The sequence below is a fragment of the Mercenaria mercenaria genome, chromosome 19 (genome assembly GCF_021730395.1).
Source record: "Mercenaria mercenaria strain notata chromosome 19, MADL_Memer_1, whole genome shotgun sequence".
Taxonomy (NCBI): domain Eukaryota; kingdom Metazoa; phylum Mollusca; class Bivalvia; order Venerida; family Veneridae; genus Mercenaria; species Mercenaria mercenaria.
In genome coordinates this window covers 6,002,813-6,277,606 of record NC_069379.1, presented here as the reverse complement: position 1 = coordinate 6,277,606, position 274,794 = coordinate 6,002,813, and the positions used below count along the sequence as shown (strand labels likewise).

The following is a 274,794-nucleotide window of genomic DNA, read 5'->3' as shown; positions in this document are numbered from 1 at the left end:
TCATTATCCCGGATTATGTACATAAATTATCTATAACAATATTTATCTCTAAGATGAAAAATGACTAGGGGAAAACCATCCCCTAGCAAAATAACCTTTTTTGATGACACATTCAAATTATTGACTATGATTAGCTAATATTGTCACTCGGCGAATCTTTTTTTATTTCTACTATAAATGGAAAAAAATCTGAATTTCTGTTCTACTTTTAAATGTTAACTTTGTATCAAAATTAATGAAGCAACAATTTGGTCATATGGTAGAGATTTCGAAAAGGACAAACATTTGCAAGGTGCACATACATTAAGGTAACCGTTGAGGACCCGTAATGACTCTCGGCAATTTCCGGGTTATTACGTATCATCATTGGCATTCTTCGGGCGCAAATATATCTCTTTCCGTAAAAATCGGAAAATGCCGAAATCGCACGCGGAGATGACGTAATTTGCCGATTCTTATTCCGGGTTTACGACCTTTACTTCTGTTTGAGTCAGCAGGTATGTAGAACGGCTTTTCCGTCAACATCTTTTTAATATTTGCATTAACTATTTAAAACTTCTTTCACGTCGGTTAACAACCAAACATTTACAGTGATGGCTGTTAGAAATTGCGCAAAAAAAATAAATAAAAAGATATTTATACAATTTTTTAACTGAACAAACTTTCCCAGGGCTATCTTCGTTATCATGAAAAGAACAAACACAGTTTCCCATAAATTGATGACATTGACAATAGTAAATACCGTTTCAAAAACGTCTGATGAAAACCTCCATTTTGCTTTGTAAAAAGGGTATTGTATCAATATTTTCTGAAAGTTTCTAAACTGATTGACAAAAGGTGAATCACGCATCAAGTAAACTCTATAGACATGCTTTTCTGCAGAAGGCCGATTTCCAATGTTGTAAAGAACTGAACACGATCCAATCGCTTTCACAAATCTTGTATTTTGTTATATATAGGGGTATACAAGTATATAAGAAATAACACATTACTTATCATTCTAGCGTGTAACTAGCGTCTACATATGGAACGGTCCATACTTATCAACATTTAAACTTAGACTAAGACCTAAGAATGGCAAATCTGCAAGTTGCCATAACTTTGTCTGTAATCAATTCCGGCTGCTGCAATTTTGCTGAGCCATCATTGGTGGCATATTGAAGATTTCGATTTCTGCAGTTTCCTTGCAATCTATGCCTATTTGACGATGCCAGAGCGAAATGAATATTTATCATTTTGAAGCCTAAATCTAAGTTCCAGACTTTAAAAGTCGATGAATAATCCTTTAAATCTAAATATTTTATCATATAGCTCGAATTTTGAATCATTAATCCGTAGTAATAATCGGAATTTCCGTTCATTTACGTATCCTCCGAAAATAAGTCACGTGAACGCCCGAAGAATGTCGAAACGCTAAACGAGAACACGTAACCGAATGTGATCACGTGCCCAAGGCCTTAAGTAAATCTAGTGTTGGTAATAGCAAATTTACTCTGACCTGGTCAATTATTGCTTAAGATATTAACATATTCAAGAGATATTTAAGGCTGAATTATTAAGAAAAATGATGTAATAAAATTGATGCCTAATAAAGTGTACTCAAAGTTTTAACATTCAAGGTAAACCGCTGCTAATTATCATATATCAGTTTTGCTGAACTGTGTATTAAATGAAAACATCGGCTGCTCTTCAGATACGCCCACCCTTACTTTCAACAGAAACATCACTTAGAAAGGTGCAATATAAAATATAACAAGAGCACCGCCTACGGGTGACATCGGATAGTGCTGGACAGCATGTAAGAAATGAGTTACAGTTCAGAAATTCCAAGTACAAAAAGGACCGTAATTCTGACACAGTGCATTTTGGAGTTATAGTTCTTGGCCTACAGAGTCACCTAATGATGATGAACAAGTGTGTAAAGTTTCAAAGCTGTAGCTCTTATAGGTTTTTAGAAAAGAAGGGCCTAAACATAAAGTTTAATCAACGCCGACGCCGACGATCAAGTGAGGACAATACCTCGTAGACATTTTTCTCAAAAATCAGATAAGCTAAAAAGGACTTTTTTACCTTTGAATACTTCTTTTATAAAAGAATAAAAATTAACCAGAATCAGCTGATTCTACGGACGCGGCCTTAAAGTCATTGGTTTTAGCTATATCGATATTTCATATCTTTAACATATAAACGTATACATTCAAAACAATTCTGTAGAGTTTGGTACATATACAACGCAAACGGTAAAAAGAAGAGAAAAGGATCAACAGAAAATTTCTTAATTCAATTTGTTAGAATGTAAGATTAAAAAAGTTGTAAATGAAAACCTATCCCTAATTTGCTATTCATTTTTTTAGAATAAATGCTTTAACTAAACACCAAATTATCCAACAATAATCCCTTGGTTGTTGTTGTTGTGACTCGTGCAGTTCCGGTTGCAGTAGTCGTTCTGGCAACATGTCTTGCACAGTGGAACCGACCTCTGCATTTCTGCGCCCTGACCCTCGAATGACGCATCTATATAATCAGCGGGTGATCCAGTCCACAATGCGCATTCCTAATATATTCAAAATTCATTCATAAGGGACTGATATAATGGCATTCAAGATGCCATTACAAAGCGAGTAATACATAAAGCATGCCATTTTAAGGAAACTTATACATTAAAACAGGAAGGTCTAATACGTATCAGTTGTTCCAGATTCAAAATACCATTATATAGCCACTAATATATTCAAGGTGCTATATATAGCGACAAACGTATTAAAGATGCCATCCATTATATAGCGGCTTATACATTCAAGATGCCATTGTATAGCCACTAATACATTCAAGATGCCATTGTATAGCCACTAATACATTCAAGATGCCATTGTAATAGCCACTAATACATTCAAGATGCCATTGTATAGCCACTAATACATTCAAGATGCCATTGTATAGCCACTAACACATTCAAGATAAAATTACTTATTACATACTCGTTTCTATTCCCCGTTAAGTTACACTGGTACCGGAAACGTCAATATTTTTCCATACACTGACGCCTGAATTTCATATCGGGTGCGTGACGTAATTCAGTGTGTGTTGTTGCACTATTTTTTCTATTTAGTTCAGTATTGTCAATCCTATTCGGGCCATTGAACATACTTATGATATTTACATAATATTTATACGTGTATATGCGTATGTAATAAAAAGGTTATTATCTTTGCATCGGGAAATATGCACTTGTTCTTCAGCGGAAGAATATTGCGCGACTTTAGGAGCTTCTTCCACTGAAGAACTCGTGCATATTTCCCGATACAAAGCTAATAACCTATAAATATAGCGATTGATACATTTAACATGTCATTATAATTATAGCGACTGATATATTCAACATGTCATTATGTAGCGACTAATATATAATAAAGATGTCATTGTAAAGCGATTAACACATTCAAGATACCTATATTTGGCGATTAATACATTAAAGATACCGTAATATAGCAAAGATAATTGATATTTTACGGGAACATAAGTTATCTCATAGGAAAATATGTTTGCCATTCCTATGTTCACCTTTCAAAGATTGTGATCAACAAATTAGACACTAGGAAAGAGTCCACCATTTTCAATTGGTTTAACAACTAGGTTTATCGTTCACAAATGCAGACCGAACTTAAAAATACGTAGAACTACCCTCTAAATAATTAGTAAAGATATATCTATTGTAGCTTACACGTTTAGATTTGCAACCGAGGTGAAATATGGAGTTAGCTCCCCATGGCAGTTCTTCAATATGGCATAGCTAAAAGTATTTAAAAAGATATGATTAAAATGTTAAAGCGACGTCATATTGATTTTATGTTCAAGAAATAGATATCAAAATACATTCAACACATTACTAGTACATCTTTTTATTGAAAGTCAACCAAGGAGGTAACAAAAAAGTGTCTATATGAGGCAAGTGGTTGCTTAAAATAGTTTGAAATTAGAACATAATGTCAAAATGGGAAGTAAGCGTACTGGTTATTTAAAACAAGTGGACTGCTAAAACAAGCGGTCGGAAATTGCCATAAATGTGATTGTATTTATCTATCATCTCCGATTATTCAACAATAAATATTATGATAGGTAGGATCCTTTTTGTTTTGTTTTTTTCAATTCATCATCATTTTTGTCAGATTGTGTGACTTAAACATTTATTACCTCATCAAGACCACAGATTGTGACTTTATCGCACGCTTTATGGTCACTTGCAAAACTACAATCAAGACATATCGGCCCACGTAACTCTTTCATCGGGAAACCTTAAAAAGTAAAGTTCATTTATTGCCTATTGTCTTTATGTATACCAAATTTTTCAGATAGAATGAATAGAAAATATCTCACAGTGTAGACCCGGGTGCATTATTTAAGTTTTCTTATTATTTTTCGGTCACTTTCCGCCTCATACTTTCAATAAAATGGAAGTTATAGCTACGATGAGGAGCGGAAACGTTGTTAGACAAAAGTGTAAAAAATAACTTCCTGTGTAATTCACCAACCATTATCTCCGCACCCGTGCGAGTTGCAGAAGCTTCCATCGCAACATTGCAAACACATGTCATTTGATGTTCGTCCGTTCGTCTGATTGTGTTGGGTGCAAACCTTCGTAAAATTCGATGAAAGCAACTTAATAATATCTACAATATATGATCCGCATTATGAGAAAACCAACATAGTACGTTTGCGACCAGCATGGATCCATCCGCGCAGTCAGGTCAGGATCCATGCTGTTCGCTTTCAAAGCATATTGGAATTGGAGAAATTGTTAGCGAACAGCTTGGATCCTGACCAAACTGCGCGGACACACTATGTTGGTTTTCTCATGGCGCGGCTCACCTGTCAAATTTAATTGCCGTTCTTTTGATTTCTCTTTACTAAAGTAAAACAATTTTATAAATTGTGAGTTTGCCTGCTTTTAACAATTACGGGAAAAATACAATTCGTTTGCCAAAATATTTGCATTGGAAAAACTTTCTTTAAAATCAAAATGATGCTACTACCATCCACGGGGAAGGATGCATAGTTCATATCTGGATCTTGCAGAATAATAACTGCAATTCAAGGTAGACGTTTACTTAAGAGATGAAACGGATATTTCTTTTTGTTCTTACCGAAAAAGTCGATTTGTTTAATTCTGGTCATTTCCATAAGCGGCGTAAAATATAATATATCTCTATCTGATTTAAAATGAATATTGAAGTAATTAGATGCACCTGCATGTCTGTGCAGCCCGATGTGTAGTGAATATGACCATGTGGACCATTTGTCCGCTGGAGATAGCACATCTGGAGAGAATTAAATGTTGTAGTGCAATCAAATAGGCAGCAAAACGCCGAACAGCAGTATTACACAGAGCAAAAAGTGAACATATAGGCGACAAAATGCCGGGCGACAGAACAAAGAGGGAGCAAAATGTCGAGCAGCAGTCATTGTGTCATAAAGAAGAAGGCAGCAATAGTCCGGGCAACATTCTTACACTGATCAAATACGCAGCAAAGATCCGAGCAAACTTTTTACAAAGACAAAAATACAATAAGGCCGAGCAACAATCTTATAGATAATAAATGGGCAATATAAAGGCCGAGCAAATTCTTATACAGAATATGTAGGCAGCAAAAGGCCGACAAAACAAACATGCAGAAGAAGTAAACGGTAAAAAATGATAGTAAAGGTGTCGCGAATGTTTTGGAATTACATAGAAACAGTATAAAATATGTCAGTAAGTTTTTAACAAAATGCTGTTTTTTTAATAAAAAAGTTTTGCCAAATCTTGAAAAAAACTTCAATTTAAATACATATGTATATATTATATATAGAGTTGTGTTATAAGTGTCTCACTTTTATTTATAAACATCCTCAAGTTAAAAGAATTCAGTAATTGTTGATTTTTATACCTGGTTTATTCCGCGTTTTTATACTGTCACAGTACGACAATGCTGTTGTATAGTCACAGTCAAAGCAGACCAAGTCATCAGGATGTAACACTGAAATGTCATTGTTTTGATCAAATTACCTTATACAGTCAAACTTGTCTGCAAAGTCCATCTGTGGGAAATGAATAAAATTATCTTTGTTCAAAATGGTGTCTCAATTCTACACTATTTGTGGTTAAACAGCAAGGGCAAATACTTGCATTTCAATAAAGGTTTTATAGCAGTGGCCCTTGTCAGGAGATAGTGATTTGCACAGGTTTTACTATATAAAGATTATTAACCTTCAATGAGTTTAAACAGTTAAACTGTCCGAAAATCTGCCTCCTTTATGCAATTCTTTCCCGGATCTCTCTCTCTCTCTCCCTCCCTCTCTCCCCCCCTCTCTCTCTCTCTATATATATATATATACATACATGTATAAGTAACTTGGCAATCGTCTTATAAAATTAGGTATGCATAATTTTACACAAAATTTATGTCAAAGAAAAAGTACCAAAATGAAAATGATGTATTTGAATTAAAAACTTGAAAGAGTATGAAACATTATTTCTGTTGTCATGTAATATAACACTTCTTGAATAGCTTGCCGGTCACTAGTCAACACTTGTGGCGCTCGGCAATTCGGGCTTCCAGCAACACTTCTTTTGACTATTACTGCAGGCAAGCCTTTCAATAACTGGTTATTATCAATTTCAATGGAAAATAATCGACTTGTTAAATAATAGAACTTCGAAATAGTTATTGTCTTTGTTTCTTGATTACAAAGATACGCTGTTTTATAATGTCATTTGATTAAAGACAAAATGTAGCAGTGCTGAATTAAAAACACGAAGAAAAGTGAGACACTAGAATAAGTTACAAACTGTGTTCACAACTGTCGCCGGTAAATCCCGCAAGGCATAAACATTTTCCGTCTCTTGTACAAGATCCGCCATTTTGACATGTACGTGCTACAAGGCAAAGAATTGAAACATTTTAGTAAGAAGTATTACTGAGTCTATTATTTTGATTGTCCCTATTTTGTTGGATATTGTATAAGATCATGTGTAATATTGAAAGTGAAACTAGAGATGCTTTCTTTAACCATGTCATTAAGCACACTCTTTACTTGAACAACTGACTTATCTGTTTTAAACACCAAATCTAAAGCCTAATGGGACTTTGATGTATTTAAAGACGATACCAAATAAATGATACTGTAAGAGTCGATTTAAACACGAACGTGCAACATGTTGAAAATAGAGGATCCACTTATGTTAATTTAAAGTCACACTTTAAACCCCCTACTGTTTGTCCTTTGCTCATAATCTAGATTTACAAACCATAGACGAACGAAGTAAATCTATCTTAACATATTACTTATAATTACATGAATCATTAGTCCATAGTTTGTGATATAGACCGTTCAATAGTTCATAACAGGTTTGCAGGGATAATATTGAAAATTAAGTTAACAATCTTTTAGATTTAGATCTCATCTCATGTAATGAAACATTTATTAAATGCCAGTCGGTCAATAGTCAAAACTACTAGCCCTCCAACGGACCACTGGCAAATAGTTTTGACAACTAGCCAGCAATAGAATCTATAAATATAAAATAAGACATTAAATTGCAGTATGATCTTACGAGTTTCAACTGGGAAGGAAAACCCCAAGCTGTGTCCAAATCCATTGTACTCCTTCAAACCGTACAATAATGCCGCGAATTTTACGTCTAATTTGTGTCGAAGTATATGCACGCCCGGTTGTATTTCGAGTATGACTACTCTGAAATTGAAATATACCCATATACCTGTATATAGGTTACATTTTCAAAACCCACCAAAACGTCTTTAAAAAATCAAAATTTTCTAAATAGACGATGTTTAGAAAATATACTACAAATAATTTAAAACTATTGATTTCAGAAATTCACTTTATAATAAAAAGATTTATCTGTGTTATTAAACGTGTAACTTTAATAGCAAACATTTACGTATAGTTGCTGAAAGGCGAGCTTGGAGTCCACTTCCCAATGAACGGTAGACGTGATACGTTTTTACCACCGAGCAGAAGTCCGTCCAAATGACTCCTTGCTACGGTAATTGCCAATCGGTTGGTAAGGTTTTTGTCAGGAAATGGTGTCACGAAAACGTAGTCATTGCTGAAATGGGTAACTGCAGGCACTGACGTCATAAAATCATCGCCATGATCACTATCTTCAGTAAATCCATATTGCACTACATTTACTGGTTGATCTGATAGGATAACTGTCGGGTCTGTTCCCATCAATAACTCTTTCATGTTCTTAAAAGTTATATTCCTGCGCACAGTATTGTTGTAATATTCTATATTCACAGTCGTGTTTTCTGTTCTAGGGTATAGACGAATAGAGTAACCGGTTTTAGGTTTTAAAGGAGGAACAGTGAAATTCTTCCCCCAAAATGTAACCGGTATTGGTGAGTCGTACATCGAATCGCAACCTCCGCCTCTAGCGTGGTTTGGGACGTACGTGCACATACTTCCAACGACAACGTCAACTGGTTTACTGCTCGTTACAATAGCTAGTTGTGGATCATCCATTGTTCTTAAGGTGTAACTCTCTAATCTTGAAATTGTTTCGTGAACACTTGACTTATCTAAGCCGTAGTTGCTTACATTGATACGTGTATCGTTGTTTAAGCTTGTTATGAGTAAATAGTTGTACTCTGAACTGTAAAGCGAAATGCTGTCGTATATAGATAAGCTAGTAGAGCATGAATCTGAAAAATGTTTATTTAAACGGTGCGGATTTCTTTTCATGTCTAAAATGATTACATTCAAAATATTTGGAAAAGGGGAGCTTAAGGATGTAGTAAACATTATCATCAAGGTAAACTGAAATTTGCCAAATAAAGCAATGTATTGTACGTCTTGTAAAATTAATGTTTAGCTGCTTATTTGTTTGTTTCTGTTGCTTAAGATGCTTCAAGCATATTATTTTTCCAGGTCTGAAGAACATGGCCTTCGAAAGCCTTTAATATTGGAAGAAGAAGGAAAATATGAATCTTTAACAGATTTTAGCTTATTTTTAATCTACCTGTCTATGTAGTTGGTATTTTTAAATATGCATTAGCATATAAACTAAAAACTTATGTCGCGGTAACATGTACGCTAAAAGGATATATATGTTGCAGGACTCACGTTTCTCTGTCAATTTCAATTTAGATAGTTTTTCGACGGCTTTAGTGCCATTTTTAATTTACGATTGTCATATAAGACGTCATAATGCTCTTTTAACAGTATGCGCTTCAAACATTGTTCTTCATGAAATATGAAAACTCTAGACAGACCAGACAAAGTACCAAATTTTGCACAGAGGTTTTGGAACAAAACAAGAATTTATGTGAGCTTTTACAGATAAATGTTTGAACAATCGGCAATTTATAACTCCGTTTTGATTTTAGTCATCATACAGACGAAAATATGAGCTTTCTGAAATGAAAATAAATAGGAATGATCTCATTATATCAACAAAATTTCAGTTCTATCATTAATTTTGTCTGTATGAATAACAAAAGCTTTTTCGTTTATACTAATTCATTTTTAGCTCAATTGTGATGAATGTTTAAACGTTCTTTGAACCATATTGAGTCCACTCACTGGAAAACCAAGTACTCGCATCATATGAGAAGGCACAGTCATGACTCTAGTGGGGCTTGAACCTTTGATCCCCGGGGTGAGCAGCAGAGACCTTAACCACTCTTACCTATAGCTTTTTGAAGAGTGACTTATTTCAACAAAAACGTTTCAACACCAGAAGTCTCGGGGTGACATGTGTACATGATAAACAGACACAATTGTTAAACCATTTATTACACATGTCCAGAAATGAGACCGCGTTTTGAGGAGTATTGTCCCTTGAATCTTACGCCAGATCGGAAAAATCGATTGTTTCCCTTACACCAACTGATTATCTGTTACGCCTCGTTAACGCGAAGCGTTACTTAACCGTCGGATATCGATTTTTCAACAAATATATAAATATTATTCATTTTATTTATTTTGTTGAGTTAACGCCGCACCAACACAAATATAGGTCATATGGTGAATTGCCAGCTTTGGTGGTGGAGGAAGGACCCAGGTGCCCCTCCGTGCATTATTTCATCACGAGCGGGTACCAGGGTAGAACCACCGACCTTCCGTAAACTTGACAATGAAAAGACTCGGCTCAAGATGGAAGTCTATAAATAAAATAAATAAAACGACTTCACATGCCTTTCTAGCAGTATTTAAGTACTACCGGCTCATCAGTGTATGTACAAATATATATACATGTATATGGCTATATTGATATTTAACTATAATATTATAATAAAACTACTTGGTCGCAATATTTTTTGTCTTGAGTTTATTCATATACACATATGTAATATGCGTTCTTTTATAAAAGTTCCAAAATTTATCATAAAGTCTAAGTCGTCGTATGACCTAAAAAACGGTGTGACGTTAAAACCAACAAAAGAAAAGAATGAAGCTTACTTATATGATGCATGTATATGATTCTATATATAAAATATATAATTTTAAATGAAAAAGGATCATGTCTCCCAATACAGCTTCACTTCAGTTGAAGGATGAATGCAGTTGCCATTTGCATGTCTTCTCATGAAAAAAAAATTGTATCAAGTTATATTAAAATATGGATTATGGCAGTAAAGTGTTCAGCTTCGCCAAATATTTATCCATTAAAAGAGTACATTTACATTTCTGTAAAAAATACTTTGACTGAAAATACCACACGAAATGATTTCGTATATGGGGAATTAGGTCGAGTTAATTTTTAGATTGTGCACTATAGTAATATCAAAATACTGGGTTAAAATATTGCAAACATGTGAAATAAATATGTCTCGCTTCAGTCGCTTGTATATAGAATGCTCAAAAACGACCTAGACGCTGCACCAAATAAGGTAAATTGGTGTTCTATGGTGAAAACTTGTTATGTACTCTTGGTTTCTATGATGTGTGATTACAATAAAGTGTTGATGATATTTGTTTGTTTCTACCTGTAGTTAAACAAGGGTTACATGATCAGTTCAGGCAAAATTGGTACGAGAGATTAGAAAACTCTAGTAGAGCATTATTTTACAGAAACATCTTGAAGTTTAGGTTCCAACCATACATAAAATATTTTGCAAACGGTAAATTTTGTCAATCGTTAGTAAGATTAAGAGTTTTTTCCTTAGATTTCAAACAGAGGCGGACGTTGGTCAAGGCCAGTAGCAACACCATTAAATGAAAGATCATGTCATGTTTGTAACGTCTTAGAAGACGAGTATCATTTTCAATAGAATGTGAAATGTATAATGAACTTAGAAGCACATATATACCGTTGAAATATTGGAGAAGACAAACATGTATTTATGTAGAATTATTAAATAATGAGAACAAAATGACTGTAAGAAAATTTGGAGCTTTTATACACAAAGCTATTAAGAAACACAATGAATAATTATATGGTAATAATTTATAATATAGTATGTAATATCCAGTGCGATAATAATTCGGAATTTAAATGAATCTCCCGGAAAAGTTTTTGACGATAAAAAACCACGGCGTTGTGATTAAGATTATCAATACATATAATTATTCTGATAATTCGCACTTTTTGTCATTTTTTTCACATATCGTATTATTAAATATCATTGTATAAATTGATTACTTTACTCCAGCCAGTCATCTTTCTGTTTCCTTTCCTTTAAGGTGACGTAATACTTTGAATATTGTAGACATTGGATTGTGTTGTAAATGTATAGGTTACATGAAAATGACAATGAAAGCTAGAGATTGCTTTCGACTTTATGAAACCTTCTCCACTGTGATAAACTATATATGATAGTAATTGATTTGTGTCATATGTATTCAAAGTCATTATATGTGTATTATTGTTGTTACTATTCACCATAAAGTTTTGTATTTGTATGCCTCATGGGCTTCTTAGTCTAATGGATTTATATGAAATTAAACTTACATAACTTATATGAAATATATTAGGGTTAAAACATATGGAACGGAGGTGAAATACTACCATTATATCATTTGATCTACACTATACAACAATAAATGTGCATCGACAAGACTGAATGTTGTGGCCGCAAGCAAGTGGTCTCACGCATTATGGCAAACATCGTTGGCAAGTTACAGACAGTCCGATATGAAGCAAAACTTAACTTTAAGTAAATGCATCACTTGAACCTAGGAGTAAGTATGCATCAGTTTACACATAATTATGTATCAAGAATGAAATAGAAACTAAGTTTTACTGTAATAGCTACTTTTTATGGCGACCATTTTGAATGTTCTAAAATAGAATTCCAAAATGATGTGACCTTGGCCTTTACAGCCAAAAGTATTATATTGTCCTAAGCTTTCGTTATACAAATTTTTGTACTTTTGTCCAGTCCGTCTTTATTGGCACTCTACTACCATTTTCAGTGTCAATGCATGTGCGACACTGATCTTTCATCTACAAATCGATATGTGCCCTCTATGGACCACAGACAGTCATCCTTTAAAGCTTACTCGACTGTAGACCAAAGAGTTACTTATTGCTATTTCACATCACTGTTGCGTTATTTCAGCGATAAGAATATAACCTAAGCAATGCCTTTCATATACACATGTTTGAGTTGAAACCTCAGTCGGTAATTTCAAATGTTATTTCAATTTTATACATTTTTTATTATTCTTGAACCTACACAGTGCCTCATTTCAACCATGTACTCTTATGCTGGAGGCCATTTTCATTTGTTCCCAGACGGGCTAAATTTATAATGTATGTATAATGTATGTCCGAAAACTAACACTGGCTCGAACTCTAAAGCTCTAGGGTTGCTTTACGCCGGATCAAATTTGTAAACAAGAATAATGTACATTGATCTCTTTGTGATACCTCAAAATCTGAAATATGATAGAACGTATTAGAAATGTTTTCAAACAGTGATACAGCTGTTCATTAACATGGGATATTGTTATTAATGAAACCTGACTTGCAGAAGCTTTATTGTGTTTATTTAGCAAGTGAAGATATTTAACATACCTGAGAAATGTTTTGTACGTTGGTACAGAATACTCAACAGAAAGTGCCTCATCAGGAAAGACTACAAATGACGATGTGAATCCGGTTACATATACAGCAACGTCAACAGAAGAAATTATTTCAACAACTTTCGTTTTCTTTCCGATTGCAGATTGGTCTAAAGATTTTCCTCTAATGTAAATGCTTTGCACGTTTCCTATAAATAAACAGAAATATCTGACAAACGTTCTTGCATGACAATATATGCCATAAGATTGCATATTTGATACAATATTTCTTCTTTCGCTGCGCCAATCTGCCAGGCGCGTAGTTGCTTTTACGCCGATACGCAGCTGTGTAGTAAAGGTCTGTCAAGCAATGGTTTAAAACATTGTTTGTATGAAGAGCCCACATATACAACCTTCATGTAAAGTTTAACTCGATTTCTTTTTTAAGTAAATATATTCATAGGTATTTTTCAATCATAACAATGACATTCATCCCAATGTTCTACATGCTTACCAACTGAACAGTAGATAAATAAAGTCGGTGTTTAAATCAACGATAATTCGCGAATTCGACATTACTACGATAAGCTTGCCGAGTAGATAAATAATAAATAAAGTTGGTGTTTATTTCAACATCAATGCATTAAATAAGAACCTTGTTTCGTTAATAGTTCGTTATGGAAACAAGATAAACACCTCTCAACAGGCTGTAGTTTCCAAGCTTTGTTACACTATGCCCGTTGTGTTGCAATACTACAGCATGACCGTAACCTGAACTTGCAATATCTATTGAGCAGTTGAAAACGATGAAACTATACACTGGTGGGACAGTTACCAAAAAGTGCCGACCCTTTGTTGCTAGAAGAGAGAAAATAGACCAAGTAAGTGTATTGTTAAATGAATACTGAAAAAATTGTGTATAATGTTATTACCAACATCAGCACTATGCATATAGAATAGAATGAGAATATTTTCTGTAGACATTTTTTTTTAGTTATATCAATTAAACGCGATAACACAAACAAGGGAAATAAAGTAACCTCCGCCCTTCCCACATCCGCACTCGAACTGAAGCTGTCCAATAACTTACGACTTTATTTACATTGTTTTTAGAGTATGACCATGCAAGTCATGTGTCCAAAGAATATCAGGAAGCTTGCAGCCTGACTCTAAGCTGCATTTCCTTATTTTGTATACCACGTAACTTTTCGAACCGCACCTTGTATGTAAGACCGATAATTCTGTGACAAAAATTATAAGGTTATAAACCAAGAAAAGAAACTGTTCTATGTTCCATATCAAATTCATTCACATCATATTCATTTTGGTATACTTTCCAGACTTCACTCAGACACGGACATATATCTCACTACACATCAATGCTTCCAAAAATAAGATGAAAAGGGGTGTATAATTGTATTCAGTAAAAAAAAAACCGGCAACTGTAGTCAGGTACCCTCATTTTGCCGCATTTCTGAATCCGGTCCGCAGAATACAAGTCAACAAGTTCAAAACATCCCAATATAAACATGGAATGTAGTTTATATTATTTAAAATACATTTCATGACAAATAATATTCGCTTGGTCTCTGCTTTGCGAAACAATGCGCTACAAAGGGAAAATTGGTATGATATTAGGAATTTTTTCGACTAGACTACGGAATCATTTTTGACAAAAATACTGATATTACTAGAGGAACTATTCTTTTTTCGGCAATCTATACATTTATTTTACAGAAAACTTCTGTGTTGATCCTCTGCGAAATTTCAAATTCGAATGTAAGAGTGGATAAATTCAAGTTTTATTAAGGCCACCCCATCTCAGTGTTTTGACTTAAACCATCACCTAATGAGCAAGTGTTTTCTTGTTTCAAGGTTTTTACCAATGTTTTAATCACGTTAGATTAAATGAACACTAATATATCTAAAATGCCACATATTCAACGGACCCATCCTTATTACATGTCAAAACCGTACAAACACGCAATTTGATTGACATGAAATTTGGAGACATTATTACCTTCTGTGCGAACATTTTGACCAATATAAAAAAAATCAACAAATAATTATCTATTTGCGCTCAAATGTCGTTTTACGTGATTATAACTATAATTATGACATTCTACTCAATCTACAGCAACTTTGAGAAAGTGACATTGTTTTGCCTCTTACCTGTAGTAAATGGGTTACACAGTAACAATACAATATATAGGTATGTATCATTGCTTGTAATAACCTACGGAATTCTTAAATGTGTCATTTGGATAAGTCAAAATAATTCTTACAAATTTCGTCTCTGCATACATCTTCACCAGATCCGCAGCGTAATAATACAATCTGTAGTAAATGAACAATAATTGTAAATTTCTTAGTCAAAGCACGTTCTTGAACGGTGTAAAATACAACTCAATGAATTAGCACTAAATTAAGACATCATGAATGACGTCAAACATACATCTACATGTGTGTACATCATTTGTATAGGTTATAGATTATTTATAGACATTCTTATGAAATTAAGCCTTCATTGATTTCTTGGATAGTGTTTCCCGTTTCATTGGCTAGTATTATTATTACTTATGTTCTTCGAGCGACATGTATCATCGGGGCTACAAAGTCATTAAGAGTCAAAGTGTCGTTCTTCAGTATTGTGATGCCAACCGTGCCACACTCACTGATTCTGGTCACATGGCGACTTTTCCAGCTTAAGATGCTGCAGAAAAAAACTACAAGCCCCTCGAGGCAGAGTTTCAGGCACAGATAGGTACCTGGATACAATAACCAACCTGTAAGCTAGATGGATAGCTTCGTAATACAAAACAAGAAATATCTTTAAAAATGATGGTCGGCGAATTGTAATAAGGAAAGAAGTTTATGAATTTTTCATCTAACATTCATCTTTCATATAACATTTTTCAAATTGCAAAACTAAACACCGCACTTTAACAATTTAAATGGTTCTCTTTTAATTTTTCGCAAAGGTTTCGTAGGGTTGCAATTTTGTTTCGTTTATCCTTAGACGAATAATTAAAGCAGTAGTTTGATGAAGATTCATGAAGCGGTTCATAAGAAGAGGTCATTAAACGTGTTTATATTTTTAGCTAATTGGTCCCTATCCCCATTTGTAGCAAAATAGCAGGAGACCTTACGATATTGTTACACATCGAGTTTGATAAAAATCCATTACATTTTAGTGGTTAATGCGAAGAAAGGCATATCTACTTTTAGCTATAGTGGTCCCTAATAGGGCCCAAGTTCCTATATAAATAAATTTGGAAGAGGACCTTATAATGATGCTCCAGACCAAGTATGACAAAGATCCACCAAGCTGTTCATGAGACGCTGTATATAGGCATTTCTAGTTTTAGCTCTAGCAGCCCCTAAAAGGGGTTAAATGTCCCAGCTGAACAAAGTTGGCTGCGGGCCTTATAAAGATGCTACAAATCAAGTTTGATTAGAATACATGAGTAAAAATCAATTAAAGGATTTTTTTATTTATTACTTTTATTTATTTCTAAAATAGGCCAACTGATCCCGCTTTAACAAATGCATATTCGCTATTCATGAATCTTTGGACAATGACGTCACACCTATAAAAAAAGTGAAGGTCAAGCAAAACATACAATTGTAATTATTTCAATATTTCTATTTCATAAGCAAAGTTTGACCGTAGTCATATCACATAGATAAACTGTATGCAGCGTACCTTTATTTCAGTGTAATGAGATTCAGTCATTATATAGCATATACATAAAAAAACAGATTTCAACTGAGTTCAATATTTGCATACCATACTAAAGCAAAATATTCATATATAATAAATCAGTTAAATAATTTATAACAAATATATCAAAGCAAACAAGTACTCATTTTAATATGCAATCTGAAAAATTCACAAAAAAGAAACCTTTTCATATACAGACGACAATTGTAACAAGGAAAATCTTTTAAAAAGCACTTCTCTACATAAAAGACTCTTATCACACCCTTATTCATGTGATACGCAGATCGTATTCAGCTCTTTCTTTAATTTGATATATGTTGGTATTTGAACAGGTTTTTATCATATTTATTAAACTTACTTATCATTTTGAGATATATCAATATTCTTGCTAAATATACTGAGCCAAAGTTAGCTTTAAAACTGTGAACAGCGTCGTTTAGGATAAACGCTTTGTCTACATTTCACTCGGCGTAGCACAATCAACAGAGTGAAAGAAATTGACACTCTCGTCCAATCAGGCAGAGTGTTGCATAAATCTTCCATTTTGATAAATTATCTATAATGCGTTATCAAGTAGTTTGATTTGCAAACTGAAGTCACGTGGCATAGGTAACGAAAACGAATTTAGACGGCGTCGCCGAAAAATTAAACCCTAAGCCAACAGCTGTCCCTTGACTATACATTTTGGAACCTATGCAACTGCATTTCAGTTCATCACAGGCAACAAGTGTGTAAAAATTAAATTCATTCTATCTTGTGGTTAATGATATGCCATCTTAAAATAAAAATGCTGTCCACAAGACAAAAACAATTTGTTTTGCCACAACAACACTGGAAAGATTTTTAAACAATTACAGTAACTTCACTAGAAGCAGTCTTTTTTAACACAAATATTGATCATAATTTTATGTAGGTAAGAAAAATATCTAAAGTATAATTAATACAAAAGGTTTCAACATAAAAATACTTAATTCATTAAAAACATGGTTACCAAATGGCTAGAATTCCTCTAGAGAACAGGCAAGGCATCCAGTTAGTAGATAGCTAGATAATTACACTACTATATATTTTGCAATGTCTATCTGTCCGGTAACTGGACACCTAGCCTTCATTCTAGCTGTCCGGAAACCGGGTGCCTCGCTTATTTCCTTGTCTGTAAATCAGTTTCAGTGTTTTTTTTAAGTTTTGGAGGAACAGTGGTTTGGCCCGTTAAGGAGGGGAAAATTGCATCATGATAAAAGCCATTTTTTCATAAATATGGTACACTAAAAATGAATCACTGAGTTTGTTTATGAATAGGTAAAGGTATTAATCAACTTTATCATTTTTTGTTTGCCTATGATATATTACAATATTTAATTGTAAATAAATGCTACAGTGTGGCGGCTTTTTTTGTTTATCAGGCTGGGCACATCTCCCGATCGGGGTAAATTACCTCGTTCGGGGTAATGTACCCCGATCGAGGTAAAACAAGAACAATAGAAAAGTTAAAAAAAAATATATAATTCTTTTTTCTTTAAAGTGCTAACAAAAATAAATTTACTACATCTTTATCTATTATATATATTATATTTATATATTTTACTACCATCATTACAAACAGCCTATATACCATTTTATCAATTTTGCATTTGTTAAAAAATGTTGAAAATCTGAAATTTTTACAACAAAAAATTGTTAAAAAATCATCATTTTGTAAATTGTTTATATCATAAAAAGTTTACCTGAGAATATTAGCACCAGCAATTCCTTAATAAAAAGGTTATAAAATGTTTTGTACTTTTCTAATGTTCTTGTTTTAGCCTGATCGGGTAATACCCCGAACAAGGTAATTTACCCCGATCGGAAGGTGTGCCCAGCCTGTTTATATACGGAGCTATCGTAGAGTACGTTCATGCAATCATGGCGTGCAAACTGTCTAATCCCGGAGTCAAAATCCATACAACTTTGTCAAACGTGGTAATATTACAAAAATGAAAGAACTACATGTATTTTTACAGCTCTTTGCAAAAATAAAGACGCAAATGTGAGGTCACATGTTGATAATTCATAAAATTGGTTCTAAGTTTCACATCTTCAGTTCAGTATATTTTCTAAAATATTTAATTTATTATTAGGCTTTCCGACAGCCGCCTATTACCTTATCCAACCGCAGCCGTATTATTTGCGTACACAGGGAGCAGTCCCGCTGAACATTTTTCTCACTCCGTGACAAGCAATAATCATTATTTTAAAAGAAATTATCACAAGTATTTAGGTACAAAGTATTGATCATGTATAGTTACGGAATTAATAGGGAGCTCAAAGAGTGAACCTTTAGGGTAACGAAAGTATACTTTCACACTTGGCGATGGATTTTAAGTTTAAGTTTAGCCTGAAGGTAACAATACAACCAGTGATGCGCCCTAGCCTAAAAAGAAAGTGGTTCTCTCCTCAGTGAATTCAGAACTTTATTCCATTGGTGAAAATTATTCATCACTACAAAATCATGCAAGAAATGTTTCCGCTTAGTTGAGAAAAGGTTTAATTTCGTCCGAATCAGCATGGGCCGAATCAGCAATGGTCCGAATCAGCCTGTTTCCTTTATAAAAATGTGGTTTGTTTACTTAAAATGTCTACGCTTTTGTGATATACTGCTAATATTCTGGGAAAAAACTTGCATGCTTCATTTCTAAGTTGCATTTTGAGCTGTGACAAGTCACACTCAATGTTATGGAATAATAGCCGAATGTTAATAAGTCATTAAAGGTGCCCGAACTTGCTGACTGTCCGAATTTGTCATACTTTTCGTCGAAACTGCCTGGCGTACACTGACTTATTGCTGAAAGCTAAAAACGTTTTGGTTTTTGCTGTAGATAATATTCCATTTTCAGGACAAAACACTTAAAGAACTCATAATAGTATAAGCTATCTTTTCTACTCCTCAAGAGATCTTGAATAATGACAGACAGCCTGTCAACATCGTTGAATCTTGTAGAAACACGTCGTATATTGGTTTGTAATGAAGACAGAATGTTGACGTGAGTCTTATGTCTCAATACACTCTGGATTCGTTGAAATAACTTACCGAAGACTCAGTTTTATTTATTGCTTCCGACAGAAAATCATTCAACGTAGCCTCCATTTTTGCAATGCACAGGTGCACGCAACGCGGCGAATATATATTTATTATATTTTTGTTATTTTTAAAATGGGAATAAAGAATTTCAAGTTAGTCTGGCCTTTTGACTATAATTAAAATAAATATGAAAGTACTTTACTTGCATTAAAGTACTTAAAAGTAATAATTCAATCATAAACTTTATAAATATCTTCCCTTGTAACATGTATTTTGATTGGCTGATTTATTTAAAATGTAACTCTAGCGAACGATACGCGTTTAGCGTATAAATTTATACGCTAAGCGTATATATTTACACGGTAAACGCGTAAAAATACACGGTGAGCATCTACTTTTATAGATCTACCGATTGAAATACATGGTGAGCGTGTAAAGTTACACGCGCAGCGTGTATTATGGTACTGCTCGAGCGATTTTAGACTTTTGACCCAAACGGTACGTCATAGATGAATTAATTCTTATCGCAGCTTTTAGATTAATGAAAACAATAAGAAAATTCGTTATAAATAACAACAATAAAACAAATGACTTTAGTGAACTTCACAAAATTATTGTCCCGGACAATACTGTGTTAAAGCCGTGGAGATAATTCAAAACTTGAACTTTGAAAGTAGATCTACAATTTGCTTTAAAAATGAGAAAGAAAGAGAGAGAAAAATTTGATAGCTATATCTTCTTTTGCTAGACTTAGAAGCATTATTTGATTCGTGTATTTTGGCAGTTGCTCCACCTCTTGTCGTGAATGTAGGAGATACAAAGTTGGCGGAACTATGAGTTCTCATTTAATTAAATACCACTTCATGATTCATAGGATCATTTTATTCAGTTATAAAAGTTGGTTTTTTGAAAATCTTTCGTCATTGGATGAAAAAAGATTTTTGAACTCTAAGAGTGTTAAAAGTTGCCTGCACGCATGCGAATAATATATATATTTTATAAAGGAAACCTTCGAAAAAATATATGTTAATATTTTTATTTCAAATGCCGTTTTAACTAATGATCTTTACAATTTTAAGATTTTATAATCAAAAAAATTTAGTAAATGCTTACCAAGAAAAGAAAGATGCTGCCATGATAATTCTGTGACTTTAACATGGCTGAAAATTGAATTTAATGCTCCATCAGTCTATTAATTTAATATCAGTTCGTATTTCTACTACCAAATCATTAAATTACGGTAGAATAAGTCTTAAAAGGCTCGACATGGATTTGATAACCTTTCTACCATATATGCCTACCTAACGATAAGCAAACAGATATAGGTTATGCACTTATACAAATGTAGTTGCTAATAAGGTATAACTAATTTTTACAATTCATGTTCATCAGAACTAAACGAAGTTTAAAAAGAAGTGGCATGGAGATGTGTAGAAATAATTCTCAAAAATGTCATGGCAGATCATTTTGCAATTTCTGCGTCAAAGTTCAATGCGGAGAAACTTTTTAACTGCAATTGACGTATGCTGTTAAAATATATAATTCACTTTAAATGAGAACATATATTATAAACGTTTTAGATTTATCTACATTTTGTATTTTACTTTTAATTTGTAAAATGAGTGCTATTCCCAGCTAAATGTTACAAACATGTATTTAAATACGGAATTGCGCTAGCGTTCCGGGTTTAATGTTTGGTTGCAACAGATGTAACTCTAGGAGACTACATAGAAAAGGTGTCGGTTTAAACTGTATAATTGTGTGGTAGGTAAAGACAGTACATACGGCGTGGGCCAGGCTGAAAATGAATCGTTCCATCTATTGTTTGTTGCGACGTTCGTCCCATACCAACGTTACACAAGAAACATTCTAATACGCTTGCCTCTGTTAAAACACACTTACGCTAGAATGACGTCACGTGAACGTGCGGTGACGTCAATGTTTTTGTTGCGACCAAGAAAGAACGTTACTATATTTGATTTATTGCTTTAGATTAAAGGCATATTAGGATTGAAATAATTTATAGCAAAACCGTGTTTTTAACACTATTTATACACTCGGGCGGTAATACGTCGTTAAATAATTTCGCTCGGGCTACGCCCTCGTGAAATTATTACGCCCATCGTGCATAAATAGTGTTAAAGCACTATTTTGCTATAAATTATTTCTTAATTAAACCAGAAAAACACAAGGTAAAGAAATGGAAACACATAATGTAACAAGTTAAAGCATATCAAAAGTTCCTTCTTGGGCACATCTATATAAATATATAATGATCATCTATATAAATATATAATGATCACCTTGTAAAAGTTTGGTTGCAATATTACAAAACAATAAAGAAATTGACAACTTTCAATTTATACAATTTATAACTAACAACTTAAAAAAAATGAAATAATAATAACAGACCGGGATTCGAACTCTAACCACAAGGTTGGTAATCCAACGTTAACCACTCGGCCATGGCCATTACTACTAAAATTCATATATAGGATAAACACTAAATTTCTAGACGGTATCGTAGGTAAATCCCCGTCTATTTTTGGTATCCATTTTTAATCGATAATTTAAGGAGGTCTTTCACTGTTTTTATTTTATTACTAAGAGGATATTTTTACTATATCGTATGCAAATGGGAGCACCAATTGACCTCAATTTCTGCGCATGCGCACTGTTACTGGAATTCCCCAGCACAAAGAAACAGTCTTAATCGGGACATTGAGAGGGCCGCAATGGGGATTGTTTTCATATATTGACTATGCATCCGAAGGTAATGACGTATGTTATCCTTGGTTTAAACATATTTTATTTCCAAAAATATACATAATTATATTTAATTACAGATATTATATGCACAGTAGATGGAAAGGATTAGAACGAAAGACAAGTCTTATAGAGTTCTTCTCCTAATGTTAACCTTTGTGACAAATAAGATGTTTGGCATGTTTCAACAACGCCACTTTTCCATCTTCGGGTTTAGTAGCGGAGTGCGTTCAGCCACAGTCGCCTCAATAATTTGGGTCAGAGGCTATTTCTAAAGTCACGGAGTTTGATTGGCCAGCTTGTAATGACAACAGTTTTAGCGATCAGATGCTCAGTCAAGTGTGACTTACCAATTCTAAGAGTTCCTTCTCAAAAGAACAATGGCTGCTCTGAAAATGTGTAACACAGACGTTGTACTTTACACAACAGTCAATAAGTTATATTTCTATTGACTTTACCATAATAAATCAATATAAAAACACCAATGAATAACTAAATAACAAACTTTACATATTGTGACGAGAAAAAAGAGAAACCGTGCACTATTGAAGCTCCTATACTTTTATGACAACTCGTAATAACTGAGTTTAATTTTTCAATCTAAGTGCACACTTACTTGCGCACATAACTATTTCTCTGATTTTATTGGATACTTATCCTAGAAACTTTTAGAATGAGGTTACACAACTTTTTCAGGTGCAGCTCGACCAACATGTTTGACACGTTTTGTTTGTTTATGACTTGCGCGAAAATGACAGTTCCAGCTCTTGAACTTCTTGTTTAGTGTCAATGTTGCAAGACAGTTTAACTGTCATCGCTACAGAGTCATCAGTCTCTGGATCTTGAAGCGTCAGAGATGGCGTTCGTTTAGGCAGGCCAAAGGTCACAACTAATAATGATATTGTTGATAATGGTGGTTAGAGAAATGGAATGCACAAATCAGGAAATAAGGAAACGAACGACCATAATAGCACCCTTCCCCCTGAGGCTATCTTACCCCTATTGCCGGATACCAGTGCTGAAAGCCTTACATGGTACGCCCAGACGGGCTGCATATAGATGTTCAAAACCCCTGGTTATTGGTGTCATAACTTATTATTTTTTCAAAACAGAAACAATACTACACACTATCCCATGAGGTTACAATACCCATGGAGCCTGTACCAGCAAGTATAGAAAACATGTAAATTAAGTTTGATTTAATTGAATAAAAGCGAGATTGTTTACATAGTGTCATTTAAAAGATACAGTTTAAGGTGTTTTTTAAATTGACTTAGAGTTTCGCGATTTCTGACTTCGAAGAGCTGTCCATTCCACATCCTGGGACCACCAACCGAGAATGACCTATTATATAATGCTGTTTTAGGTCTAGGAACTTTGAGATGTTCATTTGTGACCGATCTTAAGGTTCTATTGTTAGATTAGATTAGGAAACATTTGTGATCAATTTATTAATGTATTGCGGTGTCATTTTATTAAGTGATTTTTAAATTAAAAGACATGTGTGATCACTCGTTTAGTGATTGACAGCCACCCCAAGTCCCTGAACATGTCCGCCGAGGGTGTCATAATGTCAGCTTTAAGGATTATCCTAGCAGCACGTTTTTGAAGTTTGAACAATATGTCTATGTTGTAGGCAGAAGTACCACCCCAAACGACACAACCATAATCAAATAGAGGAAGAATGTATAAATTATAATATACAGTTAAAGATTCTCTTGGAACACATTTAGAGAGTAATTTGAGTAATGTTATCTTTATGTGAAACATTGATGCACAGTTGATCCATCTGTTTATTCCAAGTTAAGTTGTTATCAATACGATACGATACGATATGGTTTTATTGCAATATAAGGCTTCCGGCCCAAAATACAAATAACATTACTTCAGATTTAAGGTAACATTATAAACAAACATACATTAAAACAATACTTCTAGGTAAATGTAAATACATGTTATTACATTAGGCGTAATTTTGCTAACCTTTGTAATACAAAATATATGGCAAAACATTTTGATACAAAACATAGTAACATTTGATGATTGTGCAAGTTACAAGTTACTGTCTCTAAGTTCAAACGCACTGACCAAAAATCTTGCCAAAGAGAAAACACTATAAATCCTAACGTCAGACATTATAGTTATAAACAAATGTTCACACACAACTGCTGTAATCCATTCATTTCTAAAGTATTTAGCTCTCAATTCGTTTTACAGCGGACAAATAAGTAGGAAATGTAACTCATTTTCGATTGTATATATATTCTGCTTAAGACAATACTGACAAAATCTATAGTCTCTGTCAATTTTCATATGTCTCCCCTTTTCGACCATTAGGCTATGACTCGAACATCGATAGTTTGATAACACACGCTTCTGTCTATAAGTTAGTGGGAGCGATAAATACGTTTCTGGATTTAAAGCACTTTTATATAATTTGTACTGTAATGATTTCGGTGACGTGTTAATGTCCGCCGAAATAGATTGTGTTGCACAGTCCTTAAGACGGAGTGTGAATAGACTCATGAACAAGTTAATGTCACCAATGTCATTCGTGATCCAGGCAAAGCCAAATCCATACTGGAACAGAAGATTTTTAACGTGTGTCGCCCATGTTGTACGACCAGCGTCATCTAGGCGTCGTAACATGATGTAACATTGCTTAGGGTATCTTCCTTCATGCATTCTAGTTAATTTCGTCCAGTATTTAATACATCGTGACATGTAGGTGACATGTAAAGGAAGTCTACCACACTCACTTAGCGCAAAAAAATTAGCCACACTTTGGTTTAAACAAGCTATCCTTTTACAGAAACGAATATGGATCTGCTCCACTTTTAAACACTATTGATAACCCCATACTTCCGCTGCATACGTTAAGATGGGCTTCACCACGGAGTCAAATAATTTGAAAGCATCCGCATTATCAAAGTACCCAAAATGCTTTTGGTATTGAACAATTGTATTCATAGCCTTGTTAGCTTGTAGTGAAAGGATTTCCTGTGTTTTAGACCAAGATAACTTTGGTGTAAAAACGTTCCCAGATATTTGTATATACTAACAACTTCAATGGCTTGTCTCTTAAAGGTCCACTTTTCACAATGCCTAATAGGTCCACCTCGACGGAATACCATAATTTTAGACTTGCCCAAAATGTTAAACGATTACTAAGAACTTTCATAAATAATTTACTCAAACTGTTTACAACTGAGATGGCTCTATAATTGTTCGGATCGGTTTTTGAGCCTTTTTTGTGTATCGGTGTGATTATACTTTCACACCACTCCGGTGGAATATTGCCAGTAGAAAGTACTTTATTAAATAATTTGTTTAGATACGGTAAGACAATGTTAATAGTGTTTTTAATACATTTCGATACACGTTCCGTCATACCGGCTGCACGCGCATTATGTATCGAATGTAAACCTTTAAGTATTTCATCATCATTTATTTCCATGTCCAGTAGCTCAATATCACGTACATGATTCACGCCTTCAAAAATATTTTTTCCACCTATGTTGCTTTCTTCATTTGAGTTTACAAATATCTTCTTAAAATAATTAATATAGATTCCTAACAATTTTTTAGTTTCTATATGAGTTAATATTTTATCATCGGATATGACATATCAATTTGTGGTGTTATTGTGGTTTTTTTTGTACAGTACCTAAACTCATGACTGATGATTTTTCTACATTAACCACCATATTGTTTTTACTGCACCATTTATTGAATTCATATGCACTATTTTGTAAGTTTGTTGCGACAACCGTATGGTCTTTTTTACGGGTGTGTATCGTTGTGTCATCAGCAAACATATCTGTATCACAATTATTCATAAAAAGTGGTACGTCATTTATAACAAGAGGGACAAGATGGCCCTAGGTCGCTCACCTGAGAAACACACCATAACAAACCATAACAGTGTAAACATGTTTGACCTAGTGATTTCATGGAAAAAAATATTCTGACCAATTATCATTAAAATTAGAGCAAAAAGTATTATTAGTATTTTCTTTGATTTGGCCTAGTGACCTAGTTTTTGACCCCAGATTGCCCATATTCAAACTTGACCTAGATTTTATCAAGACTATCATTCTGACCAAATTTCATGAAGATCAATTGAAAAATACAGCCTCTATCGCATACACAAGGTTTTTATTTGATTTGACCTAGTGACCTAGATTTTGACCCCAGACTACCCATATTCAAACTTGACCTAGATTTCATCAAGGCAACCATTTTGACCAAAATTTATGAAAATCCAGTGTAATATGCAGCCCCTATTGCATACACAAGGTATTTCCTTGATTTGACCTAGTGAACTAGGTTTTAAATCCAGATGGCCCATATTCAAACTTGACCTAGATTTCATCAAAGCTATCATTCTGACAAAATTTTATGAAGTTCAGTCGAAAAATACGGCCTCTATCGCATACAAAATGTTTTTCTTTGATTAAACCAGGCGACCTATTTTTTGATCCAGATGACCCATATTCGAACTTGACCTAGATTTCATCAAGGCATTCATTCTGACCAAATTTCATGAAGAATAATGGAAAAATACAGCCTCTATCGAATACAGAAGGGTTTTCTTTGATTTGACCTAGTGACCTAATTTTTGACCCCAAATGACCCTTTTCAAACTCAACGTAGATTTTATCAAGGCAATCATTCTGACAAAATTTCATGAAGATCAATTGAAAATTACAGCCTCTCTCGCATACACAAGGTTTTTCTTTGATTTGACCTAGTGACCTATTTTTTGACCCCAGGTGACCCCTTTTCGAACTCGGCCTAGATTTCATTAAGGTTAGCATTTTGACTTAATTTCAGGAAGATCAATTGAAAAATACAGCCTTTATCGCATATACATGCTTTTCCTTTGATTTGATCTAGTGACCTATTTTTTGACTCTAGATGACCCATTTTCAAACGCGGCCTAGATTTTATCAAGATAATTATTCTGACCAAAATTCATGAAGATTAATTTAAAAATACAGCCTCTATCGCATACACAAAGGTTTTCTTTGATTTGACCTAGTGACCTAGATTTTAACACCAGATAACCCATTTTCAAACTCGACCTAGATTTCATCAAGATAATTATTCTGACCAAATTTCATGAGGATTAGTTGAAAAATACAGCCTCTATCGCATACACAAGCTAAATGTTGACAGACGATAGACGACACACAGACAGACGACAGACGACGGACGACGGACGCAGGACATCAAGTGATTAGAAAAACTCACCTGAGCATTGCTCAGGTGAGCTAAAAAGTAAGAAAAGTACAGGTCCTACTACAGACCCTTGAGGAACCCCTACTTGAACAAAATTTTTATTTGACATTTCGTTATTAGCATTTTAAGACCGATAAATAATGTAAACGCATCAACGTAAACAAACCGTTCTGAATTAGAGCGCGAACACAAACCTAGAACGGACCAGTCGGCCTTACGTATGTCAGATTATTGATAATCTTAATCGTAATATTCGGTGGGTTACGTCATTCTATGTCAAGTTTGCTTTGATTAAAAAGACAGGTAATTGCTATTTTCGGTTTTGAGCCGTAAGTCATTTAATGTGAAACAAATCAGCGTTTTTATACGCCCGAAGGAACGTATTATGTTATATCCGCGGTGTCCGTCCGTTCGTCCGTCCGCCTGTCCGTCCGTCCGTTAGCAATTTCGTGTCCGCTCTGTAATTCTTGAACCCCTTCAAGGATTTCGAAGAAACGTGACCCAAATGTTTACCACATCGAGACGACGTGCAGAGTGCATGTTCTAGATTGCTCGCTTTAAGGTCCAGGTCATACTTAGGGGTCAAATGTCATATGACTTTGTTTCGTGTCCAATCTGTAACTCTGTGCACTGCTTGAATGATTTTAAAGAAACTTGGCACAAGTGAACCACATCAAGACGACTTGCAGAGCGCATATTTTGGATGGCTCGCTTCAAGGTCAAAGGTCATACCTGAACCGCTTGAGGGATTTCGAAGAAACTTTACACAAATATTCACCACATCGAGTCAATGTGCAGAGCGCATGTTCTGAATGGCTCGCTTCAATGTCAAAGTCACTCATAGGGGTCAAATGATTTTGTTTCGTGTCCGTTCTGTAACCATTGAACTGTAAACGTAAATATACTCAAGTTGACAACTTATAGCTCTGTGCAGTTGATAAAACTTCACGATTATCTATGTGACATAATATTGAACAGTTCCTTAATCTGCAAAGATGCATTTTTGCCAGGTGAAATCACTCTCGGCGCTAGTGCCTTGTGAGATGCAGGCCTAGCAAAATTCACCAAAGGCAAGTACAACATTGCAAATCAAGAAACTGTTATTATAAACCAAGGGGAGCGGTGGTGTAGTGGATAAGGTGTCGGCCGCTCAGTCCAGGGGTCATATGTTCGAGCCCCACTGGGATCACAACCATGTCATCTCATATGACATCAGTACTGGCTTTTCTAGGAAGCGGACTCGAGAGTGGTTCCAGTAAGCTTGAAGCTTTCATCACAATCGAGCTAAAACAAATGAGTATAAACTATACCTATTGTAATCACGTATCAGTACATATTTCCTAAAATAGTTATCCTCCGCCGAAAGCGGAAGGATATAAATTTTACATTGTCCGTCAGGCTGTTCGTCCTTGCATGCGTTCGTCCGAAATTGAAAATGCTTATGATTAAAAACGTATCTTAGCTAGTTTCACCGATCTACAAACCATTTTTTTTTATTAACATATGACCTTTGCTCACATGCAGTATTATCCCCCATGACCAAATAATAGCAGAGTTTCCCCCTTGATTTGGTAAAAAATATATGGATTTTTGACTTTGTAAGTAACCTAAGGATGGATCTTCATGAAATCTTACACATTTGTCGATCGCTGAAGAGTGGCGATGCATGCGCAATTTTTGTGATATTCTCTAACAGTAACTTCAGAGTTAGTGCCCTTTAACTGTTTTACAATCCATAAATTCCAACAAACGAAGTAAAGTAATACATTGATGAACCTTCATGAAATTTAACACAAATATAGATTCATATAGAGCGCTGGTGCATGCACACCAATTACCAGGATCTCTTCAGTAACTGCTGGGTTATTACTCTAATTGATACAAATATTGGTCTTTCGTTTTAAGACACGAATACCAATATAATATGCGCAGGCGTTGATGGGGGTGGGGCACATATATTTATGGCAAGAAAAAACCCTAATTTTTATTTCCTATCACCTTAAGCATGTTTACATACATAAAAAATTAATCACGCAACCAAATCAGTCAGTGAACCAACAAACCACGTGACAGCGCTATTGTATATAACTTGACTATATCTGGAAATTAATTATCTTTCAAGATATAGTCCCTCGTTCACAAAAATCCTATTTGGAAGAGGATATTGAGTCAATGAATTTGCTTGTTTTCCGATCTATTAATGAATATAACAAGCATACAATCCCGTACCAATTTTATTGAATTTCATACCTGTGTCTAAATAATTATACATGTACATATCATTGTAGGAAAAGACAGAAATAGACATGTAAATGAAACAAGTGAGAAAATACTAAACTGCTGTAAATAGTCTTTTTTAAAGAAAGTGTTCTGACGTTAAATTATTTAACAATATCAGTCATAGAATTTTAAATGAAATTCTATAAGAATACATATAGGTCGTGTTATTCACATATATCCCATTGTTTTCAGTTGTTTTTGCGCTTTTATACGTTCATTATATTTAGAACCAATGCATTATGGAAATCAAAATTGCATACGTCACACGTGAGATGTGACGTCACTTCAGCCAAACATATGTAAATAATAACGTTAAAATATATTTCATAGTATATATAATTACTATATACTATATAGTAATTCAACTTCCCTGATTCTAGTATAACTTGAACATAAATTATCCTAGATACAAACGTTTATTGTAATTCTAATTTGGCTTAAATTTTAAGACTTCCATAGGTAATTTTCTAAAGAAAAGTGTTATTAGAGCGAGAGGTTCATTGCTTTATAATGTAAATATACTGTACATAAATATTATTCGCAATGGTTTTATTTTCTCTAATATTCATGAATAATGCTACTCGCAAATTCTAAATATTCGCAAGTAATGCCACTAGCAAACGGACAATATTCGCGAATAACTCCACTCGCGAATTCGCGAATATTCATGAATAATGTCATTTGTGAATTCAAGGTATTCGTTAATAATGCCACTCGCAAATTAAAAATACTCGCAAATAACACCACTCGCGAATTCGAAATATTCGTGAATAATGCCACTCGCAATTTCGAAATATTCGTGAATAATGCCACTCGCGAATTCAAAATGTTCATGAATAATGCTTCTCACGAATTCAAAATATTCTTGAATATAATATGCACTATTTCTTAAACACAAACATTTACGTTTCGCGAATTCTAGCTCGCGAATGACGCTGCCAGGAAAGAAATCGCTAAATAAAGCCTACGCCAAAATTACCTAATATACAGTCCTTTTAGAAAATGTTAATGAGAAACATATGCAGTAAGTTTGCCCAACTAATCTAATACCAGTTATAATTATTTCAACTACAAAACCTATGTTATGTCTGTTAGAGACATAAATGGCAGAAAAATTAAGCTCATTAATGAAAAAGATGCTAAAATAATAACATGCAAGTGATCAGAAATGTAAATAAAACGAAAACGTTGCTCTAGCACTGTCTTATTTCAAGTTTTACTTCCTAAATGTTCTTTACATAAGTATGTGAGTTTTTATATAAATTTGGTGCTGACATTATAATATTTCAAGGGTAGAATTTTGACTGAAGAAGCGCAATATTACTGTATGAAAAAGAGGCAGTGTACATTGCCCCATACAGTTTTGTCCTATTATTGAAACACATCTACAGTGCAGGAACCATACACTTTGGAAGTATTTAATATTTTCAACTTTATAAGGTGCAAACTTAATTTAATTTTAATTTTGCAAGTGTAATAACATACATTACATACGGAAAACAAAGAAAATAATCATTATAATTCCATTTTTGTGTTCTAAGATACATAGTAACCTTATTACCAAAATGATTTACATTATACAAACGTACACGTTTCAGGTAAGTCTAATTTTGTTATAAATATAGTCATTTGACAGAAACTAAGACTGTATATTGCGGAGACAAAAAATGGTAAATGACGTCACTTGACCTTATATGGCCGATGAAAAGCAACCTAGCAAAATCACTTTGAATTACTGTGACATGGTGTTCCACTACCGATACGAAATTTTAGATGGAAAATGAAAATGATTTTTTCAGCTAAATACCTTTTTTTTTTATCACATTCTGCTATTTTAGTTGAGAGAAACATGATTTGCATCAATAATGTTTTTCTGTATAGACCCAATACAGCGTCTGTCAACATATTCTGAAAGAGATCAATTATCTCAATCTCTAGTATTAACTCTTTTAAAATTGTATTCTGTTTTCACGAAACGTACTTAGTGCTTAAACTGAAAAGTTTGTTGTTGACAGTTAAATGTTCTATCTTACAGTTATTCTAATAATTGCGGTCTTTGAAACACAAGATGAAATAATACAAGATGAAATTCTAATTAAGGTTTCGATGGAGGCCTTGAGAAACAAAAATCAAACAACACCAAATCATAGAAAGAAAGAGTTGTTTGACATGAAAATTGAACAGCATGTAAAACATGTATATTACTTTACGAAACAAGTGTCAGTATACTGATATAAACATTGAATTCCGGGAAAGGGCTGCCTAAAGGGGTTCCACTTCCGGACAGTTAAACGCCTTTAAAAACTCCCCATTTTCAAAGAACAGTTACACATGTTCGTTTTGATGCATTTGCAACAGCGTGCGAGTGGTGAAATTTCGCATAACAAGTTGGAACACAGTCTTCAGCAATTGTTTATCTTTATTTCTTTACAAATGACATTCATTTTCAAAGGGAGACAACTGTTCCCGATTATTTTAAGTACAAATGGCATTCATTTTCATAGGGAAACAACTTTTTCCGATTAATTTAAGTAATCTTTGAGAAAAAGTTGTCTCCCTTTGAAAATGAATGCCATTTGTAAAGAAAAAAAGATAAACAATTGCTGGAAACTATGTTCCACCTTGTTAAGTGAAATTTCACCACTCGCACGCTATTGCAAATGCATCAAAACAAACATGTGTAACAGTTCTTTGAAAATGATGAGTTTTTAAAGGCGTTTAACTGTCCGGAAGTGGAGCCCCTTTAGGCAGCCCTTTTCCGGAATTCAATGTTTATATCAGTATACTGACACTTGTTTCGTAAAGTAATATACATGTTTTACATGCTGTTCAATTTTCATGTCAAACAACTCTTTCTTTCTATGACTTGGTGTTGTTTGATTTTTGTTTCTCAAGGCCTCCATCGAAACCTTAAGTTTTAATCACTTTCAGGTATTTTATTGATATCATTTTTGGTGAAGAAGAGTGCTTTAGAATATTTTAGTCGCAGAAGTCATTAAAATTCTATATTTTGTTATCAATAGAAATATTATCAAGCTAACACTTTTGGAAAGATTTGTTTCTCAAAACAGATCAAATTAAATCTGGCATAGAGCTTATAACTACCAAATGTTATAGATGCAGAAGGCGAATAAATTGTCTTCTCTATCATCAGTTATTTAACAAGGTACCCCCAATACCAAACTGATTTACTACTTTTATACAATATTCCTTGCCCTTATATATGTTAGCGGTAAACATTATAATATACATTGTGTACTACTAAAATAGATAACAAGCTATTTTTACTTTCTTTAGTTTTCAATCATCTTATAATTCATCAGACAAATAAGTAGAAGTATTTCTATGATAAAACATAATAATGTACGATTTTTTCGTGATATTATCATGTTTAAAAAATATCCTATTCTTACAATGCAAATATCCCTAAAAGTTTAACCATTTTTTTTTATTGATACGAAGTAAACATATGAATGTTAAACAATTTATGCTGTTGCTATTACGTAAATATTAAGATGTATAATAATGTTATAATAAAAATCTACAGATAAGAAAGTTTTATCACTTAACTTTTTTGTTATGATATAAATATAAAAATGTAATCTGTTCCTTTGATGTAATGTAAATTTAACAAAAATATATTGTGCTGTAATGATATCAGGATCCCATAATTTAACAATTTCTCATGTTGTAAATATTCTAAATGTTTAATAATTTATCTTCAAATTATCTTGTCAGTATTCAAACAAATAACAATTTATGTTAAAATTATCATGTCAACGTTCAAACGATTAACAATTTATCTTCAAATTATCATGTCAATATTCAAACGATTAACAATTTATCTTCAAATTATCATGTCAATATTCAAACGACGATTATCAATTGATCTTCAAATAAACATATCAATATTAAAACAATTAACAATTTATCTTCAAATTATCATGTCACAATTCAAATGATTAACAATTGATCTTCAAAATTTCACGTCAATATTCAAAATAATAATAATTTATTTTCAAATTATCATGTCAGTATTCAAACGATTATCAATTGGTCTTCAAATAATCATGTCAATATTCAAACGATTGACAATTTATCTTCAATTCATCATGTCATTTTTCAAACGTTTAACAATTTGTCTTCACATTATCGTGTCAATATCAAACGTTTAACTATTTATCCCACTATAATTTGCTGTTGATCATGGTCTTGTCCTGTGCAATTTGTATTGCAGAAATCGTCATGGCAACAAGCAACACAGACTGGAACAGATCTTGACATTGTCTCAGTGGCACACTCCTAAAAACAATAAATAGCACATCACAATCTATTGCCAGAAATAGTTACAAAGATAAGGCAGATTAACTTTAAACATTCCAAAATATCTACAAATAACGCTTTATTAAAGAAAATAATGTCGTATGAAATATAATTCATATCAAGAATCGCTCGTGAGATCATGCATTTTTGCATTTTAAGGTATCTTTTATTGTCAACTAAACTGCCTTCTGCCTCGATGTTTTCAACGGGGAACATCTTTTCATGCTATATTTAAGAATGAATATATATGATTTTTATAACTGTAATGTAATTGTCGATTTAAGAAAATAGGTATTTTTTATAACTGCAACTTTTATTATTACACACTGCCATATCAATATCAAAAAGAACATATCTGACGAAAGTTAAAAGTAACCTATGATCCAATCGTTCCCCTAGAGCTTACTCATTTTGTCGTTGTTGGTTGTATATGCCTTTTACCAGCAGTATGTCTGTATATCTAAATTTGTAACTTACATGTATAGCTTTACATCCCAAATGGAACAGCGAATTGTCTCCCCATGGCAGTTCTTCGATACGGCACATCTAAATGTAAAGTTGTTAACTTGATATTAGAAATGTTTCATCTCCTAAAAAACTACACAAAATTGAGTGGGTTAATTTGTTGGATGATTACATGGATTCCCTATAGTGCAAATAAACAACAAATATCGACATATTTATTTGATTTAAGGAAAATGAAAAGTTATCAACACAAGTTGAACTATTTCAAAGGCCGATATCGACAAAGAGTGAAGGCATGAAATATTTGTTCTTCTTGAAATAGTTTCTATTTTCAACTGTAAATAATCAGTTTTGAATGGATATTCGGACTGAAAACAGGATTATTTTGCTGCGTAAGTCCCCCAACATTATGCAAAATGTATATTCTTTTGTTACAAGCGCATTAATTTTTGATAATTGAATTACTTCATCCGAAGAGCACAGTGTTATCTGATCACATTCCTTTGGATTTCTGACATTTTCACAGTCAAGACAAAGCGGGCCACGTGACCTCCGAGGTGGTAATCCTGAAAGACAATTTATATATAATGTAATAGTGATTGTGGATCCCTTTTGACACTCCCTTCATTCCTAACAAACGAGGTTTCCTTCTTTGAAACTTGCATGGCAGATTTTACCATAATCTTTATTTTAAGTGTGCCTGTATAACATGCTGATAAAACACAACAACGTATGAAATTATATATACAACAAAATAACAAAATCTATAACTTCATGTAGATACTTTGGATGCACAGAACGAAACCATGCAGAATGTAAGCAAACTCTGATTTACTTAGTTTGTTCATCAGTGGTGATTAAATGTGCGGATGTCTTCATTAAAGAAAGAGTGCATAACATTATCATGTCAGAAAAGGTAATACCGTTATCACCGCACCCATGCGAGTTGCAGAAACTCTCTTCACAACACTGCAGACATGCATCACCATTCTGACCGTCTTGTGAGTATTGACTGCATATCTTTTGGCAATGAAAGTATAGAGTTTTATAAAGTGTTTCCTCTCATTAATTTTAAGTGCATGTGCATTGGTACATGTAATTTCTACGAAGTTAATATGAATGGCTTTATCGTAACTTCAATGAATATTTGAGCGTTACTAAATGTAAGAAAACGTACAGTAAAATATATTAAAATATACAGAATTATAAAATACCGACCTTATCATGTTCTCTTTTGCAAACTATTTTATATATATTACGTTCATTCTTGTTCTTTACGGGTGATTCCATATCCATTGGAAGCATTCGCCAACCTCAAAGCAAGACTGAACAGGACCTTAGATTGCACACTCTTTAATTCTGTGGTTACGGCTTCAATAAAATTAAAGTTGAGGTCACACATGTACAAAATAAACATGTAACATACATTAGTTCAAAATTAAGCAATACCTGTCTGTCTGCGCATCCAGATTTGTAATGCTTGTGACCATGTACATTTGTTACCAACTGATGATAACATGTCTGCAAACAATGGATAGATTAATTTAACATTTTATTACAGATCCCAAGCGGCCAACATTGATGAAATCAACATTTAAATACTATTATATCTAAGTAGATGTAACAGTATTTAAATGGTTACGTACGTACCGTTATAAAATCTGAAGGTCTATAGAAAAAATAGAAAAAAAATATGACAATATCTTTCGATAATATCAGTTTCGCCACAAATGTGTCAGTATAAATATTGCCTAAATATTAAATGTCTAATCCCCACGTACACACATAAATGAAATTAAATGAAATTAAGCATTTTGAAAAATAACTGAATCCTGAAACTGTAATAGGTGTAGCACAAGTTAAAATGGGTATTAATTACAGTCAAATCTATTTAAAAATTCCATTGCAAGCATAAACCATAAGGAAGAAAAATTATATTATTCTTGTACTCAACTGAGTCTGCTCGTTAGAGATATTGAAATAAACATACAAGTTAAGCAAGAAAAATAGTTTTCAACCTGATTTCCTTTGCAGTGTTCTATACTGTCACAGAATGATAAGGCAGATGTGTATTGACAAGAAAAACACGTCAGACCATGTGATTGTTTGACAGGAATTTCTGCAAAAGTCAAACCGATTTTTGTAAACCAAAAGTAAAGGTATGACTGAATATGTAGTAATTATTGTCAGCCTTCCTTTACTTCAAACAAAACAGGTAAAAAAAACTATTTGGGCATAATATGCAATTAACGTGTCCCATAAAGAAATTTAACAAATTGAATAAATTCGTTTTGTAAGTCTACTGTTCATAGGTTAAATTTACAATCCTAGTCCATCATGAATCATACATTATGTGTGAAATTCAAATCGTCATTAAAAAGCACTATTAAATACGTCTCTATCGCCTGACTAAACGTTAGTTCCTTTCACTAAGCTTTAGTTGATTTGACTAAGCGTCAGTTGCGTTGACTAAGCGTTAGTTGTTCTAGAATCTGCATCATGACTTCCATGCATCCAATCAGAAATTGCTGCGCTTTTATTCGTCATTACTTGTTTTGGTTAATATTTTAAAATTGAAAGTTTTCATAGTGTTAACAGTGTTTAAAAGTTATAAAACTTATTTTTCAGTTAAGAAGAACATTTCCTCTTTCGTGCTGTATCTTAATTTACAAATTATCTTAATATTAATCTTTCTTGTTTTATATTCAAATTATATACTGTGTAGTTTGTGCATTTTTTAAATAAATGGACTACAAATATTGCAGACAATATACAAGCACGTTAACATTTATCACTAGTTATCCTTCATATAGAATTTTACACAAAATTCATGCCAGATTATAAAGAAAAACGAAAAAGCACGAAAATAAATATGGTTTATTTGAGTTTAATAACATAATTGAAACAGAAAACATACCTGTTTCATGCGGTCACACCAGTATGATGGCCTCACGGTAGGGCAGACCATTAAATGAATAGAATAAATCAAATACCTGTTTCACAATACCGTCCAGTCCAGCCTGGAGAACACTGGCACGAGAACTGTTGAACACCGTCAATACAAGTTGCGCCGTTTAGACACTTTGAGCTAGTACTACAGTCGTCAATATCTGACGAAGTAAAATATTAACTTTTGAACTTGTATCTTGCACAGTTAAATCAGAAAGCAAAATAGCATTAATTGGTTATTTACACAACAATAGACACTGTTAGATGGGGTGCGTTTTGATGGGATTTTTGATATCGAAACTGTTAAGGTCTGATCATTTAACATGTACATGATTCTTTACGTAAATCTCTGGTTAACAGTTTGTGCTATTTATCTGTTTGTAGTTCAACGTTAATTAAGCGAGCCTAAAGTCAAAACTTGATAAAGTATGAAACATTATTTCTGATCTCATGCTTTATAACACGTATTCTAACACGACCAGCAAATAACCTACAGACATGTAGAGCAAAATCTATCTAGGGTTATTCTGCAATAAACCACTCGCGTGCAACGACGTCATCCGATCCAGGCGCGTAGCACGGTCGTAAAAAATAGTCACCATTTTTTCTAACACTTTTGATACTAGTTTGTGGTGTTAGAATCGAAATAATAAGTTCCCAAGTGTGATTTATTGTAGAATAACCCGAGTTTTTCGTTCTTATGCGAAACAATATATCACTCAGGCCTACGGCCTTCGTGATATATTCTTACGCATGTGAACTCAAAACTCGGGTTATTCTACGATAAACCACGTTTGGGAACTTATTATTTCTTAATTGAATGTCTTGCCGCTCACTAAGGGTCAGTGTCAATGCAAAATTATCCATTTGTCAAATAACAGAACTTCGAAATAGGTTTTGTTTTTGGTTATTTGATTACAAAGAAACGCTGTTTTATAACGTCATTTGATTAAAGACAAAATGTAGCAGTGCTGAATTAAAAACACGAAGAAAAGTGAGACACTAGAATAAGTAACAAACTATGGACACAACTGTCGCCGGTAAATCCCGCAAGGCATAAACATTTTCCGTCTCTTGTACAAGATCCGCCATTTTGACAGGTACGTGCTACAAGGCAAAGAATTGAAACATTTTAGTAAGAAGTATTACTGAGTCTATTATTTTGTTGATTATTGCATAAGATCATGTGTAATATTGAAAGTGAAAGTAGAGCTTTTCTAACTATGTCATTAAGCACACTCTTTACTTGAACAACTGACTTATCTGTTTTAAACATTAAATCGAAAGCCTAATGGGACTTTGATGTATTAAAAGACGATAACAAACAAATGATACTGTAAGAGTCGATTTAAACACGAACGTGCAAGATGTGGAAAGTAGAGGATCCACTTATGTTAGTTTTAGGTCGCCATTTAAACCCCCCTGTTTGTCCTTTGCTCATGATCTAGATTTACAAACCATAGACGAACGAAGTAAATCTATCTTAACATATTACTTATTATTACATGAATCATTAGTCCATAGTTTGTGATATAGACCGTTCAATAGTTCACAACAGGTTTGCAGGGCTAACATTGAAAATTAAATTAACAATCTTTTATATTTAGTTCTGATCTCACGTAATGAAACGTTTATTAAATGCACAGTCGTTCAATAGTCAAAATTATAAGGCCTCATTCAGACCTCGGGCAAATAGTTTTGACTACTAGCCGGCAATAGATTCAATAAATGTATATAAAAGATTAAATTGCAGAATTATCTTACGATTTTCAACAGGGAAGGAAAACCCCAAGCTGTGTCCAAATCCATAGTACTCCTTCAAACCGTACAATAATGCCGCGAATTTTACGTTCAATAACTTGTGTCGAAGTATATGCACGCCCGGTTGTATTTCTAGTGTAAATACTCTGAAATTGAAATATAGACATATACCTATATATGAATATGTTACTTCATTTTCAAATACCGTCATAACGACTTTAAAATTGAAAATTTACCAGACAGATGATGTTTAAGAAGATATAATACAAATAATTTAAAACTATTGTATTTAAAAATTCTAATTTTAATAGAAAAAAAATATGTTATTACAAGTGTAACTTTAACAGCAAATACTTACGTATAGTTGTCGAAAGGCGAACTTGGAGTCCACTTCCCAACGAACGGTAGACCTGAAACGTTTTTACCACTGAGCAGAAGTCCGTCCAAATGGCTCCTTTCTATTGTAATTGCTAGTCGGTAGGTAAAATTTTTGTCTGGAAACGGTGTCGCGAAAACGTAGTCATTGCTGAAGTGGGTAACTGCAGGCACGGACGTCATAAATGAATCGCCTAGATCACCGTATTCAGTAAATCCATATTGCACTACATTTACTGGTTGATCTGATAGGATAACTGTCGGGTCTGTTCCCATCAATAACTCTTTCATGTTCTTAAAAGTTATATTCCTGCGCACAGTATTGTTGTAATATTCTACATTCACAGTCGTGTTTTCTGTTCTAGGGTATAGACGAATAGAGTAACCGTTTTTAGGTTTTAAAGGAGGAACAATGAAATTCTTCCCCAAAAATGTAACCGGTATTTGTGAGTCGTACATCGTGTCACAATTTCCATGACTGTTTGGGACATTCGTGCACATACTTCCAACGACAACGTTAACTGGTTTACTGCTCGTTACAGTAGCTAGTTGTGGGTCTTCTATGGTTTTTAAGGTGTAACTCTCTAATCTTGAAATGGTTTCATGAACACTTGACTTTTTTGAGCGGTAGTTGCTTACATTGATATGTGTATCGTTGTTTAAGCTCGTTATGAGTAAATAGTTGAACTCGGAACTGTAAAATAAAATTATGTCGTGTTTAGTTATCTTAGAAGCGCATAAAAGTGTGTGTCAGTGTAATAGCTAGTTTTATGGAAACGCGTGACTCCTCTTGTTGCAATATTTCGAGAATGTGGTACTTACTTACATCCAAAAGACATTTTCCTCTTGTGTGTGGATGTATTTGTAACAACTGCATGTTTTTTGGTAAAACGATAACACGTAGTTGCTCTTTAGGGAAGAAATACTCAAGACTAGCAGATTTCATTCAGCTGCATAGGTCATAAATAATCTTTCCACCAAGTTGTCTTAACAGGCAATTCAAACCTTAAATATTGTATTGATTTTTAAGTAGTTAAGGCAGTTAACCGGAAGTAATGGCGTTGCGTCATGTGTCCGGATAACGTGGAATAAAACCTGGACTCGGCATACGGAAACGAAAATCATTTTATGAATAAGTAAACTGATAAAAACGGCATCTCATGACACTGTATCCTAAATAACACAGTATATTTACATTCATTATGGTAAAGATCAAACCTGAATCATCACAATTATGTGATTTGACTGCTATTTCGAATATTTTAAAGTCGGATCATGAACAGTATTTCTAGGCTGAACACTGCTAAGTCCGACTGTTCTTTATATTATATAAAATCCTCTTATTTGAAAACGTTATTTCGACACTTGCTAGAATATCAGATTTTCAGAGACTTATATCGCTTCTAAAGAAAACAAAAAGTGGCGCTAAAATTTATATAAGAAAGTTACAACCCGCAGAATTTACTCGTTTCGATTTTTTCAGTATCACTATTCGAGACATTATATTCTTACGCTACCATTTTGGCGAGAATGCAGATTTCGATAGAATGCTACAAATACATATTGAAACACAGTAGATAAGAATGCTATAAGTAAAGGGCACAAGGAAATGAAGAAAGTAGTTGGACTATTTCTAGCGCGATTCATGGATTTGCAAGAATTCCCAAAAATGGTTTAATCCTGCCTAATCTAATTGTATATTGTATCAAAAAGAAACAAACTGCCTTAAATCTGATATCTCTTGATCAACACATAAGCCACCATACCTTTTTCTTATTATTTACACACTCTTTTAATATTCAGGTTCATTTATGCAGTAATGTAAATTGAGGTGTTGTTTTACATTTTGAATAGGAATTGGATGCGTTTTATCCCAAGCATTTTAAACCCAGCTAATAAAAGAAATAGCAGTTGGATAAAATTGAGCTTTTCGAATACAGTTGTTTATCATAATATATTTGAAAGCAATGTATGCTCGAGGTACCAGTTTTAGTGACCCTAACAATACCACTGGCAGAATTAGATAAATTCTTGTAGAAGAACTAATCTCATTTATGGATTACTATAGTGTAGCCTTTCCCCAATTCAGATGATGTAAAATAGAGTGGAAAATCTTTCAGCAAAAATATACTGTTTATCACAACCAACCCTGATCTTGCCTTTCTGTGGGACCTGTTTCAGTGACCCCTACCTTATTTCTAAACCAGTCCAGTTAGCCAGTAATTGGCCTTTTGTCAATGTAAAACTTTCACAAACTGAACAACAAACCAAGTAGAAACAATGTTAGGCCTTGTTCGTAATAAAGTACAGAGCAAAACGGTTATACTGGATATGCGGCATAAAATTCTATAAATTATAATGGGGTAGGGTTCGAAGACTGGGCATTATATGCAAAACATACTGTGTTGTATTATTCAACAAGATGTTGTTTAGGTCATCTGATAAAATATGGAAACACTGGCCACCTCATGTCAACAGTATCAGAAGCGAAAGCTAGTTGTCATTTTTCAGATTGGCTATAATTACTGGTTAAAAGATATAAGCCAATCATGAATTTCAGAGCTGTATATTTCCTAATAGTAATTGTTGGACTGTTCAATCTGCATAAAAATCAGACAGAAAACAAGATGACATTTGCATCAAAACAGAAAATAAATCAAAATGTTCCTTATAACCAAAGAGCTTGATCAGAATTTTAGAGCATAAAAAAGTAACAAGAAAAATATCTCATAATTGGGGTTACCATGGAAATAACAATGCCACCAAACTGTCATTGTCAGCACAACATTTTCTTTGAGCGTATCGAAAGCTGAAATGTTACTGTAAACAACCCTACTATAATTAGTTACCTAAAATGTTTCACTTGGAAATGGCAGCAGATTTTGAGACGGTCACTGAAATATGTCAGTCACTGAAACAGGTCCCCCTACGATATATTGATAAACAAGAAATATCTTTAAAAAAGTTGGTCGGCGAATTGTAATAAGGAAAGAAGTTTATGAATTTTTCATCAAACATTCATCTTTCATCTTACATTTTTCAAATTGCAAAACTAAACACCGTACTTTAACAATTTAAATGGTTCTCTTTTAATTTTTCGCAAAGGTTTCGTAGGGTTGCAATTTTGTTTCGTTTATCCTTAGACGAATAATTATAGCAGTAGTTTGATGAAGATTCATGAAGCGGTTCATGAGAAGAGGTCATTAAACGTGTTTATATTTTTAGCTAAATTGGTCCCTATCCCCATTTGTAACAAAATAGCAGGAGACCTTACGATATTGTTACACATCGAGTTTGATAAAAATCCATTACATTTTAGTGGTTAATGCGAAGAAAGACATATCTACTTTTAGCTATAGTGGTCCCTAATAGGGCCCAAGTTCCTATATAAATAAATTTGGAAGAGGACCTTATAATGATGCTCCAGACCAAGTATGACAAAGATCCACCAAGCTGTTCATGAGACGCTGTATAAAGGCATTTCTAGTTTTAGCTCTAGCAGCCCCTAAAAGGGGTCAAAGGTCCCAGCTGAACAAAGTTGGCTGCGGGCCTGATAAATATGCTACAAATCAAGTTTGATTAGAATACATGAGAAAAAATCAATTAAAGGATTTTTTTATTTATTATTTTTATTTATTTCTAAAATAGGCCAATTGATCCCGCTTTAACAAATGTATATTCGCTATTCATGAATCTTTGGACAATGACGTCACACCTATAAAAAAGTGAAGGTCAATCAAAACATACAATTGTAATTATTTCAATATTACTGTTTCATAAGCAAAGTTTGATCGTAGTCATGTCACATAGATAAACTGTATGCAGCGTACCTTCATTTCAGTGTATGAGATTCAGTCATTATATAGCATATATATAATGAAACAGATTTCAACTGAGTTCAATATTTGCATACCATACTAAAGAAAAATATTCATATATAATAAATCAGTTAAATAATTTATAACAAATATATCAAAGCAAACAAGTACTCATTTTAATATGCAATCTGAATAAGTCACAAAAGCAAGAAACCTTTTCATATACAGACGACAATTGTAACAAGGAAAATCTTTTAAAAAGCACTTCTCTACATAAAAGACTCTTATCACACCCTTATTCATGTGATACGCAGACCGTATTCAGCTCTTTTTTTTAATTTGATATATGTTGGTATTTGAACAGGTTTTTATCATATTTATTAAACTTACTTATCATTTTGAGATATATCAATATTCTTGCTAAATATACTGAGCCAAAGTTAGCTTTAAAACTGTAAACAGCGTCGTTTAGGATAAACGCTTTGTCTACATTTCACTCAGCGTAGCACAATCAACTGAGTGAAAGAAATTGACACTCTCGTTCAATCAGGCAGAGTGTTGCATAAATCTTCCATTTTGATAAATTATCTATAATGCGTTATCAAGTAGTTTGATTTGCAAACTGAAGTCACGTGGCATAGGTAACGAAAACGAATTTAGACGGCGTCGCCGAAAAACTAACAGTATCTTATTCAAAAGACAAAATGAAGAAAAAAATGCCGAAATATTTCGGTTTCTTGCAAAAATTATTTGCACGTCTGCAAGCAAAGCCGCAGATATAAGCGTTTGTTAAAACTGCACCTCAAATGTTCTAAATCCTATAACCTCAGATGATTTAAATCCATTTTGCAAACATTTAAGGCATATATTTGACAACTGTATATACTCCAATTTTTGCTCGAAGAGAGATATTATAAAGAAATGACATAATAGAAATGAATTATTCTGGTGGAAATAATTTTGTAAATTTTCACTTTAACTTTGAGAAACCAGCCATAAAAATATTGGTTGATTTACGTTTCCGTATGTCGGATCCGGATTTTATTTCATTTTTTTACGTATAATGTAGTGATAACACATATTTTTTTCATGTTATAACGTCTGCAGAATCCCGAAGGATAGGTTGGTACCCGAGTCCGAGGGCACCAGTGATATCCGAAGGATTCTGAAGATGCAGTAACACGAAATGAACATGCGCTATCAGTATTCTAGCATAAAACGCGTAAAAGCTAATAAATTAATAAATTAGTTTCAACGTCATTAACTTTCCTGAAATGCGCTGATATGTCTGTGGTTTGTTTTCACGTTGACGTCATTTCCTTTTGAATAATCAATTTTGGGGTCGTAATACGTTTACGCTTTGCCACAGAACGTGCATATATAAAATGGTGTTTTAACAGCACGTGAGCGCGAGAATCTTTCTGTTAACACGTTTTCTATCCTGTTGAAATAACAGTAATTTAATGCTAAAATTGACATTACGCCATCATTTTCGGTGTTTCAAACGTGCAGAACTCCCTCAAGGCGGTGTATAACGCTTTATGAAATTTTGTTCGCTAAAATCTTCAAAGGTTTGTATCTGTCTTACTATATTTAATAACAAGAGCTGTCACTAATGGTGACAAATGCCCCCGCAGCGCCTTGATCTTTGACCTGGTGACATTGACCTTTGACCTGGTGACCCCAAAGTCAGTAGGGGTCGTGTACTCAATAAGTACTATCAGCATGTGAAGTTTGAAGGTCCTGGGTGCAGTGGTTAACGAGTAAAGTGCCTTCATGCAAAAGGTTGATGTTGTGACGAACGAATGAACGAACGGACGGACAGTTGAAAACTAATATGCCTTCCTTCGGGGGCATAAAAAACATGAACCATAACACGTTTTGAAAGTTTCAGAGCTCAGAAATGCTTCATAGGGGCTCAGGTTTTTAAAAGATCAACATAGTTTAACTACTTTTGTAGCGGGACACCAAAGGAACAGTTGTGTGAAATTATTATGAAATCAAACAGTTAGGCAAAATGCTTTTCAAAGAGTCCGCTATATAGATTATAGGACCACCACATGGCGGCCATTGGACAAGAAAGCCGTTTCGCTTAAACTTTGTAAGCATCCGCTGGCAAAACGTTAATGAAAGATCGGAACTTTTTCTAAAATAAAGCTAAATTTCAATCATTTTCAAAAACTGGAAATATTGCACATTGTGTTGAATTTATAAATAAAACAAAAATCCCCAAAATTAACCATTTTAGAACTTTTCCGGGAACTACAACGCATTTCAAGATGACACAAAACTGATTTCTCTTTGTTAACAATGTCAAAGTTCACCTGAGGGACATTGCTGAAAAAGTAAAAGTGCTTGCTTACTTGTTTCAATTTTACGTCCTGTAGAAAACAATCAACTTTCAACTTTAAATGCATATATGTTCTATAATTATTCCAATATCAAAAACCGTCCGATCTTTTCCTTGAGAAATAAAGCGAAGCAAATTTAAGGTAACTTGACATGAACAACCAAGATGGCGTCACAAAATTAGGGTTGGTCACATTATTTATCCCTATAGACAATATGCTGCTATAGAGGTCTAAAGATGCATTTTAATCATTTAACACACACATAAACAATTGTAAAAATGCATTTAATTTATAAAATTATAAAATCAAATGTTCTGAAACTCACCATGAAAACTAGTCAATTTTTGTGCGTATTTTGCAAAAAAGTTATGTATCCAAACTGAAAAAAAATTGTATCCTCATATCTTTGAATGTGTCCTTCAGGTGCTCCACCTATGAACAAAAGAACTTATCCACTGAGTTTTATGCTATTTGCTCTGGAATTTCATCAGTAAATTTTAAATTTCAATATTTTGTTGCAAATAAATTCAGTAACAAGGGGCTATGCAATTCCAAAAATATGTTTAATGTAAAACTCACCCAGTCTTATGAATGGAAAATTAACCTAAACATAGCTGATTTTGGGTATATTACATTATATTTTATTACCCTTTCATGTTCAAATGAAAAAAAAATCTTTATCTAAACTGTCTCTGTACTTTTTGGAGGCAACAGAAAATCAAGAAAATGTACTTTATCAATTACATTAAACATACATTAATTTAGTATGGCCTAAGATCCACACTTTCCATGAGATTTCCATGCAAGTCAGTAAAGTTTTGACATTGAGGGTTATTCAAACAGTAGCAAACACATTTCAACTAGGACAAAGGTTGAAAAAATTGTAAAACGTTTTTTAAAATTTAAATACAAACAATGTAGAATTACTAAGAAATGAACACATCACTCAAAACTCTTAATATGTGAGGATGTAAAGTCTCGGAAATAAAGACAAAGTAAACTTATATGTACTTTGAATTTTTTTAACGACCCTCATACTGCAAGCAGGTTTCAACTTTTTAGGGTGTAACGTATAGAAATTTATAATTTACTGATGAAATTCCAGAGCAAATAGCATAAAACTCAGTGGATAAGTTCTTTTGTTCATAGGTGGAGCACCTGAAGGACACATTCTAAGGTATGAGGATATAAATTTTTTTCAGTTTGGATACATAACTTTTCTGCAAAATGCGCACAAAAATTGACTAGATTTTATGGTGAGTTTCAGAACTTTTGATTATATATTTTTAAAAGTTAAAAGCATTTTACAAGTGTTTTTGTGTGTGTTAAATGATTAAAATGCATCTTTGACTCCTGTAGCGCTATCGTTTAAGAGTAAAATATGTGCCCAAACCCAAATTTTGACCCCATTTGGTTTTCTCTGTCAAGTTATTAACTTTTTTTTTACACTTCAACCATGTGAAATTAAAGGTTTTCTTACGAGCTCCCGTGTTTTTAAACCCTCGTGGTGAATAAATGAATTTTTTTAAAAGTTTGGTGTTCAGATGACCCAGTTTTTTGTTAATTTTCGAGAGCATAATTAAAGAATTTTTTATGAGAGTATGCTGTTACGAATATTTTTTGTTACTTTTTATTAACGAGTAGAAAAAAAGTGTCCCATCGGAAATAGAAATCTATTATTTTCGTTGTAGAATCGTTATCCTTAGTTTTAGACATTCTTTTCTGGCCGGCCCCGTGTCAACACCGCGTAAGTAAAGTCGTGTCCCATTTTATCCCGGGAATTTTCAAAAACATTTTTTAACAGTTTAAATCTTTAAAAATCATTGTTTAACGAAAAACCCAAGATACAAAAAAAATGCTTTCGAGATATTGAGATTTTAATCAAAGGTTTTCGCGTGAAAAGTTAAATGATGCATTTTGTTTATTTGTTTCGTAGTTATCTACAATTGTTTTCAAATTGTATTCTCCTACATATTTGGTTTTACATTTTGTTCTGCGATTTATTTCATTGTGTTTTGGAAACATGCTGCATAAAATTCTCAATTGTAAAAAAAGACTAGATAAATTGGGTTTTGTTTACGACAAATGAAAACATCAAATGGGAAAATCACTATACATATCGAACTTGCCCAGGCCCAGTATGCGGAAAAAATGTGGCCCAATGTTTCAAGATTGTCTAAAAATATTTGATATATCGTGATAAAGAAAATATTTGATTGTTTTTTTTTTAAAAAATATACAATAGTTGTGTGGAAATTTTACGTTAAGTATTTCCCCGTATTTCCCGCAGAAACGTGCCGAAAATTCCCATTTTAAAAAAAAATTTTTCCGTGAGTAAGCAACGGTAGTACGGGGAAAGTCCACTATAATAAAAAAAACCTTTCTTAAATTTGCACAATCTTAAAACAAATTTCGGTCGTTCCCAAATCTTGTTACATTAATTGGGGACTTGATTTGGGGGTCCCCGGGCCGAGTGGTTAAGGTCGCGACTTAAAAATCATTTCCCCCTCTCGATGGGGTTTTTTTCGAGCTCATCGGGACTTTTAAATTCTTCAGTGAGGAAGCCTCCAGCTGGCTTACGGAGGTCGGGGGTTCTCCCCAGGTGCCGCTCGTGATGAAATAATGCACGGGGGGGGGCCCCGGGGGCTTCCCCCCCCTCAAAGCCGGAAAGTCGCCATATCCCCTTTGTGTGGGCGACGAAAAACCCCAACCAAAAAAAAAAAAAAGATTGTTTACAATTTTGGGCAGTTTGGAAACCCATAAAGAAAAAATCATTGCGATATTGCATATTTTATGTTGCTAAAAATAGCAATTTGTAAAAAAAGTATTTTCTTTTTTAATACATAAATGGTCAGATTTGATAAAATTTTGTAATAATTTTTGTTTTTTTAAAATTTCCTAGCATATTAAAACTTTGAACTAACTTTCCCATTCATAAATTTTTAATAAAGTTTTTGAAAGGTTTTAAAAATCAAGTGTAAAGTATTGTTTGTGCGAAGTAAATCTAACTCATTTGCCTTTTGACCTCGGTCCGAATGCCAATGCCGGAAATTTAAAATCCCAGGTTTTAAACCAAAAAATTTTTAAAATACATAGTTTTAGATGAGTTTACAGAATAAAATATATTGTTTAAAAAGAAAGAAAATTTACTGTTTAATAAACCCTCATTATTTTTAAAACAAAAAAACGGGGAAAAAAAAATGAAAAAAGCTCCCTTTTCATTTTGTGGAAAGATGAAATCAAAGTTTTTTAAAAAGAAAGGGGGAATTTAGTTTTAACAAAGAAATGTTACCTTTTTTACCTAAAAAAGGTTTAAATTTCGGATATATTTTGTGGGCCCAGGAAATCCCCTAGTAATGGCCCCCTGTAATGAATGGATCCCGTATGTATGGACCATGTTTTTGCATGACAGCGATGTAAAAAGGGTAATGTGATAAGCAAATGTTTTCCCAATTTAAATAAAAACTAAACCAAACTTTGGAAAAAAGATTGAAAAAATTTTTGTTGTAAAACCCTTAAAATTAAAACAAAATACCACTTATTGGGACAAAAAAAAAGTAAAAAAAAAGGGGGAAAAGGGGGTAGAGTATACCCCGGAATCCATGGAGCGTGTTTTTAAGCAGAAGAATTACAAAACCCCAATTTAAAGGAATTTAGGAAACGAAGAGGGGGATAGTTAAGATATTGATTTTCTTGGTAGCTGATTTAGTTGACATGAAGCTTTTTCAAAAATAAAATAAGGAGTAAAGTACTTGTTAATGTTTGATTATTTAGTAAATATGTTTTGGGGTTTTATTCCTTTTTAAAGAAAAAAACTGGAGAATCTGTTACTGAGTTTTAAAAAAAAATAATTTTGAAGGCGTTCCCAGAAAATTTTGGGAGATAAAGGAAAAAGAATTTTATAAAAAAAAGTTTGAATCATTTTTGATAAAATAAATTATATGTACTAATTTAATGAAGGAAGGCTTTTGTTATTGAAAAGATTTAATAGAATTTTAAAAAAAGAATAATGTGGAAATTTTTTTCAGCAAATAATATTATACTTATTTAAAAAATTTGGGATATGGTTGTAAAAAATAACAAAACAAAACATTCTGTTTAAAAAAAAACACCAACCGAAGCTGTAAAAAAATTTAAAAAAGGTCGTTTTCTTTAATTTATATGGTGTTTAAAGATACCCAAAAAAGCAAAGCAAAATTTAAATTGGGATCGAGTTCGTTTAAGCAAATTAAAAGACATTTTTAAAAAGGATATAACCCAAATGGAAAAAGGAAAAATTTATAATTTATAAAAAATTTAAAAATACAAATCCAGAAAATTTCATATTAAAGTTTAAATGATGAAAATAATTTAAGGTTCTTTTAGAACAAGAACTTTTACCTACTACCCAAGAGTTTTTAGAATGAAAAAATTTTTAGACGAATTATAAGAAAAAAAAAAGCTTTAGTAAAATGGAAAAGGGGTTTAGCGAAAAATTTTTGTTGGGTACCATTTAGCGATCTTGAAAAAATTTAATTTGGAATAAAAAATTTAATTATATAAATGGCAATTTAAAATTTAATTTAATAAAAGGGAAAGAAAAAATAGTCAATTAATTATTCACTTAATAAAATAGCTGTGCTTACAGAAAAGTTATAAAATTTTGGGAGAGTAAATATGGTTATATATTCAGCAGGATTTTGGTTGTTCGCTGATTAGTACTTGTTCACTTTCCTATTTTTAGCAGTTTCTGGCGCTATTCCCTGAATTCCCTATTTATAACAGACTAAAACTTGCGACAAGAAATTTATTTTAAAATACATCTCTTAAAAAAAAAACAACTTATAACAAAAGCCCGGGTTGGAAAAAATAAATAAAAAGATCCAAAAAAAGTTATTTAGGTATTTTTTTCAATACTATTAGAAATGCAAAAGAAAAAATTATTCAACACCTTGAAAAGCTATGAAGGAATTTTAAAACTTAACGGATATAAAAGTAAAAAAGAAGAAAAAACTTTTTTTAAAGTTATTAAAGATTTTTTCTTAAGCTTTTTATAATAGAAAAATTATTCAGTTGAAGGGATTTTTGCTCAGGAAAAAATACGTTTTTAGATTTTTTAAAAAATATAAATTTTTAAATTTTAAAATTAAATTCCCGAACCCAAATTTCCCAAAGGAAAAAAGTTTAAACCTAAGCGGAAAAATTTATATAACCTTTTTGAAAATTTTGTCAAGAACCTTCCCAAAAATTTTTTTTCCCTTTTTAGCTAAAAACTTTAACGTAATAAAATGTTTCTTCTGCAAAAAGTTTGATGGGGTTTCTGTCCTTTAAAGTTGTTTTTAATAACAGTAAGTTTTTACAAAAAAAAATCACGACAAAAGGTGTTATAAATGACCCCGGGTGGGCAGTATACAATCTTTTCTTAATGATCATATTATAAAACCCTATGGAAAAAAACCCCAATGATGGATTTGTTTATGTTAAAAACCCAACCCCAAATATGTTTTAAAAAACTTAAAAAAAAACGAACGGAAGAAAAAAAAAGGGTTTAGATTTTTTTAGAAAACCTAACAATTACAGAGAAAGGTTTAAACGAATGTTTCAAAAAAAGGGATTAAAAATTTTAACTTTGCAAATTTTGAAAAAATGACTTTAAATCTTATTCAAAAGTTTTGATAATTTTAAAAAATTTTCAATCAATTAATTTCATTAGGTGGTTTTTTAAAAATTTTTTTCATAGTATATTATATATAGGGTTAATAGAAAGGTAGATAGAATTTATCCAAAATTTTTTTTAGCACTTTAGGAGAAATAATGAAACAGAGAAAAATTTTTTAAAATTAAAAATTCTTAAAAGAAAAAAATGTTATTAAATCAAAATTGATCAAATAGTTAGGATGAAATAAAAATCCGTTTTGAAAAATTACAAAATGTTAAGATCCTTTTCCTTTTAAAAAAACTTTTTTTGTGGGATGTGGTTGTCTATTAACTGAAAAAGAAAAAGATGAAAAATTATGTGATTGTCCAGACCAAATAAATTTTCGAAAAAAATCCTAAAAAAGTTTTGTAACCCCTGTGTATAAAGAAGAAAAAAATATGAAAACATTAAAAGATCTAAAGATTTTTTTTAATGTGGGTTAATAAAAATGGTTGTGAAGGGGCAAACCGAGTAAATGTGGAATATCAAAAGTTTTGGAAAAAAAATATAAATTTAAATTTTTTATTTCTTTTTAAAGATAATTTAAAACTTTATTTATTTTTTTTTTTTTTAAATTTTTTTTTTAATTATTTTTTTAAACCTTTTTTGCTTTTAGATTTTTTTTTTTAAATATAATATATAGAGGAAATGAGAGATCTTCAAAACAAATTATAAAAATTTGAAATTAAAATTTACATATAGCAAGATCCAAAAAATCAATTTTATTTAACTATAAACGACTTTATGAAAAAACTTAAATTGAACTTAAAACTTTAAAAGGTATAAAAATAAAAGTTGTTTTAAAAAAACTTTTGCAAAAATGGAAAAATGATAAAATTTTATAAAAAGTTATTTTCAATCAAAGGCTTTAGAAATTATTAAAACCAAACGAAATAAAAAAAATTTACTCAAACTTTTGTGAAATAAAAAAAAAAGAATTGGTAATTTGGTTTTTTGAAGGGGAAATGGTGGGGGAATAGGTTTGTTGTGTCATTATATAAATGTATAAGTATGTCCATTGGCTGCTTTTGATTTTAATTTCCAAAAACCATTACAAATTCAAGAAAGGATTAAAAAAATTTTAAAAATTTTGATAATGAATGTTTTTGATGGTGTATTTAGCTTACAAATTTCCTGTAACAAAGCATTTTTGAAAGAGTTTAAATTTTAAAAAACATAAAACGATTTGATTTTATGGAATTAAATTCCCGTTACATTAAATAAATACCTAAAATGAAGTTTTAATGAAATATCTTTAATTATTGGATATGAAAATAGTTTATCCCTTTTAATATCAAAAATCAATACGAGCCTGTGACTGTTGCCAATTACTAATGTAAAATAAATGTTTTAAAAAAAAGATAAAATAACTGATGATGACTGTGCCCCTTAAGAACTGTAGTCCAAAATTTGTTTGGTAAAAGACTTTAATAGATTAATGAATAACAAAACAAAAAAAAAACAGAAACATTTTGTAGTCTTGCTGCACATTTTATCAAGAAAAAATTTAATGAACATATTCCAAATTGTTTTGCTATTAATGGTATCCAGGTGTAAAAATGCCCAAAAAGGGAAGTAAAGTACAATTTAAAAAATTTTATAAAGGGTTTTGGTACCCTTTTTAATTTTTGTGATTTTGAATCAAAACTAAAAATTTTTAAGCTTTCCATCAACTGAATTTCATTTACTGAACCCTATTAAAATCATTGATTTGGTTACGGCTATAAAGTGTTTGTTGTTTGACGTAAAATACTAAAAACCAAACCCGATTTATGAGGTTAATGCAGTTTTAAGTTTATTGAAAAAATGCTTGAGGAAGAGGAATATTGTAAAGAAAAATTTAAAGAATTTTAACAAAGTTTGAGAATTGTAACATGTTCGGTTTGATTTAGCTTTTTAATGGATGACAATGGAAATGCAAAGATAACTAATGAATAACTTAACTGATGACGTCATTAGTACGTCAAAACACAGACATAATTTTACATCACTTCCAATCAATGCAAGTATCCGGATAACTACACAATGTCATGTTGGCGAATAATGCTAGCCCATTATTTTTACATTATCAAATCCGAAATTAAAATCACATATTGTCGCAAAAATATGCGACAAATCGTCTGACTAAAATGTTACATACCTAATTCAATGATAAAAGTATTAATTGGAAGCCTTTCACGGTTCTGAGTACATGAAATCTTCGATAATAATTTTAATATTTTCATGTATCTTAACAACAATTTAAAAATTTCATTTTTTATAAAAAAATGTTTGTCAATGCTTACCAAGAAGACGAAGATGCTGCCGCCGTATTGCTGTGATATTAACATGGTTGAAACTTTGATGTTCTTACCTTCTACTAATATAAAAACCTATTTCATCTATCAAGTCATCAAAATATGTTAGAATAAGTCTTAAATTTTTGGTCTGACACACATTTGATAACCGTTCATAACTTATACTATATAGATAAAAAGAAATTGCAGTAAATAATGCACTTAAAAGAGATAAGAATGGCTAATTAATTTGTATAAATTCTGATCATTTTATAACTAAAACGTCAAGTTTAAAATGTTAGTGACATGCAAGGGTGTAGCCATTTTCTGAAATAGTCTTAGCAAAACAATGCGCTTTGTGCCTCAGGGTTCAATGTGAATAAAAAAAATTATGGCATTTACCATAAAAGAAAATGTAAATTTTAAAAGCTATATGGATTTTTCAGATTGATCGTTTTCGACATTTAGATGTACTTTGCTTATAAATCAACACAGCCTCGTGTACTCCTAATTGTTATCATTGGGTCACAGGTTCCTAAATATGTTAGTTTAACCCTCCTTCAGAAAATACGTTTATAGATTGTTTGGTATTAAAATGTCCCACGTTTATTTTAAAAGGACACATTAAAATGTACTCAAAAAGATATATTTTGTGTCATGTTAAATCATGCATTTCATACATCCACACCCCTTAATATTTCATGGAATTGCTATTTTATAACATTTAACGGCTAATATCTACTTACATTTTTATGAGTTCAACTTAAGATGCATATCGGTATTTTTCGTTCGTTCAAGAGCCGGGTGCGTAAGTCTTCCCTGCCAGTACATAGCCTCATTACAGAAAAGCCCTTTTTGCGGTGCCTCACAGTTGGCGCTACACGGTAACTGAGCACCTTGCGGCCTCAGGCAGAACTGTAGGGGACTCGGAGGAGGTCTGCCCCCAGACATGTGGCATGTCAGACGTTATAGCATTTGCAAAATCAGAGATGAAATAAATTTTAAAATACGTAAAAATTCAAAGACAAAAAAAATAGATAAATAAAAAAAAAATATTTATATAAAAAACAATACGGAAAATTGTACCAAACTCACTATTAGCTACCCAAGTCCGAAACAAAGATGTGACGGTCGACAGCCAGTGTGGTAAAGTACTACGGATGCAGGATAATTAAGAAATAATAAGTTCCCAAGTGTGATTTATCATAGAATAACCCGGGTTTTGAGTTCTTATGTGTAAGAATATATCACTAAGTCCGTAGGCCTGAGTTATATATTGTTTCGCATGAGAACGAAAAACTGAAATATAGACAAGCTTGTACAAAAGAAAGAAAGTAGGTCACTGTGTTTACCGGAGGAAAGTAACGTAAGAAAGTATGTCACCGCTAGAATTAGTTTTTTAACCAATCAATTAGTTTGGTTAATTCATGACAGGTAAGCTTATGAAGCTTGAACAGGACCCATGGAATCATGTCTCAAATTCAAATCTTTCTTTTGTGTCTAAACATTGTTGTGGTAACATTAAAAAAGCATAACAATGAAAAAGTTATTCTGATCATAATAATACATCGTACGAAATGAAAGTAAGACTTTAGAATGAAGGCTGTTTTCAAGTTTAATAACTTGATCGGACCCAGGTCTTAGGAACCTGGAAACATAATGTGGTTTAAAACTTTATCGAAAATGTACAGCACATGTTCATGTATATCAGTAGAAAATGAATTATTTAATGATGTCGCTTGACCTGTCAAGCCAATGAAATGCGGCGTTTTAGAATTGGTCGATATTAAACACCCACATTAACATTCCAACTAAATGATAGATAGTGAGTGTTTCTCGCATTTTATTTTAGTTTTGTCATGGACGTCTTTCAATGAAAACATCTCATTATATGTTTTTCTTAAAGCTACTGCAATTAAAAATGAAGAAATGGTGTGTCCTGTGAAGACCTTTCGGACTTGTCACATTGTGAAGCGGTAGAACGTTGCCATGACAACCAGGTTATACTTCTAGTTTTGCTACGTAATATATATCAGTTGTCGTTTAGATACTATAAAACATCAAACTATTTGTAACTTACGTTTTGCTAAAATACCTGTAAAAACATTGACATGTTTGTAATAACTATGGGCTAAATCCGTATACGCATCTTCTATGTTTTTGAAGTAACATCATGCATGGCGACAGATTTCGTTAAAGAACGTTCTTGTTTGTGGGTAAAAAAAAGTACTGTATAGAATATATTATTATATCATAGCAAATACTTCTTATGCTCATTTATAAATCTCTGTATACAGGTTAACCTCAATTTTACTCCTGCTTTATCATCAAAAGATTAATTGCTACCGTTCATACTTTCTTTGCAAATGGTATTATGAGACTTCCGCGTAAGCCAATGGATGCTAGGTAGAGGGGGTCGTAATGGATCTTGCATATTTCATTACCTTTAATGAACAGTCAAACTAAGCCTGTTTTTACCGTATAGCATGTTATTTCTGCGGTCATTTTTTTTTTGTTTTGATCCCAAAAGTTGTGGAATAAATTTCAGTGTGTTTTATTTCTGCGTTTTCACATAAAAAGAAGGGACATTTCTGCGTTTTCGATGCCAGGAAGGCGATAATTCCTCGCATGAGTCGTCGCCGTGAGAATGGCTAGCGCGTGAAAAAATTTGGACTAATTTACCGGTAACTGCCGTAAAGTAACCTTGTTTTAAACTGTCCGCTACTAAAACCCGAACGAGTATTACATGAAAACCGTAGTTTGTAGCCGAGACTTCATATTTACTGGAAATATGACCCACTGCATCGGTTCTGACTAAATAATCGTAGATAGGTTCAAGAATAACCAACAAGTAAATAATTACCTTTTGTCCATTTCAAACCAAAAGTATGTTTTTCGACAGCTTACGAACCCGTCGTCCATCTTCGGATTTTTTTTTCCGGGAAAATGCTCCAAAACGAGATCATAGTTTATAAATAGATCCAATGATAACGTACTGTTTACAATCATAGCATAGGGAATTCAACATTTTTGTGACTCGCAAAAATTTCATGAAAATCATACAGTAAATATACAGCTATATTGTCCGTAAGTATTGACCTGGCACTCATGAATATTCCGTATGTTTCGGTAAATTAATTTTGGGTGTACGAACCCAAACAATGATATAGCTATTGAAAAGCCAATTATACACCATCACGTATCATGTGCAGATATAGCTGTGCGGACAAAGCGTTTTGCCACTAATCTCAGGGTTGAGTGTTCGAGTCCTCTGTCTGACCAAATTGTTTTTTTATGATTTTTTCTGTAAAAGACGGAAACTTGTCACACTTATCATGTTTATCAACAAATACTCTACTATCGTTACCATTCTCTACGTAAATAAAACCGTTTGCAATAGTCGTTTAAAATCTTCAGACGGAAAGCATTCTTTCATCATTCAACGGACAATTCAAAGAAGACTTGTTAGCGTACAAAATGCAATATTTCATAAAGTTATATTAACTTAGATCAATACTAAGAACATGGAAATAATGTGTTTAAAAACTTTAGAAAATTCAACCATGTACGTGTTTCAGTAGAAAACTAAATTTATAATGATGCTGTTCGATAATGCGGCAGTTTAGAATTGGGTCGAAGTTCAAAAATTAACATTCAACCTTGAAGAATGATTTGATTTATTTTGTTTGTCATGAACGTCTTCAATGTAGAAACTCTCATTATTATGTTTTTTAGTACATGCAATTGTGAGTTGGTGTTCTGTAAGCCATTTTCCATTATTGTAAGACTTAAACTTGACATGAAACCGTGTATACTTTCAGTTTTAGTAATGAATAATCGGTCGTTAGAAACTTAAAACATCTACTATTGGATTTTTGCTATAAGACCTGTAAAACATGCATGTTTGTTACTATGGTATTAAACGGCATTAGGTTTTAAGAAAATGATGGGACGATTTGTTAGAACGGTTATTTCTGTTGGTTAAAAGTAATGTTGAGGAAATATTATTATATCATGAGCAAATACTTTCTTATGTCCATTTATAATCTTTGGTTAGATATTTACTCCAGTTTATCATTAAAGATAATTGTGTTATACTTTTTTGAAAATGATTATGAGACTCACGGCGTACGCCATCGGATGCTAGGTAGAGAGGGTCATAATGCTCTTATTTTATTATTAATGAAGAAACTAAGCTTTTTTAAATGTAAAGATTTAATTCTCATTTGTCGTTTTTTTTGTTTCAAAATTGAAGAATAAATATTCAAGTGTGTATTAATTATCGTTACATAAAAGAAGGACATTTTGTTCGATGAAAGCATATATTCGATCGCACGTTCTTTCAGCCGTGGAATGTATGAAAATTTGGACTATTTGGAACTGCTATAGTAACCTTGTTTAATGTTTAAAACCGAAAGATTTACGAAATGATATCCGTGTTTGTAGCGAAGCGACCATTTAGGAATATGAACACTACGGATTGACAAAATATCGAATGAGTAAGATTAACCCTGAAATAATTACCTATTTCCATCAAACAAAAGTATGTTTTTTCGACATTCGAACCGCGTATTTGGTTTTTGTTTTAAATTGCTTTACGTATTAGTTTCTATGATCATGATTTATTTTACAAAGTGGTGTAAATTACCCAAAAATTTTCATATATAGGAAAAATACAGCGAAACGGTATTGACTGACTCGTATCTCATGTTTCAAATTATTGAAGTACAACCCAATATATAGCTATGAAAAGCATTGAAACGACCTATTAAATTGCTGTGCGGCGAAGCCTTTGCACTAATCTAGGGGGTCTACCTTTACAAATCTTTTAAATTTTTTCCTGTAGACGCTTGACTTATTGTTTTACAATCAATGACTTAGGTATCGATTACCTTGCTCATCGTAAGCCACCTTCTTGCAAATGCGAGGACGTTTCGAGACCGAGACAACATTTTCTTCTCTCGAAATTCAAGAACAGTTCGTCAGCTGTTCATAAAAAAAATATATCAGATACATACAAACACAAAATTATATACAAAAGAGAATGTTGAATGGGTCGTGTTCTCAGATTTCGGAAAAGGTTAACAATACTAATAGTTTGATAATGTCAGTGTGAGTCCAAGTTAGTACAGGCATGTTCAAATAATCCGCATAGATATGGTAGAAATATATCCGTTGGAAAAACAGGTTGCGACGATGAGGCGCTGACTATTACTGTTTGTAGCCTTTCACTGTGCTGGTTACTCCTAAATTGATTATTTTGATAAATCTAGATATTTTCAGGACACGAATATCACGTGAAATAATGAAAACGCCCGAAAATATTGGCGAAGATCAATGAGTGCCAGGTCAATACTTACGCACAATACTACAAGTTTTCGGGTGGACAATTTAGGCCCTTCCTGAATAAATGTGTTTTCACAACTTAATCTGCAAACTTATGCAGTCAATCTTTTTTCAGCAAAGTTTTAAGAATATAGATGAATAACTACCTTGCACTGTAGAAACAAACTGAGATTGAAATTCACCTAAAGACACTGATTTAAGTATATATTGCTACATTAATTCAATAAAATTAAACATATTGTCTTGGCCTAATATATGTCACTGTCAATTTGAAAGTAAAATCGTGTATATATCATATTTTTCATGCAAATCATGTATTATTACTATCATGGAAATACGAAAAAATACAGTTTCTTTTGTGGCGCGTCTTTAGAGAGGCACCACAAAAAACTGTATTCTTTTGTGTTGCCATGATGGTAATTGAAAATGCTTTGCATGAAGAAAATGAGAAATAGCAAGTAAATAGTTACAAATTGGCAGTGACATATATTAGGCCAAGACCTGTGGCCAGTTTTTCAATTATTAAGTATTGACTTAAGTTCAGACTTAAGCCGTGTCGGATATATTTACAACGCTTAAGTCAGCACGGGAATAACGGGGCTCAACAAAAGTTAAACCTTCGATTGGATTTTTCTACTTTGCGAGGTGTTAGCAATGGCTTATCTTATCCACTCGTTAATACAAAATATTCGTGAATAATGTTATTCGTGAATTCAAAATACACATGTATTCGTGAATAATGCCACTCGCGAATTCAAACCTTTCTTTAATAATGCTTCTCACGAATTCAAAAAATTCGTGAATATTAATATTCAACGATTGGTAAACACCGACATTTACGTTACACAAATTCGTAGCACCGCGAATGAGGCTGCCAATAAATGAAACATATGCAGTCAATTTACCTCCGCTAATTTTATGCCGATTTTATTTATTTCAACGACAATCCGTTATGTCTGTTGGAGAATAAAACGGTATCAAGTAGGTTTAAGCTCATTGAATATAGTTGCTGACATAGTACCATGTAAGTGATCCGAAATGTTAATCAAATGAATACGTTACTCTGTGTTTGCCATATTTCAAGTTTTGCATTGTTATATGTTTCTTAAATTTGGTGCTGACATTTTAATCTTTCAAGGGAAAATTTTTGCATGACTTCAGAAGCTCAAAATTACTGGGTGAAAAGATGCAGTTTATGCTGCCCCATTCAGTTTTTTTGAATTAAAACGCATCAACATTGAAGGAGCTATATACTTTAGAAGTATTTACTATTTTAAACTTTATAAGATGCAAACTTAATATTGCAGATGTAATGACATACGTATCATCCAGAACACAAGGAAATGAATCATTTATAATTCTATTGCCCTTTTATGTGTTCCAATATACATAGTTACCCTATTACCAACAATGATTAATAAAATGCAATCGTTAAAGTATAAGGTAAGTTTAATTGTGTTATAAATATGATCTTTTGGCAGTAACTAAATTTGCATAATGCTGAGACAAACAAAAAAGAAAAAAATGAAGCACTTCATTTTGACGTTGATGTTTAATAACGTTACGTCAATTCCGAAATTTTATTTCAAATGTTGTTATATTTTGAGACGCCATGATGTAGAGTAATTCTAGGAATTTATCATTTTGATAAAGGGCTTAAGGCCGAAACGTTAATAAAACTGAGTTAAAACTACAGAGTTATAAACATTAGGACAAAATTTTACTGTTTACAGTAAAATCCAAACAATGATATGAAGATTAAACATTTATTTATAACAACAGAATTCATACTTGATTAATAAGTATGAATTGATAAAATTGTACAAATGGTATGGAATAGAATAAAATGGAATGGAATGGTATGAAATGGAATGGAATGGAATGGAATGAACGAATGAATGAATGAATGAATGAATGAATCAGTATTTGCAGATGAACTGATGTATTTGACTCTGTGTGTAACATGAACTAAAAAACTAACTCATTTACTGCGGCAGAAGTATCTTATATAAAGTTACTCATATACTGGTGTATTAGCATGTTATTTCCCCAATAACATTTATAACAGTCAAGTTCAAGCACAGCTAACTGAATGTCGCGTCGCATCCAAACGATAAACATACATAATATTGTTGTAGGTAGATTGAATAATATCAGATCGGTAAAAACACTGAACAAAATGTCTTTTTCTTAGAAACACGATAGATGATTGTACATTTACAACTGTCTCTACATATCATTTAAATGTTACAAGCCTTTCCGTTCTACTTGTTTGGTTTCATCCAGTCGTCTCCTGAATATCGTTCCGGTTTTCGACAAGAACGTATCGGTCTACGAATAGTACTTTCATCATGACTGCTGTCAAGGTTCCGCTGAACGGTTGAAGATCCATGGCTTTCTTCTCCATTGTCTGAGTGGTGAGAAAGATCAACATCACGCAAAGCCGATCCTTCTAAATGTTCCAGATCCTCATCTGACGATGGTTCAAACACTGAGGAATCAGGTAAGTATTCTGATGGTTCAAACGGAACTGGTAAAGACATGAAGAAGCTTCTCCTTTGCTCTAGGTACACCTTCTGCTTCCACTTCAAATACAGGGACGTCAGGATTTGGTTGGGACTTAACCAGGTAAGTATTTTCTTCCCATATGTCTTAAAGTTTATGTTTCTCATGGAAACCAACTTTTTAACCAACACTCTGTCACCAGGAAGAATTCTGTTGGGACGAACATTTTTGTAGTAATGTTGTTTGTAACGGCGGCTATTTTTCTTTGTTTCTTGTTTGGCTTTTTGATAAGCAAACTTGAGACGAGATCGTAGTTTATCTATATAATCGTCATGACTTCTCGATCCTTCGTACATAGGAAGACCAAGGAAGGCATTGATGGCTAGACGAGGATGCCTATCGAACATTAAATAGTATGGTGAACAGTTTGTGGTATTGTGTATTGCAGCATTGTAGGCATGCGTCATTGTGGAGACTTGATCTTTCCAGTTCTGTTTCTTATGCTCAGGAAATGTTCCTAACATGTTAAGTAGTGTTTTATTGTATCTTTCGGTAGTTCCGTTACTCATTGGGCGGTATGGAATCGTTCTGTTTTTCTTTATTCCTGTTAGTTTACATATTTTTGAAATGATCTTTGACTCAAAGTTTTGACCTCTGTCGCTATGTCACTATCCATAGTGAATGAAGAAATTTTCAAAGAGTGCTTTTGCTGTTGTCGTTGCCTTTTGGTTTCTTCTTGGAATTGCCTGAGCGTATTTAGTAAAGTGATCTGTTATCACCAAAATATTCTCATAGCAACCTTTTGATTTTTCTAGGGAGAGGAAATCTATGCACACTAGTTCCATGGGACTTGAAGATGTGACTGGAACCATTTCTGTAGCTTTGGTAGGTAAAGTCTTTCTCCTTATACATCGCCCACAATGTTATATAGGACGAATTTAAAAATGGTGGGGAAATATGTCACGGTATAGAACTTTAATATTAAAACAGAGAGAAAAGGAGCAGCCAGACCGGGACTCGAACCCGGGGCCTCGGAATACCGCTCCGATGCTCTACCGACTGAGCTCCCCGGTCGCCTACACACTTTCGCCCTGTTTTGATATTAAAGTTCTATACCGTGACATATTTCCCCACCATTTTGAAATTCGTCCTCGGCATCCGTCAGTAAAATATTGTATTGGAATGTATAGGTCGTAGAGGAGAATGCATATTAAACATTGGAATATCATATATAATTTACACTGATGCTATAGACCTTAGACAATTCTAATTTTATGACCTATGACACGGTATAGAAATTTAATAAAAACGGGGATAAAGTGTGTAGGCGGCCGGGTAGCTCAGTCGGTAGAGCACCGGAGTGGTATTCCGAGGCCCCTGGTTCGAGTCCCGGTCTGGCTGCACATTTTTACCACCCTGTGACATTTGGCGCCAATGTTGGAACGTGACAGTATTACTCTGGTTAGTCTCCGACGCCTGTAATTGCTTATATATATATGTAAAGTACCCTCTGATGTTTGGGAAACATGTCACGGTATAGAACTTTAATATAAAAACGGGGAGAAAGTGTGTAGGCGGCCGGGTAGCTCAGTCGGTAGAGCATCGGAGTGGTATTCCGAGGTCCCGGGTTCAAGTCCCGGTCTGGCTGCACATTTTACTCACCTTGTGACATATGTATTCCTTTTTTTGGGGTGGGTGGGTGGGGGGGGAGGGGTTAACGTTGCACCGACACAGTTTTAGGTTATATGGCGACTTTCTAGCTTTTTATGGTGGAGGAAGACCCCAGGTGCCCCTCCGTGCATTATTTCATCACGAGCGGGTACCTTTGTAGAACCACCGACCTTCCGTAAACCAGCTGGACGGCTTCCTCAAATGAAGAAATTAATCGCCCCAAGTGAGGCCCGAACCCACATCGATGAGGGACAAGTGAATTGAAGTTAACGACTTTAACCACCCGGTCATAGTACTAAGTATTTATTTGTATTCCACAGTACTAAAATAGATGGCATACTTTCTCTTTTCTCTTTAGTTTTCAATCGTCTTACGGTTCCTCAAACAAATTAATAAAAGTATATCTCTGATAAAACATATATACAATTTTACTGATGTTGATATCATGTTAATATCACATTATTAACATTTTGCCTCGTGTTATTATTATGTTTAATATTTATGCTTTTGTTACAATGCTTTCTTATTGCTTAGAAATAAATACAAAAAGAAGTTTAACGATTTATTTTGTAGCTCGATATAAGGATCAAAATGTTTAACACTTTCATAATAAAAAGCTGCAGATCAAAGAGTTTAACAATTTAACATTTTGTCATAATATAAATATCAAAAGACTTGACAATTTGTCCTTTAGTTGTAAAGTAAAGGGCTAGATTCACTAACCCATAGTTTTGGCCTAAGATTATGACAATTACTACAGTATTTACTGTCTCAAAATTATTACTATTTTTCATTAGTTTATACCTTAGTATGTACGAATAAGGCATTTGTTGTCAAAATATTGATTGCAATATAGCAGATATATCGTATCAAACATACCCCAAATCGGCGATTTTCAAGTTTTTTATTGTTATTTCCATGTTCACATCAAAATTTAGATATCAGCGCAGCTGTCGACAGTTTTTATTTTTTGTGTTTAAATTCGTTGTATATTCATATATAGTCTGTGAAAATCTTAAGATTGTCGACACCTGCGCTCATTATGCATTTTACTTTTTTCTAATACGTTGAACTGCCAGTTTTCATTAACCTATCGGGAGAATGACTCATAAATTCGGCAGTTTTTAACATCAAAACATTAATTTTAAGACGAAAAAAGGTCAAAAAATAATTATGCAAACAGAGAAAGTATTTTGTTGCAAGAAGCAAATACGACACTTAATGCCACCCGTAGGAAAATAGAAGGAGCGAATAAGTCGGAGTACGAAACGGAAGAAAATCTGTCAAACGTCACGCTAAAAATAGATAAACAAATGAACTTTTTTGTTTTATTAGTGAAACCACTTTTGTAAATGATACGTTAGATAATGGATTTAAGTATATATTTGAAGGAATTCAAATTCACAAGAAAGGTAAGTAACGTTTTATTTGATTATTTTCGTTTGCTTTTTTTTTGCAGACGCTAAAATGTTGACAACATTCGTCCCCATTTTGTTCCGACTTTCGTAATCGCTTCTTATTCAACGATCCCAGGCTTGAAAAGCTAGTTAATTCCACACATTGTTTGGCTTTATACACTGAATTCACATAGTTCATTGTTGGAATTTTGATGAATGTGAAAAGGGATTGTGTATCACTACTGTAAATGTGCCAAACTGTAGGTTTTAACGTTAGTTGCGTTACATACAAAGTCCATAGACATGACGTTATAGTAGTGCGAAAATGAAATAACGTTTAGAACAGAGTATGCAGCCCGTTGAAAAAAAAAGGGGCAGACGTAAAATGAATATTACTAGATAATATTTTATTTTAAAATAGTACATTAATTTACTATCACGTAACTAATTCCTCTATAGTGTAGCGGATGGCATGATGGCCTTCCAATCCGAAAACCCTAGTTCGAATCCGATGTGAAACATGATTTTTTTCTAACAACGCTTTTCTATCAGTCTGTTTAGTACTTGCTCTTGATACAACTCCTCTGCTGTTTTAATTATTACTGTTAAATATCTGAATTAAGGTATCCGACCGATCAACATATACGCAATATTTCCTTGCCTTGTGACCCTATGTCTTTTGGTATCATTTGAAAGAGTTGTGTCTGCTGAACAAGAATTATTGAATAAGATGACCATAAATAATTATGCAAGGATCATTACAGTCATGTTTTCTGACTGCGAAATGATAAAACTTACACTGTAATAACTGGATTTCTGTTGACGTTTCATTGAAGACTATATTTAGTAAAAATAATCTGTAACATATTATTGTCATGTGATTTACATTTCTATGTTTTCTTTTTTCAGTCAAATGTTACTAAAATTATATAAGCTTACCAGGCATAAATATTTGATATATTCTAAAAGCACTGATAACCTACGCATCTTCATCAAAATCCAAAAACGTTTTGGTGTTCTCACCTTTTTGTTATAAATATATCACAGCACCAAGTTCTTTATGAATGTGTAGGTACACATTCTCAGGATAGTTTGTGGAGAGGCATTATAGAGCATGCTCATCTGGAATGGGTGGTGGTTGTATTCCCCGGAATAATTTCTAATAGTAATTGAAGAAAACGTCTGGTACATTTGGAGTTATATTAATCTTGCCCATTCTGAATTTATTCATACACATGTTCTATGAGAAAATGCAATGATTTGTTTGCTTCATTACAGATGACGAAACACTACAACTGTGTTGTGTGTAACAAACGAACCAAACCAAAGGAAAGACGCATTATAAACAAAGATGTGAAGAAATACCTCAGAAAGGCATTATTCATCGAGCTCAGTTCAGAAAAAGATATCATATGCAACAAATGTAAACACAAGTATTACACGTATGATATATGTACAAAGTCTAAGCAAATCAATAGCAAGAGAGATTCTCAATCTACCAGGGATGCAGATTTTCACCCAACTGCTTCAAATTCATCTGTTCCTGCAGCCAGTCCACCTTCGGTAAAGTTAAATATACCATCTACACCAAACACACATGCACGGTGTTTGGGCTGCAAGAAACCAGGACCTAAACTTATAGTTATTTCGGCACCTGCCCGATTTGCTGCATTTCTTCATCATAATGTTATAATTCCTGCTGGAGCAAGATGCTGTCCAAGTCACATTGAAGAAAAAACATGTATGCTTAGACCAGAGTGTTTACGAAATATACCAGTTACAGAGCAATCGTTTATGAATAGAACAACTATTCTGAATTTATGTTCATCCAGTCAACTTTCTTCTTTAAGTACGGATATATTCTGTATATGAATGTACACTTGTATATCATTTAGTATGTAAAACTGGATGGTCATTGAAAAAAGGTAATAGCAACCAATTTATGTTATAATGATCATTTATTAAAAGGTCAAATTTTAATTGATTACATTCAAAATGTTTCTGTATAATCAGCTCAAAAGAATTACAAACACTATATAACAACATAGTACTGGAAGTTCTGTTTCTGTGGAAATAACACTGAGAGTGCATTCCATAGAAATAATAATGTATTAACTAGTTCGCACAGTTTTTAAAACGTTTGCTTTTAAAAAAACAACTGAAAATTTGAATATTAGAAATTTTGTATTTCAAGGTAGTTGCTATGGTAACCGTTCCATGTCATTTATGCAATTCTTTTTAATAATTAATTACTCTTATTTTGACTTGAAAAGTTCTATCCTTTTAAAAAATAATTACGGTAGTTATTGTACCTGCTGTTTAAATACAGTAAAATTAAGGAATTAGGTGACTGTTTCCATGGTAACAGATGTAGTTTTTGATAGTTTTATCTGTCATATTTTTACATATTATTAGTTAATACAATTATATATGGTATTTTAGAATACAAAATGTGAAAAACATAATTTATCGTAAATATCGCTATTTATTTGTAAAATTTCAGATTACTAGAAAATAAGAGTTATCTCCCTTGTTTTTTCATATACGCAGGAGTGAAAACATTTGATTTTTGTTTTGTTTGGAAGTATCAATATTTCTTAAAGTGAACATGTCACTTTTGTTGTTAACAAACTAACATAAATAAGAATAAAAGGTATTTCATTTCATATACCCCCATTTTATATTGAGTTTTTCTTTACTCAGAGCCATGCCAAAAACTTTATTTTTTTTAGATTTTTGGGAGATGTGTATTGTTTATCACCCCGGATTTCAAAAATTTATATATTTTTGATAACTTGCTGAAAATTTCAGTTTATTCTGATATTAGGCCAATTTTGATAGTTAGTGAATCTAGCCCTTTGCCACAGATTAATTTGTCATGCTGTTATTATACGAAGACCCCAGAAATCAAAAGTTTCTAATGTTGTTATAAGATAATTTCGAACAGTTTAACTTTTCATCTTAAAGTTATCATGTAAATATTCAAACGTTATCTGCAAGTTATGATGGCAATATACGAACGTTTAATAGTCTATCTTTAAGTTGTCTTGTCAATATGCAAACGTTTAAAAGTTAATCTTCAAGTTATTCTGTCAATATCCATATGTTTAACAATTTATCTTCGATTTAACATGTCAATGTCTAAAAGTTCAACATTTCATCTTCAAATCATAAAAATGTTAATATTCAAATGTTTAATTGATTATCTTCAAGTTATCATGTCAATATCAGAAAGTTGAATAGTTCATCTTCAAATTATAATGTAAATATTCAATTGTTTAACAGTTTATCTTCAAGTAACCATGTCAATATCCGAAAGTTTAACAGTTTAATTCAAGTTATCATGTCAATATTCAGTCCTTTAACAATTTATCCCACGACAATTTGCGACTGACTATGGTCTTGTCTTGTGCAATTAGTATTGCAGAAATCGTCATGGCAACAGGCAACACAGACTGGGACAGATCTTGCTAAAGTCCTTTTCCCGAGTGACATTGTCTCAGTGGCACATTCCTGGAAACAATGAGCGGCTCATTACATTCTATTGTCCGCAAGATTAACAAAGTAAAGGTGGATTACTTTAGATCTCACTTAATATCTACAAATAAGTCTTCTTTATTTCAGAAAAATATTTTGTCTTGTGAAATATAATTCATATTAGGTTGTTCTCTTGAGATATCATACATTTTAAGATATCTTTATGGTCAACAAAATATTACTTCTGTCTCGATTTATGTTTTTAAAGGGGAGTTATTTTTCATGCTAAATTAAGATATATATATTTATAAGATTTTAATGACGGTAATGTTTTGGTTGATCTAAGAATTTGTTTCATAATAAATAAAACTTTGATTATGAATTACATACTGCCAAATCAATATCAAAAAGAACCTATTTGACGAAAGATAATGTTCGCAAATGATCAAAGCGTTTCCTCTTTCCTTTTTTCAGTGGCGTATTGATTGAATCAAGTTTATTGTACCCCGACAACAAAGTTTAAGTGGGGGGGGGGGGTGTATGCTGGTTTCAGGTTGTCTGTCTGTCCGTCTATCTGTCTGTCTGTCCGTCTATCTGTCTGTCTGTCTGTCTGTCCGTAGACACGATCTTGTGCGCACCATCTATCCTCATCCCCTTGACACGATTTAATGAAACTTCACACAAGTCATCAGTAAAAACAGTAGTTGTACATGGGGCATGTTAGGTTCTTTCAGAAAAAAAATTGCAGAGTTACGGGACTTTCTTTTTGTTACTATACTATATATCTAGACACAATCTTGTGCGCGCCATCTCTCCTCATCCCCTCGACACAATTTAATTTCACACAAGTGATCAATAACAACAGTAGTTGTGCATGGGACATGTTAGGTTCTTTCAGATAAAAAAATGCTGAGTTATGGGACTTTGTTTTATGTTACTATACTATATACATAGACACAATCCTGTGCGCACCATCCCTCCTCATCCCCTTGACACAATTTAATGAAACTTCACACAAGTGATCAGTAACAACAGTAGTAGTGCATGGGGCATGCTAGGTTCTTTCAGAAAAAAAATTGCAGAGTTACGGGACTTTGTTTTTTGTAACAATACTATATACATTGACACAATATTGTGCGCACCATCGCTCCTCATCGCCTTGACGCAATTTAATGAAACTTCACACAAGTGATCAGTAACAACAGTAGTTGTGCATGGGCATGTTAGGTTCTTTCAACAACAAAAATTGCAGAGTTATAGAACTTTTTTTCTTGTTAACATACTATGTAAATACAGTCTGCAGTCTTGTACGCGCCTAATATTCCGAACCCTTGCACACAATTTAATGAAACTTCACACAAGTCATCAGTACTAACCCTAGTTGCGCATGGTGCATGCTACGTCCTTTTAGATAAATATTCTGCATAGTTATGGGACTTTGTTTTTTGTTTTTATACTGTATACATACAGTCTATATACATATAGTCCACATAATTATGCAATCATGTGTGCGTCAAATTGTAATGTACTTTTTCAGTGCATGCGCGGGGGGGGGGGGGGGGGAAACATTCATCACCTTTAGTGATAGCTCTAGTTCCTCTTTATCTGATCTAACATCTTAACTTACATTTATGGCTTTACATCCTAAATGGAACAGCGAATTTTCTCCCCATGGCAGTTCTTCAATACGGCATATCTAAATGTAAAATTGTAATTTTTATATCAGAAGAGATTTATCTAAGAAAAAATAACACACGGAATGAATTGGGTTAATTTTGGTGGCTGGGTTATGGCATACCTATTCCCCAAAGTAACCATTAACAATAAATGTAGACAAATTTAATTGAAAGTTTCGAACACAAGTTTAATATTTGATTTTTTTCATTTTAAAGGCCATGTCAACAAAACATTCTAACAAATAAGACATCAACGTTTTGTAATTAAGTATAATATTGTGTATATTTTCAGCTGTAAATGATAAGCTTTGAATTGATATTTAGAAAGAAAACTAGTCTGTTTTGCTACTTTAGCACGCCAGCATTATGCAAAAATGTGTATTTTTGTTACAAGCGCATTTTTTTTTATGATAACATTACTTCATCCGAAGAGCACAAGGTTATCTGATCACATTCCTTTGGATTTCTGACATTTTCACAGTCAAGACAAAGTGGACCACGCGTCTCTCGAGGTGGTAACCCTGAAATACAGTTCATATATCATGAATATTTCATAATTATGGATCCCTTTTGACACTCCCTTCATTCCTACACAACATATTTTCCTTGTTTTAAGCTTTAAATGGTTGATTTTACAAAAAACGTTTTTGGTTTTTTATGTAACAAATAGATAAAGCATAGAAACTTTTAAATAATCATGACATATAAAACAAATTGAAAAATGATAACTTCATGGAAACCCTCTTGATGCACAGGTACATGATTGTCCGTAAGTATTGACCAGGCACTCATTAAATTACGCCAACATTTTCGTTTTCTTTTTTTTTCCGTTAGTTTACGCAATATTTGTAACCCTGAAAATATCTATTTTACTTTAATAACCTACAGAAATTACCAATGACGTGTTGGCGTAGTGGTAAAATGTCTGACTTCCACGTACGTTAACGCGAGTTCAAAACCACCTTTATATTCAATGTAATGTTATGTTATCGATATTGCTTTTATTCTTATAATATTTTCGTAACATATTTCACAAATTCTGATTGTCTTCTCTTGTAGTACTGACATTCTTGGAACAATGGTGACAAGTACCTTGCCTTTTCATCTAATATACTTAAGACTTTTATTCAACATTTTATACAACGGTTAACTTATCTGCAAATGAATTTTTTTCAAGAAGCTGACCATGACGTTTGACCAGACAAGAGAGGCACTTTCTTTCAACCTGCCAAGATTGCAGATGAAATCTGAGAGAAAAAGAAGCTGAGTGCAGGACTCGAATCTACAACCCCGAGATTGACAGCTAAACGTTCAGTCCGCACAACTTCTTGCACAAACGACATAGGGTGAAATATGACGAAATATATATGCAATAGTTACATCGCTATTTAGCTTCGGACACCGATAATTAATTTACGGAAATATACGGAATATTTATGGGTGCAAGGTCAATACTTAAGGAGAATATTTTAGTAAAACGCGGGTTATTTCAGAAAGGGAAGATAAGCATGATTTAACAGTAGTCCGGTACTATATTATCACTACATGTTACAGTTTTTAAAAGAAGAGTATAGACAACAGTAATAATAAGCAGTTACTTAAGGGAAATGCTTACCATGAAATGAGAAAGAATTAACATTATATATTTCTAAATATAAATTGCAGCAGACTCAGTTACATTGAGTTTTTCCATCAAATGTAACAATGCATAACTTGATAATGTCTGGAAAGATAATACCGTTATCTCCACACCCATGCGAGTTGCAGAAATTCTCTTCACAACAATGAAGGCATGCATCCCCATCTTGACCGTCAAGTGAGTATTGATTGCATATCTAATAGCACAAAACAATAAGAAAAATGATGTTCTAAACTTTATAATAATATTATGTAAATATTTTATAATTAAATCTAAGTACAGCAAAAACATTCCAATGTTTGACTGCTTTGTACAATACTTGAAAGCTAGGATAAAAATTGAAAAAGAAATCGCATTAATGCAAAACAAGTTAGATAGACATGAAGAAAAATGGTCACAGTTCGATGAATATAATAGCTGACTACACTAAACTTTACAACCCCTAAAACTCTCGTACACATACTAGTATTGAGTACTTACTACTGAAACCAGGAAACGATCACCCCTTATTCCTCATTTTTAATCTACTTTTTCATGAATCAAACTCCCAAGCGACATAGCTCTTTTCTTTCTTCTCTACTTCCTTCTCCTTCCTTCCTTTTATTTCTTACCTTCCAAAACTCTTTGCATAATATTCGTATTGAATCCGACGTGATTTTGATTCGAAACAGATTAAGTTCATGTTTGTTTTTGACTATATATATCATTGACATTGTATATAAAATTGTATGTCATATGTATGTTATGCAAAGAAAAATAAACGGGGTTACCAAGCTGGGGCCTCAAAAAAAAATCTAATAGCAATGAAGTTATACAGGTTTGAAACTTGTTTCTTCTCATTCAAATGCATATGCAATGGCAATATCTACGAAGTTAACATGAATATCATAATATACGTTATTATAGTATAGGGAATATGGTAAAAGAGAGGAGACAATTCAGGTTTGCAACGCGTTTCTTATTAAGATACTTCTTCAGGCAAACATAGAACGTTTCAATGTAAAAAAAACATATGTATGACATCATGACATCAGTTAACATGACATCATAACGTCAAAGTATGACATTACGTTTGGCGCACTATTTGAATTATATCAAGTCTAGTAAATGTAATAGACCTAGATGTACACATTTTCTACAATTTGTGAAAGTGAGAGTTTGAGTAGTTCACATCATTGTTCTACTTACAACTTGAAACATAATGTAGACTGTACTAGTAACAATGGCATATATTTAATAACATGTAGAAAATGTGATGTACCGTATATTGGTGAAACTAGCCAGCAAGCTTCTCGCCGTATGAATAGCCATAGATTCGACATTAACAATTTTGTTGATCCAGATTTTTCAACTAATGTAGCTATTCATTTCAATAATGCTGGCCATAGTTTTCCTGATTTTAGTTATATGCCTATTGACTGTGTTAATGATAAAATGAACAAGCTCCTGAAGGAAACTTTTTGGATGCACAAATTAGGTACTGTGTATCCACAAGGCCTCAATTCTAAGACTTTGCACGATATACAGTAACTCATTTGACATTGTATTGTTTAGTCCAATTAATTACTTGAGCCGTTTAATGCAAACGTTACAAGCATTTCAGTTACTACTGGTACTTTTATATCATAGAGAACAAATAAATCATATATTACAATTAATAAAAATACTTTGTTTGGTTTTTGATTTCCCTCTTATAGTATTTTTTTTACATTTCCGGCCTTCCATACTTTATAATTTTCCTATTAAATAAGTATCTGCACGTGATCCATAACATCCGATCACAGCATTGGTTACTTTTTGGTCAAAATTTCAAAATGGCTATGTGTTACATAAGGTCTTCATTTATTCTTGTGCATGTATATATTTTGGACTTTAGATTATACATTTTCAAGTTAAAAGGTCCTTATCTCGTTCTATAGGTATGTATAAAACTTGATAAGCTATATAAACGATTTATCAATTTACCTGTGTAATCTATTGGATGTTAATTTTACCTTCGGTAAATTATTTGTTTACAAACTTGACAGCTGTCATCTGTCATTCGCGTTGAATATTTGATATGCAATGTATTTGTTAAACCATCATTATAATTTGTCATAACTTTAGTTGTAGGATGATGAAATTATAATGTAATTATATTGCCATTGTGATGATGCTTTTTATGATATATGATTATTGTGACATTATTAAAGTCTGCAAACAAGTTTTTGTCATCGTCCTTAAAGGAACCCATAACATATAAAAACAAAATACAATTATTGGTCGGAAATACGTCACCAAAGGAAATAAAATAAAATATCAAATTATGAAAATAAAAAGGGGTGGTGACAATTACACATAAGTAAAGGTACAAGAAAATATACCGAGATTATATAATGTCGATTTTATCAGGTAATCTTGATAAATATCAGATTATGAAAATAAAAAGGGGTGGTGACAATTACACATAAGTAAAGGTACAAGAAAATATACCGAGATTATATAATGTCGATTTTATCAGGTAATCTTGATAAATATCAGATTATGAAAATAAAAAGGGGTGGTGACAATTACACATCAGTAAAGGTACAAGAAAATATACCGAGATTATATAATGTCGATTTTATCAGGTAATCTTGATAAATATCAGATTATGAAAATAAAAAGGGGTGGTGACAATTACACATAAGTAAAGGTACAAGAAAATATACCGAGATTATATAATGTCGATTTTATCAGGTAATCTTGATAAATATCAGATTATGAAAATAAAAAGGGGAAACGTCTAAAGTATTTTAGTCAGCCCAAAAGACTGTACAGGATCTTACATCAAACAGTCTGTAATTCTGCGTTAACTGCTTAAATAAATATGCTTTATTTAAATATAGATGAGATCACATGTGTAAAAAGTAAATATGTAACCTAAATTAGTTCAAAGTAGAAATGAAGCAATACCTGTTTGTCTGTGCATCCAGATTTGTAATGCTTGTGACCATGTGCGTTTGTTACCAACTGATGATAACATGTCTGCAAACAATTAATAGATTATTTCATTATTTTGATACAGATTCCAGTCGGTCAACATAGATTAAAACAAAATTTTCATATAGATATTGATTATATCAACATTTTAATACAACACCACTGATTAAATCAACATTTTGATACTTTTCCAGCCACTGTACGCGCCGTTTTGTCTGAAAGATGACGATAGGAAAATAATTATGATCGTGAACATATGTTTCTACGCAAATCTATCAGTAGAACTTTTCCCTCAGAATTATTCTCCACATGAGCCCCTAAATGAAATTAAGTATTCTGAAAAATAATCGAATCCTGAAACTGTGAAGCTTTACTACAATTAATCATTAAAACGGGCAGTTATTACATTCAATTTTATAAAAAAAAAATGTAATATCCATTATAAGCATAAGCCATAAGGAAGCAAAATTACATCATGCTTGGTCTGAACTGTGTGTGCTGAGGACAGATAATGAATAAAACATACATTTTAAATAAGGAAATGGTTTGAAAGGTATACAGGGTTACCTGATTTACTTTGCAGTGTTCTAAACTGTCACAGAACGATAAAGCAGATGTGTATTGACAGGAAAAACATGTAAGATGACGTGATTGTTGAACAGGAATTGCTGCAAATGTAAATGCCGAAAATTAAACAAATTACTTTTTTGTTGGATTTAACGTCTCACCGACACATGATAGGTCATATGGCGACTTACCAGCTTTAATGGTGGAGGAAGACCCCAGGTGCCCCTCCATGCATTATTTCATCATGAGCGGGCACCTGGGTAGAACCACCGACCTTCCGTAAGCCAGCTGGAAGGCTTCCTCACATGAAGAATTCAACGCCCCGAGTGAGACTCGAACCCACATCGATGAGGGGCAAGTGATTTGAAGTCAACGACCTTAACCACCCGGCCACAGAGGGCCCATAAATTAATTAAACAAAAGTAACAGTATGACTGAATATATGGTAATTATTCTCAGCCTACTTTTACTTCAAACAAAACATGTAAAAAAGAAACAAAACATGTAAAAAAGCTAATTGAGGCCGACATGCAATTAAACATATGGAATAAATTTGTTTTTCTTAATTTACAGCTCATTTCTTAGTTTTACAATCCTTTTCCAGATCATGTTAATATTTCAGAATCAATTATATGTGAATCTCAAATCGCCATACAAAAGTGATAATCAGTTTGTCTCTATCTTCTGACTAAGTGTTAGTTGCTTTGACTAAGCGTAAGTTGATTTGACTAAGCGTTAGTTAAGTTGAAAGAGCGTTAGTTGTTCTAAAATCTGCATCATGACGTCGACGTTCACTTGACGTCCGTCAAATCAGAACTGGGTTGCGCTTTTATTTGTCATTACTTGTTTTCGTTAGTATTCCAAAGCTGAATATTTTCATAGTGTAAACAGTTCTTTTAAATTTACAAAATCTTTTTTTAATTATTTTCCTCTTATGTTGTATCTTAATTTGCTTATCTTTGCTATTTTACTATGTATATTTTGCTTTTAGACATCAGTATTAAATTATCCTTTTGCCTGCATTTAAGACAGAGCATCAGTTATTAGATATGGCAAACGCGTTTTTGTTTTCAAAATAAGCATATTTTTGCTGAATAATAAAGATATATAGTGGTTCGCATCATCTCGTGCGATGTCTTTGCAATAAAAAGTTCCGTACTTTTTAAAATTCTGAAGATGTTACTCATGTAATGTTGTCTACTTTTTCTTTATATATATATATATATATTAGATAAACATGATATTGACTCGTGTTTCAAACTCGTATCACAAATCTGTTTACCTGAGTATCTACCAAAAGAGACCTTGTCCGCATAAAAAATGAAATGTTACTAGCGCATGCAATGAGTGGTGTGAAGTTGTTAGTAAAGCAGAAGCAATTTACTGCAACTACTGCACATTAACAAAAGTTTGATTATATAGTTTTGTATTACAGCAGTTTTTTTTTTCTAAATAAAATGTGTACATATATTTCATAGGCATTTACATTCAACTTTTGAACTGAAGATAGCATTTGATATTGACAAGAATTGACAAGAAGTTACTTGCTCTAGAATTGAATTTCCTTTCTCGGTAAATACGATTGGAACTAAACGTAATTTGGTTGAGAAAAGTCAAGCAAAACAGGAACCCGAGTAGATTTGAGATAAGTGAGAAGTTGGTTTGTTTTTTTTTTTCGTTTTTTTCCGTGGTGCGCGTGGGGGGATAGAGGCGGGGGTTAGCATCGCCCAAAACCTTTAGTTTTTGCATCGGCCGATTATTCGTTGTATATACAGTGTAGGGTTGTCCCTCACTAGGCACGGGTGTCAGCCATTCCGATAAAACTCTTGTGAGATAGGTGTGGGTCGAGGATGGCCTAAAATCGTTCCAGCAGTTAATAGGATTTCCCTAGGAGGCTCCGAGTTTGACTCGAAGGCCGTTGTAGAGGGTTTCGGCATATGGTGCCAGTATATCTTGTTTACTCGTGAGTGTATTAAAGTTTGTTTTAGGGCATTTTCGGAATTGTTCACTTTAATCAGATTGTGCCCATAGATCCGCCCAAGACCTTGAGTTCTGGATAAACCAGGGGTGTTGTAGTGACAGTTATCCACGACCAGACACGGGTGGCCGCCATCCCGGGAAGATTCTTGTTAATGAGGATCCCGGGTAGAGTGGGAGGCCGGTGTGGGTCGCGAGTTTGCCTAAAAAGGTCATTCCAGCAGTTAATTGGGGCACTATGGGACACTGAGATTGGGTTGACAGAAAGGATGGCGATTGTATAGGGTGGTGGTCTATGGGAGACCAGCGTTGCGCTATTCCGGGAATCTCTTGTGTACTCGTGAGTGGGTCTCAAAGATTGTTTATGCCATTTTCAGCATTTTTCACTTTTTGTTCAGTTTGGGCTTTGGCCAATACGTTCAGTTTTGATCGGACCAGGTGACTGTTTAAGAGAGTGTTTCCCGTACAAGGCCGCCATTTCCAGAAAATACCTCTTGTTCCTAAAGAAGTCGGGTCGGAGAGTGAGGCGGGGATGGTTCGCAGGTGGTCTAAAATTGTTCGAGCAGTTGATAGATGGGCCCTGTTGGACCTTAGGTAAAACTGTTTTAGAATGAAAATGGAATGAATTATATTACCTGTAATGTATTTATTACAATTTTGCTTTCTTGATTTATATTCAATTTATATCATGTCTGACTCGCGCATTATTAGAATATATGTCATTCCATCAGTTAATATGGGCACTATGGGGCACTGGCCTTGTGTTGAAATCGGAGAGCCATTGCAGAGGGTGACGGTCTATGGGAGACCAGCATAGTGCTATTCCGGAAAATCTCCTGTGTATTCGTGAGTGGGTCTCAAAGATTGTTTAGGCCATTTTCGGCATTTTTCACTTTTCCGTCAGTTTGGACTTTGCCCAAGACGTTAAGTTTTGAATCGGACCAGGTTGCTGTTGAAAAGAGGGTTGTTCCCTACAAGAGCACGGGTGGCCGCCATTCCCAGAAAATTACTCTTGTTTCGTAGGAACCCGGGTCGGAGTGTGAGGTAGGATGCGGGTGGCCTAAAATAGTTCGAGCAGTTGATAGAAGAGCCCTGGGTTAAACTGTTTTAAAATGAAATTGGAATGAAATATGTTACATGTAATTTATTTTGGGAAACTTTGCTTTCTTGATTTATATTCATTTTGTATTATTGTGTGGTTCGCGCATTATTTGATTATATGGACTACAAATATTGCACACAATATACTAACGTGTTTACATTTATCACTCTTTTTCTGTAGTACAGAATTTTACAAAAAAATATTAGGTCAGACTAAAAAGAAAAAGAACTAAAATAAAGATGATGTATTTGAGTTTAGTAAAATAATTGAAACAGACAATATACCTGTTTCATCAGGTCGCACATTTATGATGGTCTCACGGTGGGGTAGACATTAAATGAATAGAATATATCAAATACCTATTTCACAGTACCGTCCAGTCAAGCCTGGAGAACACTGACACGAGAACTGCCGAACACCATCAATACATGTCGCTCCATTTAGACACTTTGAGCTAGTACCACAGTCGTCAATATCTGACGTAAATTATCAGTAAAATATATTTTGAACCTTTATCTTGCAAAATGTTTTATTCGAAATTTTAATATCAAAACTATCAAAGTCTGATCATTTAAACATTTTTATTATACGACTCTACATAAATCTTTGATTAACAGTTTTTGCTATATACCGGTCTGTTGGTCAGTACTAACTCTTGCTGAAAAAGTAAGAAAATTATTGCTGATATCATTGAATAAAATACGCAATAGATGGGTCTAAATGGGTCAAAACAATTTGCGTTTGATCCTTTGATTTCAAGCGAACCTTTACTTTTTTATCTTTAACTGGCAAACCATTCAATAATGGCATATGAAGAGTCAATTTCTACACAAATTTATCGATTTGACAAGTAACAGAGCTTCGAATTATATAATATTTATTATTTCATTACAAAGAAACGCTGTTTTGTATTTTTAAGAAAAAATGTAACAAAGCTAAGAAAATGACGAAAAATGCAAAAAAATAAAACGTTACAAACTGTGTTCACAACTGTCGCCGGTAAATCCAGAAGGGCATACGCATTTTCCGTCGCTCGTGCATGATCCACCATTTTGACATGTATGCGCTACAAGGAAAAGTATTAAAATATTTTGAGTAATGATAACATAATGCTAGACAGTTCTCATCCCTGACATAAGTTTGTCATACCATTTTCAGATCATTTAAATGCTCATACAGTTTAATTGCATTAAAAGACAATACAATGAAATTGATGCTGTAAGCATCAATTCCAATACGTATGATATGTTGTAAATAGATGTTCCGCTTTTAAATGTTAGTTTAAGGTCGTCCTTTGATCCCGACTAGTGTTTATCCTTTGCTCAGGATCTAGTTTTGCAAACCGTAGACGTATGTAGTAAAGCTATATTAGCATATTACTTATTGTTACATGATACATAAACAGGTGCTCGTCCAGTCTTTGTGTCCATATATGGTTCCCCATTAAAAAGTGAAAACTACTGTTTTTAACCCTTAAACGAAAAACTATTTATATTGTTTGGTTTGGTTTTTTCACAATATACTGATACATAGAAAAGATCCCTATCTTGCTGTAACGCCATGGAAGTTTACTATGACACACAGTGGAACATCCACAATGTCCAGTTCAGTAACACTGCTTGCTACCTTGCTGTCGTTTACACAGTGGGCATTTACAAAATAGTAAACAATGTTGGTCTGCCTATTCTGCTGCCTTAAATAATTTACATTTAGACTTAAAGACGCCAGGTACGGTATAGGTTTTCTACTTTCGCTTTGCTTCCGATCGTCGCTGACAAGATTTGCAAGTGTTTAGAGAATTTGGCGTGTTTGAATTTAAATGTAAATTATGTAAGGCTTTTGGCTAGGCAGAATAACATTGTTTATCATTTTCTAAATGCCCGATATGTAAATGGCAGCAAGATAGCCTGTATTGTTACTGAACTGGGCATTTTGGTTGTTCCACAGCATGTCCATAGCGTTATGCCAACATAAGGACCTTTTCAATGTATCAGTATATTGTAAGATTGTTTTTTTCGTTTTAATAATATGAAATTAGGTGCTACCTAAAAGGCAGAGCTCCCTGAAAAATCACAGTGCCCCTTTAAAATTAAAGGAGCGGTGTTGGAATTGTCTGGAATTATGGATTCGTTTAGGACGTTTATGTTCTATTAGATCTATTAAAATTATAAGTATTAATGATAATTCATGATTTCTGAATGCATGTTTAAGACTGCATCACATGTGAAATACTCGTAAGATATTCTGCATGTAATTAAAAGAAAGTTCGATATAGATTAAAATCTGCACCAAAATAAAGAAGAAAACGTATTTGAATAATTTCTGTTATCATTATTAAAACGTACTGCATCAACAATTTTACATATTAAATTATTATTATACATTGTACTGGAAACCAGTCACAAATGATAACCCCTTCAAATTGAAAAAGCTTCATTTACATGACTGTACAAAGCTTGTTTTAAACCCAAAAGACTAGCAATTTTTAAAAGTTAATGATCAGAATTTTACCTGAGAAAAACAGTGTAAGCCGAAATTCTCGAAAAACCCTGTTTATTTACTAAACCTCTAAGTTAACATTTATTTCTATGGCTTTTTATGGTTAATCTTTTAGTACTATGAAATAGGGATGATAGTAAGAACTTTTTTGATTATTGATAATTCATCGCCAATACTTTTAGTTTTTTAGATAAACTCTGGTCAGTGCCTTTAAAGCTAACGGATGAAATATATGCGAACGGGGAGAAGAGCATTATTTGCTTTTCACAGTTCAATGCCTGTATATTTTGATCCTAAAGTTGTTTTTGTTTTTAAAGTTATGTCTACTGACTACTGCACAGGCACTACACTGGAGCCTGACATCAAAACTAAACACTTGTTAAATTTCACATGAATGACTTTAGTTATACAATATTTTCAAAACTCATAATAATAGAAAAAAAGCTGAAATAAAAAAAGGAATTGAAAAAGAAAAAACCTGGTCCAGGTGAGGTTCGAACTCACGACCTCTAGTTTTCAACGCGAACTCGCTAACCACTACACCACTGTGGAGTTATGACGTCATCAAGACAAACATAAGTATATATAATAAAGTTCGGTAATGGCAGCGTGAGGAAAGTCGTTTCAAAATGAAAATATTGTATTTTATTTCTTTTTTCTTCGTACAAAATGTATTTAGCTCTAAATTTTTATTATCAAACGCGCATTTACATTTTTATTCAATATTCAAAGCAGTAAGCGAGACGCTTTTGTCAACCGTAAACAGTAAGCGTCTACTGACGTCTTTATTGATTAATTACTATGTGCATAGTGTACTTGAAAAAATCCGAACAACACCGATTCCAAAAAGTACCACGGAATTTCAACTCGATAGTATACACAGTTAGATCTCTCTATTCATTTTCTTTTTCACACGTTTAACCGTAATGCGACGCTGTCGGCGCCGCTTCGCGGCGCCGGTAGCTCTGCTATTAAAACACTAGTTTTTAACTTTTATGGGGGAGAACTATATATGGACACAAAGACTGGTCGAGCACCTGTGGATACATTAGTCCAAATTTTGTGATTTTTACCTGGTAATCATCAGAGGTGTTCAGGGCTAGAATTAAAATTGATTAAAACAATATTTTAGATTAAGTTATGATCTCACGTAATGAACAATTTGTTAATGTCCAGTTGGTCAATGGAGAAAACTACTTGCCCTCCTTCCTACCAATGACAAATAGTTTTGACAATTAACTAGCAACAGTTTCAATAAATACAAGTTAAGATATTAAATTGCTTTAAGATCTTACGATTTTCAACTGAGAAGGAGAGACCCAAGCTATGTCCAAATCCGTATGCATATTTTAAACCATAAAGTAAAGCCGCGAATTTTACGTTCAACAATTGATGCCGAAGTATATACACGCCCGGTTGTATTTCTAAGGTAAATATTCTGGAATGGAAATACGCACAGATACCTGTAAATATATTTGTTTTGCATTTTCAAATGCTATCACAACGTCAGTTTTTGTTCAGACAGATAATGTTTTTTATAAATGATATAAATAATTTAGAAGTATTATATTAAAAAATAACATTTTGATAGAAAGAGCTATGTAATTAAGAGTGTAACTTTAACAGCAAGTATTTACGTATAGTTGCCGAAAGGCGAACTTGGAGTCCACTTCCCTACGAACGGTAGACGTGATACGTTTTTACCACTTAGCAGAAGTCCGTTTAAATGGCTACTTGCTATTGTTATTACCAGCCAGTAGGTGACCCTTTGCCAGGAAACGGTGTCGAGAAAACGTAGTCATTACTGAAGTGGGTAATTGCAAGTACAAACGTCATAAAAGCACCACCTCCTTTATCGGGTTCGGTAAATCCATATTGCACAACATTTACTGGTTGATCTGATCGTATAACTGTCGGCTCTGTTTCCAGCAATATTTCTTTCATGTCCTTAAATGTTATATACTTACGCAGAGTGTTGTTGTAATATTCTATGTTCACAGTCGTATTTTGCGTTCTAGGATATATTCGAATAGAGCGGCCGGTTTTCGGTTTTAAAGGTGGAACTATAAAATCCTTCCCCCAAAATGTAAACGGTATTTGTGAGTCGAATAGCGTGTCACAACCTCCACTAGTCCAGTTTGGAACAAATGTGCACATACTTCCAACGACAACGTTGACAGGTTTACTGCCCTTTACAGTAACTAGCCGTGGATCTCCTAACGTTTTCGACGTGTAGCTCTCTAATCTTGAAATGGTTTCGTGGACACTTAATTTGTTTGAGTGATAGTTACTTACGTTGATATGTGTATCATTGTATAAGCTCGTTATCAGTAAGTAGTTGTAATCTGCACTGTAAAATAAAATGGTGTTGTGTATATATCCCAATGCTGAAATATACTATCAAATCCCAAAGGGTGTTGCTCTACAGAGGTTGCACGGTATGTCTATTTAAAGCGATTAACCTTCACATTGTGATTTCTTTAAATGATTTAGATCTATCACCGAAAGGCAAAACGGTTTGGTTTATTTAAATGAGTTTTTTTCTTCCGTTACTGATAATCAATGGAGGTAAGATGTTGCAATTGAAACGCGGGTTTGGATTGGTTGAAAATAATTGTTGGTAAGCCCTTAAGGGTCATAAAGGCGTAAGCTGGTTGGATAAAATTGTAATTTTAAATCATAAGCTTTATGTCAAATCTAGCATTACAATTTGGAATAATGGCTGATTGCATGAATATTCAATTTCATTTTAGAATAGCAGCCTAGTCAACAATTTGCAGTTAGCATCTAATTGCCATTTAATAAATGGTGTAGGTTTTTTTGTTAAAAATGAGAAAAGAAAAAGGGTTGAATGAGCCTATGTAAAATTAGCATTTTAATATATCTATAGTACTGAAAGAATCACATTTGAAATGTCAGTTCTCAATTACGGGGAATATGACAGGGGCATTTTTATGACCCCGAAGGGAGGCATATTAGTTTTCAACTGTCCGTCCGTTCGTTAGTTCGTTCGTCACAACGTTAACTTTTTGCATGAAGGCACTTTACTCGCGAACCACTGCACCCAGGACCTTCAAACTTCACATGCTGATAGTACTTATTGAGTACACGACCCCTACTGACTTTGGGATCACCAGGTCAAAGGTCAAGGTCACCAGGTCAAAGGTCAAGGCGCTGCGGGGGCATTTGTCACCATTAGTGACAGTTCTTGTCCATAATGGAAGTCTATGGAAAATAAAAGCATTTCCTTCCCTAGAGCGTGCGGGTAGCTGATAAACAACTAGTAATAAAATGGATGCCCTAGTGCACAGTAAGGATTCTTGAAAAAGAAATTAGGCATTTAATGGCGAATTTACTAATATAATGACTCGACAGAATGACATTTGGGCCAGTGTGGTTTCGCTCTGTGATCCTAAGGGCGAAAACACCATGCGATCGAGCGAAAACACAATGTGATAATGCGAAACCAAGGTGCGAAAAATATCGCATTTTCGCGCTATTTTTCGTGTTCTCTATCTCACATCGTGTTTTTGCCTTCGCGATCAGTTAGGCAAAAACGCAAAAACACTATGCGAAAAATATCAGTAGGCCGTAAACCGGACAAATCAATATCAATAGCGCGTTCGCGATATTGATATCGTGTTTGATTTTTTTTTTGCCACGAAAAGCACGAAAGCGAAAACACTAAAACATGATTGGAGATTTAGGGATGTAAAAACACGGTATCTTAAAACCGCATTTTCGTCTTCCGGTTGCACATGCGTAAACATGAAAAACAGGAAAAAATACACTAAAATTCAAGCCAACGCCTTTGAGTGAAATCTGAAACGCGATTGATAGATCGATGATGAAATCGCGAATCCACGACACCAAAAGCCCGTCCGCTTAGCTCAGTAGGTAGAGCGTTGGTCCACGGATCGCGGAACGTGAGTTCGCTCCTCGGGAGGGGCGTATGTTCTCCGAGACTATTTGATAATCGGCATTGTGTCTGAAATCATTAGTCCTCAACCTCTGTGCGGAAGTTGGAAGCTACTTGCGGAGAGCTGGTTTGTACTGGTACAGAATCCAGGAACTCTGGTTAGGTTAACTTCTCGCCGTTACATGACTGAGATAGTGTTAAAAACGGCATTAAACCCAAAACCAGCAAACCAACAAACGAAACCAAAATAAAGAAACTCCGAAGAAACGGCTTCCCCTTAATTATTTTCTTTATGATAGAAAGAGGTATTATATTTTATGCGGAAATAAATGCCAGAATTAATACTAAGATCAAAATTGGTAACAAATTGGGCGAAATAACTTAATGATAAGAGAGATCAGCTGAATTTTAGATAAAAGAAAATTGTGTCGGCAATAATCAATGAGAGCGTAGCGACAGGTGAGATCACTGCCCAAGAGTCTTCACACTGGATTACCGACTATCCAGACGCCCGCTTGTCAAAAAAAGTAACTGTTAACATCCGAGTTCAGTGACACCACTAGCGGCCGATTCCGACAGTAATATTTTTTTCGACCATGCCTACTTAACGGCTAATGTATTTCTATAGAATGAACACATAACCCGGAAACTTCACACAGGTGTTTTGATAGGAAACATCTTTTAAACGAGATGATAATTTTTTTTTAAAGACTGTTCATAAACAAAACAATTTGCGCGAAACTTTGGATTTTGTTCGATTTTTCAATCAGTGAATTTCTAAAAACATAACGATCGTTTTCGGCCTAGGAATTTAAATGTAGCCATGTCTATTCCTTAACAAAATTGTCAGGTTGATTTGCAAAAATTGGCTTCTTTACATTAGAAATAAATGAAAAACTTTACCTTCCGATTTACTTTTGGATTACATTTCCTGCGGGGCTTTTTGTCCAGATGGCGTCAGGATAGTCGGTTATCCAATGTGGTCTTATTTGTCCGATAGGTGAAAAATCGAGACGTGTAAGAATTCAGTATAAAGATGATCTATTAAGCAATAAATCAGAGACAGAATAATATAATTGTCTAGATGAATGTGTTGATGTATGCAAACACATCCAGTGTTGTATCTTCTCAACATCGGCATGCATACATTAAAATTTTATTGTATACTACATCCCTAAATACAAAGACACTGTCTTCTAAATTGAGTTCAGATGCATTTGTAACAACTGCACGGTCTGCGGCGAAATATTTGTAATTGCTGGTAAAGTTAGAATACACAAGACGTGTTTGAACAAAAAAAAATCATCAGAAGTTATGGCTTTATGTCATGTATCCTTTAAAAAAAACAGAATTAAGCATTGATCCGTCAAACGGGAATTTAAATATTTCAATTAATAGATATACTTAAATTTACACAGTGCCTTATTTCAAGCATGTACATTAATACTGAAAGCCGTTTCCGTTTTTTCCGGACCGGCCAAATTTATACTATATGCCGGGGAACCCGAAGGCCCTTGTGTCACTCTATGCTGGCTTTGCTCTTTCGCCATCGTCACCAGGAAGAAAATTTATAATTCTTACAGAGTGCACATTTTATAGAATTCCAATCAAATTTCTTAACAAAAATAATGCACATTCATTTTAAACGGTGACGATGGTTAAAACCTGCTTTATATTAGAAATGTTCCCGACAACGGAAACAGATGCTCATATAAAAATTTTGAATTGCAGAAAGTTTGCTATGTTTATTAAGCGCGTGTAGATATAGGGTTTACCTGAAAAATGTTTTGTAAGTTGGTACTGAATACTCAACAGAAAGTGCTGCATCCGGAAAGACGACAAGTGACGCTGCTGTATATTCTCCGTATGCCGTGACGTATACAGAAATGTCAACAGAAGAAACAATTTCAATGACTTTCGTTTGCTTTCCAACTGCAGATTGGTCTATAGTTTTTCCACTGATGTAAAGGTTTTGCACATCTCCTGCAAATAAACATAACAACATGACAAACCTCTAATACAACAATGTAAGCCTTACGGTTAATATCGTTTCACTGAAGCACTGAAGCTTTTTTGGGTTTTTTTTTTTTTGTTGTTTTTGTTTTTAAAGTATTTTTCTATCTGCTAGTAGTTAAGAATCGCAAACAAACATTTTACTGAGCAAGTTATCTTATAATAATATGTCCTTATTCTTTAATGACAATATATGATACGCTTAACGATTAGATAGATCATTCGGTCTTTAAGGTATTAGGTAGCAGGGTACACTTAGATTCGAAAATTTTGGACACGGACAGTCTTACCTGTAGGAATTTTGCACTTCCCTTATGAGCAGAATCAGGGTGGCCATTTTATAAATTGCGTGCATGTTTCGTGCTTTTAATTAATGGCAAGATCATGATTCTCATCTAATAGTCCTTACTGAACTTCAGGATATAAACGGAATAGGGCTCATGACGCTCGTTTTTTTCCACAAAATAGCGGAAATGTTCCTGAGTAACAATCAACAACCACAGAACCCTTCCGTGATTTGAATTTTTCCGCGAAAAGGTGTTTCATTGATTCATACAAAGCTAGCAGCAGTTAGTTTTACAACTGACATCAGAAGTTTACATGTACCAGCTGTATGAATTTTCTAAAGAATAAACAATCATTATCTCTCACCTTAATTTACAGACATCCAAAATCACGAAGTTCTAATTATTACAAATATTACCTTAAGATTACCTTAAGATTGTTCAGTTAATGAACAAAATAGGGTTTTACTAGTTCTGAAGTTTTATTTGTCTTTCGTAAATTAAACCAAATAAAATGTTTTCAATAGCCTAAAATGTTGAGAGATTAACTGCCCACCTAATGCGCAATTACCAATTTACAATTGTCACTACGAGAAGAATACATACATCCTTCTGCCATGATTACTTTTTCTCTTTAAATGATAAAAGGCAATTTGCATTATTTGCCGAAAATGAAATTCCCCCTATTCCATTATGGTCCCGTTCAACTCCCTAATTTACGAAATGCATAGCTGTGCCAAATATCGCTGTGTGGGTAGATAATGTAAAAATATGTTTTCACTTACAGAACTGTTATGGAGCTAGAATCTAAAAAAAATCGATCGTGTATCTGATTTTAGCTTTTATGTGTAACGTTTTAGACTGCTGCCGAATATAACGATTTAAGGCCAGAAGTTAGAATATCGAGAAGAGGTTCTAAAACTATGTAACCCGCACAAATTTAAAGTTTTTCGAAATTAAATTGCATATTTCCCTTATGGCAGCAGATACACTTGATTCGAAAATATTGGGGCACGAAACAGTCTTACATGTAGCGAGTCGCAATTTTGCTCTCCCTTATGAAGCAGAATCAAGGTGGACCATTTTATAAATTGGTGCATGTTTGTGCTTTTAATTAATGGCAAGATCAGGATTTCATACAAGAATAAAAATTATCAAACAAAGTTTTAACCTTCCCTTAAAAACGAGCATGTCAAATCATCAATTTTGCACTTTGAACAACCTGCAATGATCCCGCTGCAAGAACTATGCCCAATGTTTATGAATTTCTCAATTTAATAGTCCTTACTCAACTTCAGGATATAAACGGAATGGGGGCCATCCAGCTCGTTTTTTCACAAAATAGCGGAAATGTTCCTGAGTACCAATTAACGAGCACAGAACCTTTCCATGATTTGAATTTTTCCGCGAAAAGGTGTTTCATTGATTCATACAAAGCTAGCAGCAGTCAGTTTTACAACTTACATCAGAAGTTTACATGTACCAACTGTATAAATTTTCTAAAGAATTAACAGTCATTATCTCTCACCTTAATTTACAGACATCCAAAATCACGAAGTTTTAATTACTACAAATATTGACTGGGGCCAAAATTCGAAGTGTACCCTGCTACCTTAGATCACTAAAAGAGAACCTCCTTTTTGAAGAGTATTCAATTCCTACCATAAACCTACTTTTACTGCAATTCTTAGGGAAGTGGGGGCGGGGGTTTGCGTAGGTTCAAGCCTTACTGGGACCAATTTTTTCCCCTTATTTTCTTTTTTACTAGTAAGTTTTTAATACTTTAACAGAAGGGGTAGAGTAACACTTCTTTAAAAATATTGAGTTACACGCGGTGAAAGTTCTCTATTTTGCTTTCAGTTTTAGATTATATATTGTGGAAGAAATTTAGGTAGGTTTTACGTCTGCCCTAAGATTATTTTTAAATTGAGTATGCAAAATTCAAAACAGAAACAAAGCATTCGACCTTATTTTTCAATGTTGAAGTATGAATTCTGTCTCATTTAATCCTTTTACTTGAAGCATCATAAAACAAATGATATTGACATTTTTATTTTGTGTTTTATAATTGTTTACAAATAGTTTGATGTTTCTTTAATTAACTTTAGTGGTAAAATAAGTTCTCTGCAAACGTTTTGGATAGTGGCTATCACTTTGAAATTTGTCTCTACTTGAGCTTGAGGAGATACCATAAGTTATACAAAATTTATAATAAAAAAAAAGGATAAACGGCACAGTAAAAGTTGTTTAAATTGCAAAATAGTGCCAAACACGGTTACCTTTCAGAATATACCAAGCAAAGGCTATTTTGTAAACATTACTATTAGTGATCTAATACCTTAATTCAACAAAAAAATCATGAAACGAAAACCTTATTTTTGTAAGTAGGATGTACACACCTCGCAACATACTGTAATTGGCAAGCTTCATTGAAGAATGGATGTTGTCACCGTTGTGCTGTAGAACTATTGCATGACCATAGCCTGAACTTGCAATATCTATTGAGCAGTTGAATTCATTGAGCAATAATATCGGTGGAACAGTTACCAAAAAGTGCCGACCCTTTGTTGCTAAGAAAGAAAATAGACCAAGTAATTGTGTTGTTTAGTAAATTCTGAGAAATTGTGTATTATGTTATTCTCAACATACATAGTGTACATTTATAATGAAATAAGACTTTTGATGAAAAGAACAGTGACGATACGATCAATTTGTACATAGCGATTTTGCTTGTTTTTTTTTTTTTTTTTTTTTTTTTTTTGGTAAAATGAGTATGTATTAAAGGGATAGCACAGACACCGAAAATAAGAGTAATCTCGTCTAGAACTGGACTTAACCAATAAATATTTTAGTTTACTGTGTTAGCCTTGAGTTCATAGAATATCTCGAAGCATGCAGCCGAATTTAAGCTGCATTGCCTCATTTTGCATGCCCTAGTGATATTTTGAACCCCACCAATAAATAATAGATGTTATAAATGGATTGCGCAATAATAACACGATAAAAAATGAATGTGTGAATGCTTGTAATAAGATGATGGTATTTTAGTGTGCCATAAAGCCAAGTGGTAAAACATTTCTTACATATTTCTTTTTTGCATACATCTTGACCAGTTCCGCAGCGAAATAACATAACCTATTGTAAATAAACAATTTGTATTACTTTTTATAGCTAAAACACGTACGTCAGTGGTATACAACACAGCAACGTAGCAGTAACTTAATTTACGACGCCACGAGTGCGTCAAACATACATCAAAACGACTTTCCCTCAGGTGAATACAGGTAGTGCTGATCAAAACTAACTGTTGCATGTTTCTATCAGGACAACTACAAATAATGCCAGCCCTTTAATCTTTACATTATTAAATTAGAAATTAAAATCACATATTAAAATGTCTAACAAAAATACTTCTGACGAGAAGAAATAAAATGTTGTTTAAATGCCTGATTCAATGACAGAAATATAAACCAAAAGCTTTGCCCGTTTTGAATACAGAAAACCTTCGACCATAAAGGTTACATTTTCAAGTAAAATGCTGTTTTTTCTTAACAACAAGTTAAAAATTCATTTCTGTTTAAACAAAACTAAAAATAAAAATAAAAAAGAAGCATGTTTAAGTCAATGCTTACCAAGAGGACAAAGATGTTACTGCCATATTGCTGTGATATTAACATGGCTGTAACTTTAATATTCTACAGACATATAAGTTCCTATTTCTACTATCAAATCATCAAAATATGTTGGAATGAGTCTTAAAATTTTGCTTGACACACATTTGATAACTTTTCATAATCTAAACTATATAGATATAAAGAAATGGCAGTATATAACGTACTTAAAAGAGATAAGGATGACTAATTAATTTGTATAATTCCTGCTCATTTTTTTACTTAAACGTTAAGTTTAAAATGTTAGTGACATGCGGCTGAGTGGCCATTTTCTGAAATAGTCTAAGCAAAACAACGCGCTTTTTGCCTCAAGGTTCAATGCGAACAGAATAATTTATGGCATTTAACATAAATGAAAATATAAATTTTAAAAGCTGTGTGTTTCTTTTTTTTTTTTTTGATTGATCTTTTCGACATTTAGAAGTATTTTGGTTATAAAAAACACCGCGTCGTGTACTCTCAGTTGTTATCATTGCATCACAGGTTCCTAAATATGTTAGTTTGCCCCTCCTTCAGAAAATACGTTTAGATTGTTTGGTATGAAAATGTCCCACGTTTATTTATAGGACACATTAGATTTTATGTCATGTTAAATCAAGCATTTCATACATTCACAAACCTTAAATTTTCATGGGATTGCTCTTTTATAACATTTAATGGCTAATATCTACTTGCTTTTATGAGTTCAACTTAAGATAAATATCGCTATTTTCCGATGTTCTGGTGTGTACCGTAGATAATTATAGGTATTTTCCGTTCGTTCTAGTATGTACTGTAGGCGGTTTCGGTATTTTCCGTTCGTTCTAGTATGTACCGTAGACGATTTCGGTATTTTCCGTTCGTTCTAGTGTGTACCGTAGGCGATTGTGGTATTTTCCGTTCGTTCAAGTGTGTACTGCAGGCGATTTCGGTATTTTCCGTTCGTTCTAGTGTGTACCGTAGGCGATTGTGGTATATCCGTTCGTTCTAGTGTCTATCGTAGGCGATTTCGGTATTTTCCGTTCGTTTTAGTGTGTACCGTAGGCGATTGTGGTATTTTCCATTCGTTCTAGTATGTACCATAAGCGATTTCGGTATTTTCCGTTCGTTCTGGTGTGTACCGTAAGCGGTTTCGGTATTTTCCGTTTGTTATGGTGTGTACCGTAAGTTATTTCGGTATTTTCCTTTCGTTCTAGTGTGTACCGTAAGCGATTTCGGTATTTTCCGTTTGTTCTAGTGTGTACCGTAAGCGATTTCGGTGTTTTCTGTTCGTTCTAGTGTGTACCGTAGGCGATTTTGGTATTTTCCGTTCGTTCTAGTGTGTACCGTAGGCGATTTCGGTATTTTCCGTTCGTTCTAGTGTGTACCGTAGACGATTTCGGTATTTTCCGTTCGTTCTAGTGTGTACCGTAAGCGATTTCGGTATTTTCCGTTCGTTCTAGTATGTACCGTAGCCGATTTCGGTATTTTCCGTTCGTTCTAGTGTGTACCGTAGGCGATTTTGATATTTTCCGTTCGTTCTAGTGTGTACCGTAAGCGATTTCGGTATTTTCCGTTCTATCTAGTGTGTACCCTAGGCGATTTCAATATTTTCCGTTCGTTCTAGTGTGTACCGTAAGCGATTTTGGTATTTTCCGTTCGTTCTAGTGTGTACCCTAGGCGATTTCAATATTTTCCGTTCTTTCTAGTGTGTACCGTAAGCGATTTCGGTATTTTCTGTTCGTTCTAGTGTGTACCGTAGACGATTTCGGTATTTTTCGTTCGTTCTAGTGTGTACCGTAAGCGATTTCGGTATTTTCCGTTCGTTCTAGTATGTACCGTAGCCGATTTCGGTATTTTCCGTTCGTTCTAGTGTGTACCGTAGGCGATTTCGATATTTTCCGTTCGTTCTAGTGTGTACCGTAAGCGATTTCGGTATTTTCCGTTCGTTCTAGTGTGTACCCTAGGCGATTTCAATATTTTCCGTTCTTTTTAGTGTGTACCGTAAGCAATTTCGGTATTTTCCTTTCGTTCTAGTGTGTACCGTAAGCGATTTCGGTATTTTCCGTTCGTTCTGGTGTGTACCGTAAGCGATTTCGGTATTTTCCGTTTTTCTAGTATGTACCGTAGCCGATTTCGGTATTTTCCGTTCGTTCTAGTGTGTACCGTAGGCGATTTTGATATTTTCCGTTCGTTCTAGTGTGTACCGTAAGCGATTTCGGTATTTTCCGTTCGTTCTAGTGTGTACGTAGGCGATTTCAATATTTACCGTTCTTTCTAGTGTGTACCGTAGGCGATTTCAGCAATTTCCAGTTTTTGAAGAAAGATCCAATGGAGTACACAGGCAAAGGAAAATGACCTACATCTAAAAGGTCATGTCAGAGATGGGACTCGCAGGTTCCATATAATCAACTAGCTTTCCTGAAACTGAATTAATAAACGTCAACTATTATTATTACGGCTTCTGTAAGATTCGCCCATAGTACTTTACAATGGATGTAAGTAGAAAATCAGAGTATTGTAGCATTACAAACTTAGAATTAATGTTTCCGGAACTTGACATACTTAAAAATGTATTTCAATTTTTTTATGATATTTGCTTAAATATTAAAATGTTTACTTTCCATTATAACAAGATTTACAACATGGCAATGTCTTAATATGCATGCAACAAGTGTGTATAGATGCTTCGGTCGTTACATTACTGTGCTGGGATAGATGACATCGACGTATATATGACTGAACAAAGTGAGCCGCGCCATAAGAAAAAAACAACATGGTGGTTTTGCGACCAGCATGGATCCAGACCAGCCTGCGCATCCGCCCAGTCTGGTCAGGATCCATGCTGTTCGCTAACAGTTGCTCTAATTGCAATAGGCTTTGTTTGGCATTGGTCTGATGATGCGTCAAGTGTGGTGTGCTGTGTGTTGTGTGCTTGTCACCTTCCGCTTTCAGCCTCCACCGCTGGCTAGCCTTCTGGTGAATAAGGAGCCGAGTGCGAAAGTCTTCCCTGCCAGTACATAGCCTCTCTGCAGACAGGCCCTTTTGCAGTGCCTCCCAGTTGGAGCTACAAGGTAACTGAGCACCTTGCGGCCTCAGGCAGAACTGTAGGGGACTCGGAGGAGGTCTGCCTCCAGACATGTGGCATGTCAGGCCCACCGGTGTGTGGACACGCCCTGATACCTATGAACAGACCCCCAGCTATGGAACAAATAGCCCCTGTGTTCCCAGGGCAGGGTATGAACTCGGAACTAAGGGTGAGGTAACCCCGACAGAAACCTAGAGAGTTGAAGACAGAGGTGCTGGGCCATTGGCACTCTCTTAACGAACCACAGCACCATGCAATATCGCTATGACTACACAGCCATCCGCGGACGAGAAGGAAAAAAAGAAGCAATAGGCTTTTTGATATGTTGCTCAAATTAAGTATAAAATAGACGGTATCTTAAAATATATATGTGTTTCAATGCTAGTATGAGGTTGCCATAAAGACGATTTAAAATTGTAAAAAATTACATTATTCTAAAGTGTTTATTTTCTTTCTAAAATGACAGATTTCAAATAATTTGTGAAAATGTTTGTAAATTGACTAACATGATATCGACCGTTATAGCAGTTGCAGTATATTTAAAAATCAAAGACAAAAAAAAAGAACAATACGGGAATTGGTACCGAACTCACTATTAGCTACCCAAGTCCGAAACAAAGATGTGACGGTCCACAGCCAGTATGGTAAAATACTACGGATACAGGATAGTCGATTATCATATATCATAAAATATGCAACGAATTGAAATTAAAACGTCCAAGTTTTAAAATAATCCAGGTATGTCTAGAATACATTTTAAGTTGTCATTTTCTTTAGTAAAGCTCGCAAAACTTATGTGGTAACCACATTAAAATCTTTCTAAAGTTTGACAATGTCCGTAGATGCAAACATCAGTCAAAGGTGTATCGTGCATTGCACAAATCATTTTGAAGAATTTATATATATTATTTTATTTTGTTGGGTTTAACGTCGCACCGGCACAATTATAGGTTAAATGGCGACTTTCCAGCTTTGATGGTAGTGGAATAGCCCAGGTGCCCCTCAGTGCATATTTCAGCATTAGCGGGCACCTTTGTAGAACCAGCGACCTTCCATAAGCCAGTTGAATGGCTTCCTAACATAAAGAATCCAACGCCCCGAGTGAGGCTCGAACCTACAGCTGAGGGACAAGTGATTTGAAGTAAGCGACGTTTGCCACTCGGCCGATGAGGACTCTATATGTGCAAGATAGATGGCAGAAATACATTTTCATAAAATATCATCTGTAATAATTTTTCGTCATATTTTTTTTTCAAGATGTTGCTCTAGTTTAGTGTTCAATTGTGGGATTGTTAAAGGGACAAGCTTTGCCCGTGGTGTCTTGTTTAAAATAGGACAGAAACAAATACTCATAGTTTTGAAATAAAACTTTTATATGTAGTGGTATTTTAATCGTTATCAAAAATCGAAGAAAAGTGTTACAAAAGCAATCAAATGAAACTTACTATAATAAGAGATAGACTGATTAGGATAATATATTGCTGCTATGTAAAATAGAAGCTTCAAACATAATATTATATCAATTAAAACGTTTACTCGGCGCGTTATCTTTCAGTACATGAGAATGTCATGAACACAGTGAATGCTCGCCAAAATAACAGCGTTGCATACCAATCGTGCAACATCGGGTATTTCCGTATTCTCTGTATAATTTTGTTGCCTAGCATGAAGGCCGAGGTGATCAGATTGCGTTGCATACACGAGTTAAAGCAGATAACGGCCTTGACAACATCGTCGAACCTAACAGCAAGGTTGTAACGAAGACTGCGGAGATAGCTTTGTTCCTAAGTACTTAAATTCAATACAAAACAAATAAATATAATTTTATAGCATTACAGGGCATAAATTCTAGTTTGTGGCATATTTTTAGAGATCAAGTTAAAGTTTTATTTAAAAAAGCGAATTTAAGTTAAAAAGAAATGAGTGCAACGAAGGGATTAGTTGCATTTCTGCTCGTATTTATTGTTGGCTTCGATGTCCCGAAGGTTGATTCACAATTTGACAATTCCATGATTTTATCCATTGTAAACGGGATGCCTATAAGAGACAAGTTACTGTTTCTAGCACAGGCACTCATGGATCACCCTTCAGTGTATCAGGACCTTGAAGACACTCTTGTCGCATTTTTACCTATACGGGAATATGATAAACCTCCTGAGTACTTCCTAGGATATATTTTACCGTGGGTGCTTAACCATCTTCCTGATCTGCTGAAAAATGATACTTTTAAAGACGTCATGAGAATATTCATCACAGAACTAAATGCACATAACGCTACAGATGACTGGCACTTGGGATCCGGAAATGCTACCTTAGATAGGGTAGATAGGGATTATTTTGTTGAACATTTATTTTCTGCGCTAGATGTTGATGGGATGTTAGCGGATATTTTCCAGTTAAAGGGCGTCAGGGACTTTTTACATCTTGATACAACGGACGGACAAACAGACAAGAAATGTTTCGATAAAACGGTAACGTTTATTCGAAGTCTGTTTGACAGAGAGAATTCAACATCTACAGGTAAGTTGGTATTTAACTGAAGTGTAGACGAGTTCCTACAAACGAAAGAAAGTAGGTCACTGGTTATAACGGAAGAAAGTAGGTCAGTGTGTATTCTCGATATCGACATTATAGGATAAATCCCGTTTACCGTATTTGCCACCAATAAACACCCGTTTCCGGTTTTACGGTGAGGTGGGTATCGGCCATTACGCTATACAGCGGTAGTGTTTAAGGTTATCCTTTTTCAAGGTTTAAACAAAGAAAATTAATTACAAAAAAGTATTGAAGAATATCATAAAAACATTCATGGTTGTAATTAAGATGTAGCAAAATATCCTCAAAGTTTACTTTATTTTTGAAAATTTATCATTTATTCTACACAGCCACTTCCGTGGCTCGATACTGAAGGTGTGAACTGTATAATTAAGTGGATGGGGTAGGGGGAGGGGGAGGGGGGGGGGGGGGGCAGTAAAAATATTTGCCTTTTCGAAATTGAGTGTTTCAAAATATATAATATATATGTTTTATAAACAAAAATCCAGTCTGTCTGGAAATTATAATATTTTCATTTAATTTTCTAAAACTGATAACAGCGGCACTTGGAAACTCATTTGAAAATGAAGCCTATGGTGAAAATAGGAACAAACTTTTTAAACACCCTTTATATCATTAGTAAATAAATTAAATGGCGTCACGTGACCTGCCAAGCTAATGAAAAAGCGGCGTTTTAGAATTGTTTAATATTTATTTAAAAAAAACACGACAGGAACATTTCAACTGAAAAATAGATAGTACACGTTTCTCGCATTTTAGTTTTAAAGTACTTTTTTCGTGGATGTATTTGAGTGAAAAAATCTTGTTATATTGTTTTCTTAAAGCTAGTGCAACTAAAAATGAAGAAATGGTGTGTTTTTCCTGTGAAGACCTTTCGGACTTGTCACATTGTGAAGCGGTAGAACGTTGCAATGACAACCAGGTTATACTTCTTGTTTTGCTATGTAATATACTAGTTTATCCTGTCACTTGCAATATTTTCGACCCGATATCAGGGTGCCGTATATCTTTCTTGATATACCGTCAGTTGATCATGTGACCAGTGAAATACGGTCAGTTGATCATGTGACCTTATGATCGATATTGTTGTCATAAGAAATTTTGCAACGAAACCATCATCATTGTGTTGGAAATGTCCGAAGTAAGAAAATGAGTGGTCAAATAATGAGTTTTTATTCAAAAACTCAGAAGTTATTGCGATTTTGCCGGTAATCACGTCATTATATAAGTGACGTCATTACGAATATGACGTCATTAAAGCGGTTGTCGCACACTTATTTTTGTAAAATAAATTGCCAAATATCGGAAAATGAAGTAATGACAAGATAAATAGAATAATAGGTTAGTGCCTAAGATGGAGAAAGTTTCTCTGGCTCGGCTCCGGACGTTATCAGGTTCGCCTCCGGCTCACCCGATAACCTCCTCCACCTCGCCAGATAAACTTTCTCATCTACGGCACTAACCTATTATTCTCTATATATCAATAGTCGTTGAGATACTATATAGAGGATATTACATGAGTGTCTTTTCAAATTGAATTTATTAAACGAGTTAAATAAAATGCGAGGCCCTGCCGAGCATTTTATCAATTTTATTCAACGAGTTTAATAAATTCAATGTGGAAAGTCACAAATGTAATATTCGTTTTATCACATGTAAGCCTTTCTTGTCGAAACATAAAAAATCGACTTTCTTTTACTATATAAACAAGACAATTTGACCGACGTCGCCTATACTATAAATGACGTCGACGTCAAAGCTTTATTACACTAGTGTATTATCATTTTTATTTAATGGCTTTAAGGAGGTAGGTTACCTTGATTTTTGTATGTGCGCATGTCCAACCGGAAGCTTACGTGACGATTTACGACGACGTTTACGACAAACTAAATGTGTTTGTATATCCATTCCCCTGGAAATAAATCATGAACCTACCTCTGATTTATGTTTAATGGCTTAATAATGCAGAAATAATGAATGAATTGCCGCAGAAACGCTTCAAAACATTGTTGCCTTAAAATGACGTCATTGACGTCATGACGTTACGTGTCAGTTACCGCGCAAAATTAATAGCTTTTATTTGGAAAGTACGTTATTCTGTGCATTTTCTTTTTTTTTTTTTTTTAACTATTTATAAACAAGCATTATTTGCTGAAATACTTTTATTAGTCTTTTGCTCTGAATAATAATAAATATTTTGCTTCTTTTATGTAATTATATTGAAATGTTATGCGGAATTCAAGAAAATGGATGATGGTAACTGATGTGATTGGGAATATACCTGGGTAAAAGGTAACTTTTTACGGCCATTTACAAATAAAATTCGGGCAGTTTGATTTGTTATACCTTTTCCCCAGTTTCCGTTCATAATTTGTTACTTAAATACTAAAACTAAGCTCTAAAACTGTTCAAATTTCAGTTTAAAATTGTGGTGTTTTGAATTAAATTGATGTTTCCATGGAAACGAAGCCGTGACCTATATCTCTAATTGTAAAATTCAAAAGCGTTGATACTGGTCTATTTAAGGAACACAGCTTCGGCATTTTATTTTCATTTCTACAATATCCATGAGAATTATAGCAGCATGCAGAACGATTTTTCAATAAAAATGTCAGACGATGGACACCGCTGTAAGTATTTAAAGCTCTGAAATTTGTTTAAATAAATCCAATTCATACGAAAATATTACTTACGTTAGAAATAAGATGTTTTAATGCTATATTAACAAGAAAGATAATTTTACATAATATTTTATATAAGAAATTATGATAAAAAGCAACATATAAGCTATTTTAAACATCTCTGTTGCCATGATTACTCTAAACTTTAAGAAAACCATAGTACCATGTAAAGTTCTTGGTATTTTGCTAATCATATTGCCCAAATAATCTATGCTGGTCAATAACAGAATGGCACTGAAGTCGTCGAAAAACTCGTTTTCGTACATAATTGTTGGGAAAATGAGAGAAAATGCGTTACCATGGAAACACGAGCCCCGCGACATATATATTTTAAGCTTTTATTAGAAAACTAATGCGCATACTAGTAAAAATATTCATTATGCAGACTTCTACGGATATAAATGAAACCGAAATACACTAAAAAGTGTTAAATATCCGTATTTTCCTTCTGTTTTCAATATAAAATACCTTAAGAGGGTCATGTACTTCGAACCCGGATAAAAAATATACTTGAAGGGACAGAGATAAACGGAACTGAGATTGTAACAGTTAAATATTAAATTACACGAAATACAAAAAATCGCTGCGGTTCAACTAATCTGAATTTACCCTGGTAACAAGGTAACCTACCTCCTTAATACACTCCCGCGACGTCAAACATGTGATAAAAAACATTAAACTGTCTGTAACTTACGTTTTGCTACAATACCTGTAAAACCATTTACATGTTTATACTCACTATGGGCGAAATCCTTAACGCTTCTTCTATGTTTTTATAGTACTATCGTGCATGCTGACAGTTTTCGTTAAAGAACCTAGCTATTTGTGGGTAAAGAAAATGTACTTTATAGAATACACCATTATATCATAGCAAATGCTTCTTACGCTCATTTATACGTCTCTGAATAAAGGTTCATCTCATTTTTACTCCTGCTTTATCATCAAAAAGGACAAATGCTTACGTTCATATTTTCTTTGCAAACGATATTAAGGGAAACAAATTTCCGCGTAAGCCGATGCTAGGTGGAGTGGGGCGTGAGGGGTGTTGCATATAGAGGATATTTGTCTGTTTTGAGTGGATATGGAATACAATGTATATCTCACTGAGAAGAGAGAAAATTTCAAATACGCGAGTGAAAATGTGAAAATTTTCTCACTTCGATGTGAGATATATTCCATATTCAAGAAAAAATAACAAATTTTCTTATTATTTTATGCTTAATTACGTTGAGATGTGCATTTTGCAACAAATTTCAGTCTCAGCGCGGGAAACAGACGCGCGTAAATAGACATGATGTCAGACGTGTTGTGACATTAGAAAGACGCACACAACATAAAATTCCATTTTATTTTATCTTTTTTTTTTGCTGCGTAACGTTATGAAATTCGCATCAAGTGAAATGATTTGAATCGAGAAATATACTATAAAGAAGAAAGTGCGACTACAATTTTCATCCTGTTTTAAGCAAATGATTTAAAATTCATACACAATGTACAAGTAGATCGGCATTTACAGTGAGTGATATGCAGTGAGTGTGGATTATATCTCACTGATTAAACACAGTATTTCATCAGTTAGCATTAAATAAATTTCATAACCTCTCATGTACAGAACCAGTCAAACCAAGTATGTTATTATTTTTTTTCTATGCTTCAAAGGATTCTTTTCACATATATTAGAAACTGATTATTCGATTTTACTGTAATACAACTCCGCTTCAGAAACAAGCATTATAATAATGATTAATTACAGATATGTTTCTTGGAGAGGTATCCGTCAGCAGAGGGTCATCTTCATTACAGATCTGGATGCAAAGATAGACAGGTAGGGTATATCTAATATGTAAATCAACCCGCCCTCCGCATGTTTTGCGCATATGTTTACGGCAAGAAACATTACCCCCTGATCCAATATATTCCATATCGGGATAGAAGTACCTTATCGGGTTATTAGCCTTAAGCCTGCTTGCTGAAAGTGATTTCGCCTTTGCGACCAGTGTAGGCCAAGGTCAGCCTGCACGTCCCCTGCAGGCTGATCATGGTCTGCACTGTTCGCTTTTCAGTTAGTAAAGTTTCAGCGAACACCCTTTCGAATAATAAATGGTTTTACCCATATAGAATGATAGACCAGTCCATTTTAGAGATTTAGCAGACCTAAGGTTAATAAACTAATGCGGATTCTGTATTGGTGTTAATTTCCAAAATTTAGCAAATAAGGAAGTAAAGAGTCGTTGGCAAAGTAAAACATAAAATATCTTAAACCGTAAAACGTTTATTTATTTATTTATTGTGTTTTTTTTTTGTGCGGGGGTGGGGGGGGGGGGCGTGTAACCGAACTCGGGATATGCGCCATTTCGAAATAGTATCGAATTGTTTAAATCATATTCACGTTAGTGCATTATTGTGTTAATAACGACCATTACAGTTATCAAAATATAGATGTCACTTTTTCTACTGTCAATTTGTCACCGGAACGATTAAATATCATATGCCTTGCATATCCCATTTTAAAACGTTTGATCATTATATAGATATGCAAACAACACAATCAGACAGATGATGGAAGATCTACATGTCTACAATGCTGTGAAAACAGTTTCTGCAACTCTCATGGTTGTGGTAGTAAAGGTAATGATATTTACACACTTTTTTACAACAGTAGGAGATACATATGTAGTTACCAAGTAATGGTTACGGTATTTACTCAAAGATATGTTGGTTAAGGTAATATTATTTACACACTTATAAACAACAGGGCCTGTTTTTTTTAAAACTTTTACAGGCGACTTAGCTAATACATCAGTAACACAAACGGCGCGGATAGCTACGTCTAGCCACGGATAGAAACGTAGAAATCCGTATCGATCCGTACCTGAGCCATACGGATTGGTACAGATTGATACTAATTACTACTTTAAGGTACGGCTCGGGTACGGATCGAAAACTTAAAAAATCAAATATTTGTGTTTTGCATTTTCGACACTAAAATATCTTTGGAATAAAATCAAAACATCTTACCATTGTTTTCCACCAAAACTGATATTTTGAATCAAAATTTAACCTACGGTTAGTTTAACAACCGGCTAAATTTTTGATCAACTAGACGCAGTATGTAATACCTATGTAGTTCCCAAGTGATGGTTACGATATTTACTCAAAAATGTGATGATAAAGATAATAAAGTTGACACACTTTTATCCAACAGTATGTAATACACACGTAGTTACCAGGTAACTGTTACGACATTTACTCAAAGGTGTGGCCGTAAAGATAATAAATGTAAAGCCATTAAAGGTTACCGACTTTTTGGATGTTGGGTCGAACGTCATAACATACTAGGTTAGGTAATGTTGCAACCTTTCGGCTTTTGATGGTCGAACAAGAACCCACGATCCCTCCGAAGAATTTTTTCATTACGTAGGTTGAATCCTGATCTTGCTTAAACATGAGGACTTTGTATTGTACAAGAAAACTGCAATAAAGGACATTTAGATGTACAGGTAAATTTGTGCATTTTCATTTCTATTTTTTATGAGTTCAAGACCTCAGGTTTCATAGTCCGTCTCCTTTTAAGTCACAGATTCGTACATTGGGTTTAACATCTCATTTTGTATCTTTATAAACAGGACTTCCACCACGAAATTCACGTGGACCACTTTGCCTAGACTGCGCGCATGTCAAAGATCCGAAAGAATGTGACCAAGTTACACTCTGTTCTTCGGGTGAGGTAATAAGATAGAACACTAATAATACGTCTGGTAGCTACTTATGTAAACATACTTATGCAAGCTGCAGTCAATAACTTTTACTGAATGCATCATATGAAAAACCTTCAAAACGCAATAAGACATAAAAGTCATTGTTCCTCGCTACTAGTGCGTTAAACTGAAAAGATTTTATATGTTAGTGAAATGGTAAATTAGTTGCAAAACTTTGTCATTAAGAATGCAATTTTTATACCTTTTTTCTTTCATTCTAGTCTTGTCACATTCAAGAACTAAAATGGGGCGATGATTCCCTGTTCCACCTTGGATGTCAAAGCATACATGTAAGTATTAATTAGATGATAAGAAGCAATGTACATTTAATTTGACAGACGTAAAATTTAGATTCATAGGCTAGATAAAGAGTAGAAAAGGTAACATACACTCTTACTCTTAGTGGATCTGGAATGACAATCGGCATTTTCCCTACGATTCCGCCATTCTCCGGCTGTCATGCAAAAGAATTTTCATTTGTGGTCGAAGTATTCCGAAGTCCCACACAAAGATTATGTAATAACACCGGAAATGGCTATTTGTCATTACAGGTCAACTACCTTAATCTTTACCCTGCTAATTTTCTAAAATAAACTGGTCATTTATTCAATTTGGATAGTACCACTTATTATTTAAGGGGGTGTTCACTGAAAATTTACTGGCTGTATAGGAAACAGTGCAGACTGAGAGCAGCCTTCACGGACGTACAGGTTGATCTTGGTCTGCATTCGTCGCAAAGGTAGAATGACTTGCCACTAGCAGGCTAAAGGTTCATGCATGTACTAGTAATCTTTTTTTTTTCTAAATGATTTATTTGCGTGCATTCATTCTTTTCTAAACATTATTATTATACAAAGAACGTTTCGGGATTTCTTTAAATTTGAAAATCTTATTGTCGCTCTTTGAAACAACAGAATATGTTCAATATAGATTTAGCCAGACTTGTAAAAGATCTAATGTTCTATCATATAGTTAGATGACGTGCTCTTAAATGTCTTCCAATGTATAAACAAAGTTATAAGGTAAAAACCCTGAACCTTAATGCATCATCATATTTCTGAAAACTATATTTTCAGCAATGTTCATTTGAGTTCAACACTCGGGCACACAGTTCAGGGTCTCTGGCGGCGAGATCAGTACCAGTATGTCGTTCCTGTTGTCATGGCGACTTCTGTAACCAAAACTGCACGAGGCAACCGCAGGACAACCAACAAATACTTATTGGATAAGTGTTCAATGACGTCATCACAACTTGCAATTATTATTAAGTTTTGATTATGTCGATTTCAAAAATTAGGTAATTCACAGATACTTAAGGCTAGTATTTCCTACTTATTCATTTATATCTAAATAAATTATGTAGTATACATTGTTATAAGGAAAGGTGCAAATGAATTGAAATTTAAGAAATCATAAATCTGCGTGTAATTAAATATTTCTTCTGTTAAAATCTTATGTTTGTTTGTCTCTGTGCCTTAAACATTTATGTAGGCTTGACGTACATGACTCTTTAAAGTGGCATTATGCGCATCTAATACTGCACATAGTGTGTTTTGGGTGAGTGTTCTATAAAAGCAATTTTCGGTTGCTGTGCATTTAGATATGTTAAATTAACGATTCTGTCACATTAGTATTTGAAGTTGATGCTTTACAAATAAAGAAATCGGACGGATAAAATAATAGATTTTTCTTCAATCTTCTACGCAATGATCTCCCTTACCTAAAAGTAGAAACTTCTGAAGTAGAAGGGAAGCAACTCCTGCTTGCAGTTTGACGTTTTTAAAAGGACTGCCCCAGTCAAAATAAGAAAAGTCTTGTTTGGTAACCTATTATTTCGTACTGGTCACTGGAAGAGTTTGGTATGCTCGGTTAAAAGCTATAATTTCCACAATCCTTTTTACAAACACATCTATTTTAACTGGATTTTTACTTGAAAAATGCATATAATTCTACTTTAAAGTAAAGTCTCATATTGGAAAAAGAAGGAAAACACAGATGCTAACATTGTTAAGCTATTTTCGGTTTTTACTCTTATCCGTAGAAGTCTGCATAGTTGATATCGGTTATATGTCGCGGGACTCGTGTTTCAATTGTAGCGCGTTATCTCTAATCTTTCATTTGTTTTTTATTGTTTTGGGTTTAACGCAATTTTTTAACAGTATTTCAGTCATGTAACGGCGGACAGTTAACCTAACCAGTGTTCCTGGATTCTGTACCAGTACAAACCTGTTCTCCGCAAGTAACTGCCAACTTCCCCACATGAATCAGAGGTAGAGGACTAATGATTTCAGACGTTTATCAAATAGTCACGGAGAAATACGCCCCGCTCGAGGACCGAACTCACGACCCCGCGATCTGTAGACCAACGCTCTACCTACTGAGCTAAGCGGGCGGGTATCTCTAATCATTTAGGAAGTATTATAGCGGGGTTTTCAACGGCAACGGCTTCAGTGCCATTTTCTGTATGACCTAAACACAAATCAATTATCGAGGTGTTTGATCTTTTTCGAACTTTACATAAGCAATATACACTCAACGCATGAATGGTAAGTTGTCATGAATAACAGAACGAGAATTGTTTGGCATGGGTGAGAGTGCCAGATAGGTTTGCCAACATGAGTAAAATCACAAGACACACCAGTCCGGTGTGCTAGGAAGAAATGCCAAACCTGAATTTGGAAATTATTACTAAGCTTCTATAGAACTTGTCAACACAAAGAACACAGGTATGCTCACAAACAAAAGATTCATAATTTGTAAAAACAACACATAATAAAGAGTTACGCAATTATTTTCTTTGCATTATAATATTCCTCAACTATGTGCCAATTGATCCTGTAATGGAAGCATGGTCGGTCTACCCTATAATAATCTGTTATTGGACTTATAGTTCGATTACTTGTCAATAAACGTAGTTTATCTTACCTTCATGTGAAATATAAATGTATTTTACTTTATTAGGGAAGTGATTTAATAAAAGTTTGCTGGACTTCAGTTTTTCTTTAAGTACGTAAGAGCGCCACTAATGTTTCACGTATTTCTACCGTATTAGAAAACAGTAAGACTAACCTTACTCTTTCCTAGATTTTTTAATGTTAGAGAGTTTAAAGCCTTCTTTCAATTTAAAAGCCCCACCTTTATATTTTCTTCGACTTTACTAATTAGTTTAAATTCATAAGACAGTAACAAAATGTTCTCAATATACTGTAACAATTGTATAGCTTAATGTATCATTACCTAATGAGTAAGGGGGATAATTCATGAAAACAAAAGTATGCCCCAGATCAATTTTATTTCATTAATTTCATTTTCATAAATTAGAAAATTGTACACAGATTAAAGAAATCACTTCAGTCAGTTTTATGAATCAAAAGTTCCCAGTTCCGTTCTAAAGATCCTGTAATCGAAGCATGGTCAGTCTACCCTACAATAATCTGTTGCTGGTTATAGCCCTTTCTTGTGCAGTTCTGGTTGCAGAAATCATCATGGCAACATTCTGTGCAGACTGGCACGGATCTATGCATTAAGGAGTTCACTGACCGTTTTCCCAGTGAGTTCGATTCAACAGCGCAGTCCTGAAAAAAATATTTAGCTTGTTAACTTTAATGAGTGTTTATGCCTCAATCAAAGGATATGTTGTGAACATGAGCGCCTGAAGGTTGTAGAGAAACATTTTTTAAACCATGATACAACGGATGCGGAGAAAGTAAAACAAAAACAAAAGAGAACAAAACTTGTAATTTCCGTATTTTTTTTTTTTTTTTTTTTTTTTTTTTTTCGTTATTTCTTTTTTTTTATCTAACGTCGCACCGACACACGATAGGTCATATGGCGACTTTCCAGCTTTAATGGTGGAGGAAGACCCCAGGTGCCCCTTCGTGCATTAATTCATCACGAGCAGGCACCTGGGTAGAACCACCGACCTTCCGTAAGCCAGCTGGATGGCTCCCTCACATGAAGAATTCAACGCCTCGAGTGAGGCTCGAACCCATATCGATGAGAGGCAAGTGATTTTAAGTCAGCGACCTTAACCACTCGGCCACGGAGACCCCTATTTTCTTTTTGATAATTACCTTTAATTATAATGACGCAGATGTGAATATGTATATGCTTTAAGCATTATTATGAATCTGATAATTCTGAATAAAATCAAAAAGTTCATCCTTTGGAAGCATAGAATGCAACCAAGCAAAATAATGACAGACTTGATTTGACCGAGTCTGTTCATGATAGGTAATTCAAAGTGCAACACCTCTCACGCCCCCTAGCAACGGCTTAAGCGTAATTGGATTACATTAATATTGAATGGACTTCATGGTCCCAAATGATCAGGAAATATATCTACCCTGAATCCAAGCACGGGGAAGTCACTTTAGGTTTATTGTAAACTTTCTTCTTTTTTTAAATGGCAGGTACTTGAAACTGCAGAGCTCTGACTGGTCAGTTAGGATTCGGTCACCATTGTATAATTATGATTAAACTTATTCGTTGCGACATACATATGCTATTCACGCGAAAGAAATATTTCTGTTTTATTTTTTTTTGTGATAAAGAAACTTACATGGACTGATGCACAACCCAGATGATATATCGAATTGTCTCCCCATGGCAGCTCTTCAATACGGCACATCTAAAATTAAAAGAAAATGTTTGGTTTTACTGTGATTCACGGCAGTTGTTAAGCTATTCTCTATTACCAATCTGCATAAAATTTGCCACACGACAAAATCTGCACTGTAATATCTAAAAGATGGTCTGTCAATCCAGGTTTTTAGTCAATAGTGACTGAGATCAGCTCAGCATATATTCGTTAGATAAGCTATGAATCTGACTTGCAATAAGCGTTTATATTTAACCTTTACACTCACGGCTAAATTTCTAAAGCGGACTGGTCCATCTTTCAATTTCAGCTGTGCAGGGTGGTATTGGTCAATACTGGTCACAAAGGAAGAATCACTTGCTGCCAGCAGGCTAAGGGGGTTAAACAACGAAGTTCTTCCGAAATCATATTTAAAGGGAAAACGAACTAACTGAAAAAAAGAATAAAATTGCATCGCGTAAAAAGAACATAAATAAGGGTACGGTAAACAAAATACGAACTGTTTACCTCATCGGATGAACATATTGTCATTTGGTCACACTCGTTTGGATCACTGACGTGTGTACAGTCAAGACACAGTGGACCACGCGACTGCTTCGGTGGAAATCCTAACACATGATAAAATATATATCATAAATAAGTTAATACACACATCTGCTGAAACATGTGTGTTTGTGGATGAAGTTTGAAATGCATACAGTAGTGTAGTTTATTTAACGCATTTGTATGCAAATATACCAACTATCACGTTCCATCTTTATGCAAATACGCAGTACTCAAATTATGCATTTCTACGAACAAAAAGAAAAGTGAACGGATCATTTACGAGGACCGCAATAGCCTAACATAATTCGGATAGGAAGCGGCAAATTTAACTTATAGTCAGTTGGGAGTAGAACTAGAAGAAAATTTTGGATTGATAGGACTTGGTATAAAACATGTGTAAACATTCATGCCTACCTTATGTTTGCGACACTTAAATATTAAAATATCAGAATATCCATATTTGAAACAAAATATAACATCCGCTTTTAATAACAGTAACAATCCTATCTAGTTCATTACCCACTTTCATCAATTGATTTGCCACACTAATTAATATGTGTCAAAACAGTATGAATTTCAGTGTGGATTTCCACATTTGACAGTTTGCTCATCAACCATGTAAATAACATAAAAAACAAAAACTACCACATTGTTATTCTTCAATATTCTTGTACGTAGTAACACAACCAAATTACAGCTGTTCCATTATTATTACGCATTGGAAACTGACGCCTGGCAATAGAACGTCACATCTTGACAACCTTTCTTTGAAGATGATACATCCATACAAATTAAGATTAATTCTAATACAGCTAAGTACAGTTACGTGAATTCCAAATATTACCATTATCACCGCATCCGTGAGAATTACAGAAGTCATCGTTACAGCAGTGAAGACACGTTTCACCAGAATTTCCATCATGTTCATGTTGGCGACATGTCTAATAGGAGAGAAATATTAAACATATTATTCACAGGATATTCCGTTAAAGCAGTGAAGACTCGTGCCATCAGAAGTTTCATCATATTCGTGTTGGTGACATGTCTAGTAAGAGAGCAATATCAAATACGTTATTTACAGGAATTTTCGTTACAGCAGTGGAGACACGTGTTACCAGAAGTTCCATCATGTTCGTTTTGGTGACATGTTTAGTAAATAGTAAAAGAGCAATATCAAATACATTATTTACAGGAATTTTCGTTACAGCAATAAAGGCTCGTGTCACCAGAAGTTTTATGTTCATGTTGATGGCGTGTTCAGTAAGAAAGCAATATCAAATGTAGTATTTGCAGAAATCTTCGTTACAGCACGGAACACACAGTCATCAGAACCTGGATTCTTTTTCGTGTTGGAGGCATGTCTAGTTAAAGAGTCACAGTATGGGTGGGTCACACGTGCTACCAGAATTTGAATCATGTTTATGTTTGAGACATGTCTATTAAGAGAGCAGTATACACAAGCGTTATAAGCCTTACATACGTTTGTATGTAATTAGCAATTAAAATGGCAAGATCCTATGCAATCGTATACTCCCGTGATTTCGTTGGATGCAAAGACGTTCTTTACTCAAATTAAACTGACGTTCACAATTTGTATAAATAATCTTACTTCAAACTACACAAAATGATGGCAGATGGTGTTATTATAATTTGCTTAGGTAGATGTTTCTATATAATTCATAACACATTGAAGTAATGTTCTACCTGTCTGTCCGTACATCCAGACCTATAATGTGTGTGCCCATGTGTATTTGTAAAACTCTGCAGGTAACACGTCTACAACAGAATCATAAAATACGTATAACTCATTGTGTGATCAAATACGGTGTGACTTTCAAGTCAGAATGTAAAACACAAACTACAGTAGAAAATGTTGGTTATATAATATTGTTACATTAAGCAATGTAAATTATCAGATTAGTTCTCTTCTTCATACTATTCCTCAAATCATACTAGGCATCATACCAGACAGACAGTGTACTGGAGTTACATTCATTCGTTATTTTTTCTTTAATTTACTGCTACAGCGACAATACACATTTCTGTGTATTATTGTCTGCAGAAGCCCGTGAAAATGTTTGTGAACGAGACTGAAAGCCGATGTAACAAACATATCCCAAGGGCTTCTACAGACACTAATACACAAAACAAATGTATTTTTATGACTTAGCCTTTCCAGTACAATTTTATTTACCATTCTATTGTTCTTTGAAACGGTAAACATGTTTTAAATATCCATAACCGAGGCACACAAATCAACAACACAACCAACTGCATCTATTCAATGTTTGTAAACGATCATTTTTATTTCTTGTTACACTTAACATGACATAATCCAAATTTTTGCATATCATTTAGAAATTCGAAAAGCTGGAAGGCAATTTCAAAAACAATAGTTAGTAATATGAGTTATTTTGAGTACTAACAGTTATTCGAGTACGGATGAGTACTAACATATTGTCTGCTTTCAAGATATATATGATTTATGTGAGAAATTTATCAAAAATATACTGACTGATACTTCCCAAAATTGTTGATATAATTCCTTAAGCCAAACCGTCACAAAAAGTTGCACGCGATTCGATTCATTCACGCTTACTGACAAACAATAAATCGATGCCGAATATAAAAAGGAGTGAACAGAAGAAGGAGTAGATCTAGCGAGTAACCACATTGGTGACTCTGTAGAGGAGGTGTAGTTCGTTTAGGTTGGTAACTAATACAGAAATGCATATTTTAGATTAGACTATTTTGTATGCAACAAAATGGTATTATAGAAGAAACAAAAAAACAGTAATCATGTATGAACAGCAATAGAAACGTCTTGTAAATAAACGATTTTTCTCCACAAAATTTGCCTGAAAAATCTATAACGATAAAAAGCAATTCGGTTTACCTGATTTCCGGTACAATGTTCGATGCTGTCACAGAATGACAAGGACGATGTGTAATCGCATGCGAAACATGTCGGGGGTGTTAAAACAATATTAAATGTGAAATTGTAATGTTCAGACTCCATTGTCCATTTTGCAGCGTATGAAGTAATAAGAAATACTAGTAAAATTTATAGTTTAATTCAATGAAAGCAAGAAGTTATTTCAAGGCAGTGGACTTATCATAACACTCGACAATAATTCACACATTTTCTCATCGCTACTTGTAAAGTTTGAAGTCAAGTCCATATTTTGAACGGTTATGGAGTTATGCTCTGTACACAAACTGTGAGGGAAAAAATAGGACCTTGCTGATTTCTTGACTTTTGGTCTTTCGGACTGGTTTATGCGCTCGAATACTAAAGCACAAAAACATGGAATTGATTTGTTTGATGTGATTGTGCTATATTTGGGGTGGGGGAATACTGTGGATTTTTGCACTCCTCAAAATACCTCATCTCGATGCCCCTATATGCCATGTTCAGTCAATACCTTGAAGAGTTTAAAGTTATGCTCCGAAGTGACTATTAAGTTATACTCTAGACACAAGATAAAACGGGCATATTTGACCTTTCTGTGATCTTAGTCTTTGACCTATCGACCTGGTTGGTTAGTTAAGTTATATTTCGGACATACAACATGAAGGTTAAAGACATTTGAGCTTCATTTGTGACCTTGATCTTTGATCTTCCGACCTGGTTAGGTTCTCTGCATATAGTGCCATCACCACCTACATATCTGCCAAGTTTAATGTCAATATCTCTTATGGTTGCTGAATTATGCTTCGGTCACGAAGTAAGACGGACAGACGCACGCATGCGTCATCATATAAAACTTTTTTTATTTTCCAAACCGGCGTATAAAATGAATTATTTCAGAAATCACACTAATAACGTTACGGCCGAAATAAAACTGAAATACTAATTATCCCAGAACAAAAATTGTACAAACACCAACAAGTAATCTTAAAATTTAAAGTATTTTTGCTATTAGCATTATGCCATAAAATCAAAAAAAAACTTTTGAGCAAAATCTTTGGAACATGCCTACATAGTACGGGCTTAGGCGGAATTCTATGATAGCATTGCATAGACTCGTGTACAAGACGATCCCAAATGGAACAGACCAATGTTAAATTTCACAGTTTCAAAACTGTCCGTTAGACAGCAAATATCGACTATTCGAATTGTTGTCCCAAAAGCAGGAATATTACCATTAACGTTAGAATATCTATAGAGTTTCAAACCAGTATCTGCATTAGTTTTTGGAGGTAGTAACATGCATGTAATACTTTAACTAGAAGTTTTAAGTTCACTTGGGACATAATCTGGCCAAAATGCATGTTAGAGTTATGGGACTTGATGATATAACCTAACTTTATAACCCTGAAGATACAGTAAAGTTTCAATTCAAAATCTGCATTTGATTTGGAGACTGTAACTTGCATGCAAAACTATAACCGAGACTTTTTAAGTCCAAAAAAGAATAATTGGCCCAAAATACATGTCAGATTTATGGGACTTGACCCACTGAGGTTTGTAATTGACCTAGAAAAGAAAAGACGTTACAGAGCTATATGCCTTAAAGTAATAGCCATATGTACTTGCATGCAGAATTTGAACGGATTGTTATAGATCTAAAAGGGGGCATTATGGCTAACTTACATGTCAGAGTTATGAGACCTGGCCCAGTCAGGTTGGTAATTGACCTAGATAATTAAAACAAAATTCAAAGCTGTACGTCTTTAAAATAGCCATATATACTGGCACGCAAAACTTTAACCGATTTTTTAAGTACCAAAAGGGGCAATATTTGGCCAAAATGCATGTCAGAGTTATGGCTCTTGATGCTATCACCTAATTTTATGACCCGAAGACATATGTAAAGTTTCAATTCAGTATCTGCATGGGGATAGTAACTTGCATGTAAAATTTCAACTAGGATTATCTAAGTCCAAAAGGGGACATAATTTAGCCAAAGTACTTGTAGAAGTTATGGCACTTATACCCAGTGAAGTTAGTACTTGACCTAGAAAACGAATAAAAGTTTCAAAACTACATGCCTATGTACTTGCATGCCAAACTTCAACCACGGATAGTCGGGCTAAAACAGTATTTTTTTTTTAAAACAAAGTCTCATAATCGTGTAATCGTGCAACCTGTTTTACAAGGTTTATCAGTCCATCCCTCCGAACATTGGTAAAGACATGTGTAACTTCCAGGATTGTTAAAGCATGTAGCTCCTGTTAAACATCTTGAAGAGTTAAGACATTCGTCAGTGTCTGAAAAATGATAATATATTTTTGTATACAAAACTAAAACAGACGGGAACGAACTATTTTAGTGATCTCGATCGTCTTTGTTAAACTAGAACTGAATTGTAATTCAATCAAATCTATAAGATGATCATTTGGAAGCATCGAACAAAACAAAGCAATTTAATATCAGACTTGGTCTGATCGAAACTATTTTTATGAGAGGTAATGAAATGTTGTAGAGCTTGAATAAACAGGTATTTCGAGAGACGAATGTAGGTGATTTAGTCTATAGTGTAGCGGAAATTAAATTCAATCTCTCGTTTCTATGCATAAGAAACAAATTCTAAAACATCTAGGCCGATGCTAGGGGACCTGAGGAGTAATGCACAATCATTACAACTCACGAACAGACTCAATCTAATCAATACCGTTGTTATTTTCTATGTTTAAAAAGGACCCTCCTATAGGTTTTATTGGATAAGTAGTTAGAATTGCACTTTTTAATCCGTAAAAGTTGAAAAATATTTGAAAAAAAACAGTATGCAGTCTAGCAACATCTAGAATTATTATTACTATAAATCGATTATAACAACAGATTGTAATGACTATTTGTGTATCCATAATTTAGACCTATTTCATAACGTTGTCCAATCCAACCCTTGGAACAGTAGCAGCTGTAGCTTCCAGCAGTATTTGTACACGATCCTCCATGTTGACATGTCGAAACATTCAAACATTCATCTAAGTCTGAAAAGTAAGAACAAAGTAGCCGGCAAGCTAAGGTAACAAATGTTTTAAAAGCTTAGTCTTTGCGTAAAAGTTGTAAGTTGTAGACCAGGCAGACTAAGATTCATTCTAACATGACACGACGATTTTATCTCTATTAAGTAAAGAGGACTGGCAACTGTTTGTCATTCTAACACGATCCGATTCATTTTCCTATTTAACAAAGAAGGCTGAAGACAGTGAATTATTAGACAACAATTCACTGTTCTGACGTCACAAGTTTTACGTCATAGCGTCAAACGGCATAGCGGCGCGCTGGAAAAGAAACCAACTGAAAACGGGCAAATATTTAATAAATGCCGTCAAGGATGTACTTAAAAGTCCTTGGTAACGTGTTAGAATCGAAATAATATATCTCATTTAGTGATTTGCTCTTGAATAAAATCATTGTTTGTCGTTCAGATGCGTATTATTATATCACTCGGGCTGCGCCCTCGTGATATAATTCCTTCACATCTGAACTCCAAACACTGATTTATTCAGCGACAAATCACTAAATGAGATATATTATTTCTTAATTATACATCAATTCACTGTTTGTACGTTACAACTATTACGTCATATCGTCAAACGTTATACACGGCGCGCTGGAAAAGAAACCCACAAAAAATATGCAAATATTTGGCGGATGTCGCAAGAATGTACTTAAAGGTCCTTAATAACTTGTTAGAATCGAAATATTATATATCTCAAATAAGGATTTGCTCTCGAACAAAATCATTTTCGTTTAGATGCATATAATTATCGGGTATAGCCATTGTGATATATAACTTTCGCATCTGAACTCCAAACACTAATTTTATTTAACAACAATTCACTGTTTAGAACAATGTATATATTATTTCTTAACTATTTTCTAAATTCCCTGTGTATAAAGATAGCATGGTAGTATGCATTACATTTTGTATTACTGAGCTGGACATATGCCTCCATAACTATACAGCAACTCTTCGATCTTGTCATATTTCATTACTTAGCGTAAAAGCATCGATACAAGTAAACTCATCAATATCATTATTTCTTTTTTTTTTCTTAGAGGTAGAGTCAGTGAGGATGTGCTTGGGATGCACTATGGACACAAAGACTAGACGAGTACCTTTATAAGACTTTTAAGTTTTTACATTCCCAAAACATAAGTAAAACTAATACCATCTGTTTACAGCATAATTAAGTGACAGTTTCTGCATGAACGCTTGTATTCTTTGGATTTGGCTTAAATTCATATTGGATTTAAGTCCTGGCGTTTAAACGAAAGCTACACAGTCCATCCACCGTAACAGTGACATTTGAAGCCTCCATTGGTATTAATACATGTCGCTCCACTGACGCAAGTGGAAGAATTCAAACACTCGTCAACGTCTGAAAATATAGGTTAGCATATATTTGAAAAGCATGTGTGTACTTCCAGGACTGTTAAAGCATTTCGCTCCTGTCAAACATGTTGAAAAGTTAAGACATTCGTCAGCGTCTGAAAATAGGTAAGACAATGTTGTATACAGAACAATTTAGTGGAAGGAAGATCTTGAGATTCCCTAATTTCTACAGTCGTTTGTTCAACTAGAATTAATTTGTAACTCAATAAAAATTATAAGATGAAGATTTGGAAGCATTGAACAAAATAAAATTCAATTACATCAAAAGGAATGTAATGACTATTGACGTGTCCATATTACAAAGTTTAACCTTTTTCACAACCAATGTTCCTGGATTCTGTACCAGTACAAACCTGTTCTCCGCAAGTAACTTCCAACTTCCCCACATGAATCAGAGGTGGAGGACAAATGATTTTAGATACAGTGTATTTTATCAAGTCGTCACGGAGAACGACCCGCCCGAGGATCGAACACACGGCCGTGCGAACCGTATCGCTATGCGGGCGGGTTGGCTACTGAAACGTTCAGCGTTCAACTAATTGTTGATATCTGCAAACATAATACATATACCCTGATAAAAGATTTCTAAAAGAATGTCCTATATTTGAATAGATACCCCTCTGCATGATATGCAGCCGAAGATGGTTATGGTCACTGTTGGAATAAACGAACAAAGTACACATGTGTTTCAGACTTGTATACAAGCGATCCACTTTGAAATACTGTAACAGGAACATACAACAGTAAGTACACAGTACGTGTAGCATTCAGCAGTACTAATTCAATATCCCTGCTGCATCATTTTGACATAATTAGGTACCTCGATATTAAATTAGTTCTGGAAATGAAAATGCCAACATGAAAAATAAAATCTAAAAGAAAAGGGAATGGAATGGATTGACGTCTCGAGCGAATATGTATAATCTAGCTAAATACATAACCTGACCTGTGTATGTAGAGCAGTATAATATCTGGTAACATTATATAGCCATTTGTTAAATTTTCAGTGACATTACATATTTACATTTTGTTTACCTATACATTTACCAGTGTAAAGCTCGTAAACTGCTTACTGGATTTGTGTCCAGTACTTCTTATTTGTGAAGCGAATTCCGCACTCACTGGGATTCGAACTGGCGGCCTCAGGATCAAGCGCCGGGCGCTTAACCAGTGAAGAGTTTTGACCAAAACGTACCAAACTGACACCTGGCACCAGTGTATCCCTCCAGACATTGACAGGTTGTACTGTCTTTACACAAACCTCCATTTTCACATACAAGTTTCGAATCTGTTGCACAAAAAAAAAAACTACAAATGCAATTTTAACTGTTGTTTAATCAAAATGACTAAATTAAAACTCAGTAGCATACATACTGATTTTAATGTTATTATTTCGGTTATTGTAAAACACACTAAAGAAACTTGTTCTTGTCGTCGATTATATTACGATTCCTCTCACTTGACCTATATAACTGGCACACAGATTAAAACAAGGTAATTTCACTTAACCTTAAAGTGCTTACATGTATACAAATATGTGAGTATTTTGCAGCCAGTCCTGTCCCATTTATATTTGCTTATCGTACAGTGCCTTAGTAGCACAAAAATATAAAAATCAAACCCATACTTCAGTATTTACCAATGAAATCCCGTCCCTTTAATACAAGTACAAACGAAAGAATGTCAATACCCTTTATGCGTACAATATTGATGGTGTGGAAAACACCTCTGCATACATAAGGGCAGAAACGCAATTCCAGTACAGAAACTATCTCCATACGATACCTTTGTGAAAGTTGTAGCGAAGGTAAAAACCGAAACCATTTCGGCCATTCCTACCATACAGTAGAACAGAAAATTGTGCATCAGAGGACGGGTGACTCAGACTGTGATGTCCGCTTGTAATGTTTAAACTGATAATCCTGTTGCAAAAAAAAACAAACAAACAAAAAACAATCATCATCATGTCAAGAAACATTTAAAATCATTTTGTGATCTATATTCTTCCAAATTGTTGGCGGTTGGCGTTGCTGCATGCTTTGATTTTTGTTTATTGTAAAGATATAAGAATGAGCTTACATTTCAAACTAAAAGATGTTATGAAAACATTGTACATTGTAAAAGGTCCGTTCATCCGTAACTATGTTGACAACCCTGCAATACAATTTATTATCCTACAGTACACTAAATCATTTAAAATGCATAGAAACACAATAAGTAAAAATTCAGTTAAGTTTAAGATGCAAAAGTGGTAAGTTGAAGACTGTTTCAAATACATATAACACAATCCCCTTAGATGTATTGTATAGAATAATCTCATTTATAGATAGAATTTTACATGATACACAATATTTACCTAAAGTCATCATATGGCTGAACTGGCACTATTGTCGTAGCAGTTTGTAAATCTATCAACTGTCCGTCAAATAAAAGTCCGGAAAGATGTTTCTGTCTGATAGTTATAGCAATAGTGATAATAAATCCGTCACTGGCAAATGGTGTCGGAATTTGATAGTTGTTGCTGTAATGCTGAACAGCCGGAACTGACGTCATAAATGGATCAGCGTCTATGTGGTCGTAATATTTACTAAGTCCATATTGTACTACATTTACTTTCTTATCTGTGATTATTACCAGAGCATCTGTACCTAATAATATTTCGTACATCCCGGAAAAAGTTTTATTTATACTACGAGTCTTGTTCTTTAAAACAATGTTGACGATCTCGTTGTGATCCTGGGCGAATACGCGTACGAGATATCCTAATTTTGGTGTCAATGGTGGAATGATAAATTCTGAAGCCCAGTAGTCTACTGGTATTGGCGAATCTATCATGGTGTCACAGCCAGTGATAGTTTCTGGAACATAAGCACATATATTCTCACTAACGAAAGATATTGGTGTGTTACTATGAACAATAGTTCCAGATATATCGTCCTTTCTAGCCAGCGCGTAACTTTCATCAGCTTTGATAGTTGTATTGATCGAAAAGCTCAATTGTTTGTTTGCTATTTGCAGAACAGTGTTGTTATGCAGGCTTGATACTATGACAACGTCGTTTCGACTGTTATGGAATATAAACATACTCGCTAACAGAACAGAAATTTATTCCACAAAGTTGACACAAAACTGATAAATATACGTATTGCAAAAGTTCTTTCAATGGTCAGATATAGCTTATCAAAATCCTTGTGTCTATACACTCATCTATACGATTTAAAAGTTAGACAGATGTAATATACATTACTGTATATGAGCCGCTCCATGAGAAAACCAACATAGTGCGTTTGCGACCAGCATGGATCCAGACCAGCCTGCGCATCAGCGCAGTCTGGTCAGGATCATGCTGTTCGCTTTTAAAGCCTACTGTAATTAGAGAAACCCTTAGCGAACAGCATGGATCTATGCTGGTCGCAAACGCACTTTGTAGTTTTCTCATGGTTTTGCTCATATTAATAAATGGTTACAATGCAATGTATAATCAATAGAAATGATCAACTTCGTTCCGTCTTTGCTTGAAAACTTTAACTATCAAAGATATGTAGGTATAAATAATAATGATTTCGTTTCGATTGTAGAATATATTGTACTACTGATTTCTTTATATGGTCATATGAGTCATATAACATGTAAAACATTTTAATATATGCCCACCCTTCAACGCCTATGTCAGGTTTAAATGATGGCACCACGTATGTTCTAGACCATGTGCTTTCTGGAAAGACGGTGTATGCAGCAGCTACTCCTGGGCTATATCCTGCCATGTAAACAGCAATATCAACTGTCGACTCGATGCGTAAAAGTTTGGTTTGTTTGCCTTCAGTTGTCTGAACGAGGCTTGCCAGCGATGATAGGCTTATTTCATTAATACCTTAAATAAAGAAAGGTATAAATCTTTTGGTACATAAAAGACCCATGCCTCAATATTTTGATCAGTAAGCATTTCATATGCATAGCTAATAATAGTTTTACAAAGGTACTTAACAGCATTTTTTCGAATTCACCACCAAAATGACAATGTGCTTAAAGTTGTAAGTGTAATCAGAGAGCTAAACCCAGTAATTTCAAACAATACTAGAAGCAGCTACAAATGCGATCGCCGACCATTTCATGGCACATTTTGAGGCCAAAGGAACTAAGAAACGTTAGTTTATTTCCCTAACCAAAATATCAGGCTTCCGACGAACGTTGCGGAAAATTTGCCGCAAAATGTTTGGTGAATTTGCCGCAAACTTTTTTTTGGCAAACTTTTACCATGCAATTAGTTTGCGGTAAATTTGCCGCAAACAATTTATGCTTATGAATAGGCAGAATAGGCAAATGACGTTTGCAGCAAATTTGCGTCAAACCTAATTTGCATGGTAAAATTTGCGGCGAATTCGCTCAAACCTTCTAGCGAACTTCTGGCAATGTTCTGGCGAGCTTTTGGCAAACTATTTATGCAAAAAAGAGCTATAAAAAATAGATTGGCAACTTGAAAGGCATATAGAGCAAATCTCGCCAACCTGCCGTGACAAAAAAACGAGATCTCATTTACCGGAAGTGGCGCTTTCTCCACGCGCCATTTTGTATGCGAAAGCAATTATTCATCGGTAAAATAATTATCACCGTATGACCACGCTTCTTTCGATGGCAAAAAAAAAAACGTGTACTTCGTGTCTTAAGACCATTTCACATTAAACTAATTTTGTTTTAGAAGCTAACATGTATTTTAAATGTAGTTTTAAAGGTACAGATTGTAACTCCATGCTCGCCGATGTTTGTTTTTAGTCAGATAACGCCGAATCATGCTCGGACACGAGCTCACGCGAGATTACAGCCAGTTGCCATTCTGTGTATTTTATACTTCTTTGATGCAAATCAGTTTGCATTGACTTTGCTGCAAGCAATTTTGCAAAGTTATTTGCCGCAAATTTGATGCAAACTTTTAGCGCTAAACTAACAGGCACTTTGTTTTTGAAGATCAAAGGAATCTGTGTGCAGCAATATATTTTCAAGAAATGTAAGAAAAGGCATATTTGTCTCTTGAATTAGCAAAAAAAATGTCATCTGCTGATAATGATTTATCTTTTCTAAATAATCATACAGAAAGAAATATAAATGTACGAGATCAGTATGATACAGTTTGTCTTTAGTAAATATGTTTTATGCTTACATGTGTTTGAAATTCTTTAAATATTTTAAAGGTTGTGAAAGCTGATAACTTATTTGCAAAAATTTCCTCTAGGTGCAAATGCCTTAACCTTTACACTGCTAAATTACTAAAATGGACAGTTCCATCATTCAATTTGGGCAGTATCACTTATTATTTGAAGGAATATTCACTGAAAATTTACTGACTGATTAGCGAACAGTGCAGACCATGATCAGCCTGCATGGATGTGCAGGCAGATCTTGTTCTGCACTGGTCGCAAAGACAGAATCACTTGCCACCAGCAGGCTAAAGGTTAATTAATTTGCTTCATTCAGTGAAGTATGTGGTGAGTTTGCAGCAGTCACCGAAACGTTTGCTGAAAGATCGCCGCTGCCAGCTAGCCCCTGCAAACATTTATTGCTCTGTTCTGGTGAACTTAAATGTTTGCGGCATATTTACCGCAACGTTGCAGCATTTGTCGCAAACTTTTCATTTTGGTTAGGGTTTTGTTCCTGTAGCATTTTTAATGTATTCATAACAAATATTTTGTCGACTTATACTAACTGGTATACAACATGAACAGGTAAAGTTGAGGATAATTGTCCTACCATTTAGTGGCTTTGTTGGGCGTACTTTCATACAGCTCTTTCCTTTCTTTATTGTGGCTGATTTCTGCCATTTCGTGTTGGAGTGTTGGCAGGGCGAAAACACGACAACACGAAAATACAAAAACCTAATTTGTCGAGTTTTCGGGTTTACGTGTAGTCGTTTCGGCGGGGCAAAAACACGAAAACTCGACCAATTTTACGCCAAAACTCAACGTTTAAAGGGCGCCGACACGACAGATTTATCTGTCGAGCTTTCGTGTTGGCCGGAATAAATATGTCGTGTCGGCGCCTTTCATTTGTCGTGTCGGAGGGCGAAAACACGACAACACGAAAACTCGACAAATTAGGTATGTGTCGTGTTTTCGCCCCACAGACACCACAACACGACAAATAAATCATTTGTCGAGTTTTCGTGTTGTCGTATTTTCTCGCGTTTTCGTGTTTTCGCTCCGCCGACACGAAAACACGACAAATTCTTTTCAGACATCTCTTATAAAACGTAGAGTAATATATGATGGCTGATTTCTGCCATTTCGTGTTTTCGTGTTGGCGGGGCGTAAACACGACAACACGAAAACATGACAAAAACCTTATTTGTCGAGTTTTCGTGTTGTCGTGTCGGCGGGGTGAAAACACGAAAACACGACAAATTTTACGCGAAAATTTGACGTTAAAAGGGCGCTGACACGACAGATTTATCTGTCGAGTTTTCGTGTTTGCGGGTATAAATACGTCGTGTTGGCGCCATTTATTTGTCGTGTTTTCGTGTCAGCGGGACGAAAACTCGACAAATTAGGTACTTGTCGTGTTTTCGTCCCGCCGACACGACAACACGAAATCACGACAAATATATTACTTGTCGAGTTTTCGTGTTGTCGTGTTTTCGCCCCGCCGACGCGAAAACTCGACAAATTATGTATTTGTCTAGTTTTCGTGTTGTCCTGTTTTTCGCCCCGCCGACACGACAACACGAAAACACGACAAATTCTTTTCAGACATCTCTTATAACATGTACAGTTATCCTGAAGCCAGTGGCAAAGGGCAACAGTTAAAGAATGAAGGCGGCATCGGCGAGCCGATAGGGGAAGGTACGGAAGGGGTATCCCCTCATGTTAGATGGATCAGGGAGTGTCTACCTTAAAATGTTTGAAATATATATATAAAATGGTGGCTTCTGCTGCAAATTATGAGGTACGGGGATTAATCCCCTCCTGACTGTGGAGTTACATGGTCTTTTCCTTGTCATTTTTTAAATGTAGGTATTAAATGTTGGTCCCTGCTGCATTTTTATTCCAAAATTTGAGATACGTTTTAAGGAGGTCAGAGGGTATCCTCACGGACATTTTTGTAATATAGGAATGAAATGATGGCCTCTGTTGCGTTTTTGGGTCTAAACTGTGAAAAAGTATTATTCCTTTGCCAAAAGAGTTGGGTTGGTGCAACAATGACGAGTTCAGGTCACTTTGGGGGTTGGGGTATGGACTTGGGGGATGGCACGGCCATCGGCCCCGGCCCAGGACCCGAGCCTGTACAAATAGAAAAATAATTACGTATATGCGTGGGCCTCAATGAAGATTAATTTATTCACACGAAATACCCAAACCCCGTACCTCAAAACTTGGGTTCAAAAATCCATCAGAGGCCACAGTTTTATACATAATATTTCAAACATTTAAAGGCAAAAACGGTCTGACCCACCTAACATGAGGGGTTGTCAACTTTCGTACCTAACCCCACTATGCTCGCCGATGCCGCCTTCATGTTTTAACTGTTGCCGCTCCCTGCAACCCAATGAAATATTTCTAGAACCGGGTCAGTTATACATACACTTCGTATTCTTAGAACGATAACTAACATCTGGCATATTATTGTACAGTTTTATAATCTCAAATCTCCTAATGCAGCTATAGTGAATATAAATAAAACTTGATTTGGCGGTTCCTTCGAATAGAAAGGAAAATGCTTCTAAAACCCTTTGCCACTTGCTTCAGAATAACTGTACATTTTATAAGAGATGTCTGAAAAGAATTTGTCGTGTTTTCGTTTTTCGTGTCGCCGACACGAAAACACGTCAACACGAAAACTCGAAAAATTAATGTATTTGTCGTGTTTTCGTGTCGGCGGGGCGAAAACACGGCAACACGACAAATACCTAATTTGTCAAGTTTTCGTGTTGTCGTGTTTTCGCCCCGCCGACACGAAAACACGACAAATAAAGGGCGCCGACACCTCATATTTATACCCGCCAACACGAAAACTCGACAGATAAGTCTGTCGTATCGGCGCCCTTCAAACGTCGAGTTTTCGCGTAAAATTTGTCGTGTTTTCGCCCCGCCGACACGACAACACGAAATGGCAGAAATCAGCCACAATAAAAAACGGCTTGTTCATTTAAATATAGTTAGAGGTGAAAGTAATCCGTACGTTAAAGTTGTTTTTAAATATGTAAGATAATGTCTTTTAAAATGTTAATGATACGTCAGTAGTATAGGAATTAGATTTTCGCGGACTGACTGGGCAGAGAGCTAGTTCTACTAATATGGCGGGTTAAGATGGCGGCTCTCATGTTTTATAGGCCTAACTATTGTAAAGGAACCAGCATGGGAGCCATCTGGTCTAGTCGCGTAACGGCGGACAGGTTTTTGAACACTATTTTTTTCACTTGGCACGACCAGAGAGGTCTAAATTAAAGCTTGTTTCTACTTAAATTTCTTGTGGGTGTAGTATTTGAAATTTGGTAGAAAAATCGGTGGAGGAGGTTGTATTGTTTGTATTTGGTGAAGTGAAACTCAATTTTAATATAAGTAGTACTTCCAAGTCTTGGCATTGTGATTTTGATGTGATTTTACAGTAAGTAAATGTGACATGAAAAATCTCTCTCAAATACACGACTACTTTTCTCTTCATTTTGTATCAGTTTTATCACAACTCTTTTAAATGAAGTAAGGATTCTCTAAAATGGGTCTAGCTAGGTTTGGTAGCTCATTAAAAAAATAGTTTTATATAGAATGTATAGGGAATTCCATTTATGCTAGTTTGTCCTATAATTTAGTGTTTCCAAGATAGGTAGTTATCTTAAAAGATTTATAATCAAATTTAAAAAAGGGCGCTAAAGCATATCATCTTAATCTGCCTGAACAAAAATATAGTGTCGAAAGTCCACCATCTTTGATTGGCAGCCGTCTTGGAACCGCTAAAACATGAGCGTTGAAATCTTAACTCGCCAAAATTTCGCCATCTTAACCCGCCATGTTAGTAGCTTCAGCTCCAAGATGGCCGCGAACTCCCCATTTCTACACTACTGACGTCCTGCATTAAGCATCACGTCGGGAAATATCAAATTTAACCTAATGGCATTATATACTTCAAACTGCAATGCGAACAGTGTCATGTTTTACTTAAGTGCTTTTATATCCAATTTCTTCTACACTGCTTTGTTCAGTCATTTATTTTCCATGGTCAGTCTTTAACGAGAATTTTCAAGAATTCTCTCCCTTAGTTATTGACTGTGTTTAAGCAATTCCCTCTAAATTGGATTGTCTCCCTTACATTAGCTAAAGTCGTGCCATTCATGACCAAAGTCAATAACTCTTTGTCACGGATTTTGCATTGATCTTAATATTTTGCTTTGAGCAATACACGGAAATTAAACTCGCATATTACTCCATAGAAAGCAACAAAACATGTAGCCAGTTTTTGATATAAATCGTGTTGTTTTATAGATTCATATAGAAATATTATTCTTATAAAGATAGGCTATAATACGTTTCTGTATAAAAAAAAAACAACAATATGATATTGCGAAATTCATGTTGTCATGTAACAGAAAATGAAAACATATAAATGAATTTCTTTTCTTATCTTCTGAAACTTTGAATCTCGGCAGAAAATAACGGCTAAACATTGAAATCCGAGGATTATTTTATAAACGAGCTTTCCCACAAAAACATGTATAATAGTTTTCCTCGAGAAAAACGAAACTTGTGTGAAGATGAATGTATTCCCATTTTGTTTGAATGTTCTTGTCTATATCACAGTACTTTTGTTTAACTTTCATGCCTGGAGGTTTGCTCTTTAAAACATGATAAAATAAAGTAATAAACTAAGCAATACTGTATTTGACAGACAAAGGCAAAAAAAACAGAGCAATTTAATAAACTTAAAACACATACATGTTTTCAAAACACGCACACACATTTGCTGGCCTTGATCCTTACGGTAAATTGCAAGGTTTCCATAGATATCAAGGAAAGAAAGAATCTATTTAATTATGAATCAAGTTTCTGATTTTTCTTATCAGCATCATTGATACCCGAACTCATTTTTTATTAGCTCTGATTCACTCTGTCTACATATTTATAGTGTCTAAGTTACTTTAGTGTTGCATAATCAATGATATACATAAACCAAATATGCCATTTAGTTATGTGTTTGAACTTATTATACAATTCAGTCATGATTACAAATGTATCCATGTAAACTAAAGTCTTTCGCTGTAAAGGTGTCTATTTTGCATGCTTTCCATGAACAAAACCGTGACAAGAACTGTAGGTCGTGCTAAAGAAATAATCCTATCGTGCAAACTCATGGAAAGCATGCTATTATAAATGTTTTCTTTTTTTTATGATTTTTTCATGCTTTGTTTTCACTTCTAAAATAGATATGATATTGCGCGTCTGTTATTTGCCCCCTTTCTCCGTACAGTAGCGTGGAAATCAGGCTGTATTTTTATCTAAATAAATGTACACAGTCTCTCCCCGCCCCTCTTGCCAGCTTTTACTGATCGCCTAACTTGCAAATTACACTATTTTCTAAAAAAATATTCTTATTGACGTCGTTTTTCTCCCGTCGCCGAACGTTTCATATTTCAAAGATATTCAGCTTTCAGTCGAAACTAATGTAATTTATGTTGATTCGTATTGTTCTCATAAACAGTTGGGTGAAAAATCAAAACTATTCTGTTCTGTTCATTTGTTTTCTATTTTTTGTCTAATGAGACACTTATGAACGTTAATATTTCAAAAATCTATATTCAATCGTACGTCAGTTGTTGATATAATATGTAGTTCCGTAAATTAACATCAGAACTGTAAGAAATCTAACAGTTTTTAATTTCTTGGTATACTTTGACATTAGATGGAAGCAAGAAGCTTTTACCCTATTACAATTATAAATATACTATTGTACTGTTTATGCAGTCAAGAACAACTAAATATGTGGTAATAAGTTGTCATGTTTAGGAAAATATAATTTATTTGCCTCTAAATTTAAAGAAATTGAAAAGTTTAGTGAGTTTCACTATATGCTCAATATAAGTGATGACGATACTTTTAAAACATAATTGGAAGCAAGAAGATGCTCAGTTAGAATAAATATTTTCACATCAAATTGAAGAAGAGAAATTGATGTATACTGTCATATCTAGTCAAATATTCACAAACCAAACGACATATTTGAAATTAATCATTGAAAATAATTTTCCTATATAATCTATTGCTCAAAGTAATATCAGCAGGAAAACCAATATTGGCTATCGGATAATTTAAAGGGGGACAACCTATTATGATATGCCAGTCAAATATAATAAAAGCTGGCAAAATGTCAAACCACTATAACTGTTGCTGAATATGATACGAGAAACTGCATTATTTGCGATAAGAATATATGAGCTGTACAAAATGGCCATTTAAATTATTTCCATTACTTTGCGAAAAAAAATAGCTACATCGGTTAGAGTTCTAAAGGGGAAAAAGTTACAAAATAAGTTGAAATAAATGTCACATAAGCTATTATAAAGCACATCTTTTCAAAATATAGCATCAAAGTCTATATGATTACAATTTGCCATAGAATATACGTCTAAACGTCGTTGCAGTAATCTTATCTTAATAATAGTGTAAAAAAGCTGATATAAAGACCTGGTGAAATTTTATGAATATCCGTTGTAATGGAGTTTCCTGTATGTTTTGTTATATTTACACTCGCACTGCTGTAACTTCCTATGTAAATAATGCCTTTGAAATGGTCATTTCTATCAAAGGTTGAAAAAGTCACCAAAAATGTTTTGCCTTTGTTGGTACCTGCAATAAAGACTTTCATGTATATACACGAAGCGAATCCAAAAGGAGTTTTGTTTTGCATGAAACCATATGTTACAATGTACTTCAAATGTATTGAAAATTTAAAAGATAAAGTTAAACGATTTCATTCAATAACATCTTCTGTCATAACATGCTAGTTCAAATATCATGGTTATAGGAGGCACGATTGAAATAACCCTTTACAATGAAAAAGTTAATGATATCGAATCGCTTGCTCTTTGCCAATAATAACTATTTCAAGTATAATTCAACTGAAGAAACAATGTTTTGGAACACTTCATTATTCTATCCAGATTCTCAACACTCCTTGAAAAAAAAATTCCAGTTAGTTGTCATCATCCGAGAAATATGTGAATCAGGACAGCCATACAATTATAATCATTGTGCCGCTAAAATTATTTTGATCTCATGTGCGTGTTGCTGAAGGTTATGAATACCAAAGAACATAAAAGAAGCATTTGTAGTGTTCGCAATTTTAGAATATACTTACTGATTTCTTCCTTGCATATATTTGTACCTTGGACACAACTCACAAAACTCACAAACTAGAAATTAGAAGACACAATTCAAATAGGTGGTATCCAAATTCAAATAGGCGGTATCCAAATTCAAATAGGCGGTATCCAAATTCAAATAGGCGGTATCTAAATTCAAATAGGCGGTATCCAAATTCAAATAGGCGGTATCCAAATTCAAATAGGCGGTATCCAAATTCAAATAATCGGTATCCAAATTCAAATAGGCGGTATCTAAATTCAAATAGGCGGTATCCAAATTCAAATAGGCGGTATCTAAATTCAAATAGGCGGTATCCAAATTCAAATAGGTGGTATCTAAATTCAAATAGGTGGTATCCAAATTCAAATAGGCGGTATCCAAATTCAAATAATCGGTATCCAAATTCAAATAGGTGGTATCCAAATTCAAATAATCGGTATCCAAATTCAAATAGATGGTAACCTATTCAAATAGGTATCCAAATTTAAATAGGCGGAATCCAAATTCAAAAAGGTATTTGAAAAGTCAAATAGGTGGTATCCAAATTCAAATAGGCAGTATCCAAATTCAAATAGGCGGTATCCAAATTCAAATAGGCGGTATCTAAATTCAAATAGGCGGTATCCAAATTCAAATAGGCGGTATCCAAATTCAAATAGGCGGTATCTAAATTCAAATAGGCGGTATCTAAATTCAAATAGGCGGTATCTAAATTCAAATAGGTGGTATCCAAATTCAAATAGGCGGTATCCAAATTCAAATAGGCGGTATCCAAATTCAAATAGGCGGTATCCAAATTCAAATAGGCGGTATCCAAATTCAAATAGGCGGTATCCAAATTCAAATAATCGGTATCCAAATTCAAATAGGCGGTATCCAAATTCAAATAGGCGGTATCCTATTCAAATAGGCGGTATCCAAATTCAAATAGGCGGTATCCAAATTCAAATAGGCGGTATCCAAATTCAAATAGGCGGTATCCAAATTCAAATAGGCAGTATCCAAATTCAAATAGGCGGTATCCAAATTCAAATAGGCGGTATCTAAATTCAAATAGGCGGTATCCAAATTCAAATAGGCGGTATCCAAATTCAAATAGGCGGTATCCAAATTCAAATAGGCGGTATCTAAATTCAAATAGGCGGTATCCAAATTCAAATAGGCGGTATCCAAATTCAAATAGGCGGTATCCAAATTCAAATAGGCGGTATCCAAATTCAAATAGGCGGTATCCAAATTCAAATAGGCGGTATCCAAATTCAAATAATCGGTATCCAAATTCAAATAGGCAGTATCCAAATTCAAATAGGCGGTATCCAAATTCAAATAGGCGGTATCCAAATTCAAATAGGCGGTATCCAAATTCAAATAGGCGGTATCCAAATTCAAATAATCGGTATCCAAATTCAAATAGGCGGTATCCAAATTCAAATAGGCGGTATCCAAATTCAAATAGGCGGTATCCAAATTCAAATAGGCGGTATCCAAATTCAAATAGGCGGTATCCAAATTCAAATAGGCGGTATCCAAATTCAAATAGGTGGTATCCAAATTCAAATAGGCGGTATCCAAATTCAAATAATCGGTATCCAAATTCAAATAGGCGGTATCTACATTCAAATAGGCGGTATCCAAATTCAAATAGGCAGTATCCAAATTCAAATAGGCGGTATCCAAATTCAAATAGGCGGTATCCAAATTCAAATAATCGGTATCTAAATTCAAATAGACGGTATCTAAATTCAAATAGGCGGTATCCAAATTCAAATAATCGGTATCTAAATTCAAATAGGCGGTATCTAAATTCAAATAGGCGGTATCTAAATTCAAATAGGCGGTATCCAAATTCAAATAGGTGGTATCTAAATTCAAATAGGCGGTATCTAAATTCAAATAGGCGGTATCCAAATTCAAATAGGCGGTATCCAAATTCAAATAGGCGGTATCTAAATTCAAATAGGCGGTATCTAAATTCAAATAGGCGGTATCTAAATTCAAATAGGCGGTATCCAAATTCAAATAGGCGGTATCCAAATTCAAATAGGCGGTATCTAAATTCAAATAGGTGGTATCTAAATTCAAATAGGCGGTATCTAAATTCAAATAGGCGGTATCCAAATTCAAATAGGCGGTATCCAAATTCAAATAGGCGGTATCTAAATTCAAATAGGCGGTATCCAAATTCAAATAGGCGGTATCTAAATTCAAATAGGCGGTATCTAAATTCAAATAGGCGGTATCCAAATTCAAATAGGCGGTATCTAAATTCAAATAGGCGGTATCTAAATTCAAATAGGCGGTATCCAAATTCAAATAGGCGGTATCCAAATTCAAATAGGCGGTATCCAAATTCAAATAGGCGGTATCTAAATTCAAATAGGCGGTATCCAAATTCAAATAGGTGGTATCTAAATTCAAATAGGCGGTATCCAAATTCAAATAGGCGGTATCCAAATTCAAATAGGCGGTATCCAAATTCAAATAGGCGGTATCCAAATTCAAATAGGCGGTATCCAAATTCAAATAGGCGGTATCCAAATTCAAATAATCGGTATCCAAATTCAAATAGGCGGTATCCAAATTCAAATAGGTGGTATCCAAATTCAAATAGGCGGTATCCAAATTCAAATAGGCGGTATCCAAATTCAAATAGGCGGTATCCAAATTCAAATAATCGGTATCCAAATTCAAATAGGTGGTATCCAAATTCAAATAATCGGTATCCAAATTCAAATAGGCGGTATCCAAATTCAAATAGGTGGTATCCAAATTCAAATAGGCGGTATCCAAATTCAAATAGGCAGTATCCAAATTCAAATAGGCGGTATCCAAATTCAAATAGGCGGTATCCAAATTCAAATAGGCGGTATCCAAATTCAAATAGGTGGTATCCAAATTCAAATAGGCGGTATCCAAATTCAAATAGGCGGTATCCAAATTCAAATAGGCGGTATCCAAATTCAAATAGGCGGTATCCAAATTCAAATAGGTGGTATCTAAATTCAAATAGGCGGTATCCAAATTCAAATAGGCGGTATCCAAATTCAAATAGGCGGTATCTAAATTCAAATAGGCGGTATCCAAATTCAAATAGGCGGTATCTAAATTCAAATAGGCGGTATCCAAATTCAAATAGGCGGTATCCAAATTCAAATAGGCGGTATCCAAATTCAAATAGATGGTAACCTATTCAAATAGGTATCCAAATTTAAATAGGCGGAATCCAAATTCAAAAAGGTATTTGAAAAGTCAAATAGGCGGTAACCAAATTCAAATAGGTATCCAAAATGAAATAGGCATTTAATGATTCAAATAAGCGGTATCTAAATTCAAATAGGCAGTTTCCAAATTCAAATACAAGTAGGCAGTAACTAAACACGGAAAGGTAAAAGTAGACTCCCTGGAAGTAGTGAGAACAGCAAGCACATCTAGGGGCATACATCACAAAGTAGGTCCGCCACAAATAGAAATTGTAGTGGAAATGCAATTGGCGGATTGCTTCAAATACCCATCAACAACTACATTTCGATGAAAAATATCAAAAATGGGGATGGTGTAAAAGAAATAGGGGAAGGGGAGTCTAAGTGAAGCGATGGAGACATAAAGATTATGGAGGGGACATTATTTAGGCATGGGTACCTTGATGAGTACGAACCAGTCAAACCGAGCAATATTCATAATTTTGTCAAAGTCTTAATGAGCGTCCATATACGCAAATGCTTATATTTTCTAAGCAATTCTGTCGTATGTGTGTATGAAGTTGGAGCTCCGGTCTTTATGATTTCATATCAATTGAAATTGTGGAAGTGAAACTAACTGTATTATGTTTTACAGTTCGCCCAAGTTGCTCTGTCAATGGAATTGTTCCATTAAGTTCAAATCAGGCCATTCTATTTCACATATAGTTGTCACATCAACTGTATGTATAAAATTTAAAGGCGAACTGTAAGACGGTTCATAATATAAATTGAATACAGCAGTTTTAAGATACCAATTTCTGTTCGCTAACGCTCGCTCGAAATTAATATCTTAAAACTGCTATATTCAACTTAAAACCTATACATGACAAAATGTGAAATTCCGATGATATTTATTTCGTAAAAATCCAAGGAAAAAAACATGATTATATATAAAACAATATACATACAGTAACTAAGACGGTCACAGTGAACGCCGTAGACACAACATTGTCTCTAGTCAGATCCGCTCATAAATGCCTATTACTTGTTTACGTGGACACCAGATTTTAAAACGCAATTTATTCCCACGGTAATGCGATAAGTACATTGTGGAATACTGTAAAATCATTTAATTTCGTGGGCATGAAATTTCGTGGTTTTGGTCAAAACGGCAGTTTCGTGGGCATATAAATTCGTGGATTTCAACTTTTGAACATAAAATGAATGGGAAGTTTACTTGTTCGTTGGGATTAAATTTCGTGGATTGACTCAACCACGAAATCCACGAAAATTAGTCCCCCACGAATATTAATGATTTCACAGTAATTTTTAATTTTTAAATTTTACAAATAGTTATATGATCCTATATTTAGACCAAAGTTTGCCACATATGTGTCAAACTATAGATTTCTTTTTTTTTTCCCGCATTTTCCATATTAAAGGTACTATTACATGTATTAATCTCACCGGTACAGAATAATCTACACCCCAGTGGTACATGCCGAATATTCAGTCCGTCGATGAATCGTCGTCAAAATTTAATACTTTCTGTAAAATTTAAAGATTAAAAAATGTTTAAAAGTCATCAGCCTTTCAATCATAATGTAATAAATCGGCTTTGAGACTGACGCTTTGGTCCAGTGGTAAAACAAACTACGAAACCAGTAGTCACGATATCGAGCCCCTGCTCGTGTCCCATTCGGATAAGCGGCAGGGTGAGATCTTCATTCATGAGTGCTATTTCCATTCACGGATGATATTTCCATTCATGTGTGATATTTTCAGTCGGGGGTGATATTTCCAGTCTCAGGTGATATAACTATTCATGTGTGATACTTCTATTAATTTCTGATTTTACGTAATGTACGGGTTTAACGCGTGAGAATTCCATTCAGGAATAAGGTCAGTAATTCGGTCGAAAATGTGCTTCCGTGGTGAAAGAAGTCCATAATAAATAGATCCTAATTTTCCCATTTTCTGCGCAAATTCGTGTAGAACGAGTGCTTTAATCACACTTTTTGGCTACTAGAATACATTCTGCATGGAATGAGACGGTTTTCATGTTCATACAACCCACATGGCAAGTTTTGCAGATCTAAACCGGAAGTAGGTGTTTATTGCGCGGAGGAGAGCAAATATGCGCCATTTTTAGTGTAGCAGACCATAACTGACTGGCATTTCACTAGGAACTATTCAACTCCCTATTTTCTTTTCATTTTTTCGTTAATTTGTGATAGAACTTTCATGAAAAAATGGTGTAGGAAAAAGTGATGTAAAGATACGTAAAGACGACATGAAGTTGTCGTTTTTTATATGAAACAAAGAAGGATTTGAATTACTGACCTTTAACCTTCATGGGTGATATTTCCATTCAAAGATTGAATATAAAGACTAATATATTGCTCTGACAAACATTTAGAGAGAACATTCGGTCATCAAACAAACAATAGGTCAAAGTACTTAGAACTGATGTTATAATATCACGCTTTGTTAAATTATGACCGTCTAAAATAGTAGACGGAAATCGCAGAAACGTATCTTAACAGCAAAAATTATAAAACATTTTACTGTAAGAAGAGGCAAGCTCTCGTGCGAACATTTTTATTACATGCACGTGATTTCACACTACTTTGCGTTTATCAAAAGAAAGCTATTTCTTGTAAAGGTAAAGCCTGATAAACAAAACATCATTTTCAGATTTCAGGATTAAATCTTGGAATCGGCAGTTTGGTTTTCTATTACTCAGTTAGAGAAACAGGTTATGTCACTGACGTCTTTACGCATTCCTCACAAAACTCTAAACAATTCACCAGAAAGCGTTATTCAAAACTTTGCAGTCTTTTTTTTTTATCTCAGAGAATGATTCCATGATTTTGTTACGTATCTTTGTATTCTGTCGGGGTTTATGTCATGAATTTTTGTTATATAGTATTACGATGATCAGCTGACCTAACAAGTGTTCTAAACTCTCAACAATTCCCACGTGACAAAGAAGTTGTTGACCATTGAATGTTCGTATTTTCTTCGGTCTTATAGTCCAGGATACGAGGGATCGAACGATGGATAGCAACAACAGTAAGTTACAAAAACATTAGGCAGCAACAGCAGACTAATTTACATAATTTAGAAAATTGGCAACAATAGCAATTACATACAAAAAAACCAGATGGCAGCAACAGCAGAGTAATATACAAAAGCAATTGGCAGCAACAGTCGTAACTTACAAAAAAATTGCAGCAAACAGCAATAGCTAACAACTCAATAAGTTAGCAGAAACGGCAGAGTGATTTACAACAACAAAAAACAATTGGCAGCAACAACTGTAACTTACAAAAAAGATTTGAAGGAAACAGCTATAGCTGACAAAATAACCAGTTAGCAGAAACAGTAAAGTGATTTACAACAACAAAAACAATTGACAGCTTGACAGCAACAGCAGTAATTTACAAAAACAGTTTGCAGTTACAACAGTAACTTTAAAAAAAAAACAATTTAAGTCAAACAGCAATACTAGAATTACAAAATATAACTGCAGCAGACACGCCATCGGATCTGAGATAAACACCGGTACCACATGGTATTCCTCGCTAGTCTTTAAATTTTGCTAGGCAATCGCGATAATTGTCATAAATAGCTACTATCTTTTCTGTTCAATAAACATTACTAGCGAAAATTAAGTCTGTCGTGTAAAAGCGAAATTTAAGGTATCCCGTACAAGACACCGTAAGATGTATAATGATCTTTGTCTGTTTGTTTTTGGTTTATCGCCGTTTTTCAACAGAATTTCAGTCATGTAACGGCAGGCAGTTAACATAACCAGTGTTTCTGGATTCTGTACCAGTACAAACCTGTTCTCCGCAAGTAACTGCCAACTTCCCAAAATAATCAGAGGTAGAGGAGGAATTATTTCAAATACAGTGTCTTACATCAAATCGGCATGGAGAACCGCCCAGGGATCGAACTCGCGACTCCAAGATCCGAAGACGTGCGTTCTCCCTATTGAGCTAAGTGGGCGGGTAATTCAAATGATATACATATGGAATTATGGAAGAAAAATTAAAAAGTCTGTAGAAACGAGTAATAGTAAAATCCCTTGGTAGATGATTTATTAAGTGGACACAAAAAAGGGCCTTTTATACTTTGACCTTCAAGTGTGACATTGACCTTTGGGGTCTGGGTGTTGCCATGACACACTGTCTCCTTATGGAATATTTATACAGGGTATTATCAAAATCCGTCACGACAAGGACATAAAACAATAACCTCCAAGTGTGACCTTGACATTTGACCTTCAAGTGTGACCTTTACCTTTGACCTCCAAGTGTGACCTTGACGTTTGAGATATATATCTTGGGAGTTGCGCAATGTAAATCATCTTGGTATGGGAAACATTTGTGCCAAGTACTGTTAAAATCCCTTGACGGATGGTGGAGTTATTAAGCAGACAGGAACATGTATTCCAACTGTAGTAATGAAAGACGGAAAAGAGCAATACTACCGTCCCTTGTCCGTCTTGTAACCTTGAGAGGACTGATAAAATCCTTTTTTCAAGTACAGAGCGTCTAATAAAGGCCACTAAACGGCTATAAACATTCTCATCGATCAGATGTTCGTCAAAATTTCGGGGAACCACGGTAGACCTCTGGTATGCGAGAATGGGCACTTAATGGCTTAAGAAGAGATTATTTAGAAGTATAGAACTCAACAAGTCTAATTAGTAGTGGGCACAGTTTGGTGGTATGTGTGTAAGACATGTAAGACAGGATGTTGCAAACTTACCTTCCTCTCGTATTAGAGAGGAACTGTATGTTTGAGTACATGATCGTGACGATGTACAGATTTACCTGGAATATTATGATCCCACATAAATACTCTATAATATGTGCATGTCCACTTTATGCCAATACTGTATATCAACTTTCAGTACTGTAGCTGAGTACAAACTGTTCTGACGTAATTCGTAATATTTCAAAGTCCAAAAAACCGGGCAATTACTCCAGGAAATAAAAACGTAATCAGAAATATCCTGTCAGTATAAGCACATGTCTACCTTCTGTTCACCCTGCTGCTTGGCTCAGTAGCGAGAGCGCAGATCTATAGATCGCAGGGTCGTGAGTTCGATCCCCGGGCGACATGTATGCTCTCTGTGACCATTTGATAAAAGGCATTGTGTCTGAAATCATTTGTCCTCCACCTCTGGTTGGCAGTTACAGGTCTGAAACAGAAACAGGTTTGTACTGGTACGGAATCTGGGAATACTGGTTTATTGTCCGCCGTTACATAACTGAAATACTGTTGAAAAAAGGCGTTAAACCCAAAACAAACAAACACAAACTGTTGATGATACTGGAAGTTACATTTCATTTAGACAGAAATTGCGGCAGCTCATGACACAAGAAATTTGGTAATAATTAACCAGTATATCACTCCTAATTTTGCCAGCACAATATTCACATCTGAAACTCTCAAAATGAGGTAAACTGCTGGTGGCAGGTGATTCTGCCTTTGCAACCAGTGCAGACCAAGATCAGCCTGCACATCCGTGCAAGCTGATCATGGCCTGCATTGTTCGCTATTCAGTCAGTAAATTTTCAGTGAACACCCCTTTGAATAAGAAGTGGTACTGCTGAAATTGAATGCTGGACCAGTCCATTTTGAGGTAAACTATTTGTTTAAAGTGTAGTTAATTCTTCTGTACTCTGCTTTCCAAGGCATTGAATAAAATGAATTACTCACAAAATACTAGAATAGAATCAATCACACGTTTTATATTATGAGTCCTGCATCTGTTAAATCATCCCAAAGAAATAGTGATATCGATTTTGCATTCTGAATCAATTATACATACAGCCTTAAGAACAGATCATTCACAGTAAATGTCTTTTATGATCATTTTAAGCATGTCTAATCCTTTATTTATGGCAGTCGGTCAATAACATATATACTTACTGAACAGCTTGCTGGTCAGAGCTAGCAAAAATTAGAGTTGAACTATATAGGCTGGTCAAAAGCAGAAACTATGGACCGGCAATGTATATATATATATGGTGTCCTGTAAAATTATACACTTAATGAATGTCTTGCCAGTCATAAGACAAAACTACTGATTATTGACGACAAGTCATTCAAGTTTTATTACACAACTATGGATCAGCGATTTATACAAGGAGTCATGTAATATTAGTAAATATTATCAATATCGCTGTTACCGAACTCAAATCTCTCTCTCTGAATTAAACGCTGAACAAACATGACAACGAATCTTATATGACTATCAATCAGTGCGGCAGCTGATTCACTAACTTACAATTCAGCTTTTTATAGTTTGACAAAGCTTTTTTTTTGGTGCATTGACCTTGTCCTGATATATTAGCCACCATTAGAGATTAGATGAACAATGTACATGTACAAACACTTTAAACTTTAGTCATTGCCTACACTTTATCTTCGTAGTAATGAAGGAGTGTCGTGACCTACAGAAGAGAACACCAGTTTTCGTGAACTTTTATTCACGACTCACTAGTTTACAGTGTTCCAACGGACTGGTACAGGCGATTGGGTGGTTCTAATACCACTTCTCACCGCGTTATCGCATCTTTGTAGGGAATCGATCCTACCGAATTTCGTTTCAAAAATCGGAATCCGCGACGGGAATCGGGATCGATACCTCTACAGTAACATGCGATATATACCGAATGAGATATACTGTCGAATATGGTCTTCCGGCACGTGCACACAGCGTCTGACTTCGTATTTTTTAGACTGAAATACACCTTTTCCATGTGCGTTATTAGTGTCTACATAACTTGTCAGAACACACCAGTACAAATATAGGCAGTATTGTTTTTTTTTTTATTTTAAAATCTACCTTTAAATATTTCTGGGCAAGCTGATGGACTGTAACGATTCCCTAGGCATTGCCTTATTTCATATATCACACTGTCACATCATGTTATAGTACTATCACTAATCCGGGGATCGAACAGGGAAAACAAATGGAATACGTACTAGTTTGCAGTGTTTTCAGGCTGTTGAACCCTATCTAGGTTTCTATCTCAACATTTTACCTCTCGACAAAAACTCCGCCACGCCACAGGAATCTTTTTACAGATTATATTAACTATCAAAGTGCCGTGTGCCGGCTGTAAAAAGTCTCCCCGTACTTGTATTCAGTGTTGTTATATTTTTTTGGTCCTTTGGAATAATGGAGTCCATTCAACAGGTGTAATAGAGTTCTGCTTAAGCCGGTGCTAGGGGGCGTGAGAGGTGTTGCACATTTCATAACCTCCCATGAGCAGACTCAATCAAACCGAGTATGCTATTATTCTTCTTGGTTGCATTCTTTGCAGATACACTCGCTATCACATAATAACATGTACATCCCATTTTTCCAAAAAGGGCGTATTTATAAATAGGACTAAAAGAAATGAAATATACGCCAGTCAAGTCTGCTTTACATATGTTATTTATTTCATTATGACAACATGCGATTTTTAGATTCATATCAGTATACAATGTACTTCTATATACAATATATAACGTATCTCTGTACAAAAAAATAAAACGCGTATGTACTAAACATGGTTCTTTAAGACATGAGAACATAAAAAGTACACCGGTAACAAAATGTGATGTAAATATTCCAAGCTGTAAATACCCGGCCACAAGACACTATTTTCCAAGCATATAAGAGTGTAAATCTTGCACATAAGAATAACATGCATTTTCCTACCGTCGATCCTGTAACAAAGACATACCTTTTGTGCAGGTAGTCATAAATTCACAGGTTTGACTAAGAAAATGAAACTATAAGTCACTACAGCCAAAAGGTTCACTGTATCACTATTTCTAATTGAAAGGCTAAAATATGTGCTTGTGTATACGAGAAATATCAAGTTTATAACAAGAGGACCATGATGGTCCTGAATCGCTCACCTCTTCCCACATGTCCAGTTTTGAGTATGACGTCGTTTTTTTCTATTATTTGACAAAGTGACCTAGTTTTTGAGCTCATGTGACCCAGTTTTGAACTTGACCTAAATATCATCAAGATAAAAATTCTGACTAATTTTCATGAAGATCCATTGAAAAATATGGCCTCTAGGGAGGTCAAAAGATTTTTCAAATTTTAGACCTACTGACCTAGTTTTTGACCGCAGTTGACCCAGTTTCAAACTTGACTTGGATATCATTCAAGATGAACATTCAGACCAACTTTCATACAGATCCCATGAAAAGTATGGCCTCTAGAGAGGTCACAAGGTTTTTCTATTTTTAGAACTACTGACCTAGTTTTTGACCGCACATGACCCAGTTTCGAACTTGACCAAGATATCATCAAGATGAACATTCAGACTAATTTTCATACAGATCCCATGAAAAATATGGCCTTTAGAGAGGTCACAAGATTTTTCTTTTATTTGACCTACTGACCTAGTTTTTGATGGCATGTGACCCAGTTTCGAACTTGACCTAGATATCACCAAGGTGAACATTCTGACCAATTTTCATAAAGATCCCGTGAAAAATGTGACCTCTAGAGTGGTCACAAGCAAAAGTTTACGCACGCACGCACGGAGGACGGACGCTGCGCGATCACAAAAGCTCACCTTGTCACTTTGTGACAGGTGAACTAAAAACAAAATGTATCAAATTCCCTATATCTCTCATCCTTAAAAAACAGTTAGTTCTTAATTTTCAAACCCATCTGCAGATTAACAATTTCATACAATTAATATTATTACCTCCCTTTTTATTATTAACTACAGTATGAATTGTTACCTCCCTTTGAAGATTTTGTGAAAAATATGGCCTTTAGAGAGGTCACAAGATTTTTCTATTATTTGACCTACTGACCTAGTTTCTGATGGCATGTGACCCAGTTTCGAACTTGACCTAGATATCATCAAGGTGAACATTCTGACCAACTTTCATAAAGATCCCGTGAAAAATGTGACCTCTAGAGTGGTCACAAGCAAAAGTTTACGCACGCACGAAGAATTCATGTTACCTTTTGTATAATGAATCCTGGGTTCAAGAGTTTGAAAACCAGTCTAAATCCTCCAGCATCTGATTGGCTGTGTCAGAGCACTATATTTAAACTGACCAATAGGAAAGATTCATTACTGGACTGGTCTCCAAACTCAAGTTTTGTAACAATGAAACCAGAATTCATAAACTACACTAATCAATATCTCTACCAGTCTAGTATCCTTATAAAATAAAGATGGTCTACAATGTTCTCGTTTTTACCTTTGATAAGCATGTGTAATAACTGATTACAAACGAAAACAAGGAAACAACAAGAAAACAAAATCATTTAAAAATATCACATATTCAATATACGGCACACTTTAATTCATCAATCATTTTAACCCTTACCCTGCTAAATTTCTAAAATGGACTGGTCCATCATTCAGTCTGGACATTATTTAAAAGGCTGTTTGCTTAAAATTTACAGACTGAATAGCAGCCAGTGCAGACCATGATCAGACTGCATGGATGTGCAGGCCGATCTTGGTCTGCACTGGTCGCAAAGGCAGAATCACTTGCCGCCAGCAGGCTAAGGGCTAATTGTAATAGAATATATAATTACCAGCGAGCAGATATCAGGAGCTACCTAAAAGTGTTGAAAAAGTTACAAATTTTTCTGCTTATTCCTTTTTTATTTACAGTACTTTTTCGTAATAAAACACCCTAGAAGCTTACTGCTTCTCTCTAAACTGTGAAGGTACTGATGGAATGTTAAGTCTTCATTAGAAACTTTTGAACAACAAAAAAACAAACGGTTAGTAAAATCTTGGGATTACACTTGGTATTACTACTACATGCAAAAATAAAAGAGAACAAATGGTTTCTCTTCCCTTTTTTTCCCACTTGAATGTGCAATTTCTTGGAAGAATGTCTCAAAAGCAACAATCTTGTCTAATAGTAGCAATAATTCTTTGCAAGCTGCTGGGAAATCTGTTTGACTATAAATTCTTTTTTTCGTTTCCTTTGCTCAGGAAGACTGTGTGTTAAGTACAGTAAATACGGCACTCTGTCTACACTACAAAACCTATGTTTTGATCCATCTACTCCGTAACAGGGTTTTATTACAAATAGCAGCTTTATTCTGTAAGATCCAGAAATACTATACATTGTTCAAAAAGTCTCAAAGACAGATAGTAGGAACTTTTCAAATTATCACCATATCTTTTAATAATGTCAATTCTATGGCCAAAAATGTACATGTATTCTTCCAATTATCAAAGTCTGACAAAATCAGTCTTTTAAAACTCTTTTTTTTTTTCAAAATTTTATCCAAATTTTACATGAAACTGTTGCTTCAAAGTTATCCCTGAAAGTTTAAGAACAATATATCAGCAAATAAAGTCCAAATTGAATCTTTTAAATATGTCAAAACTGGCCGAAAGTATTCAACACAGCTAAGGGAATTTTCTTCCTCATCTACTTCTTCTGAAGATAGCAATATGCTTGTTACCATGGTAACTAATTGACACAGAAAAAACAAGTGCAAATAACAAAAGAAGTCCCTGACTTAACAGTTAACATAGCACATCACATACTAAAACATATTCATACTGGAATTCTCATCCTGTCTAGTTTAACAATGCCATCCTGCCACTAGTAAACTTCTAAAAGTACTACAGAAACAACTTTTTTTTGGAAATTGGACATCTTGATAAAATCTTGTAACATAAAACACTCCCACAGGCATTTATTTGACAGTATATAACACAAGGAGCTGCTTTTTCAAAACGCGAAATAATACCCCCAGGTGTATGACCAAAGATGTTTTTTTTTTAGGTTTAATGTTTAAAGGAGAAGATCATATGATGGTCAAGGTCATCTATGTACAGGTTAGTTTGTCTTGCCACACTGTGTGTTGAGTGTGAACTAAATTGGATCATTTATGAGGGCTGTAGGACCAAACTGTTTATTACGGTTTTGTTTGTTTGTTTGGGAGTTTAATGCCATTTTTCAACAGTTTTTTAGTTACGCAATGTCGGGCAGTTCCTGGAATCCATGCCAGATTAAAGGTCCAATACTAAGGAAAGTGAACATTTTAATTTCTTTTAAAAAGCACAGAAACTATTTCATTTTATTGGAAAATGAAAGTTGGTATGTAGAAATTCGAAATAAATCGCAGCACATGAACAATTATTTTTCTATGAAGTATGAAGAAAGTTAAAAAGACCTGGGGGGTCATTCTGTCGATTCATTGAAATTTCAACATAATACACATACATTTCTTTGAGTTCCATAGACCTTCTGTAAATTTTGACCTGCCAATCTTCTTTATTTAGTGTCTTGCAGAAGTCTATGCACTGGCTATGAAAAAAATTGCCAACTCACTTTCCCTTAGTAATGGACCTTTAATCTGAAGGTGAATGTCATATCTGGGTCAAGGTCACTGATATACGTCAGTTTGTAGGTCTTGCTACGAGCATTGTGGAGTGTATGAACTATAAAAGGAAAAGGTAAAGGTCTTGTTTATTACAGTGTCACCCCTACTGAAAGCGCCAGCCAATTTGGCTTATGAGACACCTTTATTGTGCATACCAATTACCTCCCAACTCCTACCACTATGCCAGGCCGATAGAAGTCGGTGACCATTCATTTAACTAGCTTGCGGCTCACAAACCGGCCATTTCGGAACAAGTCCCACGACAAACATCCCCCGACGAACGATCCCGATGGGGCTCGAACCTTCGACCTCCCGATCCTGTGGCAGACGCCTTAACCACTGGGCCGCGGTGACTGGTTATACATTGGGTCATCAATATAGGCTGTTGGTGAAATGGTAAAACGTGGTTCATACAGACGGACAGACAGTTCAATCTCTAAATGCCCATGGGCATAAAAACACGAATTATAACAAGAGGACCATGATGGTCCTGAATCGCTCACCTCTTCCCACATGACCCAGTTTTGAGTATGACGTTGTTTTTTCTATTATTTGACATAGTGACCTAGTTTTTGAGCTCATGTGACCCAGTTTTGAACTTGACCTAGATATTATCAAGATAAAAATTCTGACCAATTTTCATGAAGATCCATTGAAAAATATGGTCTCTAGAGAGGTCACAAGGTTTTTCTATTATTTGACCTATTGACGTAGTTTTCGAAGGTACGTGACCCTGTTCTGAACTTTATCTAGGTATCATCAAGATGAAGATTCAGATCAATTTTCATGAAGATCCATTGAAAAATATGGCCTCTAGAGAGGTCAAAAGATTTTAATAATTTTAGACCTACTGACCTAGTTTTTGATCGCAGTTGACCCAGTTTCAAACTTGGCCTAGATATCATCAAGATGAACATTCAGACCAACTTTCATACAGATCCCATTAAAAGTATGGCCTCCAGAGAGGTAACAAGGTTTTTTTTATTATTTGACCTACTGACCTAGTTTTGTAAGGCACGTGACCCAGTTTCAAACTTGACGTAGATATCATCAAGGTGAACATTCTGACCAATTTTTAAGGAGATCCATTCAGAAGTATGGCCTCTAGAGAGGTCACAAGGTTTTTCTATTTTTAGACCTACTGACCTGGTTTTTGACCGCATATGACCCTGTTTCGAAACTGACCTAGATATCATCAAGATGAACATTCAGACCAATTTTCATACAGATCCCATGAAAATTATGGCCTTTAGAGAGGTCACAAGGTTTTTCTATTATTTGACCTACTGACCTAGTTTTTGGTGGCTCGTGACCCACTTTCGAACTTGACCTAGAGATCATCAAGATGAACATTCAGACCAACTTTCATACAGATACCATGAAAATTATGGCCTCTAGAGAGGTCACAAGGTTTTTCTATTATTTGACCTACTGACCTAGTTTTTGATGGCACGTGACCCACTTTCAAACTTGACCTAGATATCATCAAGGTGAACATTCTGACCAATTTTCATGAAGATCTCATGAAATATATGGCCTCCAGGGAGGTCACAAGGTTTTTCTATTTTTAGACCTACTGACCTAGTTTTTGACCGCACGTGACCCAGTTTCGAACTTGACCTAGATATCATCAAGATGAACATTCAGACCAACTTTCATACAGATCCCATGAAAAATATGGCCTTTAGAGAGGTCACAGGGTTTTTCTATTATTTGACCTACTGACCTAGTTTTAGATGGCACGTGACCCAGTTTCAAACTTGACCTAGATATCATCAAGGTGAACGTTCTGACCAATTTTCATGAAGATCTCATGAAATATATGGCCTCTAGAGAGGTCACAAGATTTTTCTATTTTTAGACCTACTGACCTAGTTTTTGAAGGCACGTGACCCAGTTTCAATCTTGACCTAGATATCATCAAGATGAATATTCTGACCAATTTTCATGAAGATCTTGTGAAATATATGGCCTCTAGAGAGGTCACAAGGTTTTTCTATTTTTAGACCTACTGACCTAGTTTTTGAAGGCACGTGACCCAGTTTCGAACTTGACCTAGATATCATCAAGATGAACATTCTGACCAACTTTCATAAAGATCCCATGAAAAATGTGTCCTCTAGAGTGGTCACAAGCAAAAGTTTACGGACGCACGCACGCACGGACGACGGACACCGCGCGATCAAAAAAGCTCACCTTGTCACTTTGTGACAGGTGAGCTAAAAAGTATAAAACTTGTCTTTACTCTATTACATTCAAAAATCATTTATAGAATCCTAATCCAAAATTACCCTTAATACTTAAAACTGATTATCACTTCTCAAATGTTTGCAAATTTCTGTAATACATATATAACAAAGCAACATCAGTTACCATTCATTCTTACACAATACTGTGATGTCCTATACTGTATATAAAGGCATATAAACATTAAAAATCAAACCTTTTTTTTTCAAATTCAAATTCAACTTAACAAACATCAAAGACTTGAAACTACCGTATATTCCCTAATTAACATCCTCCCCCTACATTTTCATAAATCATATAATTTGTTTTTAATCAATTAAGGTCATAAGTGGATACTAGCACTATATGAGTGCTATAGATTCAACATCTACTTACTTACTGTAAATGTATTTAAATTGAGTTACATATATATTTTCAAAAATAATTGCATGTTATACAGGCCTAGAATTTATTTTTTAAATGACAAACCTGAAAACCTAATTTTGAAAATATATTATTTTTTTCAATACAGATATATAAAGAAATTCTAGCAGTCATATATAAAGCCTGAAATCAGGACCAGTCATGACAGATCCAAGTTTTATTAAATTAATCAAATGAAACTGATGGAGGTCATCCTATTGGACAAATTTATCTGTTAAAGCCAACACCTGACAAGATATATGAAGTCGCAAAAATATGTGAAAAATCTCCCAATAAAAAATCTAATCTGACAATGAAGAAATGTCTAATACTCCTGTTTAAGGAAAATTAGTAAAATGTAAAACACGATTCATACAAAAAAAATTCAAGGACTCATTTTCAAGTTTTCAAGCATTAACATAAAATTCAAGGACATTTTAAGGTACATGCAAACTCTTTAAAGAAAAGTCAGCATGGAAAAGTTTTGGTTTAATAGTATTTCAACCTAAACTGCAATAAGATAGCAAAATAATGTCACTTCTAATGGCAGTAATCTACTGTGTTCTAACAATACCAGTGAACTTTTCCCCTTTTATTCAGTATGCATTTCTGACAAGCGTGGCTTAAAGTTAGAGTATGTATACCTTTTCCCTTTCCAGCAAGTGTGACAATTGGCTCAAATTTAGTGCATGTATACTTAAACCTTTCTGGTTTAAATTCAGTGCATATATACCGAATATATTTTCAGCAAGTGTGACACTTTTCTCAAATTTTGTGATTTTTTTTTAATCAGGATTAACAACACCGACAATCATAGGGTATATGGCAAAGTTAAAATTTAGTACAAGTAAACCTTTTCAACAAGTGTGACTTGGCTCAATTTTAGTGTATATACACCTTTCATCTTTTCATGTGTGACTTAGCATCACTTTGGTGTATGTATACTTTACAAGTAACAATTTTATTACATACATTTCTGATCATTAATATTGCAACCTTTTAAAAGTGTTACAAAAATTCTACGCACTATCAATAAAGATTATAAAAGCATGTCATTTTTAAACTATTAACAAACAAAAACAAAATTGCTAATTTCACAAAAATGAAATAATCTATCGCCCAAATTCAAATGCCCGTATAAAAACCCAAGAAAGCATTTAAAAGGAGAGAAACATTGATTATAATAAAAGACATTCATTTGAAACTAACCTTTCTATCATTTATACGATTTAAAAATTTGATTACTAAAAATAGATACAGCAATATGAAGCTTCAGGATACAGATATTAGTTTTTTCGAACAGTTCAGAATTATTCCTAAGAAAGTTTTTTTTTTGGCGCGGGGGGGGGGGGGGGGGGGGGGGGGGGGGGGGGGGGGGGGGGGGGGGGGGGGGGGGGGGGGGGGGGGGGGGGGGGGGGGGGGGGGGGGGGGGGGGGGGGGGTCAGTCATTGTACATCGTCACAGAAACAAAACTGCCACCATGTGTGTGTTCATGCTCTGTATCCAATTTGTAAAACTCTTGTATGGCAAAGACTTTAAAATGATCAATAAAAAAAATGCAAGTTTAATCCATGTTGCCCTTCCCTTTAATCAAAAAAAGAACAAATACTTGTATATATCTTATCATTTAAACCCATTTCTAGCATATTCACTGGCCTATAGACAAGTTTTTTTCTCCATAAAAATCAAACCTATTCAGTGGGTATGATTACCATATTTACTCGCCTATAACACAAGGTTTCTCTCCTTTAAAAAACAGACCTAATATGTTGCCTTGTCTAAGTGAGTTAATATACTGAAGAATTTATACAAGAGTCTCAAAAATACTGCCAATAATAAAGTAATTAAAAGAACCCATCTTATCAAAAGATCACCTTAAAGAAAAGTAAATATGGGGGGGAAAAAGCTTATACCCCCCATTATATGAATACTGTATTAAAAATAAATGGGGCTTCTAAAAAATGTTACATGTACATCTATTCAAATCTTTTTTCAAGTTCTATATTTTTCTGACGTGCAAGAAACTGAAGCCATCTTTCATGCAGGAACCACATCAATTACTTCCCTTGATTTATAAAATTTCCTGATTAGGTGCTCTTCCTTGATTTTACAACACATTCATTGATGCAAGTTGTCTCCCTTGACAAGAAAAAAAAACAACCTTCCATAAAAATGAGCTTTTGTTGAAACATGCTTTCAACTTATAATGGCATCAACCAAACTTTTACCCCTCCAAAAAAAATTAAATTTTCCCGTTTCCTCATGAATTTTCCAACCCTTCCACACTGAAGAGTTCTTTATGCAGCGCCGGAAACTCAACATCTGGTTGACTCTGTTTAAATTTATTTAGCACGGTAATATGCTGCGTGTTCAAATTCCGTACAATCCATGTGATCTGATTCAGCTTCGTGATCATGTTATCGTCCTCGCGATTGTTTTTCCCGAGCTCCATTTTTAACGCAGAAGAAATTTTCTCATAAAGCTTTTGAATGTCCGTTATGTCTTTTAAACCCGGTCGATCTGTAATAAAAGTGAAAAATAAAATATATTTATTTCATTTTCTTGGGTATCACATCACACTGACATAATTATAGCTCATGACTATTCAGCTTTGGTGGTGGAGCACAACCCCAGGTGCCTCTTCATGCATTATTTGATCATGAGCAGGCACCTGGGTAGAACCATCGACCTTCTGTAAGCCAGCTGGGTGGCTACCTCACATGAAGAATTCAATGCATTCAGTGAGGCTTGAACCCACATTGATGAGGGGCAAGTGCTTTGAAGTCAATCAGAATCAACTGTGTCCATTATGATAAGGGTAAATTTGGAATACAGGCCATTTTTTCAACAGTATTTCAGTTATGTAATGATGGACAGTTAACCCCACCAGTGCAACAGAATTTTAATTCTGACCCAGTTGTTCTCTACAAGGAACAAATAAATTAGAGGTGGAGAAATGATTTCACACACAACATCTTGTATAAAATTTCAGACACAAGTGCACACTGGAATCATAGATTTTTTTTGTTGGTTTTAACACCTCATCAACACAATTACAGTCTAACCTGTCTTAAGCAGCCAGTCAGGGGAAGCAGACAATTTGGCCGCTGAAGCCAGGTGACCGCTGATTGGAGGTGCAGCAAGTATATGTATTTTTCAGACTTCCGACCAGTTTAGCCTTTAGGCCCATTTGTTTTTCAGTTTCTATTATTATTTTACCAAGATACCTTGACGCGCATTAGCCTTCGCAATACGAATTGTCTTCTAAGCAATCTAAAACTCCAGCGTGATTTTTTAACAACAAAAATTGTTACAGACAAAACAAGTTTGTTTACAATTTTCGCCATTTTGGTAAGGGAAGCTACTCTCCGCGCTTACTGTCTATGCTAAAATCTATGATCACCATTATGTTCCGTAAAAGATCGAGTGGTTTATTTTTTTTTTTCAAACACAATAAATTTCGTATAAATTTAATAGTGTTTTGATGAAAGAAATATAAAGAATCACAAACATTATGCTACTAATTAGATATCGAGTATTATTTTTTACCTAGATCAAACTGTGAACAACAAAACTGACACAAGGTGACACGCTAATTGCCGATAATTACTGGTCATTTGATCGGAACAAAAAGGGGATCACACCTTGGTTATCAGTTTTAATTGATAAGCTCATATCATTTTGGCGTCCGTATAGTGAAGTCATGCAAGACTTAGCAATCACGTATTTCTCAAAAATCGGGTATCGTCGACGATCATCGCCTAAAAATAATTCGTTTTGGAAGAAACATGGCCGCTGAAAAGGGTCAAATACAGCGGTCGGGAGGCAATTTTGGTGTCGCTGGCCGCGGACTGGAGGTGGCCGCTGAATAAAGTGATGAAATAGAGGAAAATCCATCGGGGGCATCATAAAATGACCGCTAAACGGAGGTGACTGCTGATCGGAGGTGACCGTTAGTACAGATTAGACTGTATATAACAACTTTTCTGCTTTGGTGGTGCAGGAAGACCCCAGGTGCCCCTCCATGCATAATTTTTTCTTAGGCAGGCTCTTGGAGTAGAACCATCGACCTTCGGTAAGCTAGCTGGATAGCTTACCCGCAGGAAGAATTCAATGCCTCAAGTGAATCTCAAACCCTCATTGGTGAGGGGCACGTGATTCAATGTCGATGACCTTAACCGGTCGGCCACAATGAGAAAGCCAGCCCACTACGCTCATTATGGAGAGCGTGTCTTTGATCTCTGGGTGAGGTACATGTTCTTCAGTAATGATTTGATAAAAAGACATTGTGCCTCAAGTCATTTGTGAAACTGTCCAACTCTACTTCATGTGTGAAAGTTTGCAGTTACTTATTGAGAACAAGGTTTGTACTGGTACAGCAAATCCAAAAACACTGGCTAGGTTTAATGCCCCCCTCTCCTGTTAAATAACTGAAATTCTGCTGAAAAATGGCGTTAAACCCAAAAGAAACAAAAGCATTTAATGGAGATTTATTAATTTGAAGTAAATATCTAAAAATATTTCTGATAGTGGAAGATATTCATTGCATATCTTTAAAATTTATTTGTATAAAGTGTTATTTGGAGGTAAATTCACTTTCTTTTGACACTTCTCGATGAATTATATATATTTTTAAGAAAAACAATGCCTTCTTTCCTACCCTGTTTTTTAAATGAAATAACCCTAAAGATATAACTCTTTTTGACATACCTGGTCTTACTAGCAATGTAGCACTAAACAAAGCTAGTTCAGCCTCTGTGAGGTTTATCGCCTGAATTGTTTTCACTAAATCAAATATTTGATTTTGCAGCAGTCTCTCCTCTTCATCTGGAATACGAAATGAGACACGAGTTACATCACAGTATAATGTACCAAGTTTCAAAAATCTTACCTACATCACAACATATAATAATGAGTCAAGAGCAAAACATAATCTACCATGTGTCAGAAATCATCAATGGGAGCTTAGTCACAACATAATGTACCATGTGTCAGAAATCATCAATGGGAGCTTAGTCACAACATAATGTACCATGTGTGTCAGAAATGGGAGCTTAGTCACAACATAATGTACCATGTGTCAGAAATGGGAGCTTAGTCACAACATTATGTACCATGTGTCAGAAATGGGAGCTTAGTCACAACATTATGTACCATGTGTCAGAAATGGGAGCTTAGTCACAACATAATGTACCATGTGTCAGAAATGGGAGCTTAGTCACAACATAATGTACCATGTGTCAGAAATGGGAGCTTAGTCACAACATTATGTACCATTTCCATTTGTCAGAAACTTTAGATATATGGCAAAGAATATTATACCATACATGTGTCGGAAACATTTTAATTCAGAGTAACTTTCTATTACAGTCGCCTACGCATAGACTGTACATTTAACGCCAGTCTCTTGACAACTGCAACAGGGAGTAGACTCTTTGGTACAGTGACAACCACACTGAACTAGCACCCTGGCAACCCATCTTCAAATCCTGCCACAGGCAGTTGGATGGGATTATTCTTTTTAAAGTACTATACTTTTGATTCGTTCAGGCTAGAAGTCGTAAGAATAACGTGTCAAACAAGAGGACCATGATGGTCCTGAATCGCTCACCTCTTCCAACATGACCCAGTTTTGAGTATGACGTCAGTGACCTAGTTTTTGAGCTCATGTGACCCAGTTTTGAACTTGACCTAGATAAAAATTCTGACCAATTTTCATGAAGATCCATTGAAAAATATGGTCTCTACAGAGGTCACAAGGTTTTTCTATTATTTGACCTATTGACCTAGTTTTCGAAGGTACGTGACCCTGTTTTGAACTTTATCTAGATATCATCAAGGTGAACATTCTCACTAATTTTCATGAAGATCTCATGAAAAATATGGCCTCTAGAGAGGTCACAAGGTTTTTCTATTTTTATACCTACTGGCCTAGTTTTTGACTGCACGTGACCAAGTTTCGAAACTGACCTAGATATCATCAAGGTGAATATTCAGATCAATTTTCATGAAGATCCATTGAAAAATATGGCCTCTAAAGAGGTCAAAAGATTTTAATAATTTTAGACCTACTGACCTAGTTTTTGACCGCAGTTGACCCAGTTTCAAACTTGACCTAGATATCATCAAGATGAACATTCAGACCAACTTTCATACAGATCCCATGGCCTCCAGGGAGGTCACAAGGTTTTTTTTTTATCTGACCTACTGACCTAGTTTTTTAAGGCTTGTGACCCAGTTTCAAACTTGATCTAGATATCATCAAGGTGAACATTCTGACCAATTCTAATGGAGATCCATTCACAAGTATGGCCTCTAGAGAGGTCACAAGGTTTTTCTATTTTTAGACCTGCTGACCTAGTTTTTGTCCGTACATGACCCTGTTTCGAACTTGACCTAGATATCATCAAGATGAACATTCAGACCAATTTTCATACAGATCCCATGAAAAATATGGCCTTAAGAGAGGTCACAAGGTTTTTTTATTATCTGACCTACTGACCTAGTTTTTGATGGCACGTGATCCACTTTCGAACTTGGCCTAGATATCATCAAGAAGAACATTCAGACCAACTTTCATACAGATCCCATGAAAAATATGGCCTCTAGAGAGGTCACAAGGTTTTTCTATTATTTGACCTACTGACCTAGTTTTTGAAGGCTCGTGACCCACTTTCGAACTTGACCTAGATATCATCAAGGTGAACATTCAGACCAATTTTCATGAAGATCTCATGAAATATATGGCCTCTAGAGAGGTCACAATGTTTTTCTATTTTTAGATCTACTGACCTAGTTTTTGACCGCATGTGACCCAGTTTCAAACTTGACCTAGATATCATCAAGATGAACATTCAGACCAACTTTCATACAGATCCCATGAAAAATATGGTCTTTAAAGAGGTCGCAAGGTTTTTCTATTATTTGACCTACTGACCTAGTTTTTGAAGGCACGTGACCTAGTAGATATCATCAAGGTGAACGTTCTGACCAATTTTCATGAAGATCTTGTGAAATATGTGGCCTCTAGAGAGGTCACAAGGTTTTTCTATTTTTAGACCTACTGACCTGGTTTTTGATGGCACGTGACCCAGTTTCAAACTTGACCTAGATATCATCAAGGTGAACGTTCTGACCAATTTTCATGAAGATCTTGTGAAATATATGGCCTCTAGAGAGGTCACAAGGTTTTTCTATTTTTAGACCTACTGACCTAGTTTTTGACGGCACGTGACCCAGTTTCGAACTTGATCTAGATATCATCAAGGTGAACATTCTGACCGAATTTCATGAAGATCTTGTGAAATATATGGCCTCTAGAGAGGTCACAAGGTTTTTCTATTATTTGACCTACTGACCTAGTTTTTGAAGGCACGTGACCCAGTTTCGAACTTGACCTAGATATCATCAAGATGAACATTCTGACCAACTTTTTAAAGAACCAATGAAAAATGTGACCTCTAGAGTGGTCACAAGCAAATGTTTACGGACGGACGCACGCACGGACGACGGACACCGCGCAATCACAAAAGCTCACCTTGTCACTTTGTGACAGGTGAGCTAACAAGAGCTGTCTGATGACAGCGCGCTCGACTATTCGAAGAATTGATTGAAGAATGGGGTCAAAATATTTCCACGGATATTCAGACAAAAGAAATAATAGATTAGACAAACAATGTTCCTGTATTACTTCGATTTCGATAAGTCTTGCACTAAATGGCAATATATGAGCCAATTTCAAAGTCCAAAAAGGGCCATAATTCAGTCAAAATAGTTACGTACTCTTGCCTACAGATGGAAATCATAATGATAAACAAGTGTTTGAAGTTTAAAAGCCATATGTCAAACAGTTTTGACAAAACATAGACTTGTATGAAAACAGAACCAATTTCAAAGTCCAAAAAGGAATATAATCCAGCCAAAATAGATGACAGAGTTATGTTCTCTTTCCTACAGATAGAGACTATTATACTAAACAAGTGATAAAAGTTTCAAAGCCATATGTCAAATACTTTACAAAAAATATGAACTGGTACGGAAAACTTAACAAAGATTTCTAAGTCAAAAGGGGCCATAATTCAGCCAAAATCCTTGATGAAGTTATGTACTCTTGCCTATAACTGGACATGGTGATGGTAAACAGGTGTTGAAAGTTTCAAAGCTTTATCTCAAAAGACTTTGTCAAAATATGAACTGGTACGAAATATTAAACCAGATTTCTAAGTCAAAAAGGGCCATAATTCAGCCAAAATCCTTGATGGAGTTATGTGCTCTTGCCTATAGCTGGACATGGTGATGGTAAACAGGTGTTGAAAGTTTCAAAGCTTTATCTCAAAAGACTTTGTCAAAATATGAACTGGTACGAAATATTAACCCAGATTTCTAAGTCGAAAGGGGCCATAATTCAGCCAAAATCCCTGATGGAGTAATGTACTCTTGCCTATAACTGGCCATGGTGATGGTAAACAAGTGTTGAAAGTTTCAAAGCTTTATCTTTAAAGACTTTGTCAAAGTATGAACTGGTATGAAAAACTTAACCATGATTTCTAAGTCAAAAGGGGCCATAATTCAGCCAAAATCCTTGATGGAGTTATGTGCTCTTGCCTATAACTGGCCATGATGATGGTAAACAAGTGTTGAAAGTTTCAAAGCTTTATCTCAAAAGACTTTGTCAAAATGTGGACTGGTACGAAAAACTTAACCAAGGTGTGACGCCGACGCCGTGGTGAGTAGGATAGCTCTACTTATTCTTCGAATAGTCGAGCTAAAAACTGAGTTATGTCACAACATTATGTACTTTGTATTAGAAAGGTGAGCTATGTCAAAACATAATGTACCATATCTCTGAAATACATGTTATGTCACAATATAATGTACAAATTGCCCGAGATGTGAGCTATCTCACAGCATAATGTGCCATGTGTAAGAAAAACACAAATGTTACATCATGGTATTCCATGTCCAAAAGTCATAATTTTAAGGTACAATACTTGATGAAAATAGAGAGACCAGAAAAATGAAAGGAAAAATTTGAAATTTAACTGCAAACTTAACATTTGAGCTAAAGGTCTGGGTCTTCCAAGCATCCATCTTGTTACTCCGGACATCTATGACAAGTAATTCTGAAAACCTACAATGCTATTGGGCAGCAGGGTCTAAACACTCAGAAAATACTTACTAAATGCAGAAAAAGCTTGAAGTGGAACAAACTGGTCACCAAATACGACACTGTCTGAGGCTGCATCGTAGACCTGCGTACACCGTAACAATGCTAGCTCAAAACTACCTGTAAAAGAACATTACAACAGTCTTCATTTGTGTGTATGGTTTGTTTTGTTAGGTTCTCGCTTATCTTACTGCAAGTCTTTTTTTCCGCAAGGGTTTTTCCCCCAAAATTTTGCTAATGAACCTTCTTGCAAGTTCCTCTGTCTCGCTAAATTTCTGATTAATATTGGGGCAGAATCGCAAATTCAAAAACTCGCGAAAAAATTGGAAATCGGAAAATTGCGAAAAAAAAAAATCATAGTAAGACTTTTACAGTAGTCCAGTGACATAAATATTTACTAAGGTCATATATGGTAACTTCGCTCCTTTCCAGGTTTTCTTTTCCTACATTTTGCATCATGATTCATAGGGGCCATTAAAAGACCTATTCCCTTCAGAAACCAGAAACTGACGTTCTATACATCAAGAATTTCATTCCCCTTACCAAAATATTTTGCCATTTTCCCCAAAATGACAGGCTTATCTTCTGCTTACCTGCTTAGAGAAACATAATTTGGTCAATCAATAAATTGGGGAACCATTTAAGAAAATATAATTTTTTTGACTGGTTACCTGCTTTAAGCAGCATGATTTGGTCATCCTGAGATAAATCCATAAAACCGGGAACCATTTTAGCAAACTCTATTATCTGTTGTACAGCTAATGTGAGTTTTTCAGCCACTTCTGTCCATAAAACTCGATGTGTCTGAAAAAAACAACAACAAATAACTGTGAAATTGTTATACTAACATATTTAACCCAATTTGTTTTTGTATTCAACAATGAAGGCTGAAAGAGTGCAATTATAATCCAGCATAATCACAGGGCTTTTCATCAAGAAATTGGGAAGAGGCCTTGGCCTTTCAAATTGGGAAATTTCTGCACAATAATTGTCCATTTTGGAAAAATAATCAACCCTGAAACACTGACTAAAATCCAGGCAGCAGAACATAACAGATTAGACTTGTAATGTGTCACACGTGGTTCTGTGCACTGTTAGGCTATAGTGCAACAAAAAATCAAGACCAAACGCTTCCTCTGGAAATATTCAAATGTAAACAAAATTTTAATCATCTGTGGGCATGATTTTGGGAAATCTTACCTTGCATTTTAGGAAGTATCTCTGCCACAGTTGGGAAAAATAGTATATTTTTGAACTGGGAAGTGGCCTTAGACAGGCCTCTGTTATGTAACATTTTAGAGCCATGTACTGGCATCCACACGGACAGAAACACACAAATCCCGTTGGTGAAAAGCTAGCTCATCACCAAAGGTGATTTATTGCGCCTATATACTGTCATTTTACTCCAATGACAATTGACAGGTTTACAAATTTGCATATTAATGGAACTACTTCCCTTTATGTATTCAGTATAAATCGTTACAGTTATATAAGGATGAAAAACCCTGAATCACTCTTCGTATGTTATAGTAAACAGGCAGCATGGAAGATCATAGTGATACGTTCAAAATGAATACAATACCAAAACAGCAAACTTTTGATTGAAGTCCTATTAAAATAGAAATAATATCTCTCCAAAAATGAGGTTATTGTTAAATAAGATCATTTTGCAAGGCCTTAGGGTAACTCCTATGCAAACTATCAATAAACCTGAAAATGCCAAAGAAAAGCAAAACTAGCCAAGGTACTCCTACAAAATGTGTCACATTCTACCAGTAGTTTCCAGAACGTAGTCTTGAACAAACTTTTGTGTCAGATGGTGAATAGACTGCACAACAATATATCTTCCCACATAAATGGGAGACATAATTGGCTTTGCTGTTTCGGAGGAGATACTGTTGACAGACTGAAATTAAAGTCTTAAAAGCTCACCATAAACACTTCGCACACAGGTAAGCTAACAAGAGCTGTCAGTTGACAGCGCGCTCGACTGTTCTCAGTGCTTGATAGTATAATAATTATAAGCTATGAGTAAAACTTTAACATTACAATAAGCATATTCTAAGTTGAAAAGGGGCCATAATTCAGTCAAAATGCTTGATAGAGTTGCATCCTCCTTTTTACAGACTGGGGTCATGATGGTAAACAAGTATGCAAAATATGAAAGCAATATCTCAATGGACTAAGAAAATACTTTGGGTGGTACGCAAACCCTATTATTTGTGTGACGCTACACTCGCATCGATGCCGGGGCGAGTAGGATAGCTCTTCTATTCTTCAAGTAGTCGAGCTAAAAATGTACCAAACTACCATATTCAAGACCATTATAAAAGTTATTACCATATTCTGATAATTTGTAATAGTTTCTGTAGTAATTGGATTGGACTTCAGCTGAGCAATCGTATCAGATGTGTATAAACAGGTACGTTGATGAGCCTCGTGGATTGCCTTTCCAAACGCCACTGAAATATGAAACATCATCACAATAACACCAACACTTCTGGCGAGTAAAATTTCGTTTTGGCACGTAATAGGTCAACAAGTCTCACGTACCTAGCAGTATTTATTTATTTTGCAAAATAATTTTTTGTTTTGGGTTTAACGCCATTTTTTAACAGTATTTCAGTCATGTAATGGCAGGCAGTTAACCTAACTAGTGTTCCTGGATTCTGTACCTGTACCAGTACAAACCTGTTCTCCTCAAGTAACTGCCAACTTCTCCACATGAATTATCAGAGGTGGAGGGCGAAAGATTTCAAACACAATGCCTTTTATCAAAGTGTCACTGAGAACATACGCTCAGCCCGGGAATCGAACTCGCGACCCCACGATCCATAGACAAACGCAAAATAAAGCTTTAACACACAGCACCAACATTAGTGTTGTTGTGAATTTGCAATTAACAACTTCTATAAAGTTTAAATAAACCTCACATTACTGGACATATGCTAATGATCATACCAGTTTAAAATTTTGAATTATTTACCTGTGTCTAGCAGATCGACTGTTCGTACAACAGTGACAGGCTGAGGTGTTGTTGGTGATGCAGTAGGACTGTAAACTCCACTACTTCCTGTAGGACTGAGAGAGGAATCACCATAACCATGGTAACCATTAGGTGACTGGTACATGTAGTTATCATTTCCAGTATATCTATAAATAGACATGTTTCCTGTATACACTTCCAGTAATGTTCCATTTAATGTAAATTTGTAAAAAATGAGTTCTTTAATGTTTGAATCTGTATTTATCACATGTTTGACGTCGCGGGAGTGTAATAAAGCCATTAAATAAAAATGATAATACACTAGTGTAATAAAGCTCAGTGATTCATTCTGCCGTGCGTCCTGCGTCAAAGACGCGTATTTTTCATGGGAGACGCGTTAATTTAAAATATGTGCAGCCACGGGACGCAAACAAAATTTACCTTATCACCGTTCGATTTGTAAAGAATAGGGCTTGAGCTAGAGAGAGACTTGAGCGAAATAGTCGCTTTTTAGCTCCCCACTTCGCTCTAATCTAACATCAAAGCAAAATTCAAGTCGCCCGATTTTTTTTATCCACACTCCACCAGTTACCCGCTATCAGCCTGTTGACACTTGACTGGAATATACGATGACATAATTTAAGCTCCGCCTACTTCAGACTACCAAGAAGTGCGAAGGTGACACTTGTTTTGTAAACTGACTGTTGATAAACAAAGCAGTAGAGATTTATATTACAGGTACATTAGCTTACACATGCTTTTTTTGACCTTTAGAAAGTATCTTACCTTGACTGGCTCGAATAATTTCCTTAAATCCACTTAATTTTACTCATATTTTTCAAAACCAATTAAGACTTTAGAAGCATAATTTTAATCACTGACACTTTCTGAGATTAAAATAAGGTAACTGAAATTTACCCAAATTTTTGATGCATCAAATTTAGAAATTGGGTTAAACATGTTTGACAACTGTTTCTTTTGATGTGAGCCGACACCAGCAGATCAAAGAAGACAGTATTCGAGTGATGTCATAGTGATGTCACTGCTATTGACATGTATTTAATTCACATACCTGTTATTTAAAGTGACTGTGACTTTGAGTGCATTAGCACTGGGAGCTTGATTTATTTACTGCTGATATGGAATTAACATTTTTAATTAATTGTATTCATATTTAAAGGGTTTTCTTGGTTTGGACAATAATTGCAAGAGTGAAAAAAAACTTTGTTTTGCAGTTTAATCACATTACCGGGTTCACAAGGTTTACAAAGATAAGAAAACAGAATCACTGACATTTTCAGTGAATTTATTTACTTTAAATTAATAGACTTAAACAAAGACTGGAAATAATAAAATTAGTAACGTTATATTATTATGTATTAAGCATATTTAGTTCCTTTTTCAACTTGCATGACTCATTACTCACTGGCTGGGACTCATTGTTTCAAAATATGTGAGTCCCATGGACTCGTATCTTTAGATTTCAAAATGAATCACTGAAAGCTTTGACGTCGACGTCATTTATAGTATAGGCGACATTTGTCTAGTTTATATAGTTCTATTAGAAAGTTGATTTTTTATGTTTCGACAAGAAAGGCTAACATGTGATAAAAAGAATATTACATTTGTGACTTTCCACATTGAATTTATTAAACTCGTTGAATAAAATTGATAAAATGCTCGGCAGAGCCTCGCATTTTATCATTTTATTCAACTCGTTTAATAAATTCAATAGGAAAAGACACTCATGTAATATCCTCTATATATGACTCTAAATCTGTAAATATTTAACTTCATACACCTTTTAGACGCTTAAACAACAGCTGTCACTAATGGTGACAAATGCTTCCGCAGCAGGTTGACCTTTGGCCTGGTAACCTTGACCTCTGACCTGGTGACCCCAAAGTAAGTAGGGGTCGTGTACTCAATAAGTACTATCAGCATGCTAAGTTTGAAGGTCCTGGGTGCAGTGGTTCGCAAGTAAAGTGCCTTTATGCAAAAAGTTAATGTTGTGACGAACGAACTAACAAACGGACAGTTGAAAACTAATATGCCTCCATTGGGAGCTTAAAAAATATTATTTCACATATACACAGAACTAATAAGGAAACTGAACAAAAATGGATATTTTGACTAATAGGCCATTTCATATAAATGCTGAAACCAAACTGAAAAGTAAAATGTAAACACAACCAAAACATTCATTGAAATGTTAAAGTGAAGAAATATGTCCGCAAATTGGCTGGTATAGAGTGGGCAGACCAATGCTCGGCGCATACCAACGCTCGGCGTATATCACGTTTCTCTGGGAATTTCTTAATATATATTTAAAATATCAGCTCTTGTGAGTCCCTTCTCGTTTGTTTACATCACGCGTAATTTTATCCAAGTGCGGTTCATTTCCGGTATGGTCACGTGGTCACAGTAAAACAGACGATGCAAGGCTAAAAGGCGTTCAGTTTTGTGTTCTACTCTCATTAAAACAGATTTTCTGGTAAAACATGTATTTAAAAAGTAGATTGCAGGCGGAATTATGGAGAAAAAAGCATTTTTCTTTTTAATTATTTTATTTTTTTATACTTAAATAAACTATAAACCTTTATCATGGCATTTTATACGGACCAATTGTACTGCACTTTTCTGTAGCTTATGCTGTTCAAGTAATTGATATACTATGTGGACTAACGACACTTTTGAAAAGATTTCCAAAAATAATGGAAATAAATCATCAAATATCATAAGTTATTGATTTCTTGAAGTTAGACTCACAGAATTGTGATAAATTATCTTCAAATGAATTCCTTTAGATAATTGTTGTATAAAATGTGTTTATTCAATTTATATATGCAGAATAGAGAGCGGGGTAATTTACGTACATGTTTATGTACTTAAAATAATCGGTTAATCAATACAACCTATGTCTTGTGTTAGATATTTCTTATACTTCACTTTAATGCATAAATAGTTCAAAATTACAACCTGCAGATTAATATGCCGTACGCCGAGCGTTGGTATACTTCCGCATGAACCGCACAGTTTTACTGGTACTATTTTTAGCTCCCGTCTATTACGTCACGGTGTGACTAGAAATATGTAAACAATATGGTTGAATACTCACAGAGTGTTCTACAAACTGACGATAAAAAAGTACGGTAAGTTAATGTAAAATCAGTTTTTAGATTTAAAATATGTAGTTTTTACGCCGAGCATTGGTCTGCCCACTCTACATATTTTCACTTTGAAATTCAGATCTAAATTTGGCATATACATGAAAGCTCCAGCCAATGTCAAAAAGGAAAATATATAGAATTGGTTTGTAGTCTATTTCCTTGCTGTGTACATGTGAAAACACTTTTTTACAAGCTCTCTTTAACCCTTAGCCTGCTGCAGGCGAATTTAACAGCCTTTGCAAACAGCTTGGAACCAGATCAGACGCCGATTAAATCGGCGTCTGATCAGGTTCCAAGCTGTTTGCTACTCCGACAATATTTCTTCCAATTTTGGAGCAAATAGAATGAACTTTATTATTTAAGCAGACGACATTTCCAGCAGACGACAATTTATCTAGCATGCTAAAGGTTAAAGGCCCGAGTGGAATGTGAATGCAATTCACGAGCTTGTTTTTCATACGAATGGCTGTACATATAAGAAGAACAATAAAGAAATAACATAGAACATTCATGTCTTAATGATGAAAGGCAATTTTATTTTGTTTGTTTGTTTTGGGTTTAACGCCGTTGTTCAACAGTATTTCAGTTATGTAACGGCGGTCAGTTAACCTAACCAGTGTTCCTGGATTCTGTACCAGTACAAACCTGTTCTCCGCAAGTAACTGCCAACTTCCCCACATGAATCAGAGGTGGAGGACTAATGATTTCAGACACAATGTCGTTTATCAAATAGTCACGGAGAACACACGCCCCGCCCGAGGATCGAACCCGCGACCAGGTGATCCGTAGACCGACGCTCTACCTACTGAGCTAAGCGGGCGGGTCGACAGGCAATTTTAAGATGCATTATCATGATCATGTATAAACAAGTTAACAAATATGTTAAGAGAAAATAGATATCAAACAATACGAAAGAACTGAAAACAAATTAAGGATTAAAGCCAACCATGTAGATTGAAATGGAACATATTCTTTCATCTAGAAGAGTCAATGTTGCACACATTCTATTTAAACAATCGTTAAGATTTCAATGATCACAAAGCCTTGAAAGGTTATTACTGAGCTTTTTTTGTCGGACCAGCACTCTTTCTATCTAGAATAATTATCAGTTTCAACTTTTTGTTACCATTTTTCCAAAATGAGGTTATTATAGTAAGTTTTACCAGAACTTCCTTCATTTAAAATATTGTAGCTCTGACAAATTCTCCAACTGGTCTTGCTGAAGGTATTTAAGCAGAGTTTGAAGGCCTGTTTGATTTAAGCAAGAGTTTGAAGACCAGTCTTACAAAGCAGAATGTGACATTGGTCAATTTCAAGATTATAATCAGAACCAGCCAATCAAAAACTAGAGTTCTGAGACTACTGGTAGTGACTTTTACTTAGTCTACAAAAGTCAGTTCTATTGGCTATGAGCCTCTACATCATTATTTTTTATATTTATTAGAACAGTCAGTTCAAAACCACCACTCTATATTCTATTTCATTAAAGATTTTTGGCCTGAACCTTGTAAACAACATACAAAACAATAACAACAGCAAGATGAGCAACAATACAGCAAAAAGTGGTGACTTGAATGTGACAAAAAAATTAACAGAAAAGGGAACAAAATGAAGCATGCAGGAAAAGTTTAAAACTCTGTGAAACTCCGCCAGCCCATTCAGACTCTATTTGTAAAACAAGGTAACTGATTTGAAAGGCAATTATCACGTAAACATGGCATATTCTAAATTTCTAAGAATGCTGATTGGAAAAACCTATAAATTCTGCTCCAGTTACATGATATTTGCCTTCATCTGCTACAAGCTTACGCCTTAAAGCAAATTAAGAGAAAATTTTTGTTTAATGTTTACATTGCTTGTTTTTCTAGGACTAAGGCAGTGGACTTGAAATAACAATACACATTTGAACAGTGCCATGAGAAAGCCAACATATTTTGGTTTTCTCAAGGTGCGGCTCAATTGCCGATAGACAACATGTTCTCTTGGTTCTGCAAGAATGGTAAGAAAATACAAGTGACTCTGTAAGCCTCATAATAAATGACTAAAGAATGTTCTGAATGTCATTAGCAGTCCACTAACTTAACCTTTACCCTGCTAAATTTCTATAATGGACTGGTCCATCATCCAATTTTGGCAGTACCACTATTTATTCAAAGGGGTATTTACTGAAAATTTAATGACTGAATAGCGAACAGAGCAGAACATGATCAGCCTGCACGGATGTGCAAGCTGATCTTGCAATGTGCAAGCTGATCTTGGTCTACATTGCTGCAAAGGCAGAATCACTTGCCACCAACAGGCTAAAGAAAAGTAGTAAGAAACAACATGCAAAAGTAACAAGTAAATGAGGAAAAATAACAGACATCAATATGTTAATTCCTGAAGCTTTATCTGGTAATATCAGAACTTAAGCCGTCTTAGTATTCATTTATATCAGGCCCATGTTCATAAAACTTGTTAAATCTTAAGACATTTATTTGACAAACTTTACACAGGAATTTCAATGGTTTCAATACATTTTCTATTTTAACCCTTACCATGCTGGACACGACCGATTCTGCCTTTGCGGCCAGTGTAGATCATGATCAGCCTGCACATCCGTCCAATCTGATCATGGTCTGTACTGTTCGCTATTCAGTCAGTATCTTTTTGGTAAGCCCCCCTTTTAAACAGTTAATGGTACAGTAGAAACTGGAAGATGGACAAGTTCATTATAAATTTAGCAGGGTACGGGTTAAGAATCTGTGGATAATATATACATATTCCATCTTATTGTTACAGGTCATATGACAAATTCCCACTTTAGATGGTGGAGAAAGATCTTATGTGCCCTTTTGTGCCATTGTTTCCAGGACATGGTGCACCTGCGAAGAATCATCAACCTTTCCACATCCCAGCTGGTTGGCTTCCTCGCCAGAAATACTACATCCTAAGCTAGGTTTCAAACCTAAAGAATTAACCCTTATCCTGCTAAATTTCTATAATGAACTTGTCCATCTTTCAACTTAGTTTATACAGAATTTATTTTAGGTCGAATGTGAAGGAAGTTCTACAACTTATATATATCACTCTCGACACCTCATTCCTAATGGAATCCATCGCCACGAGGGTATGAGAGAAGAGGCCAGTTTCCCTTTTAATGCTGAGCGCCAAGCAAGGGAGCTACTGGTACCATTTTTCATGTCTTTGGTATGACGCGGCCGGGGATCGAACCCATGACCTCCCGCACTCGAAGCGGACGCTCTACCACTAGGCTATCAACTTGGATTTGGACAGTACCACCAACTGTTAAAAGGGGTGTTTACCAAAAAAGATACTGACTAAATTTTTAACAGTGCAGATCTTGATCAGACTGCAAGAATGTGCAGGTTGATCAAGATCCACATTGTTCACAAATGCAGAGTCAATCGTGTCCAGCATGGTAAGGGCTAAGTGATTCAAAGTCATTGACTTTAACCACTGGACCAATGATGCCCATAATAATGAAATCATAACAAGAGGACCATGATGGTCCTGAATCGCTCACCTATCTCCACATGACCCAGTGTTCAACTGAGTATGACATCGTTATTTCTATTATTTGACATAGTGACCTAGTTTTTGAGCACATGTGACCTAGATATCATCAAGATAAAAAATTCTGACCAATTTTCATGAAGATCCATTGAAAAATATGGCCTCTAGAGAGGTCACAAGGTTTTTCTATTGTTTGACCTAATGACCTAGTTTTTGAAGGCACATGACCCACTTTTAAACTTGACCTAGATATCATCAAGGTGAACATTCTCACCAAATTCATGAAGATCTCGTGAAAAATATGGCCTCTAGAGAGGTCACAAGGTTTTTCTATTTTTCGACCTACTGACCTAGTTTTTGACCGCACATGACCCAGTTACGAACCTGACCTAGATATCATCAAGCTGAACATTCTCACCAATTTTCATGAAGATCCATTGAGAAATATGGCCTCTAGAGAGGTCACAAGGTTTTTTCTATTTTTAGACCTACTGACCTAGTTTTTGACCCCACGTGACCCAGTTTCAAATCTGACCAATATTCATGAAGATCTCATGAAAAATATGGCCTCTAGAGAGGTCACAAGGTTTTTCTATTTTTAGATCTACTGACCTAGTTTTTAACCCCATGTGACCCAGTTTCGAACCTGACCTAGATATCTTCAAGGTAAACATTCTGACCAATTTTCATGAAGATCCATTGAAAAATATCGCCTCTAGAGAGGTCACAAGGTTTTCCTATTTTTAGACCTACTGACCTAGTTTTTGACCGCACATGACCCAGTTTCGAACTTGACCTAGATATCATCAAGGTGAACATTCTGACCAATTTTCATGAAGATCCATTGAGAAATATGGCCACTAGAGAGGTCACAAGGTTTTTCTATTTTTAGATCTACTGACCTAGTTTTTGACCCCACATGACCCGGTTTCGAACTTGACCTAGATTTCATCAAGGTGAACATTCTGACCAATATTCATGAAGATCTCATGAAAAATATGGTCTCTAGAGAGGTCACAAGGTTTTTCTATTTTTAGATCTACTGACCTAGTTTTTAACCCCACGTGACCCAGTTCGAACTTGACCTAGATATCATCAAGATGAACATTCTGACCAATTTTCATGAAGATGCATTGAGAAATATGGCCTGTAGAGAGGTCACAAGGTTTTTCTATTTTTAGACCTACTGACCTAGTTTTTGACCCCACGTGACCCAGTTTCGAACTTGACCTAGATATCATCAAGGTGAACATTCTGACCAATTTTCATGAAGATCTTGTGAAATATATGGCCTCTAGAGAGGTCACAAGGTTTTTCTATTTTTAGACCTACTGACCTAGTTTTTGATGGCACGTGACCCAGTTTCGAACTTAATGTGACCTCTAGAGTGGTCACAAGCAAAAGTTTACGGACGCATGGATGGACGACGGACACCGCGCGATCACAAAAGCTCACCTTGTCACTTTGTGACAGGTGAGCTAAAAACTGGCAAACTTAATGTCATTGTGAATATTCTGTTGCACATTTTTTAAGACCAATATTTCACCACATGACAATGACCCGAGTTTCTACAGTTTAATCATTTAACTATTTAAATAAATTTTTGTATTATATGAAGATTACTAAATAAAAATTACTATGTCCAAGAAAAAACTGCGCCGTTACTCAGCCCACTTCTATAATGTTCTACCTATCTGTCTGTACATTCTGACTTAAAGCCTACCCATTTACCTTGGCTCGAGATAAAATAAGCAGATCTGATGTTACGCAACAGTCAAAACTTAAAAAAAAAAAAGAATTTTCCACCAAAACTTTTTGAGCTGTCACTTTAAAAACACAGATTAATGTTAATTAAATCCTTTTCTTAATTATTTGTAAAAAATGGGTACAGTATTTTAAACTAAATTTAAAATTTCTTAACTTTATGCAAGTTTCAGCCCCCACCCCACCCCCTTTCAAATGTAATGTTTTTTCAATTGTAATGTTTTAGATCACAGTCTAACTCAGACTTCTATCAACAGAAATTGTTGGAATGTTCTTTTTAATGTGACGGCTCTCAATTCAGCTTTACTACAGTGCACATAACTACAAGCAATATCAATGATCAAGCATTAAAGTCTTTTCTTGTGGCATAATGCTTTTCCTTCTTTCATTCATCTTTAGAGGCATTTTTTCATAGTACATTTCCAGTTCTCCCCTGATTTCAACTTCTTCCCTTTTTCCAGCTACACACCATATGTTTTCTTCTTTATCACATATTTTCCCCTTTCTCTTATTATACTTTCGCTTTTTATTACTCATTTTCCCTTTTTATTTGTTTGTTTGTTTTGGGTTTAACGCTGTTTTTCAACAGTATATCAGGTATGTAACTGCTGACAGTTAACCTAACCAGTGTTTCTGGATTCTGTACCTGTACAAACCTGTTCTCCACAAGTCACTGCCAACTTTCCCACATGATTTAGAGGCAGAGGACAAATGATTTCAGACACAACATTTTTTTATCGAATTGTAAGGAAGAACATATGCCTTACCATGGAATCAAACTCACAACCCTGCGCTCCACAGATCTGTGCTCTCCCTGCTGTCAGCTAAAGTAGGCCCTTTTTAATCCTAACCATCCTTCTCTTTTCCTCATATTTTTCCAAGCTTCATTTATTTTTCACTTTTCCTTAATTATCATATTTTCCTATTTTATCATCCCTTTCCCTCTTCACCCTCCTCTTTCCCCCTTATATTTTTCTAAGTTTCGTCATTCTTTCATCTTTTCCCTCTTTCACTTAACTTTACAAATATTTATTCCTGTTAAAACTTACAGGAATTTTCATGCCCTTTCAGAAGCTTATATATTTTCATAGATTTTGATACATCAATTTTCAATACTGCCATCTGCATCAACAAATTTGACTTTAATACTTGATATCAGAATATCTATGTGGTCCATTGTCCAAATTTTAAGTTCATGACATTTACAAGAGTAATCGAAGGACTGCAATGCTCGACTACTCAAAAGCCTTGCCGCTAAAAAATGTTGAAATGAGCCATGCCATGAGAAAACAAACATAGTGGATTTAGGACCAGCATGGATCCAGACCAGCCTGCACATCCGCACAGTCTGGTCAGGATCCATGCTGTTCACTAACAGTTTCTCTTAACGCAATAGGCTTTGAAAGCAAACAAAACTGATCCTGACCAGACTGCGCGTTGTGCAGGCTGGTCTGGATCCATGCTGGTAGCAAAAGCACTATGTTGATTTTCTAATGGTGCGGCTCATTAATAATTATAACATAAACAAGTAATAAGGGGCAACAATGTTTAGTCATAGAACTCTTCCCTCATTTGCTAAGCAAGAAAACCAATTTCAACAAAAATAGAGTTACGAAACCTGTGCAATACATGTCAGATCATCGCAGTTAAAGAATGTGTTAAGTTTCAGCTCGTTCTTACGTTGTGCTTACTGAGACACACCCTTACATACAAAAACTTAAAGCTACTCGCCCGCAGTTCGAGGGGAAATTTTTTCAAAATGTTTATGTCCGACAGCTTTGGCTTAGAACGTACTATATGGCAGTGAAAATAGGAAAATTTGTAAAGTATTAGATATAATCGTTGGTAAAAAAAGCAGGGGGGAAAAAATTCATCGTTTCAAAAACGTTGCAACACTTTACTTCCTTCTGCACAAGATATTACATTATTTTTTAGGAGATCTTGCGAAAATCATACTATGTAGGTTAGTTTGTACCACTGGCCATTTTCACATTATCCTAGTTATTGATTTTTGAGAAAAACAAAAATTCGCCTAAAATGTGTGAACGAGTCACTTAAACCAAATCTGGAGACTGACATTGCAGCAAATGAATGGGTGAGTGCAACAGTTCTTCCTTATTAAATAGTAGAGCTAAAAATATCAGGTGTAAGAAAACTCTGAAATCTGTAGACAATTTTGAGACTGGCTGTATAATATTTTACCCAGTTATCACTATAAAAATCGGTCAGACGTTCTTTTATTTTATTATTATCCAAACTCTAGGGGAACCACGTAGATATTCTGCTTGCTTTGCCGTGTTGTTGTTTAGCTAAAAGCTTACGTGAAATAAGAGTTGTTATTAGGTGAATGCACACCAATATCCGCATCTCCATACCCGTTAACTCCCGGCGAAACCCCTGCCTTGATTAGTTGTGCCTCTCCCTCCACCCTTTCACGTTGTTTCTTTGACATTCTTCCAAATTTTACTGCTGCAATTGAAATTTTACAAATTCTTTAACAACTAGTGCCATACCTGTGACCCTTTTTTTCCAAGTATGAAAAGCAGCTGAACAGGAACAAATAAAGTTAACTAATTGTTGTTGTGTAATGAAGTCCTCTTAAGCCCCAAAAAAACAAGTGGGCTTCCCAACAAGCGGGCTTCCTGGGCTCGACAAATTCTTTCAAAGCAACTTATCCTGCCAAGAATTTTCTCTCTTCCTGCTACAATTTGTACTCAGCCTGCTAGTCACTATGGCAAAACAATTTATTTTATTTTGTTATGTTTAACATCGCACTGACACAATTATAGGTCATATGGCCACTTTCCAGCTTTGATGGTGGATGAAAATCCCAGGTGCCCCTCCATATTGCCATTATTTCATCACGAGCGGGCACCTTGGGAAGAACTACCGACCTTCCATAAGCCAGATGGATGGCTTGAATTGGCTTCATTAAATGCCCAGAGTGAGACTTAAACCCACATCGATGAGGGGGAAGTAATTTGAAGCTAGTGAGCAATCTTAACCACTTATTCATGGAATAGAATTTTCTGAAAAACAAATTTTTACAGACAGTATCTATGCAAAATCTGTTAAATGTGGTATATACTGAATCTTGTTCTTGACTACTGAGTGTCTAGCTACTTCTATATGGAACTGTGACCGAGCAGATTTTACAGTTGTGAATAACAAATCGACTTCAATTTCAGATCGTTTCCCTATCCGACTTCTGCAGGGCTCCATTTTATTTCAATTAATTATTTTTTGGTCAAAAATCACACTTGTCTTGCACAACAAATACATGTACTACAGCGTGTTCAGCTCACCTGGAGCAGACCTCTACTCGTATTTACTATTTATGAGGAATAAGTGGCTTTGTCGAGCAGCGGTCTTCAATGCAGAATGGTTATGGTTGCCAACTTAGAATCGATCATCTTTCTGGGATCACTGGTATGAAAAACTCTTTTTATCAGGCAGGTATAATCTAAATGACTTACAGGTCAGCGGCTCTACTCGAGTGAAATAATTGCTAAAAAGGCATCCTCTTCTGCGAAAGCAGTCAAGTCACCACACAACAACCTAAATCGAGTTCAAAAAGCAAAACTAACTCACCATCTCTGGACATGCCGAGAGTGATGCATTTTTGAAGCCTACAAAACTGACATCGGTTTCTGTTCACACGGTCGATGACACACTGTTTGTTTCTGGGACACTGATAGTTAACAGGACCCGACTGACTCCGACGAAAAAAGCCTTTACAACCTTCACATGTGATAACACCATAATGTACGCCCGAAGACTTGTCGCCACATATTTTGCACGGAATTACTTCAATCTGAGCTGAAAAACGAAAAGTTCCTTCAAAGCAAGTGGACTTGTATTATATTTCAATGAAACTTCAAGTTTTTGGTTTTTTTTAGTTTTTAGCATTGTACTATGCTCATTGTAAAAATATTTCGTATGACCTTAGTGGAAACTACAAGATGCTTTTGTCAAAAAGCGCATGTCTCCTCCAATGCAGTCATATATGCAAGAAGTCAATAGGGGACAAGAGCGAAAGTCAAAGAGACACTGATGGTTGGCTGCAATAGGGATCACCTACTTGGCATGTCCAATCAGCTTAGTACGTTTCAACATTCTTGGCCTAGTGGTTCTCAAGTTACGAACTGGATACAGTTTTCCATGTTCAGGCCCCTATGACCTTGACCTTTGATCAAGTGACCCCAAAATCATTAGGGGCCATTTACTCTACATGTCCAGTGGTTCTCAAGTTATTGATTGGAAAGTTTTCTATGTTCAGCCCCCTGTGACCTTGACCTTTGATGGAATGACCCCTAAAAACAATAGTGATTATCTACTCTGTAATTCCTATTTCCCTAAGTTTCCCTATGAAGTTTGAAGATTCTAGGTCAAATGGTTATCAAGTTATAAACCGGAAATGGATTTCCATTTTCTACCCGCTGTGGGATTTCCATTTTCTACCCGCTGTGACCTAATACCTTTTAAAACAGATTGAGTGACACCAAAATCAATAGGGGCCATCTACTCTGCATGTCCAATCATCCTATGAAGTTTCAACATTCTGGGTCAAGTGTTCTCAAGTTCAGGCCTGTGATTCTGTCAAGAAGCAAAACCCTGAAAATCTACATTCTAAAGCCTGAAAAGTGTTTTTTTTTTTTCATAGAGTTATTGGATAATTCTGGCTGCCATAAGTCTGAAATCAGGACCAGTACTGAAAAATCCCAGGCATGCAAGTTACTGACCGGAAATGGTTTTCCATGTTCAGGCCCCTGTGACCTTGACCTTTAAGAGAGTGACCCTAAAATTGATAGGGGTTATCTACTCTGCATGATAAATCATCCTATGAAGTTTCAACATTCTGAGTCAAGTGGTTCTCAAGTTACTGACCAAAAATGTTTTCCATGTTCAGGCCCCTGTGACTTTGACCCTTAAGAGTGACCCCAAAATCGATAGGGGTCATCTCCTCTGCGTGACCAATCATCCTATGAAGTTTGAACATTCTGGGTCAAGAGGATCTCAAGTTACTGACTGGAAATGGTTTTCCTTGATCAGGCCCCTGTGACCTTGTTGGTTGACCTTTGATGGAGTGACCCCAAAAGTATATAAGCCCTGACATCCTATGTAGTTTGAAGATTCTAGGTCAAATGGTTCTCCTGTTATTGATCGGAAATGAAGTGTGACGTATGAAGGACGGACAGGGCAAAAACAATATGTCTGAGACATAACTAGCAGGTACTTGAAAATACAGCTCTCTGATTGGTCAGTCAGAACTCCTGATGTCATCATAAAAGTATGAATATAGTTACAATACTTACTTTTGGGCTGAAATGTCGACGAGGAGACTGCAGCTGAAATATAACGTCAAAATTCTGTCAATTAATTTTTAAGGGATTTTTAGAGTATCGTGGTTAAACATGTGGAGAAAGTTTGTAAAGATGTGGACAAAATTTAATAACGGTAAAAACAAACATGTGGAAAATATAATATGCCCTGATCTTTCAGTCTAATTAAAACATTGAAAATGCAGCTCTCTGATCACATGTTCACTGTTCAGTTAGAACTCCTGATGTCAAGATAAAAATAAAATAGTGTGTGTGTGTGCGTGTTTGGGTTTAACGTCTTTCTCAACAATTTTTCAGTCATATAAACGACGGTGTCTATATACCTGTAGCAGTGAGCACAATGCCCAACTTTATAGTGCTGCCTCACTAGAATATCACGTCGTAGACAGTGTCACACGTGACATGATCCCCCACCCAGTCACATTATACTGACACCAGGCTGACCAGTCCTAGCACTATCCCCTTAATGCTGAGCACCAAGCGAGGAAGCTGCTAGACCATTTTTTTTTTACGTCTGTGGTCTAACGCGGCTGGGGATCGAACCCATGACCTCCCGCACTCGAAGCGGACGCTCCACCCCTAGGCTACCGAGGCAGTTAATAAAATCATGAATACAATAATTACAATACTTACTTTTTGTTGGCTGAAAAGTTGACGAGGAGATCTCGGCTACAGCTGAAATATAACATCAAAATTTTGTCAATTAATTTATTTTTAAAGGATTTTTATAGTAGTCTATCGTGGTTGAAAAAATTTGTGAAGATGTGGACAAAATTTAATAACGGTAAAAACAAGTATGCGGAATATATAATAAAATATTGTCCTAAATATTAAACTAGATGCCCAAGGCCAACATGTCAAGCCCGCCAGCTGACAAAAGGACTAGGAGTTGCACAGGACATGCACCCTGTCTCATTGAGGCAAACATTTATGCCAAATAAAAAAGGATTGCAAAAAGTTACAATGTAAGTTATTTATAGTAACAACAAAGTGAAGTGAATCTTAAAACAAGAGCTGTCACTTATGGTGACAAATGCCCCAGCAGCACCTTGACCTTTGACCTGGTTACCCCAAAGCCAGTAGGGGTCGTGTACCCAATAAGTACTATCAGCACGTGAAGTTTGAAGGTCCTGGGTGCAGTGGTTCGCGAATAAAGTGCCTTCATGCAAAAAGTTAACGTGACGAACGAACAGACAGTTGAAAACTAATATGCCTCCCTTCGGGGGCATAAAAATCTAAGTCCACACAAAAAGCCTTCCCTGAGGAAAAAAACTGCTCAATTTTGCAGTCTTTGTGCAGTTGAACAGCAGTTTTTCAAAAAAAACTGCCTTCTTTGCCAGTTCTTAAAACTGTTTCCAGCATGAAATGACTAGTAAAAAGCAGTTTTTTTTCCAAATGGGTTACCGGTAGTGATTGGTAAAAATACACCTCAAAATTGGATGTAACATGCATATTGTACTACAGAAAAGTGGTCTTGATTTTTCCCTACGACCACCCTAACAGAACAAGCCTTCTCCGGTGAATAGAAAGTTAATAGAAAAGAAATGAAAAAAATATCCCATTTCACTTTTGACATGCCTTGTGTATATTATAGACAATTAAAAAGCACTGTAGCTGATACCATGCTATTCACATAATTCTGCTGTGCTCAGCATGGTCCAGAATTAAAACTAGACTATACAACCATTTTGTCATTGTATAGGTCCAGTAACGAGTTCGCATCAGCTAGAATAACTGGACAAACCAGTCTTTCAGTCACGATATTTCACACCGATTTGAAAAACACTACAATAATGAAAACCGGAAAATCCGTATATATGTACCATAGTGAAAGTCATTAATTACAACCATGCTCTTCAATCGGAGGAGTGAGAGTTCGAGACATGCTTTATCATGTTTATTTTGTGGCAGCAATAAAACCAATATAGAGTGGTGGAACCTAGTATGCTCGCGGTATTTTGTACATATATTATCTTTTTAAGAAGCAAGAAAAGATTATTATTTCGATTTACCTATGCAAAAACATAAAGATATCCTCCTTTTATCGAAACATATTGTTGATGTGCGTCATCACATGACTTAGTCGTCTTGCGAGCTATCGACACGGCATACGTGAAAAGGTGAAATTTCGCCCTGAAGGGAACCTATGCTGGCGGTATGATATATCTATCAAACTAAGAGCAAAACAAAATTTCAGCAGGCTAAAAATGAACAAACAAGCATATGCGAGTATAATATTTGGAATATTATTCATTTCTTATGTGAAGAACATAAGAAATGAGGATAAAATTTAGTATGTGTCTTTTTGTGTATATTTCCCTTACAGAAATGGAGTCACTATTAGAACAAAGCTTAAAAACGTATAATAATGTAATATAAAACAAAAAGTTCAAGTATTAATGATTCAAACAACGACAGTGATAAACTCACTAATGTTTCTAACACTTCTTTGGTGTGTAGGATAATTATTCCTCCCTACTTCTCAGAAAAAGCCATTTGGACTTCGACAAAATACTATGATCAACATCGATCTTTTCATGGTTCGACAGGCACTCGAAGTGTAGCCAGGCGTCACATTCATCGCATCTTGCTCATAAATGTATCTTATATCTGAATTCAATACATGATTTCTAAAAGACTAACTTTAGCTGGGTAATTTTGACGTATTTGTCTCAGGTTTGTGCGACGAAAACAGATTGCTTAAAATGTATCGGCTGCTGTATACGTCACGTGAGCGGCACGCGCGGCTATCGCAACGTTTGTTGTAAAGGCATTTCACAACTGGTCGGTGTTGAACTTAGTATGATGAAATATTTTTATCTGTGCTTCTGCAGAGAGCGTATTTCTCGAAATATCGCGAGCATAGGAATACCGCGAGCATAGGTTCCACCACTCTAGATCTACAGAAACCTTACGTGGTTCCTATATTTTTGGTTCATCTTTTCTTTTGAGAGAGAGATCTAGAGAAATAAAAGGGATGAAAAACTTTCTCAAGAAATGTGGTCTTGTGCTCATCTATGCATTTTGAGTTACTCTTAACACAAATCATTACTTTGTGGGCGGCCCTCAATCATTACAAAATGGACTCGTCCTATAAATTGAAGGATTATGGTGCATTCCACAATTTCCACGTAGAAAGGCCATGTATAAAATACATGTAAAACCTTTAAAATTGTCTCGGATCGTCACAAAAACAGCCACAACATCATAATCCATCTTCCAAACACGCAAGAAAATGTGGGGTTACAAAATATTAGGAAGAATTGCGAAACGCAGGGAGACGACAAAATTTTGCTGACTGCGTATGAAAATTGGAAAACAGTCCACGTCTGCATTAGAAATTCACGATTAAACCATAAAAGTTGCAAGTAACAACTATTGCACATTGGTATTTCAATTCATTAGATACATGTGCATGACACAATTTCACGATGTAAACACTGAAAGTAGGTTGAACGGACTGTTAAATACCCCGAGCGAAACTGCACATGGCGGTTTAGCGCCATTTTCCTTTCCAAGTCATCATTTCCAACCTGCAAATGTTTAGAAAACATGAAGTAGACCATCACAATATTAATCAAACATGTTTTACCTTTATTGACTGCAGCCATAGAGGTTAGAGAAGCTTCATCCATTTGACCTAATTCAGCCAAAACGACCTAAATATCTACAAATTACAGCTGAACATCCGCTGATTTTTCCATAAATAACACAGCGCGCCTGCAGTAGGTCAATCACATTCAATTATCATCTCATTAGCATAAGAAATTACTCCGCTGAGATAAAATATAATTTTGAAATGAAGTATAATTTCACCAATATTATCGATCATTTGATAAAGTAATAATAAATTAAAGTTTCTGTGCATATTATTATTACATGTCATTGGACATTATGGGAGACTCTTTGGATGAAATTAACGAACCTGTTTTTATCGTAATCATAAAGGGTAAATTGGCTGACCTAGTTCACGTCCTCCTATAGAGGGCGCGTCTATACAGTACATGAGGGTCGGTAAAAAAAGACCAATAGATTTCTAGTGCTATCGGACATTGACACACGTGATATCAATACGTTTACCCTACTTTTTCAACCAATCACATGCAAGACAATTCTTTTTCCAGAAATACAATTTTATGATATCAATGATGTTATTCATAGCTGCGGTCGGTCTGTCCGTAATTAATTTGATAATGCCTTCAAATCGATATTTAAAGTGATATCACAATATTGATTTCTTCCGATAAAGTGATATCACAACGTCGATTTATAAATGTAATGATATTCTAAAATTTTGAATTCCTATGTAGTATACAAGATATCGAACAGATACCATCATATGAAATACAGTGTACCAACCGGAACACTTCATCATGTACACCCGTCGTTCATGAAAAACTGTTGAGAAAGACGTTAAACCCGAACACACACACACACACACACACACACACACACAGACACACGCATAATGTACACAAAGCCCGTTAGTTCAATCTGCAAAAGCCATGGACTAAATTAATATCACTTTTGTGCCGATGACTCACAACTATACTTATCGTTTAAGCCAAAAATATTTCCCACCAACACGAAGCCCTATCTCGAATCGACATATAGTCTCTTGGATGCATCAGAACATGCTATTCAAAGCTCTGACAAAACTGAGCGTCATTTTGTTTCACACAAATCACACAAAAATACCCGAAGATACCTGCGTGAAAGTAGGACCCTCTCAGATTAAACCATCAATTTGTGTGAAGAATCTCGGTGCTAGAATGGATTCAAACATAGTCATGACACAGCATGTTAACACTCTTTGTAGAGCTAGTTATGCGCAACTTCGGCAAATTGGCATTAGGCAGTAAATCACAGCTGATGCTACCAAGTCTCTTGTGAACTCTCTGGTTACATCGAAAGCAGTCTACTGTAACTCGCTGCTGTATAGAATTTCCAAAGACTCACTGCAAAAACTTTAGACTAGCTCCTAGACTATGATAATATTATATCTTTTTACATTTTTATGATTGAATGTAGTGGACTGAGCCAGTCTATATCCTATGTCCAATATCATATAATTTCAACATCAGTCCTGTATGAAAATCTCTAAAATAGACTGGCTTTTGTCTCTATGAAATTGAATTTATCAAAAAAGGGAAAATATAGAAATATAGTTATTATCAGTCTAGTGGCTAGTCTACAAAAACTTCAGTGGGTACAAAACACAGCGGCCCACATCATAACCAAGACTCCAAGATACGAACACATCACGCCGGTCTTGAAGGAGTTGCATTGGCTTCCGGTTCAGCACGGCATTGAGTTCAAAATCTTGACACTTGCAGACAAAGCCATGCACAATGAATCTCCCAAGTACATTGTCGATATGCTGGACATACAAGCCTCGTAGAGACTTAAGGTCGGCAAATGGCCCGGTGTGTTTGGTTGTACCGAGGATAAAGTATGCCGGGTGACTTAAGTTTCAAGCATGCAGCTCCAAAGCTTTGGAATGCCCTCCCAGCAAGCATCAGAGATTCAAGCTCACTGTCCGCATTTAAAAAATCTTTGAAAACGCATCTCTTTCACTCATGTTGTAAAAAATAACAAAATCTGAAATACTGTTGAAAATGGCGTTAAACCAAAAACAAACATGAAAGGTTTGTTTCGTGTTGAGAAAGGGATTGGTCACGTAATGTAATTTAACGTTGAACATAATTTATGGATATTTTGTTTTAATTACTATTCATTTTAATCTATTTCCATGTATGTATGTGTATGCGTGTGTTCTTTATGTTTTTGTGAAGCACTTTTGAGCGTACATATTTTGTATGAAAAGAGTGCTATATAAGTGTGGTATGATAATAATAATAATAAATTGAATAAAGGATATGAAAAAATGAAATAGATTTTTAGAAATCAATTAATCGAAATATTGGTGTCCATAAATCATTTTTTGATATCTCTAATTAATTACACACCCTATAAACGACTGTAGCCCCCTCTTCCTCTTGCGAGTGATCAAAACAATAAACTGACAGCTAAAAGTTAAAAAATAACATTTTAAAGTGACTGATTTGCTTTGAAGGTATGTATATTTACATTTCATTGGAAGCTGAACATGATTTGTTTCTGTATATAATGTGTTAGTCTGATGACAGGTAGAATTATAGCAAAAAACTCGATTGATCACCGATTTTGTCCAGAATTGTAAATTGTCGGCGTCAAAAGTACTTATTTTATTGCTTGAAGAATGACCTACCTGTAAATTTCACTGTTTCATGGATAAAGAAACAATACTAGTTTGGTAAAATTAAATCAAGTCATTGATAAATTCTCCAATTCGTTTATAACCGTCAATGAAAGAAGATTCGGTGTTATTTCCTGATTGTATGCGTGCTTGCTTAAATACTGTACAAGTCCTTGCGAGTTTCGTAAAAAGACTGTATGCCTGTTTGTGAGTGACTTCTTTATAAAATATCGGCGTTTCCTATGCTCCTGTAGTACTTCTTCATAATTATAACCCGCAAACAAAGTTTGAAGGAGGGTGGAATATAGCAGTCAACATGCGGTTTGTCTGTTCGGTCTGTTTGTATGTGTCCTCATATATTTGATTGTGCAATTACTTCAATGCTATTACACCTACCTCTCTCAAATATTACGTACAAACATCGGCAATATGTACTTAATGTCCATCTTATTATTTTCCTTTTTCTTTTTAAAGTAACACTTAAAGGTGAAACATGGTCTGCTTTTTTTGTGTCAGTGCCGTAACTTCTTTATGCATTAAGGGATTTTGAAATAACTTGGCACAAATGTTCACCATCATGAGACCATAATCAGACGATGTATCGCATACAATTTTATATTTTGTAGAATTTCAAACCATTGAAACCAGTATATAATCGCAACTACAATTAATAGGGTGTGAAAATATGAACAGTGAATGGGGTGATTTGGAGTGAAACGGCGCCAGACTGAATCCCCTAATTCTTTGTGGATCGTTTTCTTGACAGCGTCGCAGGGTAAACATCATTATTTTAGTTCTGTCTTTGTATTTGTCATAAACACACGAACTTTAACATGAAACTTGTCTTATTTTACAGAAAATACATTCTGCGAATGAAGTAAGTTCCATTTTGCAAGCAGAAGTGCCATCAGAGGAAAAAATGAGGGTTTAAGGTGAGCTTTTATGCTTTTGTGATCACCCTGTGTCCGTCGTCCGTCGTCCTCGTCCATCGTCAACAATTTGACTCTTAACACTGAGAGGTCACACTATTGGTCCAGTCTTAATGAAACTTGGTCATAATGTTACCATCAATAGAATTTTGGACGAGTTTAATATTGGGTCATCTGGGCTCAAAAACTAGATCACCAGGTCAAATCCGCAAGGACAGATTCCTGACGTATTATCACTATCAAATGTAAATTATTTCTAACCTGAGAAATAGCAGTAAATCTTGACAGGTAGTAATCACGACGGCTGTACTACTCGCGCACGGTATTTGTAACGATAACATGTTTATGTTATTATTGAGGAAGGGGGAATTGGGACAAAATAGTTGTACTACTTTTAATCATGTTGACTGGTTTACCATGAAGTAACTCTGAATTACTAGTAGGACTTAATCGACTTTTCCGGTAATGTTTTCGTTATCCTTTCCTATTTATACGTTTATTCGCAGGATACTTGCGGGTGAAATACAAAAATGTAGTTTTTTTTTTTAAAAATCAGAGGATCATTTTGTTGCAGACGGACAGACAGCCGGGGTTAACCTATAGTCCCCTCCTGTCTCATCTCATATTTATTTTAAAATCGTCAGGTAACCGTGATTTCCGTAGGGAATCAACGGTTAATTTCTTGCATAAAATAGCAGGGACCCTGTTTATACTTTCAGTTTCTAATTCGTATTTTATGATAGTATATGTTGTGACAGGATGGACCTACCGGGGACAATAACTATCAGAACAAATCAACACCCATTACAATATTTACAAATTTATTTACAGAAAATGATTATTTACAATGAATAAATGAAAAGTGAAAACAAAATCTTATTATAAGAAAGAAAGAAAAACATCTGAGCTCAGTAACTCTTTTATGAAGTTCTAACACTGACTGTACGTTGACACAGATGTTTCCGTTAACTTTGAACTTTAATTAGCACAAAAATACAACATATCTTCAAGTAAAGTCCCTTTAAACCGTGAATACGTTGACTCCGTTTTGGCTCCTAATGATGGTAGGTGATTGGATCCCTGAGCTGACTTAAGTGGATCACAAAAATCATCGTCTTTGCGGTTTACGACACAACCATGGGACCAAAGCTCTGCGCTGGGAAAATCACATCTAGGCGAGTGAAGACAAATGAACCTCGGGTATTGTACTTCCGGGTCGTGACAGCATCACCAGGTAAAAGTCGTCTGGTGGAAGAAGCTAAAATATATAACATATGGTAAGCACCATAGCAAAACAAATAAGTAAGGGCATAAAACTGCTCCTTTGGGTACACCATACATTCGTAGGCTCCCATAAATAATACGTGCTACTTATACAAAATATATGTGCTACTAAGTTCATACGCCACGTGATTAAAATACGTCACAGTCACTTATTACTTCCATTATTTCTAAAATTACTAACCAAGTCAAAAGTTAAAGTATGGAAAAGATATGAAAAGCTTATGATGAAAAATTATAGATAAGGAAATGATAAACTGCAGCTATTATTTACAATCACAAATTAATATGATGCAATGCGAAATAAACGTAATACAAAAGCTAGCATGAATATAATATCAATTTGGTGTAAATTCGTCTAATGTCGAAAGTGGTGTGCACTAGTCAATCTAGTCCAATCTATTTGTAGGGTATTGTCCCGCCAAATACTAAATTTCATGGGACTCACGGCTTATGCGTGTACTCTGGCTATTTGCATTTTTACGGGAATCACGATATAGCCGGGAAATCTGACTACTTTGGCGCAGATTGAAATTTACAATTTAAGGCCCGTTATAGTGGTTTTGGGGATAAAAACATAAATTACTGAAGTTTATAAAATACCAGCTTTCTTGTTACTGAACCAAATTTAATAAATTTACATGGAAATTTAAGTTATGAAATACAGAAAAACATGAGAGGTATTTTATGCGTAAAATCTGACATTTACCTCAATAACTCAAAAATTTACAAAAAGATAATGCAATACCTGTATTTACACTACAGATACATGAGGCCCGTATATCAGTTTGTGACATATGTGTGTAAAACCAACACTGAATATTTGCATGTAAACAACGCTGAAACATTCAATTAATTATTTAATTAAGTAGGATAGCGAGTCACAGACACTCCATCCCCACCCCCAATGAATTAGTACAATCATCGCACGAGGGGTTCGACATTAAATGACATTATAAACATGACGACTGCTCAAAAGAGACAATTGTGTATGCATTTTTTTTTAAATTTCATTTACGCCTTTAAAGGACATAAATCGCCTGTTGTACTCGCAAGATGGAATACAGTATCACTCACAAATACCCGTTCAGATCAAATATCAAAATTGGCAAGTCGGCATACAGTTAGTGTTTTTACACAAACTACATAAAAATCAATTTCATTCAGAAACGTAATAAATACGAAACATTTTATTTACATATATTTATGAAATATGCATACATATTACAGAAAGCATCATGGATAATTGGATTACAAATCAATTTGGCGTGATATTCATCAGTTTCGTGACTTGGTCGAGTGAATTTTCATGCAATGAGTGTGATCAGTCAACATTTTGTAATCATTACCTGTCAGTTTCATCTATTATATCACCATATACACATATTTATGTTAGACTTATCGTTAAACTTTAATACACATACAGTGTAAAGCAAAATAATGAATTTGAAGACGATTCTTACCTTTCGCGTGTCTGTTTATTGTTTTGATCACTCGCAAGAGGAAGAGGGGGAATACAGTCGTTTATAGGGTGTGAATTAATGGTTTCAAAAATAATAAATGATATCATGAGATGAAGTTTTGATATCCGTACTTGAATTAATGATATAACAATATTAGTTAATGAATTACTTAAGGACACCGATTTAAATGAGTTTGTGATATCAATAAATGAAATTAGAATATCACATTTATAAAAGAGAGAAAGAAGTAAAGCAATACCCCGTAATATTTGTTTTATGGCCATTAAACTTTGGAAAACTTTTATATTTACATAAAATTTACGCTATTGAGACACTCTGAAACATAGTGAAAATGGCAGTATATATCGTACCATAACACTTTTTTCCAGTAATCGAGAACAATTAAAAAAGCTACAATAATACGGAAAAGGCGGATCAAGTTGGTCAGCTTAAATTGTTGTTTCCTATTTACAAAAATTTCTGTCAGATTTCTTTTAACATGTCAGGCACTTTGCCATTGATAACGTGCGTATCATTTTACAGTACTTTAGGGATAGCAATGGTTTAAAAAGTCTGGGGGGGGGGGGGGGTTATTGTTTTTTTTTTAGCTCACCTGTCACAAAGTGACAAGGTGAGCTTTTGTGATCGCGCGGCGTCCGTCGTCCGTCGTCCGTCCGTCCGTGCGTGCGTGTGTAAACTTTTGCTTGTGACCACTCTAGAGGTCACAATTTTCATGGGATCTCTATGAAAGTTGGTCAGAATGTTCATCTTGATGATATCTAGGTCAAGTTCGAAACTGAGTCACGTGCCTTCAAAAACTAGGTCAGTAGGTCTAAAAATAGAAAAACCTTGTGACCTCTCTATAGGCCATATATTTCACAAGATCTTCATGAAAATTGGTCAGAATGTTCACCTTGATGATATCTAGGTCAAGTTTGAAACTGGGTCACGTGCCATCAAAAACTAGGTCAGTAGGTCTAAAAATAGAAAAACCTTGTGTCCTCTATAGAGGCCATATATTACAAAAGATCTTCATGAAAATTGGTCAGAACGTTTAACTTGATGATATCTAGGTCAAGTTCGAAACTGGGTCACGTGCCATCAAAAACTAGGTCAGTAGGTCTAAAAATAGAAAAACCTTGTGACCTCTCTAGAGGCCGTACTTTTCAATGGATCTTCATAAAAATTGGTCAAAATGTTCACCTTGATGATATCTATGTCAAGTTCGATACTAGGTCACGTGCGGTCAAAAACAAGGTCAGTAGGTCAAATAATAGAAAAACCTTGTGACCTCTCTAGAGGCCATATTTTTCATGGGATCTGTATGAAAGTTGGTCTGAATGTTCAACTTGATGATATCTAGGTCAAGTTCGAAACTGGATCAACTGCGGTCAAAAACTAGGTCAGTAGGTCAAATAATAGAAAAACCGTGTGACCTCTCTAGAGGCCATATTTTTTATTGGATCTGTATGAAAGTTGGTTTGAATGTTCATCTTGATGATATCTAGGTCAAGTTTGAAACTGGGTCAACTGCGGTCTAAAACTAGGTCAGTAGGTCTAAAAATAGAAAAACCTTGTGACCTCTCTAGGCGCCGTACTTTTCAATGGATCTTCATGAAAATTGATCAGAATGTTCAGCTTGATGATATCTAGGTCAGGTTCGAAACTGGGTCACATGCTGTCATAAACTAGGTCAGTAGATCAAATAATAGAAAAACCGTGTGACCTCTCTAGAGGCCATATTTTTGATGGGATCTGTATGAAAGTTGGTCTGAATGTTCATCTTGATGATATCTAGGTCAGGTTCGAAACTGGGTCAACTGCAGTCAAAAACTAGGTCAGTAGGTCTAAAAATAGAAAAACCTTGTGACCTCTCTAGAGGCCATATTTTTCAATGAATCTTCATGAAAATTGGTCAGAATGTTCATCTTGATGATATCTAGGTCAAGTTCGAAACTGGGTCACGTGTAGTCATAAAACTAGGTCAGTAGGTCAAATAATAAAAAAACCTTGTGACCTCTCTAGAGGCCATATTTCTCATGGGATCTGTATGAAAGTTGGTCTTAGTATTCATCTTGATGATATCTAGGTCAAGTTTGAAACTGGGTCAACTGCGGTCAAAAACTAGGTCAGTAGGTCTAAAAATAGAAAAAACCTTTTGACCACTTTAGAGGCCATATTTTTCAATGGATCTTCATGAAAATTTGTCTGAATGTTCACCTTGATGATATCTACATAAAATTTGAAACTGGGTCACGTGTGGTCAAAACTAGGTCAGTAGGTATAAAAAAAGAAAAACCTTGTGACCTTTCTAGAGGCCATACTCTTCATGAGATCTTCATGAAAATTGGTGAGAATGTTCACCTTGATAATATCTATGTCAAGTTCAAAACTGGGTCATGTGCCTTCAAAAACTAGGTCATTAGGTCAAATAAAAGAAAAACCTTGTGACCTCTCTAGAAGCCATATTTTTCAATGGATCTTCATGAAAATTGGGTCATGTGGAGAAGGTGAGCGATTCAGGACCATCATGGTCCTCTTGTTTAGGATTTTTGGAGATACAAATGGGCGTAAATTCCTTTGTGTAGCCATGTTGATTCCTTTGTGTAGCCATGTTGAACATCAACAGATCCCAGATCCATTTCATTACACGAGTATTCAGACAGCACCTTCCTGCAGCAAAGCGCACACTACTGTATAATATTTGTTTTGGATGGCATATTTGGGGGCAGGTTTACTCGCCTACCTTACCTCTACGCCAGCGTGCCATCTGTTAACTTTATAATTATGTTACTTTAGTAATATACATTTGTATATATTATCGTAGTCCAAACTGGAATCTAGGCAGATCCCGAATCTGTCTAGACCAAACTAGAATTCTAGTTTGGCCTAGACCAAACAAGATTTCCAGTTTGGTCTAGACCTATTCCAGATCTGCCTAGACCAAACTAGAATTCTAGCTTGGCTAGACCGATTCTGAAAATGCCTATAGGCCGAACTGGAATATTTGTTATAATCTTAAAAAAATATTTGTAATACAGTCAAACCTGTGTTAAAGACCATCTCGGAACAGAGAAAACCTTGCTCTAAAGACCACATGTTTTGATTCCTTCTTGGTAGTTCTTGTCCCAAAAGGAGACTGTAAATTTTGAATGAATGTTAGAGAAACTATTGGTATTGTAATTATTTTGCATGCTCTCCTCCTCTCCTCCTCAGGGCGTACGTATTAATCATTAATTAGTCTATGAAATATTGTCTGCAAAGTGTAACCGAGTCCCTAATGAACTTAGATAAAAACTGGATTTTAATAAAAACAAAGAAAAATATCAAACAGGGAACGCCACGCACCAAAAGCGCAGCCTCCCAAAACGAACCACAAGCACGCAAACGCGCGCACCACACCCCCCCCCCCCCCCCCCCACACACACACACACTCAAAGCCCACACATCAGGACAAAACGAACAACAAACACACACACACTCAAAGCCAACACATAAGGACAAAACGAACAATAAGCATACACACACGCGCGTACACAAAGTCAACACACAAGGACGAAACGAACAAACAAAGGAACACAGTGGGGCATCGCCTTGGAACGGTCAGTGGCAAAAACACCACTGGGGAGCTTAAACCGGTTTATGGTGCGCACACAACCTCACTCTTACCCCCACCATGTTCCAAAGACATGGGACAGTGTAAATAAAAGTAATCCCCTCCAGGTGAATCTCTAACACACGTAATGGAAACAAAAAGGCATGGCATGTAAAACACAAAAATGCTCGTGTATAAATATATAAAAAGCAAACCTTAAGAACCAAAAACGTATGTACTCAATGCCTTTTCAGAAGACAGAGCAACAAGAGAAACACCCTTAAGGGCCCGACGAAACAGGCCAGAAGACAAATATCAAAACAGTTCAGTCCTGGTAGGATTTAAAAACTGCTCATCATAGAGTTCTCCCCCTCTTCCGTCAGACGCAATCAAAGAGGGAAGCGTAGTGTCCAACTGTAAACGCATGAAACGGAGAAAGGCTCAACATAAAGTCTCTTTCATAACAATATAAAAACAAATCTGCGACAAGGGGTGCACAATTTGTTCCCATGGGAATACCGACAACTTGTCTAAAAACTGCATTCCCAAACCTGATGTAAATGTTGTTCAATAAAAAGGAAAGGGCTTTACAAACTTCGTCACAGGTCCTCATAGTATAATGTTTAATAATATTGCTAGTAAAAAATGCTTTATCAAAATTGCAAGCGATAAATGTAGCATTCTCTCTGGCAAAAGTCTTTTGAATTAGGGCAGTTAATTTGTCATTTATTAAGTTATGTGGTAAAGTGGTATACAAAGTAGAAAAATCGTATGTACTGACTGTAGGTACATTGTAATTATTAATTTTCAACTTATCCAGGATTTCGCCAGAATTTTTAATCGACCAAAATAAGTGTTTACCAGAGTTTTCGTATACTTTATCGCACTTGTTACAGACGACACTGGATCGACAACTGTGCATGCCAAATGATTTATGTAACTCGAAATATTAATCATTATCCATCATCTTACTTTATCTATATTTATCCCAGTTGACAGTTCTTATAAACTATCATAAAATTACAAATTTTACGTCATCACTGTTTCCTAACGAAATGTGTTATCAATAGTACTCGAATAATGTAGTAGAGATTCACACATGAAATAAAACTGTATGACACGTTAGCTTTTTGTAAAATATATCTTACTGTCATTTGTCAAAATATAAAAATTGACAGTATCATAATGTACAAAAGAAGGCACTGCGTTTTTACCAATTCTACAAAACTTTTCATTCAACTGAGTCTCAAATATAGAACCATCTACTTTCCAGATCTTGTGATACAATTTTATACTCCAGGAGAGGTTTCGAACCTACAGCGGGTAAGTAGTTCCCAAGATGGGAAACCATATTAAACCCAGACGGTATATTTATAATTGGGATTGAAGCGGATCCCAGGTGGATTGTAATGCGGGTCCCATGTGGGCTCCTTTGTGGTCTCAGTTATTATACACCATGTAGGGCCTGTCTGGGTCCGATATCATATACAATATGGACTCTTTAGGGTCATTCTGATTTACAACAGATTTATACATGTGCCAAAACATTTAAACTTTTAAAATGTTACATTAAAGAAACTTTGTACATTAATTGGTCTATATTTAAAGATTGAGAGAAGAGATAAGGACAGACACAGTGACAAGGGCTTTGAAGCAGTCAACTGTGGCTGCTGTGTGTGCGACAGCCGGCAACATGTTCCACTGGCCTACTGTCCTAGGGAAAAATGAGTACTTATAGGAATCTTTTGATGTGCCAATGTGTCTAAAGCTGTATTGCACCTGTCAATATTTTGCCCGTCCGGGGGGGGGGGGGGGGGGGGGGGGGGGGCGGCGGGCTGACCCAGGGGAATTTGACATTTCAAAAATTTTGTTGTCTAAATCCCCACCCCAGAGACAACCTTTTTTGTCTAAATCCCACCCTAGAACCTGGTTGGTACATCAAATGTTTGTCAAATTTCCGCCTGTCGGGAATGGCCTTCTGTCTAAAGTCCCGTGTATGCCCGCCGCTCCCCCGGGCGGGCAAAATATTGACAGGTGCATATATATGTTACCATGCCCATGCCGCGTTCTTGAATCAGCTGGTATTAGTAAGTCCTTTTCCGGATAAATAGCTACAACGTGGTGGACAACTTTACAATATCTTCGGCTCCCTTGCAAACGTCGGAAAAATCAGTCATCTATTTTCGCAGCATATTTTTTATCAAGGTTGAAAACTCTATTGTACGTTTTTAAGAGAAATCTGACATTGAGCATGATCTAAATGTGATGATAGCGACACCATAGTAGGAATCGTTTTTGTCAATACTATTCCCACCAGCAAGCGCTTTATAACCTGGATTGTACAAACTTCCGGCGAAAATGGAAGCAATGCAGACAGAATTTTGGAGAAATGGGCCTCAACCAGGCGCTTTATACAATTTTCCTGGAGGAAGAATTGGCAGTCGCGAAGAACCTGTCAAAAGAACACTGTATGGTTCTATTTTATCAAAGATAAGGCTCCTTTTTTTGAAAAATGTGTTTGTATTTCGGTGACAGTGCAAGTTTCATTGTGATTTTGTGGGTGGGGTATGTAGGTAGACATAGTACAGTCCGTGTTTTTGTTACCAACACTACAAAGTTGTTCTACTTTATTCTAAGTTATAGATAGAGTTTATGAAGTGGATTCTTCATGAAGAAGAACCTGATAGGGAGTGCTTACGTAAAGTTGGTGGTTCTACCCAGGTGCCTGCTCGTGACGAAATAGTGCACAGAAGGGCACCTGAGGTCTTCCTCCACCACCAAAGCTGGAAAATTGCCATATGACCTATAATTGTTTCGATGTGACATTAAACTCAACAAAATAATAAATAAATTTGATGGTAACCTCATTTTTCAGTTACCCATCAGTAACAGGAACTTCGGTGTTGGGTATCAAATTCAAGGATGGTGTGGTTATAGCAGCCGATAAACTCGGATCATATGGCTCCATGGCAAGATTTAGAGATCTTTCAAGAATCCTGAAGGTATATTTTAACCTTAACCCAGCTTTTCTTAAATGGACTGGTCCATCATTCAGTTTGAGCAGCAGCACTAATATTATTCAAAGGGGTGTTCAGTGAAAATTTGTCCCCACACAACCTATTTTCAAACACAACCTATTTTCGACCGCCTAGGACTTTGTATGATAAAAATCTTTACAAGCCAAATTTATCAGTTGTGATTGTTTCACTGTTTACAGCAGAGACAGAACATGTTAGGAACCTATTCGCCTTCAGTTTTGGTACTTAGAAAAGCTAGGAAGACATTTCGACCTCAAGACATTTCAACCCCAAGAGACAATTCGACCCCAAGACATTTCAACCCCAACTCCTTGGACATTTCGACCCCATTCAATGATATGCCTGAAAACATCTAAGAATGCCGTCATTATTATAATTAAGTTTTAATCTATAGATAATTGAGCAATTTCAAAATGTAATAAAGCTTAATTAGCAATTAAAATGTTAAAATACGGTTATTTTAGCGAAAATAAGAATTTTTTTTACGAAAATGAGCCGTATTTGTCTAAATTTCTTTATTTTCTAAAATTCTTTTTCTAATTTCTTAAAGACTATATTAGTACCTGCCTTCATATGAAAACGAGTGATTTTTATCTAACAATAACGAAATAATCATCATTTATATATATTTTTTATGATTTATGTATCAGCCGCGTTTATTACGTAAATAATTTAAGATCAAACTGTTCTGATTATCTATCTTAAAATAACCTTCATATCACATATTTTCATACTTGGTGCTTATTTATATTTTCAAATCATTTTAAAGACTATTTAGTACATGGCTGTATTAAAACAAAAAAGATTTTTAAATCATGGGCCGATTTCGCTGATTTGAATTATGAAAATAACTTTAATAAAGTCACATTTTTAATACCTCTTTATTTATTTATTTCAACCAAATATAAATAATTATAATGTAACTCAAAGAAGTTTAAGATGTCACCATCTTCATTACATTGATATTTAAAATCAAAATCAGAAAAACGTGATCTTTTGATTGGATTATCTCACCTTGATTTATTGTTTGTTGATATACAGCACGTGTATATTTATCTGCAGTGCGCATTGCAATAAATAATCAATTAAGCGATCGTGGTGACATCGGATATTTATAAACATGTGTCAACAGTATCATTAATTTCGGCAAAAATGTAAAGAAAACGATAGAAAATTAAACAACACATTGCTTATTTTCGTAAGCGATTTTGACGCACACATAAAGTATTTGCTTTACAGAATATGATTTTTGTTATTTACAAACTGCTCTTTTCTTTTCTATGAATGACATTCCTTCCAGTTGTAAAATATCAAACACGAAATCTCCGTTACTGCAAAATATAAGAATATATGAGTACTGTTCTGTTAAAAACGGGGAAAAAATTATTATCATATTTCATATCTGTAAGGAAAATGTGGCAGCCGTATTACTTTTTTCTATTTAAATATTTTAGCAAATACACGTGATTTAAAGTATGATTTTTTTAAAGTATGATTTTAGCAACTTCAAGCGATTTCGGTCACACATTAAACCGGAATCCACCTAAAAAAACGGGATACACTGAAATGCATTTTCCATAACCGGGATACACCGGAATGCATTTTCCATAACCGGGATACACCTATATTTTGTTAGTTAAAGGTATTTTTGAAGTTTTTTTGAAATAATTCAATCATATATCATAAATGAATAAAATACGAAAGGAAAATAAAATACGTTCAAACACGTTTCCATTACCGAAATACACCATTATTTTACTAATAAATGGTATTTTTGTAGGGTTTATTGCAGAAATTATTCGTGTATAATATAAATAATACTGGCAGTAAGTTTCAAAAGGATAAATAAAATTCTTTAACGCAAAACAAATTTATAAGAGATTGAAATTCGGCGACCATGCGGGAAATTGCCATAATCGAAATACACCTGTATTTCTTTAACAAATGGTATTTTTGAAGTGATTAATAACTGAATTCAAACATATATATCATAAATTATTATTTTTCAAAAGGAAATTAAAATGCTTTTGCAAGTTTTGCGCGTTACGTCTTGTACACGATTGAAAATCGGCGTGCGCTCTGGAAATTTGTGCATTCGGAATTTCCATGTCCTAGATTCTCTGATGTACACAAGTATTTCTCTAATAAATCGTATTTTTAGGGTTTATGATAGAATTCAATCAGATCTCAAATAAATAATTACTTTACAAAAGGAAGATAAGATGCACAAAACGTTTTTATACGAAGTTGAAAATTTGTTGAGCGCACGGGAAATTTGCGCACTTGTGGATGAACAACAATCGCCAGAATTTTGTTAGCTTTTAAATTAAATAAAAGCTTATCATATTTAACTGCACTTACCTTAAGCTTGTTAGACATTATTTGTCACATGTCACTTGTGTGTGCTTACAAATACAATGTATACTGATTAATTGATATAATCAAAAGGTGTGATAATCCAATCAAACTCTATCTGAGGACTAATCAGAGGCACGTGTTTTTTTACGCCGCATATATTCAAAGGACATTAATTGTGCTTCGGCAATAAATGCAGTAAACGTTTTTATATTCATATATAAACCTGATATAATTCTTTTAAAAACTGATTTTTCATAATATATTTTCTTTTTAAATTATCAAATTAAACAAGAAGAAATAATTCAATTAGTTCCAATAATAAAACTTTCCGGTCAGCGCGGTTTATTCCCCGACATGTATTTTGTGTATGATTCATTTAAAAATAGAATATTTATATACATCTATATATAAATATTTTCTAAAATATGCAAAATGGAAGAAATATAAAATGAAAACATACAACTATTTCTGAGGGATCGAAATGTCTTGGGGTCAAAATGTCTTTGGGGTTGAATTGTCCAAGAAAATTAAATTTTGGGGTTGAAATGTCTTGGGGTCGAAATGTCTTGGGGTCGAAACGTCCAAGATTCCTTAGAAAATTATGTAAATTCCATTTATGTAGCAGCACTATGTTTTCAAGAGGTTTTTCTTATTACTAAAAAGCCTGCATCTTTCCTTGTCTACTACCTATTCTTGCTTAAGCCAATATCAGTATTTATATATCTTTTGCACTTAATGTTTATTGCTTAACACATGCTTACTGCCAGAATTGTGAAGCATATTATTATTAAATTATTTTGACAGTGAATCATGATGCCTGTCCTTGCAACATTTTTTTTCATTTTCTAAGCAATTTGAAATATTTGGAGTGTCAAAAGCTTAGCAATTATATAATACATTGTCATATGTAACAGCTATCAATGTAGCAGATGTGACACCCTTGTTCTCTTGAGTAATTGAGCACATGATATAGTTCTTTAGATAATGCACTAACTTTTGGCTGCCATTTTCTTTACCCTACCCCCTGTAATTTAGGTGCTAATTTAGGCAAGTGTACCTACAGTATATTGATCTGCCATGTTGGTTTTAGTGTTTGTTGCCAGACTTGAATTTTGGGTGTTTTATGTTTGCCATGTTGTAATGAAACTACAGTAAAAGTTTAGTGCTGTTTCATTTCCCTGGAAGGAAAATACCACCTGTGGTTGAATTTAGGTTGTAAATTTTCAGCATGACTTCCTACTGATGGCTTTCAAAATCATCCTGCCAGGGATTCGACCAGTTAGAAACTTGAAACTTAAATGGTATGCTTTTATAGCACTTATGCTGATAGAAAGTGTTAGACAATAAACCAAAGATTTGGACTTGCATTTGTACAAAACTGCACAGAAAACTTGTTAAGCGGTTGAAAACTGGTTGTGCCGGGATACTAACTGAATTTATGTCCTTGCAGGCTGATCTTGGTCTGCACTGGTTGCAATGCCAGAATCACTTGCCCCTGCAGGCTAATTGCTAATAGAAGACTTACTGGAACGGTTGCTTGATCTCCCTGTCTTTCTCTGATCAATAAATTTTCTATATCATATTTAGAGAATCTAATTATAACTTAAGTCACTTGATTCAACATACATGAACTTACCTACCTAATTTATTCAGGCTTCCATGGCTGAGTGGTTAAGGTTGTTGTCTTCAAATCACATTCCCCTTGCTGCAGTGGATTTGAAACATTGTATATAGAGTGTAGAATTGTCTCCTGTGAGGAAGCCTTTAAGCTGGCTTATGGAAGGTTGATGGTTCTAACCAATATCTTCCCATGCATGGGAAATTAAACAGAGGAATTCCTGGGGTCTAACCATCTTCCTTTGTCATCAGAAGCCCAAAAGTTGTCATTATGACCTAGAATAGTGCTGGAGTGAGGTTAAACACAACAAAAGAACTACATAATTTAGTACACTTCAATGGTTTCAAAATCATTAAGGGCACAAAAAATTGTTGAATATTAAATGTTGGTGGTTTATTTTTTACAGTTAAAGTGTTATACCAAGATTCTTTGGCATTAGGACCAAACTATGATTATATTAAAGTAAAGTTTTGAAGATTACCATTACACTTGCGCATTCATGAGACTAGCCCAATATTTGAACTTTGCTTTTACAGAATTACGCATTCATGGGTCTTTTGTTTGTTTGTTTTGGGTTTAACGCCGTTTTTCAACAGTATTTCAGTCATGTAACGGCGGGCAGTTAACCTAATCAGTGTTCCTGGATTCTGTACCAGTACAAACCTGTTCTCCGCAAGTAACTGCCAACTTCCCCACATGAATTATCAGAGGTGGAGGACTAATGATTTCAGACATAATGTCGTTTATCAAATAGTCACGGAGAACATACGCCTCGCCCGAGGATCGAACTCGCGACCCCGCGATCCGTAGACCAACGCTCTTACCTACAGAGCTAAGCGGGCGGGCTCATTCATGGGTCTGGCCCAGCATTTGAACTTTACTACTACAGAATTACTATTACCCATTCACAGGTCTAGCCAAATATTTGAACTTTGTGGTTACAGAATTATACAGTAATGTTTGTAATGCTGACTGTTGAATTATTTCAGGTAAATGACCAGGTTGTTGTGGGAGCAAGTGGAGATTATGCTGACTACCAGTTTCTGTCAGAGATTATTGAACAAACGGTGTAAGTTTTTCTCATAAAGTTTCCGTATGTATTCATGAACAATGAGTTTTGTCTCTTTACTTTAACAAATCTTGTCCAGTTGCTGTGAAATCTGTATCTTGGGCACAAATGTGTGTTTTTTTTAAATGGCTATTTCCTTTGGATATCTCAGTGATATGTATTGCAGTTTTGTTTTGATTCTCCAAAAATCCTAAACACTTGCTTATTTGAATAATGTGAGCGGCCCCATGAGAAAACCAATATAGTGGCTTTGCGACCAGCATGGATCCAGACCAGCCTGCACATCTGCTCAGTCTGGTCAGGATCCATGCCGTTGCTAACGGTTTCTCTAATTGCAATAGGCTTTGAAAGCAAATAGCATGGATCCTGACGAAACTGCGCGAATGTGTAGGCTGGTCCGGATCCATGCTGGTCGCAAAGCCACTATGTTGGTTTTCTCATGGCATGGCTCATGTTGTTGCAAATTTCATTACCCGAGGATAAAATCTATGAAAAATAGTCTGCCATAAATATTTATGCTGAGATAGAGTCATTTTACAGTATTTTTAAAAGGGATTAAGTTCCTGATCAAAATGATTTAACAAAGAGTTTATTGCTGGATTTTCTTTATAACTATACGAATAAGAACTTAGTCAAAGCGTGCTGGGCACTTCGTTATGGAGTTACCGTCTCTTGACATCAGCAGTTTATCTGAGGTCCAAGAATTTATTCCATTTTTGGCTGCCTATTTTATTTCTCCTTGGCATTCCAAAATTGCTAAGTTTAAGTATTCTTCATAATAGATGAGTATAATATAATCTTTGTTTATGACACGTCTGAAAAGCAAACACCTTTCCACAAAGACTCACCTTTCCAGTGAAATTTTTCTTGGCAAATTAAAATCTCTTCACAGCAACTATTTAAGAACTACACAGTTTTGTCTTACCTGTTTCATTAATTTGTCATCATTTTATTAAAAGATTTATGACTTCTCAGGATCACAATTTGTTAAAACTTGAGGTTGGAAACCAGTGTTAAGACTCTTGCCTCTTATTGGTTGATTTAAGCATAGTTTTGAAACTGACCAATGAAAAAGCAGATTTCTGAGACAGGTTTCCAAACTAAAGTTTTACAATCTTGGAACCAGTTTGGTTTCAAGAATGCTAAAAGCAAATTTGTTAACAGTTCTCTGATATACTAAGGCCTTGACACTCAGCAGTGTCCCAGTATCCTGAGGACCCCAAATTCTAGTGAGGGACACCAATTTTTCAAAGCTAGGTTTATATGAGTTAAGATTTAGCAGTTTTGATTGCTTTCAAACTTGAGGGATCCCTTGTATTAATGAGGGACACCAAAGTCTGCATATAGGAGGCCCTCTGGGACACCACTGAAAAAAGTTAGTGTCAAGGCCTGTTACTGTAAACCAAGAGATTTTGTTGCTTTAAAATTCATGAAGACAGTTTATTTGCAAACTTAAATCGAATTTGTAGCTAGCTAATATAGTTCCGTATTATCACTGTCGATATGCCAACATTAATATTTGCAAAACTGATAGTAAATGGAAAAATGCTAAGTATTGTTGTCGGGAACATTTCTAAGTGACTAATATGTAAGATATATGTATTTGTTTCATGCAGAGATATTTGCACATTAAAATCATGTATTGTAGGATAGATGAAGAGTGTTTGAATGACGGGTTCGGATACACACCGTGTAGCCTGTTTTCCTGGTTAACAAGGTTCATGTACGATAGACGCTCCAAAATAAATCCATTATGGAACACTTACGTAGTGGCTGGTTGGCAAGACGAGGAGCCGTATGTATCTTTGTTCAGATTAACCCTTACCCGCTAAATTTCTATAATGGACTGGTCCATCATTCAGTTTGGGCAGTACCATTTACTATTTAAAGGGTTGTTCGCTGAAAATTTACTGACTGAATAGCAAACAGTGCAGACCATGATCAGTCTGCATGGATTGCAAAGGCCGAAACACTTGCCAACAGCAGGCTTAGAGCATTGTAGATTGCTTGTATACTCACTTATACTGTTGGACATAAATTTTTACAAGGTAACACTTCGACTTTCTTATATAAAAGTAGAAGAAAAGTGTTATGAAAAGTATATACTGTTGCAGGCTTAATTTACAGAAGTATTTGATAAATATTTTACTGTTATAACAAATCGCGGCAAATGCTTTTATACTACAGGATTGAACATAAAGCGAAAAAAGTTTTAAGTTGATGGGTAGTTTTTACACTGTGTCTATGTACATGTATGTTATATGTTACAGTTTCCTTGGTTACGTAGACAAGATAGGTGTGGCTTACCAAGCGCCTTCAGTATCCAGTGGTTATGGAGCATACATAGCACAGGTATTTATATTCTTTTTCTGAAAGAGGGGGGCGTGTTATGTGAACAGGCAGGCAGGCAGGCAGTCAGCGCCCAAAGGATGTCCGCTGTCTAAGTCAAACGGTTTTCATCTGATCTTCACCAAACTTGCTGACAATGTTTGTAGGCATAATATCTCGGCCAAGCAGGATAAGCAGATAAATTGTCCCAGGCACTCTTGGATGCTGGCCTTTGAATTTCCTGAAAAACTGCAAATTTAGCCTTGTCTGCTCTATTCTTGGTGATGGTTTTTATCCTATCTTCACCAAACTTGGTGACAATGATTGCCCCAGTCACTCTTGAATTATGACACTTAAAATATGCCAAGTTTGATGCAGGCGTATTTTGTGACAGTCCGGCACTCTTGTTCACCCTTGTATTAAAATATAATGGAATATCAACTCTAAATTGAAGATCATAATTCACGAGTCTCTAGCTACTGTTAAGTCCACAAGTTCTTTGCCTCTGTAATTTTTAGCTCACCTGTCACATAGTGACAGGGTGAGCTTTTGTGATCGCCCTTCGTCCGTCCGTCGTCCGTCCACAATTTCTTGTCTGCACGATAGTGGTTTCATTTATGATTTTATTTTAACCAAACTTGCACACAACTTGTATCACCATAAGATCTCGGTTCCTTTCTTGAACTGGCCAGATCCCATCATGGGTTCCAGAGTTATGGCCCCTGAAAGGGCCAAAATCAGCTATTTTGACCTTGTCTGCACAATAGCAGCTTTATTTATGATTTGATTTTTTACCAAGCTGGCACACAACTTGTATCACCATAAGATCTTGGTTCCTTTTTTGAACTGGCCAGATCCCATTATGGGTTCCAGAGTTATGGCCCCTGAAAGGGCCAGAATTAGCTTTTTTGACCTTGTCTGCACAATAGCAGCTTCATTTATGATTTGATTTTAACCAAACTTGCACACAACTTGTATCACTATAAGATCTTGGTTCCTTTCTTGAACTGGCTGAATTCCATTATGGGTTCCAGAGTTATGGCCCCTAAAAGGGCCAGAATCAGCTATTTTGACCTTGTCTGCACAATAGCAGCTTCATGTATGATTTGAATTTAATCAAACTTGCACAAAACTTGTGTTGCCATAAGATCTCAGTTCCTTTGTTGAACCGGCCAGATCCCATAATGGGATCCGTCCGTCCGTACGTCACACTTCATTTCGGAGCAATAACTGGAGAAACATTTGACCTAGAACCTTCAAACTTCATAGGGTTGTAGGGCTGCTGGAGTAGACGACCCCTATTGTTTTTGGGGTCACTCCGTCAAAGGTCAAGGTCACAGGGGCCTGAACATTGAAAACCATTTCCGATCAATTACTAGAGAACCACTTGACCCAGAATGTTGAAACTTCATAGGATGATTGGCCATGAAGAGTAGATGACCCCTATTGATTTTGGGGTCACTCCGTCAAAGGTCAAGGTCACAGGGGCCTGAACATTGAAAACCATTTCCGATCAATAACTAGAGAGCCACTTGACCCAGAATGTTGAAACTTCATAGGATGATTGGTCATGAAGAGTAGATGACCCCTATTGATTTTGGGGTCACTCCATCAAAGATCAAGGTCACAGGGGCCTGAACATTGAAAACCAGTTCCGATCAATAACTAGAGAACCACTTGACCCAGAATGTTGAAACTTCATAGGATGATTGATCATAAAGAGTAGATGACCCCTATTAATTTTGGGGTTACTCCATCAAAGGTCAAGGTCACAGGAGCCTGAACATGGAAAACCATTTCCGATCAATAACTAGAGAACCACCTGACCCAGAATGTTGAAACTTCATAGGATGATTGTACATGCAAAGTAGATGACCCCTATCGATTTTGGGGTCACTCCATTAAAGGTCAAGGTCACAGGGGCCTGAACATTGAAAACCATTTCCAGTCAGTAACTTGAGAACCACTTGACCCAGAATGATGAAACTTCATAGGATGATTGGTCATGCAGAGTAGATGACCCCTAACAATTTTAGGGTCACTCTGTTAAAGGTCAAGGCCACAGGGGCCTGAACATGGAAAACCATTTCCAATCAATAACTTGAGAACCTCTCGACCCAGAATGTTGAAACTTAATAGGATGATTGTTCATGCAGAGTAAATGACCCCTATTGTTTTTGGGGTCACTCCGTTAAAGGTCAAGGTCACAGGGGCCTGAACATTGATAACCAGTTCCGATCAATAACTTGAGAACCACCTGACCCAAAATGTTGAAACTTCATAGGATGATTGAACATGCAGAGTAGATGGCCCCTATTGATTTTGGGGTCAGTCTATTAAAGGTCAAGGTCACAGTGGCCTGTTCATGTAAAATCATTTTTTAGAAATAACTTGAGAACCACTTGACCTACAATGTTGAAATTTAATAGGATGGTTGGACATGCAGAGTAGATGACCCCTATTTATTTTGAGGTCACTTGATCAAAGGTCAAGGTCACAGGAGCCTGAACAGTGACTTGAGAACCACTAGGCCAAGAATGTTGAAATTTAGCGGAATGACTGGACATGCCAAGTAGATGATTCCTATTGCAGCCAACCGTCAGTGTCTCTTTGACTTTCGCTCCTGACCTCTATTGACTTCTTGCCTATAGGACTTTGCATTGGGGGAGACATGCGCTTTTTTACAAAAGCATTTTCAAGTTTGATACAAACTTCCAAAATATCTTCAACAACAATAAATCTTGGATTCCATGACGAATCAGATCCAATCGTAGGTTCCAGAGTTATTTTATACCTGATTACCTCCCCTGATTGTAGTCAAAATGGATTTATATCAGTAAGTACTTATATGACTTATTTGAAATTTCATTATTATCATTAGTTGGACTGAGTCAATCAGGGTAGATAACTATGGACTGGTTTTATGTCAAATTACCTCCCTTTATTTCAAATTAAAATGGGTATATCTCCGTAACTAATGAAAATACTGATGTGAAATTTCATTTGTCAACAGATTTATTTGGCAGATCCTTCTTTTGTTCACTTACAATAATTTTCTTTTGAATTACTTCCCTTTTACGTTAATATAAATAGCTTATTTTTAGTAACTTTTTTATTATTGGCTGTAGGGAAAAACCAAGACCACTTTTCTGTGGTACAACATGGATGGTACCTCCAATTTTAAGGTGTATTTTGACATAACTGTACCTTGTAAGAATTTTTTTTTCTTTTTGGTTAAATGTCTTTCCTTTGTTGTTCCTGTCCTTTTGACTTAGATATTTTTTCTGAGGACCTTCTTGTCCTCAAGTGCATTGATAACAGGTGAGCGATATAGGGCCATCATGGCCCTCTTGTTCAAGTCTCTTACCTGATGTTCACAAATCTCTTACCACTGGAAGTTGACAAGTCCCTCACCAAAATTGGTTCACATGTTCCTCACCACTGGGTTAATAAGTCCCTCACCACTTTGAGTTCACAAGTTCCTCACCACTGGGTTAATAAGTCCCTCACCACTTTGAGTTCACAAGTCCCTCACTACTGTGAGTCCACAAATCGCTTACAACAGTTCACAAGTCCCTCATCATTAAGTTCATAAGTCCCTCATCATTAAGTTCACAAGTTCCTCACCACTGTGAGTTCACAAATCGCTTACAACAGTTCACAAGTCCCTCATCATTAAGTTCACAAGTTCCTCACCACTGTGAGTCCACAAATCGCTTACAACAGTTCACAAGTCCCTCATCATTAAGTTCACAAGTTCCTCACCACTGTGAGTCCACAAATCGCTTACAACAGTTCACAAGTCCCTCATCATTAAGTTCACAAGTTCCTCACCACTGTGAGTCCACAAATCGCTTACAACAGTTCACAAGTCCCTCGTCATTAAGTTCACAAGTTCCTCACAACTGTGAGTCCACAAATCGCTTACAACAGTTCACAAGTCCCTCATCATTAAGTTCACAAGTTCCTCACCACTGTGAGTTCACAAGTCCCTTACTACTATGACTTCACAGGTTTCTCACCACTGAGTTCACAAGTCCCCCATTACTGGGTTAACAAGGTCTTCACCACTTTCTGTTTGCAAGACTCGCACCACTATGAGTTCACAAGTTTCTCACCACTATGAGTTCACAAGTCCCTCACTACAATGAGTTCACAAGTTTCTCACCTTTGTATGTTTGCAAATCTCTCACACACTGTAAGTTTGCAAGTCACCCGTCACTGTAAGTTCAGAAGATCCTCACCACTGTCAGTGTGCAAGTCCTAAATCTGAAGTTCATAACCAATAAGTTCATAGACCATAACCAATTTAAGTCCCCCACCACTAAGTTCACAAGTCCCTTCCCTAAAATCCATAAGTCCTTCACCACTGTAAATTTACAAGTCTGTCAGAACTGTAGCTTCACAAGTCTCTTGCCTGAAGTTCACAATTCACTCACGACTGTTTATCACGATAGGCAAGAAAAATGATTTAACCCTTGTCATGATGGACAAAATTGATTCTGCCTTTGCAACCAGTGCAGATCATGATCAACCTGCACATCCATGAAGTTTGATCAAGATCTGCACTGTTTGCCATTCAGTCTGTATCTTTTTGGTGAGCATTTAACAGCTAATGGTACTGTCCAAATTGAAAGATGGACAAGTTCATTATAGAAATCTAGCAGGATAAGGGTTAATATGTCTGTTTGTGCATGACAGTTGTTTTCCCTTCACTCTGAACAGTTTGTCAAGACACCTTGCTAACACTCGGTTTCTCATTCCCTGCTGTCCCTTGAGCAGGGAAAAATCCTGCCTTAACAGGCAGGCATGTAAGAACTTCAAAGTTCTGTCTTGCAGTAAAACATGATGTAATACAGTAGAATTGTTGCCTAAATTTATATCATACTTTTAAACATATCACTTTATTCATGAAACTAAGATTTAGGGGAAATATACCTTAAGGGGAAATTTACATTTAGTGGAAATATTTTCTTTGTAGATATATTCAGCCATTTTGTGATTCTCTTTGTATACAGCAGTTTTGTGATTTTCTTTCTTTACACAGCCATTACTCCGAGATGCCCTGGAGAAGAACCCAAACATGGATGCTAAGCAAGCAGTAGAAACTATAGATAAATGTATGAGAGTACTCTACTACAGAGATGCACGGTCGTTAAATAAGGTACGTGTATCATTTATAATGGTTCAAGGTCATATTTTTCTGGTTAAACTCCAGTTTTCCTAATCACACAAGAGTGCAAACAAGAATTTACAAAAGATGGTTAATTGTAAAATAAAATGAGCCATGCCATGAGAAAACCAACATAGTGGCTTTGCAACCAGCATGGATCCAGACTAGCCTGCACATCTTTGCAGTCTGGTCAGGATCCATGCTGTTCGCTAACGGTTTCTCTAATTGCAATAGGGTTTGAAAATGAACAGCATGGATCCTAATCAGACTGTGCGGATGCGCAGGCTGGTCTGGATCCATGCTGGTCGCAATGCCACTATGTTGGTTTTCTCATGGTGTGACTCAAATATTTGCCTGTATGAAAATGTATATTGCTTTTCAGAGTTTGACAAAGGTTGTATTTTTAGTTTGTCAGATTTTTGAAAAAAAATCTACGAGGTATTGTTATCACTTGATCATCTGCATTGGTTAAAAAAATTGTTAAGGTCCACCTTTTCTCAAAAATGTATAACACCTGCATCTTTGAAACTTGTTTATCATCATTAATTTACTATAAAGGCCAAGAAGCATAACTCTCATATAACTCTTTTTAAAGAGCTGTAGCTTTGAAACTTTGCGCACTTGTTTATTATCCCCTGACGAAAGTCGGAGGGATATAGTTTTGGCATTGGCCATCCGTCCTTCCATCCGTCTTTCCATCCATCCGTCTGTCAGTCCGGAGCCATATCTAGGAAATATTTGGGAATATTTATATAAAACTTCATATACATGTTCACCACTATGAGTTTTTGCGGCCCGCCAAGTTTCAGCCAGATTGCCCTAGTAACACCAGAGTTATGGCCCTTAGGATTTTCTAGTGTTAACTATATAGGGTACTATAAATATGGCAATTTCTTCATCATAAATTTTTATATATTTGACATAGAACTATGAAACTTAGACTTTAGATCACCATAATGTTCATTCAGATTTATTTTGTAAATTAAGAGTTATTGCCCTTAAATTGTATAAAAATCCACATATTTGTACATAACAAACTTACCATTTGGTAGAATTTCTTTAAATTTCTTTCATTCTTTTCCATGAACATTTATTGTAAACATGTGAAGTTTTGTACCCACACCTGGTCACCCCCTTACCTTGATCAACCCCCCCCCCCCCCCCCCACCACAACAAAAAAAAATAAAATTATTCCTTATTTTAGATTTTTTCTCAAACAAACATCATATACATGTTCACCACTATGAGGTTATGGGGCTTATCAAGTTTCAGTCAGATTGCCCAAGTAACACCAGAGTTATGGACCTTATAAGTTCCTAGTGTTAACTATATAGGGTACTATAAATATCACTATTTCTGCATCATAACTTTTGATATATTTGACCTAGAACTATGAAACTTAAACAGAATTTAGAGCGCTATAATGTGGTTGTGCACACACAATTTCGTACGGATTTCTTTTGTAACTTCAGAGTTATTGCCCTTTAATTGTCTAAAAATCCACATATTTGTACATAACAAACTTACCATTTGGCAGAATTTCATTAAATGTCTTCCATTTCTTTTCCCTGAACATTTATTATTAACATGTGAAGTTGTTCACCCACACCTGGTCACCCACTTGCCTTGGTCACACCCCCTCCCCCTCCCACCAACCCCCCTCCTCCCCTAAAAAATAAAGAAAAATTTCATGCCTTATTTTTTTAAAACCTTAAATGAATATTTATCAACATGCAAGTTGTACCATTCCCCCATCTCGCATTTCAATTAACTGCATTTAATTTTAAAAGCTAAGCTTAATACAGTAAGCATATCCCATTCAAAATAAATTCTTTAGTCAGGATCAGAGTATCATACATTTATTATGTACTCTTTAATTAAACATTTGTTTTCTGTTAAATTGATTTTAACTAATGAAATTATTTGCTTCTTATTAACATCCTTATCTTTTTGCCAGATATATTTTTTTGCCATTCCTCACCACAAACCCTTTCGGCAGGGGATACCAATTCATCAAATTTGCTTGTTATTATAGATTAGTAAGTAGGTCAAGAACCATTACTCACTCTTGCATTTTGGCAGAATTATGGACCTTTCTAAGTTAGAAAAACAGTATTTCTTTGTTGTTTTTGTTTAAGTTCACTCTTCTTGAATACTTATTACAGCTTTGAAACTCTTTTTGTCATTAATTAAGATGAGTAAGAAGGCCAAGAACCATAACTCTGTATATTGTCCAGCATTTACATACAAGCAATGGCACCAGCAGGTGTTCCCTTTCGTAATGCTAGTTAATCCCTATGCTAAACACTACTGATTCTGCCTTTGTGACCAGTGTAGATCGTGATCAGCCTGCATATACATGCAGTCTGATCATGAGCTGCACTGTTTGTCATTCAGTCAGTATATTTTAGGTAAGCACCCCTTTTATCAGTTGATGGTACTGTCCCCATTGAAAGATGGACAAGTTCATTATAGAAATTTAGTAGGGTAAGGATTTATTCTTTATTTCTCCTTTTTCATTGCAGTATGAGCTGGCTGTGGTCACAAAAGATGGTGTAGAAATCAGATCTCCAGTTGCTTCACAACCTAACTGGGAAATAGCTCATCTAATCAAGTAAGTTTATACTCATTAGATGATACTTTACCAGTGATCTAGTGGTTAAACTCGACTGTCAATCCAGAGGTCTGGGATTCTAATTCCTGTCCAGGCACTTGTAATTTCTTGAGATGCTGTTGAGTGTCTCCCACCTAACTAAGAGGCCTGTATTGGTTCTTCCCAGGACAAATGGCTTCGCATGTATCGGTGCTGTAAACCAAGCACGTTAAAGAACCAGAAAACAGATGGCTTTGCATGTATCAGTGCTGTAAACCAAGCACGTTAAAGAACCAGACTGTCTGTTCGCAAAGAGCTAGGCATGTCTGTATTTCTTGGGACTTTGTCTCACTTTGCCCCTCTGGTCAGATCGCTCTGTGTCTGTACAAGTAGAGGATGAATTTTGTGCCCTAAGTGGCTGTGTTTGCGCTATGTAAAGTGCCTTTGAATGTGTTTGCTGATTTTAACTGAAAACGGGATGTTTTGGAAATATATATAATGTAAAAATTGCAAATAAAAGCAGTTCCATGTTGACACCACCCATTTGAAAGAGGAGAATGTAGCTGACCCCTGTTGCCATGGTGGTCGGTATGTCAAAGGTCACAGTATCAGTTTAGCATTTCATGAATGCTTGGGCTTATGTATCAGACTTCATATGTTGATTTCCTGTTGACAGTAGATGGCCCTTTATGAATTTTGGGTCAGTAGGTCATAGGTCAGAGTCGCAGTGACATTTAGACTTGAACAGGCAGGGCTTGACACTAACAGTGTCCCGGGATCCCAAGGATCCCAAATTCTAGCAAGGGACACCCATTATTCAAAGCTAGGTATTCCTCCAGGATACCTATTTTCAACAACGACGATGTAACAGCCACATTAAATACCGAGTTACATTAACAAATTCTTAATTCTAACAGAATATTTAGCCAAGTTTCAACAAAAGTATCATGTCATAGTGCTTTATCTTAGTGCATGTTCTGTCATATCTGTCATCAGATTCTTGCATTTCATACCTCATTACTTGTGCAATAAGTTTAAGTAATGTTTTTGTCTATTTTCAGGGGATATGAATAAACTAGAAGATGCAATCTCTTTTCATCAGTTATCATCAGTATGTTGGACCATTTCATGTGCTGGACTATTTTCTGTGCCGGACTATTTTCATGACAACTTGATAACATAGCCATCTTGCACAGAGCAGTGAAATGTCTGCTTAGTGGGATGTGTTCACCAATTTAATGCTCTACAGACTTTGACTTTGAATTAGAAATTCTGATACTTATTTGATAATCATTAATTTTGAAATAAGTTCTATATTTTATTTTTTTTTAATTGGCTACATTCTTGAATACAGATGGTTGGTATTTATACAAAAAGAAAAACACAAAAAAACAACAAGAAAAACAAGAAATGAAATAAGTACTTGAAATAATTCCTTAATTTTGATATACTTGCTTGTTTTCAAGATTAAAATTTTATTTATTTGATGCACCCTGCTGCAGTATGGTTTCATTTGGTACGGATTTGAAGTAAAGCATTAAAACATAGGTACATCATATAAATTTCATTCCTGTATTTCACCTTATCTTGTCATGTGATAAAAGTGCTACATAAAAGCCTTAAATTGTTGTTTTTATCTTGCTTCACCTGCATCCAGTGAGGAGTAAAACCCAACTCGCCGGAATTATTAGTTAAAATGGCGCCAAACTTCGTCTGTGGTATGAAAGTCTCTCAAGATCGAAAGCTTCTTTCTGCTTGACAACTTTTGGAGCCACCAGAGTTTAAAAAAGAAAACCTTTAGAGCAATAACTTGACTTAAGTTGGTCTTTGTGTAGTCATCACTCTGTCTAAAAGGCCCTGTTTAAGTGCAGATTTAGGGTCCCTCCGCAAAAGCTTCAGTTTCTCTGCATACAATTCAAGTGGGATTGACAACAACCACAAGGGATGAACACCAACAAAGTTTTCCAACGGTAGGGGGCTTCCATATTGTGTTGCATTCGCTCACAGTCACAGGGGCAAAAACAATTCAGAATGACTTTTTGGCATTTTTTTTCTTAGAAAACAATATAATTGTAATATATTTAAGTGTATATGGCTCGTGGACCCATACTGTATCCGAGGTACGTTACTGCCACCTGTGGTATGTGGTAGAAAAATCAATAACATTTTAGGTGGTTCGATATTTTTGAAATTTCTATATTTAACAACAAAAGCTTAAATTTAAAAAATAAATTTAGAAAATTATAAGATATTGACAAAGTAGCAATTGGCGGGTTAGGTATTTTCATTAAATGTTTTTGTTGCACGAAGGTGTAATATTTAAAAAAAAATGTGAGGTCTAAATTGAGCATACCTGGAGATTGTGACCGAAGTCACAGTAGCCCATTGAAAGAATTGTAAGGGTAAATGTAAATTGTAAGTTTGTATTTAGAATAAGCTACAGTCTATCATTTCTCATACGTATATTACAGTTCGTTTGTGTAAACATCATGTTTTTTAAACTTTAAAGATTGCGTTTTGTAACCTAAACTCGGAGCTCCATATTCTGGTGTGTCTTGTATAAGAAAAGCGTGAGCTCAAGCTAAAACAAAACATAATAAAAAAGTAGAAAAGTCATTATATAAGAAGAGAAATTTTGGTTTGAAAACGTTCAAACACGTATGACCTAGACTTAGTAATCGAACTGTAAGTAGGTGGGTGGGATATGATAATGCATATATTTATTGATACAGCTTCAAGCGTACCATATCTAAACGCGATACAGAAAGTTTATTTATTTATCTATTTATTTATTAATGCTGGTCGCAAACGCACTATGTTGGTTTCCTCATGGCGCGGCTCATATCTTCATTCTAGGCGATGTGCTTTCCTATAGGATTCGCGTATCCTTTAGGATCAAGCTCTTTCAGTAACTCCATTACCGTAGACCTCTACATTCAATCCAGGGTCCTTTATAAGCCTTCTCAACAAAATGCAGTATCCCAAACACTGACCACTGTTTCGTTGAAAAATGAGCCGAACCATGTGAAAACCAACATAGTGGCTTTGCGACCAGCATGGATCCGGTCAGAATCCATGCTGTTCGCTAACGGTTTTTCTAATTGCAATATGCTTTGAAAGCGAACAGCATGGATCATGACCAGACTGCGCGGTCGCAAAGCCACCATGTTGGTTTTCTCATGACGCGGTTCAAATGTTACCTCTTAAGACCTGCCTTGAAGCATAAGTCACTCCCTGTCGTCGGCGCAAGTTTAGCTAGTTAGTATTCGCATCAGATGACTGGGTCTCAACAAAATTTTATATCTTGACAACAAAAGCATGAGGACCTCTTTCTAGGTAAACCCATTTCAAAAATGTGTTTTGATCAAGTCTTGTCGCGAAGACCCACAATCTAGGGGTAGGTAAATAGGGATGACTGCATCAGATGTGATTATGGTATTGTAAAACAATGCCAAAAAGCCCGGACAAAAACATTCATCTGAAAAGTATTAATTACATTGAACAGCTAACAAATAAAATCGATCTAACAGACACTTCGGAAGCATATAATGCAACCAAGCAAAATAACAGCAAGCTCGGTTTGATCGAGTGTAATGAAACGTGCAACACCCCCAAGCACCGGCTTAAGCAAAACTTGGTTAGTTCTGAGGTCAGTCTCGAAATTAACCAACGGTATAGATACAACACGTCTCCAAACTGGATCCAACGATAGTTTTTACACTAATTATAAGAACCCGGATTTTTTATGTATGTACTTTATTATATTACTTAATTAGAATCGACGACAGTGTAGGCACACTGGCATTGGTCGCATCCGAGGTCATCTCTATAGTAACCAGTAGGGCAGTGAAGGTCACATTTGAACACCGGACAGTCTGTAATGGCAGAAAATTGGCTACGTTGTACATACAGGTTGTTTTTGTAAAACATATAACCAGTCAAAGAACTTTTCAATAGATCGACAATGGCATTATTTCCGAAGCAAAGAGAATAACGGTTTTATATGGTCCAATGTACATGAGTTTGCATTCATTACAATGAACTGGATAAGATTTCTTGTTGTCGTGTTTTTTTTTAATCCGTCCAAACACCAAGGCCCACAATTTAGATGTAGAGTTCTTTAATAGGAGCAATCTATCCAACCAGATGGACTTATGGAAAGGCGCCGGCTCTACAAGGTGGCAGACCGTGCCAGAAATAGTTGCCAGAGTGGCACCTGGGGTATTTACCTACCATTTAAGATGGAAAGTCGTCATATAACGCTTTGGCGGACCCGTAATGAAAATTGGCATTTTCAGTGACATTACGTATCTCCCATAAGCGATTTCGGCATCCTTCAGCCGTAACAGGAAATTACCTCTCAAAATAACCGAAAAATGCCGAAATCGCTTACGGAGATTGCGTAAACTAGCGGAAATTATCGATTACAGGTCCACTATCTTAAAACCTAACACTTATTCCGTCACGACCTTGTGTGCTCACAATTTACCCCTACTTTTAATATAAAACTGAATTTGGGAACCAGTCTGAAATCTCCTGATTCTGATTGGTTGGTTATGAGCACAATCCTGAAATTGACCAATAACTTTGGAGTCAGGATTTCATGGTGCAATTAATTGAATTTACATGCGAGAACAATGAACATCAACCCTGTGGAAAAGATTGATTAAATCACTTACGAAGTGGCTGTATATAATCAGCCCTGAGTTTACACTCTCTACCACACCCATTCGAGGCGCAGTCGTATCCATTTAGTCCACATTTCTTGCTAATCGAGTCCCCGCAGAGCATTATGCACGATCCTCTTGCGTCTGTGGAGTAAAGTTTTACAATTATACCAAATTAATTTGAGCTAGCTCTAGAGTATTTACTTCCTTGTAAATATTGCCAGGGCAAACAAAATATGATACACTAACCATGAACAATTTGATTACTGGACGCATAGAACATCCCTAAATTAATGTAGCAGTATGCACAGTGAATTCGAATGTTGTAGTAAGGTCAGTTTAGACCACACTTTGTATCTACAGTGTAAGCTAGTTATTATTCTATGTTTTCTATGCTGAAAGGGATTGACTGGATAAGTTTGCAGGTGAAGTTGTGAAAACACATTCAAGGACGGCCTACATTGTCCACCTGTCATCTTGTAGAATAGCTGTATTATATCAGTATTATCAGAATTCATGTGGGCGGAGAAAGTAGGTCACTAGGTCGTGGTGGGTCTTTAACAACCGAAAAATGCCGAAATCGCAAGCGGAGAATACGTAAACGAACGGAAAATGCCGAAATCGCAAGCGGAGAATACGTAAACGAACGGAAAATGCCGAAATCTCATACAGAGAATATGTAATCGAACGGAAAATGCCGAAATCTCATACAGAGAATATGTAATCGAACGGAAAATGCCGAAATCTCATACAGAGAATATGTAATCGAACGGAAAATGCCGAAATCTCATGCAGAGAATATGTAATCGAACGGAAAATGCCGAAATCTCATGCAGAGAATATGTAATCGGACGGAAAATGCCGAAATCTCATGCAGAGAATATGTAATCGGACGGAAAATGCCGAAATCTTATGCAGAGAATATGTAATCGGACGGAAAATGCCGAAATCTCATACAGAGAATATGTAATCGGACGGAAAATGCCGAAATCTCATCCAGAGAATATGTAATCGGACGGAAAATGCCGAAATCTTATGCAGAGAATATGTAATCGGACGGAAAATGCCGAAATCTTATGCAGAGAATATGTAATCGGACGGAAAATGCCGAATGTCGTTACGGGTCCACTAACGTTAAGAGAGATATGCATCTGAAATGACTGATAGTTGAACCATGTCACACATACAGCGCGGATAGCTACGTCTAGCCACGGATAGAAACATAGTAATCCGTACCTGAGCCGTACCTCAAAGTAGTAATCCGTACCAACACTTGGTTAAAACGTATTCAAGACTTATCCCAAACTTGCAAGTTTCTTCAACTTTTGAACATGCACAAAAGTTTTAGCGATCCGTAGCCATTTGAGCGTGACTTTAGTTCAACTTGGTTGAAACTTATTCATCCGTAGTTAAACGTACTAAAACGTAGTTATCCGTACTAAAACGTACCTTGCCGTAGCTGAACGTAGTTATCCGAGGCTGCCCGTACTTAAGCGTAGTTCAACGTAGTTCACCGCAGACCCGTCCACGCACTGGGCAAGTTGTCAGGCGCAGTAAAACGTAGTTCAACGTAGTACGCCGTACCTATCCTGTATTTTTTTTGTTCCCCGTTTCTCACAATTTTTCCCGTACTTTTTTCCGTACTTATCCGTGTCTCCGCACTTCCCCCCCCCCCCCCCCCCCCCCCCCCCCCCCCCCCCCCCCCCCCCCCCCGACCTCCATCGCACCGCACGAATATCCGTATGTGTGACTGTAGCTTGAGCAGCACGACGTCTAAGTATTTGTATATAAGTTTAATTGTTTCTTTTAGTTCGATTTCTTTTATTTTCGCTAAATCACGCTCGCCTTGTAAACGTTCATCCAAAAGTACAAGGTAAACGTCGATGTCTACACGGTGTCTAATTTTTGGGGCGACTGTGGTGTTCTGTGTAGTAGCTGGCTTAGTCTGGCTACCGACTAGATAATCTTTTTTTTAGAAAAAAATAATTCTTTTATATATTGTATTGCCTCAGGAGTTATCTCCTGTGAACAAAACATAAGGTCTGAACACAGACTATAGCTGGCTATGTAAGAGATCTAGCAAGCGTGATGTCCGTAAAAACAGAAAATAAATCGTAGAAATATTTTCAGCTTAAAAATAGTGAGGGGAAACAAGACAATTGACAGAAGTGTATGAAAGAGTTCAAGCTGAAGAGTCAATTAAGTTTTCAAGTCGTTCGAAACTAGACACTTTATCAAAGCGTGTACATATGTAATTGACATAACATACCCATTGAATAGTTTTCTTTTATTAATCCATGTCCCGATCTATAAGGAAGTTTGTGATAATTGAAATATGCGACATTTTGTGATGGCACCGATTTTCCTTTGTAAGTTTATTTAACTTTTTATTTGTTAAAGGACAATAAACCGCTGAACCACGAACGCAACGTGAACCTTATTTACCTGGATATTTAAGTGGACTGTTTTTTTTTATTTACCTGGATATTTAAGTGTTTTTTATTTACCTGGATATTTAAGTGGACTGTTTTTTTTTATTTACCTGGATATTTAAGTGTTTTTTATTTACCTCGATATTTAAGTGGACTGTTTTTTTTATTTACCTGGATATTTAAGTGGACTGTTTTTTTTTTATTTACCTGGATATTTAAGTGGACTGTTTTTTTTTTATTTACCTGGATATTTAAGTGTTTTTTATTTACCTCGATATTTAAGTGGACTGTTTTTTTTATTTACCTGGATATTTAAGTGTTTTTTTATTTACCTCGATATTTAAGTGGACTGTTTTTTTATTTACCTGGATATTTAAGTGGACTGTTTTTTTTATTTACCTGGATATTTAAGTGTTTTTTATTTACCTCGATATTTAAGTGGACTGTTTTTTTTATTTACCTCGATATTTTATTTACCTCGATATTAAAGTGGACTGTTTTTTTATTTACCTGGATATTTAAGTGTTTTTATTTACCTCGATATTTAAGTGGACCGTTTTTTATTTACCTCGATATTTAAATGGATTGACTTTTTATCTACCTGTATACTTTAATATAACGCTTTTCATTAAAGCAAGTGTATAGAAATGTAACTTTTTGCAAAATATATGGATTATATTTCTGTATAAGATACACAACAGGTTAACTAACTGTAATTTCGGTTTTGCTTCTAGCATTTTGCATGCATATAATTACAGAATTGTTGTAAATGAAACATTTTCTTGTACATTTCAAGTGCAAAAAATCCTTTTAAATGTTTGGAAAAAAAATGCATAGTTTATGCATACTAGTAAACCGCCTTGCTTTTGGAAATAAAAAATATTTGAGCGTAATTAGACGGTTTCATATGTGTAACATAATATAAGTTTATTTTTCAGTTGTATCATTCTTGGCGTTGCATGTATCATTCGGTCTGCAAAATTGTTCAAACTGCATCAGTGACCAAGAGAACTGCACGGAAAGTGACGGGGTTTGTGAAGGAGAATGTAGGGACGGTTTTTATGGTAGCTTTTGTAACAAGACATGTCCAGAAACTTGTTTCAACTGCTCCAAGAATTTTGACGAAAGCCAAGAGTGTTTAACTTGCAAAGATGGTTACGGCCAGCACCCAGGATACGGTCGCACAGATTGTCCAGTCAAGTGCCGTAGATCTTCATGCCGAACTTGCCAAAATATTAATATATGTACCCTTTGCTATGATAGTTTCTATGGCAACTACTGTGGAGAGCATTGCGGAATAGGGTGTAAAGACAAAGTTTGTGATATTAACAACGGAACGTGCTTGTCAGATTGTGAACCGGGCTATTATGGTGACCTTTGCGATAATATTTGTACCGGATGTGCCAAGTCTACATGTGAGAGGAGTTCGGGAAATTGCACTACAGGGTGTAGAGACGGCTATTTCGGCGGACCGCATTGTCATAAATGTCCAAACACATGTCTGAGATCTCTTTGTGATAAAAACAACGGGAACTGTCAGATAGGATGCCAAAACGGTTTTTATGGGCCAAAGTGCGAAGAAGTGTGCCCGAAGACTTGTCTGAATCTAACATGTGAAATTTCCTCCGGAAATTGCTCTGATGGCTGCACAAATGGATTCTACGGCCCAAAGTGTCAAGAAAAATGCTCAAAAGCATGTCTTAATTCTACGTGCGAAATTTTGGACGGAACGTGCTCTCTCGGTTGTCAATATGGATTATATGGGCATGGGTGTAAAATGAAATGTCCAAACAGTTGTTACGAGTCCTTGTGTGATGTTGTTGAAGGAAACTGCACAACGGGATGTATGGATGGATTTTACGGACATAAATGTGAAATAAAGTGCCCTAAATATTGTCTAAACTCCGTGTGTGAACGGTTTTCCGGGAATTGCTCATACGGATGTGCAAACGGATTTTATGGAACTATATGCGACCGGAACTGCTCCGAGACTAGTACATGTCTCGAAGAATGTAAACAGACTGATACAGAGCCTCCGTGCCACTCGGAAAATTCAACAGATATAAATATCCTGCCAGAAGACACAGGTAAAATCCCCCCTTTTCAGGTTTGGGGAATATTAATGATTGTATTTTTTTTTTGTATTTTGGATATATGTATGGAATTTAGTTTATATTCAGTTAAGCTTTTCTGTAACCAAAAATTCTGTAACGAAAACTTGACGCTAATATGAATCCAAGTAACCTTCCTGGCAAAACCGGCATCAGTAGCCGTATCATATGTCAAGGTGTTGTCTGGACCTCTGTCGGCTTAACCAAACCAGCGACCCCGGGATTGAACGGCCCATACCCTAAGCACTGATAGTATTGAATTCTTGGGCTAAGATTTCAACATTTTAACTTCTTTTGCATATATGGTAAATTTATATAACCATTTTGCGTTTTTTTTCAGACACGGACCATATTGACGAAAAACTTCTTCTTGGCCTATGTCACGGTGGGGTAACTGTGTTCTTCTTAATCGTTATCCTGATTGTTGTACTCCTAAGGTTGATAAGGTAAGCTGTAAGGGTCTGGATAATTTTTAAATATTTGTAGTGTTATCTCCTTTTTGGAACTAGCAGCTTATTTAGAAGTCATTTCAGGGTGACGTCAAAAGCTCGACTCCTTAATAAGTGTTATGTGTAATGAACAAAATATTAAATAATCAATTTCCAGGTTTAGTAATCTTACTACAACTGTATATATACAAGCCAATAGTTCTATGTTGTATTCATGTAGGACCGGATACCAGTATGCGCTATTGCAGACAGTATGACTTTATAGCTAGCCTTTGTCCGATCATCGAGAAAACTAAGTAACGGACTACGCCAGCAGTGAACCCCCTCCCCCACCCCACCTCCCCCTCCCCCTCCCCCTCCTCCACACTAGCTCAATGGGAGAGGCATTCTACGTCGCGGACCGTGTCGATCCAAGGCGACGTAGTTTCCGTGACGATTCATAAGAAATTGGTCTGGAATTACCCGTCCTCCATCCCTGATTCATGTGGGAAAGTTTGCAGTTACTTGTGTTAAACGGGTCTGTACTGGTACAGAATCCAGTAACACTGGTTAGGTTAACTGCCCGCACTTACATTAACTGAAATATAGGAATAAGGTCAGTAATTCGGTCGAAAATGTGGGAAAGAAGTCCATAATAAATAGATCCTAATTTTCCAAAATTCGTGTAGAACGAGTGCTTTAATCACACCTTTTCGCTACTAGAATACATTCTGCATGAAATGAGATGGGTTTCATGTTCATACACCCCAAATAGCAAGTTTTGCACATCAAAACCGGAAGTAGGTGTTTATTGCGAGGAAGAGTGCAAATATGTGCTATTTTTAGGGTAGCAGACCACAACTGATTGGCATTTCACTATAGGAACTACTCAACCCCCTATTTTCTTTTCATTTTTTTTTCCTCGTTAATTTGTGATAGAACTTTAATGAAAAATAGGTGTAGGAGAAAGTGATGTTCTTTAAAGATACGTAAAGACGACCTGAAGTTGTCGTTTTTATATGAAACAAAGAAGGATTTGAATTGTAAACTGACCTTTAACCTACAGCGATGCGCCATCATTTGTTTTGACCAATATCTATATCGTACGATCTTTCCCTCGATTATCATATAAATTGGTCAGCGCATTTCATATATCCGACAGTCGTGTGACTTCTCTATGTTATAAGCGTATGACAACTCTTGACCAACAGAAATACTGGAAAAATGTCGTTTTATGTTTTGAATCAGATTGCGAAGCTAAAACACCGAACTAGTCATGAAACCAATAAACCAAAATATACAAGGTTGTCTCATTTCAAATATATATATATATATACTAGTATATATATAATTGTTTTAGCGTAGTTTTACTGAAATATCCACACATCATACTTTAATGAAAACTGTAAACATTCAAACTATTTCCAGGAGACGCACAAAGCCACAAAAGCTGAACTCAAGCTTAGTAAATGCCAACATTAAGGACGGTCAAAGCTACGAGAATTTACGACGAACAAGAAATAAAAACAATCAAAACGACGTAGAAATGAACGCGGTTATAAGAAATAGAAATGACGAAAACATTCTTTGTCAACAAGTGGTTGGAAGAGAAGACAATAGGGAAGGACAGAACGAGGTCGTCGGATGTGCACAAAGTAAGGTTCACTTCAAAGATGGCCGAAATGGTCAACGCATGGGTCAGTTCAAACATACTTTTACTGACGGAAATTCTTCAGAACGGTGCGACTTTGGAGAAGGTGAAAATGCATATTACGGCAATACAAGGCACTGTAACAATATAATTTCCCGACAATACTACGATAATTGCGGTAATGTTCACTATGAAATAGGCGATAGATACTATGAAAACAAGAAAAGTGGTTCTAAAGAGGCAGTCGCGAGATACTACGAAAACACACGAAGTGATCAATACGAAGTACCAGCGGGATACTACGGAACCGGAGAAAATGATAACTATGAAATACCAAGGAGATGCAACGTAAATAAGGGAATTGGTCCTAAACAGGCAGCCGCGAAAAACTACGAAAACACACGAAGTGATCACTACGAAGTACGAGAGAGACACTACGGAAATGGAAACAATGAGTTCTATGAAATACCCAGGAGAAGCAACATAAACAATGATCACAAACAAGCAGTCACGGAACATTACGAAAACACACGAAGTGATCACTATGGAAACGAAGAAAATGATGGTTACGAAATACCCAGGAGATGCAACGTAAATAAGGGAAATTACCACAAAGAAGCGGTCAGGAAAATCTACGAAAATACTGGAAGTGATCGCTACAAAGTGCCTACGGTGCACTACGGAAACTCAGAAAAATAATCACTATGGAATAATCACTAAGATACTACATGAACAAGAGGATTGATCACAAAGTCTTAGTCACACATACGGCGCAAATAGCTACGTCGAGCTACGGATAGAAACATAGTAACCCGTATCGATCCGTACCTGAGCCGTACGAATTGGTACGAACTGATACGGCTTACTACATTAAGGTACGTCTCAGGTACGTTTCAATACGGGTCGATACGGATTACTACGTTTTTATCCGTGGCTAGACGCGCCGTATGTGTGACTGGGGTATAACAGGAAACGGGAGAAGTTAATTATAACCAAAGTGTAGCTGCAGGGCACTATGGACACTATGAGCTAAAAATTGTTAAGGAAACGAAAACAATCACAATAAAACAGTCAATGGTATGGTACTATATTAGACAGACTGCAGCTCTAGGACTCTCCCCAACTATCAAATGAAGCTTATACCAAATGAAAGATCTTACGTATGTCAGGGAAATCACTCTTTAACTCGGACAGGCTTAAGTTTCGAATGTTGTTTTAAATGTTATATAGATTCTTTATTATGATAATTCTGTGTTATACCCCAGTCACACATACGGCGCGGATAGCTACATCTAGCCACGGATAGAAACGTAGTCATCCGTACTGATCGTATCGATCCGTACCTGAGCCGTACCTTAAAGTAGTAACCCGTATCAATCCGTACCAATTCGTACGGCTCAGGTACGGATCGGTACGAATTACTACGTTTCTATACGTAGCTAAACGTAGCTATCCGCGCCGTATGTGTGACTGTGGTATAAGAATGGTCTTGCAAATTTAATGCCCCAGTCATAGTATCACGTTTTGGCCTCCACGTGTAACTTCGTGGGTAAACGTGGCTACATCGTGAGTCAGCGCAGAACAACGTGGCTAAAACGTGATAAAACGTGACAAAACGTGAACTGGTGATTTTAATTTTGGACATGATTTCCAAGAACGTACTACAACGCGGCAACATCGTGGCGAGAACGTAGTACAACGTAGTATAAAGTAGCAAAAACGTAACATAACGTGAACATAGCGCGTCACGGACGGTTAATATACTCCAGTCATAGCGTCACGTTTTGGCCGCCACGTACAGCTACGTTTGAAATATATGCCAGTCAGCTAGCCAATGCTTGGCAGTGAGGCATAGCGAAGCACAATGTAGTGATATCGGGGCGACGGCGAGGCAGTACCGAGGCATAACCCGACTTTAATATTTTCAGTCGTGTCACAACGGGACTGCAGCGAGTCAAATACTTGGCTATCTCACGTGGCTGGCGCGTGGCGACGATTTGGCACATCGTGGTTCCCGGATGAAATTTCCAAAACGTGGTTGTCAGAAATAAGACAGCGGCACGGCCAAAAATGTGACACTATGACTTGGGCATTTTTGGGTAAATATGGTTGTTTGTACAAATGTATATGCATGAATGAGACTTTAGTAAAGAATATAACTATGATATGATATTTAGAATAGTGCGCCAACAATTAAAATCCTGCAGATAACGGATGTTTATATCACATTTTATAACTGAAAAACTTCACATCTCATTACATCAAACGGGCAATGTTTAAAGTGTCAACTAAACTCTTAGGCTTGTCGTGAGGACAGGCTCTTCAATTCACACGCGTAAATTCAGAACAGAATAATTATTTTATGATGTTCATTGTACGTATTAGCTGAATATTGATGAGTAGCCTACGAATTTTCGGAATACCTCGGACAGCTGGGCTTGTTATTCGGAATACCTCGGACAGCTGGGCTTGTGATTCGGAATACCTCGGACAGCTGGACTCGTGATGGAGCTATCAATTATTTTAACAGGTTCTTTTATTAGAAAAACCCTAATAATGATTCTAAACACTGATTTAATTAAATTTAATGACAAATAATTTAACGTTTTTTAATGTACTTAGGCTTCCATGGAAAAAGACCTTTATACTGTCGTAACTAATAAATATATTTTTTTTAATTGTTCCGGTTGTTTTATTTAAGCATGTTTTTAAAGGATACGATAAAATCTTTTTCCAGTGATAATGACTTTGTTCATACAATGTACCTACTCCTCCGTATGCAAACGTGGCTTTTATGGACAGAGTTGTGACCAAAAGTGTCCAGAGAAATGTTTAAATTCCGTCTGTATGAAATCCACCGGAAAATGTTCCATGGGATGCCAGAATGGATTTTATCTCCCGAAGTGTAAAGCTAAGTGTTCTAATACTTGTATCAATTCTACGTGCGCTATTTCCGGAGGGAAGTGTTCTTTTGGTTGTCAAAATGGATTTTACGGCCAAAAATGCAAACGAAAATGTCCGAAGAAATGTTTAGATTCTACGTGTGACGTAATCAACGGAAATTGCATTTCAGGATGTCAGAACGGGTTTTACGGACAGAAATGCAAAACAAGGTGCCCTAAATATTGCGTAAATTCTACCTGTGGAATATATACCGGAAGTTGCTCACTAGGATGTACAGACGAGTTTTATAGACCAATGTGCAACCTGAAATGTTCAGATAGATGTCTTTCAGGGAAATGTGACCGCAATTTTGGACATTGCGTCGATGGATGCAAACAGAATGTTTCAGAGCGTTTATGTCGAAAGGAAAATTTAACAGATACTGACCTTTATTCAAAAGAAAAGGGTATAGGCATATAGTATACATTTATTGAATGACCAGCCGGTCAATATTCGGAACTACTTGGATCGATGTCAATCTTTAATTAATGTATTCTGTAAAATTAATGTTTAATCAAAATCTGTATTATTGTGGCATTACAATTCTAGTATAATGATGATTTATGTAAGTTTACTTACTGTTGAGCAGTCTTTTTTGCCGCACGCAAAAAGCGCATGCGCATTAAAATCAAAACAACCGGTTGTATATCCGTCTATTGACCGACAAGCAATTAAGTAAACGTTTTATTCTATGACATCATAAAATCATTTTCACAAATTTCAGTTGTTCAGTGTCGACTTAAGTCCAGCAAACCAGTTTTGAACTATAGACCGGCCAGTAGCACGAAATATGGACCGATGATTTATATAAGCGTCATGTTATAATTATAATGCACGTTTTTAATAGTTTCAAGATCGGTAAAAAACTAATCATACATTACATTTTGTATTTTGTCTTGAGCAAAAAATCAATCTGTTCTGCATTGTCATATTTACTCATTTAAGCCGCACCATGAGAAAACCAACATAGTGAATTTGCGACCCGCGTGGATCTAGACCAGCCTGCGCATCCGCGAAGTCTGGTCAGGATCCATGCTGTTCGCTAACGGTTTCTCTAATTGCAATAGGCTTTGAAAGCGAACAACATGGATCCTGACCAGACTGCGCGGATGCGCAAGCTGGTCTGGATCCATAATGATCGCAAATGCACTATGATGGTTTTCTCATGGTGCGGCTCAATTTTGTTTTACATCAGACATGGACCCGAGTGATGGAAAACAGCTAGGTTTGGGTGCTCTCGTTGGTATATGTCTCGGTGCAGTATCTGGGTTAATTGTATTGACACTTGCGGCTTTTACAGTTTTTAGGTTAATGAGGTAAGTATAAAAGTTCAGGAAAGTTTTTGACTGTTAAAACTGTTAATAATTACTATTTCCCTTTGTATAAAGTCTGCTATTTTGGAATCGAGAAAATCATTATCCACTTCTAAAAAGCAATAACGTCACAGGGCATAACCGAGCTTATTTACTACTGTAGGGATGGCGCATGCTTTTTTCGTGTTATAACATCTGCAGAATCCCGAGGGATTGGTTGGTGCCTTAGTCTAGTAGTGCGAGGGTACTAACGTATCCCGAGGGATTCTGAAGATGTTATAACACGAAATGACCATGGCTATAACGCTATTCTAGCATAAAATGCGCAAAAACCTAATAAATGAATACATTGTCCTTAAACGTCATTTTTCCATGAAATGCGCGGGCATGTCCGAGTTGTTTTTCACGTTGACGTCTTTTCCTTTTGAATTATCCGTTTTGGGGCCGTTATACGTTTACGCTTTGCCCCGGAACGCGCATATATAAAAAGGTGTTTTAACAGCACATGAAAATATGAAAATCATCTGGTACAGAATAACAATTAGTCATTTGGTTGCTTGTACCAACAACAAGAAACTTAATATTATTACATTGTAAAAAGATGTAATTCAAAAATTCCAAATCAAACACAGTTTTTCATTTACCTGAACAGGTGTGACATCAGTTTTAAAAATAATTATGAAAACAGATTTTATTTATTTGCAGGAAGCGTAAAATGACACCAAATGGGAAATCAAAACAAATGGTACATGTATTTGGAATTAAAGGTGACCGCAGGTACGAATTTCTTCGTCGGAAGGGAAATAAAAAGGTAAAAACTGTAGACCAAAAAGTTGGCGTGGCTGTAAGAGATAATAACGATGGTATAACTCATTATAGAAACACGAGTGAAAAACGGCGTGACCTGTACTCAAAAAGAGGAAGGAATCGAACAGAAATAGCATGGATGCACAATCGTGAAACATCGGGTATTTCCGTATCCTCGTGTAGCAAAAAGGCCGAGGCGATCCGACTGAAGCGTTTCGAAAGAGATTACAATGAAACAGTTGGCGGACTCTATGAAAATAAGGAAAATGATCACATTGTAATAGCTGGCGGACTCTCTGCGAATATTAGAAGCGGTCGCAAAGAAATAACAGATGATCTCTATGAGAGCTATGAAAATGATCACAATGAAACAGCTCGTGGATACTACGAGAATAATAAAAGTGATCACAATGAAACAGCTCGTGGATACTACGAGAATAATGAAAGTGATCACAATGAAGCAGCTCCTGGATACTACGAGAACAATGAAAGTGATCACAATGAAATAGCTCGTGGATACTACGAGAACAATGAAAGTGATCACAATGAAACAGCTCGTGGATACTACGAGAATAATGAAAGAGATCACAATGAAATAGCTCGTGGATACTACGAGAATAATGAAAGTGATCACAATGAAATAGCTCGTGGATACTACGAGAATAATGAAAGAGATCGCAATGAAACAGCTGGTGCAATATATGAGAGCTATGGAAATAATCAAAATGAAATAGTCAGTAAACTTTCTCTGAGATGTTCTGAGAATAATGGACGTGTTCGTAATGAAACAGCTGGTGGGCTCTACGAGAATAACGAAAGTGATTATACTGAGACAGCTGGTGGGCTCTACGAGAGCTATGAAAATGGTCACAATGAAATAGCAGGTGAACTTTATGAGAACAACGAAAGTGTTTTCAATGAAATAGCTGGTGGAATATATGAAAGCTATGAAAAATAGTAACAATGGAATAGCTATACGAGAGTAATGAATGTGATCGCAACTACTGGGCTGAATGACAAAAATAATGCAAGATATATTTTCCAGCAGAAGCATAATGCAAAACGTTCCCCGCATGCTTTATAGCGGTGAATGTAGCTAATTTCGTACTATCGCAACGTCGCCCTTGGGGCGAAAACGCGAAAACGGATCCAATCTCCGAGCAGAGTTGTCGTTCGTGATCCTCACTTTAACACGTGAATGAAATATCACCGGAAGTGCAAGAGATCGTAACGGATCATCGAATTATACTGATGATCATTTTTGTGCACTATTTTCAAAAAAATATTTGGAGATTATTAACTTTCTGTCTGTCGCACAAAAATACATTTCTTTCTGTTTCTATGTGTAAAATGTCTTACAATAAATATATTTTACCACATCTTGAGTCCTGTTTGTGTTTTTTACGTAAACTGTATCAATAAACTTTGATAGTGTGGCAGTTGACCTCAATACAATCTACACTGTTTATTCTCTTCAATACAGGTAAATCCAGAATTTGCTTTACAATGGATCTATGACGGATTATCTTCAAACACCCCTGGACTTACTGGATTCGACTGCCACATTATCAAAGCTTATTAGTACCACTTCTTTAGAGGATAAACTCTGTAAGTTTCAGAAGGAATGGCAATGCTTTTGTAGAACAAAGATTATGACATACTAGTAACCATCTCAGCCGCGCCATGAGAAAACCGAGTGCATTTGCGACCAGCATGGATCCAGACCAGCCTGCGCATCCGAAATAATGAATAATCAGGGCCTTTCTTATTTAATGATTTTTTTTTATTAAGCATTAGAGATTCTTACTAGAACTTTGCGTTTTTCTTCGGATTTCCAGCTTTACATCCCTAAACCAAATACTGAACAATTTCGAATGTCACTAGTGTGGCAATTGGTCTGCCGATGCGTCAAGTGTGGTGTGCTGTGTGTTGTGTGTTGTGTGCTTGTCACCTTCCGCTTTCAGCCTCCACCGCTGGCTAGCCTTCTGGTGAAAAAGGAGCCGAGTGCGTAAGTCTTCCCACAGGTGCCCGTCCAGTCTTGGTGCCCATATGGGTGCCGCCCCCTCAAAAAAAAAAAAAAATTAAAAACACTGTTTTAAGCCTAAAACGAAATTTTTTTTTTGAAAAAATTTTTTTTCCCTATATATATACTCTTATATGGAAAAGGTGCATGTGTTGCCGTAACGCTATGGAGGTTTACTAGGACACGCTGTGGAACAACCAAAATGTCCAGTTCAGTACAAATGCAAGCTACCCTGCTGCAATTTACACATCATGCATTTATAAAATAGTAAACAATCCTATTCTACCTAGTAAACAGCCTTAAATAACTTACATTTAAATTCTAAGACGCAAACAACGGAAAAGGTTTTCTACTTTCGTTTTGAAACAAAATGGCCGATCGTCACTGTTATTTTGCAAGTGTCTAGACAATTTGGCTTGTTTGAATTTAAATGTAAGTTATTTAAGGCTGTTTACTAGGTAGAATAGGATTGTTTACTATTTTATAAATGCATGATGTGTAAATTGCAGCAGGGTAGCTTGCATTGGTACTGAACTGGACATTTTGGTTGTTCCACAGCGTGTCCTAGTAAACCTCCATAGCGTTACGGCAACACATGCACCTTTTCAATATAAGAGTATATAGGGAAAAACATTTTTTTCAAATTTTTTTTTTTTTTTTTTTTTTTTCGTTTTTAGGCTTAAAACAGTGTTTTTAATTTTTTTTTTTTTTTTTTTTTTTTTGAGGGGGCGGCACCCATATGGGCACCAAGACTGGACGGGCACCTGTGAGTCTTCCCTGCCAGTACATAGCCTCCCTGCAGACAAGCCCTTTTGCAGTGCCTCCGAGTTGGCGCCACACGGTAACTGAGCACACTGCGGCCTCAGGCAGAACTGCAGGGGACTCGGAGGAGGTCTGCCCCCAGACATGTGGCATGCCAGGCCCACCGGTGTGTGGACACGCCCTGATGCCTATGAACAGACCCCCAGCTATGGGACAAATAGCTCCTGTGTTCCCAGGATAGGGTTTTAACTCGGAACTAAGGGTGAGGTAACACCGAAAGAAACCTAGAGAGTTGAAGACAGAGGTGCTGGGCCATTGGCACTCTCTTAACAAACCACAGCACCATGCAATATCGCTATGTCTACACAGCTGCGAACGACAAGAAGAAGAAGAAGATTAATCTATTCAGGATCATGTATATGGAATGGCCTTCTTTTATGTTGGGTTTAATGCTGCACCGAAGCAGTGATAGGTCTAATGACGATTTTTCAGCTTTGATGGTGGAGAAAGACCCAAGGTGTCCCTCCTTGCATTATTTCATCACGGGCGGGTACCTGGGTAGAACCACCGACTTTCAGTAAGCCAGCTGGCTTCGTCACATGAAGAATTCAACGCTCCGGGTGAAGCGCGAACCCACACTGGTGAGGCTCAAATGGTTCGATGTCTGCGACCTTAACCAAGGAGTCCCCTTAAATAACCTTCCTACTGCCTCTGTCAACCAATTTAAATCCTAATACTTGAGGAGTAATTACACATCCACACATGTATACCTTTTTGTCTAATACCGTTTTTTTTATTTAAATGGTCTGAATTGTATCTGCATTTCATTTTTGCATTTTTAATTGTTTTATATTGTAGGACACAGGGAAGATTGATCTGTGTTTAAAATCTCTCGTAAAACAATTTTTAATATCATTATTATTATCATTACTATTATTATTATTTTAGTAGTAGTAGTAGTAGTAGTAGTAGTAGTGGTAGTGGTAGTGGTAGTGGTAGTAGTAATAGTAGTAGATTAAAGTCTTTCTTATTATTATTATCAGTAGTAGTAGTAGTAGTAGTTTTAGTAGTTGTAGCAGCAGTAGTAAGTCACTACCGAGACAACATGGCACGGCTCGAGCCTCTATTCCACAGGAAACCACCACCGCTCCCTCTTAAACGTAAGACATTAGTAATTTTGCGTCAAGATTTGATATACAACAGACATTATTGCGTTATTAAGAATTCTTATTTCGTAATTTGTTGAGAAATGCTGCACGCAATGTTCGCGAATAGTAATATTTTTCAGTCTGTGGATGTGCCAGGTTTAAGTATCATGTTAAAGCACTAACTTTTAGCATGTGTTCCGCTGTTTGTAGGAAAGCACATTGATCCACAGCCAGTACTTCTGCATTCATGATCAGATGGACAGTCAGCCAGTCCAAGGTCTTGGTACTGACCGGAACTTGGAACACACTGAACGACGCATGCGCCGCGTTTATCCGGAAAAGCACTTGTTGCTGAAAAACAAACAAACACAACACATTGTTCCTATATGCAGTGAATGGCACTTTATGAAAGAACAAATTTCAGAATGCCGACCTGAATTTAAGGAAAGATGTAAACCTGTCCGTTGAAAACTTAACATTTTGTACATGTACACAGATGTTTTAATGCAGAGAAATTTTCATGTCATTTTATTTTTCTCGTCGAATATGTGTTATAATTAAATTATGTAATTTTGAAGCGGAATTGGAAAATCGACAAGTCTATAGGGTATGTTGATCAGCTGGCGGACATGGTAACAATTTTAGGCAACTCTGTATCGTAAAGATTGATTTAGACTTCGCCTCTGTAACTTTGGGACCAAACTTGGGATGCAGAATTCTTTCATGTGAGAAAGTCACCCAAATGGCCTGCTATCTAGTCTACTAAGGTGCTCGTCTAGGTCTAAAATAATGTCTACAGAGACACATGGGGGTCTTGCTGGAAAGTAAATATGTGACATAGTAAAGTTTATTTGTGTGATTCAAAAAAAAAACAACAACATACGAGTAAACCAACACTGGAATATTTTCATTACTGAATGCAAAAAATAATGTTTTACCTGGCAAAAAAGCCAAAAGCAAACACAAAATCCACACAGACATTATGTCAGTCTTTAAATGTCCCTTAATTTCCACCGTTTTCTTATCTTTGACCTTAATATAACTATGTATTTGTACGACTTTTAAGTATTAGTGACGATAAAATAGATTAATTTGATAAGGCTGTACTAAAATTTACACGCTCAATTGCATGTATACTAACATTTATTTGTTCTATGCATTCAGGGATGATTAAGGTAGTTCTGCACGTTTGATAAACCGGAAGTGATGGCGTGACGCCATTTTTCCGGAAAACGTAGAATAAAGACTGGATTCGGCGTACGGAACAGAAAATCATTTTATGAATTAATTGCAACCTGTGAGTAAATTTATTACAATGGTACTGTTGCTATATTGTAAAGTCAAAATATGATATTAAAACATATCACACGTTAAATAATTCAAAATAACGTCCTAAAATTAGCGTGAAATGTCCGGTTTACTTTAATCATGGTCAAATATCTCAAAAATAAGCACATGGACCTATATATTTTATTTCATCAAATTATAGGCCATGTCTTTATTTACAACTGTGAGAAGTTTCATCAAAATCTACATTGTAGAAAAATTTCTATTCGCGAAAATGTTAAGAAAGTTATGATTTTCCCATAGACTCTCATTATGAAATATTGCATCAGGTCCCTATTTTTCAAATCAGTCTAGCAAAAAATCAAGCACACGACCCTATCTTTTTAATTTGCTTAATTTTCTAGGTATATTCTGAAGTTTTGAAAAATCAGTGTTTAATCAAATTCTACATTGTAGAAATAATTTCGATCCAAACGTGCAGAACTACCTTAATAATAATACAGTCAAAATTTTATATAAAGACCACACTTGTGGATAGCAAAGAGCTGGACTTGATCTTTGTTCACTGATGGGGTTTGTTTGTAGATACAGGTGGTCTTTTTATACGGGTGGTCTTTGTATACGTTTGGTATTTGTTCACAGGTGGTCTTTTTTACAGGTGGTCTTTGTATACATTTGATATTTGTTCAAAGCTGGTCTTTCTTTACAGTTAGTCTTTGTATACGTGTGGTATTTGTTCACAGGTGGTCTTTGTATACAAGTGGTCTTCGTATACAGGTGGTTTTCGTTTGCATTTGGTCTTTGTTTTTTACAGGTGGTCTTTGATTACAGGTGGTTTTTGTATACAGATGGTCTTTGTATACAGATGGCCTTTGTTTACAGGTGGTTTTCATTTACAACTAGTCTTTGTTTGCAGGTGGTCTTAGTTTACAGGTGATATTTGTTTGCAATTGGTATTTGTTTACAGGTGATATTTGTTTGAAGGTGGTCGTAGTATACAATTAGTCTTTGTTTACAGGTGGTCTTAGTATACAATTGGTCTTTGTTTACAGGTGGTCTTTGTTTGCAGGTAGTCTTAGTATACAGGTGGTCTTTGTTTGCAGGTGGTCATAGTTTACAGATGGTCTTTGTTTGCAGGTGGTCTAAGTATACAGGTGGTCTTCGTATACAGGTGGTCTTTGTTTACCATTGGTCTTAATATACAGATGGTCTTTGCTTGCAGGTGGTATTTGTTTGCAGGTGGTCCTTGTTCGCAGGTAGTCTTTGTTTGCAGGTGGTCTTCGTTCGCAGCTGGTCTTTGTTTGCAGGTGGTCTTTATTTACAGGTGGTCTTTGTTTGCAGGTGGTCTTTGTTTGCAGGTGGTCTTTGTTCGCAGGTGGTCTTTGTTTGCAGGTGGTCTTTGTTTGCAGGTGGTCTTTGTTTGCAGGTGGTCTTTGTTTGCAGATTGTCTTTGTTTGCAGGTGGTCTTTGTTCGCAGGTGGTCCTTGTTTGCAGGTGGTCTTTGTTTGCAGGTGGTCTTTGTTTGCAGGTGGTCCTTGTTTGCAGGTGGTCTTTGTTTGCAGATTGTCTTTGTTTGCAGGTGGTCTTTGTTCGCAGGTGGTCCTTGTTTGTAGGTGGTCTTTGTTTGCAGGTGGTGGCGTCTTGTTCGCAGGTTGGTTCCTTGTTTGCAGGTAGTCTTTGTTTGCAGGTGTCCTTGTTGTGTTTGTGCAGGTGGTCTTGTTGATTCGCAGGTGTCGTTGTTTTGTGAGGTGTCGCGTTGTTTGCAGGTGGTCTTTTTTGCAGGTGCTTTTTTCGCAGGTTGTCTTTCTTCACAGGTGTTCTTTATTAACAAAAATGAAAAAGTCGGGAATCCAAGTTTTAGCTATATCTGATTTTTATTGTATTTCATATCATTGTAAGTCCCACATACAAAATCAGAATTTTTGCCGCCTATTTAACATATAACTTGCAAGCTGTATATTGTGTCCACCGTGTCAATATACAACAAGTGTAACATTCTGATTTGTGTTTGTGTTTTAAGATCATATGAGCTGCGCAATGAGAAAACCAACATAGTGGCTTTGCGACCAGCATGGATCCAGACCAGCCTGCGCATCCGCGCAGTCTGGCCAGGATCCATGCTGTTCGCTAAAACCTTCTCTAACTCCTATAGGCTTTGAAAGTGAACAGCATGGATCCTAACCAGACTGTGCGGATGCGCAGGCTGGTCTGGATCCATGCTGGTTGCAAAGCCACTATGTTGGTTTCCCCATGACATGACTCATATGCCGACTTTGCAGCTTTATCTTCTTCGTTTTTTGTAAGTGTAAGGTCATTTAAATCGACTTCTGGTATTGTGACCTTAGGTAAATGTTTTAGCCACCACCATCTCTAGGTTACACTGTACTATTTTAGTTCCTTCTTTATTTCATATAAAACTAAAAAATCAAATTTTATAACCTCATTTTCAGCACATTAGTACATTTCAATGATATGACAACCATAAATAGCCAGTTAGTGTAACATGTTTTCTTACCAAAAAATAACAAGATATTAAGATGTTATTTAACATATAAGAAAGATAATCTGTTTTGAAATACAACACCCACTGAAAATGCCCCCAATAAGGAGTTTGCTTTTATCCAATAGTTAATTGTTAATATTTCTTGTAATTCATTGTATTGTTATATTTTATGATATACTAGTGAGGCAGTTTGAAACGTCGGACTCCTGAATCAGAGGTCGCATGTTCCTGTCCCGATAATAGACTTTGACCGCGAGCTCCACAGATCTCTTATCATGGCGCGAGTGCGGCCTTATTCCTTTTTAAACATTTCACCCGTATGAAAATCATAAAAAAGCTAAATTAAAATCCCATGAGAATTTACCCCAACTCCACACCTACCTTCATACACCATAAATATTATTTATTTCATCGTAAACCAAGCTACCGTGGAATTATTCCAGCAAATTAAAAAAATTAACAAACAGAATATGCATTTAAAACAATAGTTCTTAAAATAAATAGAAATAGCTGAGCCACTTATAACAAACTGAAGGGGAAAATAAATGATTTCGTTATTAAAAAACCTGATCGGCTGTCCTTTGGACACTAGTGCGGGCAGTGAAATAAATTAAGTGTTTTTTTTTTGTTCTCGAGTGTTTTTTTCCGATTAAACTTAATAGACTAAAAAAATTTAAATCATATACTTATATCTAATACAGTTCATGACTTTGTATTCGGCAAACACAATAAGGAAGTGGTTACGCGGAAAATAGTTCCTCTGTTTGATGGTGAATATTGATGAAGTTTTGAGTGAAATAAATGGCATAAATGAATAGAGGAGATAGAAAATACAATGTAGTATGTAGGTTCATGTACAATATGACAGAATGAGAATGCTAGAATTTGTATAACATCGCTTTTTGATAGGGACCAGTCTTGCCTGTTTGCGGCCATTTAGAGGGTATTTTTCATACGCAAGTGATTTGGTTCAAGATGGTGGAAAAAAGAGCCGGTCAACTCCATGTTTATTGTAGCTGGATTTGTTTTCTCTTGAATAGTTCTGTTGAGTGCAGGTATTTTTCTGGGTTTTGAATGCAGGCAAAATTGCAATAGTTTCCAGTGTGTATATAGAGCAAAACTAATATGGTCAAACAAACAGTGTGACCCAAAGTCTTAAAGATCTCAACTGGCAATCCCTTGAACAACGCCGCTTAAAAAAAAACGTATTACATTTTTTAAAATAAAGTACAGTCTTATTGCAGTTGACCATAACCACCTCACACCTACGAGGAACCTGAATTACAGGATCCCACAATTTCATACGCAATGCTATTCTAACTCCTTTTTTCCAAGAACAATTCGTTCCTGGCATGGTCTCCCCCTAAACATACAGCCCAGTCCCAGTTTGATTCAGTGAGAAGCTGGCAACTGTAACCACCTAATCTATATATATGTTTTTAATCTTAGTAATTGCAGTTCTTTTTAACTTTGTACTTAATGATCTTGCTCATCTTTTAACAGTCTGTGTACAGTCGTAAGCAGAATTGATTGTTGGACAGTACAACGTAGATGTAGATGTAGAAGTAAAAATAACTGTAATATTAGGCCCATTTAGACAACCGATCACGAGATCGGTACACCGAAATGCACAGTAATGTTTCGATCGGACTATTCGGCATGTCCTGCTGTGTTCCGAATGGATTCACGCGCAACTGGCTTGACTGAAACGAATTAAAATCGGGCGAAATCGTCGTTCCGGGCAAAATCGGAGTACACAATCGAGCCCATCGATTATTTCTTTAAAATGACGTACAAAAACCCATATGAGCCGTGCCATGGGAAAACCAACAAAATGGGTTTGCGACCAGCATGGATCCAGACCAGCCTGCGCATCCGCGCAGTCTGGTCAGGATCCATGCTGTTCGCTTTCAAAGCCTATTGGAATTAGAGAAACTGTTAGCGAACAGCATGGATCCTGACCAGACTGCACGGATGCGCAGGCTGGTCTGGATCCATGCTGGTCGCAAAGCCACTATGTTGGTTTTCTCATGGCACGGCTCATATTTCATTTGCGCCGGTCCAAGGTCAATGATACATCTTCATGTTTTCACTCAGGCCCACATCAAGGATGTTTTGAAACATGGGTGAAATATTTCATTCATTAAGACGGCATGAGAACCTATGTTTCGATTTCACTCATCTAAGGTCAAGGTCATAACTAAAGGTTCAAAGTCTGAGACTTGGATTTCGTGCCTGGTCCATAAGCATTGAATCCTAAACCATTGAAGGTCATAATTATATCGAAGTTCTTCTTATCAAGAAAAACACAACCCATGTAGACACATTACCTCCGTACTGTGGAGGTAAAACACACTACCTCCGTACTATTGCATTACCTTAGCCCTTAAAATCGTCCATGGAATATTATTTTATTACTTTATTATATTCTTTAAGTCATAAATCTTATTTGCTTTTCAAAGAATTTATTTCTCAATATATACAGATACAACGCCTAGACCCCGGTTTTAAGAGAATGTAGCAGACCTGTCATAACCACTCTCATACATTATTATATTGAACTCATGTGCATTTATGCCAGAACTTGTCTGTTGGCTACCGCAAATGCCTTTGTAGGAAAAAGCCCCATATGGAATGCCATATTATCCCTGAATGCAAATGAGACCTTTCCACTGTATTTAATTATTCACGAATATACTCGGTTAAAACGTAAATGTTACAGTATCATTTAGAATCTCAAATGTTACATGATAACTTTCTTCACTTGTTTTTAGTTTTAACATACTTTTCTAAACATTAACATCGAAACAAGTACAAACAGAAGAAAAAGGCGTACAATTAAAATTCTAAAATAAGAAGGAAAACGAATGTACATGTTGATTTAGTAATAAAAAAGAAGATAGAAAAAGCAGTTATATAACCCTAAGTTTTTCTGAAAAACATATCCCAACGTTCAAGTTGCACTACCATTTAGTTTAGTAGTTAATAAGGGCTATGAACGGCCGTTGTTTCAGTATATTTTGAAATTTCGCTTCTTCATGACAGGTCACCTTGATTTCTAGTCTTGAGTTTTTAAAATTATGTTGATATTTTGCTTAATAACAGATTATTTTAATGGCCGCACCGTATGTTGACATTTTGCTTGATAACAGATTCTTTTAATGGCCGCACCGTATGTTGACATTTTGCTTGATAACAGATTCTTTTAATGGCCGCACCGTATGTTGACATTTTGCTTGATAACAGATTCTTTTAATGGCCGCACCGTATGTTGACATTTTGCTTGGTAACATATTCTTTTAATGGCCGTATCGTATGTTGACATTTTGCTTGGTAACATATTCTTTTAATGGCCGTATCGTATGTTGACATTTTGCTTGGTAACAGATTCTTTTAATGGCCGTTTATTGACATTTTGCTTGATAACAGATTCTTTTAATGGCCGTACATTTTTGTATTTTGAAATTTTGCTTGCTATCTGTAACGATTCTTATGTTGCCTTTTCTCTCTATTTCAAAGTTATGTAATGACCGTATGTTGACATTTTGCTTGTTTTCGTAAGATTTAAAAATAGCTGAATGTGAAAAAAATGCAAGATTTCTGTTAAAACTGACGCAACTCCATGTTGACATATTGTTGTTCCGGGGCAAACTGGCGCAACTCCATGCTGACATATTGTTGTTCCGGGGCCAACTGGCGAAAATCCATGCTGACATATTGTTGTTCCGGGGCCATTTCTCTGTTACTTCCTGGTGGTGGAGTATTCTCGTAGATGGCTGGTTGGTCATAATTTGTATTGTCAGACCCTGAAAAATATCGATATATATTGGCGGTACATGTGCTTGAGTGTAATACACAAATTGAAGACACGACACTGTTGCAGATGCTTTCTTTTGCTGGCGGGGACGCTGTGGTGCCAGACATACAACAAATAAAATTAAAGATCAGGCCCATCCAAGTGATACAAAAGGGCAAATAGATATGGTTCGTTAAGACAAACTTCCGATTAACATCCAAATTCGCCATCAACACTATGAAACTGCATTTTGTAATTTCCGTTTATCGTTTTGTAATATACATGTATAATATACATATGGTAGCTGAATTCTGCCAACTTCGTCTTGTCGCGGGCGACATAGCGAAAAGGCGAAATTGACAGAAATCAGACACCATATATACAGATGCGTTTCGGTACTTTGTAGCTATCCAATAATTGCAAATGTCCTTGCCATCTTTCTTAAAAAGATAATCGAAATTAAATGATTAAACACATGACATTATAGGTAGCTCTATTTCTGTAGAAACGTGCAGATGCAATATTTCTACATATGTTATGCATAAGTCTATATTTTATAGATATTACTAACATAGACCCTGGTAGCAAATGAGGCGCAGTCAGCTGTTAAGGTCAGTCGCTTCAAATCACTTACCCATCACCTGATCGGTCTCCTGCGACTCTGCTGTGGAAGGTTGTGGTTTTAACCAGGTGAATGCCTGTGTCTGTACTAATGTTCAGCAGGCACAGGGCGCACCTTACAAATGTAACGTTTTTTTGGGTTTTTTTTTTTAAATTTTAACCTATGTTGGGTTGATGCGCGCAACAAACTATACCAATAGTATCTTTCGGATTAGAAATTGGACACAACATTAAAGGTGTCATATTTGTTACGTATCATCTTGTTAATCATTACAGACATTACATACGTTTTGGAATGATCTCCTTTCCCGGTGTTTTTCTCTGGCTGCGGCATCTGTGTAAAATATAAAAAAAAAGAACTGTGACATCATTATAATTTCATGGACATGAAATTTCGTGGTTTATGTCAAAAAGGGTATATTTCAAGAGGATATGAATTCGTGGCTTTCAAGTTTTGACTTTTAAATGGGAAATATATTTATTCGTTAGGATTAATATTGTTGACTATACACCTTACTATACTTTACCTATACCTTAATATAATTAGTAACAAATAAACGCTTTAACGTCATCATTACAGCTGTATTTGAGAGCTGTGCAATGTAGCAGTGTACCTCACACGACATAATCATAAAGGTTTCGGGTAACCGGAAGGTCCGCGCATTCTGACGTCATTATTTTTGTGACAGATGTCTGAATGACATGAAAAATGAAAAACGGTAATGCAGTTAACAGTATAAGTATGTTAAAATAAGAAAAAAAAGTGAAAAAAGTGAAAAAGAATCGTGGGTATTTAGTGTTCCTTCTGGTCATAACGGGCCAATTCGTTTCACTCAACCCGGGGCCCGCCGGTAACGTGAGCCGCAAGAAAAAAAAATCTCGCCGGTTTATTAATAAACGAACGTTTTGGCGTACGCCGGCCACGTGAGCTGCAAATACAAAAAAAAAATTCCAGTTAATTATGATTTTCTCTTGTGGCCTGTTCCAAATAAGTTAGCAAAAAGTTCTTGCAGTATGTTTCTACATTTACTGGTACTAACCCAAATTTCCAAATGTTTACCCAATTTTATGTCGCGAAAATGTATGATTTGCCGCTTTGCCTATCTCGCAAGACCGGCGCACATCGGCGTACGCCGGATAGACCCGGACAGTGCCGGGAAGCCGAACGAACGCCTAGCCGGTTGCACGCGGCGAAACGGCGTACGCCGCAAAAGTGAAACGAATTGGCCCAATAACACACTAGTCTCATACTACAGCTCTCGTATCGCTATTCATTAGGCTATGGCAAGAAAACACTACTGAGTCGTATATTCATCCAACTACAAAATCCACGAAAAGTAGTCCCCCAAGAATGTACATGATTTAGTCTTATGAATAATGTTTACGGTCAGTAAGAAGCGGGGTGACGTTTAATTTGACGTTACATATTTGATCACAAAAGACTTATCTGAAAAAACGCAAGAGACATTAAATAAAACATTGAGTGAAAGTACAAAAGTATATACTAACTCGACACACTTTCTGATCCCATATGCGACAGTGCTGATGAGAAGCACGACAAAACAACTCAACAGGCATAGGCCAGTTATTATCCACTTATTCTTTGTAACTGTAACAAAAGAAAATGAAAGAAATTGATGAATGCTTTGAAGTTCTTCGTTATCAAAATCTTTCTCGGTTACTTCAGGAAGAACATTTAATGATATTACTCTTAAGACTGAATTAGCATTTTCAGGGTCGACACTTCTGTATCGGATTCAGATTTTGAAGGGTCCGCAGTATTACTGTTGTTATTACCTTGTGTCTTTTTTGCTTTGTCATCACAGTCTTCGTGGCTCATCTCGACGTCACACCATTTTCCTGCTAGACCTTCCTTACAGCCGTGATCGCAAGTTCCATAGCTAACATCGCATGTCTCATTCAGGCAGCCGTCTGATCAGTTCAAATTGCACGTATGTCCGAAATATCCAGGTTTGCAAGAGAGACAGTAATTGGCTGTTGTGCATGTTTTACAGGTGGTAAGGCAAGAAGCTAAGCACTTTCTTCCATACTTCCCATCAATGCATTGATCGCATTTACTTCCGGTGTAATTAGGTGGACAAGTGCAGTTCCCAGTCGCTTGATCACACATAAAGGGAAAGGAACACAATTTTGGACATTTCTTATTACAAAATTTGCCGTAGACAGGAGCTCTCTTTTCGCACCCATTGTCACAGGTACCAGTTTTCTGATTACATGTACCCTCGCAGCGAGGAGAGCATGTCATGTTGCAATAATCGCCGTATTTAGAAGAAGACCTGCATCCGTTGACACAAACTCCCGTTTTCTGGTCGCAACCATCTTTACAGTACCGTGGACAGCTCACGTTGCAGAACTCTCCGTGGACGCGCCTGTACATAAAGTATAACTTTCTACACCCGTTCGTGCAGGAACCCGTCCGCGAGTCACATTTTTTATCCAAGCATCCATGATCACAAGGTTTACATAAAGGTCCATGATAACCTTCCTTACAAGTAGACTGGCAATGTCCGCTTTGTCTTTCACAGCTACCGTTACATCCACTGCTGCATTGCTGATCACATTTCGCACCGTACCAACCCGTTACACATTCCGTACGACATGAGCCGTTTTCTCCTGCGCACGAACCACTGCAACCTTTTCCACATTGACGTGAACATGTGTCGCCATAATATCCATCTTTACATGACAGGAGACATTTGCCAGTTTCTCTTTCGCAGGACGATTTACACCCTTCTCCACATTTAGTATCACATTTTTGTCCGTAATATCCCTTTGTACATGTCTGCAAGCAGTTTCCTGTACTTTTATTACATGCTGATTCGCAGCCAGTTCCGCATAGCATTAAGCAATTGTATCCGTACCAGCCAGGTTTGCAGTCACCTAAACAGGAACCGTAGTACCTGTCGCATGTCACATTACAGCCACTCCCACATGTGTACTGACAAGATAGACCAAAGTATCCTTGTTTACATTCTTCACATTTACCTGTGTTTTTATAGCAACTAGACGATCTGCAGCCATCTGCACATTTGAAATCGCATTTTTCACCATAGTAACCAGCATCACAAGCCCCCAAACAAGCGCCGTCAATTTTGCTACAACTACCACTCTGACAGTTGCTGCATCCGTGCTGGCAAACTGATCCAAAATATCCATCTTTACACTCAACGCAGCTGCTGGCGGATGTGCACGATTTGCACGAACTTGGGCACGTGTTTTCACAGGATGAACTGTAGAAACCATCTTTGCAAGTGTGGCATATTTTATCAACATCAAAATTTCTCGAGCAGTTAATGCAAACTTCTGGGCACTCCTTGTCACAGTTATCACCATGGTAACCGTTTTTACATCCATTAAAACAATACATTTGTCTCACACCACATGTAACACAGTGGCCATCTATACAATTAGGACACAAGAAATCTGAACCGTTTGCTCCACTGGCTGTCAAAACTATTAAAAATAGAAAAGAAATACATCGCTTTGTAACACATAATTTTCGTATTTAATTTCCACAATCCTGAACTAATTTTATATTAAAACTTCCACAAATCTAACCTGAAAAGCAGACGAAGGTCCACAAACGCAAGGGAATTATAGAGAGGGTGATAGTTCACTGCGTATACGAGTACATTTTGCTTAAGTCGCAATTTTCTGAATTTTTGTTCACAGATGGTTATTGAAATGTGTAATGTAATGAAGATAACTTACGTAGTTGTAGACGTACCTGAACATGTAATGCTAGTTACATTTCGTCTAAATGAATGAAATCTCGCAAACTTAAAAGACATGATAGGTAAAATTTATACACACCTAGGAAAGCAAATAAAATAATCTCCATCTTTGTAAACATAACCGTCACGTTAAGTACGTGACGTCAAATAAGTGCCGTACGTCGAATGCACGTCGTCTGCTGCAAAATGAGAATGAAGATGTAACACTTTCCTTTTTAAATTTAATTTGAGTCCTCACTTATTTTTCGCATATCAACACGTATTGAAATTTACATCAATAAAACATGTTAGTAAGATGAATGACATTTCAAATGACAGAAAATTTATATCTCATGCTATCACTTGGATAAATGTTAGAAGTTTACTTTTTCTGACAACCACCAACAAGGAAGAAATATTTTGAGAGACTCTTTCCATTTTTATTAAGTACTATGCATATATATGGATGGTTGATTGTCTGATCTGCATTTTCCAATAACAGTAGATTTTTCATTCCATGTCTAAAACTGTATTATTTGTTCCAAAGGCAAACAGTAGCGGTAACAAAAATGTAGGATGTATTTGATATTCTATATCCCTTTCTATCACCAGATTCCGTATTACAAAGGCCCAGTTTCTGCTTTAAATGTTTGATTATTTAAACGACATATTTATTCCTTTGAAATTTGCATTGTTTTGTTTGTTTGTTTGTTGTCTTTTTTGCTTTATTTCTTACACCATTTCCAGTATGTGTGTTCGTAACAAACTTTCTACGCATGAATACATTCTGGCAGCAGCTGATCTTCGTCGATGCAAAGAAGTAATAAACAACAGAACATTTTCTGGTTAGTTCGTGAAATCACATATCCACTGGCTCCAAACCAGAAAGAAAATGCTACGTACCCCTAGGTTTACTTTTCTTGAAGTATACTTAGCGGTAGGGTAAAACATGTACAGTGGCATTTTTTGCCAGTGCACTCGTCACTCTTATCCATTATCCATTGATCAGTCGCCTAGACGCATATAACGTTAAGTACATCGATAAGCGAGACTTCACTTCAAAAGGCTGTCAAGAAAAAATAATTGATCTATTAAAATAAGTGGAAATGTTGTTATGTTGTTATGTTACCTGGCCCGTTTTGTATCATGAAGTCCATTCAAAGTATATGTAAAGCAGAGTTTCTCTTCAACCGGTGTAATCAAACGTGACGAGGTGTTGCACATTTCATTAACTCCCATTAGCAGAGTCTGCTATTACTTTACTTCGTTGCATTTTAATCTTACAAAGCATTTTCGTACATATCTTATTATTTGAAATGAGTTTCCGTGGTAATATTCTATGAAAAAAAAACTGAAATGAAGAGACAGACAAACTGGCTAAGCTAGGAGCTCAGTCAGAACAACCAACAGAACCTGTGAGTTACAAGGAGAAAGTCACCATCATCAAGGCACTAACGAGGCCAAGGATGGAGGAAGATGCTTTTCATCTCTTTGATCAGTCTGAACAAGTGATGATGGTCAGGCTCCGCTCAGGGCACAACAAACTCAATGCTCACATGTATAAGAAACACAAACTGGCATCATCGCCAACTTGTCGATATGGTGAAGAAGATCAGACTGCGGAGCATATACTTCAGAGATGTGAAAGGCATGACCAGGAGCGAGCTGCCACTTGGCCGATAGATACCTGAATCCACCAGAAACTGTATGGAGGCATTGAGGATCTGCGACAAACCACAAGTTTCATCGAGGCTACTGGTCTGACAGTGTAGTCGCGAACGAAAAGAAGAAAGAAGACAAAAAAAAAAAAAAAAAAACAACAACAACGAACAGAATGTGCAGTTAAAACAATCTTTCTTAGGAATCTTTGTACAGATTTTATTTCTTAAAATACAACAAAAATAGCTCAGCTACTTATAACAAAACCAAAGGGAAGTTAAATGATTTTGTATTTTAAACTGTCTGACTCTCCTTTCGACAAAAGGGCGGGAAGCGACATTTAAGAGTTGTTCTGGTTAATTGTGGGTGTTTTTTTCCTGTTCAGACTGATCAAGACGACATGAGAACCTATGTTCTAATTTCTCTCTTCAAAGGTCAAGGTCGTAACTAATTGCCCGTTTGATACTTGGATTTTGCCACTTGTCCGTATATATTGTATTCTAAAGGTCACATATCGAGCTTGGGTTGAATGTTCCTCTTACCCAGCCGGTGTTCTAAGACTATTATCCCACGCTTTGTCTGTGTCTGTGTTGGCGTAGGGATGGGTAGCATCAATCACACTACCACTGTACTTTTGCTCTATAACTTCATAATTTATTATATTCTCTAAAGCCTGACGACTCAACTGACATAATGTTTATCTCAGACAAGTAAAGTTTTGAAAGTTGAAACAAATGGGAGACTTTGGTCAGTTATCTCCCTTTCATACTCTATTAAAGTAAGAAGGTCCTTTCATTTGGATTACTCTGTTGTTATCGCTATGTTATTTGTAACAATATGATGAGCTTAGTCATTGATCATCATGACTGTTGATTTAAAAATGCCTTCATCTACATTTTCTATAAACATTCAAGTGTCTAATTTTGACATTCCAGACATTTAATGTAACGAAAATGCAAGATATCTCATACCTTAGAACTGAGATCTCATATGCAAACAGCGATAAAGTCAGAGGATTCCAAATGATGGGACCTACTTACAACTTTATTATCTTGGACATTATCCAATAAGAGAGACAATTTGAAACTCACCAAAGTCCCTCATTTGAGTTAAAACGAGTGAAAGTAGTAAACTATTACTATTATTATTATTATGTACAACGTCATTGAATATATCATTATATAAAAATAGGCGTTTAATCAAATTATTCAGTTTCAGTTTCATTGTAGCCTTGCAACAACGAGTCCTCTACTGGAAGTCATAAATCCTATTTGCTTTTTATAGTATTTATTTTCTCAACATAAACAAGTACAACGCCCACTGTAAAGCAATTAAGCCCGGTTTTAAGAAAATTTTATAGACCTTTTATACTTTGTAACTAAAAACAAACACTCCCATACATGTATATTATTATATTGAAATTCGTCTCATGTACATTTGTGTCATCACATGTCCGTTAGACTTGCAAAGCCTGATGAGATCAAGTAATATCTGTAATAAGGTTTATTCTCTCTTCATACTGATACTGATATTTTCTCAGAAAACTCTTTTTCTCTCTAGACTCATCTCAAGGGTCTGAGATGTAATATTTTTCAGAAAGTGGAATTTTAAGAGGATTCTGTGGCACAGATGTTTATTTCAAGGGACTCTAACGGCTGATGCCAGTCTACATGTCGGAGGACATCCACAAATGTAAAATACAATACACATGGAATGTCACTTGATCCCTAAAATGCACATGAAACCTTTCCATTGTATTTAGTAAATCACGAATATCTAAGGTTTATAAAAGAATGTCACAGTATCATTTAAAGTAATAACTTTTTTTTTAGTTTTTAGCTTTAACATAATCTTCAAAACATTAACCTCGAAATATGGCGTACAAAACGCTGCTATATAAACTTGGATCTAAGTTTATCTGAAAAAACATATGCCATTGCTTAATTTTTACTCATATTCAGTATTTAATATGGGCTATGAACGGCCGTTGTTTCATTGAACTTTAATATTTCACTTTTTCGTGGTAAGTCATCTTGACTTTCAGTCTAGATTTATTAATTATGTCGACACTGCTTGATAACGGATTATTGTAATGGCCTTACTATATGTTGAAATTTGCTTGATTACAGATTTTTTAATGGCTGTATCTTGACAGTTTGCCTGATAACAGATTCTTTGACTGACCATTGTTGATATTTCTTAATAACATATTCTTTTAATGGCCACATATTGACATTTTGTTTGCTGTCTGGAACGACTTTTAGTTGCCATTTCTCTGTAAAAAAAATGTATTTCAAAATCGCTGAAAGTAGAAAAATAGCAACACTTCTGTTAAAACCGACGCAACTCCAAGTTGACATACTGTTGTTCCGAGGCCACTTCTTTTTGACCCTTCCTGTTGCTTCCGGGTGGTGGAGTATTCTCGTAGAGGGCCGCTTGGTCAGATCCTGAAAACAAGCGACAATGCAAATAGATTAGAAGCAGCTAATTATCAAATATTGGCATTTCAAAGATGGCTAAATATTATTTCGTTTGGCGACACCTGTGCTATACTGTAATACAAAAAATGAAGACATGACACTGTTGCAGATGTTTCTTTTTGCTGGCGGGGACACTGTGGTGCCAGGCATACAACATACAAAATAAAGATTAGACCTATCCAAGTGATACAAATGGATATTAGATATGGTTTGTTCAAGACAAACACCTGATTCAGATCCAAACCCACTATCAACACTATTGTTTATCGTTTTTGTACAGCTTTGTAATATATGATGTTTATTTTTGCGTTTCGATAGTTTGTACCTATCCAATGATTACAAATTTCCTTTCCTTCCCTTTAAACAATAATCGAAATTTTATGTTCTAATACATGACATTATTAATGGATCATTTCCTTTTTAAACTTAAAGATACAATATTTGTACGTAAGTTATATATTCAGCTTTATTTTATAAATATTACTAACATAGAATAGGAGGTGCTCTCCGTCATTAAGTCACTCGCTTCAAACCACTTACCCATCACCTAACCTGACCGGTCTTCATGCGCGTCTGCTGTGAGAGATAGGACAAACCCCCCTTTACTCATTTTTGCATAGGCCGACAAAAACCTCTTCACCTTTTGTACAAGGAGGACAACCCCTCCCCCACTCCCCCACACCCTTGAGTTGATGCGACAACAGACTATACCAATAGAATCGTAAGGATTAGGAATCGGACAAAACATGAAATTTAGCAGCCGGTGCTAGGGGGCGTGGGCAGTGTTGCATTTTCCATTTCTGCCCATGAACAGACTCAATCAAACCGAGTCTGCAAGTGTCACTGTTTGCCTTGTTCTCGGTGCTTCCGAGGGATCTACTTTCGAGTATATTTGTTACATACCATCTTGTTAATTATTATAGACAATACATACGTTTTGGAGTGCTCTCTGTCCCATGTGTTTTCTTCTGGCTGCGGCATCTGTGTAAAATACAAAAAAAAGAGTACTCTGAGATCATTTTAATTTCGTGGACTTGAAACTTCGCGGTTTATGTCAAAAAACTTCAAGAGATATTAATTCCTGGTTTTCGAGTTCTGGCTTTAAATGAAAATTCTATTTATTCGTTAGAATTTAATTTTATATTCTATATACATTACTATAAATAGTAACAAATAAACGCATTTCGGGGGTAACCGGAAGGTCCGCGCGTTCTGTCTTCGACGTCATACAACAACGTCAGTATTTTCAGCAATGCATTTGTAGTAGGGCATAGCATAAGTTTGCACTTTACACTAGCTTGCTTCGCGACATGTAAGAGTGTCCGCTCTTGGTATGAGAGGTCCCGGGTTCGTTCGATTTCCGACAAGGGATAAGTATTTTCAGTCTGTAATACAGTTAACAGTATAAATTTGTATGTTGAAAATAAGAAAAATGGGGAAAAGGGGAAAATGAGTCGTGAGTATACAATGTGTCTTCTCGCCATAACGTTTCTCAGTCAGTTAACAGTATAAGTATATTGAAAATACAAAAGGGGGAAAGGTGAAAATGAGACGTGAGTAAATAGTGTGTCTTCTCGCCATAACGGCACACTAGTCTCATAAAGACCTCATAGCTAGTCCCCTCGTTAAACTATGGCCTGAAACACACAGCTGAGACGTAATTTCATTCATTCACAAAATCCACGAAAAGTGGCCCCACGTGAATATAGATGGTTTTATTAATGATAAAAAGATAGGTCTTAAAATGGTGCTTTATTTAAAATTTCTTCAAAATGAAGTCTGAATTTTGTTAAACTCTCTCGTGTCTTATGAATAATGTTTGCGGTCAGTAAGAAAAGGAGTTAAGATCGTTTAATCACGTTCTATTACTTGCCGTTACAAATTTTTATAGACTGATCTGGAAAAAAAGCGCAAGAGCTATTTAGGGGAAAAAATGAATAAAATACCAAAGTACACACTAACCCGACATATTTTCTGATCCCGTATGCGACAACGCTGATGAGAAGCACGACAAAAACACTCAACACGCATGGGCCAATTATCACCCACATATTCTTTGTAACTGTAACAAAAAGAAATAATAAAAGAGATTCACGAATGCTTTGAAGTTCTTCGAAATCAAAAGGTTTCTAAGTTACTTCAGGACGTGCATTCAATAACATAATTGTAAAGAATGAAATTCGGCACTTCTGTATCGGATTTAATTTTTATGCCCCCGAAGGGAGGCATATAGTTTTTGAACCGTCTGTCGTCAGTCTGTCGGTCTGTCAGTCTGTCCGCAATTTTCGTGTCCGGTCCATATCTTTGTCATCCATGGATGGATTTTCAAATAACTTGGCATGAATGTGTACCACAGTAAGGTCACACTTAGACGTTAAAGGTCATATTTCATGATAGTGCATTGATTGACGTGTCCGGTCCATATCTTTGTCATTCATGCATGGATTTTAAAATTATTGGGCATGAAAGTGTACCACAGTAAGACGACGTGTCGCGCGCAAGACCCAGGTCCGTAGGTCAAAGGTCCTAAACTCTAACATCGGCCATAACTATTCATTCAAAGTGTCATCGGGGGCATGTGTCATCCTACGGAGACAGCTCTTGTTTTTTCAGTTTTGAAGGATCCGCAGTATTACTGATGTTATTACCTTGCGTCTTTTCTCCTTTGATGTCACAGTTTGCGTGGCTCATCTCAACGTCACACCATTTCCCTGCCAGACCTTCCTTGCAACCGAGATCGCAAGTTCCATAGCTAATATCGCATGACTCATTCAGACAGCCGTCAGAGCAGTTCAGATTGCATGTAGAACCGAAATATCCAGGTTTGCAAGACAGACAGTGACTGGATGTCGTACATGTTTCACAGGTCGTAAGGCAAGATGCTGAGCTCTTTCTTCCATATTTTATATCAATGTATTGATCGCATTTACTTTCAATGTAATTCGGTGGACAAGTGCAGTTTCCGGTTTCTTGATTACATATAAAGGGAAGGACACAACGTTCTGCACATGTCATATTACAAAATCTGCCGTAGACAGAATATCTATTTTTGCAGCCATGATCACAGGTGCCTGTTTTTGGATTACATGTGCCTTTGCAGTTATAAGAGCATGTCATGTTGCAATAATCACCGTAATGAGAAGGATAAATGCATCCGTTGACACAAACTCCGGTTTTCTGGTCGCAACCATCTTTACAGTACCTAGGACAGCTCTTGTTGCAGAACTCTCCGTGCAACAGCCTGTATGTATAGAAATGATATTTTCTACATCCGTTCGTGCAGAAACCCGTCTTTGGGTCACATTTTGTATTCAAGCATCCATCATCACAAGGTTTACATAAAGGTCCATAATAACCTTCCTTACAAGTAGACTGGCAATGTCCGCCTTGTCTTTCACAGCTACCGTTACATCCGCTGCTGCATTGCTGATCACATTTCGCACCATACCAACCCGTTACACATTCCGTACGACATGTGCCGGTTTCCTGTGCACACGAACCACTGCAATCTTTTCCACATCGACGTGAACATGTGTCTCCATAATATCCATCTTTACATGACAGAGGACATTTGCCAGTTTCCCTTTTGCAGGAAGATTTACATCCTTCTCCACATTTAGTATCACATTTTTGCCGGTAATATCCCTTTGTACATCTCTGCAAGCAGTTTCCTTTTTTTTTGTCACATGCTGATTCGCAGCCAGTTCCACATCGCATTCCACATCTTTGTCCGTACCAGCCAGGTTCACAATCAATTGAACAGATTCCGTCGGACTTGTCGCATGGCCCATTACAGCCGCTCTCACACGTGTACTGACAAGATGTACCGAAGTGTCCTAGTTTACATTCGTCACAATAACCTGTGATTCTATTGCACCTAGAAGATCTGCAGCCATCTTCACATTTTGAATCGCATTTGCCACCATAGTAACCAGCGATACAATCATACAAACAACTGCCGTCATTTTTTCTACAAGTACCAAGTTGACAGTTGCCGCATTGAAGTTGGCAAACAGTTCCGTAATATCCAGTTTTACATTCAACGCAGCTGCTGGTGGATGTGCACGATTTACACGAACTTGGGCATGTGTTTTCACAGGATGAACTGTAAAAACCATCTTTACAAGTGTGACATATTTTATCAACATCAAAATTTCTCGAGCAGTTCATGCAAACTTCTGGGCACACCTTGTCACATTTATCACCATGGTAACCGTTTTTACATCCATTAAAACAATATCCTTCTCTCACACCACAGGTAACACAGTAGTTATCAATGCAATTAGAACAGAAGTAAGCTGAAACGCTTGCTCCACAGGCTGTCAAAACTATTAAATAGAAAAGAAAAACATCGCCTTGTAAAACATAATTTTGATATTTCCACCATCCTGATTCTTCCAAAATTCTAATCTATAAAGCTGCAAAAAAATCCATAAACGCGAGATAATTATAGAAGGTGATATTTCAATACGTCAACAGTTTTGCTTAAAGTGCAATTTTCTAAATTTTGACATCACAGACGGATATTAAAATATATACTATAATGACAACCCTTTAATTTACGTTGACGTCCGTTACGTTGACGAAATTACATTTCGTCTAAATGAATGAAATTTTGCAAACTTACCACTTAATAGGTAACATTTAATACATACTTACCTAGGACAGCAAATAAGATTATCTCCATCGTTGTAAAAGTTACCGTGACGTCAACTAAGTGACGTCAAATACGCGTCTTGCGTTGAATAAATGTCGTCTGCTGCAAAATGACAAAGGAGATGTACAATTTAAAATCTAATTTGACTCCTCACTCATTTTTGCGCATCACCACATATTTAGATTTGCATAAATAAATTATTTCAGTCATATCACCAACAGGGAAAAATATTTTGAGAGACACTTTTCATTTTAATTAAGTACTAAGCATATATATATATTTATATATTGATGGTTGATTGTCTGATCTGCATTTTCTTATAACAGCATCTTCGTAGATTTTTCGTTCCATTTCTTAAACTTTGTATTATTTGATCCAAAGGCAGGCAGTAGTCTGTGTTCAGACCTTATGTTTTGTTCACAGGAGATAACTCCTGAGGCAATACAAATTTTGTGTCCCTTTTATTCTCAAAACATAGATAATCAGAGCCAAGACTGATGAAGTCAAAATATACAAAAAAAAATATTTTTTTCTAAAAAAAAGATTATCTAGTCGGTAGCCAGACTAGGCAGGCAGTAGCGGTTCCAAAATGTAGGATGTATTTGATATTTTGTATCCCTTTCTATCACCAGATTCCGTATTACAAATGCCCAGTTTCTGCTTTATATGTTTGTTTTCTTAAACGATATATTTATTCCTTTGAAATTTGCATTGTTTTGTTTGTTTGTTTGTTGTCTTTTTTGCTTTATTTCTTATACCATTTCCAGTATGTGTATTCGTAACAAACTTTCTACGCATGAATATACTCTGGTAGCAGCTGATCTTCATCGATGTAAAGAAGTTATAAACAATAGAATATTTACTGGTCATTTCTTGAAATCAAATATCCACCGGCACCAAATCAAAAAAACAAATGCCACTGCACATGTTATCACACCCCTAGGTATACATTAAGAACCGATTTTTATAGTATACCTATGTACAATGGCCTTTTCTTTCTGGACTGGTGCCAGTGCACGCATCACCATGATCCATTTATCAGTCGCCTAGACGTTGTATCATTGTTTTGAACATTTAAAATATTCACTATAAGGTGGGTCCTACCTTAAAGTCAGTAGGAATAAGAGTTTTTATATTACCTGGTCTATTTAGGATCATGAAGTCCATTCATAGTATTATGTAAAGCAGAGTTTCGCTTTAGCCGGTGCACGAGTTACGTGAGGGGTGCTGCACATTTCACAAGCTCTCATGAGCCAAGTCTGCTATTAGATTGTTTTGTTGCATTCTAGGATTACAAGACATCTTCTTACATATTTCATTATTTGAAATGAGCTAACGTAGAAATATTTAAGGAAATCAAAAAAAAAAAAAAAAAAAAAAAAAAAAAAATGAAAAAATCAACAAACAGAATGTGCAATTAAGACAATAGTTCTCAGATATATACATTGTATAACAAAATGAAAGGGAAATTAAAAGATTTCGCTTTTTTTCCCCAAAAAGAAAATCTCTGATTGGCTCTCCTTTCTGCACAATTGCGGAAGGTTATATATAAGTGATGTTATGCTTTTGTACGTGTATTTTTTTCCCTGTCGAAACTTAATAGCCTAATGTATTTTAAACCATACAGGTCATGACTTTGTGTCCGCGTTTATATTTTCGTAAACCACTGAAGGAAGTTTATGAAAACATCATCTAAATAACGTGCAAACACATTTTTTCAATTGCGCAGGTCCAAGGACAAGGATACCTCTTCAGGTCAAAGCTTTTAATCAGGCTCACATCTTCTAAATTCCTTAAGGATGTTTATGAAACGTGGGTAATATTTTGCAGTCATCAATACGGAATGAGAACTCATGCTACAATTTCGCTATTCTTATGTCAAGGTCGTAACTAAAGCCTAGACGTCTGATAATTGGATTTCGTGCCTTGTCCAAATACATCGTATTCTAAACCATTAAACTCACGTGACCTTCGCATTACTTCAGTCCTTAAATCATTCAATAAGCTATGACTTTATCATTTATAACATTTTCTAAATCCTGACGGCACTCATCAGACATGATGTTTTATTCAAGGCACGTAAAGTTACAACGATTCATTCGCCATTAGAGTAAAAACAAGTGAAAGAAGTAGTACCTCTACTGGAAGATGATAAATCTTTTTGTTGATGTTGTTTTCCATAAAATTTATTTTCTCAATATACACAGAAACAGCACCCTCCCTCTGTAAAGCAGTGAGGGCTTGGTTTCAAGAGATGTAACAGACTTATTATAGTTTATAAGTGGGAAAAAACACTCGCATACGTAATATAACAAGAGCTGTCACTAATGGTGACAAATGCCCCCGCAGCGCCTTGACCTTTGACCTGGTGACCCCAATGTCTGTAGGGGTCGTGTACTCAGTAAGTACTATCAGCATGTATAGTTTGAAGGTCATGGGTGCAGTGGTTCGCGAGTAAAGTGCCTTCATGCAAAAAGTTAACGTTGTGACGAACGAACGAACGAACTACATGTAAATAACTAACTAACTAACAAACGAACTAACGGACGGACAGTTGAAAACTAATATGCCTCCCTTCGGGGGCAAAACAATGTACACGCTCTGTGTCAGCATATGTCGGTGGGCCACCACAAATGCCTTTACAGAAAAAAAATACCTGGAATGTCGTTTGATTCTTGATTGCACATGAACTCTTACCACGGTATTTAATTACTCACGCACATGTTAGGTAAAAACGTGAATGTCATAAATGTCACACAATAACTCTTTTTTTTTCACTGGTTTTAGACTTTTAGTTTATACATAATTTTCACAACATTTACTTTGGAACAAGAACAAACAGAAGAAATATGTACACTTTAATTTCTAAAGTAAGAAGGATAATGAATTGACATGTAGAATTAGTAATACGAAAGAAGATAGAGTCTAAAAAATCAGTTATATAACATTGGACCAAAGAAATTCTGAAAAACATATCCCAACGTTCAACTTGCACTAACATTCCGTTTGAAATAATATTGACCCGCGCCATGAGAAAACCAACATAGTGCGTTTGCGACCAGCATGGATACAGACCAGCCTGCGCAACGACGCAGTCTGGTCAGGGTCCATGGTGTTCGCTAATGGTTTCTCCAATTGCAATAGGATTTGAAAGCGAACAGCATGGATACTGATCAGACTGCGTCGATGCGCAGGCTGATCTGGATGCATGCTGGTCGCAAAGCCACTATGTTGGTTTTCTCATGGTGCGGCTCATATAACAAGGGCTATGAACGGCTATTTCGCTTCTTCATGATAGGTCACCTTGATTTCCACTTTTTAATTATGTTAACATTTTGGTTAACAGCAGATTATTATAATGGCCGCATCGTATGTTTAAATTTTGCTTGATAACAGATTTTTTAATGGACGTTTATTGACATTTTGCTTGATAACAGATTCTTTTAATGGACGTTTATTGACATTCTGCTTGATAACATATTCTTTTAATGGACGTTTATTGACATTTTGCTTGAAAGCAGATTCTTTTAATGGACGTTTATTGACATTCTGCTTGATAATATATTCTTTTAATGGACGTTTATTGACATTTTGCTTGAAAGCAGATTCTTTTAATGGACGTTTATTGACATTTTGCTTTATAACAGATTCTTTTAATGGACATTAATTGACATTTTGCTTGAAAGCAGATTCTTTTAATGGACGTTTATTGACCTTTTGCTTGATAACAGATTCTTTTAATGGACGTTTGTTGACATTTTGCTTGAAAGCAGATTCTTTTAATGGACGTTTATTGACATTTTGCTTGATAACAGATTCTTTTAATGGACGTTTATTGACATTTTGCTTGATAACAGATTCTTTTAATGGACGTTTATTGACATTTTGCTTGCTAACAGATTCTTTTAATGGACGTTTGTTGACATTTTGCTTGCTAACAGATTCTTTTAATGATCGTATATTTATATTTTGCCTCATACTTGTACCTGATTCATTTAATGGCCGTGTGTTGACTTTTTGCTTGTTATTTGTAACGACACTTATGTTGCCATTTCTCTCTATTACAAAGTTATAGTTACAGCCGTATATTTAGTGTTATTTACATTTCACTGGTTTCAGTCAGATCTTAAGATCGCTTAGCAAGATTTCTGTTAAAACGGACGCATCTCCAAGTTGACATACTGTTGCTGCGGGACCACTGCCGTATATCCTTTCCTGTTACATCCGGGTGGTGGAGTATTCTCGTAGATGGCAAGTTGCTCATACTTTGTACTGTCAGACGACCCTGAAAACATCGACAAGACAAATAGTTAAGAAGCCTGCTAAGTTTAGCAAACATTGGCATTTCAGAGATGGCTAAATTGTTTATTATTATAAACTATTTTGTTGAGCGGAACGTGTGCTGAAGTGTAATACACAAATTGAAGACATGAGACTTTTGTTTCTTCTGCTGGCGGGGACGATATCATTAAGGCATATTTAACACACTTAAATAAAGATCAGGCCTTTTAAAGTGATAGGAAAGGGAAATAGATATGGTTCGTTAAGAAAAGCTTCGATTCACTTCCGAATTCGCCATCAACTCTATGAAACTGCATTTAGTAATTTCTGTTTATCGTTTAGGCACGGCTAAGTAATATATGATGTACAAGTGCGTGTCGATACTTTGTACCTATTCACTATCCAATAACTGCAAAGTTCCTTACCATCTTGCTTAAAAAGATGATCAAAATTATTGTTCGAACACATTACATTATAGGCGGACCATTTCCTGCAACACTTTATAAACATGCAGATACAACATTTCTACGTACATTGAACTTATTACAAACATAGATAGCAGGGGAGGCGCTTTCCGTGGTTGAGATCACTCGCTTCAAATCACTTACCCATCACCTAACCAGGCCGGTCCTCATGTGAGCCGTGGGTTTTACCCTGGTTAACGCCTGTCACGGTCTGAAATGATGTCTCGACAGGCGCAATGGTCCTTACAGATAAAAATGATGGCCTCGGTTGTGCTGATGCAACAACAAACTATACCAATAGTAACATCAAAATTAGAAATTGTGCCAAACATTAAATTTGGCATTTTTATTACATATAATCTAGTCAGTTATTACAGGCAATACATACGATTTGGAGTGGTCTCCTCCTCTGGTGGTTTCTTCTGGCTGCGGCATCTGTGCAAGATATAAAAAAACAGCTCATTATAATTTCGTGGACATGAGATTTCGTGCTACACACAATTATATTTCAAGAGGATATGAATTCATGGTTTTCAAGTTTCACTTTTAAATGGGAAGTTTATTAAGTCGTTAGGAATTTTTTCTGACTATACTAGTATACCTTGCTATCAGTAAAAATAAACTCTTGAAAATGATCATTACGGTCGTCTTTAAGAGAAGGGCAATGTCGCAGCGTACCTCACGCGCCATAATCATGAAGGTCGCGGGTAACCGGAAAGTCCACTCGTTATGACGTCGACGTCATACATCAACGTCAGTACTTTTGAGACAGAATTACTGATGTCTGAATGGAAGATTAAAAATGTAATGCAGCTGACAATATAAATATGTTGAAAGTGAGAAATGTAGGGAAAGGTGAAAATAAAGAGTGGGTATATAGTGTACCATCTGGCCATAACGACACACTAGTCTCATAATGACCCCATGGCTACAGCTCTCGTCCCTTTGCTCATTAGGCTATGGCCAGATGATACACCTGAGCCGTATACTCACTCAACCACAAAATCCACGAAAAGTAGTCCACAAGAATATAGATGATTTTGCAGTACATAAGACAGGATAGATCAATGATGATAATTAATTAAGACTTTAAATGTTCTTCAAAATGAAGGCTGAATCTCTCTCTTGCCTTATGAATGTTTGCGGTCAGTAAGAAAGGGAGTGAAGATCGTTAAATCATGTTGAATTACTTTACCGTTACATATTTGATCGCGGTAGACTACAATGATCTAAACAACGCAAGAGAGATTTAGTGAAAACTTGAATAAAATGCAAAAAATATATACTAACCCAACATGTTTTCTAATCCCATATGAGACAGTGCTGATGAGAAGCAGGACAAAACCACTCAGCATGCACGGGCCAATTATCACCCACATATTCTTTGTAGCTGAAACACAAAGAAAATAATAGATTAATTAGTGTTTTGAAGTTTTTTATGTTGAAAAACAGTTACTCCAGTCCGTACATGCAATATTATATCATTCTAAGGAATGCATTAGCATTTTCAGGAATCGGTTTCAGACTCTTTCAACTTTGAAGGACCCGCTGTATTAGTGTCGTTATTACCTTTCGTCTTTTCTCCTTTGATATCACAGCCTGTGTGGCTCATCTCGACGTCACACAATTTCCCTGCCATACCTTCCTTGCAACCGTGATCGCAAGTTCCATAGCTAATATCGCATATGTTATTAAGACAGCCGTCTGAGCAGTTCAAACTACACATTTGACCGAAATATCCAGGTTTGCAAGAGAGACAGTAACTGGCTGTTGTACACGTTTCACAGGTGGTAAGGCAAGAAGGTGAGCTCTTTCGACCATTCTTCCCATCAGTGTATTGATCGCATTTACTTCCGGTGTAAATCGGTAAACAAGCGCATTTTCCTGTCACTTGATCACACATAAAAGGAAAGGAACAACGTTCAAGGCATGTCATATTACAAAACTTCCCGTAGATAGAAGCTCTCTTCTCGCACCCATAGTCACAGGTACCAGTTTTCTGATTACACGTGCCCTCGCAGCCAGGACAGCATGTCATGTTGCAATAATCACCGTATTGAAATGAATACCTGCATCCGTTGACACAAACTCCGGTTTTCTGGTCGCAACCATCTTTACAGGACCCAGGACAGCTCTTGTTGCAGAACTCTCCGTGCAACAGACTGTTTGTATAGAAATTATATTTTCTACATCCGTTCGTGCAGAAACCCGTCTTTGGGTCACATTTTTTATCCAAGCATCCATCATCACAAGGTTTACATAAAGGTCCATAATAACCTTCCTTACAATTAGACTGACAATGTCCGCTTTGTCTTTCACAGCTACCGTTACATCCACTACTGCATTGCTGATCACATTTCGCACCGTACCAACCCGTTACACATTCAGTAGGACATGAGCCGCTTTCTTGTGCGCACGAACCACTGCAACCTTTTCCACATTGTAGTGAACATGTGTCGCCATAATAGCCATCATTACATGGCTGGAGACATTTGCCAGTTTCTTTTTCGCATGGCGGTTTGCATCCTTCTTCGCATTTAGTATCACATTTATATCCGTAATATCCTTCTGTACAGTTCTGCAAGCAGTTTCCTGTACTTTTATCACATGCTGATTCGCAGCCAGTTCCGCATCGCACTGAGCAATTGTTTCCGTACCAGCCAGCTTTGCAGTCACCGAAACAGGAACCGCCGTACCTGCCGCACGTCACGTTACAGCCACTCCCACATGTGTTCTGACAAGATGAACCAAAACGCATTGGTTTACATTCTTCACAATTACCTGTATATTTATAGCACCTAGACGATCTGCAGTCATCTGTACATTTGAGATCGCATTTTTTACCATAGTAACCAGCATCACAAGCCCCCAAACAAGTGCCGTCGATTTTGCTACAACTACCACTCTGACAGTTGCCGCATACGTGCTGGCAAACTGATCCAAAACATCCGTCTTTACACTCAACGCAGCTGCTGGCGGATGTGCACGATTTACACGAACTTGGGCACGTGTTTTCACAGGATGAACTGTAGAAACCATCTTTACAAATGTGACAGATTTTATCAATATCGAAATTTCTTGAGCAGTTAATGCAAACTTCTGGGCACACCTTGTCACATTTATCACCATGGTAACCGTTTTTACACCCATTAAAACAATATCCTTCTCTCACACCGCACGTAACACAGAGGTTATCGATACAAGTAGAACAGGGCCCCTTCGAACCACTAGCTCCGCAGGCTGTCAAAACTATTAAATAAAAAAAATAAGAGCCGCGCCAAGAGAAAAGCAACATAGTGGCTTTGCGACCAGCATGGATCCAGACCAGCTAGCGCATCCGCGCAGTCTGGTCAGGATCCATGCTGTCCGCTAACTGTTTCTCTAATTGCAATAGACGTTGAAAGCGAACAGCATGGATTCTGACCAGACTGTGCGGATGGTCTGGATCCATGCCGGTCGCAAAGCCACTATGTTTGTTTTCTCATGGCGCGGCTCATAACATCATTATGTAACAGATAATTTTGGTACTTAATTTCCACATAATGATAATAACCTCTCCAAATTTAATCTGAAAAGCAGACAACGTCCACAAATGCGAGATGATTATAGAGAGGCTGATAGTTCGGGTATATTTTGCTAAAATCGCAATAATCTAAATTTTGATATCATAGACGCTTATTTAAATATATAATGAAAACCCTACACGTTGACGAACCTGAACATTTAACAGTAGATACTATTCTGAATGAAAACTTGAAAGATATGATAGGTGAAATTTAATTCATACACACCTAGGACAACGAATAAAATTAATTCCAACATAGTGTGACGTCAAACACGTGCCGTAGGTTAAATGCATGTCGTCTGCTGCAAAATGACAAAAGAAATGTAACACTTCTCTTTTGAAATTTAATATTACTCTTCGCTCATTCAGTCCTACGTATTAACGTGTGCTGAAATTTACATCATTAAAGCGAGTTTGTAAGATGGATGACATTTTAAAAGAAAGGAGAAGCATATTTCATGCGATAAATTGGAAAAGTGTTACTATTTTTGACACACACTTCTTGAAATCATATCAACAACAAGGAAGAACTATTTTGAGAGACCCTTTTAAATCGTGTCATACATTTTTCATTTTTATTAAGTTCTTGCATGATAAGCATGTACACATAAGTAATCACGTGACGTTGTTTGCACATGCTTCTCGTGAAAGTACTTAAAATGATGTATTTTCGACAAAGGTTTGTGACAGTACTCATGAGCTCAGTTGTCCATTTAACACACAGTAAGTGCATGTACTGTATTAGATCACAAATAAATGTCACATTATGTTATACGAGGTAATACCCTAGCTTTGATAGGTATCGTTTTGGGACATGATAGTTCTGGCCTTAGAAACCAACAGGTAGTTTTGGATGGTAGTCCTTCTCATAAAGCTCCAGTTCTGTCCGGTGTACCACAGGGGTCTGTGTTGGAACCCTTCTATTTCTGCTCAACATCAATGACCTCCCTAGTGCTGTCAAGTCTTTCTGTCGTCTCTTTGCAGATGAGTGTGTCATTTACAGGATTATAAGTTCTGCAGTTGATTCCCTGGCACTGCCGGGAGACTTGGACACCCTGGCGGCATGGGAGCAGAAATGGAAGATGTCTTGCAATATTGACAAGTGCCATATAATGCACATTTCTTGTCTATCCAGGATTGTCACTAAGACCCAGTGCACCTTACACAATAAACCATTTCAGACTGTTGAACAAGCCATCTATTTAGGTATTGAATTAACTTCTGATCTATTCTGGGACACCTATGTCAATAAAGTTGCATCTAAAGTTAGCCAGACATTGGGGTTTCTCAAACGCAATATCCATTCCGCATCTAAAGAAACTAAAACGGCATCATACAATACTTTAGTTCGCCCATCTTTGGAATACTCGTCTGCTGCCTGGGATCCTTATTTAAAGAAAGATAACGATAAAATTGAGTCAGTGCAAAAAAGGGCGGCTAGATTTGTGACAAATAATTATTCAAAAACTCCTGGTTCTATGACAAACATCATGTCTTTGTTAGGTTGGCAATCCCTAACTGATAGGCGTCATGATAGCAGATTAGTTCTGTATTACAATATTGTAAACAATCATGTTGATCTTAATATAAACCAGTTCCTAAATCCACAAACCTCTACGGAATCCTGTTGGGGCCATTTATAATGTCGCCATCGCGTTTGTGGGGTCGACACACGACAACGCGAAGTGACATAGCAACATTACGATGTGACACCCGACAATGGCAAACGACGGTGACAATCCCAAACGACAATGTCGCGATATTCACTTTGAAATCTCGCCTTTCAAAAGCACGATATATCGCGATGTCACTTCGCGTTGTCGAGCGTCGTATCGCATTGTCGCTATGTCACTTCGTAATGTCGCGATGTCACTTCGCGTTGTCGTGTGTCGACCCTGCAAACGCGACGGCGACATTATCAAACGACATGCGATAATCACAAACGACGCTCGACAACGCGAAGCGACATTTTCCAAATGTCGTATCGTATGTCGCGTGTCGCGGGTTTGGGTGAGGGTCGACGCGCGATAATTCCAAACGATACACGACACGCGAAGTGACACTCGACAATACGAAGCGACATTTTCATAATGTCGTATCGCATGTCGCCCGTCTACCGGTGAAAGGGTAAGATAAAAAGCTGTATTTCCGTACTTTTCCGTACGTAAAATGTCCATGTTTTTCATTAATAATAATTGTAGAATGTTCCAAACACAAGATTTTTTAATGAAATAACTTTTATAAATTAAATTCAAACATTGTCTAAACGGATATGTAACTTGTATAATTTTACCGCCGACGGTTTCGTGAAAATATGCATACTTCTTCATACATTAAATAGAGGGGTGGTCCTTGTCTGAGGAGCCATATCTTCATAACCTGATGTCAGATTTTAATAAATGATACCTTGTTGCAAAGGGCAAGCCAGTACCTATAGAAAAGAGGCCACGTCAGGTTCGAACCCGGTCGGCTAGGGTTCAAGGTCAAATTCCGGTAATATTCTCAAAATATGAACTTGTCAGAGCAGTCAAGACAGTCCTGAAAACCCAAGCACTACCTTCACTGTGTCCAATAACACCACTGGAGCGATTCTCATGGCTCCCCGGTTCGGGTCAGCTTAGACTTGGCCAGCACCCTACCGCATATAACAAGTTTGATCATTTTCTGATACCCGTCCTAATTTTTTTTAATTATTATTATTGTAATTTATACTGAATTTCAGTTGATAATGACACTATGGTAAATTTTGACCCTTGTTCGAGTCTCTACACCCCAGGTACCTACCTATACCATATATATATGAATATGTTCGTAGATGTGTTGGCTTTACATTTAAGCTACTTACAAGTCCATATGATGCCATCAGAGCTCAGGACAGGTATCAGAAAATGAATAAACTTGTTATATACGGTAGGGTGCTGGCCAAGACTAAGATGGTCCGACCCGGGGAGCCATGACAATTGCTCCAATGGTGTTATTGGACACAGTGAAGGTAGTGCTTGAGTTTCCAGGACTGTCTTGACTGCTCTGACAAGTTCATATTACCGGAATTTGACCTTGAACCCTAGCCGACCAGTTTCGAACCTGACGTGGCCTCATTTCTCTAGGTACTGGCTTGCCCTTTGCAACAAGGTATCATTTATTAAAATCGGACATCAGGTTATGAAGATATGGCTCCTCAGACAAGGACCACCCCTCTATTTAATATATGAAGAAGTATGCATATTTTCACGAAAAATGATACATTTTGAGACGGTCCTTTGACGAAACCGTCGGCGTTAACATTATACAAGTTAAATATCCGTTCAGACAATGTTTTGAATTTAATTTATAAAAGTTATTTCATTAAAATATCTTGTGTTTGTAACATTCTACAATTATTTGAAGTTAATGAAAAACATGGACATTTTACGTACGGAAAAGTACGGAAATACAGCTTTTTATTTTACCCTTTCACCGGTAGACGGGCGACATGCGATACGACATTATGAAAATGTCGCTTCGTATTGTCGAGTGTCACTTCGCGTGTCGTGTATCGTTTGGAATTGTCGCGCGCCGACCCTCACCCAAACCCGCGACACGCGACATACGATACGACATTTGGAAAATGTCGCTTCGCGTTGTCGAGCGTCGTTTGTGATTATCGCATGTCGTTTGATAATGTCGCCGTCGCGTTTGCAGGGTCGACACACGACAACGCGAAGTGACATCGCGACATTACGAAGTGACATAGCGACAATGCGATACGACGCTCGACAATGCGAAGTGACATCGCGATATATCGTGCTTTTGACAGGCGACATTTTAAAGTGGATATCGCGACATTGTCGTTTGGGATTGTCGCCGTCGTTTGTGATTGTCGGGTGTCACTTCGTAATGTCGCTATGTCACTCGCGTTGTCGTGTGTCGACCCCACAAACGCGACGGCGACATTATAAATGGCCCCAACAGGATTCCGTACAAACCAGAACATCCAGGCATTATCACAACCAAGCCTATCAACCTGCTTCACCATCAAATGACATATACAAATATTCATGCTTTCCACGTACTGTATGCATGTGGAACTCTCTGCCACAGAGTGAGACAAGCGCTGACTCGGTCTCCGGATTTTAGTCAGCGCTGGCTGCACGCGTTCGGACTCCATAATTTCATCATATCTACTTTTAATTTTTAACATTACTAACTCTTTGTTTTTTCCTGCACAAAAACCACACCTGTACATGTTGTCGCTTATTATGTATTGAGGTGTTCGATTTTTGCACCTTTTCACGTTGCTATGGTTCTCCTGGGTGGATTGAGTAGCCTAGGAGGCCTAGCACTCTATCACTTTTACTAACCCCCACGCATGGCCATTATATTCTGTCAAAAATGTTTACCAATACTATAAATGATGATGATGATGTTGATGATGATGATGATGATGATGATGATGATAAACGCACCGAATACAAAGCGAGGGTTTAACCTTTAACCTGCTGTTGTTATGTGGTTTTGCCTTTGCCATGTCTGCACTATTCCAGTCAGTACATTTCAAGTAAACACCCCTTTGAATAAGAAGTGGCACTGCCCAAACTGAATAATGGACCAGTCCACTTTTGAAATTTAGCAGGGTAAAGGTTAAAAAATCCCTCCGCCGAAGCCTTTCCTCATTAGTCGCAAACGCTTTAAATAACTACTACTTTTCATTTCTTCATTGAGGATAGCCCCAATTAATAAAGAAATCTGTGTCCGGTAGCATTTAAAACGACACGAGTTCTTGTTAAAGACAAATGAGCCGTGCCATGAGAAAACCAACATAGTGGGTTTGCGACCAGCATGGATCCAGGCCAGCCTGCACATCCGCGCAGTCTGGTCAGGATCCATGATGTTCGCTAACGGCTTCTTTAATTGCTATAGGTTTTGAAAACTAACAGCATGGATCCTGACCAGACTGCGCGCAAACCCACTATGTTGGTTTTCTCATAGTGTGGGTGAAATCTATAAGGAGATGGTTAAGATGCATAGAACGCAACCAGGCAAGTGCTATGTGAAAACCAACATAGTGGTTTTGCGACCAGCATGGATCGGATGCGCAGGTTGGTCTGGGTTCATGCTGGTCGCAAAGCCACTATGTTGGTTTTCTCATGGAGCGGCTCATATATAGTGTTGAAACACCGGCGTTCAATCCAGCAACAGCCACAAATCACACAAAATAATTAAATATAAATAATATACCTTACATATCATCAATGTCTACTGAGTCGCAGACGGTAACTCTGAGTCGTGTGATATAACAACAACAACAACAATAACAGAGATGCATTTGTTTCGTATTTATTGCTTTGTCTTTTAAAAAATGCAAATTTTCAAAAAACTATCTGGCTCTGAAAATGCAGTAATTTCATCATTGCCTCTTCTGGAAAAATACACATATATAAATAAACTTTCAGGTGATTATAAATGCATTAATGTCCATAACAATATATACATTATAGGACAAAATTACATAGTTTTTTTACATAGATGAGATCAAGTGCGAAAGAGTTAATATCACATCAGAATTAGACATGTACATAAAACATGAGATTTAGTCTAAAAATAAAACAGTTTTAAAAAACGAATGTTTATAGGTAAAATTTAACAAACAATATTCTGGAAATAAAGTATTTTTTAAAACTCAAACGAAAAGTAAAGTTTATCAAAGTACAAAAAAACAGAATACAAAAACACATCTAAAAATCGACCGTCCGCAGGAGATTTAGTCTTTGAATACTCGGACGTTATGTTAAGTTACAAAGTAGATAAAAACAGGACGTTTAGCCTAGTAATAAATACATTTTTAAAATCGAACATTCAGTAGAATTTAACAATTTGAAAGTTAAAATAAATAAATGCATCAGATCAGTTTCTATTGAAAACCGAATGTTAAAGGACCTAACTCTTGATGTTACACCGTGAATGTTCAAACCAAAACGCCATGGTCCAGTAAAATATCAGTTAGCATAAATCAATATCATTCAAGTTCGTAGCTATGTAGCAGACCCGTAACTGGACACTCGGCAATTTCCTTAATTTGACACTCGGCAATTTCCATATGATTACGTACTCTCGTTATGGAATTCGGCATTCTTCGGTCGTAAACGTAGGCGAACGAGTAAAAACAGGATAATATGGAGAACATGTAATTTGGTGTTTATCATTACGGGTCCGTTACCTTAAATTTTCTACAGTTTTTCTGCACAGCAAACGTAGTTCTTAGATTTTCAACCTATTTCACCGAGTAAAGGAATTTGTGTAGATAAAAATTGCAAAGAACTTACAGTACTGATTACATTTTCCCTTTATTTCAAACTGAAAAAATGCAAATTGTCCAAGTCAAATGTAGGTCACCATACTGCATATCTATTTAAACACCGGGCGGAGGAATAAGTTACGTTAACTATCGTGCACGCGCGTGAAACATTCGTGCACTTTTTAAACCTGACCACGTCCTTAGTTACCTTCCTTTACGCTGAGCACATGAACACAAACAAATATATGGCAAGAATTCACCTTAATTTCATACTTAATGTCTTTGAAACTGCCGCTATAAAATAGTTTTTTTTTCTTTCATTTTACGAAGTCCTTCATAAAATCAGTTATCAAATGCATATAAAAGTGAAAGAGAATGACAAGTTGAAAGCTCTATCTAATGCAATCATCAAATTATAAGCTATGGACAAGATTTATAAAAATTTTTATAGCCTACCTTATTGTTATTTTGACATAAAGAATGGGATGTTAAGAAAAAAAACTCCGAAAATAAGTGTTTTATTGTCGTAAAATGCTGACATTTCAGAAGAAAACTCGCATAAATCGAACGCAGGTTGACTTTCAAGAAGTCGAGATTCTTTCCTCGTATGTATAAGATAAAACAATTTAGACATCACGACATCCGAATTTGCTTTGTCCGAATATCTGTATATAAGCAATATTTGCCACGATAAATAGCCCTATATGTTTATCAAGGTGAAGGATGTGCCTACTTCGGCCAACTTATTTGTACAGTGTGGGTACACAATAATATTATATTAGTATATATGGCCAATGACACCAGAAGTATGTCAGAACCTGGAACCGCTGCTGTTCTACGTGTTACATTGTCACACCTACTTTACTATATATACATGTACATTATAATTCACTGTTCACTCGCTTTTCTAGTTTTGTTAGTTCTTGCTGTATATTTGCCGGCAAATCTTCACCAACTTGCTCCTCGAAATATTTTCTAAGCTCTTTCACTTCCGCTTCCCAGAATTCTTTGGGAAGCTGAAACAAAGCGTCCATATCCACTTCCTGTTCCAGCCCGGACATATCGATGGTGCCCGGCTTTGGAATCAAACCAACGGCTGATTTTACAGCACAGTCTTCTCCGTCGATTCGACGGAACATCCAGTCTAACACACGAGAATTGTCGCCAAATCCTGGCCATAGAAATCCGTCGGGACCTTTTCTGAACCAGTTTACGTGAAAGATCTTCGGTAAATGAACTTTTGGCTTGTCCTGGAAGCTGAGCCAGTGGTCTAGGTAGTGGCCAAAATTGTATCCGAAAAATGGCCGCATTGCAAATGGGTCATGCATAATGACTTTACCTGGAAGAGAGTTATTTTTTTCGTCATCATTATAATCATCATCAAATTTTGATTTAATAGGTCAGTTTAGTTTATGTGGTCAGTTAATTTGTTTGGGGCATAAGCTTTTATTTTTCGGTACATGACGGTACAGAATGATGTATTAATAAATAGGGCTGCAAGCTTCTTCAAACAATGAAACACAAAACGACATGATTTTAGCCAATTTCTTACAAGTTTTCAAACAGATCGTAAGTAACTGCAGCCTCTGTTTATAATCAACACAATATTCAAAAAGATCAGATCTGAAGTGTTCCGAAGTCATGTATTACAAAGAATGGCTAAGAGAAGGGCGATAAACAAACAAAATGTAGTACCATTAATCCCAAAATATCAATACAAAAATATTAAAAACTATGGAATATTGTTTAAACTAAATACCTTTATGTTCTGCGGCGGCGGTAGCCTCGGATTTCAAAGATGCACCTATAAACACACCATGCTGCCAATCAAATGCCTCATACACCAAGGGGACTCCCTCCGGACGCCTTCCTCCAAATATTATACCCTCTATTGGTACACCTTCTGGGTTCTCCCAGTTCTCATCAATGATTGGGCATTGGCCAGCCGGGGTACAGAATCTAGAGTTCGGGTGTGCTGCTGTTTTCCCGGTATCTTTGGACCAGTTTTCCGTACCAGTCCATGACGTGATCGAGGCATTATCCGTGACTTCTCCTTCCATCCCTTCCCAGAATACACCACCATCATTTGTGGACGCTACATTCGTAAATATCGTGTTTTTCAGCACAGTTCTCATTGCATTCGGATTGGTCTTCATAGACGTGCCTATAATAAAAGTATAGAAGCATAAAAACGTGGTCAGCGTCGTTACCGGAGTAAAGTGCAAGCAGGGGCGTACCAGGGCATACGCCGATACGCCTGTGCGTACAATTCAAATTCGACTCTAGGAAAACGAAAAAGATTGAAGTGTGAAACAATGCAATAAAATATAAAGCCTTAAGGGGGTTAGGCGGCTATTTCAATTTCTTCGTTTAATAATATCATCTGAATAAGATCATTTTTTAAATAGTAGCTTCATATTTGTTCTTGTAATTATTTTGGAAAGATTTCTTGAAAGCATAAGGCACAGCAATTATTTTATACAGCCAGAGCCACACATCGCTCAATAGGCCCTTCACTTCAATAGAAACACAGATGCACACATGCACGCACACAAACAGACGCGATGGCAAAAATAACACTGTAGGCAGCGCTCAGGAACGAACAGTGGTAACACCTTTGGTATTTACCTTCATTTTAAGTCATATTTCGCTTACAAAGAAACAATTTTATTTATTAAAATTTGTCCAAGTGGCAGTATTTAATTCAGCCTGGTTTGTTTTGCTAACAGGTAATTGTATCATGGGCGGACACCTGGGTAGTACCACCGACCTTCCGTCAGCCAGCTGGAAGGTTTCCTCACATAAAGAATTCAACGTTCCGAGTGAGGTTCGAACCCACATTGATGAGTTGCAAGTGATTCGAAATCAGCGACGTTAATCACTCGGCCATGAAGCCCCAAGTAAAACATTAGTATTCAAGCACGCACGGGGAAAAATTCTTGATTCATCCGAGGACTTTAATAAAAAAAAAAGCTTGCGCTCAATATTTCATTTCACGTGATTATTGATGTGCAATTCAATCTATCGATCTACATCCGCATCCGTGTAAAGAAATACTTAGTTTGAATTTTCGTTTGCAAAAACTAGATGCTGTTTAAGTTGTCTAGAAAGTGTTTATTTTCGTGTGAGAAAGATATATAAATGATTATTTCATAAAACCTTGCACATCCGCAATGACACATGTATCAAAAACTTGTCAAAATGCGGATGCAGAAGTCATGTATGAAAATTAAACATTTACGATGACTTCAAAAAACGATAACAACAAAACAAGAATACCCTTACACACAATCCAAACCTGCCAGGGAATGGAGACTCTCACCCACACCATACTCGCAGCATCGCTGCTTGGTCCATAGTAATGCTGCTCATGTATCCAGCGTACAGTACAAAATCATCCAGGTACGTCCCTGGCAAGAGCATGTTCAGCTGAACATGACCTTTTTTCATGTAGACTTAACCAATACTAGTGACTACACAATGTATTTGTACTAACTTTAAGTCAGCGAATGCACAGACATTAAAATTCCTACGTTTTCTACTAAATATATTCATTTTGCTTCTTTATTCAAGCATTAGTCAAGCTTCAGTATCTGCTGTGCTTAGATATGGCCGTGGCGCCGCTCAAATAAGAACTTTACTCACCTGGAGCGACACCGAAGAACCCAGCTTCCGGATTTATGGCACGTAGCTGACCATTTTTATCAAATCTCATCCAAGCGATATCATCTCCAACACACGTGATCTTGTATCCAGGCAACGTTGGTTCCATCATTGCGAGGTTGGTTTTACCACAGGCACTCGGGAATGCAGCGGCAAAATATTTCTTCTCGCCTTTTGGATTTTCAACGCCCATTATCTGTGAAAAAATAATTTAAAATGACGATTTGGATCCTTGACTTCATGCGCTTCCGAAACCACTTTGCAAACTAATAAGTGCTGATATAATTATAATGCTTAACTTTTAATGAAGTTATATTAAACAATTTATAAGAACAATGTGGAAGAAACCGTATTAAGGTTTAAATTCGGGTCTTTTAGCTGATTTTATTACCGTTTTCGGTTCACATTCCCTATATACTGAGAAAAATACAGGTTAATGATATCACCAAACTAACTCAAATAACATCATGGATCGCAGCGGACTAACTTACCAACATATGTTCAGCAAACCAGCCTTCCCGTCTTGCTAGATTAGAACCTAGTCTCAGGGCGAAGCATTTCTTGCCTAGCAACGAATTTCCGCCATAACCACTTCCGTATGAGCAAATCTCGTTCCTTTCCGGAAGATGTGCTACGATTGTGTCCCTTGGATTACACGGCCAAGATGACATAGCACTTCCGGCTGTAAGTAAATACAGAATAATGGTCAGATAAAGTATAAATGAACAAAATGAAAATATTTATGTAAATTAAGGAGCTTTATGTAAGAAAAATAGTTAGTTATAGCATGATAATTTACATGTTAATTATTTCGCTTACCACTGAGCCCAGGCGTGATCGGTTTTCCGACGGAGTGAAGACACTTTATGAAGTCTCCATCCTTCAAAGCGTCCAGGACGCGGGAACCAATCCGTGTCATCACACGCATACTGGCAACAACATATGCTGAATCTGTGAGCTCGATACCAATCTTGGACAGCGGGGAACCAACTGGGCCCATGCTGAACGGTATAACATACATTGTGCGGCCTAAAACAAAAAAGCGAATAATTATATTATACGATAATACGACGTGACTGGGTATAACAAAAAAAAGTTCCATATATGTTATAGTAAACTGTGAATTTTATAAGATTGCAGGACACGACAACTACGCCTAACCCAACTGACCATGAATATTTTCTGAATGTTTCATTGTCTGTTTTTGCAAACTTATTTATCCTTTTCTCCTTTTCAGTATGAATGAAGCATATTTTTTTCACTCTAAATTCGTTGTACTATGCAGCACGAAGAATTTCCATCCAACACGAGTAAACCATTGCTTCAGGTCGGTGCTGAAATACCGTATTATTTCTATACAGGATATCAGCTATTACGAGTTTCAGCATTACGCCTACTGTTTCTTGATTCCCTATCAGTGCTTGACTAAAAACGTATCCATCACGGCGAGCATTCGACCCGCTCGTGGATTGTCTTTACGGTAAGCATACGCCTCGCCTTAGAATCGCACTCACCACTACTATATATAGGTAGATAGCTTTATGCTAGTGCAAGAGTCTTTATACTAAATTACGTGACTACTTTTGGAACAATGTACGTACCTCTCATACAGCCCGGGAATCGCGAATCAAGCGTGGCTTCCATATCTTTGGGTGACATCCAGTTTCCAAGTGTACCTTTGACCCCAGGTTTAGTTCTTGGCACGGTGTCATGTTTCTCTTCAGTAGATATAAATGTTCGACTCTCAACCCGAGCCACATCTGCTGGATCGGTTCTGGTCAGCCAACTGCAATGAAAACTCGATAACTGGAACCCATTTTGATAGGAAAACTCGATAACTGAAACCTATTTTGATATAATTGAAAACAAAACGTTTAACGGAAGGAAAGAAGGAAATCGAAAATATTGGTGTTATCAACGTCATTATCATAATCGTCATCATCGTACACTTCATTGTTATCATCATCATCATCACCGTTATCGTCATCGTAATTATTATCGTCATCATTGTTGTCATAAGTACGATAATGTTCCTTATTATCATCTTCGTACCAATTGTCATCATCGTCATCGTAACCATCCCGTTATCATCGCACATGTCATTGTTATCATCATCGTCACCGTCATCTTCATTGTCATCATTGTTATCATAACTACGATAATCTGTATTATTATCATCATCTTAACCATTGTCGTCATCGTCATCATAATCATCCTCGTTATCATCGTACATGTCATTGTTATCAACAACGTCACCATCATCTTCATCGTGGTCATTATCGTCCACGTCATCATTATCGTCATTATTATTATTCATTATTCTCTTCATCATCATCACCATCATCAAAATCCTCCTCCTCGTCATCATAATCATCACCGTCATCATTATCGTCCTCGTCATTATTATCATCATTGTCGCATTCATCGTCATTTTCATCATTATCATCATCGTCATCGTCATTATTATCGTCGTACTCGTCAGGGACTGACACAATCCGACTGCTTAAGACAAGTTAAGACTAGAATAAAAAAGTCAATTTAAGAAGTCCGCTGACTGGCTGCTAAAAGCAAGTGGTTGTTCGTTAAACACAGGTGTCCGCAAAGGCAGCATTTTTTTTTTACAGAGAGTCTGCTTTAGTTTGTGGGATGTCCTGGGTTCGAGTTCCCGTCTGTCTGAAATATTCATTGTCTGTTACTTTCACACGGGGAAAAGGTAGGTTGTCTCATGCAGGTTGTCCCAGGTGTTTAAGTACATGGGCGTAAAGTTCGTCCGCTCATTATAGCAATCTTATACGTAAACACATCCATAAAATACAACATTTGGAATTTTAACTTACAAGATAAAGAGATAAATGCTTAAAGTTTTCAAGCTGAAGTATGTAAAATGCGTTTTTCGAGACAAATTATAGCAATAAAAACACAAGGCATACTTAAAATGGTATATCAGTTTATGGAAAGAAATACAGAACTGCAAGTCAAATTGTGCGTTACATATATAACAATTGAGGCGGAAAACATATTTCTTATATTTTCGTGCTGTGATTTTAATAAATTTTAAAGAAGTTTGCTCGTAAAATGTAAAAGCGTCTAGACTGTATATACACATGTAGAAGAATTTTCATATCTAATTTGTTATACTATATTTATATAGTCCTACTGTCTGATTCGGGGTGCACTGAGTCTGTTTGATTAAAGCATGCATTTTGGTCGGGCTTATTATTCTTCTCTCGGTATAAGATACAACTGAAAAGATACCTTTGGTGAATAAAGAAAGGATACAAATTCACACTTCGTTCGAATTATTTAAGTACCGTTTTGGAATTTCGAGCTATTGACTAATATGAATTTATATGAGCCGCGCCATGAGAAAACCAACGTAGTGGCTTTGCGACCAGCATGGATCGTGACCAGTCTGCACATCCGCGCAGTCTGGTCAGAATCCATGCTGTTCGCTAACAGTTTCTCTGATTGCAATAGGCTTTGAAAGCGAACAGCATGGGTCGTGACCAGACTGTGTGGATGCGCAGGCTGGTCTTGATCCATGCTGGTCGCAAAGCCACTTTGTTGGTTTTCTCATGGCGCGGCTCATATATGAGAAAAAGAACAAACGAAAAATGCTTCCTACCAGTTTTCGTATTTTCCCAATGGTTTTATGGTCCCGTCCCTCTGTAACATATAATAAAGCAGATCTTTCTCCTTTTCCGTACCGTCACAGATATGGATTGAGTCCGGCTGACAAACTTTAGCATTCTCCTCGACAAAGTACCGGACACGGGGAGGAAGCTTGTTCAGGTTCCCATAGAGTACGGTATAGCTTTTCTGAGGCTCGATCACGCTGGCATACTTGCCTGACTTTGCAGCTTCGTTTAAAAAATGCGAGGCAAACCTAGAATAAAGAAGGGGATCAGTTATGAAAAAAATGAACGTGCGCATTTCCTCGCCAGCCTGAGTTGGTTCGTCTGGAAAAAAAAAGATGTTCAATTGTCAAAATCCTATTATTTGACAATCGACCACTTCCATTCATTAATGTGAAAACTAAATGTTATCCAACCGTTTTTTATTTTGTTTGTTTGTTGGTTGGTTTTTGATTGTTTGTTTGTTTGGTTTTAGTGCATAGCGTTCTGTTTAGTGAAAATATAAAGACAGTGAATGAAATTACGATTAAACTATAAGAACTAAGATTTATGCACATCTTAAGACTCGTATCGTACATGCATATAACACATTATTGCCTAGTGTGTGTGTTTGTGTGTGTGTGTTTGTTTGTGTGTGTGTGTTTTTTTTTGTTTGTTTTGTTTTTTGCCAGTATTTTTCAGATCATTAAATTAAGACTGTCTTTCTAACTTTTTAAAATATTTAGAAAGGTACCTTTTAAACATATTTGAAAATCCTCACAAAACTTTACAAATCGTTTAAAGTTTATGTTAACGTAATAACATATGCATGTACGTACTTGCGTGCGCATGTATTTGATGCTGAAAATATTCATTTCAATCCATCAGAAGACCTCCAATATGCTAGGATAGAAGATATTATGATAGTGTTGGGCCATTTGAAAGCACAAACAATTGAGCTGCACCAGGAGAAAACCAACATAGTGCGACCAGCTTGGGTCCAGACCAGCCTGCGCATCCGCCCAGTCTGGTCAGGATCCATGCTGTTCGCTTTCAAAACCTATTGCAATCAGAGAACCCGTTAGCGAACAGCATTGATTCCGACCTGACTGCGCGAATGCGCAGGTTGGTCTTGATCCATGCTGGTCGCAAAGCCATTATGTTGGTTTTCTCATGGTGACGCTCAACTGATCTTCATTTTATGGTGTTGCAGTGCTTAGATCTGTTTTTGACTGGAATTCAAAAACAATAAATGACTAATTCTAACACAGAGTAACATTTTTGAACCGATATTTTTCTAATGCCTTATTTTATTAGTGTACAAACTATATCTAAGTCCGGAGTTTTGTTTTATTATATTAAGTAGAACATCTCTACGGAATTTCTGAAATTAATATGTATAAAGGTACAAAATTATCATGGTATGTTTTTTTGATGTTATGTCATAAACAAAATTCATGTTTTTGAGCAAAAGATATACACGAATGCCTTGTGCGCCGTTGTAGTTGTTTCCCTTTATTTTATTTTATTTATTTATTTGTATTTATATCATTTAGGCTAGCTGCATGCTAATAAATACATGTAAATCAAACATTGTTTATTTCTTGTTTTTATTTTTCTCTATGGTTGACATGAAATTTTAACCCTTAGTTTATAGTATTTTTAGCTCAATTGCGAAGAAAGCTTCAAGGTGATTGGAACCACTTTCGAGTCCGCTCCTGGAAAAAAACAGTACTAGAGTCATATTAGGTTTGGTCGTGGCACAAGTGGGGCTCGGACACACGGTCCCAGGCTTATTTTCATATCTTTTAAAAGATGACATTGTGCCAGTTTTTGTGCTAAAGTATTCATCATGACATGTATAAATGTGTCAGATGCCATCATGAACACATTAAGAAATCTTTTCTTTTTTACCAAAACTGTCCAAGGGGACAGTTACCGACCCCCCCCCCCCCCCCCCCCCCCCCCACGCCCTTCCTTTAAACAAAACTCATCATGAGTCCGCTGCTGTTTGATATTTTTAGTTTGTATAATCTGTAACTAATTTGCGGTCATTGACTCTATTAACCCGACCTTTATTCTGGTCCCTTGTACTCTTGTATTAACAATATACGCTCATGTATTATCCAAAATACTAATAAACACAGCTTGTTTGTTTTCGATTAAAATATAATATTTCATCAGAATACATGAAAATAGAGGCTCTGTCGCCTATTAACTGGTGCACTTTTTTATCTGATGCAACGGTCATTTGTCAGTGCAATGTGAAGGCCGTTAGCTATAGCGAAGCTGTGTCTGCTTGTCGGCTTTTCATTGGATATCTATACCATGGCCAAGGTTGTTTATTGAAGGTGTGTAATAAACGACGCATCTGATTGGCTGAGCGAGACAGCGCCTCCAGTGACCTTGCGATCGGAACAGCTGATCGGTGGGATAAAACTGGTTCATACAATGAGTAAACAATTTTTTTTGTAAAACCGTCTTAAATTTATTTCAAGTTTATATATAAACATAATTTTAGCTACATGTATTCAGAGACTAGGGTTAGGCTTATCATTATCATCCAATTGAAAGATATTAATATTTAAAGACAGTTTTAATTATCACGCGATCTATTTTTACAATTAATGATTAATCACGTTGTTCTGTATTAATCATTTACTGTTGTCAATGACGGAACAGTTATATTATTTAAAATCATAATTCCTGCAAAAACATTTAGGTAAAATGTTAAATCTTGTTACTTGGTTTTGAAACAGTTAATAATTTATAAGTTCTATTGACTGCAAATTATAAACCTTTGTATAACTTTAAAACCTTCACATTTTAACACTAAAGCAAGCACAAAAGATGTTAAAGAAATGAAATAATTATTAGTATCATAAAATATTAAAATACTCACATTTCTGACGACTTATTTCTCTTGATATTATCAACTCCCATTGTGGATGTTTAATCTCTCGCACTATTTCCGTACACATCTAGAAACTTGAGAACAGCAATACCGCCGATAGCAAGGAGCATGATCTTATATACCCTTTACACATGCGCAGTGAAATCGATTTGAAAATAAGGCTGCGCAAACAAGACATGTTTTTCTGTCCGAAAATAAGGACAGGCTAGATTTTGCCAGTCCGATAGTTTTGTTTACTGACAATATCGTATTTGTACATAATCTTTACCAAATGAAATATGACCGACTACCTTCTTTTTTTTTTAAATGTTCGAAGTATGTATGGAAAATTACCCCGTTTTCTTGATAGTTAAGAACTACGATATTTTCTTATTTCGTTGGTCTCTGTGATTTCTTCTGGTTTGAAGTGTATAGCAAATGTTGGACCAGTCGCAAAATTCAACACTGACATTAAATTTTGTCAGTTTCAAGACATACTAAGACTGACCAGTCAAATGCAGGGGTTTTCAGACTGGTTTCAAAGTCTAAGTTTTATAGCGTTGAACCACCCAGAATAAACATAAATTGGTTCGAATCCCTTCAGTTCCGCGGAGAAGTTGTCAGGGATAGACAAAGCCAGTTTAAGGTAAAAGTGCAGTAAAGTGAATGGGGATAGATCCAAATTAAGAGCAGAAACCCTTGAAGCACTGAACACAACTAATACACTGATCAGAGCCCCACACCACAAAGCATGCCATCCGCAAACAGAAAACTGTAGTGGAAAGACACAACAGTCGGTGTGCTCTTAATGTCCGTCAACATCATAAAAAATAAATATCTAAGATGGGGATGATGGTTAAGGAAAGCGGGGTGGGGGAGTATATAAAAGGAGTGGTGGTGTGGAAGTAATATCACTAACAAACAAGACAACATATATAACATATAATACTGGGCGGACACGAAACAATTGGAAATCAGGACACAGACTTGGAGCGACCAGTAACCTTTGGAACCCGTGTTTTGGAGAAACCAACCTCACATGTACTCTGTTTTCAACTTGTTACTTTATCATAAGTGACAAAATATGTAACACACCAATAAGGCCAGCCTAATGTATTACTACACCAGAGTACCCAATAACACCAAGAGTATATCCGGATCGTTTGAAGCGGACCTATATAGATCCAAGGATAAACGTTTTTTATAATGTCACGTGATTGCTCGTTAACTTCGGGTGTAATAATAAATTTGATCATGCAGTAGAAAGATCAAGCAAACTATTGTAAATTATTGAGCATGATCATTTGATGACGCAAAATTAATGTAGCGATCATATGATGTTAAAACTGTTCCGGTTTATGCCGTAACCAAGGTAGTAAAAAATAGACAAAGAAAAAAATCTTTAAAGAAAAAGAGAAACAAATCCACAAACAACAAAAAAAAAATGTTCACGTTTGTCATATGGATGTGAAACATACAAATATCCTATATATTTCCCTCTTTTAATGGGACCTTGTTCATTCATCATTTATTGGTTATGTCAGAAAAAAAAAACAGTACAATTTTACCTTATCGGAGGATTGAATTTTGTATATACCCTTGCTAGCTACGCCCGGTAGTAAACAACGTTAAGGTCACTATTTAGAACTACTGCTGTCACTACGGATCTATATTGCTGATGAAACATTTCGTGTGTTGTCAATCAACATAACAAGAGTACAATACGTACCAACAACATTGCATCATCTCTTAACCGCCGAAGGTACGTAGTTATCGGAAAATGTAAGTACTTGAATAAATAGATTTCCTTAGGATACATTAAGCCGTGAAGGTGTGTCGCATTGTAAGATTTCTATTGGATAAAACTGACAGCGCCCACAGATGTGTGTGCAGGAGCGGATCTGTTTGCATTTTTTTTTTTTTGTTAGATCTACTATGGCAAAGTGTGTACCAAACCAGTATTTCATGATAATGTTGTAAGTAAAGGACCAACTAAAAGTTAGGTAAGTGGGAGGGGAGTGGTGAATGATAAGTTTGTATATATCTGATGGGTATTTATATAAATTCTACCTAGTCCTGGCTAAGGAGATGAAAGCATATACCAACAAAGTAAGTTTGTTAGGGTCAAGTAAGGCCTAAAAAATTGTTTGTTTCTGGTTACCCCACCTACCCTAAATTTTTGGCCGGACCCTAAATGTTTTTATGGCTTTCGAGATTTGTTTTGCAACGTTTTAATGAAAAGTTGCAAAACTGCACTTTTTATACTTTAAACATGATTGGTGATTTTAGAAACCAACTTACTGATGCCTGAAAGGCATAACCCCACTTACTGTATTCATTTTTTGACACACACACAAAAACAAAATAATTTCTTACAGATAGCTCAAGTCGCAGAATTGACCTGACTTACAGATAGCTAAAGTCGCAGAATTGACCTGACTTACAAATAGCTAAAGTCGCAGAATTGACCCGATTTACACATAGTTAAAGTCGCAGAATTGACCTGCCTTACAAATAGCTAAAGTCGCAGAATTGACCTGCCTTACAAATAGCTAAAGTCGCAGAATTGACCTGACTTACAGATAGCTAAAGTCGCAGAATTGATCCGACTTACAGATAGCTAAAGTCGCAGAATTGACCAGACTTACAGATAGCTAAAGTCAAATAATTGACCCGACTTACAGATAGCTAAAGTCACAGAATTGACCTGACTTACAGATAGCTAAAGTCACAGAAGTCACACCACTTTAGATGGTTAAAATCACAGATGTGCAAGGCTTGTGCAAACCCTAACCCTAGACTTGCATTCAGTGTTGATATATTCTATGGTTCTCAGGAATCTTGGATTCCATTCAATATGTGTAACAGAGTTCCGCTTAAGCCGGTGTAATGAAGTATTTCGACCCCCATAGAATAATGACCCCTCGGTCATTATTCTATAGAAAAAGTGACCCCCCGGTCATAGTATTATGACCTCCAGATCATAGTACTATGACTCCCCCACGTGAAGTAAACTGAACCTCACGAAGAATATTGACTCCCATAAAAAACGACCCCCGGTCATTTGGTCAAATTTAGTGATAACTCATGTATCTAAGGCCTAATTGCTGCATTTTATGCCCCCACTCGGGGGCATATAGATTTGCCCTTGTCCGTCCGTCCTTCCGTTTGACCATTAGCCCCAGATACCATCACTTGACACAGAAATCAGAGCATTCCGCAACGGGAAAAGGGATTCTATTTCTAGACGCTGTATCTTGGTGTATACATTTTTTTCAGGAAAATAACAATTCACAATACGTTCACAAAACACACCAGTGTCAATAATCCATGCAAACTTCGGTACGAAGTAATTCTTCAGAAGAAAACTGCACAAGAAACTGCTGGCATAGAACTTAGTATTAATAGAAGTTGCAATACTTAGCAGTGGCAGTAAAGTACGGTAGCGGCAACAATAGAAAGTAGTAGTAGTAATAGTAGTAGTAGTAGTAGTAGTAGTAGTGGCAGTGGAAGTGGCAGTTGCAGTAGCAGCAGAAGCAGCAGCAGCAGAGGAATAAGTGACAACAACAACAGCAGCAACAGGAGAAGAAGAGGTAGATGTACAAGACGTATTAGTGGAAGCAGGTATAGTAGTATCAGTAGTAGCAGTTGTAGTAGTAGTAGTAGAAGTAGTAGTAGTAGTAGAAGAAAGGAAGAAGTACATGTAGTAATAGCAATAGAAATAGCGGCACCAGTAGTAGTAGTACAATCAAAATGTTAACTATTGGCAATGGAGGGTATTAGAGTTGTAGATCTAGTAAAATTGTCCGTTAGGTTTGGTGGGGATCACTTTTTTAATAGATATCATCGTCGAAAGTCCTTTTAGGAGCCGGTGTTTTACACGGAAAGAGTAACTTTTTTAAATAGAATAATGTCCGGGAATTGATATTGTATGAGAGTTCGAATGTAGTAATTTCGGCAGCGAGTATTTTACATGGAAGGAGTCACTTTTTCTATAGAATAATAACCGGGGTCATTATTCTATGAGATTCGAAGGGAGTCATCTTTAGGGAGTCAGTATTTTACTTGGAGGGGTCAGTTTTTCTATAGAATAATGACAGGGGGTCGTTATTCTATAGAGTTTTCAAAGGGAGTCAGTTTGTTATAAGGGGAGTCAATATTTTACAGGAAAGGAGTCACATTTTCTATAGAATAATGACCGGGGGGTCGTTATTCTATGGGGGTCGAAATACTTCATTACACCGGTGCTAGGTTTTAAGTTTTACAGCGAGTACTACTAAACTTTGAAAGGCGAGCTATAGCAATATATAATTATATTTGTATTATCGGTGTTAAATTATTTGTAATATATTTATCAAGCTTTAATTAATCTGTATATCTTACTATATATGGTACTCAAGTTGAAACATGATTGAAGTTAAATTTCCAGTAATTTTTGTAGAGCTTATCGGCTCTTCTTGGAACATGTATTAAGAAGTCAAGTTACAAGTTTAAAGAACTCAAATGAGCCGCACCATAAATGATGAATAAAGTGACTACAGAGGAAAGAATAAGATATGTATCACATGTTTTTACATATTTAATTCAATAACCGTATGCCATAAAAGGTGACTGATAGTTTTGTTTTTTCAGTCGGCAATGGAAGCATTAATTCTTCATTTTAAATAAATATTTTGTATATCTTTGTAAATAGAAAAGAATGACGAACACTTCAATATGATAATAAATATTGTGCGTTTATTCTAATGAAAACAATATTTGTTCAGTTTTTAGGTTGAAACTGCGACTTCGATCTATTACAATCGTATTCTGAAGACTGCAAGCATTCAATAATGACAGTTTTCACTGAAGCAGATTAATCCGCAGTTCTATTTCCGCACTACTTTTATTGATTATTTACGAGTATACATACCGACCGCTCATCTCTCTACATAATTTCTATGTAAAAGTTCCTGGTCAGATTTAACAATCGTTTAATGCACATGATAAAATAAAATATATCAAATTATATATCTTTGAAAAGCTCAAATCTCAAGCTTTCTAATGGTGTATATCTTTAGAAAATCGAAAGAGAAATTATGACACACTGACAGTTTAAAAATAGCATTTTCTATAGATTTTAGCGTTAACCTAGAATCTATACACTGCCCCGGATGGGCTTGCGAATAATATATCCGTAAGGAATCCGTAATACAGCCGTAACAATTCTGAAAATATCGTAAAAGATTGTAACAGTCCGGAAGACAATCAATGTGGTAAAATAATACGAGCTATAACGGTTTTATTCCGGTTCTAATAAGGTTAATTAAGGTTCTGTTACGATTGCATTAGAGATTTATAACGTAACAAATTCGCAAAACCATCCGGAGCAATCCGGGGATGGGAATCCGGAACTCATCCGCAAGCCCATCCGGGCAGTGTGATTCTAGCTTAAAATAACGTTTATATCTTTCAAACTGTTAAATGTTAATTTGAATAAAAAAGATATGGATATAATATTTCTACCATCTATATTCTCTTTGTGAATATTTTTGTTTTTAATGAGACAGACACTGTACATTGTATTTCTCATCGGTATCATTATAGTAAACTTTAATTAAGCCGATGAAGGGTTGCCTTGCCCAGCTCGTCAGCGTGTTTCAAGACACTTGATGGTTTAAGTCAGAGCAGAATTTCTAGTATATAATGTAACAAGGATGCAAATGGTTTGAACGTTATATACTATTTCATGGAAGTGACCTCATTTGTTACAGCGGAATCAAATGCGGGTTTCAACCTTTCTGTGCTGTCAGCGCTTTGATTTTTCCTTAGGCGTTTTCAAGGGGGATAATTTTACCGATAAGACGGCGATGTTGATCATGAGTTGCGATTCCAGACAAGATGCTCACTGGTCTTTATGGTGCAGTAAAGCTATGTAATAGTGGGATCTTAAATGACCCCCGTGTACTAAAACAGCGTTTAACCGAACGAAAATTAAAACAAAAACTTTACGGAATTCATTTTCGTCAATATTTATGACCGAAACATAAATCATTCAGCTTATTAACCCTTACCATGCTATATTTCTATAATGGACTTGTCCATCTTCCAATTTGGACTGTACCATTTATCATTTCAAGGGGTGTTTACTGAAAATTTACAGACTGAATAGCGAACAGTGCAGACCATGACCAGACTGCACGGATGTGCAGGCTGACCTTGGTCTACACTGGTCGCAAAGGCAGAATCAGTCGTGTCCAGAGTGGTAAGGGTTAAAGACGTACTCACGACCATGCGTACGAATGATAAGAATAAAATGTTGTTTATATTCTCCATATTGCTTTTTTTTTTATCTATTTGCAAGATATGTCAGAATCCAATTGTTGTGACTTACGGATAGACGAACGAACAAACGTGCAAAAAAGAGGCAAAACAATATACACATTACTAGTATTCATATTGAAGTTTATATATATATACCATGTTTCATGGACGTACCTCCTGAACGTTTTTTA

General features: G+C 35.8%; 14 protein-coding genes, 1 long non-coding RNA gene and 1 other non-coding gene across 18 annotated transcripts; 5 read left to right on the top strand and 11 right to left on the bottom strand.

Moving 5' to 3' along the window:
- Positions 1-2,114: 2,114 nt before the first annotated feature.
- Positions 2,115-6,898, bottom strand: LOC123542677 (uncharacterized). Its single transcript, XM_053532074.1, has 6 exons — positions 6,827-6,898; positions 5,244-5,315; positions 4,530-4,632; positions 4,192-4,292; positions 3,722-3,790; positions 2,115-2,554 (listed from the first exon to the last, which is right to left on the bottom strand). Exons 1-6 carry the CDS (start codon positions 6,896-6,898, stop codon positions 2,381-2,383), a joined length of 591 nt encoding a protein of 196 aa, XP_053388049.1. The 3' UTR covers positions 2,115-2,380.
- Positions 6,899-32,999: 26,101 nt separating this feature from the next.
- On the bottom strand, positions 33,000-38,687 carry LOC123542767 (protein jagged-1-like). Its single transcript, XM_053532073.1, has 8 exons — positions 38,657-38,687; positions 37,865-37,981; positions 36,890-36,990; positions 36,321-36,392; positions 35,795-35,891; positions 35,337-35,437; positions 34,884-34,952; positions 33,000-34,385 (listed from the first exon to the last, which is right to left on the bottom strand). Exons 1-8 carry the CDS (start codon positions 38,685-38,687, stop codon positions 34,263-34,265), a joined length of 711 nt encoding a protein of 236 aa, XP_053388048.1. The 3' UTR covers positions 33,000-34,262.
- Positions 38,577-41,476, bottom strand: LOC128551287 (uncharacterized). The gene is made up of 4 exons (XM_053532072.1): positions 41,469-41,476; positions 39,940-40,650; positions 39,585-39,727; positions 38,577-38,927 (listed from the first exon to the last, which is right to left on the bottom strand). Exons 1-4 carry the CDS (start codon positions 41,474-41,476, stop codon positions 38,797-38,799), a joined length of 993 nt encoding a protein of 330 aa, XP_053388047.1. The 3' UTR covers positions 38,577-38,796.
- A 22,029-nt stretch (positions 41,477-63,505) lies between these two features.
- Trnat-ggu (transfer RNA threonine (anticodon GGU)) lies at positions 63,506-63,577 on the top strand. Its single transcript has one exon. It is a non-coding gene; the product is annotated as a tRNA-Thr (tRNA).
- Positions 63,578-89,365: 25,788 nt separating this feature from the next.
- Positions 89,366-90,876, bottom strand: LOC128551074 (uncharacterized). The gene is made up of 3 exons (XR_008368601.1): positions 90,744-90,876; positions 90,195-90,246; positions 89,366-89,681 (listed from the first exon to the last, which is right to left on the bottom strand). It is a non-coding gene; the product is annotated as an uncharacterized LOC128551074 (long non-coding RNA).
- Positions 90,877-95,266: 4,390 nt separating this feature from the next.
- Positions 95,267-104,484, top strand: LOC123542653 (uncharacterized). The gene is made up of 7 exons (XM_045328592.2): positions 95,267-96,348; positions 97,209-97,306; positions 100,819-100,890; positions 101,597-101,693; positions 102,692-102,792; positions 103,045-103,113; positions 103,900-104,484. The coding sequence occupies exons 1-7, from the start codon at positions 95,748-95,750 to the stop codon at positions 104,050-104,052; spliced, it is 1,191 nt and encodes a 396-aa protein (XP_045184527.2). The 5' UTR covers positions 95,267-95,747; the 3' UTR covers positions 104,053-104,484.
- Positions 104,485-106,203: 1,719 nt separating this feature from the next.
- On the bottom strand, positions 106,204-114,908 carry LOC123542902 (neurogenic locus notch homolog protein 2-like). Its single transcript, XM_053532071.1, has 9 exons — positions 114,845-114,908; positions 113,790-113,960; positions 113,061-113,183; positions 110,866-110,945; positions 109,674-109,745; positions 108,814-108,910; positions 107,931-108,031; positions 107,385-107,453; positions 106,204-106,398 (listed from the first exon to the last, which is right to left on the bottom strand). The coding sequence occupies exons 1-9, from the start codon at positions 114,906-114,908 to the stop codon at positions 106,243-106,245; spliced, it is 933 nt and encodes a 310-aa protein (XP_053388046.1). The 3' UTR covers positions 106,204-106,242.
- LOC123542503 (uncharacterized) lies at positions 114,401-132,585 on the bottom strand. Its single transcript, XM_053532070.1, has 9 exons — positions 132,468-132,585; positions 131,807-131,865; positions 127,652-127,706; positions 126,979-127,140; positions 118,973-119,189; positions 117,675-118,382; positions 117,104-117,240; positions 116,514-116,606; positions 114,401-115,304 (listed from the first exon to the last, which is right to left on the bottom strand). The coding sequence occupies exons 1-9, from the start codon at positions 132,583-132,585 to the stop codon at positions 115,201-115,203; spliced, it is 1,653 nt and encodes a 550-aa protein (XP_053388045.1). The 3' UTR covers positions 114,401-115,200.
- Positions 132,586-146,335: 13,750 nt separating this feature from the next.
- LOC123541712 (probable nuclear hormone receptor HR3) lies at positions 146,336-174,572 on the bottom strand. 2 transcript variants are annotated; one of them, XM_045327262.2, is made up of 11 exons: positions 174,434-174,572; positions 171,475-171,516; positions 170,815-170,847; positions 169,091-169,318; positions 167,821-167,968; positions 157,050-157,216; positions 156,404-156,525; positions 154,735-154,867; positions 154,076-154,183; positions 149,608-149,724; positions 146,336-147,417 (listed from the first exon to the last, which is right to left on the bottom strand). In XM_045327262.2, exons 1-11 carry the CDS (start codon positions 174,474-174,476, stop codon positions 147,158-147,160), a joined length of 1,401 nt encoding a protein of 466 aa, XP_045183197.2. In that variant the 5' UTR covers positions 174,477-174,572; the 3' UTR covers positions 146,336-147,157. The 2 variants fall into 2 exon arrangements, with proteins under 2 accessions (XP_045183197.2, XP_045183199.2); XM_045327264.2 differs by having other exon boundaries at positions 167,875-167,968.
- Positions 174,573-186,659: 12,087 nt separating this feature from the next.
- LOC123542445 (proteasome subunit beta type-4-like) lies at positions 186,660-204,153 on the top strand. Its single transcript, XM_045328312.2, has 8 exons — positions 186,660-186,815; positions 187,223-187,349; positions 192,351-192,430; positions 194,079-194,225; positions 194,701-194,782; positions 199,806-199,922; positions 202,457-202,545; positions 203,586-204,153. The coding sequence occupies exons 1-8, from the start codon at positions 186,706-186,708 to the stop codon at positions 203,596-203,598; spliced, it is 765 nt and encodes a 254-aa protein (XP_045184247.1). The 5' UTR covers positions 186,660-186,705; the 3' UTR covers positions 203,599-204,153.
- Positions 204,154-206,263: 2,110 nt separating this feature from the next.
- On the bottom strand, positions 206,264-223,896 carry LOC123542662 (WAP four-disulfide core domain protein 3-like). Its single transcript, XM_045328605.2, has 4 exons — positions 223,748-223,896; positions 222,993-223,160; positions 207,204-207,335; positions 206,264-206,399 (listed from the first exon to the last, which is right to left on the bottom strand). Exons 1-4 carry the CDS (start codon positions 223,788-223,790, stop codon positions 206,293-206,295), a joined length of 450 nt encoding a protein of 149 aa, XP_045184540.2. The 5' UTR covers positions 223,791-223,896; the 3' UTR covers positions 206,264-206,292.
- On the top strand, positions 208,949-214,722 carry LOC128550929 (proprotein convertase subtilisin/kexin type 5-like). Its single transcript, XM_053530999.1, has 4 exons — positions 208,949-209,560; positions 210,562-211,710; positions 212,075-212,180; positions 213,591-214,722. Exons 1-4 carry the CDS (start codon positions 209,527-209,529, stop codon positions 214,510-214,512), a joined length of 2,211 nt encoding a protein of 736 aa, XP_053386974.1. The 5' UTR covers positions 208,949-209,526; the 3' UTR covers positions 214,513-214,722.
- LOC123542661 (delta-like protein D) lies at positions 214,810-220,757 on the top strand. The gene is made up of 4 exons (XM_045328603.2): positions 214,810-216,343; positions 216,551-217,162; positions 217,952-218,072; positions 218,775-220,757. The coding sequence occupies exons 1-4, from the start codon at positions 216,319-216,321 to the stop codon at positions 219,832-219,834; spliced, it is 1,818 nt and encodes a 605-aa protein (XP_045184538.2). The 5' UTR covers positions 214,810-216,318; the 3' UTR covers positions 219,835-220,757.
- Positions 223,897-231,251: 7,355 nt separating the features above from the next.
- LOC128551148 (scavenger receptor class F member 1-like) lies at positions 231,252-235,153 on the bottom strand. 2 transcript variants are annotated; one of them, XM_053531620.1, is made up of 4 exons: positions 234,851-235,153; positions 232,814-234,490; positions 232,526-232,625; positions 231,252-231,350 (listed from the first exon to the last, which is right to left on the bottom strand). In XM_053531620.1, exons 1-2 carry the CDS (start codon positions 234,888-234,890, stop codon positions 232,953-232,955), a joined length of 1,578 nt encoding a protein of 525 aa, XP_053387595.1. In that variant the 5' UTR covers positions 234,891-235,153; the 3' UTR covers positions 231,252-231,350; positions 232,526-232,625; positions 232,814-232,952. The 2 variants fall into 2 exon arrangements, 1 of the variants encoding a protein (XP_053387595.1); XR_008368651.1 differs by lacking the exon at positions 232,814-234,490.
- A 3,068-nt stretch (positions 235,154-238,221) lies between these two features.
- Positions 238,222-252,263, bottom strand: LOC123543046 (multiple epidermal growth factor-like domains protein 6). Its single transcript, XM_053532069.1, has 9 exons — positions 252,083-252,263; positions 249,861-251,540; positions 249,582-249,681; positions 248,680-248,726; positions 247,700-247,831; positions 241,538-243,217; positions 240,852-240,951; positions 239,824-239,870; positions 238,222-238,856 (listed from the first exon to the last, which is right to left on the bottom strand). The coding sequence occupies exons 1-9, from the start codon at positions 252,111-252,113 to the stop codon at positions 238,741-238,743; spliced, it is 3,933 nt and encodes a 1,310-aa protein (XP_053388044.1). The 5' UTR covers positions 252,114-252,263; the 3' UTR covers positions 238,222-238,740.
- A 6,371-nt stretch (positions 252,264-258,634) lies between these two features.
- Positions 258,635-268,465, bottom strand: LOC123542885 (phosphoenolpyruvate carboxykinase, cytosolic [GTP]-like). Its single transcript, XM_045328917.2, has 8 exons — positions 268,310-268,465; positions 265,419-265,679; positions 263,395-263,579; positions 262,613-262,822; positions 262,285-262,475; positions 261,776-261,989; positions 259,890-260,294; positions 258,635-259,469 (listed from the first exon to the last, which is right to left on the bottom strand). Exons 1-8 carry the CDS (start codon positions 268,348-268,350, stop codon positions 259,012-259,014), a joined length of 1,965 nt encoding a protein of 654 aa, XP_045184852.2. The 5' UTR covers positions 268,351-268,465; the 3' UTR covers positions 258,635-259,011.
- Positions 268,466-274,794: the final 6,329 nt, after the last annotated feature.

Bases quoted from the DNA above. Each gene is read 5' to 3' on its own strand.
- LOC123542677 (XM_053532074.1), bottom strand. From the start codon at position 6,898: ATGGCGGATCTTGTACAAGAGACGGAAAATGTTTATGCCTTGCGGGAT. The intron at 5,316-6,826 runs GTTTGTAACTTA...AATTCTCTCCAG, and splicing joins CGGCGACAGTTGTGAACACA to ATGTGCTATCTCCAGCGGAC. The intron at 4,633-5,243 runs GTGCATCTAATT...AATTTTACGAAG, and splicing joins CGGGCTGCACAGACATGCAG to GTTTGCACCCAACACAATCA.
- LOC123542767 (XM_053532073.1), bottom strand. From the start codon at position 38,687: ATGGATAATTTTGCATTGACACTGACCCTTA. The intron at 35,438-35,794 runs GTATTACCTTTT...ATTGTCTTTCAG, and splicing joins GCATGGGTGCGGTGATAACG to GATTACCACCTCGGAGGTCA. The intron at 34,953-35,336 runs GTAATTCAATTA...CTTTACATTTAG, and splicing joins CACTGTGCTCTTCGGATGAA to ATGTGCCGTATCGAAGAACT.
- LOC128551287 (XM_053532072.1), bottom strand. The intron at 39,728-39,939 runs GTAAGTATTTGC...TTTCAATTTCAG, and splicing joins TCGCCTTTCGACAACTATAC to AGTATTTACACTAGAAATAC. The intron at 38,928-39,584 runs GTAAGATAATTC...TTTGCCTTGTAG, and splicing joins TTCCTTCCCTGTTGAAAATC to CACGTACCTGTCAAAATGGC.
- LOC123542653 (XM_045328592.2), top strand. From the start codon at position 95,748: ATGAGTGCAACGAAGGGATTAGTTGCATTTCTGCTCGTATTTATTGTT. The intron at 100,891-101,596 runs GTAGGGTATATC...ATCATTATATAG, and splicing joins CTGGATGCAAAGATAGACAG to ATATGCAAACAACACAATCA. The intron at 101,694-102,691 runs GTAATGATATTT...CTTTATAAACAG, and splicing joins TCATGGTTGTGGTAGTAAAG to GACTTCCACCACGAAATTCA.
- LOC123542902 (XM_053532071.1), bottom strand. From the start codon at position 114,908: ATGACAAGATCGAAGAGTTGCTGTATAGTTATGGAGGCATATGTCCAG. The intron at 110,946-113,060 runs GTTGCACGATTA...ATATTGTTTTAA, and splicing joins TGATAAACCTTGTAAAACAG to CACCCCCGACATGTTTCGCA. The intron at 106,399-107,384 runs GTAAGTTTCTTT...TATTTTTTTCAG, and splicing joins TGGGTTGTGCATCAGTCCAT to GACTGCGCTGTTGAATCGAA.
- LOC123542503 (XM_053532070.1), bottom strand. From the start codon at position 132,585: ATGGAAATAGCACTCATGAATGAAGATCTCACCCTGCCGCTTATCCGA. The intron at 119,190-126,978 runs GTCTTTATATCA...TCTTTATTTAAG, and splicing joins TATTCATAAAATTTCACCAG to GTATTAATGAAATAAGCCTA. The intron at 116,607-117,103 runs GTATCGTATGGA...TTTGTGCAACAG, and splicing joins TCGCTACAACTTTCACAAAG to ATTCGAAACTTGTATGTGAA.
- LOC123541712 (XM_045327262.2), bottom strand. From the start codon at position 174,476: ATGGATGAAGCTTCTCTAACCTCTATGGCTGCAGTCAATAAAG. The intron at 171,517-174,433 runs GTAAAACATGTT...GTTATATTTCAG, and splicing joins TATGGCTGCAGTCAATAAAG to CTGTAGCCGAGATCTCCTCG. The intron at 167,969-169,090 runs GTGAGTTAGTTT...TTTCAATTGCAG, and splicing joins TCTCGGCATGTCCAGAGATG to CAGTAAAATTTGGAAGAATG.
- LOC123542445 (XM_045328312.2), top strand. From the start codon at position 186,706: ATGGAAGCAATGCAGACAGAATTTTGGAGAAATGGGCCTCAACCAGGC. The intron at 194,226-194,700 runs GTATGTATCTTT...TATATGTTACAG, and splicing joins GGTTGGCAAGACGAGGAGCC to TTTCCTTGGTTACGTAGACA. The intron at 199,923-202,456 runs GTACGTGTATCA...TTTTCATTGCAG, and splicing joins ATGCACGGTCGTTAAATAAG to TATGAGCTGGCTGTGGTCAC.
- LOC128550929 (XM_053530999.1), top strand. From the start codon at position 209,527: ATGCGACATTTTGTGATGGCACCGATTTTCCTTT. The intron at 209,561-210,561 runs GTAAGTTTATTT...TTTATTTTTCAG, and splicing joins GATGGCACCGATTTTCCTTT to TTGTATCATTCTTGGCGTTG. The intron at 211,711-212,074 runs GTAAAATCCCCC...GTTTTTTTTCAG, and splicing joins TATCCTGCCAGAAGACACAG to ACACGGACCATATTGACGAA.
- LOC123542661 (XM_045328603.2), top strand. From the start codon at position 216,319: ATGGAGCTATCAATTATTTTAACAG. The intron at 217,163-217,951 runs GTATAGGCATAT...GTTTTACATCAG, and splicing joins CCTTTATTCAAAAGAAAAGG to ACATGGACCCGAGTGATGGA. The intron at 218,073-218,774 runs GTAAGTATAAAA...ATTTATTTGCAG, and splicing joins ACAGTTTTTAGGTTAATGAG to GAAGCGTAAAATGACACCAA.
- LOC123542662 (XM_045328605.2), bottom strand. From the start codon at position 223,790: ATGTCTGTGTGGATTTTGTGTTTGCTTTTGGCTTTTTTGCCAG. The intron at 207,336-222,992 runs GTTAGTGCTTTA...TTTACTCCACAG, and splicing joins CAGCGGAACACATGCTAAAA to ACGCAAGAGGATCGTGCATA. The intron at 206,400-207,203 runs GTAAGTGATTTA...CTGCCATTACAG, and splicing joins TGATTATATACAGCCACTTC to ACTGTCCGGTGTTCAAATGT.
- LOC128551148 (XM_053531620.1), bottom strand. From the start codon at position 234,890: ATGTTTACAAAGATGGAGATTATTTTATTTGCTTTCCTAG. The intron at 234,491-234,850 runs GTGTGTATAAAT...TATTTTTAATAG, and splicing joins TATTTTATTTGCTTTCCTAG to TTTTGACAGCCAGTGGAGCA.
- LOC123543046 (XM_053532069.1), bottom strand. From the start codon at position 252,113: ATGTTGGAATTAATTTTATTCGTTGTCCTAG. The intron at 251,541-252,082 runs GTGTGTATGAAT...TTTATTTAATAG, and splicing joins AATTTTATTCGTTGTCCTAG to TTTTGACAGCCTGCGGAGCT. The intron at 238,857-239,823 runs GTATGTATTGTC...GCTTGTTTTCAG, and splicing joins GACAGAGAGCACTCCAAAAC to GATCTGACCAAGCGGCCCTC.
- LOC123542885 (XM_045328917.2), bottom strand. From the start codon at position 268,350: ATGGGAGTTGATAATATCAAGAGAAATAAGTCGTCAGAAAT. The intron at 261,990-262,284 runs GTAAGTTAGTCC...ATTTTTTCACAG, and splicing joins GGTTTGCTGAACATATGTTG to ATAATGGGCGTTGAAAATCC. The intron at 260,295-261,775 runs GTGAGTAAAGTT...CTTTTATTATAG, and splicing joins GTTCTTCGGTGTCGCTCCAG to GCACGTCTATGAAGACCAAT.